This window comes from Lithobates pipiens, unplaced genomic scaffold (assembly GCF_037356315.1).
Source record: "Lithobates pipiens isolate NorthernLeopardFrog02 unplaced genomic scaffold, aLitPip1_a1.2 Scaffold_23, whole genome shotgun sequence".
Taxonomy (NCBI): domain Eukaryota; kingdom Metazoa; phylum Chordata; class Amphibia; order Anura; family Ranidae; genus Lithobates; species Lithobates pipiens.
Genome location: NW_027507785.1, coordinates 110,930,558 through 111,218,915, shown reverse-complemented (window position 1 = coordinate 111,218,915; position 288,358 = coordinate 110,930,558). Strand labels below are relative to the sequence as shown.

At 44.4% G+C, this 288,358-nt stretch overlaps 3 protein-coding genes across 7 annotated transcripts in view; 2 read left to right on the top strand and 1 right to left on the bottom strand.

The window, feature by feature from the left end:
- Window positions 1-2,184, top strand: part of ATF4 (activating transcription factor 4) — a 3,622-nt gene extending 1,438 nt beyond the window's left edge. Inside the window, exons 2-3 of one of the 2 annotated variants that reach the window (XM_077452183.1) lie at window positions 647-946; window positions 1,193-2,184. In XM_077452183.1, the coding sequence (XP_077308309.1) occupies window positions 739-946; window positions 1,193-2,070 (1,086 nt within the window). In that variant the 5' untranslated portion in view covers window positions 647-738 and the 3' untranslated portion in view covers window positions 2,071-2,184. Of the gene's footprint in view, window positions 1-646; window positions 947-1,189 lie in introns of both variants that reach the window. The other variant, XM_077452182.1, reaches the window with a different exon arrangement.
- Window positions 2,185-74,261: 72,077 nt separating this feature from the next.
- LOC143927808 (inter-alpha-trypsin inhibitor heavy chain H3-like) lies at window positions 74,262-196,784 on the top strand. Of its 2 annotated transcripts, XM_077452187.1 has the most exons (21): window positions 74,262-74,404; window positions 92,157-92,298; window positions 103,209-103,226; window positions 106,460-106,626; window positions 110,066-110,170; window positions 113,869-114,034; window positions 116,373-116,483; window positions 117,881-118,006; window positions 120,676-120,789; window positions 120,868-121,036; window positions 134,801-134,926; window positions 135,441-135,622; window positions 139,059-139,244; window positions 145,935-146,074; window positions 149,347-149,507; window positions 179,665-179,700; window positions 184,358-184,471; window positions 187,045-187,249; window positions 189,727-189,899; window positions 192,569-192,680; window positions 195,965-196,784. In XM_077452187.1, exons 2-21 carry the CDS (start codon window positions 92,209-92,211, stop codon window positions 196,101-196,103), a joined length of 2,640 nt encoding a protein of 879 aa, XP_077308313.1. In that variant the 5' UTR covers window positions 74,262-74,404; window positions 92,157-92,208; the 3' UTR covers window positions 196,104-196,784. The 2 variants fall into 2 exon arrangements, with proteins under 2 accessions (XP_077308313.1, XP_077308314.1); XM_077452188.1 differs by lacking the exons at window positions 74,262-74,404; window positions 106,460-106,626 and having other exon boundaries at window positions 92,184-92,298.
- Window positions 196,785-198,643: 1,859 nt separating this feature from the next.
- Window positions 198,644-244,836, bottom strand: HDAC11 (histone deacetylase 11). 3 transcript variants are annotated; one of them, XM_077452190.1, is made up of 11 exons: window positions 244,707-244,836; window positions 244,422-244,531; window positions 236,660-236,808; window positions 235,087-235,187; window positions 230,452-230,568; window positions 228,732-228,774; window positions 226,351-226,427; window positions 218,762-218,824; window positions 206,904-207,000; window positions 202,497-202,675; window positions 198,644-200,203 (listed from the first exon to the last, which is right to left on the bottom strand). In XM_077452190.1, coding segments are annotated over exons 2-11 (1,014 nt in total). In that variant the 5' UTR covers window positions 244,424-244,531; window positions 244,707-244,836; the 3' UTR covers window positions 198,644-200,017. The 3 variants fall into 3 exon arrangements, with proteins under 3 accessions (XP_077308316.1, XP_077308315.1, XP_077308317.1); XM_077452189.1 differs by having other exon boundaries at window positions 244,678-244,807; XM_077452191.1 differs by lacking the exons at window positions 226,351-226,427; window positions 228,732-228,774 and having other exon boundaries at window positions 244,678-244,807.
- Between the last annotated feature and the right edge of the window lie 43,522 nt (window positions 244,837-288,358).

Genomic DNA, 288,358 nt, shown 5'->3' with positions numbered 1-288,358 from the left:
CTCGAAACACAAAGACGCAGATGGGTGGGGGGGGGGGGGGACTCTAGCTAGTTCTGGTTACAAATGTTTGCTCCACCCTACTGAACTTCCTTGTATTATGTGTTCATCTCAACCCCTCCCCACAGCTAAAACAAATCTTTAGCAACAAAAAGCCCGCCACAATTATCTTGTCATTCATTTTCTCCCCCATCCGTGAAGTCGCAAGCCTTTTATTAACCACTTCAATACCTGATTATGACTCCAGTGCATTTCTCAAAGGCAGGAAAGAATAGGGATGATTTATCCTCCTTTTGTAAAACCAGACTATGCAAAACTGAAGCAGTGAAACTGAGATAGATGTAGTACAATCACGTTTTTTTTTTTTTCCATAATTTTTTCCCTCTGCTACTGGAAAATGGCCCTGTATAAGATATAACATGTTCCTAACCACTCTAGCATATGTGTGTTTAAAATAAAATAAAAAAACACAAAAAAAGTAAACACAAAAAAGTAACACAGTTAAAAAATACAATAGTGAATGTCTAAAATATTTAAAAATCTGTCAGTCAGTTGTTCAGGATTTTAGATGTGGATTTGCAAATACAAACCAATAGACCATTAGTTCTGTTGCATTGTAAATATGTATATCATTTTATTTTTCTTTCAGGCTCCTCAAGGCATCCCGCAGCAGCATTGCTGTATACGAGGAAGAAAGCTCAGAAACAAGCTTCTACGTCAAAGCCCTGATAATTATAAAAGATGAACCTGTTAAGCGACGATCTGATGTTGGGGGACTTTTTGTCCCCCTTCAACCAGTCGTTTTTGGCGGCTGATGAAAGTTTGGGTCTCTTGGATGACTGCATTGAGGTGTCCGGGTACCTCCCATCGCATGGGTTCTCCAGCGAAAAGGCTAAGAATGGCGTCTCTGAACTGCTGCCTTTGGCTGAACCCTTTGGCAGTTTCCGGGGTAAGAGTACTTCTACTAACAGTCCTAGGCCATGTATAAATCTTTATATTGCACCTTTTTGATTTCACTTTACCTATTATGTTCAATCACAACACTGGTAAATTATGAAAGATATCAAACATTTATTGCAAAAAGGTGTTCTAATTTGAGGTAAAATATATTTGATAGTGAACTCTTTGATGTAGAGGCTTTGGTTCTTACTTCTAACTATCTGTTTCTCTAACTATCTGTTTTTTTTAACAGAAGATGCCTTCTCCGGCATGGATTGGATGGTGGAAAAAATGGACCTGAAGGAGTTCGATTTCGATTCCCTGCTTGGAATGGAAGATCTAGAATCCACTGTCTCGCCAGATGAGCTTATGGCCACGTTGGATGACTCTTGTGATCTTCTGGAGGACCCACCTCTCCCACCGGTGTTTGGCCAGTATGTGCCATCACCTGCCCAAATCTTACTTCCAGAAAGACCACTGGAGGCAGATCAAGTGGCTCCAGTGAGTCCCAGTTTATCAGAGTCTAATATCTCTAGCCCTGACCATTCTTTTATCTTGGATGTAGGAAGTGAGGTAGATGTTGCTGAGGAAGATAAGAAATCAGTAATCTACTTTCTTGAAGTTCCAAAATGTGATAAAGAAGATTCCTCAGGTAATGACAGTGGTATTTTTATGAATCCACTTCTGAAGTCTGAGAAGGAGGATTCCTCAGATAATGACAGTGGGATTTATATGAGCCCGTCATATCTGGGGTCTCCTCAGCAAAGTCCTGAATCTACTGTAGAGTACCCTAGTAGTGTACAATCTTCTCCCAGTTCCCCTATTTCCGAGAGACCCAAACCTTATGACCTTCCCTCTAAGAATAAAGAAGTCTTGGCAAAGGTAAAAACTGTAGGGCATCCCAGAGTAGACAAGAAGACAAAGAAAATGGAGCAGAACAAAACAGCGGCCACTCGCTACCGGCAAAAGAAAAAAGCAGAACAAGAGTTAATATCTGCAGAGTGTCGAGAACTGGAACAGAAAAATGATTCCCTCAAAGAAAAAGCAGACTCTATAGCAAAAGAGATCCAGTATTTAAAAGACCTAATCGAAGAAGTCCGCAAGGCCAAAAGCAAACGAGCAAAAAGTTCTTGAGACGGGAGATAGTTGGAGCGTTGTGTATGTTGTGCGTGTGTATATATAGGTTACATGATTGTAAAACAAGTATTAATACGTAATGTCTACTCAATAAATTATTTTTAAGGTAAATATTTAATTTGTGTTGGGAGATAAGTCACCTCTTAGTAACGTTTGCTGGTGTAAGTATTTGGTAATGATTTGGGTGGTCAATCCACAAACTAGTCTCAAGATCTGAACTAAGTATGCTTGGGCAAAAATGTCACCTCCTGATTACCATTTCTGGTAAATTCTCTTTGCTCTCCATTTCCCGATTTCACAATTAAAGCAACTGTCATGAGAGAATCATGGGTGATGCTATTGAAGGTCTCTACTGAAAATGCTAGATGCCTGTCTGTTTCTGGCTTCAGGATGGTTGAGTCCCAACCCTGGAACAAGCATGCTGAGTACCAAAATTCTTTAGGGTGGATTTACGAAAGGAAATTAGACTGTGCACTATGCAAGTGCAGTTGAACACTTCTAAGAATACCAATCACATGCAAGAAAAAAGTTTTTCTGCTTGCACATGATTGGACGAGGGAAGGCCGCAGAGCTTCCCCTCATTTACTAAGCTCTGAAGAAATTGCACTTTTTAGAGTGCAACTGCACTTGCAAAGTGCACAGACTATTTACCTTTAGTAAATCAACCGATTTATCTGGATAGGTGTCCCGGGTCAGCAACTTAAACTACATTGAAATTAAAGTATCAGAATGATAGCCAGGAAGCTAGCATTCGTAAAGGAGAATGACAGCCTCCATTAATCTTATAACACTGTTCCTTTAACCACTTCTGCCCCGGAGGATTTGGCTGGCCAAAGACCAGAGAAGTTTTTGAAATTCGGCGCTTTAACTGACAATTGCGTGGAAAAAAATCACAAAAAGCGTTTATTGATTGGTTTGCGCAAAAGTTATAGCGTCTATAAAATAGGGGATAGTTTTATGGCATTTTTATTTTATTTTTTATTTTTTTACTAGTATGGCGGTGATCAGATATATTTTTTTTTTATCGTGACTGCGACATTATGGCGGACACGTCGGACAGTTTTGGTCCATTTTGGGACCATTCACATATATACAGCGATCAGTGCGATTAGAAATGCACTCATTACTGTGTAAATGTGACTGGCAGTGAAGGGCTTAACACTAGGTGGAGCTGTAGGGGTTAAGTGTGCCCTAACTGTGATTATAACTGTGGGGGGGGGGGCTGGGCTGTGTGTGACCCTACACTGATCAGCTCTCCCGATCACAGAAAGAGCTGATCAGTGACACTGTCACTAGGCAGAACGGGGAGATGCTTGCTTACATCAGCATCTCCCTGTTCTTCCTCTCTGTGAGGCAATCGTGGGTATGCCCGCGGACATCGAGTCTGCGGGACCCGCTGTCGGACTCGCGGAGCTCACGGCGGGATGCCCGCTAGCCAAGCCTTGCGAGATCACGTACAATAATGTGATTTTGCGGAGCCAGCCTGCCGCAGTAAAACTTAGGCGGCTGGTCAGCAAGCTGTTAAAGACATTTTCTTGGCGTGACCCAAAACCTTCTCCACCACCTCTAGATCATGTCAGCATATTTTTCTTTTACCTTGTTCCTGTAGCAATGATCAGCTTTTTAATATGAGTGATGTCTTTGCCAAGCTCAGTTCTTGTTGGATAGGCATTTCCCAAATGCTCCTTTCCTACACACAATGTGTAGGCATACTCCTGGAAGTCAAGGTGGGTTACTTTCTTTTGTTGTAAAAGAAAGTAACGTGTTCACGTTGAGAGGTGCGGGGATTGATGAATTCCTAGCTGACATTCTGACTTTTCTGTGTCGCAGGTAAGAAAAAAAGTGTGCATTTGTAATTCTGACCTCATTTTCAGGAGGTCAGCAGTTGCAACCTCATATTTCTCTTATAACAAATAGGTCTGTGAGTTTGTCTAATCAAGGCAAGCTACAAAGTTCTCTCTAAAGCCCATCTCCTACTCTCCTTTTTCCCAGTAATAGGCCGCTCAGGCACACAGTTCATAGGGGGAGAAGGAGAGTAATAAGTCGCATGCTTCTCCATACCTGGAAATATAAAGTATTTTCACTGTAAATTGCTGGCAGAAAAGATGGATTATCAATGGAACTTGGTATATTCCCTAGCTGGTCAAAGTAACACTAGATCAGGGCTGATAAAAAAAAGTTCTATTTATGTATTTTCCATTTCTGCAGATCTCTGCATGATGTGGCCAGTCAATTGACTTTTCCATGTCATTATGCTGATGCCTGCCCCGCAGTAAGTGCACTATACCTGAAGGTCAGCGTAACAGCCAGGAAACTAATGTTTTCAAAATTAAAATCCATCAGTCTCTGTGTGCCAAACAGAACAGAACCCTGCCTTGACCACAGGTAGACCAAGAAACCGCAAGGAAGTAGAGGGTTGGTTGGAGACTTTCAGAGTTTTTATTTGCTTTTTTATGCATGGTGGGAGGGCATATAGAAGAACTAAAAAACATTTTTCACTTAACCACTTGAGACCCGCGCTATAGCCGAATGACGGCTACAGTGCGGATCTCCTTTGCCGGGACGACGCCTATTGACGTCCCGTGCACGAGCGGCCTGCACGCCCCCTGAGGGGCACGCGCGGCGCGCTCTGTGATCGGCGAGTCTATGAGACTCGCCTGATCACCGATCCGTGCAAGGGGTCGATCCCGACCCCTTATCACGTGATCAGCTGTCAGCCAATGACAGCTGATCATGTGATATAACGGAGCCGGTAATCGGCTATTATTCCTCAGCTGTCAGCGCGAGGAGAAAGAGAAAAAAAAAGGCGATCACCGGCGGCCGTGATCGGGACATCAGTCCCGATCACGGCCAGCCCTGCCAGTGCCCACCTGCCCCCTCATAACTATACATAATAAAAAATTAGTGCCACCCAGCAGTGCCCACAGTGCCACCCAGCAATGCCCACAATCTGCCTCAACAAAGGTGCTGCACCCCAGTGCCACATATCCGTGCCCATCAGTGTCATCTACCAGTGCCCAGCATTGCCGCCCATCAGTGCCCAGCAGTGCCACCTATCAGTGCCACCTATCAGTGCCCATCAGTCCCATCTATCAGTGCCCATCCGTGCCATCTTCTGTGCCCATCTTTGCCCATCAGTGCCGCCTTATCTGTGCCTATTAGTGCTGCCTTAACTATGCCTATCAGTGCCCACCAGTGCAGCCTATCAGTGCCCACCAATGCAGCCTATCAGTACCCACCAATGCAGCCCATCAGTGCTGCCTCATCAGCGCACTTCAATGAAGGAGAAAAATGACCTGTTTGCAAAATTGTATAACAAACTATTAAACATGATTTTTTTTTTGATTTTTTTTTTTTTTTTTTTTGCATCTTTTTTTGTTTGTTTAGCAAAAAATAAAACTGCCAGCTGTGATTAAATACCACCAAAAGAAAGCTCTATTTGTGGGAAAAAAATGCTAAAAATTTCATTTGGGTACAGTGTTGTATGCCCGCGCAATTGTCATTCAAAGTGCATCAGCGCTGAAAGCTGAAAATTGGTCTGGGACTGAGGGGGGATTAAGTGCCCAGTAAGCAAGTGGTTAAAGTGTAATTCCTGTTATACACCTAAATAGCCTTAAAACTATCCCCATCCCCTTCCTCTTCCTAACATCTACTGTATGCTGAGAAAGATGTGCATGCATACCTATATTTAGGCAGCTCTGGTCACATGATCTCTTCTGTGGCAGCTGCATAGGAGAGGTGATAGCGCTCTGATAACAGCTAGTAAAGCCTGGAGTGCTGACTTCACCCCTAGGCTTCAATGGCCCATTCATTATTGGCGTTCCTTCCTCTCCCCTGAAGCCACGCTGGCTAACAGAGGGGAGCTGGATTAGGTGTATAGCCTTAATTCCACTTTAAGTCTGCTTTAAGTTTGAGTCAAATTCTAACTGTTCATCATGGCTTGTCTAAGTCATATATTATCCACTTTATTGTATTTTATCTGAGCTTGAGTGGCATGGTTCAGAGGTCATCGGAAGCCTTGTTGCTGCCCTATCTAGTACCCTAACACCCACATTTTTATCCTAACTTCTTAACCCCCATAACGACACAGTAACACATATATGGGGTGTCCAGGAGGTGGACTTTAAACCTGGTTGCCATGTATATGTGTTCCTGTGTTTGTGCTGGGAGTGCACTGCCAGCACCCCCAGCACAGATGAGGCTCTCTCTGAGGGCCCTGGATCTTCTACTAACAATGGGGACCTGGGACTCCCAGAGCATGATCACCTTATCGCTGTGGTAGCCTCTACAGTCACTGTCATTGTGCTGGCCTGGTCATGTGTTTTCTTTCTCTTCTGAATGGTGAGACAGATACATTGTATCTTTCTCTGCTTGCAGGAGGAAAATATGTAAATAAGCAAAAGTCTGTTTACAAAAAAAATAGCTAGATCAAGGCAAGGTTCAAATGTCAAGGCCAGGGTCAGCATATTTTAGCTGCAAAATGAGCACTATTGTTTCTGGGCCCTACTACAGGTACAAATAACATACACATATGTGGTATCGCTAATCGTCAGGAGCAGGAGAATTAATTTGGGTTGTTCTTTGGTGGTAGGTTATGATAATAACAAGAACAGCTAAATTTACTATTTTCAGGGGATGTCACAATTTACCACCAAATGAAAGCCAATTTGTCTAAAAAAAAACACAGTATAATCCACACAGTATTCAAAATGATATACACAGCTTTACTAACACCTATCAAAGTTGCCAATCTCATAAACAGAAAAAGTCTTTATTTTTTTCAAGGCAAACAAAAGTCCACTTATCTTCAGCACAAATGAAACATAGCATGGTATCAATCAGATAAGGGATTTACGACACGTGTTCATCACAATCAAGTGACTTTTGATCCCCTGATGAAGTTACATGATCGTGACGAACACGCGTCGGGACTGAGACACCGGAAGTGACGCAATCGAGTTTGCTGCTCATTTTCACACTGACGTTTTTGATTCATGTTCATGTGAGTACCTGTCTGTTCTACTGTTAACAAATATACTCATTTTATAAACACACTACACTATTGGGCATCCCTCCTGTTCCTAATCTTTTTTTTTTTTTAACAAGAAACTGTTCCTAATCTTTACCTATGGTCCACTGGCGAGACTCATCCGCTCCAGACACCTTCAGGTGTCCTTCAGGCTAACACTGACTGTAAGCAGGACACATTTACCAGCAGAGTCTGAGCTGCCACGTTAAAACGATCACCAGGGACCTTTAAGGCATATACCCACAGGCTGTTGTCTTACAGCAGTAAAGTAAGGGGACATCTATACTCTAAATAGCACGGAAGAATAAGCAAGCCACTCAGCACCACTTTGCAGAATTTTGTTCACCAGCACTTTATTGTTGTGTTTACAAGTCACTGTATATGCCGTATCGTATCTTTAAGAAGGATTTTCTTTCATGGACACTCTGATATATTTTATTTATTTTTTATTAAGGACTCAATATTTTTATGCTACTGAAATTTAATTGTATGAGCTATATCCACCATTATTATTAGTTTTATTTTTGCCTGTTATTAATTTACATATTTGTGACATTTGTACCTTATTCTACGTTTTTAAGTCTGGCAACCATCAGCACCTGCCTCTTATAATATTAATCTAGGATTGCTTTAGTACTGTTGCACTTTATTAATTTTTTATGTACAGCGCACCACTATATTCTTTATTCCCTACATTTTTTTGGGGTTCAGATATTTCCCTCAGTGTGTGTAGCAGTACGTGCTCTATATTAATTTGAGTTGGCGCAGGAATATTTTCATTTATTAAAGATAATTTCTGTTTTTACCATAATGTGCGTCCTTTTACTGTGGTGTTCGCACAAAATTTTTTGCCAGAGGGGCTGAGACTATTCTTTTCTCATTTGTCTGCCTTCGTCTGACCCCATGGCTCCTGTAGAATTTTGATGCTAATGCGTGGCGATTGCGGTGACCATATGAAGGACCCTATTATGCTATTTAGTGATTTAAAAGAGTCTTTGTGATCCATAGTGGGGAGTGATATAGGAAATATAAAATTACTGAGAGAATAACCCATCCCATCAGAGAGAGTGGTAAATTCTTCAATGCTGTTGTCTTTTGTTTAAGTCAATTCACTAGTGGGAGGAGATTTACGACAAATAATCCTGAACAGTCATCTAGTAATTTCTTAGCTTCTGTACCTAGTGGTAGGATTGATGACTTGCTCCAGTTTGCCCTTAGACCCGAGAAGGGGGCAAATTTGTCTAGGATCGAAAGGGCTGCTCTGAGGGAAGGCCCTGGATCCTTTAGGAACAGGAGCAAGTCATCAGCGTATAACGCTATGCATTCTTTTATGTTCCCCACCCGGATTGCTCCCACCTCCTCAGACTGTTTAAGTGCCCTGGCCATAGGTTCCATCATCAAGGCGAAAAGAAAGGAGGAAAGCGGACACCCCTGTCTGGTGACTCTGCCTATTGGGAAGAACTCCGAGACCATGGTACCAAGCCTGATCGCTATCCTCGGGGCTCTGTAGAGCAGTGTGAGCCAACGATGGAACCCAGGACCGAACCCCACAGCCTCTAGTACCTTGTGCATGTATTGCCAATCCACAGAGTCAAAGGCTTTCTCAATGTCTATAGAGACAATGATTTTGGCCGGAAACTCTGTGTTATCCATCTGCAGGTGTGTAAACATCTGTTGACATGCCAGGTATAAACCCCGTCTGGTCAATATCAACTAGGGTCATGATAACCCCGGCCAATCTTGATGCCAGCACTTTGGCAAGTATCTTTAGATCTGTGTTGAGCAATGCTATGGGGCGATATGAGGAGCATGCCTGCGGATCTTTGCCGGGCTTCAGGAGAAGTACCATGTATGCTGTCTCATTGAGGCTGGCAAAGCTCCTTGCTCCCCGCAATGTGCATATAGTAGATTTAGTCTGCGGGCCATCTGTGACAGGTATTGTTTATAAAAATTGGCAGGGAAGCCATCTGGGCCTGGAGCTTTCTAAAGGGGAAAGGCATGTATGGCTGTCTCAATTTCCAATACAGAGATATTTTCATCCAATAGGACAACATCGGTGTCCGCCACTTTTGGCATGGAAAGACTCTGCAGCAGTACCACCAGCTCTGTTGAGTTGTAAGGAGGGATAGGTGAGTATAAAGACTTGTAGAAGCTTATAAATTCATGCAAAATTCCTACTGGGTCTAAGACTAGATTCCCTGTCGCACTTCTTATTACAGGGATGCTAACTGGTATTCTTTGATCAGCTGCTAAGTTAGCCAGTAGTCTGAATCTGGGCATTAACCTGTTCTTCTTGAAACCAACCCAGGGCCAATCTCCAACCCCCCCTCTTTCCCCCAAATGGGAAGGCCAAGGTAACCAGCAGCGGGTTATGGTCAGAAGTTTCACCTGCCGTGTATTCTGACTCATAGAGGTTTTTTAGAATGGAAGCATTCCCAAACGTCAAATCAATTCTGGCTGAAGATTTATGCGTGGGGGACAAGTGGGAATATGACACGACATCCGGGTGCTTCCACCTCCAAATTTCAGTTAAACCCTCTACCGATTCCCAAAAGCACAAATCCATTGAAGCTGGCCTAGCTGCATTAGGCTTATCCAATACTGGGTCTAGAATGGCATTATAGTCACCAGTGAGTAACATGGGTAAGTGCATATATGGCGCCAGAGTCACCAATAGGTCACATAGCAGTTTCACCTGAAAGGGTGAGGGTAAATAAACGTTCACTAACAATATTTTCTGACATGCCACCTCTGGAACTATTGCCACATCACCCTCCTGGATCAGTGAACACCTGATGAATTGTGCAAGCAATTGCTTTGCTAATCAATATAGCAGTCCCCCTGGTATACGTGGAGTATGTGGAGTGGAATGATCTCTGGATCAAGGGTTTGCGCAAAGAATTTAATTTCCCTCCAGGTGGGTTTTCTGAAGGAGGATGATATGTGGCTTTACCTGTTTTAGATACTGAAATACTGAGGCCCTCTTAAATGTATTATTTAGTCCCCTAACATTCCAAGATAATATGTTTATCCTGCTATCCATTATAGCTGGGTAGGAAATCTGACATTCGGATCAATTCTGATAACATTGAAACACCTATTATGCATTTAAACACCTATCTGGTATAACACCTGCTGTTATACCAGAAACTAGGAGCCTAACAAAACAACTCCAATCAAAAATAGTCCAGTATGCAGCTTTAGCCCTGTAACAAAAATTCCAAAAAGAGTTCAACAAAAAGTGTCGACAGTTCGGCATAAGGCATTAGTTCATAAGTATGAACGTAAATAGCCGATTAATTTTTTCACCTGTTATTTTCCAGTGACCACTGTAAACAATCGCTTTTGCAAGGACACCTTATAGTGCAGAGTCCCCACTAAGTTGTACTCTCCCTTTCTCACTGCCTATAGTCATGGCATAGATGTGTTACCTTACACACAGGAGTTGATCCCTCCAAGAGCAAACTTCTGCGACTTGGAGTGTCATCAGGTCTGCGCAGGTCTGTCCTCAACCGCAGGGCGAGGAAACAAACTGGCATGTGAACAAGAAAACAAAAATAGAGAAACACGAAACCGGGTATCCGGGAGCAAAACAAAAAGAAGAATTAAGACTGGGCAGTCCCTTCCCCAGAGGAGTAGCAATAATCTCACAGGTTGTGGTCTAGCCAATCACTAGCATCTTGTGGGGTTTCAAAGAATTTAACAGTACCTTTGTGTTGTACACGGAGACGACTTGGGTAGAGCATGCTGTACTTCAGTTTCCTTTCCCTGAGCCTTTTCTTCACCTCAGTAAAGGAACAACGTCTTTGCTTCGTTTCTGCCGAGAAATCCGGAAACAGCATGATGCGTGCGTTTTCAAATTTTAACTCCTTGTGTTTCCTAGCCTCCGCCAGTAACATGTCTTGTCCCCTATAATTAAGGAACCAGACCAGGAATGGCCATGGTGGGGCGCCTGAGGGTCTAGATCCGTGTCATGGTTATGCAATAGAGTTCGTCTGCTTACCTGTCTCCATGTGTTCATTTCTAGAGACCAGCCGACCCTCACCTGACTGCTTTTATAATCCATCCTCTGGCATGGCTCCACCCTAGCTCCTATCAGAGAACTCTATATTAACCTGTGCACTGCTATCCAACCCTGCTGATCAACCTTTGTGTGTTAGCTTCCTGTTACCTGCCGTGTGCTCTTCTATTGTTTTCCGTTACCGACTTTGGTGTGTCCTTGACTTCCCTGTTTGCCTGTGATCCTGACCTTTTGGCGTGTCCCCGACTTTTCCTGTCTGCTTGTGGCCCCCGACCTTGGCTTTGTCCCTCGCCATCCCTATCCTCCTGTTGCCTACTGTGGGTGTGAGCTGGGGGTCGCGACCTTGAACTAGTTGCAGCCAAGTCCATCCTCACCACTCGAGGCTCTGGTGAACACCTGCTGGCTCTTAGACTCCGCGCCCCAGGGAATCTTACGCTCTAACCCCGGTGGGATCCATCTTGGTGTTCTGGCGGCCCTGCCTTCCTATCACCTTGACCCCCATCCGCAGCAGTCAGCCGTAGGGTCCACAAGCTTGCGGTGCACTCCTAATCCCTGCGGTGTGCATCTGTCACCTGGTCTCAAGGTGACCTGACACTCCGATTGCAACCCTGTGTGCTCTTTCAGCGACATATGTAGGAAGGAGAACACCCAGTGTCAGCAATTATTTAAAAAACTGCTCTGCAAATATAGTTGCTGCATTTCCCTCAGCTCCCTCTGCCAACCCCACCACCCTCACGTTGTTTCATCTCTGGCGGTCTTCAGCATAATCTGCTCTGTGCTGTAAAGCGCTTACCACCTCCTTTAATTCCACCAACTGCAAGTCCTGCATATGAGTGGCGTCCTCCACCTCTGAAATGCGGTCTTCTGCTGTGGTCAATCTGCCTCTTATTTTGTTGAGATTATGGCGGATGAGGTTGCACTCTGACGATAGAAGATCTATGTGCCCCATAAGTTCAGATTTCGACGCTGCTATGGCTTCCAGGATCGGACCTGTTATGGCCGCTGTATCCACATCAATCTCCTGCTGCATGGAAGAGGTGTCCTCCGGTCCATGTAGTGGGGCTGCGCCCTGTTGTGCCATCTTCACTGCTGTCGTTTTGGCGTGCATTGCTGTAGACACAGGATTCAGGATGGAGGAAGTGTGGGTGGGGCTCGGTGCCATGCTTCCCTGTGAGTGGAGATGCCTCTGATCCTGCAGCGGCTGTAAATGTTGATTCTTCTGCTTTTTTGCCACCGAGGATGACATTGTACCGTGCCCTGTTGCTGCTGTTGCATGTTGGTGTTAATTGGTGCCGTTCAATTGGCCATTAGCAGGATAGTTCCTAGAGGATAGCTGGAGCTCTGGAAGATCACATCATGCTGCGATCACATCCGGCCATGCCCCCCAGAGGAAGTTTTCTTAAAGGAACTGCTTCTGGATACCTAGTGGTAATCTAGGACTACTAATATATATTGGTGTCCCGTTGCTGACTTTAACAAGGATCCCACAAGATCCATAGCAATCTATTCAAATGGCACCTTAGTTATTGTCAGGGGTACCAAGGGGTTTCTATAGTTTGACTCTGGGGTGGTTAGCTGGGAAGTAGGACAGGTTGCACAGTACCATTTAACCTCAGCATTCACCCCTGGCCAGTAAAACAAGTCAGTTATTCTTGCCTCCATTTTTTTCCACCCCTAGGTGTTCTCCCAATGCGTTGTTGTGGGCTAAATCAAGGACCATCTGCCTATATGGCTGGGGAACCAGCAATTGCTTTACAGTCTCCCCTTGGATTTCAGCCCGTCAATAAAGCAAGTCCCAAATGAATGCAAAACGAGTAAACCTTCTGTCCACATCAGGTATATGTGGGACTCCCTTCTGTACCTGCGTCCATTTTTTTATTTAATTGTTTTTTATTGAAAAAAAAAATTTGGTTTATACATAAAGCATGATTTTCCAAACATAGAGAAAGTATACATATCAACACAGAATACAAATTTTTACTTCAAAAAATATTACTTAGCGCCGAAGGCGCAACCATACCTAGCACTCTAGTTATCCCTAACACACCTGCAAAGCTATCCCCTCCCCCCCCCCCATAACCCTGTTCTTCGAACACATGCTGCTAAATCCAGTCAAGCCTATTTGGCTAGCCAGTAACGGAGTGGCAAATCCCTTCAGGAACAGAAATAAGGAGCTTCCAGGAGACTCCCAGACCACACCAGGCCTGAGCCGAATGGATGCGCCCTAACTCCTATCCTCCGCTATCTCGTCTAGGGGGTAACCAATGTCTCTCAACCATGGATTCCATAGCAACTTGAATTTTTTTAAGTTATTTTGTCTAATATACATTGCCCGTTCGCACCAAATTATAGAATTTATGGCATTTATCCATGCTTGCAGTGCTGGAGGGTTTTTTGCCTGCCAGTTCATCGCAATTAAGCGTCTGGCCTGATACAGGCATCTTAATATAGATATTTTTATTACAGCGGAGATTCTACCCCTTTCCATAATCCCTAATAGACAAGTCCTAGCTTCAGGTTCCAAAGTGGTATTAAAAATCTTATTAATTCTGTGTACAATTTCTATCCAGTACCGATATAATTTTGGGCACTTCCATACCATATGAAGCAGGTCCCCTGGTGCTCCACATCTAGGGCACTCACCGTTAGACTTTCTACTTATCCTCCACATTTTTTTAGGGGTGTAGTATGCCCTATATAGAAAGAGCTTGTGGGACATGCGCTGCGATGGGGAGATAGACACCAGGTTCCCCTGTGCTAGGATCTCATCCCATTGTTCCTGCCCAATTAGTCCCAGGTCTTCCTCCCATCCCCTCCTGCTCTTGTCCGGTCCCTCTCCATTCAAAACTTTGCCCTTGAGTTTTGTATATAGACTAGAAATCTGACCCTTTGTTTGTCCTTGCTCGAGGAATCCCTGAAACAGGGGATTCTTCGTCCTCTCAATAACAAGTGTGCCAAACTGTGCATGTATCCCATGCCTCACTTGCAAGTATATATAAAATGTTTTATTGGAGATGCCGAATTCCTGACGAAGGTCTTCGAAAGATTTCATAGTGTTCCCCTGATAGAGATGCACAAGTCTAATAACCCCCCTCCTCTCCCACTCCAGGGACCGATCTATTCTATTTAATTCGGCCAATTCTCCATTGTTCCATAGGGGGGTGTACTCAGTTACCCCCTCATAGCCCAAGAGTTGCTTAGCTATCTGCCATACTTTCCTCGCCAAAACATTAGTGGGGCATTTACAAGCAAATGAGTTGGCCTCCACAACTTCAACTAGAGTTTTATGATATGCATTATTAACCACTTGACCACTGGGCACTTAAACACCCTTAATAACCAGACCAATTTTCAGCTTTCGGTGCTCTCACATTTTGAATGACAATTACTCAGTCATGCAACACTGGACCTATATGAAATTTTTGTCCTTTTTTTCACACAAATAGAGCTTTCTTTTGGTGGTATTTAATCACCGCTGGGTTTTTTATTTTTTGTGCTATAAAAGAAAAAATTCTGTAAAAAAAATGAATTTTTCTTCCTTTCTGTTATAAAATTTAGCAGATTAATAATTTTTTCTTCATAAATTTTGGCCAAAATTTATACCACTACATATCTTTGGTAAAAATAAGTACAAATTGGTGGATATTATTTGGTCTTTGTGAAAGTTATAGAGTCCACAAGCTATGGTGCCAATATCTGAAAATTGATCACACCTGAAGTACTGACGGCCTATTTCAATTCTTGAGACCCTAACATGCCAGAAAAGTACAACTACCCCCCAAATGACCCCTTTTTGGAAAGAAGACATTCCAAGGTATTTAGTAAGAGGCATGATGAGTTTTTTGAAGTTGTCATTTTTTCCCACAATTCTTTGCAAAATCAAGATTTTTTTTACTTTTTTTTTTTTTTTTTTCACAAAATTGTCATATTATCAGTTTATTTCTCACACAGCATATGCATACCACAAATTACACCCCAAAACACATTCTGCTATTACTCCCGAGTACGGCGATACCACATGTGTGAGACTTTTACACAGTGTGGCCACATACAGAGGCCTAACATGCAGGGAGCGCCATCAGGCATTCTGGAGCACCCAGGACAATTCTGACATTTCTCTCCTACATGTAAAAATCATCATTTATTTGCTAGAAAATTACATAGAATCCCAAAACATTATATATGTTTTTTTAGCAAACACCCTGGAGAATACAATGGTGGTCGTTGCAACTTTTTATCTCGCACGGTATTTGCGCAACAATTTTTCGAATGCTTTTTTTTTGGAAAAAAAAACAGTTTTGTACTTAAAAAAAAAAAACACAGTAAAGTTAGCCCAATTTTTGCATAATGTGAAAGATGAAGTTACACCGAGTAAATCGATACCTAACATGTCACTCTTCAAAATTGCACACGCTCGTGGAATGGCGCCAAACGTCGCTACTTAAAAATCCCCATAGGCGACAATTTAATTTTTTTTTTACTGGTTATATGTTTTGAGTTACAGAGGAGGTCTAGGGCTAGAATTATTGCTCTCGCTCTAACGTTCGCAGCGATACCTCACATGTGTGGTTTGAACACCGTTTTCATATGTGGGCGGGACTTACGTATGCGTTCGCTTCTGCATGCGAGCACATGGGGACAGGGGCGCTTTAAAAAATATATATATATTTTATTGTTCATTTTACTTTATTTATTTTAGTTTGACATTTTTTTCCCCAAAAATAAATTTTTTGATCACTTTTATTCCTATTACAAGGAATGTAAACATCCCTTGTAATAGGAATATGGCATGACAGGTCCTCTTTACAGTGAGACATGGGGTCAATAAGACCCCGCATCTCATCTCTAAGCTGGGAAGCCTGAAAAAAAAAAAAAGATTCTGGATTTGATCGTATTGGCGAGTCGGTAGAAGCCCCGGAGGGCGGCGGGAGGGGGGGGGTGTCTATGGCTGGGTATTGCAGGGTGTCACCGACTATGGCTGGGTATCTCAGAGTATGGCTGGGTATCTCAGAGTATGGCGTTGCAGAGCATTGCAGGATATTGGAGGGTGTTGCAGAGCATTGCAGAGTGTTGCACGGTATTGGCGGGTGTTGCAGAGCATTGCAGAGTGTTGCACGGTATTGGCGGGTGTTGCAGAGCATTGCAGAGTGTTGCAGGGTATTGGTGGGTGTTGCAGAGCATTGCAGAGTGTTGCAGGGTACTGGCAGGTGTTGCAGAGCGTTGCAGGGTATTGCAGAGTGTTGCAGTGTAATGCAGTGTAATGCAGAGTATTGCAGGGTATTGCAGGGTAATGCAGAGTAATGCAGAGTATTGCAGGGTATTGCAGAGTATTGCAGGGTATTGCAGAGTATTGCAGGGTATTGCAGGGTATTGCAGAGTATTGCAGGGTATTGCAGGGTATTGCAGAGTAATGCAGGGTATTGCAGAGTAATGCAGGGTATTGCAGAGTATTTCAGGGTATTGCAGAGTAATGGCAGGGTATTGCAGAGTATTTGCAGGGAATTCAGGGGTTAATTTTCGGTGAGCAGCGATGTGGGCACTGCAGATGCAGCCCACATCGCTGCTGACACCGATCTCTTCCCCCTCCGCTGTTCCGATCGGTACAGAGAGGGGGAGGGAGGAACCGGCGTCATAACATGACGCCGGTTTGTTTACAAGTGATCACTCCGTCATTTGACGGAGCGATCACGTGGTAAACGGCCGCTATGAGCGGCCGTTTACCGTGATCCGTGATGCGCCGGGTCCTGTGGACCCGGCGGTCATGGATGCTCTCGAGTGAGCAGAATTCTGGGAGGACGTCATATGACGGCCTCCCAGAGTTAAGAAACCGCCCTGTAGCCGTCATTTGGCTATAGGGCGGTTATTAAGTGGTTAATCATCAATTTATGATTCGGGCAACCACCCCCCTCCAGTCCAGCCCCAGTTAAATGCTGGAGCTGGGCTGATAGAAAGTATGTTCTTGGATGTGGTATCGCTACTCCTCTCTTTTCCACAGGGAGCTGCAGTGTCTGCAGCCGAATCCGAGGCTGTCTCTTTTTCCATATTAATTCTCGAATTAATCCCTCCAGTCTGTTAAACCATTTCTGGTTAATCCAGACTGGGGAGTTGTGGAGGATGTATAAGATCTGTGGCTGCCAAATCATTTTTACTAAATTACAGCGCCCCGCCACAGACAGGGGGAGGCGACACCAGCTATTGACCCTCTGCTTCAGCTTTGCCAGTAATGGTACCAGATTCTCCTCAACATACCGGTCTATATCTCTGGGAATCCAGACACCCAAGTATTTCAGCTTAGGTACCACTTCTAGTCCCACAACTGTAGGCGATGTTTGATCTTCAAACTCCGACAGTGGCATAAGGGCTGATTTACTCCAATTAATGACCAAACCTGATTGTTGCCCAAATTCCTCCATCAGCCGTACTACACTGTTCAGAGTGGAGCGCACATCGCCAATAAAGAACAAGACATCATCTGCAAATAAAGCCAGCTTCTCCTCCTCCAGTCCGCGCCGGAATCCCTGGATGTCCGAGCGTGATCTCGCCATCACAGCCAGGGGTTCCATAGCCAGTACAAACAAGAGGGGAGACAACGGGCATCCCTGCCTCATACCCCTTTCTAGATGAAACATATCAGAAAATAGGGTCCCCATTTTAATCTTGGCCCTGGGTCCCCTATATAGTAGTTTTACCCATTGGATAAATTGGGGGCCAAAGCCAAAGCGTTCCAATACGCCCCAGAGATAGTCCCACTCCAGGCTGTCGAAAGCTTTAGTAGCATCTAAAGCTAATATGGCACCTGGGTTGTCATTGTCTCTAGGTATTTGTAAGTTTAGAAAGACCCTCCTAATATTAGTATTAGTTGTTCTGCCCGGGATAAACCCGGACTGGTCTGGATGTATTAATTTGTGAATATAGCTATTTAACCGAATTGCTAGGGCCTTGGCTAGGATTTTTATATCTGAGCATAACAAAGATATCGGCCGGTACGACGAGACCTCTTGTTGGTCCTTCCCCTCTTTAACCACTTGGGATCCGCGCTATTGCAAAATGACGGCAATAGCGCGGACCCACATTTTCGGGACTACGTCTATTGACGTAGTCCCGGTTACGAGCGGCCTGCGCGCCCCCTGAGGGGGCGCGCGCGGCGCGCTCTGTGATCGGCGAGTCCGTGAGACTCGCCTGATCACCGATCCGTGTAAGGGGTCGATCCCGACCCCTTATCACGTGATCAGCTGTCAGCCAATGACAGCTGATCATGTGATAAAACGGAGCCGGTAATCGGCTAGTATTCCTCCTCGCGCTGACAGCGCGAGGAGAAAAAAAAAAAGCCGATCGCCGGCGGCCGTGTTCGGGACATCAGTCCCGATCACGGCCAGCAATTTAAAAGGACACCTGCCCCCTGCCAGTGCCCACCTGCCACCCGCAGTGCCATCCTGAAATAAAGTAAGTGCCCCCCTGTCAGTGCCACCCAGCAGTGCCCATAGTGCCCACAGTGCCACCCAGCAGTGCCCACAGTGCCACCCAGCAGTGCCCACAGTGCCACCCAGCAGTGCCCACAGTGCCACCCACAGTGCCACCCAGCAGTGCCACCCACAGTGCCACCCAAAATCTGCCTCAGGTGCTGCACCCCAGTGCCGCCCATCAGTGCCCAGCAGTGCCGCCCATCAGTGCCCAGCAGTGCCGCCCATCAGTGCCCAGCAGTGCCACCTATCAGAGCCACCTATCAGTGCCACCTATCAGTGCCCATCAGTCCCATCTATCTGTGGTACCTATCAGTGCCCATCCGTGCCACCCATCCGTGCCACTTATCCGTGCCACCCATCCGTGCCATCTTATCTGTGCCCATCTTTGCCCATCAGTGCCGCCTTATCTGTGCCCATCGGTGCCGCCTTATCTGTGCCTATTAGTGCCGCCTTAACTATGCCTATCAGTGCCCACCAGTGCAGCCTATCAGTGCCCACCAATGCAGCCCATCAGTGCCCACCAATGCAGCCCATCAGTGCCCACCAATGCAGCCTATCAGTGCCGCCTAATCAGCGCACTTCAATGAAGGAGAAAAATGACCCGTTTGCAAAATTTTATAACAAACTATTAAAACATGATTTTTTTTTTTTGCATCTTTTTTTGTTTGTTTAGCAAAAAATAAAACTCCGAGCTGTAACTAAATACCACCAAAAGAAAGCTCTATTTGTGGGAAAAAAATGATAAAAAATTCATTTGGGTACAGTGTTGTATGGCCGCGCAATTGTCACTCAAAGTGCATCAGCGCTGAAAGCTGAAAATTGGTCTGGGACTGAGGGGGGTTTAAGTGCCCAGTAAGCAAGTGGTTAAGAATTAAAGTGATATTAGCCTCCAGCATTGAAGCGGGGAGCTCCCCCGCCTCTAATGCATGGTTTAGCGTTTCCAGTAGTGCCGGCATCAGCTGTTCGCTGTATCGTTTATAAATTTCCACTGGAAGCCCATCAGGACCAGGAGATTTATAATTGGGCATACTGTTCATCGCGCATTTTAGTTCTTCCAAAGTAAGTGGTAAGTCTAGCTTCAGTTTATCCTGGTCTGAAAGCACAGGAATAGCTGTTTGATGCAAAAAATTAGTAGTCAAGCCCTCGCAACTCTGTATAGTTGATTTATATAAGGTTCTATAATAATCACCAAGTACCTTCATAACCTCGGGGGGCCTAAAGACAAGGTCGCCCTTCTGTGTTTTAATTGCCTGTATTCCTGTGGGGGGGCCATTGGTTTGAGCCAATAAGGAAAGAACTCGACCCACCTTCTCCCCTTCACCAAAATAATATTGACGTTGGAAAATACGTTGGTTCTCTACCCTTTTTAGAAGTGCCATTTTATATATCTGTTGGTTATACTCCCAAGTCTGTTGTTTCCCCGGCGATGGATCCTACACAAACTCTCTCTCAGCCTGGATAACATCATTTCGAATTTTCCCCTCTTGGTCTCGAGATTCCCGTTTTGTTATTGCAATTTTCTGTATGAGTATTCCTCTAACAAAGGCTTTTAGGGAATCCCAAACCATTGCAGGTGCCGCTGTCCCTCTGTTAGTTTGGAGAAATTCCCCTATTTGATCCCCTAAGAGGTTAGATCTATCAATTAGTTCCAACCAAGCGGGGTTTATTCTCCACTCTCTCAGTGGGACGCGCTCTCCCGTGTTCAAAGTTATAGTCAAAGGGGAATGATCTGAGATCCCACGTGCCCCGTATTCTATGTCTGCCACCACTCCAACTGCCTCATTGTTCCCCAAACCCATGTCTATTCTTGATAGCGTCTGGTGGGTACTAGAAAAACAGGAATACTGCCTATCCTGAGGGTGTCGCATACGCCAGATGTCTCTTAAACCAACTTCCAATAGAAGTTCATGTAATCGACCTGTTCTATTCCCAGTTGGACAAGGGAATCTGTCCAAGCGCTTATCTATAATTTCATTGAAGTCACCGGCAATTATCCACGGGACGCCCATTTTACCCAAGCTGAACCTGAGAAATTTATCCATAACCTCTAATTTAAAAGGAGGGGGTATATAGATATTCGCTAGAACGCATTCTTGCCCAGCCACCAGGCAGTGCAAGAAAACAAATCTCCCCTCCCCATCTATCTGGGACTCTTTACATAAAAAATCTGTACCTTTCCATACTAACACACTCACGCCGCGGGAATACGATGAATAAAAGGAATGATAATATGCCTGGAATTTCCGGTCATGAAGCAGAGGGGCCGTGGTTGGGGTTAGATGGGTTTCCTGCAAAAAAAGCAAACCAGGTCCCCTTCCTTCCATCTCCAACATCACAGACCCCCGTTTCTTAGGGTCTCCCAAGCCCCTCACGTTCCACAAAGTTATATTCCACCTACCCATCAGCTCCAATAATATTCCTCCTACCCATCAGCTCCAATGATTGGTATACCCATGGAGGGGAGAGGATAAGGGGGGAGGGAACCGCTTCCTCTCCCCGTCGCCTCTCCCCATCTCAACCTGTCCCCCATCACCACTCCGTTACTCACAGCATGTGTTCGAAGACTCCCCTCCCTCCCGCCCCCCACCCGACCCTGCCCATCAGAGCCACCCTTAGGGGTCTCAATTGTAGCCGGTATAATCATAACCCATTCAAAAGTGTCCGAACTCGCTATCCCCCCACATGATCTTATCACACCCCATCCGTATACTTCTAAGGTGGGATCATAATCCCTCCATAGCACCAATCATGCCCTACAAGGAAGAAAAAAAAAAAAAAAAAAAAAAAATATATATATATATATATATATATATATATATATATATATATATCCCCCCCAACCCTCCCCCCCAAATCCCACTCTCCCAACTCAACTATAAAACCTCATTACCACTTCTAGTGTAGAATTGTGTGAACTATTTATTCGCCATATGGCATCGCAATGTTCTATAATCCATAATACTATACCCCAACTTTAGTCAATTTGTTATATCATTTTACCCACCTCGCCCAAGCAGCGAGCAGCGACATTATAACTCCCCATTCCTTCACCGAGATGGTTTCACAAATAAAATTATTTCCAGTAATATACATACACAAGTTTACATTCTCCCATACAACCCCCCCCCAACCTCCGCACCCCCACCTTCCCACCACGCCTGTAACCATATCTTTATACACAATGTGGATCACCCTACAGTGTTCGAGTGCTCGTAGTACGTTAACCCCAATCACTAATCTATTCGTTATATCCCTCTACCACTCAAAAGAAAAAAAAAAAGGGGGATATATTCCTTTCCTTTTCCCTCCTCTCCCTCCCTCAAATCCCACCCTCCCGACTCATCCATAAAACCTCGTTTACCACTTCTAATGTAAAATTGTATAAACTATTAATTCGCCTTGTGATATCACAGTGCTCTATAATCCATAGTGTTTTACCCCATTCCTAATCAATTTATTATATCATTTTGCCCGTCTCACCCAAGCAACGAACTGTAACATTAGGGCTCCCCAGTCCTTCACCGAGATGGGTACATAAGCAAAGTTATTTCCAATAATATACATACAGAAGTTTACATTCCCCCTTGCAACCCCCCCCCCCAACCCCCACACCCCCATCTTCCCACCTCTCCTCTAGACATTCCTTTATACACAATGTAAATCACCCTATAGTGTTCAGTTACTCGTGATACATTAACCCCAATCATTAGGCTATGCATTGTATCCATCTACATCTACCCCCCTATTAAACATTAATAGCACAAAAAGAAAACAGGAAAAAACAGGAAAGGGAAAAAAAAAAAAAGAGAACCCATATCCCCACCCCCCGCCAAAAAAAAAAAAAAAAAAAGCTAGTACAGGCCGACTCTAAGTATCATTAGAGGGCCTCCTTGTGGTCCTCCAGCGGGGAGTTAAAAAAAATTGTTGAGCCCAAAGCAGACACTCGGACTGGATACAATAGGGCATACATTATCTTATGCTTTTGCAGGGTGCGTTTGACAGGAATAAACTCCGCTCTCTGTTTCTGTAAGTCCGGTGAAAAATCTGGATAAAATGACACCCTAATCCCCTTATAGAAGATGTCTCCCAATCCCCTGACCCTCCGCATCAAAATCATTCGATCATTATAATTGATAAATTTCAGTATCATTGGCCTGCAGCGTCCCTCTGATAGGTGAGATCTAAGAGGAACTCTGTGGGCTCTTTCGATGCTAGAGGGCGAGGAGAAGGAGACATCTCCCAATAATTCCTTGAACCAGTTCTCCAAAAAAGTTATGGGGTCAGGACCCTCGCTTCCCTCTGGCAGGCCAATTAGTCGCACATTATTCCTGCGGTTCTTGTTGTCCATGTCGTCAATTTTGGATGCCTGTGCGACAATTTGTTTCTGAAGTGTAGCTATTTTTTCCTGCAGGGGGGATAATTAATCTTCCACCATACTTAATCTTCCCTCTAGAGCATCTATTCTATCGATGGTGTTGCTTAGTAGTTGGCTCATAGCGTGCAGTTCATTTTGAATATTACTCAATTGGCTGTCCAGCCCAGAAATAGAGTTCTTACAATCATTAACCGCCAGCAGTATCTCTCGTAAAGTCGGTTCGCCACCCCCCCCCCCCCCCGGGTTTTTGGGCCGTCCTGCTTTCCTCCTGGGATAGCTCACCTACCCCGCCTCCTGGCAATGGGGTACCAGGATCTAGTGAAGGGTAACCTGTACTCCTTCTGTCCCCCAGTGACCCCTGCATTTTAGATTGGCCTGGCGGATGGTGTTGGACTTTCCTGCCTGGGGAAGTTGCATGTGCAAAACGCTCAAGTTTCGAAGTCGCAGAGGCTTGATTTAATTTTTCTTTAGCAGCACGCGTTTTTTGATTCCCCTCTCCATGGGATATATCCTCTACCGCTCTTTTGCTAAGCATGGTAAAGTCCACGTGGAAAAATCACTAAGCCAGCGGAGGGTAGTAATATAGCAGTTTATATCGCTAAACCAAATCTCCCCAGCAAAAGACCCAGTTTTTGATTCAAGAGAACCTGGTGGGGGCCAGCCAATTCACCAGACGCACAGTGCCAGAATCCCACGTTAATTATGTTTGTGGGGTGAGCTCGCTTCAGCCAGCGGTTATCAAAAGCAAAGCAGGTAGGGAGAAGCAAACATTCCAACCAAACAGGGATAACCAAAGCACCTCTCCGCTGTCTATTGCCAAGCGAGCCACAATCTCCACCACTCAGGTTCTAACTTCCGTCCCGCTAGATTGTATAGCATTTCTCACCACTCCACAGCCAGGATTTGTCATCAATGGGGCTGGCAAATGTCACCGGGAGGTTTGCATCCGTCCAAGGCAGTCGCAGGACTCTCTCTGTGTGTCCTCGTGCGGCGTCTAAGAGTTCGTCTATCTTCAGATCTCCGACCGGATTCTCGCGATAGCGAAGCCTTCCGCGGAGCCCTCCTCGGGTACATCCGGCAATCTCCGTCAGTGCTGGGCATCAATCGTGGTAGTGCATGCTCCAGGTCGGGCGCTCATTACGGAGCTCCGATAGAGGGAGTCAGGGAACAGCAGCTGTAACCACCAGCGGATTACGTTCCTCTCATCGCAGGGCGGAGGCAGGGAGCTCGGACACGCTCGCACTCCTTCTCACTCACTCGCGCCCATCTTCATCCGGCCACACCCCCCTCAGCCGCAACTGGACTAAAAAATGAGTGGCGTCCTCCACCTCTGAAATGCGGTCTTCTGCTGTGGTCAATCTGCCTCTTATTTTGTTGAGATTATGGCGGATGAGGTTGCACTCTGACGATAGAAGATCTATGTGCCCCATAAGTTCAGATTTCGACGCTGCTATGGCTTCCAGGATCGGACCTGTTATGGCCGCTGTATCCACATCAATCTCCTGCTGCATGAAAGAGGTGTCCTCCGGTCCATGTATTGGGGCTGCGCCCTGTTGTGCCATCTTCACTGCTGTCGTTTTGGCGTGCATTGCTGTAGACACAGGATTCAGGATGGAGGAAGTGTGGGCGGGGCTCGGTGCCATGCTTCCCTGTAAGTGGAGATGCTCTGATCCTGCGGCGGCTGTAAATGTTGATTCTTCTGCTTTTTTGCCACCGAGGATGGCATTGTACCGTGCCCTGTTGCTGCTGTTGCATGTTGGTGTTAATTGGTGCCGTTCAATTGGCCATTAGCAGGATAGTTCCCGGAGGATAGCTGGAGCTCTGGAAGATCACATCATGCTGCGATCACATCCGGCCATGCCCCCCAGAGGAAGTTTTCTTAAAGGAACTGCTTCTGGATACCTAGTGGTAATCTAGGACTACTAATATATATTGGAGTCCCTTTGCTGACTTTAACAAGGATCCCACAAGATCCATAGCAATCTATTCAAATGGCACCTTAGTTATTGTCAGGGGTACCAAGGGGTTTCTATAGTTTGACTCTGGGGTGGTTAGCTGGGAAGTAGGACAGGTTGCACAGTACCATTTAACCTCAGCATTCACCCCTGGCCAGTAAAACAAGTCAGTTATTCTTGCCTCCATTTTTTTCCACCCCTAGGTGTTCTCCCAATGCGTTGTTGTGGGCTAAATCAAGGACCATCTGCCTATATGGCTGGGGATCCAGCAATTGCTTTACAGTCTCCCCTTGGATTTCAGCCCGTCAATAAAGCAAGTCCCAAATGAATGCAAAACGAGTAAACCTTCTGTCCACATCAGGTATATGTGGGACTCCCTTCTGTACCTGCGTCCATTGCTCACAATAATATAGATACAATGAACAGTCCTGGCCTACTATGATATCATGTATCAAACTATTCACCACCCCAACCTCTTGCGTTACAGCCATAGGCAATAGACACCGGAAACCAGGGTGTACTCCCTTGTGTCCTCCCCGGTGTCCCCATGGATATATGGATACACACTATTTGGAGTGTCTTACCTACTAGTCTTGCCAATCACCCTAGTGTGTACCAGCTTTACCATGCTACCGGAATCCAGCAGGGCCTTGGCAGGGAGGTTGTTTACCCAAACTTCCCACTCAAACTCACCTGAAGCCAAGTTGAGATGGGTGGCACATGCTCTTTTCAAATAAAAAGAGGCTTTCCTGTCAGCCCACAATCCATGGGCTCCTCCTAAAATGGGAACTGTGTCACTGTCCAGTTATGTCCCCCATTTTCCTGACAGGGACTGACCCTTGCAGGCCCGAGGAAGGTGAGGCATGGATGCAGGTTCCTAGGTCTGGCAGGACTTCCTTTCTAGTCACTGTAGCTGCCCATGGTGTGGGTTCTCAAAGCTTGGCAAGCAAAAGTATTTTAACGCTATTTACCTTGCAACCAACTCCATTAGCTAGTCTGCTGTTGTAGGGTCCCCATGCCTCACCTAGCACTGTTGGTCATCTGGCAGGGACCACAGGTATCAGTCCATCATGATCTGTGCACCATTTGAGGGCATGTCAGCTTCTCTGGTTGCAGCCATTTCTTAGCTAGTTACACCAGTTCATGCGTCTGGGATCTTGGTGGCCGGTCAGGTATTTCCAGTAATGCAACCTCTGAGCCTGTACTGCAGTAGTCACTCAAAGACTGGCCTGGGTGTCTGCCTTCAATTGCTCATAGTTCTTGATGTCCTCTGTTGGCAGGTCAAAGTAGGCCTTTTTCAGATCATCAGTATGAAAACCTATTGATCTTGGGGCCACCCTCTCTCTCTCCGATATCCTCTTGAAAATTGTTAGAAAGGCTTCCACATCATCCCTGGTTTATCAATTTTTTTCAAGTAATGGCTGACACTCATGGTTAATCAGGGTAACAGTTGCTTGTTCATGACCCTAAGCAAGACGCAGCACAGCCTCCCACAAAGCAGCCACTTGTCTTTATTTTCTTCAGGGCAAATAAAAACAGAGCTTTCTGCAGCACACGTAAATACCTTAAGTCTAGAAACAAGGACACAAAGTCCATTTATCTTCAGCACAAATGAAACATAACACAGTATCAGTCCTATAAGGGATTTGCCCACAGCTGGGATCTTCCTGTATTTTAAGTGATGCTTTCTGAAGGTAAGCTTAAAGGGGTTATAAACTCTCATGGTTCATTCTATGCATTAAGGTGAAAAACCTTCTGTAGTGCTGCAGCCCCCCCAGCCCCCCATACTTACCTGAACGCTGTGATGCTCTGGACGGGAACGAGCACACCATCTTTAGCTGGTGTCTCGTGTACTGATTGGACAGATTGATAGCAGCGCAGCCATTGGCTCCCAGTGACGTGGCGCTGGGGGAGGTGGTGGGTGGGGCCGAGTCCTGCATTCTCTGTGAATGGACACAGATGCAGGACTCAGGAGCGCGCCCGTGTCCACCTTAGTAGAGCACTTCTCTGACGTGGACACTCGATGCAGGGAGGAGCCACCAGCGCCGCTGAGGGACCCCAGAAGAGGAGGACTGGGGACAAAACAAACTGCACAGTGGAGATAAGTATGACATATGACATGTTTATTATTTAAAAAAAAACAAAAAAACCTTTACAACCCCTTTAACCCCCTTCGAGACTGGAGTCCCCCTAATCAGGGGTGGAGGTTCTTTCCCACCCGAATATCTCTCTGAACCCCTGAGTACACAAAATGCACCAACCATTTCACTTAAAGGGACCACAGCCCAAATATTTATGAAACATAGCACTTACCAAGGATCCATCCTCGCATTATGTACAATATGTTAAGGCACGATGAAAAAAACACCTATGCAGTACATCGATATAATACATTATTATTATACATGATTTATATAGTGACAACAGTTTATGCAACACTTTACAATGTAGAGGGGGGACAGCACAATTGCAGTACAGTTCGATACAGAAGGGACAGGAGGGCCCTGCTCATAGATCTTACATTATAAAGGGAGGGGGTGGTGGTACAAAAGGTAATAGCTGCGGGGGATGATTTGATGAGGATGGCTCAGGGACAGTTCTTAGGTGGGCGTGGGATAGGCTTCCCTGAATAAATGAGTTTTCAGGGATGTCCTAAAGGGTTAGGGGCTGATCGGACATACGGGGGCAGGGACTTCCAGGGGATGGGAGAGGCTCTGGAGAAGTCCTGAAGGCGAACATGGGAGGAGGTAACAAGGGAGCCCCCCCCCCCCCATAAAGCAGTATTCCAGCCTCTGAAAAAAAAATTCAAAGTCAGCAGCTAAAAATAATGTAGCTGCTGACTTTTAAGATAAGGACACTTACCTGTCCAGAAATCCCGCGATGTCCATCGGCTCGGGTCCAGGTGCTGACATTGCAAGTAAGGAAAACCAGCAGTGAAGCCTTCATGCTTCACAGTCGGTTTCCTGCTGCGCATGCACGAGTCTCGCTGTGCTTTCTTAATAGTCCCGTAATTTTCTGGGATGCACACAGGTCCCAGAAGGCAGCGCGGGGGGAGGGGCCAATGCAAATGCAGAAATTACGTACCTTCCGAAATGTCGCAGCAAGGTAGGACGGAAGTCCAGCTGAAGAACAACAAAAAAGGTACAAAACGGCGAAAAAAAAGTATATTCAATAATGAGGGCGGTAGACCTAGTTTAATTCTAGCCTGGAACTCCGCTTTAAGCTGCAAAAGAGTCACACTGGGGGGGTGTTCTCATGCCGTGGCAACATTGCTTTGTGGTGACACAAAAATGATCCTACCCAGTCATGTTTGTTGGGCAGTACTGATGGTAAACATGCCTTGTTCAAGTGAATAGGGCCTAGCCACAATATCGAGCCAAACACTATTCCTATTCAGAAAGTCCATTCAGCTGTGGAAACAAAATGTGCATTGAGGAGGCAGTTGTATTGCCTCCTGAATGCTTGTCAGTTGAACCTGCACCGCTCTCTGAAAAGTGATTCACCATGAAATTCCCAGATGAACGCTGAACCTTAAAGCAAAATTATACTCATCTCTACTCCAGCGATGCGATGTTCCTGAGTTCCACCATCTTCTTCTAAGCTCAGGATCTTCAGCCATGTTGGTGGTCTATACTGGATAACATAACTCTTGCTCACCTGCAGGAGTTTATTCGTCCCCGCCAGATGCTGAAATATAACACTGAGCTGCATTGTGAAGAAGACTGCGAACAACATCAGGTAAAAAGCCTTTATTGTATAAAAGATGTCAAAACCTGCATGTTCACCCATTATTTATTTATTTACTTTTATGTAAAGTTCCACTCTAAGGTTGAGTTGCAAGGTTAGAAGAGTAAATAAAGCTAAGAAACTGGGCAAAAACATGCAGTACACCTGTTGTCAATGTCAAAATCTCATGACACAGTGAAACAAACAATTATAAATAATATGCACCTTTTTTAGTAAGGTCTTCATACTTAAAAAAAAAAAAGGAAAAATTGTTAATACAAACAGACCAACAGGTTCAACAATCAAAAGTGGAATCACAGTATTAGCATTAGAACATCAACAAATGCAATTTATAAGTTAATTTCCCCTATCTAGCTAAGATAACTATAAAAATAGTTGGTGAGCTCAATGGTCTGGGTTGGGTCACTGAACAACTGTATGATAACAGATTCCTTTCCAGTAGTAGCTATCCTCATAGGCATGTGCAGGGGGTGTGCTGGATGTGACTGGGCACACCCTAATCACCCGTGCTGTCTCCCGTGATCTGCCACAAAATGTTGTGTATAACCCCCGCTGCCTGTGAAACAGTCTCACAGGCAGCCGATTGTGAATAGATTGCTGCCATTTTGGGAGAGACCGGGCTATAGAGGCCAATTGAAGACAGTACTTGTCCAAGTAGACAGACCGCTCAGCGGTACTAGAAAAATAGGGAACAGATGCCTGCCAGTTATGCCAGCAACCACCTGGATGATTGTATAGGGAGAAGGAAGGACCAACTAGTCGGCCCCCATATGCCATGGGGAGACTAACAAACTAATAAAATAAAATAATAGACTATTACAAAGGGTGCAAAAAACTGAAGTCAACCTAAAATCATAATGAGATTTATATATTAATATATTGTTGACCATACATACATGGCATATGTGTGCATTTACCACTATTAAGTAGTAACAGCAGATTAGTAAATCTATGGATGAGATCCATAAATAGCATCCAAGAGGATTTCCAACTAACCTGCATAAGTGCCTGCCGAAACAGTAAAGCGCCTCATAGGGGATGATGCTGAAGGAGATGAACGCATGCTGCACTAAGCAATAAAAAATTTATAAAATCAATCCCTCACTGATATAGTATGCTTTAAACCTGTATATATACCTAGTTAGTATGTGCAATGTATGACTGTAAATCTGACAATAATGTCAATAACAAAATGGTAAAACATTTATTATACAATTGAATAGATATCATAATGGCGTCACAGTTAGCGATAATAGTACGGAAAACATGCCATCATAAAAATACATGAACATTACTAAAAATGCATGTGGATATAAACGCATAGAACAAAGCGTACAAATACATATACATGGACATAAAGACATATGCAGGAGAAAAGACAGGCACAGATGGAAGGGAAGAGATGTAATCTACCAGCCTAAGCAATTTTGTAGATCTCAGGGTCTTCACAGAGCCCCCCGGGGGTCAAGCTCCCAAGGGTGAATATCCAGAAGGCTTAGCGTTTACAGAGCCTCTGATGTCTCCTACCCATGTCAAGGTAACCTCCAATGGACTCAATCCTGAACACCCTCATGCTGGATGGATCTCCACGGTGGGCTTCCTGAAAGTGCAGAGGAACCGGGTATTTTAATCGTGTGTTGGTGATAGCGCATTTATGTTCACTGATGCGCACTCTCATGGGACGAGATGTCCGGCCCACATAGAGACGCCCGCATGGGCAAATGATGCACATGATGCCATACACCACAGTTGATAAACCGCTTCAACTGGTGGACCTTGTTGTCCATGCCAACCACTGTCTTTTTTCTGTGCCACATAAACTTGCATGTGCCACAGTTCTTGACACTGTATCTGTAGCTGCCTTTTTGTTAAAAAAATAGTGGACCATGCATTAGGAGATTTACTAGAAGATTTCTTTACCATGCTGGGAGCTACCAAGCTTCTTAGATCACAAGGTTTCCTATACACGATATTGGGTCTATCTGGGATATGTCTGCTCAGCACTGGATCATGTCATCTTTATGGTTAGAAGCACTGTATACTCTGCAATGTTTGCTTATTACCTAACAAATGCCAGTTTATTTTTCTTCGCTTTAATAAATATTGGCATAAAGATGTTTGTGCAATGAGCATCTTTCTCTGCCGTTTACATTTACATGATCATTGAGCTACCGTGTGTATATTGGAATATACTTGGTGCATTTGGCTCGAGAGGAACAGCTCCTATCACCTCTTCAGATGTGAGAGATATATTGTTTTAGTATGTTTAGGTTCTCCATGTTGCTCTGAAGATTTTAGACAGTATGGCTGCATACATCGCCCACGGTGCAGGTTCAGAAAGGATAGGAGCAGGGCTGGTGCTACCACTAGGCAAACTAAGCAGCCATCTAGGGCACCCACCACTGGTGTTCCTACTCTCTTCTCTCTGCCGCAAGCAACTAAGTCTCAGCATCAGCAGGCAGGCACCGCTCCCACATAGTGTCAGAGGCGCAGTGGAAGACTGTGTCTTTGTCCCGACTTCCGAATGAATAGAAGCAAGCAACCATTCATTGATGGGCGCTGGCAGGCTGCATTGATGGGTGCTGGTGGGCTGCATTTGATGGGCGCTTCATTAAAAATGTGGGGTATACATGGGCAGGGCAAAGGGGTGGAGTCAGGGGTGTTGCCGGGGGGGTGGCAAAATTAGGTTTCGCCTAGGGTGTCAAAAATCCTTGCGCCAGCCCTGCACAGAAGATGCCAGTTATGACAGCAGAGGGGGAAACAACACTTTTCTGATGTTAAGTTCATTAAGTAATGAGCTGTATCTGCATTATTGGTTGCTTTGCTAGGGTGCAGGCTATTGGGGGCCTAGCAACCGATGATGTGGATCTGAACACTGACAGTGGGCCAAACCTGATGAGAGACTAGTTCCCCATGGGGTTCGTCTGCCTTGTGTTTGGAAGAGGACAGCCGTAGGCAGATTCCATAAGTGCTATGAGGCTATCAAATAGCTATCAAGTCCTGCCACTGCTGCTGTCAATCACAAGGGGCCTCTTGTAAACTTCCCCTTTAGGCTCAGTACACTGTTGAGCAAAGGCGAAGCAGACCTATTGGGAAACTAGGGTCTTACCATTTGGCTCCACCCACCCAACAGCTCCCACGGAAGATTGGCGGATTTCCAATCACAGAAGAGAGTCACTGCGTCTGTGTGCTGAGCCTAAGTGCCATCCTGCAATAAATTATTGTCATTGTTCCCGACAGGTACATTAAACTTTGCAAGCACTGGTAATTGTGGTGAGGAAACATGAGGGAGAGTGTGTCTAGAACACTTTTTATGAATTCCAATGGGAGTTTTGGGGGGAAGGCTGTGTGAAGCAGTAAAAAACATAGATACAGAGAGTGTCTACAACACTTTTTATGAATTCCAATGGGAGTTTTGGGGGGAAGGCTGTGTGGAAGCAGTAAAAAACATAGATACATTTTTTAGAGGTTAGCTGTGACTAGGGATGAGCCGAACACCCCCTGGTTCGGTTTGCTGCAGAACATGCAAACAGACAAAAAATGTGTGTGAACACATGAACACCATTAAAGTCTATGGGACTCGAACGTGAAAAATCAAAAGTGCTAATTTTAAGGGCTAATATGCAAGTTCTTGTCACAAAAAGTGTTTGGGGACCCGGACCCTGCCCCAGGGGACAAGTATCGATGCAAAAAAAGTTTTAAAACTGACGTTTTTTGGGAGTAGTGATTTTAAGAATGCTTAAAATGAAACAATAAAAGTGTAATATTCCTTTAAATATGGAACCCCACCATGAGTAACTGTACATACGAATTTGGGGTGTACTAGCTTTTAACATGATATTCTTTTGTGTAACAATTTCTTTTTTGTGTAATTTTTTCTATTCTATGTATTAAAATTTATATGAAATCCTACTTTATACTTCCTGTTTTCTGATTTTTATGTATGCAGATTTAGTACCGGTATAGTCCAACATTCTTTTGTCATTTTGGTCTGTGATTTGGTATAAGGAGATTAACCTGTACAGCTCCCTTCCCATTTCCAGAATTCCAAAATACCCCTTCCCCTTTAAATATCATGCTTGGGGGGTGTCTATAGTATGCTTTTAAAGTGGTGCATTTTTCCCGTGTTTAGAACAGTCCCTGCACAAAATGACATTTCTAAAGGAAAAAAAGTAATTTAAAACTGCTTGCAGCTGTAATGTAATGTTGCCCCCCCCCCTTTGGGTCTTGTATGGATATTAAGGGGAACCCCGCACCTAAATAAAAAAAAAGGCGTGGGGCCAGGCCCTATATACTCTGAACAGCAGTGTACAGGCGGTCCCCGGGTTACAAACAAGATAGGGACTGTAGGTTTGTTGTTAAGTCGAATCTTTTTGTAATTTGGAACAGGTACATCTTTTAGGTGTAGCTCCAGCCCAAACATCTATTTTTAACCACTTGCCGACCGCCGCACGACGATGTACGTCGACAGAATGGCACGGGCAGGCATAAGGGCTTACATGTACGTCCTTGCCTGCCCGCCGGTCGGGGGCCCGATCGGGCCCCCGCCCGGTGCCTGCGGCGGTCGGTATTCGTTCGGGAGCGATCCCGGACGAGGGGACGGCCATTCATTCATGGCCACCCCCTCGCGATCGCTCCCGACGAATGAAAATGTCTCGTGACATCACTTCCTCTCCTGTAATGTAAACACAGGAGAGGAAGTGATGTATTCTCTCCTCCGTGTCGGTATTTTTCGTTCCGGCACCGAGGAGAGAGCATCGGTGAGTTGCACAAGCACTACACTACACAGTAGAACATGCCAGGCACACTCACACCCCCCCTTTACCCCCCGATCACCCCCCAATTACCCCTGCCCCCCCAGTCACAGTGACACCAATTGCTTTTTTTTTTTTTTTTGCATTGGTGTCATTTGTGACTGTAATAACTGTTAGGGCAGTTAGGGTTAGCCCCCTTTAGTTCTAATGTGCCCCCCTAACCCCCCCTCGCCAGTGTCACTAAGGCTGGGTTCACATTGCAGCGGTTTATGAGAACGAATGTGATTCGCACCGCACTGCAGTGCAAATCACATCCGATCTCTGTACAGATAGTATGGCTGAATTCGTGTCGCACCCGCCGCACCCGCCGCAAATTCGCACGGGACCCTTTTTTTGGCCCGCAGCAGAATCGGATCGCATGGGTGTTCACACCATGCGATCCGAGTTTGCAGATCGCACTGCGATATGCGAACTGATCTGGGGGTGTCATTAACATTTCACTGACACTCCCAGCAGTTCGCATAGGGCAGTGTGAACTGCCGCCGGGAGGCATGCGATGCGGGAACCCGCCGCGGATTCATGGCGTTCCCGCAACGCTCCAGTGTGAACCCAGCCTAATAAGCGATCATTTTTCTGATCGCTGTATTAGTGTCACAGGTGACGCTAGTTAGGCAGGTAGGTATTTAGGTTCGCCGCAGCTTTTTATAGCGCCAGGGACCCCCATATACTACCGCATAAAGCCCCCTGATTTCCCCCTAGTTAACCCTTTCACCAGTGATCACCATATAACTGTTACAGGTGACGCTGGTTGGTTAGTTATTTTTTTATAGTTTCAGGGCACCCGCCATTTATTACCTAATAAAGGTTTAACCCCCTGATCACCCGGCGGGTGTCATTTGTGACTGTAATAACTGTTAGGGCAGTTAGGGTTAGCCCCCTTTAGTTCTAAGGTACCCCCCTAACCCCCCCAATAAAGGTTTAACCCCGTGATCACCCCCCGTCGCCAGTGTCACTAAGGCTGGGTTCACATTGCAGCGGTTTATGAGAACGGATGTGATTCGCACCGCACTGCAGTGCAAATCACATCCGATCTCTGTGCGATTCGAGTTCAGCCATACAGATAGTATGGCTGAATTCGTGTCGCACCCGCCGCAAACTCGCACGGGACCCTTTTTTTGGTCCGCAGCAGAATCGGATCGCATGGGTGTTCACACCATGCGATCCGAGTTTGCAGATCGCACTGCGATATGCGAACTGATCTGGGGGTGTCATTAACATTTCACTGACACTCCCAGCAGTTCGCATAGGGCAGTGTGAACTGCCGCCGGGAGGCATGTGATGCGGGAACCCGCCGCGCATTCGTGGCGTTCCCACATCGCTCCAGTGTGAACCCAGCCTAATAAGCGATCGTTTTTCTGATCACTGTATTAGTGTCACAGGTGACGCTAGTTAGGCAGGTAGGTATTTAGGTTCGCCGCAGCTTTTTATAGCGCCAGGGACCCCCATATACTACCGCATAAAGCCCCCTGATTGCCCCCTAGTTAACCCTTTCACCAGTGATCACCATATAACTGTTACAGGTGACGCTGGTTGGTTAGTTATTTTTTTTATAGTTTCAGGGCACCCGCCATTTATTACCTAGTCTCACTAGTGTACCCCTAAATTTAGGGGTGTCTACTTTCCAAAATGGGGTCATTTGGGGGGGGGGTTTGTGCCATCTTGGCATTTTATGGCCTTCAAAACTGTAACGCCCTTAGAAAGCCTGAAGGCGGTGCTTGGTTTTCGGGGCCCCGTACGCGGCTAGGCTCCCAAAAAGTCCCACATATGTGGTATCCCCGTACTCAGGAGAAGCAGCAGAATTTATTTTGGGGTGTCATTTCACATATGCCCATAGCATGTGTGAGCAATATATCATTTAGTGACAACTTTGTGTAAAAAAAAAAAAAAAAATTATTTTTTGTCATTATTCAATCGCTTGAGGCAAAAAAATAAAATATTCAATGGGCTCAACATGCCACTTATCAATTTCCTTAGGGTGTCTACTTTCCAAAATTGGGTCATTTGGGGGGGTTTTGTACTGCCCTGCCATTTTAGCACCTCAAGAAATGAGATAGGCAGTCGTAAACTAAAAGCTGCGTAAATTCCAGAAAACGTACCTTAGTTTGTAGATGTGACAACTTTTGCGCAAACCAATAAATATACAATTATTGACTTTTTTTTTACCAAAGACATGTGGCTGAATACATTTTGGCCTAAATGTATGACTAAAATTGAGTTTATTGGATTTTTCTAATAACAAAAAGTAGAAAATATCATTTTTTTTCAAAATTTGCGGTCTTTTTACGTTTATATCGCAAAAAATAAAAATCGCAGAGGCAATCAAATACCATCAAAAGAAAGCTCTATTTGTGGGAAGAAAAGGACGCAAATTTTGTTTGGGTACAACATTGCATGACCGCACAATTACCAGTTAAAGCAGCGCAGTGCCAAATTGTAAAAAGACCTCTGGTCATTTACCAGCAAAATGGTCCGGTCTGAAGGTGGTTAAGCTTTTTGGATAATATAGGGAAGGGTTATCACTCCTGTAACATTTGTTTTGCTGTCTGTGCCCCTGTTCAGAAGATTTCACTTCACTTTCTGTCCCAATGACAGTTGAATTTTGAAAATTTGTGGTTATTAGGGAAACAAGGATTGGTTATCAGTGGAGACACCTTTTTCCCATATTAACTCTTACAGGAAAGAGTTTCCCTTCCTAGGGGTAAATTTCCTCTCACTTCCTGTTGTCTCTCTCCGTTTGTAAGTAGGAGTCATTTGTAAGACGGATGTTTGAAAATAGGGGACCGACCGCATATACTATACAGCCTGCCCTATATACTCTGCGGAAAATTGGGCCTTAGGTGTTGATGGTAACAGAACACTGTAAGCCCTCACATTTACTCTTTGGATCTAAAATTTTCTGACAACAAAATCCAATTGTTTAAATTCCGATCGTGTGTATACAATTCCGATACACAAAGCGCATGCTCAGAATAAATTATGATATGAAAGCTATTGGCTAGTGGCCTCTTTATAGTCCCGAAGCACGTGGTTTACGCCACATCATTCTGAATGATCTGATTTTCCATCAATTTTGTGTATGCAAGACAAGTTTGGGCCAAAACCAGTCAGGGATTTTGTCATCGGAATGTCCGACGGCGTGTACAGGGCAATACTCTTGTTGGGTGCAGGAACGGGCCCTGCTGTGAAATATTATATCAAGAATTGTAATTGCATGCCTCTGTTAAACAGGAGCAGAAAAATTGGGCCTTAGACGGTGGTGGTGGTGGTGGTGGTGCCTCAACACTCTAACCCCTCACATATACTCTTGGTGGGAGCAGGAACGGGCCCTGCTGTGAAATAAAAGATCAAAAATTGTAATTACAATACTTTTGTCATGGTGTACACAGTACACCAAACAAACAGTGTAGCCATAGTGCATTTGCCCCTACTTTTCTGGTGGTGTACACAGTGGTGTACACAATACAGTGCAGCCATAGTGCAGTTGCTACTACTTTTCTGGTGGTGTACACATAGGGTTGCCACCTTTTCTTCAAGCCAAACCCAAACACTTTAGCGGTGCATGACAATTTTTTTGTAGTGTACACTATAGGATTGTAAAGACCTTTGGGTGCACTAAGGAGAGAATAATGCGGCACGCTTTATTGGACAGGATTACCTTAGGGGTCATTGTCAACCCCCCTTCAAAAAATATGGGTCAGTGTTACCCTCTCCATAATTTAGGGGTCTTCCATAGAGGACCCCTATTAGGTCCCCTTATATCAGAACTCCCCTTAGAGACCTCTATTAGATCAGGGAACCCCCCCCCATCAGTGTCCCATGCCCCTAAGGGCCCACATTAGACTGCCTTACCAAGAGCCGTTTCAAGCCAGGAAGCGTGGGAGCTGGAGTTTGGGGGTGGGAGGTGAGAAAGGGTGAGAGGAGGAGCTAAGGGGTTGAGGAGGCAGAAGAGGGGGGGGAAAGAGAGATGGGGAGGGGATTGGGGGTGTGAGGGGGACAGGGCAGGACTTAGGGTGGTGGGGGTCCCTGGGCTTGAGTCACTTTCGGGCCCTACCTTCTATACATTACAGTGTTTATCAGCGTATAACAGTGTAGCCTTGTCATTTGCAGCCTTGCCCCAGTGTCATTGGCAGCCTTGTCATTGCAGTCTTGAACTTTAAAAATGGTGCCACAGAGATACAGTGTCCTGTGTATCTCGGCGGCTCTCGGGTCCTCTTGCAGTCCCGAGCGGAGCCGAGAGTAGCCAAGTGTACTCAGCTCGGCTCACAGTCATGCCCAGTCCCTGTGTTATGTCCATCATAGGGCGGGACTGGGTGTGACTGTGAGCGGAGCGGAGCCGAGTACACTCGGCTATGTATCTCAGCGGGGACCATGGGGCCCCCTATTGGGCGAGGCCCATGGGCTTGAGCCCAGTCAAGCCCAATGGTAAGTCCTGCCCTGGAGGGGGAGTTGGGTGAGAGAAGAGGGGTGGGAGAGAGAAGCGGGCTAAGAGGGAGGAGGGGTGAGAGAGAAAGGTGGTAAGAGACCGGGCGGCCTGACAGAGAGAGGGGGAGTAGCTGACAGAGGGGGGGGTAGCTGACAGAGGGGGGAGAGTAGCTGACAGAGAGGGGAGAGTAGCTGACAGAGAGGGGAGAGTAGCTGACAGAGAGGAAAGAGTAGCTGACAGAGAGGAAAGAGTAGCTGACAGAGAGGGGAGAGTAGCTGACAGAGGAAAGAGTAGCTGACAGAGGAAAGAGTAGCTGACAGAGGGGGGGGTAGTTGACAGAGGGGGAAAGTAGCTGACAGGGGGGGGAGTAGCTGACAGAGGGGGGTAGTAGCTGACCGAGGGGGGGGGTAAGCTGACAGAGGGGGGGGAGAAGCTGACAGACGGGGAGGGAGTAGCTCACAGAGGGGGAGGGAGTAGCTCACAGAGGGGGAGGGAGTAGCTCACAGAGGGGGAGGGAGTAGATGACAGAGGGGGAGGGAGTAGCTGACAGAAGGGAAGGGAGTAGCTGACAGAGGGGGAGGGAGTTGCTGACAGAGGGGGAGGGAGTAGCTGACGGGGGGGGTGGCTGACAGGGGGGGAGTAGCTGACAGAGGGAGGGGGGAGTAGCTGAAAGAGGGGGGGTAGTAGCTGACAGAGGGGGGGGTAGCTGACAGGGGGGAGTAGCTGACAGGGGGGTTAGCTGACAGAGGGGGGAGGAGTAGCTGACAGAGGGGGGAGAAGCTGACAGAGGGGGGAAGAAGCGGACAGAGCGGGGGAGAAGCAGCTGACAGGGGGGGAGGGAGTAGCTGACAGAGGGGAAGGGAGTAGCTGACAGAGGGGAAGGTAGTAGCTGACAGAGGGGGAGGGAATAGCTGACAGAGGGGGAGGGAGTAGCTGACAGAGGGGGGGTAGTAGCTGACAGAGGGGGGGGAGTATCTGACAGAGGGGGGGGGGAGAGAAGGGGGCTATGAGAGAGGAGGGGTGAGGGAGAAAGGTGGTAAGAGAGGGGGTGGCTGACAGAGAGGGGGTAGCTGACAGAGGGGGGGTAGCTGACAGAGGGGAGGGGTAGCTGACAGAGGGGGGGTAACTGACAGGAGGGGGCTAGCTGACAGGGAAGGGGAGCTGACGGGGGGGTACCTGACAGGGGAGTGGAGCTGAAAGAGGGGGGTAACTGACAGAGGGGGGAAGCTGACAGGGGAATGGAGCTGACAGAGGGGGGAGTAGCTAACAGGAGAGTGAAGCTGACAGAGAGGGGAAGCTGACAGAGGGGGGGAGGTAGCTGACAAGGGGGGTAGCTGACAGAGGGGGTAGCTGACAAGGGAGGGGAGCTGACAGAGGGGAGTGGAGCTGACAGAGGAGAGGGGTAGCTGACAGAGGAGAGGGGTAGCTGACAGGGGAGGGGTAGCTGACAGGGGAGGGGAGCTGACAGAGGGGGTAGCTGACAAGGGAGTGGAGCTGACAGAGGGGGGTAACTGACAGAGAGGGGTAGCTGACAGAGGGGGGTAGCTGACAGAGGGGGGTAGCTGACAGAGGGGGGTAGCTGACAGAGGGGCGTAGCTCACAGAGGGGGGTAGCTGACAGGGGAGGGGAAGCTGACAGGGGAGGGGTAGCTGATAGAGGGGGTAGCTGACAGAGAGGGGAGAAGACAGGCGGGAGTAACTGACAGGGGAGGGGATCTGACAGGGGGGTAACTGACAGAGGGGGGTAGCTGACAGGGGAATGGAGCTGACAGCTGACAGAGGGGGGTAGCTGACAGATGGGGTAACTGACAGAGGGGGTTAGCTGACAGAGGGGGTTAGCTGACAGAGGGGGTTAGCTGACAGAGGGGGTTAGCTGACAGAGGGGGTAACTGACAGAGGGGGTAACTGACAAGGGAGGGGAGCTGACAAGGGAGGGGAGCTGACGGGGGGTAGCTGACAGAGTGGGGTAACTGACAGGGGAGTGGAGCTGACAGAAGGGGGTAACTGACAGAGGGGGGGGGGGTAACTGACAGAGGGGGGGTAACTGACAGAGGGGGGGTAGCTGACAGGGGAGGGTAGCTGACAGGGGAGGGGTAGCTGACAGGGGAGGGGTAGCTGACAGGGGAGGGGTAGCTGACAGAGGGGGTAGCTGACAGGGGAGGGGTAGCTGACAGAGGGGGTAGCTGACAGAGTGGGTAGCTGACAGGGGAGGGGAGCTGACAGAGGGGGTAGCTGACAGGGGAGGGGAGCTGACAGAGGGGGTAGCTGACAGGGGAGGGGTAGCTGACAGCGGGGGTAGCTGACAGGGGAGGGGTAGCTGACAGGGGAGGGGTAGCTGACAGAGGGGGGTAGCTGACAGAGGGGGTAGCTGACAGGGAAGGGGTAGCTGACAGAGGGGGTAGCTGACAGGGGAAGGGAGCTTACAGAGGGGGTAGCTGACAGGGGAGGGGAGCTGACAGGGAAGGGGTAGCTGACAGGGGAGGGGAGCTGACAGAGGGGGTAGCTGACAGAGGGGGGTAGCTGACAGGGGAGGGGAGCTTACAGAGGGGGTAGCTGACAGGGGAGGGGAGCTGACAGAGGGGGTAGCTGACAGAGGGGGTAGCTGACAGGGGAGGGGAGCTGACAGGGGGGAGTGGCTGACAGAGGGGGGTGAGAGGGCAGATGAGAAAGATACCTCAGTGAGGACTCGAGGAGACACAGCAGAGAACATGCCAGGCAAGGAGGTGGGACTTCGGGCGGCCGCGATCACCCACAGTCCAGCCCCGCCTCCACATGTGACCATGTCCACCGAGCCGATCACAGACCCTCCTGTCCGCCGCCCGCACGTGACACTGTCAGCCAATCACAGGCTAAATAGGTATGCCCGCTGCCCATCGCTGAGCGCGGCTTGGAGACGGAGCGCACAGGCAGTAATATATGTGTAACACTGATGAATCAGGATTCACCGCTCTAGGTTGAACTGCAGCTATATGTGCCCGGGTTTCAGGCGGCTTGAAAACCGGACACATGTGTCCAAACCCGGACTGTCCGGGTCAAGACCGGACAGGTGGCAACCGTATGTACACAGTACAAAATACAGTGCAGCCTTAATGCAGTTGCTACTACTTTTCTGGTGGTGTACACAGTACACAATACAGTATAGTTCAGTGTTGCAAAACAAAATATACATCATGTCCAGAAGACCACCAAGAAGAGGCAGACACTCACAGGCCACTAAAAGGGCAAGCAGGCTCTGTGTCTACAGTCAACAGTGCTGGTCATGGACATGGTGCATCCTCTGCTGGTGGCCGTGTGGTACACTTGTCCTTTTTCTCTGCTGCTGGCCGTGTTATTGTGCTAGAACATGCAGAAGAGTTGGTGGAGTGGATAACAAAGCTGTCCTCATCCTCCTCATCCTCTGTCACCCAGGCTCAGAGTAGTTTTCCTTCCTATGCAGCTGCTAAAGCTTCCTGTTCCACTGGCTCCTTTTCCACATTCACTCCTTCCGTAGCCCCACCATCATGCACGGAGGAGTACCCCGAACTATTCGACCACATTGTCGGGTACATGCTGCAACAGCAATTTGAAGGTTTCCGATGTTAGTGCCAGGCGGGTTATTTAAACCTGTCTGTGACAGACGGTCCCCGCTGTCTGCTCTACAGTGTTCCGTGTGCCTTACCTGATCTGACCTGAGATTTACCTGTGAAAACCCAGCCGGTTTCTGACTATTCCAGATATCTAGAAAACAAAAAATGCAGTGCTAAAAGTGAAAAAATCACCTACTTGTGAAAAAGGTGAAAAAATGTTTGCACAGTGGCATAGCATAAGCCAAGCATAATAAAAATAAAACAAATGCAATATGTATAAATAAACAATACAGAGATCCACGTGAACAATGTGTAAAAATCCCCACAATATATGTGGATAAATGATAAAGAGATCCACATGAACCGTACCACGTAGATCAAAACAAATAATGTGAAAAACAAAAAATGAAAAATTATCCTATGACACGTAAGAAAATAATCGCCCCCTTAAGCAACAAATAGTTCAAGAGACTACTCCCATACCCGTTACCATCTTCAGCTCTCACCAAGAACCCCTGCGCATGGACATAATTTCTTCTCCTTTGTTCTCTGTAATCCTTGGCATGCCTTGGTTACAAGCGCATAATCCTGACATTAACTGGGCCACAGGAGAGGTCACCCTTTCTTCTTCCTACTGCCAGCAGTTTTGCGGTTTACAAAAATCTCAGCGGCCTTCTACTTTACTATGCCTGGACAAAGAAGCCGAAATACGTCAGTCTATTCCAGAGACTTACCACGACTTCCTAGACGTATTTAGTAAACAAGGGGCAGAGACTTTACCACCCCACCGGGCCTATGACTGTCCCATTGAGCTGCTCCTCGTGGCTGAAATCCCATTCGGTAGGATTTTCCCATGGACGGAAGTAGAACAAGTGCATTAAAATAATATATTGACGAGAACTTAAAGAAAGGTTTCATTTGCCCATCCACGTCTCCAGCAGGTGCGGGCATCTTTTTCATAGAGAAAAAGGATCATACCCTTCGACCCAGCGTGGACTACCGCAAACCAAATAAAATTACGGTGAAAAAACATTTCCCTCTTCCCCTGGTACCCAAACTATTTCAGAGACTTGGAACCGCTACTGTGTTCACTAAACTTGATCTCCGTGGAGCCTACAATCTGGTCTGTATCTGACATGAGATTTACCTGTGAAGACCCAGCCTGTTTGTGACTATTCCAGCTATCTGCCTGCATCTGACCTCCGGCTTTCTAAGACCATTCTTCTGCCTCTTCCCTGGTACCTCCAGTCCAGTCATCTGTCTCTGCAAGTAATTCCTGGACTTCTGAACTGACTGTTGATCCTTCCAGGCCCTCATACCACTCCTCACTCCTGTGCTCTCTGTCTCCACTCCTGGGGGCCGTCAGTAGGAGCCATAGTGGAGGCCTCTCTCTGCAATTCGGGCTCAAAACCACCAGGTACGTGACACACACTCCTTAAAATACATTAAAAAACATTTGAAAAAAAATAATTTTTTTACTTACCAGAAATAGCTGTTGCTAGGCAGATCGTCCTAATCTGCCACTTTCTACTCTGTGGTTCTTGTCCTCCCTCACGTTTTCTCCTGGGAGATGGGGAGCGATGTCTTCTGGGACATATGTGTGTCCCAGTAGACAGGCGCCCATTCACAAAGCGCTGCGCGCCTCGTGCATGCACAGTAAAAAATGAGAAGTGAAGCTGCAAGGCTCTACTGCCTGTTTCCCTTCATTAGGATAGCGGTGCCGGCACCCGATCCGGTGGACGGATCGGCTTGAGGGAGCCAACATCGTGGGCTCACTGGACAGGTAAGTGCCTTTATTAAAAGTCAGCAGCTACAGAGTTTGTAGTTGCTAACTTAAAAAAAAAAAAACGGCCGGACCTCCACTTTAAAATAAGAGAATTACATGAGGGAATACAGAGTATATTCCTAAAAACATTAATCTACAAACATATTTAGTTACAAGTAAAATGCAGACCTTTCCCATAATTACCCTTTGCACCAAGGTTCCATTCTGATGGTTGCTCTCCCATAAAAGCATTTCCCTCCCATCTAGTCTGTGTATATCATTACATGCTGATCCCTCATTGGTTGACATAGCGTCTGATTGGTGAGCTTCCCTATTCCTGGTTAAGGACTGGCTACATCTCCAATTCCGATACTTTGAATAAGTCAGCCCCCTTTAATGCAAATCCTTGTGACTATTCTGAGCAGGAGCTTAACTTGAATTTTCCTGGGAAGTTAAGTATTGATTACTGGTTGGCCTCCCTTCATTGCATATCCCAGCATGGGATCCTTTGAAGTGAGTATGTGTAAAACAATGAGGTTTGGATCCCATTGTTTGTATATACAAGCCTAGGCACTGACTTGTCTGGTCTACCAGAGATTTCTGTGAAGATAATATGTTCGACCCTACATAGATAAAAGCTACATTAAATATATTCATAATTCCAATATTTTACAGCTATTAATGTAGATTTCACATAAACTCATAAGGCAACAAGTCAGTTGGCAGCAGCACTTGAAAGATTCCCATCAAAGAAAAAGGCAGACTTCTCCTTGCTCCTCATCTGGGCTCTCCAACCCTACTATACTTTTAGTCCACTCGAAAACCTGCGCTGAGAGGAATGAAGATATAGCAATAGGTGTCCCAAGCACTTGCAGCCAATCTGCTAGCAGTATCTGATTTTAGCAGACAAAATTCCCTACCCCAGTTGCTAAACCGTAAAAAGAAATATGGTCACAGCCAGTGCTGGGACAAGGCCATTTGGTGCCCAAGGCGAAGATGGCAAACTGCACCCCCCCCCCCCTGTTTTTAAGAAAGTATCAATGTTGTTTAAAAACAAGAATATAATTATTATTATATTAAGAGAGACTCTGGTGGGCACATTTTATATTAAGGGGCACTCTGGGCATAACAAAATGTGCCCCTTAACATAAAATATGCCCACCAGAGTGCTCCTTAATACAAAATGTACCCATCAGAGTTGCTCTTAAAATAAAATATGCCCATCATAGTGCCCCTTAACATAAAGTGTTAAGACCACCTTCCGCAAAAAGAATACACTAAGGTAAAGGGGGGGTGGGTTACTGATATAAGGGGGAAACCTTTATATCAGTGTCCCTTTACATTATTGTATTCACGCCCCCCTTACATCAGTGACCCCCCCCCTTAGACTGGCCTGGCGGCGCTGTCACTGATCTTCTCTCAGGTGCACAGTGTAGGGCTCAGTTAAAAGGCTCCAGCTTGGTGGCTCTGGTTTTATCCTAGAGTCTCTCAACAGTTCACACATGTCTGGTTTCTCCCATGACCCCCATCCTGGTGGCAATCCCACTCTTGACTCCTCTCCAAACTCCCTCAGGGACTGCAGACATGATATAAGACAAGAGATGGTCAGAGGTTGCGAACATGATACAAGAGATTGGTTAGAGGCTGTGGAGATGATACAAGAGATGGTTAGAGGCTGAAGACATGATGCAAGCGATGCTTAGAGACTGAGGACACCATACACCAGACATGATACAAGAAATCAATGCAGTCTCACCAGTGCCCATAAAATGCAGCCTACCACTGTGCCCATCAATGCAGCCTCACTGTGCCCCTCAATGCAGCCTCACTGTGCCCACCAGTGCCGCCTCACAGTGCCCATCAATGTCGCCTCACTGTGCCCACCAATGCTACCTCACTGTGCCCATCAATGTCGCCTCACTGTATTTACAATCGCAGCCTCACTGTGCTCATCAATTCCGCCTTACTGTGCCAATCGCAGGCTCACTGTGTCCATAATTTCAGCCTCACTGTGCCCATAATCACAGCCTCTCTGTGCCCATAATTGCAGCCTCACTTTATTCATCAATGCAGCCTCACTGTGTCCATAATCGCAGCCTCTCTGTGCCCATAATCACAGTCTCACTGAGCCCATCAATGCCGCCTCACTGTGCCCATAATTGCAGCCTCACTGTTTTAATCAATGCAGCCTCTCTGTGCCCATAATCGCAGCCTCATTGTGTTCATCAATGAAGCCTTTCTGCACCCATATTTGCAGCCTCACTGTGTTCATCAATGTAGCCTCTCTGTGCCCATAATTGCAGCCTTGCTGTGTTCATCAATGCAGCCTCTGTGCCCATAATCTCAGCCTCACTTTGCCTATGAATGCAGACTCACCATAGCCTGCCTTGGATCACACAGTGGACATCTCACGCTGTGTGTCACATAGCTGGGTCTGTGTGAGTTTGGCGCCACCATAAAATGGTCTCCCCCCAGACCGGCTCATGTGATAGGTGGAACACTGATTCAATCTGCTATTACATAAGCCGGTCTAGGGGGAGCGGGGCTGGACTTTGTTACGGTGCCGCCGAACACACACAGACCCAGCTATGTGACACACAGCGATCCTAGCTCTGTGTGTGACAAAGAAGAGGAGGAGGCAGGAGGGGAGCGCTGCAGCCAGCCACAGATTAAAGTAGCCCCAGGACAGATGGCCTGTCATACTTCACTGCGCCCCCTCCACTCCCAATAAATTGTACCACCCATGGCTTCTGTCCCTTCCGCCCCCCCCCCCTTGTACTGGCTCTGGTCCCAGCCATCCACATGCTCAGCGTCTTAGTACTAGCTTGTCCAAATTGCTAGCACTGCAACTACTGCCTTTTCAGCTATGCCCTCTTTCGTGAATTTGTGGAATGTGCTCTACCTCAGTTACAGGTTCCAAAATGCAATTTCTTTTCACGGAAGACCATTCCAGCTCTCTACTGGCATGTGAAAGGCAATGTTTTGTGAGTGTTATTTGAATTGGAGGCGCTTTGGCAGCACGGAGGGCTGAGTGAACTTATCGAGTGCAGTGGAGGCACCTACTCTGGTGGTATACAGCATTTACTTACCTGCAAATGCGTATTGGAAGGCGTCCCTCAGCGCTGTGGATTGGCCACCTGGAATGGAAATTTCTGCAATTCTACACAGCGTTCCTGTTTCTCCTTTTTCTGAGCCTGTTCTGACCCCCTGAATAAGGGTGGTCGCAGGCTTTCCGGTAAGCCTCCATTACTTATTGTATGGTGATGGGCAACACAAGTAGTGGAAAATACAGATCTTTGGTTTTTGCATTTTCATCTGGACACTTTTATTTATGAACACTTTATGATCACAATTTTAAGAATATAAGCATGTATTTTTGGCAATATATCATTTTGGACATTTGTGATATTTGCTTTCGTTTCATGCACATGGACTATTTTCAATATAGGGTTTTTTCACGTTTGATTGTGCACATTATTGTTTTATTGTAAATTTATCGTTCATATATTTGATATAAATATTGTTTATTTGATTTTTTTCCAGCGCTGCACTACTTTTTCTATTTATTTTATATTAATGTTTTTGTCTTGTTGGACAGGGGGGTCAGCAGTAAGGTGTATATTACCGCAGACTAATGGTCTAGCAGGCAGGGCCAGGGATGTTACCTTTCCTTCACGGCGCACTAAGTAACTCTGCTGGCAGCTGGGACAGGGTTCAGCATTGTTGGAGCATGTTCTGCCACCACGCCTCCAAAATGCTAGCAGTGATTCTGCCACAGCTCTCTCCTCCCCCCCTCCTCTTTTTCTTCCTTTATGGCCTCTTCTGCAGATTTGTTCTCTGAACCAGCAGTGCTCCGGAAGCGTTCAAGGGGCTACGCAAGCACTCAGGAAAAAAGATGGCATATGGTGCATGAGTTACATTGTTACATAGTAGGTGAGGTTGAAAAAAGACACAAGTCCATCAAGTCCAACCTATGTGTGATGCGGTCATTCAGGTGCTTATCTAATAGTTTATTGAAACTATTGATGCCCCCTGCTGAGACCACCACCCGTGGAAGGGAATTCCACATCCTTCCCGCTCTTACAGTAAAGAACCCTCAACGTTAACGTTAAGGTTAAACCACTGCTTAGGGGAAAGAAGCCACACTGGGGCATAGATTCTGTCAGCTCTGCAGGGGCAGGCTCAGGAATGACTGTAAGCGACAATGGCACCAACCTTCTTTCCGCCCTCCGAAAGGGACACTTGACCCATGTTAAATGTTTGGCACACATCCTGAATTTGGTGGTGCAGCAGTTCTTGAGCAGGTAGCCAGGCCTACAAGATCTCCTGAGGCAGGCCAGAAAAGTCTGTGGTCATTTCCAACGATAATAAAATGCCAGTGCTCGGCTGGCTGACATTGAAAGGGAATGCAACCTGCCCACCAACTGCCTCATTTGTGATATATCCACCAGGTGGAACTTAACGTTGGCAATGCTGCAGTGGCTGCACACGCAGCCGAGGGCCATCAATGAGTACCTGTGTGAGTATGGCACCAGGACAGGGTCAGGGGAGCTTGGCTTCTTTTCGCCACGCCAGTGGCTACTGATCAAGGATGCATGCACTGTCCTGTCACCATTTGATGAGGCCACAAGGATGGTGAACTGCGACAATGCATGCATCAGTGATACTGTCCCTCTTGTCTTCCTGTTCGAGCACACGCTTCATGGAATAATGGACAGGGCACTTGAGGAAAAACAGCGGTCCCCTTTATCCAGATATCCTGCAGGCCCGCCAAACACACAGGAAGAAGAGGAGGAGGAGGATTGTGTCAGCATGGACGTGGAGGATAACACTCAGCAGCAATCTTCAGGGGATGTTTTCAGTCCCCAGAAACCCAAGGAGTTGTACATGGCTTAGTGACCCAGAGGACTCAGAATTGAATGCCTCTGCAAACTTTCGCAGGCTTTGCAGAATCAGGGAGACCATGCAGCGTAAGGACCCTAGCATTCGTGGTATCAAAGAGAGGGATCATTACTGGCTGGCAACCCTTCTTGATGCACGTTACAAGGGTAAGTTTGCAGAACTCATCCTGCCTTCACAGAGGGAGCAGAGGATGAAACATCTTCAGGAGGCCTTGAAAAAAGGTTTGTGCAGTGCATTTTCAGACCCTGTGAGGTTACAATTTACTGGTGCTGGACAACGTATTGCTGAGGCTTCCTTCAGTCAGAGGAAGAGCAGTGGAGAAGGTGGCCAGCACCTGATGCTGATGTAACTGATTTATTTTTCTATGGATGTGGGATCCCTTGAATACTGCCTATGCTGAGTGACTATCCTATTCCTTGTCCATCTTGATGATGCTAGCTTCCAACAATATTTTTGGTTTAGGGCACCACCACCACTGCCAAGGCCCAATTTTTCTGTCCCTGTTTAACAGGGGCATGTAATTACAATTTTTGATCTAATATTTCACAGCAGAGCCCATTCCTGCGCCCAACAAGAGTATTGCCCTGTACACACGGTCGCACATTCCGATGACAAAATCCCTTGGATTTTTTCAGACGGGTTTTAGCCCAAACTTGTTTTGCATACACACGGTCGCACAAAGTTGTCGGAAAATCAGATCGTTCAGAATGATGTGGCGTAAACCACGACTATAAAGAGGCCAGTAGCCAATAGCTTTCGTCTCATAATTTATTCTGAGCATGCGTGGCACTTTGTGCATCGGAATTGTATACACACACAATCAGAATTTAAACAATTGGATTTTATATATATATATATATTAAATACACTGCAGCTACCTAAATAACCTGCCTGAAGTATATTAGAAACAGTACACCAGGAACTGACTGCAGTCAGATATAGCTAAACTGGATACTGTGGATATTTATACATACTGTATATATATATATATATATATATATATATATATATATATATATATATATATATCCACATATATATATACACACACACATACACTGCAGCTAACTGAATAACCTGCCTGCTTGCTCAATCTAAATGACACTCTCTCTCAGTCCATGCCAACAACACACTACACGGGGCCGACGTGCCGGCAGCCTTATATAGTGTGGGGCGTGGACTTAGTTCCCTTGAGCCATGATTGGTGAAAGGCACCCAGCCTTTGGCCAATTATGGCTCTCTTAGCTGAGGGTGCTGGGATTGGCCAAAGCGTGCAGGTCATGGTGCATGCTTTGGCCAATCATCATACAGCAATGCACTGCGCTCCCACAGTGCATTATGGGCCATTGCGCTCCACTCGAATTTGCCGCAAACGGCCCATAATGTTCGGTTTTCGACAAACTCTTGTTCGACCTGAACAGAAAGCTCATCCCTAGCTGTGACACTTCACTTGTTAGCTAAACAGACATAGACGTTACTTTGTGAAAAGTAGTGGCTGACAACACAGCAACTATTAAACCCTGCGCCACTAAAATTAATAATGAAAATATATATGAAAAATTAAACAATCAAATAATCAGTGAATCAAAAATGTGCTAAATGAAACACTAATAGCTGCTCCCTAGAAAAACAAGAAAAAAACTTGTAGTGCTATAAATATACTCATAATAGGGGCGCTAGACCAAATACCAAACAATAAAAAATGTGAAACTAGTGATCATACAACATCTAAAATGATACATACCATATCACAAAAAACTGCAATGTACCAAAAAATTGCAAACAAAATAAGGTGAAAAACAATAATAAGTGAAGTCCCAATTAGGTGATAACACCAAAAAAAGGAAAAACAGATAAATAAATAAGTATAAATCCAAAAGTCCAAAGCAGTGGTTTTTTCAGTGAAAAACTTCTTCTGAATCCATAAAACAGAACAACTGCTGGGATCTTCTATAACGTAATAAAACAATGTCCCTTCACCAAGAATTTACGGACATAGAAAAGACACCCCACTTGTGAAGAAATAGATGTCTTCTTACCAGATGCTGTTGACTACTTTAATTAAAAAGATAGTCAAATAGGCTTATGCAGGTAAAATCCCTGCTGACATGGAATCAGGTGGACCTCCTATGGACAGAAGCTTCTCCTCATAGACTCAGATAGGTCATAAAAAAAGCCAAACAAAAATCCATAGCGTAATACCATTTAATAAAACATAAATTGTAAAACATAAGGCCAAATGGCTGCTTACATATGTTGGTGCCCAACCTGGCACTGGGGCTGCTTGCGTAAAACAAAAGTTTTCGTAATGGATACGTAGTTCCTCGTGGTATAAGGCGTGCGTTCCACCGAAGGGCAGCCGATGACCAAGGACGACCGGAACTAGACGTAAACGTACGTGACTGGATACCGCCTCGACGTACGTTTCGTTTGACACGTCATCAGGAAGCGTACCCAGTCACAAAATCAACGTTCTTTATAGTGTCTCGATCAATCCAAAAGACCAATCGAGAAACACTTAATTTAATGCGCAGCCTCAGTCCCACTTAAGGCTAACAGCAATAATAATTCAATAAAAACGAAAATAACAAATAAACATTTGTAACATATCATCCCGAACAAACGAAGGGATGAATTAGAATAAAAGAAAATTTAAAAAAAGTGTAATTTAAAAAAAGTAAATACTACTACTAATCCAATCGGTTTCATCATTGAAAAAACAGAGGGGATATATTGCTTGTAATTTACAAAACAACCACTAGATGTCAGTCTGTAATATAGAAATAAATACCCCTTCATCAATAAAAATAAAAAGAGGGATAGTTTTTATCTGATTACTAATTGTAGGTTTCTTCCAAAAACCATATGTGAAATTCTTAAATATATCACTGCCATTGTCCAAAAAGAAAATCAGGCACTCTCTCTGGTTGACAGATGTGGGGTAAAAAACCAACCAAAACCCCCATCACAGGCCAGAGAAAACGCCAAATAAATTCAAAAATGGAAAAATGGCAGAAAAATAGCTGAATCAGGAAATACGGGAAACTTTTTAGTCATTAGACAAAAAACAATTCAAATCAAGCTCTATGTTCATTCCTAGAGGTTGCATAGTTTTTAAATTGTATATCCACTTTGTTTCGTTCTTTGATATTTCCCTTTTCATATGGGTTCCTCTCCAATGTTTAGAGATCTTATCGATCCCATAAAATTTACAGAGTGCAGGGTCGCTATCGTGATGTGTTTTGAAATGTCTTGACACGCTATGGTTGGGAAATCCTTTCTTGATATTTGTAAGATGTTCATTAATCCGAATTCTTAGCTGTCTGGTAGTTCGACCTACATACTGCATGGAACAGGGGCATTCCAGCACATAGGTAACATGGTCTGAATTACATGTGATTAATGGTTTAATTTTATTACTCCAGCTTGGTGACTTGGGATTGAAACTGAATAATCTTCCTTGATGAACCAGGTCCTCTAGTAGTCTTACAAGCTTTGCATCTCATGCAATAGGGTACGCTTCCTGATGACGTGTCAAACGAAACGTACGTTGAGGCGGTATCCAGTCACGTTCGTTTACGTCTAGTTCCGGTCGTCCTTGGTCATCGGCTGCCCTTCGGTGGAACGCACGCCTTATACCACGAGGAACTACGTATCCATTACGAAAACTTTTGTTTTAAGCAAGCAGCCCCAGTGCCAGGTTGGGCACCAACATATGTAAGCAGCCATTTGGCCTTATGTTTTACAATTTATGTTTTATTAAACGGTATTACGCTATGGATTTTTGTTTGGCTTTTTTTATGACCTATCTGAGTCTATGAGGAGAAGCTTCTGTCCATAGGAGGTCCACCTGATTCCATGTCAGCAGGGATTTTACCTGCATAAGCCTATTTGACTATCTTTTTAATTAAAGTAGTCAACAGCATCTGGTAAGAAGACATCTATTTCTTCACAAGTGGGATGTCTTTTCTATGTCCGTAAATTCTTGGTGAAGGGACATTGTTTTATTACGTTATAGAAGATCCCAGCAGTTGTTCTGTTTTATGGATTCAGAAGAAGTTTTTCACTGAAAAAACCACTGCTTTGGACTTTTGGATTTATACTTATTTATTTATCTGTTTTTCCTTTTTTTGGTGTTATCACCTAATTGGGACTTCACTTATTATTGTTTTTCACCTTATTTTGTTTGCAATTTTTTGGTACATTGCAGTTTTTTGTGATATGGTATGTATCATTTTAGATGTTGTATGATCACTAGTTTCACATTTCTTATTGTTTGGTATTTGGTCTAGCGCCCCTATTATGAGTATATTTATAGACGTTACTTTATATTCTTGGAATACATTGATTTTTTTTCATTATTTGGCTATATTTCTACTTCAAGAACTGAAGGTGAAGTCTCTGACTTATTCATTTGTTTAAAAATTTCTAAGGTATGGAGAAAATATGTATGGAAAATATGTAAAGAGGATTCTAGAGCTTCACTGGCTTTAGCATTGTAGTATTTCATATTTACATGACTAAAGAAGAAAATGAAATGGTATTTTTTGTATATCGCTAGTAATGGGCTTACATCCAGGGCAATTATTTTCTTTGACAGGTAAGTAAAATCGTCCATTTATGGATTGAAATTCAGCCGTTTCAGCAGGGACCAGCCAAATTTCGATCCATGTATGGGCATTCTGGGTGTACAGAAGTCGATCTACTGATTGACTTCTGTTCAAGCGGCCTGTCAGATACAATGTTGCTTGCTATAGCTGGCAGTGATGATCAGTGTATTCTGATGACAGGGAAGTCTTCCCGCTGTCAGAACATAATAGTTCAGTGGGAGTGATTCCCCCATCCAGCTGGAATGGAAGGTTTTTTTTTTGTTCAATCCTCTGGTTGAACAAAAGAAATTGACCCATCTATGCCCAGCCTAAGTTTCTGATTTCTTTAGGTTGAATACTAGTATATTTATTATTTATTTGTCTTCTCTCCATAACCTGTTAAAACTGAAAAAAATCCATGTTAAGTACACAGACCCTTTAAGGATCAATCTATTATAAAGTTCCCTGGGAAATCAGCCAGCTGGGTTTTGTCAGGAACAACATACATATTTTCGGTTTGTTTTGTGTTATTTTGTTGGCAGTACAAGCATCCCCTTGAGCTTTATTTCTAAAACATTCTGCTGAACTTGTTCAGCAACATATCACAGTGCGGTAATGCTCAAAGAGCCGGAGTCATGACTGGGCCAACGCCGGAAATCTAAATATACAAATTTCTGCCCTAAAATAGTTGTAAAGGTTACACATTTTTACCTTAAAGCGGTTGTATACCCGCTGATGTTTTTTTTTTTTTTTAACTCACCTGCAAAGGAAAAGGCATAATGAGCTAGTATGCACCGCATACTAGCTCATTATGAAATACTTACCTTAGAACGAGGCCCCGACATCTGGCCCGATCCACGCTGAGGGAGCTGACATGTTCCCTCTGTGTTTCTTCCGGGTATCGCGGCTCTTGCGCTGTGAGTGGCTGGAACCACGATATCATCACTTCCGCGCATGCGTGCGGGAGATTTCTTCCCGGCAGGGTCCGGCGTCTGCCGGACTTTCAGCCGAGATTTCCCTGTGCGCATGTTCCGCTGCAAAAGGGTGGTTGCATTGTGCTTGCCTCTTGGCAATGCTTTATTTCATTATTTTGATCCAATTTGCACCATTATTAGCAGGAAAACATAACATAAGCAAGATGTGTACATAGTTGTGCGCAGATATATGTAAAAAAGTGTAGCTCTACTTTTGTTAACTACATGCTAAATGCACCTATCAGACACCATATATACGGTTAATTTTAAATATTATATGCTTTAAAGATAAAGAGCTCAACTGACTAAGCAATAATACGTGTCATTTATCATAAAGATCATAATCTCACTAGTAGTAGTTAAATCTTAGTGAATTATAGCTAATCTCTGTTGTTGTAGCCACCTGTATTGTATCAGGTCTCTGCATGCACGTATGTTTATGTTCACCAAGTGCAGAAGTAAATCTCCAAAGATACTCACTTCAGCCTTTCAGTGATGCGGCAATACATTCCTTGCTGGTCTATGTCATCTTTTCCATGATGGTTCTGTAGGGGGTTCTGCCTGGGGATAGGTTAGCCCCAGCTCCCTTGAGCTGGCATCCCATACCCCATTCATCTAGTAGGTGTGTGGGGGGTTATCCTTTTGTCAGGGTTGGGTTAGAGGAGTTTTATGCTGGGTGAGAAGGTGCATTGTTTGGCTTCTAGGGGGGCCAGTTTGGTGTCACAAGCTGATATTTTTACCCATTGATAAATAAATTTGTTAGGTATGGCTGGCGGGATAACGTCATCCTGCACACAAGAGTCAGTCATTCTGGCACAGCCATAGTGCACTAGGAATGTACGGTGAGCTGTGCATGCGCAGCTCAGTGTGCATTTGAGAAAAAGCTGCAAGCAGGCAGGTAAGTTTATATTATTGCAAAAGAGACATAGCATGCATTTTCTGCAATCAAATGCTGCCTGCTTATAAGTTTTAAAAATGTAGGTTTAATTCCACTTTAATATAGTTTGGCTAAATGTATATAGGATGTATGTGTGGTATCCTTTTCTTAAACAAGGCGTTTTCGTAAATTTAGCTGTGCTAGGTGGTAACTAACCTGGTTAATTTGTAGTCTTTGTGATCATTTGTTTTTTCTCCTGGGTTAACTGTGGTTCCTCCATTTTGTCAGTAAGTGGCACTGTTGCCTTTGGCATTAGTGTGATGAGCAGCAGTAAAGACTGAGTTATAAATATGCATATCTCTTTCAGCCAATCAGTAGGAGTTTCATGCCTGCTGAGCATGCTGGAAGAGAGTATATAGTTGGAGGAAGTCCGGAGATTGTGGTCTTCCCACCTAGACCTCGGTGAGGTGTGGATCTGTGAGGAACAGCTGCGTTGGGTGAGGCCTGGAGTCGGAGGCCCACCCTTGTGCTTGGGGGGGTCTGCCAGAGAGAGCTTGTTTGCTGCCTGAGGGCATGGGAGAGGATCTGCCAGATAGTGAGATCCTCTTGTTACCTAAGGGCATGAGGAGAAGGATGGAGTTCTGAGATGAAGTACCAGAGGTTGCTCTTCAGGAGCAGGGGACTGTGGCGAGTCTGGCAAAGCATCAAGAGGGTCTCATTCAAGGAAATCCCACGCAATGTTGTGTTTTTGTTTCTATAGGAGACAGCTGCTGTTACATAGGTACAGAACATTGGGTTCAGGCCTAAGGCCCTGGTTCTGTATCTCTGTCTATCTGGCTGTTTTGTTTTTGGAGTCTGCTGATCAGTCTGCATATTGTCCTAGGCTGTCCTGTGCCCTAACCTTTCTCTCACATTTTTCTGATTTCTGTGGCCCCCATCTTTTCTGCAAATGTCCATGCCCATTATGCCTAAGAACCAGCACCCCAAGGTGAAAGGGCCGATACATATGCATGACTTATCTGTGACACTAATCACCAGGTTTTGATTGTAGCTACAGTTAAACAATACATTTCTGTTGTTACTCCAAATAATACCTAGGATTTCCTTATAACAAAACAAGATAGACACCTGCACAACTTTATTAGGGGAAATCCTAAAGAGTGTCTACGTAATTCTTTAGATTTCTGATATGCCTTCACACCAGTTGGTGCAGGTAACAGATTTATCTAGCATGTTGTCAAACATTTTGACAGGCTGCTGGAAGCAGGGCTGGACAGTGCACCTTGAAAATGTTGGGATGGCTGCACACGGGTCAAAGCACTAATGTGCATGAGGACTTGAAGTGGACTTCAACTCAGAAAGTTAAGGGTTGCTATGTTATAGGCAACATCTTGAAGTGTTACTTTTGCCTAATCACTGTCCTGAAAAATGTACCTTTTGTCTATAATTCCTCCTTAAAAAATAGTGGTGTACATTCTGATATGTGAGGGAACCAAGGCACCCCTATGTCTACAACCACTACTGGGCTGCTCATTGTCCTCGTTGCTGAAGGTTCTGACATGAGGAAGCAAAGCCCTGTTCCAACCAAGATGTCCACTTCCATCCAAGGACATAGCACAGAACTAGATAGGTAAGTACAACATAAGTAATGCACAAAGGATGGGCTGCAAGGACCACAGTCAATATTAACTAGTCCTTTGCCTTTGCCTGATTTTAGCACAGCTTCCAGAGTTTGGTTCCTCTTTAAAGTCATAAAAAGGATAATAAATACTTCAAGTCCAGCGACTTACCCGTACATCGCTGGACTTTTAGCAGTTATACATCGATGATGCCTGCAGCTCCATCCCACCGGGAGACCCAAGTGACCAGCCGACGCATCGTTATAGTTACCCAGAACACCAATCTGGGTGTTTTGAATGATTTTAAGTACAGACGAAGGATCTGGGGTCTTATAGACCCTAGATCTCTCCATAAAGAGGGCCTGTCATATGCCTATTGCTGTCACAAGGATGTTTACATGACAGCAATAAAAGTGCTAAAAAATAAATAAAAATTAATGCAACGATGTAAAAATAAAATAAATTAATAATAAAAAAAATGAAAGTGCCTCTTGGCTGCGCGTGCTTGTGTGCAAAGGCGAACGTGCACTTGGGTCCCGTATGCAAACAGCGATCGTCCCACATATGTGAGATATCACCACCAACGTCAGGTAGTGGGCAGTAAATTTAGCAACAGACCTCTCTGTAAATCTAAAATGGTATAACCTGTAAAGGCTTTTAAAGCATCACCTGTGGATTGTAAAATGTACGTAGTTTGTCGCCGTTGCACGGGCATGCTCAAATTTAAAGCGTGACATGTTTGGTATCTAGCTACTCAGGATAACTTAATCGTTGATATTTTACAAAAAATTGGGTTATGTATTTTTTTTTGTTTGCATTGAAATTCAAAAAAGTGTATTTTGTCTGAAAAAATTGCATTTGAATTACCGCTGCGTTAATGCAGTGTGGCATAACATTTTTTAAAACCCACCAATTTATTCTCTAGGGCCTCTGCTTTAAAAAATATATAATGCTTGGGGGTTGTAAGTAATTTTCTAGCAAACAATACTGATTGTTACATGTGAACAAAATGTGCCAGAAAAGGCCTGGACTGGAAGTAGTTAAATCACACAAAGTTAAAGGTGATGTTGGTGTTAGATGTATAAATATAAGCAAGTACTCTTAAAATAGTTCTAAAGTCTTGTTTTTTTTTTTACCTTAATGCATTACCTGTATTAAAGGGGCGATCCGGCCATTTAAAAAAAAAAAGTCAGCAGCTACAAACACTGTAGCTGCTGACTTTTAATAAGGACACTTATCTGTCCAGCGAGCCCGTGATGTCGGGTGCCCCGAGGCTGATCCGTCCATCGGATTAGCTGCCGGCGCCACCATCCTAACTAGGGGAATCAGGCAGTGGAGCCTTACGGCGGCTTCCCTGCCCGTTTCCTACTGCACATGCGTGAGCCGCGTGGCACTTTGTGAATGGCCCCATTGTTTCCTGGGGCACGCATATGTCCCAGAAGACAACGGGGCCGCTCGCTGAGGAGGAAGAATTGAAGAAACGGTGCCGCGGAATAGGAAGGGGCAGATTAGGAAGACTGCCTAGCAACTGGGGTTTCTGCTGAGTAAATTTTATTTTATTTTATTTTATTTTTATTTTTTTATATATATATTTTTAAGAATATTAATGTATTTTTTTTTTTTTTTAGGGTGGCCCTCCACTTTAAAGTAAAAAAAAAACCTTTCAATAGTTGTTTGCTTCCCCCTCTTCCTAAATTCTAAGGTCCTGTAGCGATCCATTGAAGAGCCAGCGGGGAATGCTATGGGGGCACACCAAGAAAAGGAGGAGCAGACAACATCTTTGGGGGACCTCAGAAGAGGAGGTAAGGGGCTGTTCTGTACAAAAACCAGTGCACAGAGCAGGCAATTATGAACCTTGTTTTTATTTTAGGTAAAAACGAGGGAGCCTTTGCGATCATCTCAAACTAAATCTGTCACTTTTCCCATTCATAACAACCATGCTCCCATGCTGTTATGTTCGCCTGGTGCCACTCTGGGAATTCTTCAGTACTTCTTGGTATGGGAGGCATGTGTCCAACTCCCCTTCCTTCCATATGCAGTGCAAAGTGGCTGAATGACCAATTGCCAAATGTGAGCAGTGCCACATGGGGCAGTGAGAAGGTCATGAGCACTATAAGCTCCAACTAAAACCAGCACTGAACTTACACTGGTTTTTCTACTCTGGGTTCTAGCTGGCAATAGCATTGACGGGGACTACCAGAGAGGAATCTGGAAGAACTGCATGAAAAGATCCTGTCACTGTGCCTTAACTTGGCATAGTGGTGGATTCACTTTAGCATATACCTACTGTAGAGATCTACTGCCCTCTACTGTTAGCTGGTAATATCACAATTTTCATGTTAAACGTTTTTATTATGTTTTCTTAAGTTTAAACAGATGTACAGTAATATCATATATGGAAATACAATATTTGACGGAATAGAAAATAATAGAAATTAAGTTTCATTAGTAATAAACATTAAAATAATCTATAAGGTAAAAATTAGTAGATGATACAAAGTTATTTGTAACATATGACTGAAATTAGGATATTTCTTATTTCAGGAATGAGTATGGAGAATAGAAATAATTCAAAAGAACATTATACCTATGGTTTTGAGTGAAGAACCAGGTGGTTAAAATATGTATGAGATGGTACATTAGGAGTCTTACAGGGAAATCAAGAGAAATAGGTACGTTTTGCAGGGCCAAGTTCCTGCAAATTGTCTTGGCATTATCTGGAAATATGAGTAATATTTCAGATTATCCTGCAAGACTCATATTAGAGTAAAAATAACTAGTGTAAAGAGAAGGGGAAGCTTAGATAATGTTATGATGAAGAGACATTGGGATGTAAAATGGGGTATGTCACCGGAGGGGGTCAGTAGACTCGGGAGGTAAAAAATTAATGAATTAAATCACATAACAGATTATAGATCTTAAGCCCTTAAGTGAGGAGTAATGAGGTGTCAAAGCCCGGTGGTAGGAAATGTTCAATCCACAGCATCCATAGGGGTTTGAATTTCGATATATTATCAAGATAACTTCTGTTTTAGCATGGATTAGGGATTGTGTATCTCTTTGTTTGACTAATGATATATCAAGTGAATCTGTTTTCCAAGCTTTTGCTATGACCTGTTTTGCTGCTGTTGTTACAAAGAGCATGAGTTTAAATTGGCGGTTTGACAAGGCATGTGGTTTACTATTTAGGAGTGCAATAGGTGCGTCAGCCAGTAATATAACTTTGAACATTGTGGAAAGAATATTAAATACTTCTGACCAAAAGGATCTTACAATATTACATTCCCACCAGATATGTTCTTGAGTACCCGAAGTAGAGCAGCCACAAAAGCAATGGGAAGGATATTGTAGAGAGAATTTAGAAATTCTGTCTGGGACTAAGTAGCATCTTGTGAGCACCTTATGATTGGTTTCGAGAGCCTCAACATTCGGGGAGGCAGACTTTGTTGTTTGCCAGATTTGAGACCAATTTATGTCTGCAGAATGTAATTGGAGATCTTTTTTCCATTTGGTAGCATAGGTTGGGGGCGTAGCGGTAATGAGTGATAGTAAATGGGTGTATAGGTTGGAAATGAGACCACGTTTATGTGGATCTGATTTACAGGCTTGTTTGAATATAGTGAAGCTTGGGGATTTCGGGTAATATCACAATTCTATGTATAATTATGTACAATACATCCTGCCCCTGCTGTCTGGGACTAGAAACCAGGAAAGAGGAAGTAAAGGGTAAGAAAGACCATCTCTGCCACATGGAGTTGCTACAGTTGTATTTTCACCCAGCTTAAACATACCATTATATGCCGGTTGACATTATTTGGACTCTAGTGATTTCCTAACTTCCCGCTGCAAGCTGACAATGCTGCACTGAATTCTCAGAAAAGCTCTTCATGTGTTATCTGTGAGGAATACAAAACACCTCCCACATAGACAGAAAGTGTGCTACCTCGAGGATTGCTAGTGCCAAATACTATAGCTAGGACTGTGTTCCAGGCTGGTTGGCTCATGGCTGGAGGGTCTCCTCATCACTGTAGGTCTTGTCTTCAAGTCTCCAACACAAAGACAGACGTTGTATCAACCTCAGGGGTCCCTGAAACTGGATTGTGCTGCAAAATTCATGGGGAGGTATTTCTGTTAATAACTATATGTTTACCTGGGTATATATGCACAATTCCACCAGGACTCATATCAGGTCCCTTGCTAATAATACCTGTTTGTACATTGGATGTATGTACTGTTATTAATATGTTTTTAAATAAATCTTGTATTATTTTGTACACCGGTGTGCATCAGTATACTTATGGTTAATATTATATGCTGGTTTCAGTAGCTCTTCTTCTGTTTCCAATTAATTTGTTTAGAATACTGTTTAATCTCCCAAGAAGGGAATCCTCTATGTTCACAAAGAACCTGACCTGGGTGGAGACACTTTCAACTTTATTATCAAATCCACTCTTTTGCTTAACAAAGGTTCTGGTACTTTTAATTACCTACGGTTTTAGCACAATATCCTGTAAGGGGAAGGCTATTTCTCATAATCCCCCAAAAAGAGGGTTACATTACAATATGCACATTTTCAGCACATACCCTGATAAAATGGCAGGACTGCCACCATGTGTTAACATTTTATAACTGCAATGCTGAAACAACCGTTCAGATTAACATGAATAGCCACACGTAGGCATAATAGCGTAGCTGTTCAATCTCTCTATTTCTTTTTCTTCATAGAACAAGGTAACCTCATAGGTGAAAAACCACGTGTACATCATCGTCCTTATGAGAACACCCCCTATCCTCATTCACCAGATCGCTCTATTCCTTACACACTCTGCAGTATGAGGACCAAGTTGACGCACATACTGAATGATGAATTGAAAACTTGGAAGCGGCAATGCAAAGCTCCACAGCTGCTTGGGGCATGGAATTCCACGCTGCTCCGCTTCCAGTGCCAACTGATGGAATCTGCACCACTGGAAACGAGACAAAGCATCAGACAGGAGTTATCAATTCCTAGAACGTGCACAATTCCATGGAGAGTAGAATGGGAAAACAGTTCCCGAACAGCCAAATTATGCACTAAACCAACCTCCCTCTATTCCACTGGCCAACCAACTCTCAGCAGTTCAACGACCCTGACAGCAGGTCCCATAACCAGTAGTGCCCACCGCTTCAGTGAATCAAAATTGGAAATCACCTGCTCCAACCAAAGAGAGAGATCACTGTAAGAAACCAGAAATGAATTGCACACTCGTAAGTCCTCACGCGGACCAGTCATTTACAAAAAAATGTGGCCCATGGGCATACTACAACTAGAAAAATTCAACTTGATCAAGAGAGATTGCACAGCATGAAGTTTAATTTTTTATGTTCGTTTTTGCCTTGCCCTGTGGCAGAAACTGTCCCCTTCATTTCTTCAAGTTAGTCCAAAGGCAAATGACATTGTATTGCCACGGTGTCGATGGCAATACCCAGAAACCACAACTCAGTGGCCAGGCCCTCCATCTTTTTAGGGGCCAGTGGCACACCAAAAAAATGGAAAACATGATTGGCCGTGGCCAAAAGTGAGGCATAGATAGTACTTCCAGAGGGCCCTTGCACAAGAAACTGAACCACCCATTCCTAAAAGGAACAAAACATTTCAAACAACAAACAAGAAATGATACAGACCATTGGTAAACATCTATCAACAAAATTCTGCCCTTGCCATTTGCACCCCAGCAGATGGCAACCACTAGGATGTACTGGCAACCAATGAAAGGCTGCCGCAATATCAGATTTGGCCAACAACATACCTTTACCATACCTAGGAACCCACGACATTGCCATATCAAAATAAGTATACCATGCAAGGAACCGGATCAATGCCAACATTCACCCCCTTTAGGATGCGACAAGTGATTAATGACTTATTTGGTTCTTTTTTGGGGATAATACCCAAAGGAGAAATACTGGCAGTGAATCAAAAGGGGGCACGCCATGCGACCCAAAGCAACTAATTTGAAAAGTTTTCCTAAAAACGACCACTGGAAGTAAACGAGATGACTGCAAGCTATCAGCCATAGAAGTAACAATCAGCAACTGGCAGGGTATCAGAAAAACCCTATGAGAAACCCAGCTGCAACACATGAGCTGCTTTCCTGTTAGAATAACACTTTAGGAAATGTGCCATCTTTTCTACCTTCACTTCCCTCTTTCCAGCATCACCTCCTTTTCCTTTTCCATGCTTGAAGCATCTGGACAGAGCATGAAATCCTCCACACAGAGGACAGAAACAGCACACGGTGCCAAACTTGCAAGATCTGGCATTGAATTGCCAACATAACCCCCTGCAATTTGTGACCAGTTGTGAAGAGGCTGCTGCACCCTCAGCCCCACCCTGAAAGGGAGGAACCAAACTCCGTAGAGACAACATCAGTTTCATCCAAAGAATTACCTTGCGCTGGCAAAATTGCTCAAGATAGCGAAGCCAAGCAACCCCTCCATAGATTTGCTGGGCTTCGCCGATAGAGTCCAGATAACAAAATAAAAAGGGGGAAGCAACTCTCAGGGGCTTTTTCCCCAATGACACTAGCTAAAATTGCACACGCCTGCAACCAGTTTGAGAACGTACGGGTAACCAACCGATACCGCAGTTTTCTTCCTCCTTCTTACATCCATCTGGTTTCTTCAATGGCAAAAATAAATACATTTCCACATACTCACCCTTCCATATACGCTCCTTCACTTCCGGTTTTAGATGTGCACCCAAAGGCCCTTCATAACACACATACACATCGCATTTTTGCAGCATTTGCCAGACGTACCCCGGGGACTCCTTTGTCAGCCACTTTGTTGTCGAAAGCATTACCGGCTGTAGTTACTGCAGATGCTGCCAGCTGTTGACCAGAGGAATCTGATGGTCACATACCCGTTCCCTGCTGAGCTGTCAAGTAAGCCCCCCAGAGCCCCCTTGAATAGAGATTGAATAAGAACAAGAAAGAAGAAATGAAACAAAAGGCTCACCCGGCTGCTTCTGTTCCTCAGGACGTCCATCCACAGATCCAGATCCCCATGCAGCGTGCGAGAGTTCAACATCTTCAGAGCCGCTGAGCACCCTTTCATACTGGCTCTGTTCATCAAGCTGCGCTGTCGCTCTCTCCCCTCAGCAGGCACCAGGATGTCAGCAGCCGCCGCTGCAACACCGGAACCCCAGCACTCCCTCTCCTCTGTGAGGGATGGAGAAAGCCTCACCAGCCGACGCCCAGCTCCTTCGATCCGCGGTGCATTCGCTGCGATGCCTGGACACGGAAAAGCTGCCACCCACATCTTATGTCACTGGGGGCCCTGGCCCTGGCCCTGGCTGCTCCCGGGACCTGGTTGGCACCAGCTGCTCTGCCACTCCCACGCCAGGCTGCACTAGACACAGGCAGGGAGCCTGTATAACCAACCGCACCATACATACTACGAAGGTGTGAAGACAGGGGAGTGGGTGCCAGATGAAATCTCTCCTGCCCTGGGTTCGCCATAGACAGGGATTCCTCCCAACTCGCACACCAGGGGAAGCAGGCATGCGCTTAGCTGGTTGGGTCAGAGGTTCCCTAAGGGGTTCCCTGACCCCGATGAAGCGCTCAGCCTCCTAGCACGTGGGTGACTAAAACAGGCCCAGGAAAGACCTGCCTGTTCTCCTGCAATAAATCTGATAGATTGTCTTGAAGCCACTCAGGGCCTTTGGCCACAGCCGCAGCTCTAAGCTAATGCAATTTTTATCATTTTTTTTCCCCCCACAAATAGAGCTTTCTTTTGGTGGTATTTCATCACCTCTGCGGTTTTTATTGTTTGCGCTATAAACAAAAGAAGAGTTTCAAGTTTGAAAAAAACACAATGGGGGTTATTTACTAAAGGAAAATCCACTTTTCACTGCAACTGCACTTGAAAGTGCACTAAAAGTGCACTTGGAAGTAAAGTCGCTGTAGATCCAATGGGGACATGCAAGGAAAATAAAAAAAACAGCATTTTAGCTTGCACATGATTGGATGATAAAATCAGCAGAGCTTCCCCTCAAATTTTTTTCCTCAGTTTAGGCTGATGTGTATTCTTCTACATATTTTTGGTAAAGAAAAAATTCCAATAAGCGTATATTGATTGGTTTGCGCAAAAGTTATAGCGCCTACAAAATAGGAGATAGATTTATGCCATTTTTATTATTATTATTTTTTTTTTACTAGTAATAGCGACGATCTGCGATTTTTATCTTGACTGTGACATTGCGGCAGACATATCGGACACTTTTTGACACAATATTGCGGGACAATTCACATTTATACAGCGATCAGTGCTATAAAAATGCACTGATTACTGTATAAATGTCACTGGCAGGGAAGGAGTTAACACTAGTGGACGATCAAGGGGTTAAATGTGTTACCTAGGGAGTGATTCTAACTGTAGGGGGATGGGACTGACTTGGGGAGGAGACCAATCATGTGTTCCTATATACTAGGAACCCAGGATCTGCCTCCTCTCATCTGACAGCACGTGGATCATTGTGTTTACACACACAGATCCATGGTCCTGCTCTGTAACGAGCGATTCCTAGTGCCCGGTGGACATCGAGGCCACCGGGCACGCGCATCGGCTTCTCGGTGACACGACAGGCACATGCGCCCCCTGTACCGCCGGGAAGCCGAGGACGCCATATTGCGCCCACCCAGAATGGGTGATCCCATCTGCGGATGTCATATGACAATGGGTGGGTAGTGTAAGTGGTTAATACACTGCCTGAAGTGTATTAGAAACAGTACACCACGGAATGCACTGTAGATATAAGCTACACTGGATGCAGAGTATATATATATATATATATATATATATATATATATATATATATATATATATATATATATATATATATATATATATATATATATATTATACAAGGCTGTGTATATATATATTTATACACTACCTGCACTGAACACTGAATATATTGTCTTTGCTAAATGCAGAGTATATAAATATATAGTAGGCTGAATATATATATATATATATATATATATATATATATATATATATATATATATATATATATATATATATATATATGTAGCACCCTCTACCTAAAGCCTAAAGGTAGGTTCTAGAATAGGATTTTACTCAGTTCAGGATATGTGCAGGTAAATTTAGGCAGGCTTATGCTGCGTGCTGGGCCTGTCTGTTTTGATTCTGGGACTGGGAGTGTCTAGTGTAGTGGTGGGTGTGGCCAAGTGTGCTCTGATTCAGAGATGCCTCCCCTGCTTTCAGAAAGATGGTTCTGGAATAGGGGTTTGAGTGGCAGGCAGCTCATGTGAGGGGCCCTGACCAATTATCTTTTGGTATTGGCAAGGTGCAGGCCTCCCATATAAGCTGGGGTCACATACTAACAGGGAGGAGTCTGAAGTGCCGGAAAAGACAGCATGGAGTATTGAGGTGCTGTTCCCGGCATCCCCATGCGGGTATGGGCCGATCACAGAGGAGGGTTGGAGGAACCGCGGAGAGGGAGTGTTAAATAAAGATCTTCGTCTTTAAAAAGGTAGCAAGCTGCTGTGACCGGGGGAACACAGGACTTGAATGCTGGACAAGATCAGAACAGAAGAAGTAGCAGTAAAGTGGAGGAGAGTAGAGCAGCATTCTGTGACCGGGGACACAGAACGGCCAAGTAGACAAAGGTGAGTGCGAGCAGAACAAGAGAAGCTATAAGGAATAGTGTAGAATGCTGTGGCCTGGGGAACGCAGCATTGATAGCAAAGGACTGGCTGGGAACAGTAGTCTGTCTATTACCATGTGTCAGGCCATCAGGGGGGAGATACCGTGCTATCTCTGGTCTGGTTAGCACATTGGTAATATCTTCCAAAGACTGTGTGGCTGTCTAATGCCGTGTACACACGACCAGACTTTTCGACAGTAAAGTTCCGATGGAACGAAACTGTCGGACAATTCGATCATGTGTGGGCTTCATCGAAAAATCTGACGGACTAGAAATAAAACATGTTTCAGATCTTTCCGCCAGAACCAGTTCCTATTGAGAAAACCACTCGTCTGTATGTAGGTCCGACCAACAACGATGCAAGGGCAGCTATTAGTTACTGGCTATTGAACTTCCTTTTTCTAGTACGGTCGCACGTCATCACGTTAAACTATCGGACTTTGGTGTGATCGTGTGTAGGCAAGTCCGTTTCAGCAGGACTCCATTGGAACTTCGTAGAAAAGTCCGTCAGAGTTCACTCCGACGGAAAGTCCGGTCGTGTGTACATGGAATAACTCATTGATCCATCAGGGAGAGGTTGTGTTAGGCCTCTGAATTTTTGATTCTCGGAAACCATAACACCCCTTTCACACCAGGGCGTTTTGCAGGCGCTATAGCGTTAGAAATAGCGCCTGCAATCCGCCCTAAAGAAGCTGCACCATTGTATGTAGTGTGAAAGCCCCGAGGGCTTTCACACTACAGCGGTGCGCTGGCAGGACGTCAGAAAAAAGTCCTGCCAGCAGCTTCTTTGGAGCGGTGAAGGAACGGTGTGTTTACCGCTCCTCCACCGCTGCTCCCCATTGAAATCAATGGGGCAGCGCTGTATTACGGCCGGCAAAACGCCGCTATTGCGGCGTATTGCCGGCGGTTTTAACCCTTTCGCGGCCGCTAGCTGGGGGTAAAAGCACCCCGCTAGCGGCCGAAATGCGCTGCAAATCCACCGCAAATCCGGCGGTAAAACGCAGCTAAAAATAGCGCCGTTTTACCGCCAACACAATGGGCGGTGTGGTGTGAAAGGGGTCTTATGCCGCGTACACACGACCAGACTTTTCGAGGGATTAAGTCTGACAGACTTTCGACGGAGTTCTGACGGAGTTCCGACAGAGTTCTGACGGACTTTTCGAATGAGCGGACTTGGCCACACACAATCACACCAAACTCCGACGGATTCGTACGTGATGACGTACGACTGGACTCGAATAAGGAAGTTCATAGCCAGTAGTCAATAGCTGCCCTAGCGTCGGTTTTAGTCCGTCGGAATAGCATACAAACAAGCAAATTTTTCGGTAGGAACTGGGTCCGGCAGAGTTCTGGCGGAAAAATTTGAAGCATGTTCCATTTCTAAAGTCTGTCAGACTTTTGCGAATCAAAAGTCCGTTGCAGCCCACACACGATTGAATAGTCTGCCGGAATCATTCCCTCAGACTTTGGATGTTGAAAAGTCCGCTCTTGTTTATACGGGGCTTTATAGTCTGCAAGGTGGAATTATTCAGAGTGATTCTTTTTTGTCAAAATTGGAAGTGAAGAAGTAGTGTTTCAATAGTTTGCTGACAATACTAGATGTAAAACAATTTCCAAGCCAAGGCTATTCAGTTTTGTTGTGCAATATACCAAATGCTATGGGCATCTCATATGACCCCTTGTTCCATCCAAGTTGTATCCTGCAATAATTGAAACAAAACCGTGCACCTTGCTTTTGGCCAATTATGGCTCTCTTAGCAGAGATTGGCCAAAACATACAGGTCAGGTGCATGCTTTGGCCAATCATCATACAGCAACGCACTGCAATTTCGCATCGCATTATGGGTGTCCTGCGGCACTCAAATTTTCATCAAAAACACCCCATTATGTTCACTCTTCGGCAAACGCGAACACCCGATGTTCAAGTCGAACTTATGTTCAACCCGAACATCGAGTTCATCCCTGTCAGTAAAAATTAGGAACAATCATCTGGCAATTACTTGACTGAGTTCCCTAAGTACCCTCGGGTGCAAGCCATCCGGTCCCGTGATTTTTTAATTTTAAGTTTCCCAAGTCTAATTCTAATTCTGTCCTCTGTTAGCCATGAGGGTGCTTCCTGTGATGTGTCACAAGGACAAACACTGCGGTTTTGGTTACTTTTGATTACTGTGCCCATCAATTGCAGCCTGATCGAGTCCATCAAAAGCAGCCACATTGTGCCCATAAAATGCAGCCTCACTCTGCCCATCACAGTAGGCCAATCACATCCACATTTCAAGTAAAATAAAATAAAACCAGTTAACATGGTGTCAACAAGGTGTCCTCATCAGAGCCCCTTTTTACATCAGATGTCCCAATCAGAGTCCCCCTTTACAGCAGGTGCCCCCCTTTACATCAGGTGTCCTCATCAGAGTCCCCCTTTACATCAGCTGTCCTCATCAGAGTCCACCTTTACATCAGGTGTCCCCATAAGAGTCTTCTTTTACATTAAATGTCCCAATCAGAGTCCTCCTTTACATCAGGTGCCCCCATCAGAGTCCTCATTTACATTAGGTGTCCCCATCAGAGTCCTCCTTTACATCAGATGTCCCTATCAGAGTCCCCCTTTACATCAGATGTCCTCATCAGCGTTTCCCTTCACATCAGATGTCTACATCAGAGCCGCTTTAAATCAGATGTCACCATCAGAGTCCCCCTTCACATCAGATGCCCCCATCGGAGTCCCACTTTATGTAAAATGTCCCCATCAGAGTTCCTGTTTACTTCTGATGTCCCCGTCAGAGTCCCCATTTTACAGCAGATGTCACCATCAGAGTCCCCCTTTACATAAGATGTCACCATCAAAGTCCACCTTCACATCAGATGTCCCCATCAGGGTCCCCCTTTACATCAGATGTCCCGATCAGAGTCCCCCTTTACATCAGATGTCCCCATCAGAGCCCCCCTTTACATGAGATGTCCTCATCAGAGTCCCCCTTTACACCAGATGTCCCAATCAGAGTTCCCCTTTACATCAGAAGCCACCGTAAGAGTCCCCTTCACATCAGATGTCCCCATCAGAGTCCCTCGTCACATCAGATGTCCCCATCAGAGTCTCCCGATACATCAGATGTCCCCATCAGAGTCCCCCTTTACAGCAGATGTCCCCATCAGAGTCCACCTTTACATCAGATGTCACCACCAGAGTACCTCTTCACATCAGATGTCACCATCAGAGTACCCCTTCACATCAGATGTCCCTATCAGAGTCCCCCTTTACATCAGATGTCACCAGAGTTTCCCTTCACATCAGATGTCACCATCAGAGTTTCCCTTCACATCAGAGTCCCCCTTTACATCAGGTGTCCCCATCAGAGTCCCTCTTTACTTCAGGTATCACCATCAGAGTCCCTCTTTACATCAGATATCCCCATCAGAGTCCCACTTTACGTCAAATGTCCCCATCAGAGTCCCCCTTTACTTCTGATGTCCCCGTCAGAGTCCCCATTTTACAGCTGATGTCACCATCAGAGTCCCCCTTTACATCAGATGTCACCATCAAAGTCCTCCTTCACATCAGATGTCCGCATCAGGGTCCCTTTTTACATTAGATGTCCTGATCAGAGTCCCCCTTTACACCAGATGTTCCCATCAGAGCCCCCCTTTACATCAGATGTCCCAATCAGAGTCCCCCCTTACACCAGATGTCCCGATCAGAGTTCCCCTTTACATCAGAAGCCACCGTCAGAGTGGCCTTCACATCAGATGTCCCCATCAGAGTCCCCCGTCACATTAGATGTCCCCATCAGAGTCCCCCGTCACATTAGATGTCTCCATCAGAGTCTCCCGATACATCAGATGTCCCCATCAGAGTCCCCCTTTACAGCAGATGTCCCCATCAGAGTCCACCTTTACATCAGATGTCACCACCAGAGTACCTCTTCACATCAGATGTCACCATCAGAGTCCCCCTTCACATCAGATGTCCCTATCAGAGTCCCCCTTTACATCAGATGTCACCAGAGTTTCCCTTCACATCAGATGTCACCATCAGAGTTTCCCTTCACATCAGGTGTCCCCATCAGAGTCCCTCTTTACATCAGGTGTCCTCATCAGAGTCCCTCTTTACATCAGGCATCCCCATCCGAGTCCCCCTTTACATCAGATATCACCATCAGAGTCCCTCTTTACATCAGATATCCCCATCAGAGTCCCCTTTACATCAGATGTCCCCATCAGAGCCCCACTTTACATCAGATCAAAAATATTACAGCGCACACATGCAAAACTAACATTTACCTCCAGCAAGGCTTTTTAAAAACACCTAGACATTTTCAAAAAACATTATCAAAAAATATTGGGATTTGGTCACACCATATTGCTATACGGTGCTTAAGCCCACTTACTGCGACAATGTACCCCATGATTAGTGGGTCCTACACTATCCATAGACTAGGAGATGCTGCTTCTCTGAACCATGGGAGCTATACTCCTCTATATGGGAGAACATGATGTCTCCACCATGACACAGGTGGTTACTAATGAGAGGTACTTACTGAGGGAGTGGGGTGCTCCACCCAACAGGATTTGGTCAGAATCCATACAATAGACAAAACAAGATATTTTGGGGGCACACCCTAAAAAAATGCATAAAGATGGTTCTGCCATAAGACCATACAACAGAACAAAAATATTACAGCGCACACATGCAAAACTAAACTCTTGTTTTGTCCACTTTACATCAGATGTCCCGATCAGAGTCCCCGTTTACATCAGATGTCCCGATCAGAGCCCCCTTTACTTTAGATGTCCCCATCAGAGTCCCCCTTTACATCAGATGTCCCAGTCAGAGTCCCCCTTTACATCAGATGTCACCATCAGAGTCCCCTTCACATTAGATGTCACCATCAAAATCCCCCTTCACATCAGATGTCCCCATTAGAGTCCCCCATCACATCAGATGTCCCCATCAGAGTCCCTTATTACATCAGATGTCTCCATCAGAATCCCCCTTTACAGCAGATATCCCCATCAGAGTCTCCCTTTACATCAGATGTCCCCATCAGAGTCCTCCTATACATCAGATGTCCCCATCAGAGTCCTTCTATACATCAGATGTCCCCATCAGTCCCCATCAGATGTCCGTCCCCACCATCATGAGCCACCGACAGCCTTCTCAGCACTCCCTCTTCCACCTGACTGCCCCTGCTGGAATGACTCAGGAGTATTTAAGAGGTACCTGCCCCCTGTCAGCCCACTTGCTGGGGATTGGCTGGAGTTGCCTTCAATACTACAATCAGCTTCTCCCAGACTCCACCCTCTTCTTCTGGATGCTTCTCCAAGGTTCCAGAGAGCAGTGGGAGTCACTAGAGGTGCTGCTTGATGAGTCCTCCAGGGTCACTCATCCCTGACCCAGATTGAATCCAAGCTTGGCTGCCAGGCAAGCCAAATTTACCTACTTTACAGCTTACACAAAAAAACTATGTACACTTAGCACACTAAGCCACAGGGTGCTACATTAGCATAACAGCCAAGGAACTAGCATTTTCAGAAGGTGGTCAGCATTGGCAGTGATAGCGCTCTTTACGAAAGTAATGCAAAACCATAAACCTTATGCACAGTTACTAATGATAGAAAGCGTGTCTGTGTAAGGCTGTAGTGGCTCTCCTGAGTTCAGGATTCCAGGCTGAAACAAAGGAAAGCTGACAGTCCCTGTCTCTGATTTATCTGTGAGCAGCCGCCCACAAGCCACCTGCTCACAGCGAGGATCCTGGAAAGGCAGGAAGACCACACGGATACACATGCACTTGATCCTCAAACAAAGCCAGCTGGTAGGTGATGCTGGTGGAGGAGGCCCCACCCACGGAAACGCGTAGTCATAGCAATCACCAGTGTCACTTACCAGCTAGCTTTGTTTGAGGATCACGTGCATGTGTATGTGTGAGGAGTCTTCCTGCCTTTCCAGGATCTCCACTGTGAGGGGGAGGCTCTCGTGCCAGCTTGCCTTGGATCCAGCCTGGAATCCTGAACTCAGGAGAACCACTACAGCCTTACACAGATGCGCTTATTTTTACCAACACAATGTGAGTGTTCAGTGTTACTTTGTCTATTTAACTATTTAAGGACCGGAAGGATTTGCCACCTTCCTGACCAGGCCATTTTTTGTGATACGGCACTGCATCGTTTTAACTGACAATTGCGCGGTCATGGGACGTTGTACCCAAGCAAAATTTGTGTCCCTTTTTTCCCCACAAATAGAGCTTTCTTTTGGTGGCATTTGATCACCTCTGCGGTTTTTATTTTTCTGCGCTATAAATAAAATAAAACGACAATTTGGAAAAAAAACAATATTTTTTACTTTTTTCTATAATAAATATCCCCAAAAAAAAAAAAAAAAAAAAATTCTCTTCATCAGTTTAGGCCAATATGTATTCTACATATTTTTGGTAAAAAAAATTGCAAGTATATATTGATTTGGTTTCTTCAAAAGTTTTAGTGGATAAATGTATGGCATTTTCATTATTTTTTATTTTTTTTGTAATAATGGCGGTGATCAGCAATTTTTAGTGGGATTGTGACATTGCGGCGGACAGATCAGACACTTTTGACACTTTTTTGGAACCACTGACATTTATACAGCAATCAGTGCTAAAAAATAGCCACTGATTACTGTATAAATGCAACTGGCAAAGAAGAGGTTAACACTAGGGGGCGATCAAGGGTTTAAGTGTTCCCTAGGGAGGTGTATATAACTGTGGGGGCAGTGTAGTGACTGGAGGAGGAGAGAGATCGCTGTTGCTGATCACTAGGAACAGCAGATCTCACTCTACTTTCCTGACAGAACTGGGATCTGTCTGTTTACATTGACAGATCCGTGTTCTGTCTCTCTGTGGAGCGATCGTGGGTGGCCGGCAGATATCACCCATCGGCTCCGGTGTTGTGCCATGGGCACACGCGCACAATCCTGGTAACCCCTGCGCGCCCCCTGTTCCTCTTAAAGCTGCCGACTTACGATGACGCAGGGGGGTCAACTTGCCGCAGTACAACTGTGGCGACTGGTCCAGTAGTAGTTCATTTTATCTAAAAAATGGTTTTGCACTAGGGGCCATTGCGCTCTCTTTTATCTTTATGTTTGCAGCTATCAGTCTTGATGCTAGTTAATGGAGCAGCACAGCAAACATACATACACCATATTGGTTTAACCCCTTTCTTTGGCCTGATTCACACCTATGCATTCTTAGTGCTTTTTGCATTTTGCAGATTTGCACTACAGAACGTGTTCCATAGGAAACCATGTTAAATGGACTGTAATGCAAATCTGCAAAATGCAAAAAGCCTAAAAATGCATAGGAGGGAATCTGGCCTTTGACATATCAAGACGCTGATTGTCTTTTTATCATTGCGGATTTATATTCTCTAACGCTGGATTCACACCTATGTGTTTTTAGTGGTTTTTGCATTTTGCAGATTTGTACTACAGTCCATAAACCATGGTTTCCTACGAAACACATTCTGTAGTGCAAATCTGCAAAATGCAAAAAGCACTAAAACTGCATAGTTGTGAATCCAGCCTAAACTATTTTTTGTGAAACTATTTCATGATTTAATCATTCATCCTATCATTTTTATAATTGCTGTCTTTGACTCTATGGACTGTAGCGCTGTAGTGTTTTATTTTTTGTTTACTAATGATAGCTGAAATACCTTACCACTATCCAGATTGCTGGGTGTTGCTACTGGATGTTGTAACAATCACCTCTCTTACATAATTATTACAGTGTGTAAATACAAGGCAATATTTTAAGACCTTATTTCCCGCAACATAAAACTTTCCCCAGTTACTGCTAATATTATACAACAGGAATAGTCTGTAAGGGTATAAAATATCTTTCAGCCACAAAATGCCTCACTTCATTGGAAACTAGTAGAAGCTGGTTTGCGCTAGGCACCTCTGGTCACGCCTGTGTATAATGAGTGGCTTTAAAACGAGAAAGTTCATACAAAGTTTGGACCATGTATAAATCGGGAACTATCCATTTATATGCTGACAAAATACAGGTATTTCATAATACCTATGTGACTCTTTTCATGAAATAAGACAGCTCTGTAAAAAAAAAAAAAAAGCTCTTATTAGATATACCGCAAAAGCATATATTGTGTAGATATTAATTTAATGTTTGGATTCCTCAAAAAGCGTATTCATTCTCTTTTCGCTCTGCCCCTACCCATATCCTGAAACCCCAACTATAAATATGTTATTCACCCTCCTCCTGCTAAGCTTCCAACCGTCCTTTCCGCGCCAACATTTTATAAAGACTCTATTCACTCTGCTCTTATGTTTATTCCAACTCTCTAACAACCTTATACTGTACAACAAACAATAATTGGCTCTAGGGTCACTGTAAGTATCCAATGAGAGAGATCTGAATCAGAGACAATTGACCCTGGTATCTTATTAATAGCAGTGCCCAATAAGCCATTTCACCTTCGGCTGAAAGACCTCGAAGAGAAACAAAAAGGTAGGCATCTATAGTTTTTTCCCTTTTTCTTTATAAAAATAGATGGCTACAAAAGGTTTTGGGTTTAAAGGCTAAGTTTACCTTTTAAAAAATATTAATCAAAGCACATATTTTTGCAGAAAAAAATAAATGTGCATTTTTTTTTTTTTTTACAGGAGCCTGCAATGTATTGCATCCACGATCAGTGGATCGCAGGTGCAATGCCAAGTTCCTGCAGACTCTTCCTCCTGCTTTCTGCCCATACCAAGGTACCAGCTTTCAGTTGTAGAGTTGGAGGAAGTGTAACTGGACTACAACTGCGGTGATTAGCGCACAGGTGTTTTTATTGAGAACTACCCAGATAGCAAGCAATTGAGTTGCAAGTTTGATAATGACTTGCTAACCTATTGCTAGACTTGCCAGGCTTCACAAGTTTGTTGCACAACTGCAGCCATGTCCACATTGCATGACTCCAGATCAGCTTTCTTTGCAAACATTCTGCAAGTCTGCTGCAAGTTTTGATTCAGTTATGTTGTGCAATAGTCATTCCACCACAGGGGTCACTGTGGCTGAATTTGGAAAAGTGTGAACTAGAACTTGTGCTTTAAGTGCTCTGCAAGTGTACAACTAGCTGCCATAGCCCGGTATCCTCTTCTTCAGCGGGTGGTCAAGATAAAAGTGGTCTCTGAATTTGCCACAAGATCACTCCTGCCTTGCTCCGGTGCCCTCCGCCACTTACTGGAGCCGTCAGTAGTGGCAGAGGCGATCGGATCCTGTCCCTAGCCTGACATGGAGATGAGTGGCCCCCACCCGTCTCCATATCATTGCAGGGCGGAAGAGACATCAAAACGTCACTTCCGTCCATAGCTCTTAAAGGGCGATTTTCTTATTTTTATTTTTTTTAAATGACAACATTTTTTTTTTTATTATTATTGCATTTTAGTGTAAATATGAGATCTGAGGTATTTTTGACCCCAGATCTCATATTTAAAGGGGTTGTAAAGGTGAACATTATTTCACCTTAATGCATTCTATGCATTAAGGTGAAAAAACATCTGACAGTGCTGGCGCCCCCAGCCCCCCCATTTTACTTACCTGACCCCTCGAAAGTCCCGCGTTCGCCTCTGACATCCTCTTCGCCACTCAGCCTGGCCATTGATTGGCTAGAGTGGATGGATTGAAAGCAACGCAGCCATTGGCTCGTGCTGCTGTCAATCACATCCAATGACACGGCGCACCGGGGGCGGGGCCGAGTGATACAGTGAGCGGCTATAGCCGGCGGCTGTATCACGGGAGCGCACCCACAAGTGCTTCTCACCATGCGAGGGAGCTCGCATGAACATGAGAAGTACTTGCGGGGGGAAGCAGAGACAGCCGCGAGGGACCCCAGAAGACCAGGTTCGGGGCCACTCTGTGCAAAACGAGCTGCACAGTGGAGGTAAGTATAACATGTTTGTTATTTTTTTTAACCACTAGGCGTCCGCCCTATAGCCGAAAGACATCTGCCAATTGCCGGGAGGCCATCCCTGGACAGCCTCCTGTTTACTTCCGCAATGCGCGCTCCCGCGAGTGCGCATCTGGGAAGTTCTTTGCTGCCCGTGTCCCCTGGACACAGCCAGTCACAGATCGCTGTAAACGGCCAATAACAGCGGCCGTTTACAGCGCAATCGGCGTGCCCAATGAGAGATGATCTCATATGTAAACATATGAGATCAACTCTCATCGCTGGCTCTCCCTCCTCACACAGACAGCATGTGAGGAGGGAGAGATTAGCGGCTGCAGTGGCCGAAAGTAATCTGTCCCCAGTGTGCCATCTGTCCCCAGTGTGCCAGTTGTCCCCAGTGTGCCATCTGTCCCCAGTGTGCCACCTGTCAGTGCCATCTGTCCCCAGTGTGCCACCTGTCAGTGCCATCTGTCCCCAGTTCCATTTGCCCCAGTGCCACCTGTCAGTGCCATTTGCCCCAATGCCACCTGTCAGTGCCATCTGTCTCCAGTGCCACGTATAAGTGCCATCTGTCATCAGTGACACATATAATGCCATCTGTGATCAGTGCCACATCAGTGCCATGTGTCATCAGTGCCACATAGTGCCATCTGTCATCAGTGCCATATCACTGTCATGTGTCATCAGTGCCACATATTAGTGCCATCTGTCATCAGTGCCACGTATCAGTGCCATCTGTCATCAGTGCCACCTGTCAGTGTCACGTGCCATCTGTTATCAGTGTCACGTGTCATCAATGCCACGCATCAGTGCCACCTGTCATCAGCGTCACGTTTCAGTGCCACGTATTAGTGCCATCTGTCATCAGTGCCACATATTAGTGCATCTGTCATCAGTGCCACGTATTAGGGCCATCTGTCAGTGCCACGTATTAGTGCCACGTGTCATCAGTGCCACATATTAGTGCCATCTGTCATCAGTGTCATGTGTCTTCAGTGCCACGTATTAGTGGCATCTGTCATCAGTGCCACATCAGTGTCACGTGTCATCAGTGCCACGTATCAGTGCCACCTGTCATCAGTGCCACGTCAGTGTCACTGTCCTGGTGCTCCAGGGCCTTCAAAAGTGTAATAGTTAGTCAAAAAGTTAGATGTGTAATTTATGCTCCTAGAACACGTGACGGCACTCCCTGCATGTTGGGCCTCTCTAAGTAGCCAGGCTGTGGAAAAGTCCCACACATGTGGTATCATAATACTCAGGAGGAGTATCAAAATTTATTTTGGGGCATCATCTATGGTATACACATGCCACATGAGAGAAATAAACTATTACAATTACAATTTTGTGAAAAATAAGAAAATTTAAAAAAATCTTAATTTTGCAAAGAATTGTGGGAAAAAATTACAACATCAAAAAGCTCACCATGCCTCTTACTATACTATACTCTTACATACCTTGGAATGTCTACTTTCCAAAAAGGGGTCACTTGGGGGGTATTTGTACTTTCCTGGCTTGTTCGGGTCACAAGAAATGAGATAGGCCACCAGTACATCAGGTGTGATCAATTTTGTATGATTTGCACCACAGCTTGTAGACTCTCTAAAGCTGACCATACACATACAATTTTCTTATTCAATTTCCTTTAGATTTACCTTCAACTGTGTGGTACAAGGGCCTGTCTGATTGCACACAAATTGAAAGTGTTTAGATTTGACCTCATATTATATGGTTTTGGTAAATCTAAAGGAAATCTATAGAATAAAATTGTATAATGTATGGCCAGCATTACTTTCACAAAGACCAAATAATATCCACTAATTTGGGTTATTTTTTACCAAAGATATGTAGCAGTATAAATTGTGGCCAAAATTCATGAAAAAAATAAATAATTTGCAAAATTTTATCACAGAAACAAAGAAAAATGCGTTTTTTTCCCCCCAAATTTTCGGTCTCTTTTCATTTATAGTGCAAAAAATAAAAAACCCAGAGGTTATCAAATGCCACCAAAAGAAAGCTCTATTTGTGGAAAAAAAGGACAAAGAATTAATTTGGGTACAGTGTTACATGACTGAGTAATTGTCATTCAAATTGTGAGAGCACCGAAAGCTGAAAATTGGTGTGGTCACGAGGGGTGTTTAAGTGCCCTGTTGTCAAGTGGTTAAATTCCCTTTACCACCCCTTTAAGAGGCCCTCTCATGCTTTTTTTCTATTACAAGGGATGTTTATATCCCTTGTAATAGGAATAAAAGTGACACTTTTTTTTTTAAAGAACAGTGTAAAAATAAAAAATAAAAGGTAAAATAAATAAGAAAACATTTTTTTTTTAAAGACGCCCATCACGTGGAGCTCGCATGCAGAAGCGAACACATACGTAAGTAGCGCCCGCATATGAAAACGGTGTTCAAACCACACATATTAGGTATCACCGTGATCGGTAGAGCAAGAGCAATAATTGTAGCTCTGGACCTCCTCTATAACTCAAGACATGCATCCTGTAGATTTTTTTAAATGTCGACAATGGAGATTTTTAAGGGTAAAAGTTTGTCGCCATTCCACGAGCGGGCACAATATTAAAGAGTGACATGTTGGGTACCAATTTACTCGTCGTAACATTATCTTTCACAAGATAAATTTTTTTTGCTTTTGTCTGATTTTTTAATTCAAATAAGTGTATTTTTATGATGTGAAAGATAGTTACGAGTAAATTGGTACCCAACATGTCACTCTTTAATATTGCGCCCGCTCGTGGAATGGCGACAAACTTTTAGCCTTAAAAATCTCCATTGTCGACATTTAAAAAATTCTACAGGATGCAGGTTTTGAGTTACAGAGGAGGTCCAGAGCTATAATATTGTTCTCGCTCTACAGATCATGGCGATACCTCACATGTGTAGTTTGAACACCATTTTCATATGCGGGCGCTGCTCACGTGTGCATTCGCTTTTGCACACGAGCTTGGCAATAAAAAAACTCTTTAATAGCTATGGGCTGAAGTGACGTTTTGCAATGGTATGGAGACGGATGGGGGCCATCTTGCTCTCACTCGTCTCCATACCAAGCAAGGGAGCAGACCCGATCACCTCCGCCATTACCAATGGCTCTGGTAAGAGGCGGAGGGCACCAGAGATCGGCGGGGGGGGGGGGGGTGGAGGCGATAAGAGTGATCTTGCGGCGAATCCACCACAGAGACCACTTTTATCGGAAACCGGACCGCTCACTGAAGAAGAGGATACCGGGATTATGGCAGCTGATATCCTTCTTCAAAGTGCCGACATATATCGGCGGGAGCCGGTCCAGAAGTGGTTAAGGGTGGGGACATCATATGCACCATGTTGCACCTTAAATACAGTTCTAACCTGTAACATAGAGCAAATTAAGGTATCCTTTAGAGCAGTGTTTCTCAAACTGTGTGTCGTGGGATTATTCATGTTGTTTGCCGGGCCCGGCGTTGGCTGTGCAAAAACTCTGCGGGTCTGCCAGCATAGTGCTGACTGTCACTGAGCAAGTGTGCAGGTCTCACCCGGACATGGCCATCTGTGTGCAAATTGGATTGGTTGGTGTTCGCCGCCACCAGACCCTGGCAATCTGAATCCCAAATATGATTAGTCGGCAGCCTGGGTGCCAGCACAGGTGCCGTGCCAGGTGCTTCCAGCCAATGAGGTGCTGAGCACGGTGCACCCCAACGTGACATCATTCCCTCCTCCAGTCCCACTCACAACAGAGCAGAGGAGCCCGCAATCTCTGGCTGTCCCACATGGTGTGGAGCTGAGAAGGTAAGACAAGAGAAGAGAGGGGGACAAATCGATCAGTTATCAGCAGTAAATATAAGCAGCAGTCTTGTGTGATCCCCAGAAAATATTGATATCTTTTAGGTACTTATATAGTGTTTATATTATTCAATTTACATATACATCAACATCAGTCCCTGCCCTCAAGAAGCTTACTATCTAAGGACCCTAAATCACATTCATACATACACAGGCCAATTTAGACAGAAGCCGATTAACCTACCAGCATGTCTTTGGGGTGTGGGAGGAAACCAGAGTACCCAGAGGAAACCCACGCAGGCTCAGGGAGAACATGCAAAATCCAGGCAGGTAGTGTCATGGTTGGGATTCAATCCAGCGAACCTTTTGCTGCTAGAAGAAAGTGCTAACTACTACACCACGGTGCTATCAGCAGGTAAATGTAATATATACAAAAGCAGCAGTTTTGTGTGATCCCAAATATTATATATCACTGATACATAATGTGACAGTGGGGTCACTTTGGACACAGGGTGAATAAAAGAAACCCCCGATATGGTCTGTGATAGCCATATTCAAGGCTGTATATACATTGTATATAGATTGGATGTATACTGTATATGGGGGTTAAGTATCATTGCTGTGAGGAATTAAGTTGTTTTGCATTTCTATTGTTCATTTAAGTCTGTCCTTGTGTGTATTGTAAAGTGCCAGACAGACTGGCTGCCAACCCTTTGTGAAAAGATGTGTATTGGGTGGGATCGTTTGAAGCCTAGCAGACGTCAGGATGAGGTGTTGAGTCTTGGGATGTGTGGGTGGAGCTGGGCCCTTGTTCATGTTAAAGCATGTGCCTTGAATTGTGTATAAAGTTACAATGTTTCTCAATAATAAAGTCATTCCTACTACAGAAGAGACAGAGTGCGTCTCGTCTTTTTGCCAAAGGGGTCGGCTCCTATAGGAAAGGGTCGTTTAGCTGTGGATATTGGTAGCGAGTGGATGTGTGTCTAGGAGAGGGAACATCGTAAACGGCGTTAACCCCCTTTATATTAGGGGTGCCGTTACACATAATATTGGGTATCACACAAGATTGCTGCTTTTGTATATATATTATATTTACTGCTGACCACAAAAATTGTTAAATCTTTTCAGGTATGCCATGAAAATTTTTAGATCTTTTTGGTGCGCCACAAAAACAAAAACGTTTGAGAAACACTGCTTTAGGGAAAGGAGAATATACGGTCAGATAGAATATATAATAATCCAACAGGGGAATTCAAACATCTGTGCTGTTTACCGCAGGTTGAGCAATTACAGGCTGAATTTAAAAATTGAAGAGTGCATCACAGGGCCGCTGATAGAAATCATTGGGCCCCCTACAGCCCACCTGACGGGGCCCCCTTTAGCCCCACCCCTGGTCCCTCCTTCAGCCCCAACCCTGGTCCTGCCCCTGGTCCCTCCTTCAGCCCCAGCCCTGGCTGCTTCCCAGTGAGTTAGGACACACAGGGGTCTCAATATAAGGAGTTAAATCTCCCCCATCCACATGACATGACAGGGGGTCGCCCATTATGAGTACACTGTTCGCAGGACACACAGGGGGCCCCCCATTATATGAAGTACAGTACACCTCTTCATACATGTTCTATCACTGTACACCTATTCACACATGTGCTGTCACTGTACACCTCTGCACACATGTTCTGTCACTGTACACCTCTGCACACATGTTCTATCACTGTACACCTCTTCACACATGTTCTGTCACTGTACACCTCTTCACACATGTTCTATCACTGTACACCTCTTCATACATGTTCTATCACTGTACACCTCTTCACACATGTTCTATCACTGTACACCTCTTCATACATGTTCTATCACTGTATACCTTATCATACATGTTCTATCACTGTACACCTCTTCACACATGTTCTATCACTGTACACCTCTTCACACATGTTCTATCACTGTACACCTCTTCACACATGTTCTATCACTGTACACCTCTGCACACATGTTCTATCACTGTACACCTCTTCACACATGTTCTGTCACTGTACACCTCTTCACACATGTTCTATCACTGTACACCTCTTCATACATGTTCTATCACTGTACACCTCTTCACACATGTTCTATCACTGTACACCTCTTCATACATGTTCTATCACTGTATACCTTATCATACATGTTCTATCACTGTACACCTCTTCACACATGTTCTATCACTGTACACCTCTTCACACATGTTCTATCACTGTACACCTCTTCACACATGTTCTATCACTGTACACCTCTTCACACATGTTCTATCACTGTACACCTCTTCACACATCTTCTATCACTGTACACTTCTTCATACATGTTCTATCACTGTACACCTCTTCACACATGTTCTATCACTGTACACCTCTTCATACATGTTCTATCACTGTATACCTTATCATACATGTTCTATCACTGTACACCTCTTCACACATGTTCTATCACTGTACACCTCTTCACACATGTTCTATCACTGTACACCTCTTCACACATGTTCTATCACTGTACACCTCTTCACACATGTTCTATCACTGTACACCTCTTCACACATGTTCTATCATTGTACACCTCTGCACACATGTTCTATCATTGTACACCTCTGCACACATGTTCTGTCACTGTACACATGTTCCATTGCTTTCCCCTCATGTACATATGTGTCATCGCTACACATGTGTTCCCTCAGTGCACCCCTCTGCCCACATGTTCCATCACAGTACACCATTGATGGTAAACAGGGTTGAGTGTACAGCTATAACAAGTGAGGCCACTGGCTCTTACCACTCTTGCTTCAGCAGACATTTAAATCTCCAGGCTGCACATTGTATTTCCTGCACAGACTGGAGGTCAGGAGGAGGCGGTGCAGCTCTGAATGACAGAGCAGCAGACCAATTGGTTTGACATCCTGCTGGGAGGCAAAAATCTGTAGATAGCAGTGTAGGAGAGGCTTCCATGGTGCTGTTCTCCTCACTGACACAAGGGACATGAGCAGAGATGTGAGTGGAATGTGAGCAAGTCACACATGCAGGCTACCTGCCGTCGGTGCTGTTAAACTGAAGTCAACCCCTGCCTTGAGTTTACTCACTGTCTGGAAAGTGTTCTCCTCCTCCTCTCCAGCCTCTGAGTGGCGCCTGCCGCTCCTCACCTCTCCGGTGGTCAGACTCATCTCGTGCTGGCTGGAGAAATATATATATTTTTTTTCTATCATTCTCTGCTCAGATTGCCCGGGCCCCCCCTGCTGGCTGGGCCCGGTACAACAGGGCCAATTGTACTGGCTTATCAGCGGCCCTGGTGCATCATCAGCTTAAATAAACCCCTTGCCTATTTTACACAGGGCAGGAGATTTCCTTGTATGTCTGCTCCTAACCTGGTTTAAAATATGGAGATAAAATGTGCATATAACCTCATTTGAAATTACTATTAGTAAAGTTGCCTATTTGTCTCTGCCACCTATGGGCACATGCCCACTATGCCTGCTAGTTAGGGATGAGCTTCGTGTTCGAGTCGAACGTACGTTCGACTCGAACATTGGCTGTTCGTCCGTTCGGCGAAATCCGAACTCTTGGTCCGTTCGCGTCAAAATTCGTGTGGTGCGCACGGCCCACAATGCACTGCGATGGCGCAGTGCATTGCTGGCTCATGATTGGCCAAGCATGCACTGTGACCCCGCATGCTTGGCCAATCGCAGCGACAGCAGCGAGGAGAGCCATGATTGGCCACAGGCATCCTGCCTGTGGCCAATCATAGCTCAGGCTGTGTAGTGCACGCCCCACACTATATAAGGCCACCTTTGAGGCGGCCTCGTGTAGTATGTTGGCATCTGAAGCAGTGGGTGTTCTGTGTACCTTCAACACAGTACACACCGATCGTTTTTGGCTGATTTCCTATCTTGCTGTTGTGTAGTGGTTATTGTCTGTGCCCTGACCACAGTATACACCACTATATTCACCTCACCTATATAGCTAGTGGTCCATCTTTAATAATAGAGCTTGCAGTCAGTAGTGTTAGGAGATAGTGCGTGCTGTCTGCGTGCTCTGTACCCAGTACATACCGCTATAATCCACCTACATAGCTGTTCTCTATTTGAGCCCAATTGGGGTTATTTCCTGCAAATTCCTGCAATAAAACCGGGCTAATTCCTGCAATAAAACTAGAGTATATGGCAGAGGTTGCAGTGTGGTGGCACCAGCAACAGTGCCTAAGGCCCAATTTTTCTGCCCCTGTTTAACAGGGGCGTTTAAGTACAATTTTTGATGCAATGCTTTGCAGCAGGGCTAATTCCAGCAAAAAAACTAGAGTATATGGAAGAGGTTGCAGTGTGGTGGCACCAGCAGCAGTGCCTAAGGCCAAATTTTTATGCCCCTGTTTAACAGGGACATGTAATTACAATTCTTGATATAATATTTCACAGGAGGGCCTCTTCCTGTGCCCACCCAGAGTAACGGTGAGGACTTATAGTGTTGTGGCACCAGCACCACAACCACCAAAGGTCAATTTTTCTACCACTGTTCAACAATGGCATGTAATTACAATTCTTGATATAATCGTTCACAGTAGGGCGCTCCAGCACCCACCAAGAGTCACTTTCAGGGCTTACAATGTTGTGGCAAAACCAACACCTTGTTCCGCCATTTCTGCAGAGCATATAGGGCAGGCCCCTACTTTCAAACATCCAACTTACAAACATCTCCTACTTGCAAAAGGAAGGAGACAACAGCAAGTGAGATGAAAAAAGATGGACGACAAAACAAATTATACAGGGTGATAACCCTTCCCTATGTTTTCCAAAAAGCTTAAAAATAGTTTTTTTGACTGGAGCTACACTTTAAAAATGTACCAGTTGAAAATTACAAACAGATTCAACTTAACACAACAAACCTACACAGTCCCTGTCTTGTTTGCACCGCCTGTATACTGCTGTTCTGAGTATATAGGGCCTGGGGGCCACACGCATTTCTTTTTTTTAATATGGGTACAGGGTTCCCCTTAATATGCGTACAAGACCCAAATAGGCCGGTAATGGGCAGGGAGGGCTACCCATGCCATTTTTCTGAATGATTTTCAACCATATTGCAGGAACCAGATATAACATTAAAACTGCAAGCAGTTTTAAATGGTGTTATTTCCGTTTAATGTCATTTTGTGCAGGGACTGTTCTAAACACGGGAAACACGTGGCACTTCACAGGCATACTACAGACACCCCCCAGGCACCATATTTAAAGGAATATTTCACTTTTTTTTCACTTTAATCGTCATTAAAATCAGTGCTCCCGCCAAAACGGCCATTTTTAAAAACATTTTAGGCATTGACCCATGTCCCCTGGGGCAGGAGCCAGGTCCCCAAACCCTTTTTAGGACAATATCTTGCATATTAGCCGTTAAAATTAGCACTTTCCATTTCGAACATTCGAGTCCCATAGACTTCAATGGGGTTCTAACATTCGTGACGAACGTGGGGTCCGTTCGAAAGTTCTGGTGCGAACCGAACCGGGGGGTGTTCGGCTCATCCCTACTGCTAGTAAACCCGGTCCTTTTCATATTATCAAACATCATGTTTCATTATTTATTTTGTAATATAAGCGCATGCATGACTATAACCTAGGAATGATGCATCAAGATGTAGCAGATGAAACAGATGTAGTTTTATTTCAATAGTAAATTGTTTCAGTATATATATATATATAGATAGATATAGATATAGAGATATAGATATATATATATATATATATACAGCATCTCACAAAAGTGAGTACACCCCTAAAAATTTTTAATATTTTATTATACCTTTTCATGTGACAACACTGAAGAAATTACACGTTGCTACAATGTAAAGTAGTGAGTGTACAGCTTGTATAGCAAAGTTTGTAAATTTGCTGTCCCCTACAAATAACTCAACATACAGCTGTTAATGTCTAAACCGCTGGCAATAAAAGTGGGTACAACCCTAAGGAAAAATGTCCAAATTGGTCCCAAAGTGTCAATATTTTGTGTGGCCATCGTTATTTTCCAGCACTTTCACAGCGCCTAGAGGCGATTCAGTTCGCATTGTGCGCTATACAGGTATTTCATTCATTCATTCATTCAGCACTGCCTTAACCATCTTGGGCATGAAGTTCACCAGAGCTTCACAGGTTGCCACAGGAGTCCTCTTCCATGACGACATCAGAGAGCAGGTGGATGTTAGAGACCTTGCGCTCCTCCACCTTCCATTTGAGGATGCCCCACAGATGCTCAATAGGGTTTAGGTCTGGAGACATACTTGGCCAGTCCATCACCTTTACCCTCAGTTTCTTTAGGAAGGCGGTGGTCATCTTGGAGGTATGTTTGCGGTCGTTACCATGTTGGAATACTGCCCTGCAGCCCAGTCTCTGTAGGGAGGGTATCATGCTCTGCTTCAGTATGTCACAGTACATGTTGGCATTCATGGTTCCCTCAATGAACTGTAGTTCCCCAGTGCTGGCAGCACTCTTGCAGCCCCAGACCATGACACTCCCACCACCATGCTTGACTGTAGGCAAGACACACTTGTCTTTGTACTCCTCACCTGGTTGCTGCCACACACGCTTGACACCATCTGAACCAAATAAGTTTATCTTCGTCTCATCGGACTCCAGTAAACTGTTTGCGGGCTTTCTTGTGCATCATCTTTAGAAGAGGCTTCCTTCTGAGACGACAGCCATGTAGAACAATTTGATGCAGTGTGGGGCATATGGTCGGAGCACTGACAGGCTGACCGCCGCCCCCCCCCCCCCCCCACTCCTTCAACATCTGCAACCTCTTCAACCTCTGCAGCAATGCTGGCAGCATTCCTACGATTATTTCCCAAAGACGGCCTCTAGATATGACGCTGAGCAGGTGCACTCAACTTTGACCGACCATGGCGAGGCCTGTTCTGAGTGGAACCTGTCCTGTTAAACCGCTGTATGGTCTTGGCCATCATGCTGCAGCTCAGTTTCAGAGTTTTGGCAATCTTCTTATAGCCTAGGCCAGTGATGGCGAACCTTGGCACCCCAGATGGTTTGGAACTACATTTCCCATGATGCTCAACTACACTGAAGAGTGCATGAGCATCATGGGAAATGTAGTTCCAAAACATCTGCAGTGCCAAGGTTCGCCATCACTGGCCTAGGCCATCTTTATGTAGAGCAACAATTCTTTTTTTCAGATCCTCAGAGTTCTATGTTATGAGGTGCCATGTTGAACCTCCAGTAACTAGTATGAGAGCGTAAGAGCGATAACACCAAATTTAACACACTTTCTCCCCATTCACACATGAGACCATAATACTAATGAGTCACATGACACTGGGGAGGGAAAATGGCTAATTGGGCCCAATTTGGACATTTTCACTTAGGGGTGTACTTATTTTTGTTGCCAACGGTATAGACATTAATGGCTGTGTGTTGCGTTGAGGGGACAGCAAATTTACACTGTTATACAAGCTGTACACTCACTACTTTTAAACACTTTTGTATTCTCACAGCAGGAGGTTCCCCCGCCACCAGAATATAATGATCACTGCTGGCAGCTTTAGCCGCTGACAGTAACTGCACTGTAAACCAAGAAAGAAAGAACGAAGGGAGGAAAGGAAAGAAGGAGAGAAGGGAGGAAAGAAAGAAGGGGAGAAGGGAGGAAAGAAAGAGAGAATGAAAGAGAGGGAAGAAAGAAAGGGATCAGGAAATAAAGAAAAGAGAGAGAGAAAGAAAGAAGGAAAGGGAAAAGGAAATAAAGAAAAAAGAGAGAGAGAAAGTGAGAAGGAAAGAAATAGAGAAAGAAAGGAGGAAAGAGACAAAGAGAGAACAAAAGAGAGAGAAAGAAAGAAAAGAAAGAAAGAAAGAAAGAAAGGAAAGAAAGAAAGAAAAAAGAGAGAGAGTGAGAAGGAAGGAAATAGAGAAAGAAGGAAGGAAAGAGACAAAGAGAGAACATGAGAAGGAAAGAAAGAGGAAGACAAAGAAAGAAAGAAAGAGAGAGGAACAGAGAAACAAGGATAGAAAGAGAGAAAGAAGGAAGGAAAGGGAGATGGAAATAAATAAAAAGAGAGGTAGAAGGGAAGAAAGAGAAAGAAAGAGAGAAGGAAATAAAGAAAAAACTGCAGGAGAGAGAAAGAAAAACAGAGAGAGAGAAAGAAAGTAAGTGAGAAGGAAATAAGGAAAAAAGGAAGGAGTGAAGGAAAGAAAGAAGTCAGCAACGTCCCCATTACATCAGAGTACTCTCTGGGAGACAGGAGAGAGAAGGGAGGGGATGGATTGATGGATGGGTCTGCATCTTTCCTCTTCTGACTGCTGACTTCAAACTTACTGCCCAGTGCCCATACATTGCCCTCTCTGAGGCACAACACTGCTGGGGAGTGTGGGCAGATATAGGAGGAGAGGACGGGAGGAGGAGCAGAACTATCCCTCTGTCTCTTTTCCTCTCCTGCCCATGGAGGGGGAGGGGGGACTGTCAGCTCTGTCACTGGGCTGTGAGAGAGAAAGCCTCTCTCAGCTCAGAGCCCTGCAGCCCCTGGAGAGCCTCAAGTCCGACCACTTGGGTCCCCCATGTACTGGAACTAGCTCCAAGCTAGCTCAGAATGCTTGGAATGTGGGCAGGCACAGGGGAAGAGGGGCGGGAGGAGGAGCAGACCCAGGCATTCTCCTCTCCTGTTTGTATGGAGTGGTTGAATGGGGAGGGGCTGTGCCGACTGGGCTCTCACAAGATGACAGAGTCACTCAGCCATGACAGATCCAGCCAGCCTATACTACTGGTGCACACTTATGAGTATCATGATGTGGCCCTAAGGCCCTGTCCACACCACTGAATTGCAGTAACACAAGTTAAAGAGGAACTGCAGTCTGCTCACTGAGATTTTGTACTTGCCAAATATGCTGCAGAAATCTCCCTCCACTAATTCTGGCTGCAGCCATTTTAACTGTGGGCAGTTGAAGCTGCTGCCTGTTCACTTCCTGAATTTACACATACACACAGAGGCACACCTCCAGCTTTGCAGCCCTGCGGCTTTCATTGGCCCCCTTATAACTCATCCCCCCTCCCTTCCTGGCAAACTCTCACAAGAGTGAGAGAGAGAGCTGTGCGTGATGTCATAAGCCTAGGCTAATGACCGGACAAGAAACAGGAAGTGGGCTGTGTAAGGTATTTACTGGCAGAAAAAAAATGACCTAAAGTTAAAACAACAACAAGATTTAATAGATGGAAAGTTGAAAAAAAATTACTGAAGGTCCGCTTTAAGGTTTTGGCGCCGGTTCCCTTTTGAGTGGCACCACAATGCACCTGTGTTGCTGCGTATCACTGTAATCACTTGTAATCCAATACCACTCAAAAAAAATACTAAAAAAGGCAGCCTGCTATTCGATCCATAGTGGTACATTTAGCAGCTCATTCAAATGAATGCATGTTAATGCACTGCAAGTGGTCAGACTGGTGTGATTGGATTGGGCCCTTAAATATTTTAATGTCAGTCAGGGTTACAGTAGAGCAAATGTATGTAGCAGGCTGGCTTAGTTACCCTCACGGAGGCAACGTTTTGTAAATGGATCTGATCAGCGACTAACAAGTAGCTGACCACATCCAAAAAGTGTGTAAAATCAGGAGGCTGCTGCTTCTCTAAGTACCAGCTCTGCTAAAGAAATCCGTCTAGACTCAAACAATAACGAACTCTGGGTATTTTGGTTGCACCTTTGTTTTGTCACATATGGCGACCCATAACATTTGGCTACCCGCTGGACTGCGCATGCGCGACACTGCCATATGTGTTACAACACTGTGGCGATCTGCACTTGCACAGATTTTTGTGGCCACACCTCTGAGTCCAGGTTCAAGCCCCACAAGTGCAGTATTTTGCGCATTGTATTAAAGCAGTTCATTCCATTTGTTGTTCCTTCATTTTACTTCTCCCCCAATCCATCCCATTTTTCAGAAAAAATTGCAACCATTTTATTTTTATTTTTTTGGTGGACTGCAGGACTGCAGCCAGCACATCGGCATTCTTTGCCTAGGAAAGAATGACATATACCCCTGCCCAAAGCCTCCTAGTATAGCCATGTCATGCATCCCAGTACACACTGCACATACCCCGTGCAGCATCATCAGGAGGCCAATTTCTATGACTCATAAGAGAAAGCCAGCCACCTGATAACATGACATGAGATGGCAGCGTGAGTCCTAGTGTGTGGCAGCTTTCAATGGGTTACAGCTGGATAGCGCTGAATTAGTTGGGTGGTTGACTTGCTATCATGACTGATCCCAGCAAACTAGGTAAGAAGGGATTAAAATCATAAAGAATTTGGGGGTGGGGTTCCTCTTTATGTCACTGATTTATAGTTTTGTGTTCCATCAATTTTCACCATTTTGCAATAAAGCACAAGTTATAATGTACAACAATTTGATATTTATTACAGGTTTTTAGATGTATTAAAATGTATTGTTTTCATATACATTTGCTCACTGTGACAGTGCTAGGCCCTGACGCTAGTTAGATGTAGGCAGAAGACACACACAGGATTTGCACTTTCACACATGTGGACACTATGTCCGTATTTCATCCATCCGTTTGTGGATGAAATACGGACATACATGCATTCCTATGGGATAGCGGGTGTCTGCAGATGAATATCCGCAGACACCCGATATCGTCCGCCTCCGCAATTGTCCGATTCTGCAGACGGAGGAAAATCCTATTTTTCTATCCGTCTGCAGAGCGGATCGGATGAACACGGACAGACGGTCCGGGCTCATCCGATCCCCCACAGAGAAGAGCGTGAGCTGACAGGGCGGTCCCTGCACAGACCGCCCTGTCATCCGCCGCCTCAGCGGGGACAACTGAGTGATCCCCGCTGAGCAAGCGGATCATCACGGGGCAGATCATTACTGATCCGTCCCGTGTGAAAGGGGCCTAATGCAGAGTGCAAAGTTCTAGCATATTGTTTCTGAGTGGAGAGGTCTGGCTTGTCAGTGTTCACTGCATTCTGTAATCCTGGATCCAGTTCTGAAGCTTGAAGGCTTCAAAGTGTTTTGGGTGGGATTCCAAATGTCAAGATTCTACTGGAGACACGCAGGTGGTATGAGTATGCAGGTGTGTATAAGCAAGGAGGAAAGAGGGACTTTGTTCAGACTTTGTTCAGAATGAGGGACAGTCCCTCGAAATCAGGGACAGTTGGGAGCTATGGCTGAGTGAGTCTGGGAGACTGGTAAAGATGACGTGACTACACAAGTCCAGGGGATGGAGAGAGTCTGTAAGTCTCAGGGGAGTGAAAGAGCCTGGGTTGCCAAGAGATCCCCATCTGGAGGCCAGGAGCGGGCCTGTGCAGCAAGGTGCTGTAATCAAAGGCTGAATGAGTCAGAGAGCTGAGTCTGAAAGACTCTGCGCCCCGAGCCCCCCCTTTTTTAAGCCAATTAGAGCCTCAGGCTCTAATAAAGTCCTTACAAAAAAAACATTGGAATCCATATGTCTGGTGCCCTGCATGTAGATTAGGGGAGGGGGCATGGATTAGGGGGACGGCCACTGCTGGGAAGATCAGTGTGCCGTTGCTTCTCCTCCCCCAGCTCTTATGTAGCTGAGAACAGAGGAAACACAAAGAATGTGATCACTTATTAAATGGGGGAAAAAATGTATTTAACCACTTCAGCCCCGGAATTATTTACTCTCTTAATGACCAGGCCATTTTTTGCGATACGGCACTGCGTCGCTTTATCTGACAATTGCGCAGTCGTGCGACATTGTACCCAAACACAATGAATGCGTTTTTTATTTTTTTTGCTCTAAACAAAAAAAGACCGTCAAGTTTGAAAAAAAAAAAACAATAGTTTTTACTTTCTGCTATAATACACATCCAAAAAAATATATAAAAAAATTTATTTATTCATCAGTTTGGGCCAATATGTATTCTGCTACATACTTTTGGTAAAAAAAAAGTTATAGCGTTTACAAAATAGGGGATAGATTAATGGACTTTTATTTTTTTTTATGTTTTTACTGGTAATGGCAGCGATCTGTGATTTCTAGCGGGACTGCGACATTGCAGTGGACAAATCTGACCCAAGTGACACTTTTTGAGGACCAGTAACATTATTACAATGATCAGTGCTAAAAAAATGCACTGATCAATGTATAAACAAAACTGGCAGGGGAGGGGTTAATACTAGGGGCGATCAAGGGGTTAACTGTGTTTTTTGGGTGTGTTCTAACTGTGTGGGGATGGGCTCACTGGGGTAACACAGAGACCGCTGTTCCTACCTGTGTAAACATGCCTCTCTGTGGAGCGATCGCAGATGGCTGGCAGACTTCGAGTTCGCCAGACCCACACACGTGCTACCGCAGCACGCATCAGGCGTGCGTGCGCCCACAGTATCTATTACATGAAACGACATACAGGTACGTCATTTTGTGCAATAGAGCCGACCTGCTGCAAAATATGTACTGTGGCTGGTCGGCAAGTGATTAAAGAATGCTTTATATCTATACACAAATGTTATACCTTTAATTTCTGTTTTAAACTGAATGGATTGTTTTACAAGGTGATCATTTACAATCACTTCATTTACAGAAACCCAAGGATATCCTTGAATCAGAGGCAAAGTAAACATTCAATATCTACTATGCGTCATCTGCCTCTAGCCATCTTGTTCTTCTATGTTCTATCACCGATAAAAGGTGACTTCCTGATTGAAGGACTGAGGAATATTCAGGTCAGTTTAACCCTTTCATTTTGGTTGCTTAACCCCCTCATGATGGAGGGTAAAACCATTTAATGCCTGAACACAGTTTTTTAACTTTGACCTATGTTAATACAACTGCACATATTGTAACTACTTAGTGTATCCAGGTGGTTTATACCTTGCTTGTTTTAGGACAAATTGGGCTTTCATTTGGTGGTAAATAGTACTGGATATATCCTGATTTTTTTTAATTATTACTATCAAAGGGAAACTGGCACAAAATAGTAAACGGAACCAACAATGCTCATTTTGCTTTACCTTTGTCCTACCTAAATCACACTGACACTAGCTGAATCTAATACTAAATCAAAAAAGGATTTTTTTTTCTAAATCCTACTTAAAATACCACTGATCCTGACCTTTGACTCTGACATTAACCTTTGACCTTGACACTAACCCTGACACTGACCTAGATCAAACCCTGATATAGCCATTTTTTTCTTTCTTTCTTTTTTTTTTTTCAATACTTTATTTAATGCAAGGCAATAGTACAGAGACTCCAAAACACTTTGACACGAACATTTACAATCTCAGATATCAGAGATAGTAGCTAGGGTGGAGACACAAACTGCCTCAGAACCAGCAGTACAGAACAGATAAAGAGTTTTTTTATAAAAAAAAAAAAAAATCCTGTACTATTAAAACACGAATAACAGCACAGTGCTTGTGCTGTTTTATTCTGCCCTCTCCTCTGTAAGCTGATCACAGTTTATCATGGCTGCTGAACCCTGACACCGTGGTTAGTTTACGTGCCTCCGTCATCAACAGCTCTCCTGTCTCTGCTCTGTCCCCCTCACCCCTCCCCTCCCTGCCTGTCAGCTCCTGTGTCAGTGCCAGCCCCTTCCCCTCCTGCTGCTGAAATAACTTTGAAAATCTGATATAATCTTCTGTGTTTCATTATGCTAGGTTCTCCTGTCTCTGTGTTTTATAAAAACAATGTCGTTTATACCTGTTTTCAGTTCGTCCCTCATCGCTCACATGACCGTACGGCTCTCTCCTCTTCTCCTCTCCTTGTCCCGGCTGACATAGGGTTGCCACCTGTCCACAATTCACCCAGACATTCCGGGTTTCAAACCATTTGTCTGGGATTTAGTCCACCTGAAACTGGACACATTATTCAGACAGGAACGTGGCTTGGAACAGTGTCTGACAGGAGGGTGAGGGAGCACTATGTGCGCCGCACCACAATTCTCTTTGGAGTGCCCAAAGGTGTCCCAGGTCTGTTATCCTACAGTGTATACTAAAAAAAATTGATTTTGCTGTGCACCGCTAAAGTCAGACAGGGAGAGCAGAAAGGCGGCGGTTCACGTGAGCACCAATTGGCGCTCTGAGTATAAGTATAAACTGCATTTTTTTTATATAAAACACAGAGACAGGAGAGCCTAGTATAAAGAGACACAGAGAATTATATAAAGTTTGCAGAGTGGATTAAAAACCACTTTAACATCCATATAAATTACTGATTAGTCCCACTTCCATGAGGCTGAATATATGTGTACGCCTATCAGGAAGGGGTTAATAATGGCATTAAAGTGTATCTGGGTCCAGAGCATTTTTATTTAATTTTTGACCGAGTGAAAAAGTGTTGAAGGCTGTCATGTTTTTATTGCTGCTTGTGTCTCTTGACAGATTTGGCCTGTTTGCCTGTGCGCAAGTGTCTTTGGTTAGACACAAGCAGCCACACTGGTCATTGGTTGCTGGCGCCTGCCTGTGTCTTAGCAGCCAAGGGTGCTGTGCAGGACAACAGCCTGCTTTCTAACAACAAATAACATCATTGATTGATGTCATTTATAATTGTATGCTATAACAGCCAAAGAGGATGCACAAAAAAAGTTTCCCTTCAAAATCTATAACAAAATAAGGGGGCCCCAGATATTTGCCTTCCCATATGTGAATGTGTAAGGCATACATAGCATCTTTGGTTACTTATGCACAGAAAAATGATACTAAGTAGATGAACAAGCAAACTATGTGTCAAAGTCATTTGCTTAAACTGCCTCCTAAGGGTACTTTCACATTGGGGTAAAGCGGTTACCGTCGTTTTAGGCCACTAACGGGATGCCTTTAACCCTCCACTAGCAGCCGTAGAAAAGGTTAAAATCGCCCATGTTGCAGCGCTTCCGATGGGCAGGGGCTGTTTAGGAGTGCTGTGTACAGCGTTCCTACACTGCCCCAAAGATGCTGCTTGCAAGACTGTTTTTTGGGTCTGGTACACATTTGGGAGAAGACCCAATGCTTTTTTTATGATGTACTCCCTTAAAATCCATACCAGATTCTCACAAAATTATTAAGGTCTGGTGTCAATTTAAATGGTATTTATTTTATCTTTGTTATATCTATGTTTGTTATATCTATGTCATATTTGGTTTAGCACATTACACAGGTGTGCCACTTCATGTGCATCTCCAAATCATGTTATTTAAAGGAATTTTTCATTTTTAAAGTTGCCCTGTAGGCCTTTTTATGCCTTGAAAGAGCTGCTCCCCACAAAAACAGAAAATTATTTCATACTTACCTTAATTTTCTTTTCCGGATGCCTATCCATGGCAGCATACCTCTGACAAGCTCCGCCTTGGCTCCTCCCTCAGCACCACTGAATATTTTAAAAGAAAAGGATTTGTGCACTCCCAGCATTCTACGTAATATAGTATACCGAGGGTGGAATTGTATGCTGTCATGGATGGGCACCAGGAAAAGAAAATTATGGTAAGTATGAAACCATTTTCCGCCTCCATGGCAACATACCTGTGACAAATAACTAGCTAAAATGGGTGGGATGATGCATAGTAAAAAAAATATTTTAAAAAGAATTAAAAAAAGCCTGATAGCTTGTCTGACAGTTTCTACAGATGAAAAAGCTGCCAGGTCTACTCTGTAACGTCTCGTAAACGCATGTTGGGAAGACCATGATGCTACCCTTTAGATCGTTTTGATGGATACGTCTGCTCTGGCCATCCAAGAAGCAGAAAACAACCGGGTGGCATACAGCCCAACTGAAGAGGGGATTCCAATCCCCTGTACCTGTAAACCTTCTTAACCAACCTGATTAGCCATTCAACTATTGTACTAGACCAGGGATCTGCAAACTATGGATCCCCAGCTGCCATAGAAACACATGTCCCATGAAGTATTGTAAAGCTCTGATATTCACAGACATGACTAGGCATGATGGATACTGCAGTTCCGGAATGGCCAGAGGGCCCCAGATGATGCTTCTTTGCCCCTGTCTTTTTTTTTTTTGGAGTATTACAAATAGGTTAGATGAATGTCTGAAAGGAGGTGTGGCTTGAAGATAGTGTCAGTACCGAAGTAATATTGTCTTCATGAAGAAGATCGAAATTGGATCTGAAAAGATTGGCAGGGCCCAAAGCTTGGAGATAGTAGAGGAAGAAGAGAATTTAGGGATGAATCCATGTAAGTTCCAATCTAACCGAGTACAAAAAATAATATTATTGTCTTCTGATCCCAGAGCCTGAATTTCTGATACTCCCCAGCATGATGCCATCACCACAAAGAAAAATAGTTTCCAAGTGAGATTCCACAAGGATGATGAATCAGATAGGGCAAAAGGCTGTTTGGATAAGGGCTCCAGAGTGATAGAAATATCCCAAGAGGGAAAGATTTGTTTTAATGAATGGGCTTATCTTCTTGACTGTCTTAGCGTATTCGATTATTAAAGAATCTTCGGCCCATCTCTTGTTGTCACAGCAGAGATTGCCACCAGCTGCACCTTTTTGGGATTGCTTAATCCTAATCCTAAATCAAAGGTCTGCTTGCAGGAAGTCAAGGAGTTGGGAGGAAGAGGGTACATCAGGATTGAAGTTTTGCCATTTGCAAAAGATCTAAACTTATTCCAAACCTTGTCACACCTATTGTTCATTGAAGGCTCCTGTGCTTTGAGCAGAGTTGAAACAACTCTGGAGGAACATCCTAATGATTAAAGGCTCTGTTTTAACATTCTAATGTGAAGGTTCAATCTGTGAGGATTCTGATGGGTGTGATGCCTCGAGCCAGAAGAAAGGGTATCAGAGGAATATTTACTGGAGGCTGAACACTAAGAAATATTGCCCTAGGGAATCATGGGTCTCCCTGAAAATATGGCAGGACTGTTATCCCCGTTTATTGTTGATATTGCAAGTCTCAAGAGAATTTTCGAGGTAGGAGGCCGGAGGAGGCCTAAATTAGATTGCATGCCCAAGAACTTGACAGGCCATTTATTGCTTCTGCCCAAGGGTGAGGTAGATGTGAAATAAACCTCTGCAGCTTGGTAATGCTTGTTGTAGCAAAATGATGCAGTTCAGGAAAGGTCCACTGGCCCACAATCCAACTGAATAACTTCGGTTGTAGAGACCATTTGTTGGGATCCAGGAATCCTTGGGATAGGTGATTGGCATCTGTGTTTAACTGGGCTGGAAGATAGACTACTCTTAGGTCCTTCAGATTCCACTCTGCAAAAATGAAGATGGGTTCCACTTTCCTTTGTAAAACCGCGAAAACACAATCGGATTTTCCGATGTCTATTGTCAGATTTTCCGAGTGTGTGTATACAAGAGTCCAAAGTACAAACACACATGCTCGGAAGCAAGGAGGAGACAGAAGCGGTCGGTCTTGTAACCTAGTGTTTGTAATTCAGAATTAACATTTGTGATGTGGCAAATGATGAAATATTGAAATGCAGCGCACATTCTCTTCTTCTTTAATGGCATAATAATGAAGCTGCTTTGCTGGTGATACTGATGGAGTTATTGCAAACAAATTTTCAAAGGCTTTTTTATTCTAGTGTGCATTCTATGCATCCAAAAATATAGAAAATATACCAAATCAAATCATTATTCAACCAAAAAATAAAATAAAAGCTACATGCATGTGTCCTGCTTCTTAATATAGGGGGTCAACAATGCCAAGGGTTGGTGAAAGCAGGGGTCCGTCACCCAGAGATAATTCCAAAAATCATCTGGATTATTCTCCTGGAGCTCCCGCAGCAAAGGCATATGACATAATTGGTCACAATTACTAAAGCAATAAATTTTTGGTCCAAGATATCCTCCTCTTCCTGTTCCTGGACTGGACTTGGGGCAAAGAAATAACTCCAAGGCCAATAATAAATAACATGTTATCTCCTCTGATTCCACAACATGGCTGATTGACGAACAGCCGTTCAGAAAAGAACTGAAAAGTGCGTAGTGAAAAGTGCAAAATGAAAAGCGCAAAATGAAAAGTGCGAATCAACACTCACCAAACTTCTACTAACAAGAAATTAGCAGAAGGAGCACAAAGGGTGGTGCCTGACAATTGAACTTCCACTTTTTTGGCTCGAAGTACGTCTAGTACGTCACTACGTTTGTGTTTGTTGGCCGACAATTGTGTACCGTTTGTATACAAGACAAAATCCAAGCACACGCCTTCGGACAAAAGTCTGGTTTTGTCAGTGGAAAACCCGATCGTGTATAAGAGGCTTTAGGAACTGTTGTTGTTTCCGCCTTAGTGATGTATGTATGCTATTGCAGCTCTATTGTCTATACAAATAAAAACTGATGTGTCCTTGATCTGAGAGAGCAAATGCTGTTGATGCAAATAAGCTGCCTGGATTTCCAGCATATTTGTGATGATGTCTGCCGCATTGAACGCTCATCTCTCTTGAACCAACATGGTTGCAATGTGCCTCCCAGCCTATTGCATTGGTGTCTGTGGTAACTGTGGTCCAGAAGACATGCCTTAATGGACGTGGCTTTACAGTTATCTCCCTCTTTGTCCACTAGTGCAGACCCCTGTGTATCAAACTTGTTTGATAGATGGACTGGGATGGATGGTTTGCGCCCTTGCTTCAGGAATTCTAGCTAAAAGGTGCCTGAGGTATCCATGTGTCCATGGGACCATCTGGATACAAAAAGACAAAAATCCCTAATAAGTTGAGCTAGCTCGAGGCTGTTATGTAGGACCATGTCCTCACTCTCCTTATTTTCTAAATGGTCGCCCACACTTTTGGAGATGGCAGAGACACCGTCCCTTTTTCGGTGTTGAATAAAGCACCTAAACTGGAGAAAAAATTACTCATATGATGATTAACCATCCAACCGTATCTTGATAGTGTAGGCCACAGCATCCACCTGTGTTCCACTAGCTGGGCTGGATCTTTTGATAAAAGGAGGATATTGTCTGGTTAGTGATAAGAACTGAGACCCAGCTTGGATAGTGATCCGAGCCCTCGTGAGGGCTCTGAGGGAACTGAAGGGTCCAAAGGGTAGACTCTGGAATTGTAGAGGCGCCTGATTGACTGGAAATCTCAGATACTTCTAACAGTTGTAGTATGGGTGGGCGCAAGTAAGTGGTCCTGAATCCCCGGGCACATAGCTTTGGTCTAGGAATTTGGTCTGAGCATGCGTGGCACTTTGTCCGATCGGAGTTTTCTACAAACGATCGGACAAAGTCCGATCGGATCATGTTGTCGGAAAATTTTATATCCAGCTCTCAAACTTTGTTGGTCGGACATTTCCAGATGGAAAAAGTCAGATGAAGCCAAAACACGGTCAGATTATCCGACAACACGGTCCGAGCGGACATTTTCCATCGGAATGTCCGACCATGTGTACAAGGGCTAACAGTTGTAGTATGGGTGGGTGCAAGTAAGTGGTCCTGAATCCCCAGGCACATCTAATTCTGCAGTTCTGGGGAATCAATTCTGACTTTCCTACTGTGATGCAGGAAATTGATTTCTGTTACCTTTCTGCAAAGAGTGATTTACCATTAAAAAAAAGAGTATTTATACTAATTATGTTTTGACACAGTGTCAGCTTCCTGTAGTTCTGACCACAATACCCATATGGCTATCACAAGTAGTGACGTTGGTCTTGCAAAGTAATGAATTGTATCCATCGCTGAAGTCTGCTGAGAGCCATAATTCGTCCAAAGCCTTGACTATATTTTCCCAAGGAAAATTTTGATGAATCACTGTTTCCATGTTTTTGGTCCATGCCCACAGGGCTTTGGATACAGATAAGGAAATTGCTGGCTTCCAGGCATTTACCCCCCAATTGGTGAGCTCCTTTAAGTTGGGGTCTATTCATCTGTCTAAAGGATCGGTTGGTGAGATGAAATTCTTTTACATACGAACCACTGCCGCATCTACTTCCAGCGGACCATCTGGCATTGCAGAATCTTGTTCCGACCGTGGATAAAGTTTTCCTAGGCAATTGAGAGGAAAAAATTTATTTTTATTTTTTTATTTTTTTATTTCCTTTTCAACAATGTCTCTGATAACATCCATCAGAGTAAGCCTATCTTTCTACTATTGCGACCTGAAAGTTGTGCGATTTTGATGCAACTTGAAACAATGCCTGTGTATTCTTGAGGTCTATGGACCTCAAGTCACATCAAAGTGGGACCAAAGTAGTGCAGGGACCACTTTGAATTCGGTAAGACTTGAAATCGCACATATATAAATGGTACTCATTGGAAATCATGGGGTACAACTTGTCATGCGATTTTGCAGTCCCAAGTCGCATTACAAGTCACACTAGTGGAAACCGAGCCGAAAGAAGGAAACCTGCTTCTTTAGAAATGTGAAGTACATCTTTTGGCTACTGAGATGTAGTTTCGGCTTTCTCCCAGCCAATAGCTGGCTTTACAGCCTGGACATAGGGCTGAACTATGAAAAAGTTGAAGTCTGAGCTCTTCTGAGGTATCCTCAGATGGCCCACCACCATCCAGATGTCTAGGAGGGATACTTGCTGCATGGTGAGAGGATTCTCTCGAGGATAGGCCAGGAAGAGTTAACTTCTCTGGAGGAGATTAAGCTCATTTCTGCAATGGAACTGCTGTTGCTCTTTCCGCTATGTAACCCCTGCTCATCCTTTTAGTAGGACAGCTTACCTGTTAACCCTCTGACTCTCTGTCTGCTGCATAGACTCTAAAACAGCGTTTGCAGACCAATTGGCTGGTAAAGGGATGACCCCCCATGATCAGCATTTAGGGATTTGAGAGTTGGTGAATGTGAAGGACTATGTCTTTTTACAAATGAACCCTCACCTCTTGGTATCCTGATCTGGTTAGGGCCTTCATAGGTTTGTTTATGTCACCTTGATGTCCGTTTGGACTTCTTCTGGTGTACAAGGCTGATATACATAAACGTACCATCATAAGTGCTCTCTTTTTTTTTTTCTTTTCTTTTTTTACTCATCTGGAGGATGGTCCCTACCTTAAATGTTGGAGAGGGTCTTGTTTGGGTGGCGTACTGCTTATTTTAGGCAACAGACTGAAAAAGCAGCTAAAGAAAGATAAAGGAGTTAGCAATTGTTATTCAAGGAAAGGTATTCCTGAGTAAAGAAAAAGAAAGAAATGATATTTAACGTTGGCAAAAAACAGGGTTCCCTCCAGGAGCTCCCCGCATAGGCAACCTTCTCAGATAACAGACTGCCATGCTGAAAGCCCCCAGTAATAAACAGTGGAAAGGGGAGGGACATCTGTGGAAGATACAACCCTCTAAAAAATTATTTTGACAAACAAGGGCAGAAAATAAAAAATTTGCCCCATTCAAGATGGCCACCACAACCTCAGGCCAGGACGCTCATGTGCATCCGGCAGCAATAGGACCTATGAGGCCCACCCAACTCAGCCCAGAAAACCAAGCTCCTGGCGTCTGCGCATGCGCAGAGCGGGCAGGAAGACTCTGAGGGACTCAGAAAAGCCAGCCACCACAGTAACCAGTAATGAAGGCACAACATCACAAATAGGGGAAGGTGGTGGGGGAGGAAGAAAGTGAATAAGAGAGAAAGGAACAAAAAGAAAGTAAAGCGAGAGAGAATGGATGACCAGAGGGAGAAATGGAAGGCTAAAGCTAAGTGAAAAATAGATATAGCTGCTTTCACTGCAGGCCTGAGCAAATGGCAGTATATAAATACAGATAGGAGCTCTTAGTTAAGAGACAACTGCTGTCCCAAAAGACCCACAGAAGAGACTCCCTATCGTATCAGCGCATTTAGCTGCCCAAGAATAGGGACTGCACCTGGCAGAGGCTTGAACCCAGCTGGAAGCTGCCGACTGCAGCGGTAAGGGACGTTCAACCAACATTCATTGACGGTGAGGTATGAGGGAAAAAAAGGAGAATGCTGGGAGTGCACTAATCCTGAGGGAGGGGCCAAGGCAGAGCAATATTATATAGAAAATGTTTTTGCTTTGGTACTTATCCCCTACCTGTGCCCATTGTTTCACAATCCCTTCATTATTAGCCTTGACAATATAGAGAATATATTTTCAAAATCTGCCTCCTGTTGACTTTGGTGGGTTGTGGGGTTATCATTAAAGTTTACAATTGGCAAATTTTTGGCGAGTTCATAAAACTTCCTGTGAATCAAACCCAGGCAGATTCATCCATCACTAGTTAAGATATCTAAAGTAGATCGGAGTACAGGCTTGATAATGGGAAATCTATGCCATATTACCTAATCCAATCCATCCCAACTGTTACAGGCAGACCAATAAAGTTGTAGAACAATGTAGACCACATTAACACCAAGTTACAAACCCAGGATAATCAATGTAGAGTTAATACAACTAAAATATAGCAAAAAATAGAGATGGACGTTGGTGGGTTACACATGAAAAATGTATTAAGACTATTGCCATTGTATGTTGTGGGGGATTCAGGAGATATCCTTTGTGCCCTGTATGTGGTCATCCAGCTAGCATCTGTGGAACATGAACCATTTAGTTTCTAATACTGTGGCTGGCTGTTCATATTTCTACTATATACTCTCCCGATGGAGTGAATGTTGTTCATTAAACACATAGAGATTTGCTACACTTCTATGTAAAATACGCAATATGGAAATGTTATTAATATGCTAAAAATGAACATTTTGGTGGATTATGTGTAGGCTATACCTATTGTGACAAACATTACAAGGCTTACAAATGAATGAAAAGGCTGTTACTGATTAAAATTTTCGTGTTCGATTAATCGATTATTACAGATCCAACTAATTTTAGTCATGGCAACAGCAGAAGCCGATCCACACGGCAAAAATATCAGAGCTTAACAGCCTCTAAGGACAACAATGTTAAAAATTGAGGTTATCAAATTTGCCTACACTTAGCTCACTGAATGATCCCAGTTAACCACTTGCATATTTACCATCACTGTCCAGGCTGTCCGGTGACGTCACGGACATCAATGTCACCGGACTCCTCCCCCCTTCCCTTCATTAGCAAACGGAGGCACTTGGAGAAGAGGGGAGGAGTCCAGTGACGTAGTAGCTGTCCGTGATGTCACCGGATCTAAAGTGGAACACCCTGAAGACGAGGAAGCCAGCAGAGAGTTGAGTACTGATCAAAAGAATTTTGATCAATCAAAAACATTAACGATTAATCAAGGAATTAATCGTTAATTTCCACTGCTCTAAAATGAATGTATATTTTTTATGGCTGACTATAAAGCAGGGGTCCGGTGCATCCCTGTTCACCATTTCAGGTTCAATTGTGATACAAGTTTTTGTCTGAATTTGGACCTGAAGCTGAACAGAAGACGCATAGGACTCCTATGTAATTTGCTCCGCAGCGGCTCCGAGTTGTGTGAACCGGCTACACTGAGAGCCGGTCACAGTCTCTTGACATGTGAATTGGATGCAGGGAAATCCGCATTCAATTCGCAATAGCGTGAACCCAGCTTGAGGTTCTAACCCTTTCTCATTTTATCAAAAAAGTGAGCTGGGAATATACTTTAACAACTGGATTCCACAAGAGAAGAAGTCAGCAAGTAACACGGCCCACCAGACTCCAGTAATAGATGAAATATCATATTTGGGTGTTCTAAACCTTTAAATCTCTAATACTTACAAAGGGCACTTGATTTTTTTGTAATGTATTATGTCTGTTTTTCCCCACAGAAAAGAAGCACTACCGCGGTAAGGACCTCAAGTACTTGTTAAAGTAATTGTACAAGATGTCGTTTTATGGAGGTTTTTTTGTTTGTTTGTTTTTTGTTTGATTTTTTTTTTTTGTTTGTTTGTTTGTTTTTCATATGGAAATAACAAAGCAATATCAAAGTTGTTGTGTTGCCCTTAAATCTTTTGTACAGTTTTCTAAAGCCGTTTTGTGCTAACCATTGTCTCTTCCTACTTAGGCTTCATGCACACCGGTGCTCTTGGCAGCTGCAAAAACACTCCTTAGCTCTGTTTTTTTTAGATGCATTTCATTGGGCAGAATATTAATTTATCTCTGACCATTAAAATGAAAAAATGCACAAGTGCTAAATGCACCCAGCGTTTACCCACATTTTAGGCATGTTAGGTGTTTTTTTCCACCAAAACACCCCTCTCTTGAATGCACAAGTGAGGTGTCTTTTCTCTGCCTCTAAACTTAAAGTGTGCATGAGTCCTTATGCTAATAATGTATTTAATAGAGAACTAGGATAAAGCAGTGTTAAATGCTATAAGCTATCCATATGATCCTTTTTACAGATATTCATACTACATGCTTAAAGTAGAACTGTGGCCAAATACAGACATTCCATTTTTGCATATTCTTAAAAAGCTGTATGTGAGCTTTACAACAAGCCCTCACTGACCTCTGAAGTTGCAGGCATTATGGAGTTAGTTCAAAGTTTACAGTTTAAAGAATTGGAAAGGACATTTACCAATTCAAGGAAAGACCATGATAAAGAGGAATTATTATAATTCAGTAGCTTTATACAAAAATGAATCTCCCAGCTTCTTTAAGATAGTTCTGTGACAGAATAAAACCTGCCGCTGGTCATACCTTAAAGCAGACGTTGGACGTTTTTTTAGCATACTAGCACATTATGTTAAACTTACCATCTTCACCCGTCTTGCTTCCAGGTTTGCAGACTCCAGCTCTGTGACTGACCGGAGCCGCGGTGACATCTCTCCCGCGCATGCAAGCTGGAGCCACTGGTTATGGCACGGGACTCTTAAGAAAAGGCACAGGTGGCCGTTCCTTCAGAGCGCATGCGCCTGTGATGTCCCTGGCTGCATGTACAGTAACTATCTCCTAGACGTTGTATGTTTAGGAGATATTTACATTAACTATAGTATAGGTAAGCCTTATTATAGGCCTACCTATAGGTAAAAGTCATGCATGGCAGTTAACTTCCACTTTAATTGCGCCCCTGTTTTGGGTGAAAATTTACATTATTTCCAGCGCTTCATCTGTTTCAAACTTTTGCAAAACCTGTCTCAGTTTGCTTCAAAGATTCTAGGTGAAGGGGTCATATATACCGTATGTGTTTAAAAGTTTCTCATAGACTTTGCTATCCATCAGGCTGCCTGATTTGCATCTGATTTGTTAATTATTTGCTTGATGCATGTGCCTATTTAATTTTATTTTTCAACAGTTAATTTTGCTCCACCTTCCAGCAGGAACTTGACAGCCTACTGGTATTCTAATATCTAGGTTAACACAGAGCAGATGTTCACGAAGAGGGGAGGAAGCAGAGTGCCGAGAGTCAACTTTACATTTTCTTTTGTGAACTCTGAGGATGAATTATTCCACTGTGACTGCAGAGATCACACACACACCAAATTTGCAGTCCCCAGGCAGTTCCTAAAATTAAAAGCAGCTGTTGTACTCATTCCTCTAGAGTGTTGTACCCCAAAGGCTCACCAATCCAGCACTACTCCTCTCTAGCTCAGCATCGTTTAACCCTCTTCCTGAGAGCCTATGGCTCAACCCCTACCCTGGATTCATGGGAGAATGCTGCAAAGAGTGTCACCCCGACATTTCATGCAGCATTTAGAATCTGCCCAGAAGAAGATGGAGGAGAAGAAGGCCTGTAACATCTCTGGACCAGACCCCTAAAAAAAAAAAAATATAAAGATTATTTTTTAAAGCTCATTTACTGCTTGTTTGGAATATGTACATTTTTCAACGTCCACAGCCTGGCCACAGTTCTACATTAAAGTAGATCTGAACCCTAATGGGAATACATTTAAATTTGTACTGTGTATGGTAAACAATGCTGTTTTTTCATGAAAGACTGTTTGACCTTCATTACATCTTTATTTAAATCACTTTCACCATCTAAGCCCTCTTATGGATCACTGATATCACCCATCACATTAAAGAGACCCTGTTGCCAAACCATGATTTTCAACAAAAATCTGACTTTAAAGTGTTTCTAAAGTTCTACAGTCAACATTTTTTACCTTAATGCATTAAGGTAAAACATGTCCCAGTAGCAGTATCTCCAAATACTTACCTCACTTTTAGTGCTGTGCCTGTCTGTAGCAGCTCTCTCTCTCTTTGCATTCACGGGATACAGAAGAAGCAATAGGAGCCATTGGCTCTGGCTGCTGTCAGTCATATCCTGTAAACAGAGAGTGGGGGCGGGACCACACTATGTATCTCTATAGATGTACACAGCTCTGCTCAGGAGCAAGCCTGCACATCTGCTCCCATAGCAAGTGGCTTGCTATGGGGGCAGAGACCGAAAAGGAGGAGCAGAAAGTGATGGCAGGGGACCCCAGAAGAGGAAGGTTTGGGCCATTCTGTGCAATCCCATTAGTATAAAATAATTTTTATTTTAGGTAAAAGAATATGTATCCTTTAGAACCGCTCTAAGATTATGTGTTCATCTAAAGTATTTTATGCATGCAAAAGCCTTCCCTCTGTAGACATCCAATGGCCCTGAGACTGCTGCTGGGCTCCCTATCCTGGATGTGATGTCAGCAGATAGAGCAAATTCAGAGCTGCCACTTAAGTGAAACTCTATAGTATTCCCATTAATCCTCCCAGCGGCTACAAAAAAGGTTATAAAAAACAGTCACTTCCAGCGCTAATAGGTCTTCCAAGGTGAGGAGTAACAGATGTCAGCTAAAATGGTAGTGCGAAAGGTATATATGGTATCCCAAATGTAGGTGGATGCTGTCTTCCTCAGAGCAATCCGAAAGGAACTACAAGAAAAACAGAAATGGAAGGCACGCACACCTAGTGCTGCAACATCCGTAGTTTTATGCAGTGTAATCTAATTGTAGAAGAAAAGGACATTGGCATATATAAAGCTTTGTACAACACTTAATGCATGCTTGCATTTTAAAGCAGGATTTTGTTACAGAAAACTCGAGTCATAACCTTAATATATAGGAGATTGTAATCTATAAAACTGTTTTATGTTATTTAGAATGTGGATGGCATAGAGGTCTACAACATTAGCATTATCAGTAAGGTCACATCTCGCTTTGCCCACAATGTCATCACAAGCAGGGCCGTTAATCATGCTAACAGATCTGAAGAAGCCGTCTTTGATGTGGATCTGCCCAAAACTGCTTTCATAACCAATTTTATCATGTAAGTATTTGCTATCTTTTACAGGAGGGAGTAAATGAAAGATGTATACAGTAATTTTTATATCCCCCCTATTAGGCATTTAGCAAATTTATGATTTATTTTGTACATAATAAATACATATTGTATTGGGCCCTGTCACTGTACAAAAAGAGGTACATGGTTTGTACAGTCGTTTTTTGTGTTTTCTCTGGGTTTTGGAATTCTTGGATTGGGTTCTGGAGCCCAGTGTCTTGGGAGGGACAAAGCCTCTAACCCTGTGTCTAGGTCTCTCTGAAGAACAGAAGGCTGTGTGCGCAGGTGTGAGAATAACAGTGTAAAGGGTGCTTCTGTATGAGTAGAACATCTGGGTATCCTGGTTCACTGGGCCACCATCCAAGGGGACTAGACACAACTGGAGTGTGTCCTGAAGGCACTAGAGCAGCACTTCAGAGGTTGAAAGCAGACTCTGAGAAATATGGGCCAGCAAGCCCTAAAACAGTATTTTCTGGCTGGACTGAACTTACTGGAAGCTATGGCATCAAGGTCAAATATTAACATGCTTTTATAATGAGCAAAGCAAGCAAGCAAAGACTGAATCAATCCCTCTACCATCTCACTACTACACTTCTTTGTGTGAGAGGGCATATTCAGCTATTAATCCCGTTTACTGATAAACAGTCAGATTTCACAGATTGCAGAGATCCAACCAGTAATAAATCACAGTCTGGGTGATGCATGCACTCCATCCTTGACCATGCCCTTATCCAGCTTGGATACTTTCTGTCCCCCCCCACCCCCCCCCCCCCCACACACACACACTTTCCTTTCATTTGAACCTAGAGGTTAAAACATCTGCAGCTCAGATGTTCTTGAGAAGGTAATCACGTTTTTTATTATAACCAGCTCAGTTTTCTATTTTGGAAAATCCTGGGGGGAGGGGGGGGGACCAAAAGGTAACCCTTGAATTGTGCTCCTTGACCTGGGCCACTTACTGGCCAGACACTCTTGCTCCACCATATTATAATTTTGCTCTGCCAGCGTCAGCTTCCAACTCAAATAGACTACAGGTGCTCCTCTCCATCTACAATTGGGCCCAGAATAAATAACCCAAATAGTGCAGCGCCACCAAAAATATTAGATAGCATCCACAGGCAACCATCAATGGTGAAATATATACAAAAACAGAATGAGTGCCAAAACAAATAAAATTAGTGTAAAAAACTTTGTGTAAATAAAGTCTGTATGCATAAGTGCATCCAATAATAAACTTCCGTTAAAGTGCATCCAATACTAAAGTCCAATTCTATCATAAAAGTCTGTGATCAATATCAACATTAGGCACTTAGAGAAAAACACTTCACAATCAATAATCATTCTGGTGTAATGATAGCAAACCTCCTCCTCATGCATACACCCTTGTGCATTCACCCTGGTGATAAAATCAGCACCTCCCCTTCTGTCCAGACATCAAACTATTAGATAGGTCAAATGTGCTTGGGTCCCTTTAAGGGATAGGAAGGAAACCAATGCAGTCTTCTCTAACCCTGAGACTGACAGTTGAGGTATTGGTCATGAAAACTTGGGTCTACGAGCACCACATTTCTACAGAGAGCTTGCTTAAAAGTTTCAAAAGCTTCTTCCGCCTTTTGGACTTAATGCCTACAGAGTTCTTGCCTTTGGTTAGGTCAGTTAAAGCTGCTAAAAATTAGGTTAAACCTATGGAAGTACCCACGAATACCCACGTAAGATCTGAATTTTTTCTTGGTAACAGGAGGCTATACCCTAACTGCTTCTACATTAGTGATTTGGGGTTTTATAAGGTCCTACCAAATGGTGTATCCAAGATCCAGAGCCTCATCTAACCCTATCATACTTTTTTGGGTTTGCTGTTAAGCTCACATTCCTAATAGAACCCTGCACCCAGCACACAGAATACAGCCTGCACCTTAGGTAGGTGACTTTCCCAGTCTGTGCCAAAAATAGCTACATCATGTAGATAGGCCACTGTAATGTGTTCATGAGGTCTAAGAATATTGTTCATTATTTGCTGGAAATTAACATAAGCTTTTAGTCCAAAGGCATTCAAGCATACTGAAACAAACCCTGCTGGATAGGGGAACCTGATAATATTTCCTAGTGAGATTAAGAGTGACCCAGAGGATGGGGTAAGCATCAAACCTCATCTTAACGTTGATATATCCTTAAGTTTTCGGAAGTTGATGCAAAATCTGAAGAAACCATCTGGTTTGGGAACCAAGATTCTAGGGCCACTATGTTCACTTTAGGATCCTTCTATTGCCATAGGGTATAACATTCTTTGTACCTCCTCTGCCGGCTGTTTGCGGATTTGTGGAATTCTATAGGGCTCAAGATGGAAACAACATTAGGGTACGTGACAATATTATGAACAGTTACCCCAGTGCGGTCAGAAAACTCTGATTATACATCCTTATTCTGCTACAGACATTCTTTTACTTTTTCTTTTTTGGACAGAGTTTTACCATTTTAAATGTATATATCCTTCCTCCAGGCACCATAGCCTAACCAATCATGGCGGAGTGTGCCTCTTTTATCCTTCCAAGCCTGAATCAAATTTGTTTATTTTGAATTTGTCTGACTTGTAAACCTTGCAGTTCACCTCCCCCACTCTTTACACTATCTCATAAGGCTCCTGGCACTTAGCTAAAAATGTATTTTCCACCATGGGAATTAAGACCAGCAATCTCTTGGATGGAGAGTTTGTACTTTTGTCAATCTATGGTGACTTTTTGGGTCTCCTTAATCTGTTACTTATGTTCCCTGATGATAGGGATTATAAAGCTGTAACCCTCTTAAAAAGTGTGTGAACTTGTGGACCGCAAATGATAATTTCCCAATTTCTCCCATCTCAGTCTACATACCTACCTGTCTCTGACAGGTACATGAATCAGGAACAAACAGCAGTCTTGATATATTCTAGTCCTTTTGATGTAAGTTTCCTTTGTCCCTCATCAGCTTATTGCCCTGTATTGACAGGCTTTGGACTTGTATCGATGAAATCACTTTGAAACATGACTTCACTCAGAATTCATTCACAGGTACAGCTGACCTTCATCTGACCTGTCTTTGACCTGCTTAAGCAGGTTTTGCATTCTAATAGGCTGTATGGACTGCCTCATTGGTGAATTGGAGGTGGCCAGGGAGGTGAACAAGCTCCGTCACAACAATGAAGTGCAGAAACTTTGCTGGTTCAGATGTGCATGGCATTTAGGCTAAATGAGAACACATAAAGCAGCTATATGTGCATGCACCTCTAGTCTTTTTGAGAGACAATTTAAATAAACTTTTCAGCTTTGACCAAGTTGCCTATGAGATAGCAATAGTTGCTTTTCTAATTGCCTGGAATTGTTCTTGAAACATATTAATGTCTTGATCATAGTATCTTTTACTTATGTAACAGAAAAATTGTTTTCTTATTAAGGAAAATCGATGGAGTAGAGTATCCTGGAATAATTAAGGAAAAAGAAGTTGCAAGAAAACAGTATGAAACAGCTGTTTCTAGAGGACAAACAGCAGGACTTGTCAGGTAAATTCAATTTTTCAAATAAATTAAAATATATGACCTTTACCCAGTGCACGCAAACGCTGTACATAGCCTGCAAAAAAGTGGAAAAGATACTGAATTAGAAAGAAACAAACAATTTCCAGCAGTACTACCTGGTTTGGAGATGTAGACATATAGGCATTGTTTCACTGGTATTTGAAGATATGAATCCAGATTCTAATTATACTGTACTTTTGAATATTCAGAACATTCTCTTGCTATCAGTAGCTGCCATTGTGGTTGTTACAATGCTGATAGTAAATTCACATAAATCAGTTCTCGCTTAACACTTTTACTCAGGGGAGAGCTGGCAGCCTTAGGCCTGGGGGAAAAGTCCAGTCAAGTGGCCCATTGAACCCCAGAATCAGCTGACCATCCATTACACCACATTTCCCATACAGAGAGGGAGGGAGACTGCTCCACATTGCCCGAGAGAGAGAGAGCCTGCTTGACACTGGCGGTCGCTCTCTCTGTGCGGGCAGTGTGAAGCGGTCGCTCTCTCTGTGCGGGCAGTGTGAAGCGGTCGCGCTCTCTGTGCGGGCAGTGTGAAGCGGTCGCGCTCTCTGTGCGGGCAGTGTGAAGCGGTCGCGCTCTCTGTGCGGGCAGTGTGAAGCGGTCGCGCTCTCTGTGCGGGCAGTGTGAAGCGGTCGCGCTCTCTGTGCGGGCAGTGTGAAGCGGTCGCGCTCTCTGTGCGGGCAGTGTGAAGCGGTCGCGATTTCTGTGCGGGCAGTGTGAAGCGGTCGCGCTCTCTGTGCGGGCAGTGTGAAGCGGTCGCGCTCTCTGTGGGGGCAGTGTGGAGCAGTCGCGCTCTCTGTGGGGGCAGTGTGGAGCAGTTGCGCTCTCTGTGGGGGCAGTGTGGAGCAGTCGCTCCCTGTGGGGGCAATCATTTTGGAGCAGTCTCCCAGAGAGAGACTGCATGATTGCCCCAGAGAGACTGAGAAAAAGAGCTTGCCCCTTCCCTACACCCAGTACAAAGACCAATAAGACTGCAGGAAGGTGAAAACTAAAGACTGTTCTGTCACTGCTGCCACACTAAGTGCTACCTGTGGAGTCTGGAGCTTCTCTGGTGAGTGAGCACCACACCACTGGGCAAGCCAAGCCAGCAGAGTAGCCAAGAGTCACAGCGAGTTCAGCAGGCTAAACATGCAAGTCCTGCTTTCTCCCTGGCATGACCACCATATTCACCAGGGTGCAGGCTCCACCTGTGTCAATTGCGGGTAGTGAGAAAAGCACATGCAGGTGCACACCCTGGGGCACCAGCCAGATTAAGGGCATTGTGGGTCTGGTGCTGCAGTGGAGCAGGTTTAGGAGTGGCAGGAATATGAGGCAAGTAATGTAATTTCCCAGCTCTCCTCTTACTGGCCACCCTTCCCATGTTTCCAGGAGCCTGTGCTAGCTTGTGCCCAGACTTGGTCACAGTCACACAGGTGTAATGCTAGTGAAGCCTGGCACTTGATTTACTAACCATCCATAAGGGCCGTGTGTGGGTGTGTGCTCTGAGGTGAAAGTTTTCAAGCCATCAGAATACAGTGATCGCTGCCGGCAGCTTAGCAGCCAGCAGTGATCAAAAAAAAGAAATAAAGACAAGCTGGTTGTATTGTCAGTTGATAGATCGAATTCTGTGCAGCCAGTCTGCACATAGATTGATTGAAATTTCTGCTGAACAGGCAGAATTTCAATCTGTCTATGGTGGCCTAAGTCCACCAGTCTCTGTTTAATAATATCCTCAAATCTTCTGAAAGGAGCGCTCCACTTAGGTGTAGAAATTCACTTTGAACTCCACCTTATTTCCAGAATTCTTTTTAGGGCCCTTTCACACTGAAGGCGCTTTACAGGCGTTTTAGTGCTAAAAATAGCGCCTGTAAACTGCCTCTCATGCCACCCCAGTGTGAAAGCCCCGAGCGCCCTCAGAATGGGGCGGTGCGCTTGTAGTACATTCTGAAAAGTCCTGCAAGCAGCATTATTGGGGCGGTTTGGGAGAGGTGCCCTGCCCACTGAAATGAGCAACACAGGCGGTTTTAAGTCTTTCTTGAGCTGCTAGTGGGTTTTAAAAGTGCCCCGCTAGCGCTGCTAAAACGAGCAATGCTTTACCACTACTGCCCACACCGCCCCAGTGTGAAAGTACCCTTGGATATTAGATGTGCAAACAATAAGGTGAGAGCACATCTAATACCTACAGAGAGTAATGGAAATGAGGTGGAGTTCAAAGTGAACCGTATAATTACCTGCAGGGAATGGCATTTAGAGGGTTAAAACAGGCAGGGATGAAATGTAATATCAACTCCTCACTGCCTGTCAAATGCCTCTGAAAAGTGACCTGAGCATGGATCACTTTTTAGAGGAGTGGCTGCTGCAAGTGAATACAAGCCTTTAGTGTGCTGCAGTGCGAGTGTACTGGCGGCTTTCACAGTCCCCCAGACTTCTTTTAGGTTGCACATTTTTGCTGCATTTTCTGGAATTGCAACAAAGATGCAGCATGCAGGACGTTTTCAGAACATGCAGTAAAAATGTGCAACCTCTATGGGACCAGGGACAACATGCAGGAAGACTGCCAGGACACCAGCACTGCAGCCAAACCGCAGCATTCCAGTGTGAGCCCACATCATACCATCTAGAAGGTACTGCTCAGGCTGCTAGAAAAAAAAAAAAAACTTGTTGGCTGCAAAGTGGGGGAGGGAGGAGGAGTTCACTTACTAGGATGGTCTCAGCCTCCCAGGAGCCTTATTGGATTCCAGCCGACTGCTCAGATTGAACTTTCCCGCCCACACATCCTCCTCACAGACAGCACACGGGCTGCCCCGGAGTGTGGGCGGGGAAAGAAGCAGGTCCTGCCTCTGCCAGCCAATGGTGTGGAGGAGGGAGGGGCTGGGCGGGGCTGTGCTGTGTAACACAGACTGTCAGCCCTGAAATGAAGACTTCGCTGGATCACAGTACTGGACTCGGCCAGCTCAAGATCTGCGCATGTGTGCTCTTGAGCTGATGGCACAGCAGCCTTTGCCACAGCATATCAGAGCAGCCCAGGGGGCAATTGCATCCCTGCCCCCCAGCCCAGCCCTCCCCTGCTTTTACTACTATGGAAGTACTCATTGTCTCTACAACAGAGTTTGAGCTGGGTGTACTAAATGGCCGTCCAAAAGACACACAGTGGTTAGACACACAATGCAAAATATGCTGGTAAATTTGGTCAGTAACAACACATAGCTGATAGAGACAATTTAAGGCCACTCTCATTGGATGCTAACCACCCAACCCTAGGTAGCACTCTCATCGCTAACTCTCTAACCCCCAAGACCTCCAAAGCCCTCAAAATTGTAACTTACCCCAATCTACCTGCCACCATTTATCGACCAACACTTATAGATTTATTGGACCCCTTTTGACCCACAGTTATTTTTATAGATCCCTTGGATAGTCCCATCAATCTATAGGAGTCACTGTTTACCAGTTTGGCGAACCCTGATTTATACCCACATGTTAACTCCACATGCCACCATTCCAAATTCAACATTCAGGTAATAAAGGCATTCATATATATATTGGCACTTTACCTACATTTTTTATCTATTTATTTTTTCTCAAGCTCCTAATTATGTTTTCTGCCTTACCCAACTAGCTTATACATCTTCCTGTCATGACTGGGTTAAATTTTTTGACTGTATTGATGGTGATTTTGTTTACAGAGCCTCTTCTGGTAGGAAGACCGAGAAATTTACTGTGTCAGTCAATGTGGCAGCGAAAAGTAAAGTTACCTTTGAATTGGTCTATGAGGAAATGTTGAAACGTCACCTTGGAAATTATAAGATGTTCATCAAAGTCCAGCCAAAAACACTTGTTAAAAACTTTCAGGTTATTTACAGTTTATTAACTCCATTTTTTGATATATAGTGATAGCTTATATTACATCTGCAAATATGGCAATGAGTTAGAGAATAAATGAATAACTAGATGAATGAAATAAACTATGCATTTGACAAAATCCTAAAAACTAGACTACAAGTTACTATAACTACTCTGGGCATTAAAGTATAAGGCTCCATTTACACAAGATGTCCAGAGGATATTCTGAGAAGAGTGGAGTACTGGCAAGACTTGAACCTGGGACCTCTTCTGTGTTTGGCATTGACTCTTCCCACTGAGCTATCTGGGAGGCTGGACAGTGCCCTGCCTGATCTATTAGACAATCCTACCTGATCCATTAGACAGCCCTGTATTATGTCTTGATTGCTGTTGAACCTTGAACTCCTTGCTCCTCCCATGAACTTCCTATATAAGCCTTGTCTCAGCACTTCCTCTTTGCCAGGTTATTGTGCCTTCTCATCTAGTGCCTTTCTTGTGTCCCCTTGGCTTGTTCCTTGACTACTCTACTGCCTGATCCCAACCTGCAACTACTCATTACCAACTTTTGGTTTGTTTACTGACCACGCTGCTGTTTGATCCTTAGGCCGCGTACACACGGGCGGATTGTCTGCCCAACTAAGTCAGTCCGTCCAAATTTTGAATGAACGGACTTGACCACACACGATGAACAGACAGTCCGCTGAAAGCGTGCGCAATGACGTGTACAGCACGTACGACGGGACTAGAAAAACGACGTCCAATACACTGCAATGCAACCTTCGGCCGTGTAAATCCTTTCTAAGCATGCGCCATACTTAGTCCGTCCAACTTGCCTACACACAAGCGGACTGTCCGCTGAAACCATGTTTGGACGGACAAAACCAAGTTTGAACGGACTGTATTACGGAAATTCCGTAAGACTTTGTTCGTCAGACAGTCTGCTGAAAAAGTCCGCTGAAGCCCACACACGAGCGGATTGTCCGCTGAAACACGGTTCAGCGGACTAAGTTGGACAGACAATCCGCCCGTGTGTACGCAGCCTTATCTGCTCATCTGCTTCTGAAAGCCAGCTTACTCACATCCTTGTAGGGCGAACCCCAGGGCTGTGACCTGGTACTAACATGCAGCAAATTCTGCCTCCTGCTCCCTGCTCTGCTAGCCTGTGCTAGTGAGAGGAGGAGAAAATCCGGCGACCGACTCTGACGGGTGTCAGAAAAGGTATTAAAAAGCAGGCACAAACAGCAGGAAAATAAATGTATTTCATAAGGTGAAAAATAGTTAAAGAAGAACTGCAGTCTGCTCACATAATTTGTAATAAAAATATCTTTGCCATTCTGAAGCTTTCCTCCAATCACTTTGCATATTATAGAAAATAAATAATTTATATATATATATATATATACAGTAAATACCTTTTTTATTTTTTTTAAAGAGTGCTCACATAACCTCTGTTCTCAGCTGCATAAAAGGTAGGGGTGGAATCTGCGAGGGGGTAAGGAGTATTAGCCAGAGGCAGATAAAAGGTTATACACCAATCTTTCCAGTGAAGAGTCATGCATGGAGGCATGTCAGCACAAGTCTTGGCCAATGGAGGACAGGCAGAAAACTGACTATGCATCTATGTGCGTCTATGCCTAGCTTGGTCAGTAGGAAATCAGAGGAAATCGCAGGAGCACCAGGTAGACCTAAATACAAAGAGAACAGGATACTGTTTAACACAACAGACAGACAGATGTATATCAGAAATATGTTTGGGTAACACACTTTATTATAGCTATATTTGCATATGACAAACTTTTATATTTCGACAACCAGTATATTATTTGTCAGAATTAAGTTAAATTTGTTAGATACCAGCTATGATATACTGTAGATCTTATGTACATTTCTCTTAATATTTCTCTTATTAGGCTTTTGGACATTGTAGTATAACTGTGTTTTTGGCAAACTGTTTGGTATCTTCTTATACATTAGTGTAGCCATTTTTTTTTAAAGGCAAAGCCTTTACCATAGGAGTTGTAGAATATGAATAAAGTTGATAATTTGGCATGTATAAAAGTTAACAGATGTGCATTCCTCAAACTGTTCTCCAGCTGCTTATAACTTGACCATTTAGGATAGGGTCTTGATAGGAGTACTTTGAAGACCCTGAACTGCTGAAGCTTTATAATTCCCTTCATACCGTCTAACTTTGTATGCTGTCTGTCAAATGTGTCTTAAGGGATAATGCATTTACATTTGTACTTTTTTGATAATGGCTTTTAAATAATGATGGTTAACATGGGAAATACCATTGTTTAATAAAGTAAAATCTTAATAATGTTTTTCCCTTCTTTCCCCATATCAGATTACTGTAGATATACATGAACCACAAGGCATCAGCTTTTTAGACGCCAATGCATCATTTATAACAAATGATTTGCAGCCAGCCATCAAAAAAACCTTTGCTGGAGAAAAGGTATAAAACCAACAGTTCCTCAGAATTTGTATATAAATTAATCAAGTTTGGTACTTTGTTAATTTAGTGATGACATATGTCATCCAAAATGTAAGGCTGGTCCCATAAGATACTTTAAAGAGATGTGTAAAAGTTGATCGCTACCATGGCATACTTCACCTCTAATGCCTCATACACACGAACAAACAATCCGATGGAAAAGTCCAGCGGACTCAAGTCAAAAGAACGATCCGCCCGTGTGTAGGCTCCGGCGGACTTTTTTTTACCCAAAAGTCCGGCGGACTAAGAAAGTAGTTTTGCACTCCAATCTGTCCGCCGGACTCGCATTTCGGTGGACAGTACGGCCATGTGTGTGCCAGTCCGCCGTACTTTTTAAATGAATAGACTTTTCCCGCCTGGAGAAAAGTCTGCTCATTGTGAGCGCGGCCCCAGGTAGCTTGGGCCAGCGAAGGAGGTGTCGCTGGCCCAGTCACCTGGTATGGACTTAAAGGGGAATCCCTACGCCGAAAAATCGGCGTGGGGGGCCTCCAGGGACATATCAGACCCTTATTCGAGCACGCTACCTGGCCGGCCAGGAAAGGGGATGGGGACGAGCGAGCGGACCCCCCTCCTGAGCCGTACCAGGCCGCGTGCCCTCAACCTGGGGGGGTCCCATGTTGATGAAGACAAGGGCCTCTTCCTGACAACCCTGGCCGTTGGTTGTCAGGGTCTGCGGGCGGGGGGCTTATCGGAATCCGTGAGCCCCCTTTAATAAGTGGGCCCCTGGATCCCGGCCCCTCACCCTATGTGAATGAGTATGGGGTACAATGTACCCCTACCCATTCACCTGTGAAAAAAAGTAAAAAAAAACACACACGGGTTAAAATAGTTTATTGCACAGCTCCGGGGGTCTTCTTCCGTCTTAGGGGGTCTTCTCGCCGGACTCCGCGTATGTGGGCGAGTCCGTTCATTTCAAAAGTACGGCGACTAGTCCGGCGGACTTAGTACGCCGTATTAGTCTGCCGCAAAAGTACCATGTGTGGGCAGGTAGCTCGTTCAGAAAGTCCGGCGGACAGTCCGGCGGAAAGTCCACAGGATAGTCTGCTACGCGTGTACGCGGCATAAGGCATCCCATTTTTATATTAAAAGTTGCCATACCCTATGGTGATCCTTTATCTTATTGCATATTTCTTTAGAGCCAGCATTTGAGGTCAACTTGGCTGGTGTCAAAACTAGTCAGCATATATATCCTTAGAGTGGCATAAATTATCAGCAAACTTTTTTTAATTGGCAATGTGTACCTACAAAATAGACCTAAATTTTTTTCACAATATTTGGAATATGCGGCAAAGAAATGCAGAAAAAGGTGACAATGCCCATATCAATTCTGCTCTTAACAACCCCATTTTATCTTTCAGGGGCAAATCTCCTTTACACCCACACTAAACCAACAGCGCACCTGTGCTGGTTGTACAACTACATTACTGGATGGAGATTTTACTGTGATATATGACGTAAATAGAGAATCTCCAGGAAACATACAGGTAATATGTTCTATATTGAGGGCCAGGCACCCTAATCTAATTAAATTCATTTTTTTTTTAAAAGCCTGTTTTTCAGCAAGCTATAATATACTCGCTTTGATCTGTGGTTATAAATTGGCCAGTGTTTTGCTCAAGCTGACCCTGTTCTTGTTGATGAAAAACTGTCCTACAGATAGCCGATTTCTACTAAAGGCTCATTAAGAATAAAGGAATAAGCGAGATAGATTCAAATGTACTATAGACACAAGGTACAAGCAGGTGTTTTACTGCAAACATATGAATCCCACAGAAAATACAGCATTGTAAAATTGGCATACGGTCAGGGGCATATCATGAAATCAATGGACCCGGGTGCAAGATAAAATGGGCTCTAGGCATCGCTGAAAAAAATAAATGTGGAAATATGTGTAGGAGAGGTGTTTGGAGTGTATGGAGGTGGGTAGAATGTACAGGGGAAGTGTACGGCGGTGGGTAGTACGTGCAGGATGGTGTTGGCAGTTCTTTTTTTTTTTGGTATTTTTTAATATTATTATTTTACAATTTCATTTTTTTTTCCAAAATGCTTTTTGGGGGCCAGTGGATGGCACTAGAGTAATGGACAGTGTCAGAGGTGTTTTTTTTTAATTTATTTTTTACAATTTATTTTTGTATACATTTTTTCAGAATGATTGGGGGGGGGGGGGGTAGTGGACAGTGTCAGTAGGGCAGCAAATGGTGTCAGTAGGGCAGTGGATGGTGCCAGTGGGTTTTGTTTTTATTAATTTATTAGCTATTATTTTTTTCAATTTTTGTTTTTTATTATTTTATTTTATTTTTATATTTATTTTTTTACACTGGGGTAGGAAGGGGGGGGGGGGGCAGTGGACAATGCCAGTAGAGCAGTGGCTGGTGTCAGTAGTTTTTTATATTTATTTTTAAAATGTATTTGTTTTTCAATTTTTTATCCTTTTTTTTTTTTACAATTACATTTTTTTATATTTATTGCAACTTTTTTATCAGCCCTCTTGGTGGGCTTTGGTGAGATATCGGGAGTCTAAACAGACCCCTGACATCTCCCCTTTGAGACAGAGAAAGGGACTGAGGATAGTGCTTTCCCAGTCCCTTTCTTAGTAGCCTAAGGCCTCTTTCACATGGACTGTCCGTTCAGGTCCGCCTGTCAGTTTTTTAGGCGGAACTGAACGGACACTCCATAGACCTATATGGAGCGTCTGATATCAGCGGTGACATGTCCGCTGACATCCAACCCGCTCTGATAAAGTGTGATGGAGGAAAAACCTACTTTTCCATCCATATGAGGATCGGATCGGGTGACGACGGACTCTATGGTCCGTCCTCATCCGATCCCCCATAGGGGAGAGCGGTTCTCTGACAGGTCCGCCCCTGCACAGTGTGCAGAGATGGACCTGTCATCTTCTTGCTCAGCGGGGATCGACAGAGCGATCCCCCGCTGAGCAGAGCGGGCTCCATAAACGCACACCTCCATGTGAAGGAGCCCTAAGTATTGAAAATGAATGAACAGGAGACAGCAGCACCTGTTCATCAATAGCGTTCGCTCACTGAGTCCAATTCAGAAAAGGAAGGGGCCAGTAAATTACATGTTTACCCGCCCTTTCCTCCACTCTGAATCCTGGCAGATCCCCCAACAGCTGGCATGAGACGAGAGGAGGGAAGCCGGCTGCGGGGGGATGAGGGGGAGTCAGAGGAGGACATAAAGGGGGACTGGAAGAGGAGCAAATGGGGGGATCAGAGGAGGAGCACACAGGGGGCAAAGGAGGAGCACATGGGGGGGCGGAGGAGGAATACACGGGGGGGCCAGAGGAGGAGCGCATAGGGGGAACCAGAAGAGGGGGACACAGGGTCGGAGGAGTAAGACACAGTTGGGGATAATCGGTGCAGTGAGAGGAACAGTTGCACGCACTGATGTATGTGAGAGGCAGCAAGGAGCCTGTAGTGGGTGTGTTTGTGAATAGCTTTCTTCCATCACAAGCAGAATGTATATCAGAAAATTACCACAAAACGGACTGAGTAGTGTGATTTAAAGTAGTGCGATTTAAAGCCTGACTTTAACAACTAATCAGCACTACTTCTGTGAGATTTGTAAAGATTTGCTATGACTTCAGTGAGAGGGGCTGTCCATGTCACAGGGAGGAACAGTGATGTTAACTAAATTTTAACTAGCAAAGGTTTAAGATTTAATTTCTTCTTACAGTAGTGCTGATATAGACACAGGTATGATTTGCAGGACATTTTACATTATAGTCTATAGCAGTGAAATCGTGGTGCAGTCCTGAAAAAGTAACACATGAACTACTTCTCAAATCGCACTACATGATATTGTACCTATTAAGAAACTGCCATAGAAACTCATTCAATGCTACTTCAGGTACAATTTGTAAATAACGTGTGGTACCAGAAGTCATACTGGTGTTACCAGGGTGGGGGGGAGCTGTAGGTAGCCTAGTGCATTTCAACACCAACGCCTGAAGTATTGATCAAGTAGTCTGTGTTCCCTGTGTGCAACTTAAGGTTTTATTTTGAGGTTTGACTGTAGCATATAAGGCAAAGAGGGACATTAACTGTAAAAGTATGGACTGGATTCATATGTCTCGATCAGCTCCAATAATTAATTGAAAACAAATTTTGATCATTTGCCTTTTTTTATTTTTTAGGTTGTCAATGGATATTTTGTTCATTTTTTTGCTCCTAAGCTTGGTGGAGTGCCCAAAAATGTTATATATGTAATAGATAAAAGCAGCTCAATGCAGGGTTCAAAAATCACACAGGTAAGAGAAAAAATATAACATTGCTAACATCTATGATACATTTGTTACTTGTCAATAACAATGTCCTTCTATATTCAGACAAAAGAAGCCCTCCTTCAAATTTTGGATGACACAATGGAACACGACTACTTCAATTTTATATTGTTTAGCAGCTTCACTTCAGTGTGGCAGAACAATTTAGTGAAAGCAACTCCTGGAAACTTAACAGCTGCCAGGGAATATATCAGAAACTTTGACATTGGTGGGAGTAAGTAAAAAAATATTTAGAGCAAAACTACTGTACATGTCTAATTTGCGTATACTGTACTTAAAGGGCAACTCCAGGCAGGCTGAGATAGTTGAGGAAAATAACCATCATTATCACAATAATGTAAAAATGTAAGTTTAAATTATATTAAGTTGGGCATTTACATGATTTCAGCAGAGGACTACAGCCTCTTGCAAGTATTTTCATGCTGTGCAATATTTCCCACTAATCAACTAGTGTGTGTGTGTGTATATATATATAATTTTTTTACTTATTTTTTTCAAGGGGGGGGGGGGGCATCATTTTAGGGTCATCCATGCACCGCCCCTTTTCGACAATGTCATTATCACATTATCATGGTCAGAGACTGCAGACGTAGTACAATTCCTATGATAAATAATGGATAATGGACCACAGCAGTGATCCCACCGGCTGGATAACCGCTCACTCTGGGTTCCCCGGGGGGCGACTCTGGTCAGTAGTGTAGCATGTCTGTACCATGGTAGTGGCTCAGTCTTTCTCTCTCTGGTGGTGCTTGGCAGCATGGCTCTCTCTGGTGGTGCTAGACAGCATGGCTCTCTCTCTGGTGGTGCTGGGCAGCGTGGCTCTCTCGCTGATGTGCTGGACAGCGTGGCTCTCTCTCTCTGGTGGTGCTGGGCAGCGCACTCCTTGTTCTTTGACCTGTAGCACTCTCTCCCTCAGCTTTTTTCTAGGCTGCAGTCTCTCAATCTCTCTTTTGATCGAGCTGAATCCAGCGCCGAGTTCTCTGCTGGACTGAGCAGGGGAAAGAGCCGAAGTCACACTACACTGATGTGGGGGTTTGACAGCTCATTGAAGGTGTCACCCCACTGGCGGGTGGTACCCGGTTGCGGGCTGCCCGCACCCTGATAGCGATGCAACTGTGCTGAATTTAAGATCCGATCCTTGATTCCAGGGGGGGGGGGCACTTGACTCCCCTTGCCCCTACCTGCGGACGCCCATGGAAACAGTGCCAGGGCAAGCTCAACCAGTGCCCAGGTTGAAGATGGGAAACTGTGACCCCCCCCAGCACCCTACACCCCCTTTATCCACCCCCGTTGGATGGAGAAGGGGAGACAAGGCCAATAGTGGCGAGCACCAAAATGTTTGTAATTTTTGTGGCATGCAAATGAATAGTACCAGTGAAACATTTAACATCTGTGCACAAATACTGTGCTAACAGGCAAAGAAAGAAGAGTTGCTGGTACCACTGAAAGGAAAAATGCCCCCGAGTCAGTGTTGTCACTAAAATGAAAAAAAAAAAGGTCTCTGCATCAGTGGTGTCACTGAAAGGAAAAAATGTCCCTGCATCCCCCTCTTCTCTCTCAGTACACAGAGCTCCTCCTCCTCCCTCTCCACTCAGTACACAGAGCCGCCGTCCTCCCTCTTCCCCAGTACACACTGCCCTCTCTCCTCCCTCTCCCCCAGTACATACAGCCCACTCTCCCCCAGCAAGTTATGCAGTCCTGTAGAGTGCAGATACTCCTCCTGCACAAAGTGGGCGCTGTCACTTATAAACACAAAATGTGTCATACGAAGCCGATTCTGTGTTTGACAACAGTCAAAACAAAAACCCTGCTGCCAGGAGTGACCCTGCAGCCACTCCTGTGAGTGAAAGACAGGGAGCTGCTGGAGCTCCCAACACCCCTCCCAATCCTCCGCATAGAGCTGGTGTCCTGGGCATTTGACCCTTCTGCACCCTTTTGTTCTGGCACTTTTTTTTATGTCTGGATGAATGGGAACACCAATGCTTGATGCAGGAAAGTTGGAATCATATGAATGAGAGTATCCCTCCAAGGAGCATATATTTTGTAGCACCCTTGTCCAAAAACAGGGATACAGGTACATTTAGTTGTGCTGAGTGGTACCTATCCTGGCTAATTTGTAGTCTTTAGTGGTCAAATAGCTTTTCTCTTAATCCTGTGTCAGTTGTGATTTCTCCCATTTGTCAATAGGCGGCACTGTTGCCTTTGACATTAGTATGATGAGCTACAGTGAATTCAGGTTATGAATAAACATACCTTTCAGACTGGCTGCTATGAATGCTGGGAGAAGGTATTTATTTGGAGACAGTCAGGTGCTCAAGGTCTTCCCTGCCCAGGCTGCAGTCTGGGTGGGATGTGCCTGGGCGGGATATGTGTGAAACAGCTCCTGCTGGGTAGGCCAAAAGCTTGAGGCCTATTCAGGTGTTCAAGATTCTGCAGAGAAGAGCCTGCTCATTACCTGGAAATAATTCTGATAGGCTGAAGACCTGAAATTAAGTACCATGGACCAGGGACCCATGGAGAGCCTGGGAAAGCATCAAGACAGAATCATCCAAAACGTTCTTGTCCCCGCCCATTATGATGTCACAGTCCCAGCATCCTCTGGGACTGTGACATCATAATGGGTGGGGACATCATCCGGTGATGTCCCTATATAAGTCGCTGGATGCCGCATGTCCTGTTATAGTGACCGGAGACAGCAACGAGGCAACATCTCCAGAAGAAAAGAACAGAAGACGGCGACAGCGGCAGCGGCGACAAAAGACCGGGCCACCGCTTGTAAAAGAGCTAGAAGAAGGCGCGGTGGCCCGGCAAAAAGAACCGAAGAGGGTGACAAGACCCCCGAAGAGGGGGACAAGACCCCCGAAGTCGGAAGAAGAGGGCGGCGGCGAAGAAAGCCGGGCTCCTCCACTAGTAAAAGAGCTAGCAGAAGATAGCTGAGGAGTCCGGCGAGAAGACCCCTGAATACGGAAGAAGACCCCCGGAGCTGTGCAATAAACTATTTTAACCCGTGTGTGTTTTTTTTTTTTCACAGGTGAATGGGTAGGGGTACATTGTACCCAGTACCCAATACTCATTCACATAGGGTGGGGGGCGGGATCTAGGGGCCCCCTTATTAAAGTGGGCTCACGGATTCCGATAAGCCCCCCGCTCGCAGACCCCCGACAACCAACGGCCAGGGTTGTCGGGAAGAGGCCCTTGTCCTCATCAACATGGGGACAAGGTGCTTTGGGGTGGGGGACCGCGTCCCCCCTCTTCCCAAAGGCACCCCCAATGTTAAGGGCATGCGACCTGGTATGGCTCAGGAGGGGGGGCGCTTTCTTGTCCCCACCCCCTTTCCTGGCCGGCCGGGTAGCGTGCTCGGATAAGGGTCTGATATGGACCTAGGGGGGACCCCACGCCGATTTTTTGCCGTAGGGATTCCCCTTTAAGTCCATACCAGGTGACGGGGCCAGCGATGCTTACTTCGCTGGTCCTGGCTACCTGGAGCCGCGCTCAAAATGAGCGGACTTTTCTGCGGGCGGGAAAAGTCCGTTCATTTCAAAAGTACGGTGGACTGGGACACACACGGCCGTACTGTCCACCGAAATGCGAGTCCGGCGGACAGATTGATGTGCAAAACAAAGTCCGCCGGAGCCTACACACAGACGGGTTGTCTGGTGAACTTGAGTCCGCCAGACTTGAGTCCGCCGGACTTTTCCACCGGATTGTTTGATCGTGTGTACGCGGCTTTACTATAGGAGATGGCCTATTCTACAAAGTACAGATGTGCTGGTTCAGCTTAAAGGCTCTTTTCCTGTACTGCTGACTGCCTCATCTCACATTTTTGTCTAAGGAGTCATTACTATTTTTGCCTAAGTGTGTCTGTCCTGTGCCTTATCCCCTCTCTCCCACATTTTCCTGTTCGTGAGAAATAAACTTCTCTTTGCTCAAGCATAGAAGTTACTGCCGACCAATTTCTTGTTGATCACCCACTATGCCTAGTAACCCGCACCCTGAGGATGTATGTCTGCCCTCCCCTCCTCTGGAGGTTCACAACAATGTTACCGAAAAGCTGGGGGAGGCACTACATATATTCCTTTGAAATAGGACAATAAGCTTTCTCTGACGATATGTAAAAGTGTGGTCAGATTTCAAGGTGAGAGCACTTCCGGTGGAGGGTACACAATGCACAAATTTTATTGTGAGCACAGTGTTGTGGGATTCAACAAGGAGGCATGCACACATTTATTTACTGATTAATTTCCTGTGAAATTAATTTTTGGCACATTTGTATATTGTAGTTAAAAATGCATGGACTGGTTTTATGAATTTACAGTATATGTTATGTTTTTACTTAAATTTGTCTATATATAATATATAATATTTATTCACAAAGGTTAAGTGTAACTACACAAATTTATTATGAAGGCTTTTTTATTCAGTTTATTATTGTGGTTTCATGATATAATAGGAGGATTTATATAGTAAAGGCGAAGAGCGGCACTATTTGATTTGTTTTAATGAGTATAGCGCAATTATATGAGTGGGTATGCAGCTAGCATTTTATTTATTTTTACATAAATATCCTAGCTGCTCACAAGGACCTAACCCATGTCAGGAAGCACACTGCTATTTTCAGTAGAAGTTGCTCTCCTGTTTTGGACTGCTAACAACTTCCTACTGTAGCTCCTTATCTCCATTATATGCTGGGAGATGTTCTGTAGCGCACATAGGACATATGGGAATTCTGGCACAATCAATTTCTGACAGAATTAACTGAAAATCTACTTAGTCTTAAAAAAGAATACTAATGCAGCAACTACTAAGGTTTGGTAACAGTGGTGGCTGGTGACATTTTTGGGGGGGTGCAAACCTCTCCATGTGCTTACCTGCAAACAAAGCCTCCACTATCATGGCTCCCCTGATACCTGGCGGCTTCTGTGTTCCAAATTTTCAGCCTCTTGATTGGCCGGGAAACCAGAAGTGGCGTGTAACAAATTTTTATTCGCTAAAGTCAAAAGTGGGCGGATTTGGGGAGCATTGCACCCCAAGCACAATGTTAAACAAGCCAATTAGAGCCTCAGGCTCCAATAAAATGCTAGGTTAAACATTGACGGACCTAATAGCCTTTTATTTGTCTTGTGCCCTGCAGTGCACTGCACATACATAGAACAATTCATTTAAAAAAACTTTAAGATGCTAAAATTTTTTAGTCATATTATTATTTATTTAAAAATCATTCTATAAATCACATTCCTATTGGTCAAAACTTTGGGGGGGGGGGGGGCTGGCCCTTATGGACCAGCCGCCATTGTTTAGTAAACTTCTATATTATAAATTATTGTTCTCGAGGTAAGATCTACTTTAAGCACAATTAACATTTCTAGATGATATCTTTGTCAGGAACCATGAATCAGACCGAAACAGAAGTACAGTTAAATCACACTTTTTTAAAAATAAAAGTAAATAGAACAAAAGTATTCAAAACAAGCAAAAGTTTGGTAACCGGAACAAATAGTCAGACAAGCCAGAAAGTCAGGAAGCCAGGAATCAGCAAGCAGGATCTGGAGCCAAAAGGAACGTCACCCAAGCAAGTCTTTAACAGGGACGCAGGAGAAAGTGATGTTGACCAGGCAAAGGCAGAGATTATCTGGGCTGGACAGCTTAAGTAAGCAGGACTGACGAGCAGGAAATCATCAACAGGTGAGTCACTGTAGAGAGATAAGAGCTGGCAATTAATCGACAGCTGAGCGGCCAGCTCAGAGAAGGAAGGGCTGAGCCCAACCCTGACACTTTTTAAAATTAATAAATCCTCACTTTTTATGTTCAGGTCCACTTTAAAGTGATAATAAAAGGCTAATTGTTTGTTATTTATCTTAAGGCCCTGTTTACATTACACAATTTGGAATCACATACAGAATCTGCATGATTCTGCCCATGATTCCAAATCACAGCATGTTTGGGTGCCATTATTCTTAATGGCACCCAAAAACGCAGTGCAGCCATGGTACAATTGTTGCACGACAGAACTGCACAGCAATCACAGCAAAATGTGCATATAAAAATCGTGCTAAGCTTGTTGCCCAAAAGGAGCAGAAGGTTCTTTTGGATGACATTGGGCAGCCCATTGAAATGAATGAGCTGTCCTATGTGCAACATGTGGAATCGTGTGAAAATTCCGCAAAATAAATAATGAGCAGGAGTGCTTGTTCCCACTATCAAAAATATGAATGGAGCCTTATGCGTTCCTTGCATTAAGGTAAAAACAGCTCACTAACTAATTCCCCCCCCCAAAAAAAATGTTTTTACCTGACATCTCCACAGATCCAGTGCTGCCCAGTCTGCAGCAGCCATGTTCCTTCTTCCTAGTCTCACAGAAGAGTCATATGCCCCATAAACACGGTTGGATTTTCAGACGGAAAATGTGTGATCGGATCATGTTGTCGGAAAATCCAACCGTGTGTGGACCCCATCGTAATTTTTCCGTCGGATTTTCCGACGCACAAAGATTGAGAGCAGGATCTAAAATTTTCCGACAACAAAATCCGATCGCATAAATTATGATCATGTGTAGACAATTCTGACGGACAATGTGCCACGCACATATGTGTTTGACGTCACCTCGTTCAGAACGGTTGGATTTTCCGACAACTTTGTGCGACCGTGTGTATGCAACACAAGTTTCGGCCAAAATCCATTGGAAAAAACTCGACAGATTTTGTGGTCAGAATGTCTGACCCTGTATATGGGGCAATAGGCTTCTGCTGTTGTCAGTCAAACTCCTGTGAGAAGGGATCAAGGGCATGGTTGACTTACGCTATGTGTGTCTGTGGGAGCCCCTTTAACACACATCTTGCTGAGATGGACAGAGGAGGAGTAAACATTGCCAGTGGCGGGTTTCCAGAAGAGGAGGTAAGGGACCACTCTATGCAATACCTTTGCACAGAGCTGGTAAGAATAGCATCTTTTATATCCTAATTAAAAATAAAAAATAAAAAAACCTTACAATCACTTTAACTTTTCTGTTCTTCATTTCCTTTATTCCTTCTTTCCGCACTTCAGCTTAAACCCTATGCTACTTTCCTCTGAGAATTTTCTCTCCTCCAGTGACACTCTACATCACCCCCCTTTACTTGTGCACTGATCCCTTCTTCTTTTTATACCCCAGTGCTCCAACTATGGAGCCAGACATAGCTGATCTTAAGGCTTGCTTTGGCCCTTGCTTAGGTCCACAGCCACACACCATAGGAACCAAATACTTTTAAAAGATTGGAGTACCAAAAGAGAGTAAACATGAAATACATAATGGCGCATCATGGTATTTATTTACAACAAGCCAGCTCCTAATAAAAACACGTTGCAAGCATCTGAATGGTAGAATTTTTTTTTATTTTATTTTTTTATGATTATTATTAATAATTATAATTTCCATTTAAAATTCTAATTAAATGAAAGGTGTTGTAAACCCTCAAGGTTTTTCACCTAAATGCATTCTATGCATTTAGGTGAAAAACCTTCTGCTCTGCAGTTGCCCCCCAGAGCTCCCCTTTTTCTTATCTGAACCCGATCATTCCAGTGACGAGCACGAGCCCAGCAGCTCCAGCCACTGTCTTGGGTTCTCATTTGATAGATTGATAGCAGCAGGAGCCATTGGCTCCCGCTTCTGTCAATCAAATCCAGTGACATGGGAGTCGGGTGTGAGGCCAAGTCCTGCTGTCTGAGTCAATGAACACAGCAGCAGGTCTCAGGACCGTGCCCTCATGGGTGCCCCAAGGGACAGCTGCTTTCCATGGGGGGACCCAATGAGGAGCCAGGAACGCTGCCGGGACACCCCAGAAAAGGAGGATCGGGGCCGCTCTCTGCAAAACCCTTGTACAGAGCAGATAAGTATAACATGTTTGTTTGTTTACCCAAAAAAAGTTTACAATTACCTTAAGTGAAAACTGAGATTTCAGTTGTAGCATAGCTGCATTGTTTCCTGGATGGCATTTATAGTTCACTCTGTGATTTTACTTGTCTAATGGAGTTGCTTTGTGAAGGAAATGTTGCATATAACTTGTGTGAGGGGGTTCGCTCGGTAGCGGGTGTGTGTGACCCCCTGGATGGGTTCACAACACAAAGTCAGGCACAGCAGACAGCGTTGTAGGTGCAAAAAACAAAAGATCCGGTTTATTTAGGCTACATGCAGTGATACATATAACAGCCAAACAAAATAAAACAAGAAAATAAATCCTGGTCAGCTTGACCTCTAACTACACACGTAGACTCCCTGTCTAACAACTGGGTGCAGCCTTGTGCTGCCCCAGTCCCTGTCCCTATTGTAGGGGTTTGCCACACAGGCGTTAACTCACCGCACAGAACAGATCTCAGACTCCCCAGTCTATACACACAAAACTGGTTCCAGGATGGAGCATCTCCCTATGCATGCTGGGGTTTTATGTAGAGGTCTTAATGAGCCCACTTACTACAGCTGGGCTCATTAACTCTTCCCCTCTAATTGTAAAAGTCTGCATAAAGCCTGAATCTAGGACACACATATTTCCCATCCTGAATACAACCAGGTGATTTTACCTGCGTGCTGCCACATACCCCCCCCTCTTGTTTCAACCTTGGGGTTGTAACACAAGCAGCCAGACACGCATGTATCCGAGACAAAGCATCCACATTCCCCATTTTAACACCAGGGCGATGCTTAACTGTAAAGTTAAATTCCTGTAGGGCCAGGAACCACCTATTTACCCTTCTATTGGTCTCCTTGTTTTGAGCCATCCACTTTAAAGGAGCGTGATCAGTCACCAGGTCAAAGTGCCTACCTAGCAGATAGTACCGAAGGGAATCAAGAGCCCACTTCACTGCTAAACATTCCTTCTCAATCGTGGAGTAATTTACCTCATGGGAATTTAACTTCCTGCTGAGGTAAATGACTGGGTGCTCTTCCCCGTTCCAGACCTGGGATAACACTGCTCCTAACCCAACGTCTGATGCATCAGTTTGTACAACAAAGTCCTTAGAGAAGTCTGGTGAGTACAACACTGGCTGGCTACATAAGGCTGTTTTTAAGGACTGAAATGCTTCCTCAGCCTCTGGGGACCATTTAACCATAACCGACTCTTTCCCTTTTGTCAGGTTGGTGAGGGGCACAGCCTGAGAAGCAAAATGGGGAATGAATCGTCGATAATAGCCAGCGATTCCCAGAAAGGCTCGTACCTGTTTCTTGCTGTTGGGACGTGGCCAACTCTGTATGGCCTCGACTTTATTGACTTGGGGTTTTATCACCCCCCTCCCAATAGTGTACCCAAGATATTTGGCCTCCTCCTGTCCAATGGTACACTTCTTTGGATTGGCCGTAAACCCAGCTTCCCGGATAGAGTCTAGGACTGCTTGTACTTTTGGCAAATGTGAGACCCAGTCTGTGCTATGGATAATCACATCATCCAGGTAAGCTGCAGCATATTTATGATGGGGCCTCAGAATCTTATCCATTTTCCGCTGGAATGTTGCCGGTGCATTCTGTAACCCAAACGGCATTCTCTTATATTGGAATGCCCCATCTGGGGTTACAAACGCAGTTTTCTCCTTGGCCGACTCGGCCAGGGGAATTTGCCAATACCCTTTGGTGAGATCAAGAGTTGTCATATATCGGGCTGTTCCCAGCCGGTCAACCAACTCATCTATACGTGGCATGGGGTAGGTGTCAAATTTTGTAACTTTATTTGTCTAAAATTGTTACAAAACCGCCAGCTCCCATCAGGTTTGGGCACTAGTACAATAGGACTGGACCAGTCACTCTGGGACTCCTCTATCACACCCAATTCCAGCATCCTTTGAACCTCCCCACGTATTGCCTCCCGTCGGGCCTCTGGTATTCTATAAGGTTTTAGTTTTACCCTTTCTCCTGGCGGGGTGATAATGTCATGCTCTACGCCAGATGTTTGTCCCGGAAGCTCAGAGAAAATCTCTTTGTTACGAAGTACAAACTCTTTAACCTCCTGTTGTTGGGGTTTCGATAAGGTGTCTGCTATTCCAACCTCAGGAACTAAGCAATCAGGCTGTACTTGTGACAAAGTCTCTGCGACTAGGGATTCCCTATCCCTCCAGGCTTTCAGCAGATTGACGTGATAGATCTGCTCCGGCTTTCGCCTTCCTGGCTGTCTAACCCTGTAGTTCACCTCACTAATTTTTTCAATTACTTCATATGGACCTTGCCATTTGGCCAGAAATTTGCTTTCAACCGTAGGGACTAGCACCAGGACCCTATCCCCCGGAGAAAAAGTACGTGTCTTGGCCCCACGGTTGTACACTCTCTGCTGTGCTAACTGTGCTTGGGTTAAATGTTCCTTTACAATTGGCATTACCTGTGCAATTCTATCTTGCATCAGGGCGACATGCTCAATCACACTCCTGTGAGGAGAACTCTCATTTTCCCAAGTTTCCTTGGCGATATCCAGAAGCCCTCTTGGGTGTCTCCCATAGAGCAACTCGAAGGGTGAGAAACCCGTAGAGGATTGGGGTACCTCCCTAATGGCAAACATCAGATAGGGTATTAGACAATCCCAATTCTTTCCATCTCTATCCACCACCTTCTTTAACATTTGTTTTAGGGTTTTGTTGAATCTTTCAACCAACCCATCTGTTTGGGGGTGATACACAGATGTACGCAATTGCTTCACTTTGTACAACTTGCATAATTCTTTCATAACCCGGGACATAAAGGGTGTACCTTGGTCCGTAAGCAGTTCCTTACAAATACCCACGCGGCTAAAAACAAGGGATAGCTCTTTGGCTATGGTTTTGGCCGAGGTATTTCGGAGAGGAATTGCTTCCGGATAACGGGTGGCATAGTCCAATATAACCAAAATGTACTGATGCCCCCTAGCAGACTTCATTATTGGACCTACCAAATCCATTGCGATCCTCTCAAAGGGGACCTCAATGATAGGAAGAGGTACCAGTGGGTTACGGAAATGTGGCATAGGTGCCGACTTCTGACACACAGGGCAGGAGGAACAATACTTTTCTATTTCCTTCATGACCCCAGGCCAATAGAATCTCTGCAATACCCTCTCTCTGGTTTTCTCTGTCCCCAGATGACCTCCCAGAATGTGTCCATGAGCCAATTCTAACACCAACTTCCTGTAAGGTTTGGGCACTACAAGTTGCTCAATGGTTTCTTCTGCCCTTTGAGCCACTCGATATAGCAGGTCCCTTTCCATAGTGAAGTAAGGATAAGGGCAAGCCTTATCTGGGTTCACTAACTCGCCATCTATTTTCACCACATTTTCCCGTACCTTTATTAGGGTGGGGTCTTTTAACTGTTCTGTGGCAAAATTTTCCCTGTGAACCTCAAGATCCGAAAACTCCACAGACGGCATGTTTTCATCTGAGGATGTTGGCTCCTCCCGAGTTTCTCGAGTTTCCCCCGCCAATACCGACAAGGGAAATTCAGGAGAGTCCTCACCACTCCCAGAGGAATTCTGGTCATCTTCCTGGTTTATAGGGGCACCAATGGGGCCTCAGGACAATCCCAGAGTTCCCAGAATTTTGGAAAATCCCTTCCCACAATAGCATCATGTGGTAACTGAGACACTAACCCCACCTGATGAGAGAGGTTACCTTTGGGGGTCTCAAAAAACACTGAAGTTACAGGATACTCTCGGGTGTCCCCATGCACACAAATAACAGCCACCCTGTTCTTCCCAGAGACCTCTGTAGTAACTAATTAAGCTTTTATCAATGTTACCAGGCTACCTGAATCTAGCAACACATTAACATGTCTACCATTAATACACATTTTACATAAATGTTTCTCAGGTCCCCGAATGGCAGTGCATGCAACTGTCGCAAACAGCGACTGACGTCTCTCCCTTATAAAGTCACATTGCATAGGCTCATCCACAACTGGGCAATTGGCTGCAATATGTCCCTCTTGCCGGCAGCGGTAGCAAATAATTTTTTTTCGCTGCCTCTTGCAGCATGGGCTTCCTGGGCTGCTCCCGCCAGACCTTAGGTAGAACTCCCACCCTCTCACTCTCTCCACCCTCACCCCTTGGAGTCATCTTACCCGCCACTGGGGATGATCTGGTCTTAGGGGGGAAAGTCCGTGAGTCCCTGGAAGAGGTGGTCAAGTTCTCTGTAGCCAAGTACCTCTCAACCAGATCCACAAGTTTATCTGCATTTTCTGGGTCTCCATGGCTTACCCATTTTTGGATGGCAGTAGGAAGAGCTCTCAGGAAACGATCCATAACCACACGTTCCACAATGTTTGGTGCGGTCAAAATCTCTGGCTGCAGCCACTTCCTGCTCAGGTGAATGAGATCATACATTTGAAACCTGGGAGGTTTTCCAACCTGAAAAGTCCAGTTATGCACACGCTGAGCCCGGACTGCCAGGGTGACACCCAGCCGTGCCAATATTTCTGCTTTTAGCACCACATAGTCTTTTGCTTGGTCAGGCTCTAGGTCATAATAAGCTTTCTGCGATTCCCCAGTTAACAGAGGGGCCACCAGTCCAGCCCATTGCTCCTTAGGCCACTTTTCCCTTTCAGCAGTCCTTTCAAATGTGGTCAAAAACACCTCCGGATCATCCTCTCCAGTCATTTTTGTCAGTAAACGGCTCACACCAAAGGTTGCGGTATTATTGTACCCACTTGCCTCATTGGTCTGCGGACGTTGCTGTATCAATGTCTCTATTTGCTGTTGAAAATTCTGCTCTTGCTTCTGCAACAGGTCTATGAAGCGGGCTTCAGATCGCTGCTGGGCTTGTTGCTGAGCTTCCAAACTCTGCTGCAAAGTTGCATTTGTCTGCTGCTGATTTGCATTTGCCTGCTGCTGGGCTTCCAAACTCTGCTGCTGATTTGCATTTGCCTGCTGCTGGGCTTGATGTTGAGCTGCAAGGCTCTTTTGTAAAGCTGCATTTGTTTGCTGCTGGTTTGCATTTGCTAGAGCCAGCTGTCTCAGTATCTCCTCCATGCTGGCCTTAACAAAAAAAAAAAAAAAAAACTGCCAAAATTCTCCACCAACTGTGAGGGGGTTCGCTCGGTAGCGGGTGTGTGTGACCCCCTGGATGGGTTCACAACACAAAGTCAGGCACAGCAGACAGCGTTGTAGGTGCAAAAAACAAAAGATCCGGTTTATTTAGGCTACATGCAGTGATACATATAACAGCCAAACAAAATAAAACAAGAAAATAAATCCTGGTCAGCTTGACCTCTAACTACACACGTAGACTCCCTGTCTAACAACTGGGTGCAGCCTTGTGCTGCCCCAGTCCCTGTCCCTATTGTAGGGGTTTGCCACACAGGCGTTAACTCACCGCACAGAACAGATCTCAGACTCCCCAGTCTATACACACAAAACTGGTTCCAGGATGGAGCATCTCCCTATGCATGCTGGGGTTTTTTGTAGAGGTCTTAATGAGCCCACTTACTACAGCTGGGCTCATTAACTCTTCCCCTCTAATTGTAAAAGTCTGCATAAAGCCTGAATCTAGGACACACATATTTCCCATCCTGAATACAACCAGGTGATTTTACCTGCGTGCTGCCACACTTGTTAAAACTGAACTCTGGGATAAGGAAGTCATGTGTATTCCTTTTTAAATCTTGATGTACTTTGTCTATTTCCTGCAGATCTTTGCCGTAATCCAGTGTAAAACTTTGCCTCTGTGCAGGAAATTTCTCTAATAAAGTCTGGTCCCTGCTGCTCTCTCCTTGTGCATGGTGACTGGTCTTGTCTCCGCCCCCTCCTGTAATTTTCTGTAGGCAGATTGTAGTGGGTGGGGCTTGCCAACTCCCCTCTACAGCTCTGTTCTCTGTACAAGATATGCACCACACAGTGGTGTCACTGCTACTTTTACAAGGTAATATTTAGGTTTGCAAATGCACACAAAGTTGGTTTATATACTTTGCGGGTATTCAGGAATACATTTAAATGAAGGTTTTTGTGCCCAGAGCTTTAAAGATTGTTGCATTGCAGCATTGAAATGTTTTCTCCTATTCTAGCAACAAATATTAATGCTGCCTTGATGCAAGCGGTTCATCTCTTGGATAGAGCACATGAGCTAAAACAGGTTCCAGAGAGGAGTGTGTCTTTAATAGTATTGCTCACGGATGGTCAAGCTAATGTTGGTAAGTTGATTCTGATTACATTTGCTTGAATAACTCCTTTTTTTTTTTTTTTTGCTTCTTTAGTTTTATGGATTTTTTTTTGTTTCTGGGCAATAAAAAGTGTATGTTCCATACACTCCAACCTGATTCAATACAAATACAGTAGATACAAAACACTCCACCCCAGTCATGTCTTTGCCTTTTCTGATTACACACACCAAAGTTTAGTGAATTATCTATTTTCAGTGGCTGCTTAAAGCAACCCTTTTGCTAAACTAAAAGATTGCACTGCCCAAAACAGCCCCAGTGAAGCGAAGTCATCATTTAAAGTTTTTGCAGAAACCCACACTACTAGAAGTGGCTCCTCCCAATGATATCCAAGTCACCACTGTGTTTTGCATGTGTGTTAATGCACCACACAGAACCGAAAATATGTGAATGAGGTCCAAGAAGAGTGTGTTGTAATGCATGAACAGATGCTACTATGCTGTCCTCTAATGTCTTGCAACTGAACTAGAAATATTTTACCTTTAAGGTGTATCAAATCCAACAAGAATTCAGGAAAATGCGAAAAGAGCAATCCAAGGAAGATACACCCTATATTGTCTTGGCTTTGGTTATAGTGTTGATTATCCTTTTCTGGAAAAGCTAGCACTGGAAAATTCTGGTGTTGCTGTTCGTATATATGAGGACTCTGATGCAACTTTGCAGATGCAGGTAAATTTTTGTCTTAAGGGGGTTATCCTAATTCCCATGAAATAGTTGCTATTGGATTATAGCAGGTCATTCAAAACAAGTTTCATTATTATCCTCCATTATAGTTTAAAGAGACTAGTATGCTACTTCCCAGTCTGTGCATATGGAGGGTTCTGGTATAACATTGAACTTTTAGGACATATGAGCCACCTTCATGTCACCTGCCCTTCACTATTTGCTTTCTACTACTTTCTTAACAACAGCAATCTCAATAGTAGCATTGTTTTCCCACACCCAACTTTGCCATTGCTCTTTCCCCCATGGCTCTGCTCTGCCTCACCTCCTCCCACACTACTCTCCAAAACATGGCTGTAGTCAGCACCACTCAGGTAAACCTGCTCTTTATTACACATATTTTGCCTGCGCCATTGGTCATACATGTATTGGATGCAGTGTCAACGCCTGGCCACCTTTACCAACTTGTGATAAATGCCTCTTTAAACTCACACCACACTGTCACTCCCACACGACAATGAGACACTCTCACCCCCAGCTGACTGAGAGTGATTGTTGCTGGGTTTGGTTAACTAAGCAATTAACATTCTCATTCCCCAAATCAATCATGCCACCAGATATTTTTAATCATAGAATATCAAATGTTCACAATGTTAGTGATAGCAATTGTGACTTTACATAAATGTCTGTAATCCACACTGTCATCACAGATAGGTATATCCAGAGATTTACCATTATAGTAGGGGTCTTCAAAAAGAGGGATTCTTTAAGTTCTGCATTAGTGCATCAGAGGTAATTTTACTTTAAAAAATGTGTTTTATAAGTAAGGAGGTAAAATGGTGCAAACAAAAATATTTTACAGGAAAGGGGTATTACAAATGAAAAAGAGAAATGCAACTAAAAAACAAAGGGTGTAAAAGTGAAAATATTTAACAAAGTCTGTTCGAAGAGTTTGTCAAAGTCCAATCAATAAGCAAGCTGGATCAAGGGCGCTCATAGATCTTGACCAATGTTTCTTGTTTTTGATGTAAAAAGAGAGCTCCATACTGCTGATTAGAGATGGGCTGAACACCCCCTGGTTCAGTTTGTGCCAGAACTCTCGAACATTGCAAAAGTTAGGACCCGAACCCCATTCAAGTCTATGGGACCTGAACTTGAAAAATCAAAAGTCCCCATTTTGAAGGCTTATATGTAAGTAATTGACCATTAAAAAGGGTATGGGGGCCTGGCTACTGCCCTGTTGGGCATGTACCAATGCAAAAAAAGTAAAAAAAAGATTGTTTTTAAAGTAGCAGTGATTTTAATGATGCTTAAAGTGAAACAATAAAAATTCGAAATTCCTTTAAATATAGTGTCTGATGGGTCCCCTTATGCCGCGTACACACAAGCAGACAACCTGCCTGACTTTGCAGCGGAGGTCCGCCGGACTTTCCGAACGAGTGGACCTGCCCACACATGACCGGACTTTTCCAGCGGACTAGGTCCGGCGGACAATCCACTGGACTTTTGAAATGAACGGACTTGCCCACACACAGAGTAAAGTCCGTTCATTTTGAATGTAGCTCCAGGTAGACGGAACTAGCGCAGGAAGTGAATGTCGCTGCTTTCATCAGCGAGATTGACACCTCGCTAGCCCCGTCACCTGGTATGGATTTAAAGCGGAAGCCCTACGCCGAAAAAAGGCATGGGGGTCCCCCCAAAGTCCATATCAGACCCTTACCTGAGCACGCAGCCCGGCCAATCAGGAAAGGGGGTGGGGGCGGCCCCCCCACCCCAAAGCACCTGGTCCCCATGTTGATGAGGATAAGGGCCTCTTCCCGACAACCCTGGCTGTTGGTTGAAGGGGTCTGCAGGCGGGGGGCTTATCAGAATCCGAGAGCCCCTTTAATAAGTATGTGAATGAGTATGGGGTACATTTTACCCCTACCCATTCACCTGGGGAAAAAAAGTGTACAGAAAAAAAAAACACAACACAGTTGTTTTTAAAATACTTTATTAGACAGCTCCGGTGGTCTTCTCTTCTTCCGTCTTCGGGGATCTTCTCGCCGGACTCCTCCGCTATCTTCTCAGGAGGATGCTGGGACCGTGACATCATAAGGGGCAGGGTCACCATGTGACATCACCCTGTGGAGAAGAAGAGAAGACCACTCTTGGTCTGGCGGACTCTGGTCCGCTGGATCAAGTACCAAGCACGCCAGATAATTTGAACGTGTGTACACGGCATTAGTCTGCCTGCCTTTGCTCTAACTGCTGCCCTACATAGCATAGTACCCTGTACACCTTTGACCTACAACACTAATTTTTCCAAATCACTTCCCAACAAAGCCCTGTGATACACATCAATTCACACCACAGCCCTGTGCTCCACAGCTCTCACCAACACAGCCCTTCATTTCATATGAGCTCCCACCAATCAGTTTAGTACATTCATGCATTATTATGTAACATTTTAGGAAAATGTACTACTGTGTATGGCTAAAAGTAACTAGACACCCATTAATCCATTGGGCACAGGTAGCTAGTAAGCATACAGTCATGCCATTTTAGCCTACAAACATGCACCATCATTGGTTAACATTGACAATGAATCAGTTTGTCAAAGCCATTCTCCGCGCCCTGCCAATATGGTGACACTTGAGATCCAGACTCTGCTAAGTAAGTTAAAGCGGAGTTCAAGCAAAAATACCAGCTGCAATGGCTGATGGGAGCGTCTGCACCCGAGCTGATGGAGGCTTCGGGGGGGGGGGGGGGGCGACATCACGGGATCCCTGGACAGGTAAGTCTCCTTATATTAAAAGTCAGTAGCTACAGTATTTGTAGCTGCTGAATTTTCTTCTTCTTTTTTTTTTGAGGCTGGAACTCTGCTTTAATGACAGCTCCTAAAAGTTTATATTTGAAGGCAAGACTGTGAAAATGTCAATGGAATTTTAAAGGGCAAGTCCACTTTCTTGGGGAAAAATAGCAAATATAAAAAACAAAATAGCATATACAATTGCGTGTAGCCATATTGTTTTGTGGAGCCATATTGAAATTCGATGTTAACATAAGTTACCTTTTCTACAATCTGCAGTGCTGTCATTTTTTGTAAAATTCAATGCTATATGGCAACCTGGAGGCATTCTTGCTTGTATGATTGGCTCATTGATTTTCCCAGAGGTCTATACTAAGATACAAGTAAAAATGTAGGCATTCTCTGCAATTGAAATTTTATTTTTGGTGAGATACTTCCTGAGAGTTGATTACTTCTAAAGGGATGCAGACGCTTCAACGTTCCTCATTAGAACTCTGAAAGTGCATAATCTGATTATTATTGAAAAAGTCACTCACATTAAGATTCATGTAATCATAAGAGGGCTTTTTCTTCAAAGAAAAAATGGGCAGGAATCTGCAACAAATTTTGTTAAAAGTTTCTACAAATTAATTCTGTTTATATTTATTCCAGGGATTCTATAATGAAATAGCAAATCCAACATTGGTGGACATTACAATGCAATATCCTGAGAATATCACAGCTAACGTCACTCAGAACACCTTTAAACACTACTTTGATGGCAGTGAAATAGTTGTTGCTGGGCATATAACTGATGACAGCTTGGACTCATTTATTGCAAATGTGGAGGCAGAAGGAGTAAGTACTTCAGACCTAAAACAAATAAATTCCATATGAAATAAACAATCAATATGTATTCTGTATACAGGCTATATTTTAAACATTGTATGTTTTCAGGTTAAATATTTTCACAGTACGTCTTTGGGTAGATTCACAGCTTTGACTTGTGTAGTACTTTAGCAAACTGTATGCAATGTGGTGTGTGTGTGTGTGTGTGTGTTTGTGTGTTTTTGGTTGTGTTTTTTGATTCAGTGGGGAAGAGATAAAATCTGTCAGTTTTTTTTATTTTTATTTTTCTGTTATGATTTCCCCTTATTTCCTTCCCTGCAAAGCATATATATATAAGAAGTTGGAAGTACAGTTGTCATTGGAACTAGAAAGCACAGAAAGCAATAAAAAACATTGTCAGAAAAGCTTCCTTAAACACCTCATTGCCACACTGTAGCGGAAAAACGGCTACCATGGCTCTCTAGTTTTGGGAGTGCATCCATGGACGTCCTCCCAGAATCATGCTACTTGTGTGCTTCCTGGGACACAGCTGATAACAAATTGCCAATGACGGGCCAATCACAGCGGCCCTTTATTATGTGATCAGTTGTGTCTAGTCACAGCTGATCACATGTAAATGGACTTGCCGGTTATTGGCAATCCTTTCCTCACACACTGTGTGTCTATGTGAGGAAAGGAGTACAGATAGCTAGCAAGGCTGTTAACATACTGATCATCAGTGTCCTTATTATAAGTGCAGCAGCTATTAGTGCAGCTTATCAGTGCCAATCAGCTCTGCCTACCAATGCCCATTAGTGCAGCCTCATCTGTGCCCATTAGTGCAGCCTCATCTGTGCCCATCAGTGCAGCCTCATCTGTGCCCATCAGTGCAGCCTCATCTGTGACCATTAGTGCAGCCTCATCTGTGCCCATCATTGCAGCCTCATCAGTGTCCATCAGTGCAGCCTAATTAGCGCTCAACAGTGAAGAGGAAAAATAAGTTATTTGCAAACTTTTATAACAGAAACTGAGAACAACATTTCTTTCAACATTTTGGTTCTTTTTTCATTTGTTTAGCAAAAAATAAAAAAAAACTGTGGTGATTAAATACCACCAAAAGAAAGTTTTATATCTGGCTCAAAAAAATGATAAAAATTTCTTATGGGTACAGTGTTGTATGACCCCACAATTGTCATTCAAAGTGCAAAAGTACCGAAAGCTGAAAATTGGCCCGGGCAGGAAGGGAGTGAAAGTGCCCAGTATTGAAGTAGTTAAGCTGCTTAAAATATAAAATAGGGTAAATGTAAAATTAAAATAAATTTAATTAATTTTAGCAGGCAGCAAGCTGACTCTTCTTTATGAACGAGAAGCAAGCTTTAAAGGCATAGTTCTTCTTATACCTTACCTGCATAGTTTTTTGGTGGTCTGTAGATAAAAACTGTGCAGTGTTGAGCAAAGTTAAATCATGCCCTTGCTATAGGTGAAGCCCACTTACATATCTCCTGAAATTTGACTAAAAGAATGCCAGTGTCATCTCAAATACTGTCCCCCATCGGATAGTGTCCGCTGTGTACTGCACATGCGCAGTACACAAAACAAGCAGATTCCGAAAATATCCGAAGATGAATGGCGCCTGTGCCATGAGTCCAGGTTCAAGCCCCACCATCCAAGTGGACATAGAGTTAGAATAAAAAAAGAGCCGAGGGAAGCGAGGCCGTGCCTGAAGAGTGGCGAGCGAAACGAGCCTGCAAGGGGCCCTCTAACTATGTGCAGCCCTATCTCCACTTCGATGGGGGGGCTTGCACCTGGACTCACGGTGCAGGCGCCGTTCATCTTGGGAGATTTTCCGAATCTCCTTGTGGTCCGTACTGCGCAAGCATTGCGCCTGCGCAGTACGGGGGGGACACTATTCGATAGGCGGACATTTTTCGACAGAGCACCCCCCAAAATCCATACCAGACCGTTATATGAGCATGCAGCTCCACAGGTCAGCGCTCCCCCCTCCAGAACCTTACCAGGCCACATGACCTCAACATGGTGGCCATGCTCTGCCCCCCTCACCTCAAAGCACCTTGCCCCCATGTTGATGGGGACAAGGGCCTCTTCCCCACAACTCTGGGTGGTGGTTGTGGGGGTCTTACTGGAATCTGGAAGCCCCCTTTAACAAGGGGTCCCAGATCCCAGCCCCCCACCCATGTGAATGAGTATGGGGTGCATTCACCAAAAAAAGTGTAAAAAATTAGTAAAAACAGCTGATGAGTCATCGGTTGTTAAGGACACGTCGGTCGGCCTCCCGACCCCTCCTTAACAACCAGCTATTTTTCGCACAGAATTTGAATCGGTCGATCAATTTTCAACCGATTCAAATTACAGTCATTCTGAAAATTTTTACTTAGTTAGAAAATAAAGTAACCTAACAAATGTTTCCATTTTGAACAAGTTGCACTCATCCAAAGTCATATCAAAATCGCATCGATATGGTGCAGGTGCGACCTTCATGAGACATTTGAGGGTTTACATTGAGGTCTGTGGACCTCAAGTCACATGAAAGTCAGGCCAAAGTAGTGCAGGACTACTTTGAAGTCACACAGATATGGACAGTACTCACAGGAAAACATGGGATGGACCCCAAAGTCACATGACAAGTCACACAAGTGTGAATGGAGCCTTAGAGACACTACAGGAGAAGCCGCGGTCGACAGTCTGTATATCTGCGGTAGTGTAGGGTGGAACTTAAGAGGGAGAACTTGGGTGAAGCAACGTGGAGACTATACTTCCAGTAGGGAGGCATTTGTTTGTCCAGAACCCGAGCCAGGGTCAGGTCAGCAGCCAGAATGAGAGACATGGTCTTAAGACAAGACAGGGTCATGCACAAGTAAGCACTCAGGATGAGAGACGTAGTCAGGAGACAAGCTTTGGTCACACATGGGTAAGCAACTGGAACGTAATCAGTAGCCAGACCAATGTTCATACACAGAAGATCACATAGATCTTCGTCAAACTACAAACCTAAGGTCGCAAGAGTTCAGAGTGTTCAGGAGCAATCCAAGTCCATAGCACATAACTGTGAAGTGGAAGGAAAATGATAAATGGTTTTCAATTTTTTTTACAAATAAATATCTGAAAAGTCTGACGTGCATTTGTATTCATCCTCCTTTACTCTGATACCCCTAATTAAAATCTAGTGGAACGGATTGACCAGTCATCTAATTAGTAAATAGAGTCCACCTCTGTGTAATTTAATCTCAGTATAATTACAGCTGTTCTGTGAAACCCCCCAGAGGTTGTTAGAGAACTTTCATGAACAAACAGCATCATGAAGGCCAAGGAACACACCAGACATGTCAGGGATAAAGTGTGGGGAAGTTTAAAGCAGGGTTAGGGTATAAAAGAAATATCCCAAGCTTTAAACATCTCATGGATCCGAGAATGGAAAGAGTATGGCACAACTGCAAACCTACCAAGACATAGCCATCCACCTAAACTGACAGGCCACGAAAAGAGAGAATTAATCAGAGAAGCAGCCAAGAGGCCCATGGTAACTCTGGAGGACCTGCAGAGATCCACAGCTCAGGAGGGAGAATCTGTCCACAGGACAACTATTAGTCAAGCACTGCACAAATCTCGCCTTTATGGAAGAGTGGCAAGAAGAAAGCCATTGTTGAAAGAAAGCCATAAGAAGTTCCATTTGCTGTTTGTGAGAAGCCATGTGGAGAACACAGCAAACATGTGGAAGAAGGTGCTCTGGTCAGATGAGATAAAAATATTTTTTTGGCCTAAAAACAAACGCTATGTGTGGCAGAATACTAACACTGCACATCACTCTGAACACACCGTGAGACATGGTGGTGGAAGTATCATGTTGTGGGGATGCTTTTTTTCAACAGGGACCTGGAAGCTGGTCAGAGTTGATGGAAAAATGGATGGAGGAAAATGGATGGAGCCAAATACAGGGCAATCATAAAAGAAAACCTGTTATGCCCCATACACACGGTCGGACATTCCAACCACAAAATCCGTCTGATTTTTTCCGACAGATATTGGCCGAAACGTTTTCTTGCATACACACGGTCACACAAAATTGTCGGAAAATCCGTTCGTTCGGAACGAGGAAACGTACACAATGTACGACAGGACTACCTAGAGGCCAGTAGCCAATAGCTTTCGTCTCCAGATTTTTTCTGAGTATGCGTGCCACTTTGTACGTCGGAATTCTCTACACACGATCGGAAAAAAAGTCTGATCAGATTTTGTTGTCGGAAAATTTTAGATCCAGCTCTCAAACTTTTTCTGTTGGAAATTTCTGACAGAAAAAGTTTGATAGAGTCCATACACGATCGGATTTTCCATCAACATTTCCGACCGTGTGTTTGGGGCATTAGAGTATGTAAAAGACTTGAGACTGGGGCGGAGGTTCATCTTCCAGCAGGACAACAACCCTAAACATACTGCCAAAGCTATAATGGAATAGTTTAGATCAAAGCACATTCATGTGTTAGAATGGCCCAGCCAAAGTCCAGACCTAAATCCAATTGAGAATCTGTGGCAAGACTTGAACATTGCTGTTCACAGATGCTCTCCATCCAATCTGACAAAGCTTGAGCTATTTTGCAAAGAAGAATTGGCAAAAATGTCACTCTCTAGATGTGCAAAGCTGGTAGAGACACCCCCAAAAAGACTTGCAGCTGTAATGGAAGCGAAAGGTGGTTCTACAAAGTATTGATGGGCTGAATACAAACGCACGCCACACTCTTCAGATATTTATTTGTAAACAATTTTGAAAAACATTTATCCTTTTCCTTACATTTCACAATTATGTGTCATTTTGTGTTGGTCTATCACATAAAATTCCAATAAAATAAATTTATGTTTTTGGTTGTAACATGACAAAATGTGGAAAATATCAAGGGATATGATTACTTTTTCAAGGCACTGTAAGTTGTACCTGTTTATCTGCAGTTATCTGTCCTCTACAGCTGTTCAAAGTGCTCAGTTTACACTTGGGTTCTCTTGGCAATAAAAAGGAGGGGGCAGAGATCTGAAGTTTCACACTGCAGATCTCAGTGAGAAGAGCTCTGAGTCATGATTGGAGGGAAGGAACACCCCCCCCCCCCCTCTTCAGTGACACAGCCGATCCACCCCCCTCCACCACAATGTTGTCTATTTCTGATCTTTTACTCCACAAGTAGAACTATTGATTATTGTAATAAACGTTTTCAGTGGTTATATTGCACTATAGGCATTTGCGCTCTGCAAATGTTTTCAAATAACATTTGTCACATCATCAAATTTACTGAGAATTGTCGTACAAATGATCATTCAAACATTTGTTTGAAAATCAACTAGAGTGTAGTCAGCTTTAGAGTCTGTATCTATCTCCTATAATCATTTCAATCATTCTTGTACCTTTTCATATTTCTATTTGCAATTGCTCAGCAGGGGTGTTGCTAGGTCTACAAAAGATCTGGGGCCAGAGCCCATAGCAGCGTAGTAAAGAAAGTCATACGCTTGGGCGGGCATACACATGTATATAATATACGTATGTATGTGTGTGTGTATATATCCCCAGAGAGCCCCCCTTACATCAGGGTCCCCAGAGAGCTCCCCTTCCCCTTGGGGAACCCTGCAGAGACTCAGGGCTACGGGCCCCAGATTCTGGGCTATAGCCCCAAAAGCCACCCCCTAGCAACGCCAGTGTTGCTCAGTAAACCTAGCCATTGGTCTGATTCTTGGCTGATACTGTGACACAACAGAGCTAACAGTACAAACCTAAGAGCAGGAGTCTACCCTCTGTGATCAGGAGTGGGAATTTAAAAAAAGCTGTCATACGGTATTCCTCTTCAATTATTGTAATCTTTTGAAAAGAGCAGCTTTGGTAATTTACAGTATATTGAAAGAAAATATGTTGCCTCTTGAAAAAAAATGTGTTGTGATGATAATTCCTATAGTAACAAATGATTATATACTTGACCCGCGTACACACTTAGCCCTTGTACACACGATCAGAGATTCCAACAACCAAATCCATCGGATTTTGTCTGAAACTGTTGTATACACACAGTCGGACGAAGTTGTCGGAAAATCCGATTGTTCAGAACGTGATGACGTAATTTAGTTACGATGGGACTATGTTCAGGCTAGTAGCCAATAGCTTTGATGTAGGAATTTGATCTGAGCATGCGTGGCACTTTGTCCGATCGGAATTCTCTACACATGATCGGAGTATGTCCGATCAGAGCATTTTGTCAGAAAATATTTCCGGCAAGTTGGAAAATTTGGTCCGACGGATATTCCGACGGAAACAGTCCGAAGCATACCACACACAGTCGGAATATCCGACAAAACGCTCCGTTCGGACACATTCCGTCGGAATCTCCGATCGTGTGTACAGGGGCTAACAGTTTTTTCATGCAACCCCACGGGTTTGACAAACAGCTCTGGTTGGAGTCCCTGTTCTAACCATGTGAGGTAAGTCCAGTGATCTCCCCCACTGAGATGCCATTGGCTGAGAGCACTAACCGTGAGTCGACCGACTGCTGGTTTTGCAGCAAGCACATCTATCAGAAGCCGGCTGTCAGACAGACTGACATATACATGTTGGAGGTTTTTTTTTTTTTTTTTTTTAACCAGCAAGTGGTCTCCCGACATTTGGCCTGTGTGCACCCGGCTTTAGCTTCTAAGGTCTGATTTGTATAGCTAATATCTTTTTTGCTTTATCAGACAAACACAACAGTGAGCTACAGTGAAAATGTTCAACTCAAAGATAAGGATGGTGTGAGAAAACAGCAGGAGTACATTTTTGGTGACTTCACTGAAAGGCTCTGGGCCTACCTCACCATACAGCAATTGCTGGAGAAACGGTATGTAATTCTGCAATTTTTCTGATGCTGAATTGTTAAAATGCACTATATGTTCAAAATGTTGTGGACACTGGACTATCACACCTAAAATTAATGAACTTGTTGGACATTCTATTTCCAAACCATAAGAATTATGAAGCCAACCCAATTTACATCCTCTACTCTTCAATTTGGAGTGGGTCTATGGAAAAGTGTGCCCATTCAATCAAAATAGCATTTGTAAGTTCAGGTGTTAATGTTTCACTAGAGGACCTGTCTCCCAATTTGTCCTACAGCTAATATCAATGGTGTTCAGTAAGATTGAGGACAAGGCTCAATGCAGGCAGCCTGAGCTCCTCTACACCAAATTCATCAAACTGTATCTTTATGGAACTGACTTTATGCACAGGGCTCAGTTATACTGGAGCAGAAAAGGGCGTTCCCTAAAAACTGTTGCTACTAGGCAGGGCAGCACTTAGGGTGGTGGGGGCCCCTGGGCTTGAGTCACTTTCAGGCCCTACCTTCTATACATTGCAGTGTTTATCAGCGTATAACAGTGTAGCCTAGTCATTTGCAGCCTTGCCCCAGTGTCATTGGCAGCCTTGTCATTGCAGTCTTGAAGTTTAAAAATGGTGCCACCGAGATACAGTGTCCTGTGTATCTTGGCGGCTCTCAGGTCCTCTTGCAGTCCCGAGCGGAGCCGAGAGTAGCCAAGTGTACTCGGCTCGACTCACAGTCATGCCCAGTCCCTGTGTTATGTCCATCATAGGACGGGACTGGGTGTGACTGTGAGCGGAGCCGAGGACACTCGGCTATGTATCTCCGCGGCGACCATGGGGCCCCCTATTGGGCGGGGCCCATGGGCTTGAGCCCAGTCAAGCCCAATGGTAAGTCCAGCCCTGCTACTAGGTTGGGAGCATATAATTGCCTAATTATATTTGTATGCTGAAGTATTAACATTACGGTAGAGGTTAAATTCTACTGTCTGCCTTCCCCTCACCTTACCTTGGCTTCAAGGCCCTGAAAGTCCTGCTTATTCAGACCACACACAATGGATCATACAAAACAGAGACTTGCTTATTGGGCACGGTTCATCATGTTAGGTATTCAAAAGAAATGTGGGAGGGGACATCTCTGCCCACTAATCAGATACAGATACAATGCATATTATGATAAGTGCATTAGATGACATACCGTATATACTCGAGTATAAGCCGAGATTTTCAGCCTCTTTTTTGAGGCTGAAAGTGCCCCCCTCGGCTTATACTCGAGTCATCGCTGTCTGCCCGCTCGATCAGCGTGTCGAGCAGACAGACAGCGGCCATTCTATAATTCAAAAGCCGCGCCTCCGGCTCCGCCTTCGCCTGTGATAGGCGGAACACTGAATTTCCCAGCAGCCTGTGTTCCGCCTATCACGGACATCGTATCATCCTCGTACTACGGACGAGGATGATACGATGTCCGTGATAGGCGGAACACAGGCTGCTGGGAAATTCAGTGTTCCGCCTATCACAGGCGAAGGCGGAGGCGCGGCTTTTGAATTTTACAATGGCCGCCGAGGCGCCGACGAAGAGGGCACGGGACGGAGGCAAGGCAAGGCACGGCACGGGACGGGACGGGACGGAGGCAAGGCAAGGCACGACACGGGACGGAGGCAAGGCACGGCACGGGACGGAGGCAAGGAGGCAAGGCACGGGACGGAGGCTCGGGACAAAGGCTCGGGACACAGGTAGGCTGGACACACACACACACACACACACACACACACACACACACACACACACACACACACACGGATGGATGGAGACACACACACACACAGGGATGGATGGAGACACACACACACAGGGATGGATGGATGGATGGAGACACACACACACAGGGATGGATGGATGGAGACACACACACACAGGGATGGATGGATGGATGGATGGAGACACACACACACAGGGATGGATGGATGGATGGACACACACACACACAGGGATGGATGGACGGACACACAGGGATGGACGGACACACAGGGATGGACGGACACACAGGGATGGACGGACACACACACAGGGATGGACAGGCATGTCTCACCCTCGGCTTATACACGAGTCAATAAGTTTGCCAGTTTTTTTGGGGGTAAATTGGGGGCCTCGGCTTATATTCGGGTCGGCCTATACTCGAGTATATACGGTATTTCCTTTATTATAACGAGAAAACCTCCTGTATTCATTTAACAAATCCTAGACATACACATATTAGAACACATTATCGTAATTATTTATGACTTCTAGAATAGCATTAAAGTGGTTGTAAACCTTTACAAACCACTTTTTACTACAGGTAAGCCCATAATAAGGCTTACCTGTAGCTACCGTGGGTATCTCCTTATCCTGTGCACTGAAACAATGGGCCGTTGCTTCAGCTGACATGCCATTACCAGCGGCTTCCACACGCACGCATGGGAGTGACGTTATCGCGGCTCCGGCCAATAACAGTGCCGAAGCTTGCTTTACCCAGAAATAACTCAGGAGACATGTCGCTGGGCAGAGCAGTGTGTCGGGACTGCTGCGGGGGCTTCAAACTAAGGTGAGTATTTCATTAAGAGCTCATTATGCCTTTGTCTGGCAGGGGTTTTTTTATTTTATTTTTTAGTGGGTTTACAACCACTTTAAACTAAAATTGTCCATTAGGAAGTTTCCTCTGGTTGTCTCGCTGCTAGGCTATTCTTGAATTTATAAGTTCCTCATTTAAGTTTCACTTTTACGAAACAAGCTTACTGCAGAATGTTCTATAACACTCTTTTAAACTGAATTATTAAAGAAGCACTTTGCCTACAAGCATAAAATATTATTCATAATTATCGTAAACATATATTCTTCAAATTAACCCTTCAATTACCTTTCACTGGAAACACCTGCACTCAATTTTGGAGGGGTGCCCACACCTTTTTTTTCAAACAGGTAGTTATGATGGTCAGATGCCTCAAACTTTTGGTAACTTGTGATCTGGAAGGGGCTTTTCTGAGCAGCTGCTTATCTGTTTTCTGTATGTCAGGGCCTGTGCACACATTGAGGTTACACCTGCATGTTGAATTTGCATCACTACATGTTTTACATGTATGCATTAAGAAGCTGATCATTTAGGAACAGGCTGCAGCGCATCAAAGATGCTGCATGGCACACTTCTCCTAATACAGCACACATATTATTCACATTTGTGTGCAGTGGTGCACATGCACTGCAAATTTCACATCTTTCTGTCCAGATTATCTCTTATCAATGTATATTTTCTAATCACAGGGTATATGCTGATACGTCAGAAAAAGAAAGACTGAAAGCTCGAGCTCTGGAGCTTTCTCTTAAGTTCAAGTTTGTGACTCCTCTGACATCAATGGTGGTAACCAAACCTGAACAGAAAGATGAAAAGGCACAAACTTTAGTTGCTGATAAATTTGTGGAAGGTAAGATGCCCTTTTTTCAAGCCTTAAGGAAGCAGTTACATTTCTTTAAGTAGAAAGGGTTACCCAAGTCATAGACTCCCTTTTGGTAACTACAGGAACTGGTGAAAATATGTACCAATTGTTCCCATGAAGGGAGGGCCATTTGGCTTGAGCTTTACTTTACAAGAAAGTCTATGGGTCATAACTGTGGAAAGATGCACCTTTTTCACTGCCGAATGAATTAACAGTTCTTGTTGGTGGCAAAAAAATACACCCTTGCATTTTCCAAGAACAATAACACTTGTTCACACTTTGTGGTGACTTGCATTTTTCCACACAGGATAAATGCAGGTCACTGCTAGGCCATACAGAAAAGAATGGATTTCTCTGTGCCCCATTCACACCACAATGCAGGTATGATGCTCGGTGCAGGGCAATGTGTATGTCAGCATTTGTCTGCAGTGCACTGGATGGCACCATATGTCCCCGGACTGCAGCACAACATGACACGCTGCTGTGCAGTGATGTTAATAAAGTGTGACACTTTAAAATTAAAATAAAGAAATTGGTAAGCAGTATGATGTGCTGGGGTACCGCACTCTGCCAGAGCTCACACTAAAGAACTGCAATTTTACTGTGCAGGCTAGTGTGAACCTAGAAGCTTATACAACCAGCACCCAAATACAACCTGGCCTGGCATATGCATTGCAGTGTAGTTAGGAATGTGCGGACATGTACACCGGGAACAAAAAAACGCTGCTCAGCAAATGTAAGGCTCAACATGGGAGGGCAAACTTTGTAGGTCAGATATAATGCTGTTTTTAGAATCTTTCCCTGGCAATTTGACCTTCAGCAGAACTAAACTGAGGAAACCACTCACAGGAGTAGTGAAATATCTTCAACTCTGCTAAAGAAGTTCAGTTAAATTAAAACTAGCTATACTGTGATCTAATTAAAACATTTTTTTTTTTTTAGGTACTAATATAGCGCCGTCTATTTACACAGCACTTTACATATACATTGTACATTCACATCAGTCAATTAAATACAAATTTTCAGAGACGTTCTTTAGCATATTGATGATTGATATAGTTTTATTGTTTTACTTGAAAATGCAATATCCAGAATACCAGGAATTTCGGCTTCAGCGCTGATGAAAGACTAGAAAAGTTTTAGAGGACATTTGTAGCAAGGAAGGAACTTTTTCAATAAACCTCAAATTTAGGCTGATGCACCTTGTCTTAAATAGTATTGTTAAGTCAATACATTGTCTATTTTTTGTGACACTTTTTTACATTAAAGCGGTAGTAAAGTTATGATAGGAAAATAAGAAAAATTGACCCCCTGCAGGTTTAGGTCACAATGTACTAGTACATACTGATACATAATTACAGACTTGCCTGCAAACGGAGCCCTCCAGCAATGCACTGCTGTAAGGGCTCTCCCAGGTCCCCAGTGCTTCCATCTTTGCCCAGTCCTTCTTACGGGTTTCGCATCTTTGGGCACTTTATTTGCTGGGCAAATGTGACATCACATTGCTGCAGCATGGTGAGAAGGCCATAAATGTGGTCTGAGCTGTGCATGTGCGGCTTATATCACATTACCCACTGACGGGGGGGGGGGCATTTATGACAGAAGAGACCTCTAGGATCTCTTCTGTTACAAAAAGCTAGCCGGTCAACGGATATTTACATAACTAACTTTAATATCACTTAAAATTTTGCTTTATTCCTCATTGCAAACAGTATGGTGGCTTCATAATCTTATATAGTCAACACTTCACCTGAGCTTTTAGTTACCCAGCACATAAGGAAAACATGCATACATTATTATTTAACCATATGGCAAAGATTAAGGATAGGGTACATACATACAGATGGGCCAGACCCCTTATTATTGTCTAGTTATAGTAATTAGCCCAAGCATGTCAAACTCAAATTCTTCCAAAAGGGCCACCAAGTGCCAGAAGGTAGCAGTAAAACATTTATGCATGTCTATGGACATTTCTTTTCGTACATCACAGGTTTTTTTTTCAGGTTGAATTGAATGGTACCTGGGCCTTGTGTCCAAAGAAACAAGGTTTTACTTGTAACACTTCTCTTTTTCGAGAGCTGGACCCCAGGATCCAGTATTTGTTTTTTTCAGCCATATTCCTGGCGGGGTGCTTTACAGACCCAGTGCTGTGGATCCCCCATTTTAAAAAAGGGGGGTCCCAGTCCCTGGAAGGGTTTTCTAAATGGAGCCCATCGTGAGAGGTGAAGATTGGGTCTGTTACCACAGAACCCTGCAACTGGATAAGGTAAGGGAGATTCCTAAGGAATTTTTCTAATTCTTGTGGGTTTTCTCCTTTAAGTAAATGTTTGCTATGCCTAAACTTACCACTGGGGGCTGTCAAGAGCATGCTTGTCAGTCTCGTCTCGTCTCAGTGTTAGAGGCTGCATGCTCCTCCGAGCCCATGCTCCAGGTAGGATGTGGAAAGGGGGGGGGGGTTTCTTCTCATCTTCTCAGTAATGTCCCCCCACAGCTTCCATCAGGCTAGAGGCCATAGGGCAGTCAGCAGTATGCCGCACCGACTCCCGCCGCCGCCATTACGGCGACTCTTCATCCACCGGCCCTCCTCTCTGCTCCTCATGCCAATCAGGATCGGAGCCCTCGACTCGCATGGGAAAAGCGGTCTTTTTTTAAAAAAAGACGAGAGGGGCAGAAAGGGGTGGTTGGAGGAGGGGGATGGAGCATTAGCGCAACGTCTCCGTGGTTGAACGCCTACAACACAGGCTATACAGGCTATAAAGTGCACCCTTTTGCAGGTGCACACAGCTCAAGGAGGGACACAGAGCAGATGGATGGCATGTGAGTGTGGGTGACACAACATTTACTTAGCATCAGACTGAGCCTTGATAGCAGCGGCAGTTGCTGAACTATATTGCTCAGCAGTGGGTGCGTTGCCGGTAGTACCTCTGCATTTGTGCTTACTACTATGGGCGTAAGGGGCTGTACAAATCCAAGAAATAAGGGCTCAAAGGGATCTCCCTCAGGCTCTCAGGACCCCCCTCTGCAGCACCATATCCCCCTGAAGGACCTAGGGAGGCTGGTCAGAGTGAGCCATCAGGGTCAGGTGCTGCAATTGCTTCTGGCATTTTAGCCCCTGTATATATTACTCAGGAGGTATTTTCCTCAACCATAAGTGGATTAGAGAAAAAATTAATGACCTTAATTGCATCTTCACAAAGTGGAAGAAAACGCATTAGGTCCCCTTCTATCACCCAGGACCCTCAAACAGAGGAACTCTTGGAAAGGGGAGACAAATCCCCCTCAGAGGACTGGGATGAGGATGACTTCTCTTCGGAGGAATCAAGTGGGGAAGGACCCTCTTCAGCTTCACAGGCTGAGAAATTGCTGGTGCAATCTCTTACTGAAATGGTCCGCTCCACATTTAAGTTACCCGTAACTGAGTTGAAAAACCCACGTCTTGTTTGGGTTCACTGAAGCCTCCTCAAGCTGCGCATGATTTTCCTGTTCATTCATTGGTGGAAAAGCTTATATATTATGAGTGGGATCACCCAGATAAACTTTTTTTCCCTCCTAAAAGTTTTCAACACTTTATCCTCTGGAGGAAAAATTCACAAAGATTTGTGGTATACCGGCAATTGACCCCACTATATCCTCTGTGAATAAAAGTTTGACTTGTCCTGTTGACAACGCTCAAATGCTTAGGGAACCGATAAAAAATTGGAATTTCTGTTAAAAACATTTTTTCCTTGGCAGGTTCAGTAGCTCAACCTGCAGTGGCAGCAGATGGGTTATGTCAATCCTTGAGAGACCACTTGAAGCAGGTACTGTAGGTTTTCCCTGAACAGCAGGCCCAGGAGTTAGCCAACCTGCCAGTGGCTTTGTGTTTTGCAGTTCTCAATCAGAGATTCTATCCTTCAGACCTCTCGCCTTACGCTTGGGTTGGGGCATATGCGTAGAATCTTATGGTTGAAAAATTGGTCAGCTGAAACGGCATGCAAAAAGCTCCCGGCTGGTTTTCCCTTCCATGGTGTAAGGCTGTTTGGGGATGATTTGGACAGTTATATCCAAAGAATCTCAAGTGGGAAAAGTACCCTTTTGCCAGTTAATAAAAGGAGTAAACGTCCCTCATTTGAACGGGCTCTTTCTCCAGTGCCAGGGGCATCAGCCTCCAGGCAGTCATGATGACCTCCACCATCAGGTTCAAGAGGTAAAACTCAGAGTCAACCCCAGGGACAAAAGTCCTGGGGGAGGAAATTTACAAAACAGAATGCTAAAGCCTCTTTATGAAGGGGCTCCCCTGCTCGTTTGAGTGGGGGGAAGACTGCTACAGTCTTCAAGGGTCTGACAGGAGCATTTTCAGGACAGATGGGTGGTCTCTACAATAACTCTAGGTTACAAACTAGAGTTCAGAGAATTCCCATCTCCTCGTTTCCTCCGATCAAATGTTCCCAAAGACCTAGAGAAAAAGAAGTCTTTCTTTCAAGCATTGGAGCAACTTTTGTCGCAAAAAGTAATCATGGTAGTTCCCATACAAGAACAGGGATTGGAGTTTTATTCAAACCTTTTCACGGTGTCAAAGCCAAATGGAGATGTCAGACTTATTCTAGATTTCAAGGATCTAAACCGCTTCCTAAAAATGTGATCTTTTCGCATGGAATTGATACGATTAGTAGTCTCCATCCTACAAGGAGGAGAACTTCTGGCATCAATAGACATCAAGGATGCATACTTGCATGTACCTATTTTCCCCGCTCATCAGAAATATCTGCGTTTTGGAGTGGAAAAACGCAATTTTCAGTTTGTAGCTCTGCCATTTCGATCTAGCTACTGCACCTGGGGTTTTAATAAAGGTCCTGGCTCCTCCTCCTCTGGCCAGATTAAGGGCCCAGGGTATAATGGTTATAGCATACCTAGACGACCTGCTCTTAATAGACCGGTCGATAGCCCGCTTAGATCAAAGCTTGGTCACCACAGTAAACTACCTGGAATACCTAGGTTGGGTCCTCAACCTAGAGAAGTCATCATTAAAACCAGTAAGAAGACTAGAGTACTTGGGTGTGGTCATAGATACAACCCAGAAGAGGGTGTTTTTACCCCAGGCAAAAATCAGTGCCATGAAGGAGCTGGTTCAGGTAGTCAGGGCAAAGAAGGGTCCTTATATTCGCCTTTGTATGAGGTTGTTGGGAAAGATGGTGACTTAATTTGAAGCGGTTCCCTATGCTCAGTTTTATTTGAGACTGCTGAAAAACAGTATCCTGTCTGCCTGGAACAAGAAAGTCCAGGTGCTAGATTTTCCGATGCGCTGGTCACCAATAGTGCATCAGAGCCTCAGTTGGTGGTTGGTACCCGAGAATCTGCGGAAAGGGAAATCCCTTTTATCAGTTACCTGGAAGGTGGTAACAACAGATGCCAGCCTTTCGGGGTGGGGAGCAGTTCTGGAAGAGACGACTGTCCAAGGGAAATGGTCCAAAACTGAGAGAACCTTACCCATCAACATTCTAGAGATTTGTGCGGCGTACCTAGCCCTAAAGGCCTGAACATTCAGGTTGCAGGGTTGCAGATCCAATCCGACAGTGCCACAGCAATGGCTTATATCAATCACCAAGGGGGCACCAGGAGTCGTGCAGCCCAGGGAGAGGTAAATCAGATACTAAACTGGGCAGAAAAGCACGTGCCATGCATATCGGCAATCTTCATTCCAGGGGTAGAGAACTGGCAGGCGGACTACTTAGGTCGCCAGCAGTTGTTCCCAGGGGAATGGTCTCTTCACCCCGACATCTTCCTGGCTATATGCCAAAGATGGGGGATCCCGGATGTAGATCTGTTTGCGTCCAGGTTCAACAACAAGATTGACAACTTTGTGTCAAGAGCAATGAGGGACAGATGTGTTGGTGACTCTGTGGCATCAGTTCTCACTGATTTATGCATTCCCTCCTATTCTGCTGCTACCACGACTTCTTTGCAGGATCAAGCAGGAAAAGAAGTTGGTGCTTCTGGTGGCCCCAGCGTGGCCCAGAAGATCTTGGTATGCAGAAATAGTGAAGATGGCAGTAGAGTCCCCAGGGACCCTATCACCACGTCCAGACCTGCTTTTGCAGAGACCAGTGTTCTATCCTACCTTACAAACGCTAAATTTAACGGTTTGGCTATTGAAACCCACATTCTGAAGAGTCGTAGGCTTTCAGGCTCAGTAATTTCTACCTTGATTAATGCAAGGAAGCCAGTTTCCAGAGTCATTTATTATAGAGTCTGGAAGGCATATGTCTCGTGGTGTGAATCCAGGGGGTGACATCCCAGAAAGTATGTAATAGGGAGAATCGACTGAAGAAAAGTCACTACATTCTCTGGATGTAGTGAGAGCGGTCAAAACCTATTTGGAAGCGACTGCTCAGATTTGCAAAACGGATGTTTTGTTTGTGTTGCCTGAAGGTCCTGAAAAGGCCAGGCAGCGTTGAAATCTACTATTGCTAAGTGGATTGGTAATTGTTCAAGCATATGGTTTGGCGAAGAATGTTTCACCTTTTCAAATCAAAGCGCACTCCGCCAAGGCTGTTAGTGCTTCATGGGCAGTGCATCACCAGGCCTCCATGGCTCAAATCTGCAAGGCCGCAACTTGGTCTTCAGTCCATACATTCACCAGATTCTATCAGGTGGATGTGAGAAGGCATGAGGATATTGCCTTTGGGCGCAGTGTGCTCCAGGCAGCAGTACAAGGTCCTCAGGTCTGATTGCACCCTACTTTTGTTGGTGTCTCCCTCCCCTCAGATAGCATTGCTCTGGGACATCCCCTCAGTAAATACTGTGGCTCTATGTCCTGTGATGTACAAAAAAGAAAATAGAATTACCTGTAAAATCCTTTTCTTCGAGTACATCACGGGATACAGAAGTCCCTCCGCTCTTCTAATAGACATATATTGCTTTGCTACAAAACTGAGGTACTCCCAGTAAGGGGAGGGGTTATATAGGGGGCTAAATCTCCTGTCTAGGGTGTGCCAGTGTCTATTACCTAGTATTGCCTATATAACCCATCAGTAAATACTGTGGCTCTGTGTCCCGTAATGTACTCGAATAGAGGATTTTACAGGTAAGCTGTTATAAAAAATACTATTATTACACTTAGAAGCCTATACACATATTTATTGTCCAAATACAAGTATCTGGAATTTTTTATGCCCCTGAACACTGCTCTAAAATACAGATTTAAGCTCCTCATGTGCATGGGCACATTGCTTGAAATAGAAGTGTGTTCAGAAGCATAAGTTTAAAGCCCCATACACACTATCAGATTTTCTGCTGATTTTTGTCTTCAGATTTACCAAAACTATATAATATGAGGTCAAACCATAGGAGTTTCAATGTGTATGCAATCAGGCAGGCCCTTGCACTACAAGCTTTTGGTAAATCTGAAGACAAAATACAGCAGAAAATCTGATAGTGTGTATGGGGCTTAAAAAAAAAAAAAGTCTCCAAAACCTGTGTTTATTTTCTGCTCATGTGCATTAGATCTTGAAGATATATAAGGTTTTTGTTTTATTAACCACTTGGCGCCCATACTACGTCTATTGTCGTCACGGGCTTTCGGTGGTTATATCTGAATGATGCCTGAGGCCACAGACATCATTCAGATATCGGCGTTTTCAGCCGGCGATTCCCTGCACCATAAGAACGATCATATCGGCTGTTCCGCCGCTTGATCGTTCTTACGGGCAGCGGGAGGGGACACCCCCCTCCCGTCGCCCTCCGGTGCTTACGGTGAGTCGGTCACAGGATCCGCCGGCCCCCGCAAGTTACCATAGAGATTTCCGGCGGACCAGATCGTCCCCGGAGTCTCTATGATCGTTCGGAGGCCGGGCCCGATATTATGACATCACGCCCAGCCTCTGTATTCAAATTAACGGCGCCGATTTGGCTAGGAAGCCAGGATCGTTTTTTTTATTTATTTTATTCTTCCCAGCCTAGAGGTGAGATATGGGGTCTTATTGACCCCATATCTCACTGTAAATATGTCTGATCGTGCCATATTCCTATTACAAGGGATGTTTACATTCCTTGTAATAGGAATAAAAGTCATCAAGCTAAAAAAATAAAAATAAAATTAACAATAAAAAAAAAAAGTAAAGCGCCCCTGTCCCCGTGAGCTCGTACACAGAAGCGAACGCATACGTAAGTCCCGCCCACATATGAAAACGGTGTTCAAACCACACATGTGAGGTATCGCCGCAAACATTAGAGCGAGAGCAATAATTCTAGCTCTAGACCTCCTCTGTAACCCTAAACATGTAACCAGTAAAAAAAATTAAAGCGTCGCCTATGGGGATTTTTAAATACCAAAGTTCGGCGCCATTCCACGAGCGTGTGCAATTTTGAAGCGTGACATGTTGGGTATCTATTTACTCAGCGTAGCCTCCTCTTCACATTATGCAAAAAAATTGGGCTAACTTTACTGGGTTTTTTTTTAAGCATGAAACTGTTTTTTTTTCTGAAAAAAAGCGTGTTAGAAAAATTGCTGCGCAAATACCATGCAAGATAAAATGTTGCAACGACCGGCATTGTATTTTCTAGGGTCTTTGCTAAAAAAACATATATAATGTTTGGGGTTCTATGTAATTTTCTAGCAAAAAAATTAGGAATTTTACATGTAGGAGAGAAATGTCAGAATTGGCCTGGGCGCGAAGTGGTTAAATATCCTTCTCAGATTTATTATTCTAGGTTGAAAATGGACACCATTTTTTATTATTTTATTTTTAAAGCACTTAAATAAGTCTCCTTAAAAATTGTATATTTTCTCTGTGAATAGCGATTGAAAAGAAAAATACTAACAGGCATCACAATCAATTATGGGTGTTTACTAACAAACCCGTGTAATTACCATGTCATAGCTGTCATTATGATCACATGATCAGAAACCACACTGATTAGTAGGCATTGGGAGTTGTCAAATGAAAGAGCTGTCTCATGGCAAGGATCATGCAGCAGGAGATACTTTCGAAATAAAATTAACATCATGCAGGGGAATGTCAGACTACAGATTTTGGTTTAAAAGGGGTAGAAGTGAAACCAATATTTTTTTACTTTTTAGTTATCATAAAGGAGGGCTAGGACCTGCTGTTTATTGCCACAATATAAAAATAACTTGCACAAGAAATTAAGATACAAGGTTGCCAGTGTGAGAGTTATAGGCCCCATGCCTACAGGATATATTTTTATATATTTTTAACTCCTAAAAGCCAGAATTTTTGCAGAAAAAAACACCAGATGCTTGTAAAAGTGTCTAATGCTTTTACAAGCATTTAGGCACGTTTACAGGCATCAATCACTTGGGCGTTAATTCATTTAATTGGCCAGAATCATTTATTCTGGCCATTGAAATTAATAACCGCTCAAGCGCTAAAGACGCCTAAAGTTAATACTCATTATAGCGTGTTTATACGTGTTTACAAGCGGCAAGAGATTTTTTTTGTTCCAATTCTGCTGCTGCTGGATGCAATTGCACAGGTTTTTTTTCCTGCCTCTAATATTAGTATGGATTTTCTGTCTTGGCAACAATGGTCACCCATGCAGCACATCTCCGTATACACTATCTCCAACCCTTTTTTAGGAACCCTTGAAATTATTTTCAGGTTCCAGGAAACCCCAGCAAAAATTAGGTAATCAGCGTCAGTGGGATAAATGTCCATTGAATTGCTGGTTAGTGAGAGGAATGACCCCCCCCCCCCCCCCTTACAGTGATAGTCAAAATGCCACCCTAAAGACCACTGAAATTATCATTGGTGTCATGCTGTTGGCTTTGCAGGTGGTGAAGGAATTATGAAGGCATTGTCAAATGGGAGATCATTCAGCCACAGCCCAAGGAATACCTAGCAATCTATTGAGGGTCTCACATGCTCCCCCTCTCAGACACGACAATTCACAAAAGAAGGGTTTCAGCAGCAGCAGAGGTGGTTGGTGCTGTCAATCCAAAAAGCAGTGGACAGAACTAGGTGTTGTCAGTTGTTACAGGGCAGTGAATCAGCAGTGACAATGTTGACAGCCAAGCCCACGCAACATTTTCTTCATCCCACTGTAGTGCAATCAGTTTTTGAATTCAGAAGTGATGCAGCATCATTGCCACACCTTCAAAGGAATCCACATTAGGTGGACTTCACTGGCAGAATCACCAAGTATTTGTTGGTCCTTCCTGGGAGACAGTAAATAATAAAGTGCTGCAGCACATATTTATATTGGGATGCCATAGTTCCACTATAATAAAGTAGGATAGGGTTAGAATTTCTGGAGAAGTGTGGGATTTCAACAAGATAAACCTACATGCTCACCATCGATCTGATGCTGCAGGTGTCCCCCACCGACTCTACACTGAGAACTGAGTGATCAAAGCCTGCTGATCAGTTCTCAGGTCTGCTTTTAGCACAGAGCGATGACTGTCAGTCACCGCTCTGTGCTCTGCCCCTGCAGCACTCACTGGAGCACCAGACTGGGGAGGAGGTGAAAGCAGCTGGCTCACACTCTCAATGGTGCACAAAGAGGCTGAGCCAGCTGCCAGTTAGGCATCTGGGTGAATCCTAACATTGTTGGGATCCCTGCAGAACCTAGGCCGGCTCTGTGACGTCAACCGACAGCAGATTTTAGCCCGCTCCCAGCTGAATCTGGGTCACAGCAGTGCAGAACTAACTGCACTGCTGTGACCCATAGGAGAAGTATAGGAAAAAAAAAGCTTTGGTCATACTTCACCTTTTAAGCATCAGATATTCTACTGAAATATAAAAAATGAAAAATTTTATAATCGTGTACAGTTCATAATTGGTTTTATATAGTTACATTTGTAGCCATGGTATTATTACAGTTGCCATACATGTAATTTGTTTATTTTTCTTACTTTCTACATCTTCCATCATCATCCTCAACCCACCAGGACAACGTAAGTATCATACATTGAACACTTTGAATTAAATGGCCAAACATACACTATGTTGTTGCACAAAGGAGAACACATGAAGAATGAATGCATGAAGAAGCAGGTACATTTTGAGAAAATTGGGGTATCACAAAAAATGAAGACTATGTTGTAGGAAACTCGGTCTAGCATTCAATCCTACTTTACTCTTCCTCATCTATGTAGAAACTATAGAGCAAGGTGAAAGGGAAAGAAGTTCATAGAAAAGGACAGGACTAAATTACACCATTACTCTGGCACATTGTGCCTTGTTCACAATGCTTTGAAATAAAAAAAAAGAAAAAAAAAAGCATCCAACATAGTGAGTTGTGGGCTGAATTATGGACATCTACTATATGAAAAACCATAGTAAACCATAGGCAGCTTACTTCCAATTGCTGTACTGGTCTTCTGTGACACAACACTTCCTACTTAGCTGTGAAGTGCTAGTACTAGCTTTTATCATGGAGCTCTGGATGTCAGGGAGTAACCTTACTCCGTTCAACCCTGAATAAGCATACTCCATGCAGAAATAAGTTCATAGAACTAACCTTCATTATTACCATTGAGATCAAAGGCTATCCTCTTCCACTAGCTTATGAATCAGTTTATAAGACTATCCTCCCCCAGATGGTTGTGTGCACCATGATAAACCTATGGTTTAACCATTGAAAAAAATCTTCTCTTTATAGCTGGAAATGTTTACGCTGCTCAACCAGCTCCAGGTAAGTATTTTTTAGTATCTCTACTGAATATTTGTAGACTTTTGCAGAGAACACTGTTATTTCTTATGTTTTATCTAATACTGTTATAACATTATAAGATAAGACTTGCATAAATGTTAACAAGCTATATAGAAATCCATATATATTTTATCTGGAATACCTGACACATAGATTTTTTCAAATAACTGGACTTTTTATAATTTGGTTAATTGTCACTCTCAGATTATATTTTACAAGAGCGCTACTTTTTTCCATTCAACCTTGAGCAATAATACCATCTTTAAAATGAACTTGCTTAAAAAATATGCGTAATAAATTGCTGTGAAGCAATAACGATGCAGAGCAATATGATGAAAAACATTCAGCTGGCTCCTGGATTTTCCCTAAATTACCAGCCCCATGTCTTGAAAGCTGATATGTGATTTTATAGGACCAGGCCAACATCTGTAGTAGTGATAGCACTGCTGCCATGGTCAATGATTAATCTATAGCATGATACCGTGGGCTGATTAAAAGAACTGGGGGGGGGGGTTGTTATAATGAAAACATTCCCCTTTTAATATTGGGGAAGATTTAACCACTTGCCGCCCGCCCGCCCTATAGGCAATTGACGGCTGCAAAGTGGTTGCATAATCCTGACCGGACGTCATATAACGTGATCAGGATTATGAGCCGCTGCGCGCCCCCGGGGGCGCGCATCGCGGCGATCGTTGTTGCAGGGTGTCAGTCTGACACCCGGCAACTACGATCTCAGTAAAGAGTCTCCGACGGAGACTCTTTACTACATGATCAGCCGTGTCCAATCACGGCTGATCACAGTGTAAAGGGGAAGAGCCGGTGATCGGCTTTCCCTCACTCGCGTCTGTCAGACGCGAGTAGAGGAGAGCCGATCGGCTGCTCCTCTGACAGGGGGGGTCTGTGCTGATCGATTATCAGCACAGCCCCCCCGAGGATGCCCACACTGGACCACCAGGGATGCCACCAGACCACCAGGAAAAAGGTAATCCTCCCTAGACCACCAGGGATGCCAGTCAGCACAATGGATGCCAATCAGTGCCCATAATGGATGCCAATCAGTGCCCACAATGGGCATCACTGATTGGCATGCATTATTGTTTGGCACTGATTGGCATCCATTACTATAGTATAACACCAATGCCTCCTATGAGTGCCCACCTGTGCCGCCTATGAGTGCCCACCTGTGCCACCTATCAGTGCCCAACTGTGCCGCCTATCCATGCCCACCCATGCCCATCTGTGCCACCTATCCATGCCCATCTGTGCCGCCTATCCATGCCCATCTGTGCCACCCATCCATGCCAATCCATGCCAGCTATCAGTGCCAATTTGTGCCCCCTATCAGTGTCCGTCCGCGTCGCCCATCCGTGTCGCCTATCAGTGCCGCCTATCAGTGACGCCTATCAGTGCCACATATCAGTGTCCATTAATGCCACCTCATCAGTGCCACTTCATTGGTGCAACATTGGTGCCCATCAGTGCCGCCTTATCAGTGCCCATCAGTGTAGCCCCATCAGTGCCCATCAGTGAAGGAGAAAACGTACTTATTTACAAAGTTTTGAAACTGAAACAAAAAAAACTTTTTTTTTTTCAAAATTTTCGGTATTTTTTTATTTGTAGCGCAAAAAATAAAAACCGTAGAGGTGATCAAATACCACCAAAAGAAAGCTCTATTTGTGGTAAAAAAAATTATAAAAATTTCATTTGGGTACAGTGTAGCATGACCGCGCAATTGTCATTCAAAGTGCGACAGCGCTGAAAGCTCAAAATTGGTCTGGGCAGGAAGGTGTTTACCGTAAGTGCCCTGTATTGAAGTGGTTAAAAATGATGTCAAGTTTTTATTACTGTCAAGCGTCAATGGATAGGCACATGCTTGTTGCATATAAATATGAATGAATCAGCAAATAATTAAGGAGTCATAAGGATGACAGTCCTGGACCTTGCTCCAGCAAAAGCAAGTTAGCAAGAGCAGCTCCAACAATTTATCAGCCAACAAGTTCCTTTTAATCTTAAAGCAAGATCCACTTAGTGTAACTAAAAATCTGCCAGGTTTTTTAATACTGCCTCTGCCCCGTTAAGAAGATTCATCCTCTCTATTTTTCATGTTTAGTGTTGTTACAGAAAGTGAAAGTAAAAGATAAATCCCGCAATTTGGATTGTCCCCACAACAGAAATAGAGGGTAAATCTTCCAAAGGGGACGCTAGCTATAGGGAACTTGGTGACAACCAGGAAATCTTTAAAGCGGGAGTCCGCCGTTTTTTTTTTAAAAGCCAGCAGCTACAATTACTGCAGCTGCTGACTTTTAAAATAATGACACTTAACCGCCCAGTGCCCCCGCGATGTCGGCACCCGAAGCCAATCTATCGATCGTCTCTCGGGTGCTGCTGCCGCCATCTTGGCTATGGGAATCAGGAAGTGGATCCTTGTGGCTTAATTTCCCGGTTCCCTACTGCGCATGCGCGAGTCGCGCTGCACAATAAGGATGGTCCCCGCTGTCTCTGGGATCCGTGTGTTTCCCAGCAGACAGCAGGGGACCTTCGGAAAGGGGCGTAGATATCTGCGGAAAGGGGCGTATATTCTGCAGATATCTATGCCGGAAGTGGGTGCAGATACCTGTACTGTACAGGTACCTGCACCCCCCTCCCCTCCGAAAGGTGCCAATTGTGGCGCCGGAGGGGGGGAGGGTTCCAATGAGGGTTCCAATGAGCAGAAGCTCCACTTTAGGGTAGACCTCCGTTTTAATTTGTAGGGATTTCCTCTCACTTCCTGTTTTGCCTATGGGGCAGGAAGTAAAGGGAAGTACCCCAATGGGAAACAGATGGGCAAAAAAACTGTCAGGGGTTATAACCCTTCCTTAATGTACATTAAAGTTGTACTTTAATGGTTGTTAGCTTCCCATACAGAGTTTTATAATAAATTATAGAGTTTCATGACAGTTCCCAGAAAATCAGGTCCTTCAAGTCAGATTAGCCTACTGCATGTACCTTAGGATGACTAGGATTAGCATTCTCCATACAGCTCTGAGTGTTAGGAAATAGTCTTGCCTGGGTAGTAAGGGCAAGCTTCCTTTTGTGCAGCACTGAACCAGCAGCCTCCATGAAAATCAATTTTGAAAGGACTAACACCTGTAGTAATTCCCAAAGGTGGTGAGGGGTCAATGCACTGGCTTGTAGTGTCCTCCTTGCAAACATGTAGATGAAAGAAAGGTGGCAGCTCGATCTTCCACAAAGAATAAATGTATTAATCCAAGTGTGGTACAAAAAAATACAGGGCTTACACGTTTCAGCATGTAGCCTTAATCATAGCCATGATGGCTATGATTAACAACTTAAGGACCGCCGTATTGCCATTGTACGTCATCACAATGGCACAGGCAGGCACAAGCACGTACATGTACGTGCCTGCCTTCCAGCGGGTGGGGGGTCCGATCGGACCCCCTCCCGCTGGATACGGCGGTCCGGTTCACTCCAGGAGCGATCCGTGATGAGGGGATGGCCATTGGTTTCTGACCACCCCCTCTGGATCGCTCCTGGCCAATGACAAGCTTCCTCCCACTGTGTATTGTTCACACAGGAAGGAGGAAGTGATGTCATTCTCCTCGGGGCGGTCTTTTTGACCGGACTACGAGTAGAAGACACAAAGTAAGTGTGCACCAACACTACACTGACATGTAGGTACACACAGGCACACAAACCCCCCGATCCCCCCCCCCCCGATCGCCCCTCCCCCCCCCCAGTCACAGTGTCACTGATTGCATTGATCATTTCTTTACTGATCACTGCATTCAGTGTCAGTTGTAAAAGTAAAAACTGTCAGGGCAGTTAGTGTTAGGTCCAGGGTAGCCCCCTATCACCCTCAATAAAGATTTAACCCCCTGATTGCCCCTAGAGTTAACCCTTTCACCCCCTTTTGCCAGTGTCACTAAGCGATCATTTTTCTGATCGCTGCAGTAGTGTCGCTACTGTCAATAGGTAGCTAGTTATTTTTTTAGGTTCACCGCCAGGTTTTTATATCGCTAGGTACCCCGATATACTACCCAATAATGGTTTTAACCCCCTGATTGCCCCTAGTTAACCCTTTCACCCCCTTTTGCCAGTGTCACTAAGCGATCATTTTTCTGATCGCTGCATTAGTGTCGCTACTGTCGCTAGGTAGCTAGTTATTTTTTTAGGTTCACCGCCAGGTTTTTATATCGCTAGGTACTCCGATATACTACCCAATAATGGTTTTAACCCCCTGATTGCCCCTAGTTAACCCTTTCACCCCCTTTTGCCAGTGTCACTAAGCAATCATTTTTCTGATCGCTGCATTAGTGTCGCTATTGTCGCTAGGTAGCTCGTTTTTTTTTTAGGTTCACCGCCAGGTTTTTATAGTGCTAGGTACCCCGATATACTACCCAATAATGGTTTTAACCCCCTGATTGCCCCTAGTTAACCCTTTCACCCCCTTTTGCCAGTGTCACTAAGCGATTGTTTTTCTGATCGCTGCATTAGTGTCACTAGTGTCGTTAGGTAGCTAGTTATTTTTTTAGGTTCACCGCCAGGTTTTTATAGCGTTAGGTACCCCCATATACTACCCAATAATGGTTTTAACCGCCTGATTGCCCCTAGTTAACCCTTTCACCAGCGATCACAGTATAAGTGTCACTGGTGACGCTGGTTAGCCAGTTAGTTATTTAGGTTCCCCGTCAGGTTTTTATATAGCGCCAGGGACCCCCATATACTACCTAATAAAAATTTAAACCCCCTGATTGCCCCTGGTTAACCATTTCACCACTGATCACCGTATAAGTGTTACGGGTGACTCTAGTTAGTTTGCTTTTTATAGCATCAGGGCACCCACCATTTATTACCCAATAAAGGTTTAACCCCCTGATCACCCGGCGGGTGATATCAATTAGGTTTTGGGGTCAGGGTCTGCGTCGCCCCAGGCAGCACTAGGTTAGTGCCAGTACCGCTAACACCCACACGCAAAGCATAAACCTCCCGTAGTGGTATAGAATCTGAACAGATCAATATCTGATCTGATCAGATCTATACTAGCGTCCCCAGCAGTTTAGGGTTCCAAAAAAACGCATTGTTAGCGGGATCAGCCCAGATACCTGCTAGCACCTGCCTTTTGCCCCTCTGCCCAGCCCACCCAAGTGCAGTATCGATCGATCACTGTCACTTACAAAACACTAAACACATAACTGCAGCGATCGCAGAGTCAGGCCTGATCCCTGCGATCGCTAACAGTTTTTTTGGTAGCATTTTATATTTAAATCCGGAAGGCAGTGCTTGGTTTTCGGGGTCCCGTACGTGGCTAGGCTCCCAAAAAGTCCCCCACATGTGGTATCCCCGTACTCGGGAGAAGCAACAGAATTTATTTTGGGGTGTAATTTGACTTATGCCCATAGCATGTGTGAGCAATATATCATTTAGTGACAACTTTGTGCAAAAAAAAAAAAGTTTGTAATATTCCCGCAATTTGTGGCAAAATATAAAATATTCTATGGACTCAACATGCCTCTCAGTAAATAGCTTGGGGTGTCTACTTTCCAAAATGGGGTCATTTTGGGGGGTTTTGTGCTATTTTGGCATTTTATGGCCTTCGAAACTGTGATAGGTAGTGAGGAGTGAAATCAAAAATTTGCACCCTTAGAAATCCTGAAGGTGGTGATTGGTTTTCGGGGTGCCGCGCGCGACTAGACTCCCAAAAAGTCCCACACATGTGGTATCCCCATACTCGGGAGAAGTAGCGGAATATATTTTGGGGTGCAATTCCACATATAACCATGGCATGTGTGAGCAATATATCATTTAGTGACAACTTTTTGTAAAAAAAAAAATATATATATTTTTTGTCATTATTCAATCCCTTGGGACAAAAAAAAATATTCAATGGTCTCAACATGGCCCTCAGCAAATAGCTTGGGGTGTCTACTTTCCAAAATGGGGTCATTTTGGGGGGTTTTGTGCCATCTTGGCATTTTATGGCCTTCAAAACTGTGATAGGTAGTGAGGAGTAAAATAAAAAATGTATGCCCTTAGAAATTCTGAAGGCGGTGCTTGGATTTCGGGGTCCTGTACGTGGCTAGGCTCCCAAAAAGTCCCACACATGTGGTATTCCTGTACTCAGAAGCAGCAGAATGTATTTTGGGGTATCATTTTACATATGCCCATAGCATATTTGAGCAATATATCATTTAGTGATAACTTTGTGCAAAAAAAAAAAGTTTGTAATATTCCCGCAACTTGTGTCAAAATATAAAATATTCCATGGACTCAACATGCCTCTCAGTAAATAGCTTGGGGTGTCTACTTTCCAAAATGGGGTCATTTTGGGGGGTTTTGTGCTATTTTGGCATTTTATGGCCTTCAAAACTGTGATAGGTAGTGAGGAGTGAAATCAAAAATTTGCACCCTTAGAAATCCTGAAGGTGGTGATTGGTTTTCTGGGTGCCGTGCGCGAATAGACTCCCAAAAAGTCCCACACATGTGGTATGCCCATACTCGGGAGAAGTAGCGGAATATATTTTGGGGTGCAATTCCACATATAACCATGGCATGTGTGAGCAATATATCATTTAGTGACAACTTTTTGTAAAAAAAAAAATATATATTTTATTTTTTGTCATTATTCAATCCCTTGGGACAAAAAAAAATATTCAATGGTCTCAACATGGCCCTCAGCAAATAGCTTGGGGTGTCTACTTTCCAAAATGGGGTCATTTGGGGGGGTTTGTACTGCCCTGCCATTTTAGCACCTCAAGAAATGAGATCATAAATTAAAAGCTGTGTAAATTCCAGAAAATGTACTCTAGTTTGTAGACGCTATAACTTTTGCGCAAACCAAAAAATATACGCTTATTGACATTTTTTTTACTAAAGACATGTGGCTGAATAAATTTTGCCCTCAATGTATGACTAAAATTTAGTTTATTTGATTTTTCTTATAACAAAAAGAAGAAAATATCTTTTTTTTTCAAAATTTTCGCTCTTTTTCCATTTATATCGCAAAAAATAAAAATCGCAGAGGCAATCAAATACCATCAAAAGAAAGCTCTATTTGTGGGAAGAAAAGGATGCAAATTTCGTTTGGGTGCAATATTGCATGACCGCGCAATTACCAGTTAAAGCAGCGCACTGCGAAATTGGAAAAAGACCTCTGGTCCTTAAGGTGTTTATTGGTCCGGGGGCTGAAGTGGTTAAGGCTACATGCCAAAGCGCATAAGCCCTGTGTTATTTTGTACCATACCTGAATAAATAAATGTATTCATTGCGAAAGATCGAGCTGCCGGCTTTCTTTCATCTACATGTCCTCCCCATTTAGCTTGGGGAACAGGGACTAGCCTCCACCCAATTCTTGGTACACGGATTGCTACCTGCAGTTTTAGGATGAAGATTTTGACTTTTTCCTGCATGTTTGGTGCAGAATCTGAACCTTTATTCTTGATTTGACCATAAAATATCTTTTCACAGTTCGAAAAGCTTATGTTGCTAAAATAGTTCAAGGTATGTAATTTTTATTACTACTTGTTGAATGTTTTGTACACTTTATTAGATTAAACTTTTCTTTAGATTAGATTATTAGATTAAACTCTACTTAAAGAAGGATAAGTAACCTTGAAGCATACACCTTCAACAAGAAGTCATCAAGGACAGCTCCCATTTCTTTTCATACATCAGGGGACACAGAGCCATAGTAGTTACTATGTGGTTAATAGGCTAGCAATAGGTGATGGACACTGGAACACCCTAAGATCAGAAGTGCACTCCCTATATAACCCTTCCCATTACCGGGAGTACCTCAGTTTTTTCGCCAGTGTCTAAGGTGTTGGTCACGAGTAAAGATGTGCTGTGCTGAGCTCCATTGGCAGCAATCCTTGCTGGGGCTAGCCATGCTGACCAGATCCGTTCAGTGTCCTTTAATGGGTTTAAGGAATGGTACCTGGGCCTCGTGTCCAAAGAAACGAGGTTTTGCTTAGGAATGCTTCTCTTTTTAGAGAGCTGGAATCTATGATCCAGTACTTTTTGTTAGTAAGGCCATAACGTTTTTACTGGCAGGGTGCTGTTGCAGGTCCAGGATTGTGGGTAACCTCTAGGTTCCCCTGTTCCTGAAGGTTTCGGAGCCTACCGTGAAGGGTGAAGATTTCTAAGAAATATCTTTGGATTTTCTTATGAATTTCTCCTTTAAGTTTATAATATTGTCATGCCTATGTGTCACCACTATGGGCTGTATTAAGCACTCACCGCCTTATGCTGAAAACAGCGCTGTGTCAGGAGCCATCATTTCCTCCTCCTCCTCTGGCCAAAGCAGGCAGATCCTCCAGTAAGAAAGGGGAGACTGGTCTCTCCTCCTGTGCCCCCCATGTTGAAATAAACTCCTCCGGGGGAATTGTATGCCGAAAGCATTCTTTTCTTTACCGCGCAGTGATATTTACCCCCCGCCGCCATGTCAGCTGTTTGCTGGGCGCCTGAAGTCCGCTGCTCGTGCAGGAAAGCGCTTTCTTTTGAAAACAGGGGGCCGTAATCAGCACGGGGGCGGAACTAACGGCATCAGGCGCCGGCTGCATGTGGAGGAAGTTTTTAAAAGCACTGTGTGTGTGGCTGCTGCTGGCTGTGGAGGGACATATGAGCAGAGATGGCTTACTTCGGTTTGGTGACACAGGCATTTCCCTTTGACACATTATTGCTTTACCAGCCTAGGTATTAATAGCAGCTTATAGCGCTGGCCTATAACCTAGAAGTGTACATTCTTTTTGGTAAGTGCCTCTGCTTTTTATGCTTCAGGCTATGTGTGGAAAAGGGACCAGGAACTCCTCTAAGGGTTCAATGGTTTTACAAAAACGAAATCCATTTCCAAAAGAATGTCATCCTCCTCAGGGTGATGCAGCCAGTCAGATTGAGCCATCAGGGGAGACTGTTGTTGCAGCTGCGCTGGACACTTCAGTCCCTATATATCACACAGGAGGATTTCTCTTCTGACATTTTTTAATTTGGAAAAGAGGATTGATGCTATGATCACTCTCCATAGTGGGGTCTAAATGTAGCAGATCCCCATCTAGTGCTCAGGATCCTCTTATTGAGGTGCAAGAGGCAGTGGATCAGGAAGATCTTCCAAGACATTTGGAAGATACTAATATATCCTCTTCTGAGGATCCTAATATAGAGGGAGTAGTATCACAAGACGGGTTGCTTGTACACGGTCTTACTAAATTGGTTTGTTTAACCTTTTTTGCTGCCTGCAGCGCAGGCTCTTGATGAACCCACCTCTGGTTTGGGATCACTAAAACCTCCCCCATCTGGGGGTGCCTTTCCTATTCATTCATGGCTATAAAAGCTTATATATTCTGAATGGGAACATCCAGATAAACAATATTATCCACACTTTATCCTATGGAAGAGGATTTCTATAAGAAATGGGGGGGTTCCAGCAATTGATGCTGCGATCACCTCAGTGAACTAGAGTCTCACATGTCCGGTGGATAATGCGCTAATGTTAAAGGATCCAACAGATAAAAAGTTGGAGCTTCTTTCTAAAAGCAATATGTCTTTAGCAAGTTCTGTAGCGCAGCTGGTTATTGCGGCAATTGGTGTATCTCAGTCCATTAACCACTTGCTTACTGGGCACTTAAACCCCCCTCAGTCCCAGACCAATTTTCAGCTTTCAGCGCTGATGCACTTTGAATGACAATTGCGCGGGCATACAACACTGTACCCAAATGAAATTTTTATCATTTTTTTCCCACAAATAGAGCTTTCTTTTGGTGGTATTTAATCACAGCTGGGAGTTTTATTTTTTGCTAAACAAACAAAAAAGATGCAAAAAAAAAAATCATGTTTAATAGTTTGTTATAAAATTTTGCAAACAGGTCATTTTTCTCCTTCATTGAAGTGCGCTGATGAGGCGGCACTGATAGGCTGCACTGGTGGGCACTGATGGGCTGCATTGGTGGGCACTGATAGGCTGCATTGGTGGGCACTGATAGGCATAGTTAAGGCGGCACTAATAGGCACAGATAAGGCGGCACCAATGGGCACCGATAAGGCGGCACTGATGGGCAAAGATGGGCACAGATAAGATGGCACGGATGGGTGGCACGGATGGGTGGCATGGATGGGCACTGATAGGTACCACTGATAGATGGGACTGATGGGCACTGATAGGTGGCACTGATAGGTGGCTCTGATAGGTGGCACTGCTGGGCACTGATGGGCGGCACTGCTGGGCACTGATGGGCACTGGTAGATGACACTGATGGGCACGGATATGTGGCACTGGGGTGCAGCACCTTTGTTGAGGCAGATTGTGGGCACTGCTGGGTGGCTCTGTGGGCACTGCTGGGTGGCACTGTGGGCACTGCTGGGTGGCACTATGGGCACTGCTGGGTGGCACTGACGGGGGGCACTAATTTTTTATTATGTATAGTTATGAGGGGGTAGGTGGGCACTGGCAGGGGGCAGGTGGGCACTGGCAGGGCTGACCGTGATCGGGACTGATGTCCCGATCACGGCCACTGGTGATCGGCTTTTTTTTTTCTTCTTACGCTGTCAGCGATTACCGGCTCCGTTATATCACATGATCAGCTGTCACTGGCTGACAGCTGATCACGTGATAAGGGGTCGGGATCGACCCCTTGCACGGATCGGTGATCAGGCGAGTCTCATAGACTGGCCGATCACAGAGCGTGCCGCGCGCCCCTCAGGGGGCGCGCAGGCCGCTCGTGCACAGGACGACGTCAATAGACGTTGTCCCGGCAAAGGAGATCCGCGCTGTAGCCGTCATTCGGCTATAGCGCGGGTCTCAAGTGGTTAAGGAACAGTTTGTGGAGATACTTAAGATTCTGCCTGATCAGCAGGCTCAGCAATGTCAGACGCACTATGTTTCACAGTAGATGCTATGGAAAATTATATCATTCAAGCCTCACGGCTTATGATAGGACTAGTGCATTCTCGCAGAGTTTTGTGGCTGAAATATTGGTCAGCCGAAGCACCGTGTAAGAAATTCTTGGCCAGTTTCCCCTTTCATGGTGAACGGCTATTTGGGGACGATCTGGATAAATACATCCAAAAGGATCTCTAATGAGAAAAGCTCTCTTTTACCAGTAAAGAAGAAGTTTTAGCATTTCTCCTTTAAGCGTGCTTCCTAACCTGTGCCAGGGGTATCAGCGTCTAGGCAGTCTTTACTGCCTCCACCGTCAGGTTCTAGGCAGGGGAAGGCTCCTGCAATTTTCAAAGATCTGGCAGGAATAATGTCAAGATAGATGGGTGGCTTCCTCAGTTTCTCTAGGTTACAAACTAGAGTTCCAAGAGTTTCCGTCTCCTCATTTTGTAAATGTTCCCAGGGATCCAGAGAAAAATAAGTCTCTCTTTCTAGCTCTGGATCATCTCTTATCCCAGCTGGTGATATCAGAGGTTCCCTTAGAGGAACAGGGCACAGGTTTTTATTCAAACCTTTTTCACGGTTCCAAAACCAAACAAAGTGGTAAGACCCATTTTAGATCTCAAAGATCTGAATCAGCACTTAAATATCCGGTCCTTTCGCATGGAATCAATCTGATCGATTGTTTCCATCCTGCAAGGAGGGGAGTTTTTGGCATCAATCGATATTCAGGATGCATATCTCCACGTGCCAATATTTCACGCACACCAGAAATTTCTACGACTTGAGATAGAAAATAATCATTTTATGTTTGTGGCCCTGTCATTCGGTCTAGCCACAGCACCGTGGGAGTTCTCAACGATTCTGGTACCTTCTTTAGCTAGATTAAGGGCTCGGGGCATAATGATCCTAGCCTATTTAGAAGCTGTAAATTACCTAGAATCTCTGGGTTGGATACTCAACCTAGAAAAATCCTCCTTAAAACTATCAAGGAGATTACAGTACTTGGGGCTGGTCATAGATACCATACAGAAGAAGTTATTCTTAACCCAGACAAGAATCAGTTCCATTACAGGACTAAATCAACTGGTCAAAACAAAGAAAAATCCTTCCATTCGGCTGTGCATGAGATTGTTAGGGAAAATGGTGGCCTCCTTTGAGGCCGTCCCTTACGCGCAGGTTCACTCGAGACTGCTACAACCATCCTGTCAGTCTGGAACAAGAAGGTTCTGGCTTTGGATTTTCCAATACGCTTGTCTCCTGGCATATGTCAGAGCCTAAATTGATATTTGACATTCAGCCACCTCCCAAAGGGAAAATCTTTTCTGCCAGAATCCTGGAAAGTGGTGATGCCAGCCTTCTAGGCTGTGGAGCAGTCCTGGAAGAAGATTCTGTCCAGGAGAGATGGTCCAAGTCAGAAGGACCTTGCCTATCAATATTTTGGAGATTTGGGCAGTACATCTGGCCCTAGAATCTTAGACGCTTAGGCTAACGGTTTCTTATGCCAGGATTCAATCCAACAATTCCACGGCTGTGGCTTACATCAATAACTGGGGGGGGGGGCGCGGGCACGAGAAGTCATGCAACACAAAAAGAGGTGAATCATGTTCTAGCTTGGGCAGAAAACAACATTCCTTGCCTATCAGCGATTTTCTTTCCAGGAATAGAAAATTGGCAGGCAGAATACTTGAGTCGCCAACAATTATTTCCAGGGGAACGGTCTCTTGACCCCAACATTTTCCTAGCGATATGTCAGAGATGGGGTATTCCGGACGTGGACCTGTTCGTGTCCAGATTTAAAAACAAAGTTGACAACTTTGTGTCAACAACGAGTGATCCGCTAGCATGCGGAACAGATGCATTAGTCTTCCCATGGAATCAGTTTGCACTGATCTATGCGTTTCCTCCAGTTCTGCTACTTCCGCTCCTTCTCCGCAGGATCAAGCAGGAATGGAAGGAGGTGATTCTGGTGGCCCCAGCATGGCCCAGAAGATCTTGGTTTGCCGAGATTATAAAGATGGTGGGAGGAGTCCCTTGGACTCTGCCATTATGGCCAGACCTTCTCGCACAGGTTCCAGTATTCCATCCTACCTTACAGACGCTAAATTTAACGGTTTGGCTATTGAAACCCACATTCTAAAGGACCGTGGGTTATCTCCCTCAGTAGTGTCTGCTTTGGTTATTGCCAGGAATCCAGCTTCCAGAATCATTTATTATAGAGTCTGGAAGGCATATGTTTCATGGTGTGGATCCAGGGGTTGGCACCCCAGGAAGTATTTCATAGGTAGGACCCTTGATTTCCTGCAAATGGGATTAGAACGGAAGCTAGCCTTTGAGTACTATCAAGGGCCAAATCTCAGCCACGTCAGTCTTTTTTCAACGGCCTCTTGCTTCTCACTCTCTGGTGCGTAGTTTTATTCAGGGGGTAACACAGATTAATCCCCCTATAGAGGCACCTCTAAATCCTTGGGATTTAAATTTGATCTTATCGGCTTTACAGAATCAGCCTTTTGAGCCTTTACGGGAAAATCCCTTGGTTCTTTTGACAAGAAAAATAATCTTATTGGTTGCCATTTCTTCTGTTAGAAGAGTATCGGAACTAGCGGCTCTGTCTTGTAAATAGCCATATTTGATCATGCATAAGGATAAGGTGGTTTTGCGTCCTCATCCTGAGTTCCTACCAAAAGTGGTGACAGGTTTTTATTTAAACCAGGATATTATTCTACCTTCTTTTTCCCAAAGCCTCAATCTAAAGAAGAGAAGGCACTACATTACCCTGATGTAGTAAAAGCAATCAGAGTCTATATAAAAGCAACCGCTCAGGTTCGCAAAACAGATGATTTGTTTGTACTGCCAGAAGGTCCAAAAAGGGGACAGGAAGCATCAACGTCCAAAGCTTTCCAAATGGATTCGTCAAATGATTGTTCAAGCTCACGGATTAAAGAAGAAAATTCCTCCTTTTCATGTTAAAGCACACTCAACCAGGGAGTTAGTGCCTCTTGGGCGATGCATCATCATGCCTCTATGGCTCAGATCTGTAAGGTTACAACTTGGTCTTCAGTTCATGCATATACCAGATTTTATCAAATCAATGTTAAAGGTCATGAGGATATTGCCTTTGGACGTAGTGTACTGCAGGCTGCAGTATGAGTCCTCTAGCCTCTTTTTTGTTGTGTCTCCCTCCCATTCAGTTTCCATTGCTATGGGACATCCCACATAGTAACTATTATGGCTCTGTGTCCCCTGATGTATGAAAAGAAAACAGGATTTTTAAAAACACTTACCTGTAAAATCCTTTTCTTTGATGTACATCAGGGGACACAGAGATCCCTCCCTTTTTGGTATACACTTGTATTGCTTGGCTACAAAACTGAGGTACTCCCGGGAATGGGAGGGGTTATATAGGAAGTACACTTCTGATCTTAGGGTGTGCCAGTGTCCATCACCTATTGGTGGCCTATTATCCACAAAGTAACTACTATGGCTCTGTGTCCCCTGATGTACATCAAAGAAAATGATTTTATAGGTAAGCCTGTTATTTCTATAACGACCATGTCTTGCTTAAATTATATGTATAGTCAAAGTTTTTTCTTCTAGTTCTGATAAAGCAGGGAAGGGTTAGAAGCCCGGTTAGGTTTTTATTGCTGTCGGTGTGAATACTGTAAGAGATTGACCCTATTTTTTTCCTGGTAGCCATTGTCACCAGAACAGAAAGTGAGGGGAAATCCGAAAGTTTAGAATTAGCAGCAGAACAGGAGGTAAGGGGTAAACTTTCCATAGGGACACTATTTCCAGTGACAACTATCCAAGGGAGGAATTACACTCACTGTGCAGAGATTTTCTGGTACAATATTTTTTTTTATAATAAACATGACAACATGACAACTCACGCAGGGATATACAGTAGCATGTCAAACAAAATAAAAAGGTATGGGCTGAGAGAACATGAACAAATACATTTTATAGTTAATAAATGTCCTCGGGTAACAAACCGAAGATCTACATATGTCTCCCAGGCAAAGGGTCTATAAGGAGAGTCCATGTTGCAGGTGCACTATTTTGCATCAAGAAGAAAAACAAAAAAATGTGTTCAGTTCCACAAAATGCCTCCGGTCTGGGTGGGTAGTCAGTAAAAAGGAGGAAAATTGGTTTTGTATCTACTGGTGTTAGCCGCATGTTAGCAAAGGAAGGGGGGCCCTAGAACCAGGGCCCCTATAAAAAGCAGGAGACAGAGGGCTGCCACAAGACCAATGGCAGCAACAGAGGGAGAGAAAGTGATAGACTAAAGAGGAGAGCAATGAGAAAAAAAGAGAAGAAAGAAGTGATGGGGGAGGGGGAGAAGGGTAAGTCTTGCTGCAGAGTGGGAGAGTTGCAAGGCAGATGTTAGGGGAGACCCAGGCTGTTTGGATGCAGGATGGGGAGAGTGGGAATCATGTAAGATACTAGTAATTTTTTCATTAATCATAACCGATCAATGGTATTCATAACCGATAACCATAACCGGTCAGGATGGTCCTCACCATGGCAAACGAAACAGAGGTTTCTTCTCTGCTCTGGCTATTGCCCTTTTAGCAGGCATGAAAGCCAGCTTTTGTTGGTATGAGAATACCCCCTGGATCGGACAGTGCAGCAAGCATTTTGGCATCCTTGTGGATGGGTATATGGAACAAGGAATAGAGGAGCCCAAACACCCTGGACCAGACCCCCCATGAGACGGGGACAGAACCACCAAACATGCGCGACATCCCCTCATTTGAACTCGCTATCTGGGCAGGAACCAGTACCATCGTAGAAGAACCTTATATGCAGCTTCTTGGGTAGCCGTGTTAAAGGAGCACTTAGCAATGGAGGACCAGGCTTTGTTCCAGTCCTCTGGGTCAATAGAGGTCTCCAGATCATGTTCCCACCGGGACTTATAAGATACTGCCGCAGGGGAATCTAAAGCATTAAGAGAAGAGTAAATCTTCGATATGGTGTCGGGGGAACCAGAGGAATGAAGACAGATGTTCAAACATAGTTTTTTGGAAAGGGTAGGAGGAGTTGCACCTCAGTGAAGAAATCCAGTGGTGTAGTTGGGCGTAGCAGAAGATTTCTGCAGGTGGAGCCATGATTGAAGTCTACGAGAGGAGAGGATGGGGTGGACCTCAGTGAATCCATGGGCAGACCACCAGGAAAAAGAGCCCAGTTGGTCGAAAACCCAGTGGAAAGAGGGAGTTGTTGAAGAGAGGGAGAAGTGGAAGACTTTTTCAGAGATTTTAGTTCACTTTCTGTTGTATCTCTAGCACAGGTAATAAAAGAAAATCTCCCCAGTAGGACAAACGCAGCATAAAATGAACTGATACCAGAGCTAAAAAAAAGGTGGTCATTATACATACTGTACACTTTAAAGCACTTGTAAGCTTGTTTTGCACACCTTGTTTTGATGTACCTAAAGTATATTTAGCTGATGCACAGTTTAGAGTGGTATTAAACCCAAAAGCAAACATTTATTATATTGCAGCTTTTTTTTTCTTCTATTTTCATCTAGTGGTCTGGCAAGTAAGTCTGTTGTTTTTCAAAAGAACAAGTTCTCTTGCAAATGTATCAGTTACAGCAGGGGTCTCCAACCCCCGGGCCGCGGCCCGCTACCGGGCCGCGGCCCGCTACCGGGCCTTAGCCCGTTTGCAGCCGGGCCGCGAAGTGTCCACTGAGATGCGGCGGCAGCGGTGAGCAGAGCGATCACCGCACTTCCGCCCACACAGCCCTGCCGCTACACTGCTGGGGTGAAGCAGACGAGCAGAGAGATGACATCATCTCCCACCGCCCGCCCACTTCACCGCTGTTCCGCCCACTTCACCGCTGTTCCGCCCACACAGCCCTGCCAGTATACTGTTGGAGGTGAAGCAGGGTAGCAGAGAGATTACATCATCTCTCACAGCCCGCCCCGCATCACCTCTGTTCTCTCTCACGCGGAACCCTCCACTCCACTCCACTGCACTGCACTGCACTTAGTGACAATTTGCATTTAAGATGCTTCATCTAGTGGCATGTGTCTGTGGCAATCTGAATCTGGTGGCATGTGGCAAGTGACTGTGGCAATCTGCATCTGGTGGCATGTGTCTGTGGCAATCTGCATCTGGTGGCATGTGTCTGTGGCAATCTGCATCTGGTGGCATGTGTCTGTGGCAATCCACATCTGGTGGCATGTGACAAGTGACTGTGGCAATCTGCATCTGGTGGCATGTGTCTGTGGCAATCTGCATCTGGTGGCATGTGTCTGTGGCAATCCGCATCTGGTGGCATGTGTCTGTGGCAATCCGCATCTGGTGGCATGTGGCAAGTGACTGTGGCAATCTGCATCTGGTGGCTGTGGCAAGTGACTGTGGCAATCTGCATCTGGTGACATGTGGCAATCTGCATCTGGTGGCATGTGTCTGTGGTAATGCGCGTCTGGTGGCATGTGGCAATCTGCATCTGGTGTCATGTGTCTGTGGCAATGCGCATCTGGTGGCAAGTGACTGTGGCAATCTGTATCTGGTGACATGTGGCAATCTGCATCTGGTGGCAAGTGACTGTGGCAATCTGCATCTGGTGGCATGTGGCAAGTGACTATGGCAATCTGCATCTGGTGGCATGTGTCTGTGGCAATCTGCATCTGGTGACGTGGCAATCTGGTGGCATTGAACTGGGGCAATCTGCATCTGGTGACATGTGACTGTGGCATGTGTCAATCTGCATCTGATGGCATGTGGCAGTCTGCATCTGGTGGCAGGCGATGTGGCATGTGGAAATCTGGTGATAGGCAACGTGGCAAGCTGGTAGCAAGTGACAAGCTGCATCTAGTGACAGATTATGCATTATGGTGAGTTGAACTATTTCATTTTATATTACAATATAATAATAAAAATGATGCACTTATATCATCCTGACACCACATTAACCATGGTGTTGTGATGAAGTGCTAACACCAGCCATTTTCTGACAAATTGGCCGCAAAAAGCCGCATCGTCCCCCATGCACCCACCCCCGGGCCTTGCCACAATTTTCATCCACAATGCCGGTCCCCGGTGCCAAAAAAGTTGGGGACCACTGAGTTACAGGGATGAAACAAACACGAAAAATGTTCTCGTACAATACCAGATCGTACGATTTTCATTTAATCAGTACAGTTTTTGTCCGAAAATACAATACAAATACATTACAGCACTTCCAAATTTTTTTCTTTCGTACGAGAATTTTTTTACTTTAGTAACCTATTCTCATTTGATATGGAGACTAGCACGCAAAAATAAACAAATGATAATTCGTCCGATAATCTTATCGTGTATGCTAGGCTTTAGTTTCTCCCTTTCTTCTACTAGAACAGGTGAGAAAATGCAGTGTTGCAAAATTTTATTCAGGAGGTCCATTTGTAAATCAGATTTTTGCTTGTCCTTCTCAGTTTGCAAAAGTGTGCAAAATACAAGTGTAATATATTTATTTGCTTGAATGCAACAATATGCACAATTAAAATCATTCTGGTCACTGGGTTATGGCATCACCGAGTGTGACATTGTTAGCATTTGTTTCTTAGTAGCTTTAACAATTAATTTAATGGAAAAATAAATTTAAAGTTGTATAATTCATCTGTTATATTTTGATTTACAGCGCAGCCTATTCGAAACTATGGTGTAAGAAACTGGGGTATGTTTTTTTTCCATCTCTTTAAACTACTACTTCACTGGAAAGCAGTGATGTCACTAGTTTTTTAAGAAGCTGTATTTCCACAAATGTTATTAATACTGTTTTAATCCCACATGCCCAGTGCCCTTATTTGTTTCTTACTTATACTATAGTGATACCCCTCTCAACTCCATTCTAAAAATCCAAAGAAAACCAATGTTCAACAGATTTGTGAATGTACCTGACGCACCTCCGCTGGGTGCTGAAGAGTTTTGGCAAATGCTCTTTATATTATGTTATATTATGTATCGATGCATGTATGCAGGATCGTTTTTCTATTTGACAGTACTCATTCTGGATATTAAACGATAATCAAACAAAAAAAATACATACTGTAAAGGGGGTGTAAAGGTTTGTTTTTTATTTTCTAAATAGGTTCCTTTAAGCTAGTGCATTGTTGGTTCACTTACCTTTTCCTTCGATTTCCCTTCTAAATGTTTTTTTTCTTTGTTTTCTTTGTCTGAATTTCTCACTTCCTGTTCCTCCTCAGTAAGCTGTTCTGGCTGACTAAACACCGCTCGGATGATGGTGTGAAGTGTACTGAGGAGAAACAGGAAGTGAGAAATTCAGACAAAGAAAAAAAAACATTTAGAAGGGAAATCGAAGGAAAAGGTACCGGTAAGTGAACCAACAATGTACTAGCTTAAAGCTTATTTAGAAAATAAAAAGCAAAGCTTTACAACCCCTTTAATTAACACACATTGACAAACAATGCTTTAAGGATATAAATGGCTTGTATGAAAAATACAAATACCTAAAATGCAGCATGCAGCATATTTTTACAATACACTACAGAAAAAAGATATATTGATTTGAAAAGGTTTTATTTAACCACTTGCCGACCGCCTCACGCCGATGTACGTCGGCAGAATGGCACGGGCAGGCATAAGCACGTACATGTACGTGATTTGCCTCCCGCGGGTCGGGGGCCCGATCGGGCCCCCGCCCGGTGCCTGCGGCGGTCGGTTTTCGTTCGGGAGCGATCCCGGACGAGGGGACGGCCATTCATTCATGGCCACCCCCTCACGATCGCTCCCGACGAATGGAAATCCCCGGTGACATCACTTCCTCTCCTGTAATGTAAACACAGGAGAGGAAGTGATGTATTCTCTCCTCCGTGTCGGTATTTTTCGTTCCGACACGGAGGAGAGCGGATCAGTGAGTTGCACCAACACATCCCACACACAGTAGAACATGCCAGGCACACTCACACCCCCCCTTTACCCCCCGATCACCCCCCCAATTACCCCTGCCCCCCCAGTCACAGTGACACCAATGTCATTTTTTTTTTTTTTTTTTTTTTTTTTGCATTGGTGTCATTTGTGACTGTAATAACTGTTAGGGCAGTTAGGGTTAGCCCCCTTTAGTTCTAATGTACCCCCCTAACCCCCCCAATAAAGGTTTAACCCCGTGATCACCCCCCGTCGCCAGTGTCACTAAGGCTGGGTTCACATTGCAGCGGTTTATGAGAACGAATGTGATTCGCACCGCACTGCAGTGCAAATCACATCCGATCTCTGTGCGATTCGAGTTCAGCCATTCGCCGCACCCGCCGCACCCGCCACACCCGCCGCACCCGCCGCAAATTCGCACGGGACCCTTTTTTTGGCCCGCAGCAGAATCGGATCGCATGGGTGTTCACACCATGCGATCCGAGTTTGCAGATCGCACTGCGATATGCGAACTGATCTGGGGGTGTCAGTAACATTTCACTGACACTCCCAGCAGTTCGCATAGGGCAGTGTGAACTGCCGCCGGGAGGCATGCGATGCGGGAACCCGCCGCGGATTCGCGGCGTTTCCGCATCGCTCCAGTGTGAACCCAGCCTAATAAGCGATCATTTTTCTGATCGCCGTATTAGTGTCACAGGTGACGCTAGTTAGGCAGGTAGGTATTTAGGTTCGCCGCAGCTTTTTATAGCGCTAGGGACCCCCATATACTACCGCATAAAGCCCCCTGATTGCCCCCTAGTTAACCCTTTCACCAGTGATCACCATATAACTGTTACAGGTGACGCTGGTTGGTTAGTTATTTTTTTATAGTTTCAGGGCACCCGCCATTTATTACCTAATAAAGGTTTAACCCCCTGATCACCCGGCAGGTGTCATTTGTGACTAATAACTGTTAGGGCAGTTAGGGTTAGCCCCCTTTAGTTCTAAGGTACCCCCCTAACCCCCCCAATAAAGGTTTAACCCCGTGATCACCCCCCGTCGCCAGTGTCACTAAGGCTGGGTTCACATTGCAGCGGTTTATGAGAACGGATGTGATTCGCACCGCACTGCAGTGCAAATCACATCCGATCTCTGTGCGATTCGAGTTCAGCTATACAGATAGTATGGCTGAATTCGTGTCGCACCCGCCGCACCCGCCGCAAACTCGCACGGGACCCTTTTTTTGGTCCGCAGCAGAATCGGATCGCATGGGTGTTCACACCATGCGATCCAAGTTTGCAGATCGCACTGCGATATGCGAACTGATCTGGGGGTGTCATTAACATTTCACTGACACTCCCAGCAGTTCGCATAGGGCAGTGTGAACTGCCGCCGGGAGGCATGCGATGCGGGAACCCGCCGCGCATTCGTGGCGTTCCCGCATCGCTCCAGTGTGAACCCAGCCTAATAAGCGATCGTTTTTCTGATCGCTGTATTAGTGTCACAGGTGACGCTAGTTAGGCAGGTAGGTATTTAGGTTCGCCGCAGCTTTTTATAGCGCCAGGGACCCCCATATACTACCGCATAAAGCCCCCTGATTGCCCCCTAGTTAACCCTTTCACCAGTGATCACCATATAACTGTTACAGGTGACGCTGGTTGGTTAGTTATTTTTTTATAGTTTCAGGGCACCCGCCATTTATTACCTAGTCTCACTAGTGTACCCCTAAATTTAGGGGTGTCTACTTTCTAAAATGGGGTCATTTGGGGGGGGGGGTTTGTGCCATCTTGGCATTTTATGGCCTTCAAAACTGTAACGCCCTTAGAAAGCCTGAAGGCGGTGCTTGGTTTTTGGGGCCCCGTACGCGGCTAGGCTCCCAAAAAGTCCCACATATGTGGTATCCCCGTACTCAGGAGAAGCAGCAGAATTTATTTTGGGGTGTCATTTCACATATGCCCATGGCATGCGTGAGCAATATATCATTTAGTGACAACTTTGTGAAAAAAAAAAAAAGTTTGTAATTTTCCCGCAACTTGTGGCAAAATATAAAATATTCCATGGACTCAACATGCCTCTCAGCAAATAGCTTGGGGTGTCTACTTTCTAAAATGGGGTCATTTGTGGGGGTTTTGTGCCATCTTGGCATTTTATGGCCTTCAAAACTGTAATAGGTAGTGAGAAGTGAACTCAAAAAATTACGCCCTTAGAAAGCCTGAAGGCGGTGCTTGGTTTTCGGGGCCCCGTACGCGGCTAGGCTCCCAAAAAGTCCCACATATGTGGTATCCCCGTACTCAGGAGAAGCAGCAGAATTTATTTTGGGGTGTCATTTCACATATGCCCATGGCATGCATGAGCAATATATCATTTAGTGACAACTTTGTGAAAAAAAAAAAAAAAAAAAAAAAGTTTGTAATTTTCCCGCAACTTGTGGCAAAATATAAAATATTCCATGGACTCAACATGCCTCTCAGCAAATAGCTTGGGGTGTCTACTTTCTAAAATGGGGTCATTTGTGGGGGTTTTGTGCCATCTTGGCATTTTATGGCCTTCAAAACTGTAATAGGTAGTGAGGCGTGAAATCAAAAATTTACGCCCTTAGAAAGCCTGAAGGCGGTGCTTGGTTTTCGGGGCCCTGTACGCGGCTAGGCTCCCAAAAAGTCCCACATATGTGGTATCCCCGTACTCAGGAGAAGCAGCAGAATTTATTTTGGGGTGTCATTTCACATACGCCCATAGCATGTGTGAGCAATATATCATTTAGTGACAACTTTGTGTAAAAAAAAAAAAAAAATTTTTTTTTTGTCATTATTCAATCGCTTGAGGCAAAAAAATAAAATATTCAATGGGCTCAACATGCCTCTTATCAATTTCCTTAGGGGGTCTACTTTCCAAAATGGGGTCATTTGGGGGGGTTTTGTACTGCCCTGTCATTTTAGCACCTCAAGAAATGAGATAGGCAGTCGTAAACTAAAAGCTGCGTAAATTCCAGAAAACGTACCTTAGTTTGTAGATGTGACAACTTTTGCGCAAACCAATAAATATACAATTATTGACTTTTTTTTTACCAAAGACATGTGGCTGAATACATTTTGGCCTAAATGTATGACTAAAATTGAGTTTATTGGATTTTTCTAATAACAAAAAGTAGAAAATATCATTTTTTTTCAAAATTTGCGGTCTTTTTACGTTTATATCGCAAAAAATAAAAATCGCAGAGGCAATCAAATACCATCAAAAGAAAGCTCTATTTGTGGGAAGAAAAGGACGCAAATTTTGTTTGGGTACAACATTGCATGACCGCGCAATTACCAGTTAAAGCAGCGCAGTGCCAAAGTGTAAAAAGACCTCTGGTCATTTACCAGCAAAATGGTCCGGTCTGAAAGTGGTTAAAAAGAAAAACATTTTTTTTCAGGACTGTGCATTTTGGCAAAAATTTGTCTAAAAGTAACTTTTATCTCTGGTAACAGTGGACTCAGACCCTCATTTTGTCATTGCTGATCCACGCAAGAATGATGCCTTGTGCTTTAATATACAAGAGGAGCCAGGTGTACTTCTGAATCTTATAACAGACCGAAAGCAAGGTATTGTACCGGCCAATAACAAATAAATGTTTGTATAATTTAAATATCGGTTTCTTTGTTAATATGACTAGAGTGAAGTTGTTGCTAGGCCAGGACATTCAAGTACAGTATGTACATATTCTTTACAAGCAGTAAGTCTAGGTTCACATTTGTGTGCACACATCACCGATACAGCAACCTACTCATTTAAATGTACCCTCAAGAAATGTAAGGAAAGAAGGTCCAGACCCTTTTTTTTTTTAAAAGCGCTGCAAGGAACCACATGGTGTTGTGATGCTATACAGTTTCGCATGCGTAAAAAGTGGAGGTTTCGCCCATACGTGAAGGTGCAATTAAGAATTACACACCTGTGTGTCTGCTAAAGAGCAGCACATTTTGCTTGCAAGTCGGGAACGCGTGCATAATCACACATTTGTGAACCTTGTGAATTCATCTTCAAACTGACAAACTCAGCTTACCCATCTCCCCCCTCCCAGAAATAACCGGGAGCCTTCCAGCCAGTGGCGGCCCGTCCATTAGGGTGGCGTACGAGCCGTGGATTAAAGCATCCGGCCCCTGATCTACATTCAGGGACGCCCGACCATGGATTCCAATAGGGGTGTGTTTGTTTTGTTTTTTGTGAAGCATGCGATTAGAGCATGAGGCTCTAATAGGCTTCAAAAAAAGGTGGGCTCGGGGCGCATAGCACTGCACTCCATGTCCACCCAGTTGTGTGACAATAGCGAATTAATATTCGGTATTCTCACACTAAACCTCCTCCTGGCCAATCAGGAAGCGGGTCATGACTCCCATCACTCGATTGGCTGAAAGGACAGGCGACAGGTGGCGGAAAAGTTGCTGTGATGGAGAAAAGGACACACAAGAGCTGCTGCCTGTCAACAGCTGGAGCGCTGCCTGCAACCTATGGGGTAAGTGCCGATCACCGACCTAGAGCGGGGGGGTGGGGGGGTGCCGACGACTGACAGGAGAAGTGGTTGTTTGCCACCACTGCATCCAGCCTTGTAATGAAAAACACAGGGCCCCTGCTCTGCATTTATATTAGTAGACTAGAAGGCTGTCAGGTTACTGCTGAGAAATTGACCACAATCTGACTGCATGGATCTGTTATGGACTTTGTTAATGAATTTCTCCACAGCGCTCATTAGCACACGTGCAGTGTACGCTGCATTCAAGACATGTTTCTGGTGATAACTGTCACAGTTGTCAATGTGCTTATGTAAACTCTCAGCCAGACTTTCTAGCTCTCAAATGGCTGATTACAAGTGCAGAAATATGGCAACTGCAGATTAAAATATAGACCAAGATGAAACTGTCTAAATGTCCATAGTTTTGCCTTAAATCTTAATTTCAGTCAGCTAAAAAAAAAACTTTGTCAGTGGTGGCATGTCCATACGAGGTGCAGGGGTACCACCCCCCTAATCCATGCGCCTGACCCCTAATCTACATGCAGGTCGGCAGGCGCATGGATTCCAATGTTTTTTTGTTTTTGTTTTTTTAGAAGCATGTGATTAGAGCCTGAGGCTCTACTTGGCTTCAAAAGAGGATGGGCTCGGGGTGCAGAGCACTGCTACCTGAGCCCACTCAGTTGTGTGACAATAGTGAATTAATATTGTCTTCCTGATTCTCCTCCTGGCAAATCTGGAAGCAGGTCCTTAGACTCGAGTGGACGAGAGGAGAGGCGACCCTATTGGCTACCGAGGCTGAGGAGGAGACGCAGGGGAAGCCGCCGACCAGGGGGGGGGGTTTGTGGCTAATCTGACCAACCAGGTGGGGGGGTGGCAGATAGTACCTCTCCAAACTACCTCCCTAGTAGTAAGGCTCTTATGCCTATTTCGTTTAGGGGCATGGTATAAGCAGATGTACTTACTTTACTCCTTACTCCTGCCAGCTTCTTGCACAACACACGCATGGTCCCAGAAAGATGTTCCTCTTTGATGGTTGTTGGACCAGCAGTCCTGTATTTTATCTGAGGACGATGAGGGTCTGCTCCTATACCAAGGCTGGAGCTGGAGCATTTTATCTGGAATTACTGTAAGGCTGCTTTCACACTGGGGCGGGAGCAGCGTCGGCGGTAAAGCGCGCTATTTTTAGCAGCGATTTACCGTCGTTTTAGCGGCGGTGTGCGGGCGCTAGCGGGGTGGTTTTAACCCCCGCTAGCGGCCGAAAAGGGGTTAAACCCGCCCGCAAAGCGCCGCTGCAGCGGCGCTTTGCCGGCGGTATCGCCGCGGTGTCCCATTGATTTTAATGGGTAGGAGCGGTATAGGAGCGGTGAATACACCGCTCCTTCACCGCTGCAAAGATGCGGCTAGCAGGACTTTTTTCACCGTCCTGCCAGCGCATCGCTCCAGTGTGAAAGCCCTCCGGCTTTCACACTGGAGTTAAAGGGGCCGGTTTTTTTCAGGCGTTACACAGGCGCTATTTTTAGCGCTGTAACGCCTGAATACCGCCCCAGTGTGAAAGCAGCCTAATATATTATTGCGAATGGTTCCAAAGGCATATTGCTATTAGTTAGCCTTCTGTGTTAACAGATTTCCCCCTTTGCATGTGTACTTATAATAGGTCTACTTTTTAAGGTATTGCTGTGAATGGAGAACTCATAGGTGATAAGACAACAAATAAAAGTGTGCAATCGACTGAAACCTATTTTGGAAAACTGGGTATTGTAAACAAGATGGTAAACCTGAGAATTGAAGTGACCACAGATGCAATCACTGTCATAGATGGTAACGACCAGACAACATTCTCATGGCTGGACACAGTAACGGTAGACCAAAAGGGGTATGTATCTGGCTCTAACTGTATGTCAAGCCAAACACTTTCCTGTCTGGTAAAATGTTTTTAAGAGGGCAAGAAGTCAGGTTAAATCTCTCTGAGACTGAATAACAGTAAAAACTTAATAGTAGTTCTAATCCTTCCCTGCTTTATCCAAAACTGGGGAAAAAAATGCTCTTTAATGTAAAAGTGATCTGGGCGACGCCACAGACGCCAGATCCCTTTTACATGTGGGGGAAGGTGGTCGTGTTACAAAAGACTGCAGTGTTACAAGAGACTGTTGTCATGATACCACAGACTGGCATGTTTCTACATATAACAATCACAAGAGACTGCCATATTGCTCAATCCTGCCATATTCCCAAATTCTGCTGCCACAAGAAATCACCATCTTTTAAAAGATCACTGCATTAAAAGAAACTGATCTCAAAAAGTCTACTAAATTCTCAGTTTGCCTCCAGTGTAAGAAGGCAATGCCCTTTTTGGCTCCCAGACCACCTACAACTGCAAGGTTCCCAGGCATCTCCCGGGGCTCCATTGTCTGTGCTATAATGTTATGTCCAGACTTCAGAGGATGCCTACAACTTCTACAATTACAGTGGTGTTAGAAGCTTCATTTTAGAGAGCTGGTAGTGCTGGCATTGCAGAAGCAGATTTAACCACTTGCCAACCGCCCGTCGTTGTTATATGTCAGCTGTTTGAAGAGAGATATCGTTGTTATGGTAGCAGCTAGCTTCCATAACCCCGAGTGGGCGATCGGCTTTCAGATAAAAGTGGTCTCTGTGGCGGATTCGCCCCAAGATCACTTTTATCGGTGGCAGGAGAGGCCCCCCTCCCGCTGCTCTCTGGTGCCCTCTGCCGCTTACCAGAGCCACCGACAGTGGTGGAGGTGATCGGGTCCACTCTTCTCTGTGGTATGGAGCTGAGTGAGGGGAAGATGGCCCCCATCCAGCTCCATACCATTGCAGGGGAGAAGTAATGTCAAAACTTCACTTGCGTCCATATCTCTTAAAGGGACATTTTTTTATTTTTTTTATTGAATTTTAGTGTAAATATGAGATCTGAGGTCTTTTTGACCCCAGATCTCATATTTAAGAGGTCCTGTTATGCTTTTTTTTTTCTATTACAAGGGATGTTTACATTTCTTGTAATAGGAATAAAAGTGATAAAAACAATAATAAACTGCGCTCAGGTCTAAACACAAAAACCAAATAAAAAACAGAAAAAAGGGGGGCTGCAGCTCAAAGTGGGATACACACACAAAACAATCATAAAAATAAGGGCTTAGGAGCTGTGCACAGGCACCATTAAATAACCAAATTAATATAAATTAAATTGCATCACACAGAGATTGATTAAATATTGAAATATATGACTCTAAATCCTCAAATTGTTCTCATTGATCGACACTAAATTTGCTTAAAAAATTACTTTAAGGTAACAGTCCATCAAAAACTGCAGATATGGGTCCTATGTATAAGTTTTTAACATGACACCACGGTGATTCCACACGAAACACAGCAAGCAAGTGCTCGTCACCGAGAAGTGAATGCGCTTACCAGACGGTAAAACAAATGAAACTTCAATTATGAACCATCCACATCGTTACTGGTACACCGGAACATATCGATCGACCTTCCACCAGTAACTACAGCGTCACTTTAATCACACAGGATCCCCAATCCCAAACGGATAATGCACATTACCCCCCAGGTGACACATTTTGTGTATTACTTCCAAGTGGTGACGGTGTATAGAATAATACTCCAGTAGAACTCTTTTCAATTGAACCATTGGAATAAAAGTGACACAATAAAAAAATATATTTAACGCGCCCCGTCCCACAAGCTTGCGCACAGAAGGGAACGCATCTGTGAGTAGCACCCACATATGTAAACGGTGTTCAAACCACACATGTGAGGTAGTGTCACGATTGTTAGAGCGAGAGCAATAATTCTAGCCCTAGAACTTCTCTGTAGCTCAAAACATGCAACCTGTAGAATTTTTTAAACATCACATTTTTTAAACATTTAAAAATATGGAGATTTTTAAGGGTAAAAGTTTGTCACCATTCAACGGGCGGGCACAATTTTGAAGTGTGGCATGTTTGGTATCAATTAACTCGGTGTAACATCATCTTTCACAATATAAACAATAATTGGGCCAACTTTACTGTTTTCTTATTTTTTAATTCAAAAAAATGTATTTCCCCAAAAAAGTGCGCTTGTAAGAATGCTGCGCAAATACGGTGTGACACAAAAGTATTACAACGACCGCCATTTTATTCTCTAGGGTGTTAGAAAAAAAATATTTAATGTTTAGGGGTTCAACGTAATGTTCTAGCAAAAAAAAAAACAGTTTTAAGCCAGTAAACATCAAATCTCAAAACGAGTGGTTAAAGAAGGTCATGGTTTTGGGGGGCTGGTAGCGAAAAGTTTTTGTACATGTGCATACTTATTGTTATGTCTTTTTTATATTTGCAGATTTAGCTTTGCAATAAGCAATAAAAAGAGTGTAAAGTTTTCTTTTGGAGAAGGGGCAACATTTGAAATTGTTCTCCATAAAGTTTGGGCAGGCAATCCTGTACACAGAGATTACTTAGGATTCTACACTCTGAATGACCATGCATTTTCTGAAGGAGTCCATGGATTGTTAGGTAAGGGATTGTTTGTTTTGTTCCACAGCTTCTTATATACAGTGGTGTGAAAAAGTGTTTGCCCCCTTCCTCATTTCCTGTTCCTTTGCATGTTTGTCACACTTAAGTGTTTCGGAACATCAAACCAATTTAAACAATAGTCAAGGACAACACAAGTAAACACAAAATGCAATTTGTAAATGAAGGTGTTTATTATTAAAGGTGAAAAAAAATCCAAACCATCATGGCCCTGTGTGAAAAAGTGATTGCCCCCCTTGTTAAAACATACTATAACTGTGGTTGTCCACACCTGAGTTCAATTTCTCTAGCCACACCCAGGCCTGATTATTGCCACACCTGTTCACAATCAAGGCATCACTTAAATAGGAGCTGCTTGACACAGTAAGGTCCACCAGAAGATCCTTAAAAGCTACACATCATGCCGAGACCCAAAGAAATTCAGGAACAATTGAGAAAGAAAGTAATTGAGATCTATCAGTCTGGAAAGGGTTATAAAGCCATTTCCAAAGCTTTGGGAATCCAGCGAACCACAGTGAGAGCCATTATCCACAAATGGCGAAGACATGGAACAGTGGTGAACCTTCCCAGGAGTGGCCGGCCGCCCAAAAATACCCCAAGAGCGCAGCGACGACTCATCCAAGAGGTCACAAAAGACCCCACAACAACGTCCAAGGAACTGCAGGCCTCACTTGCCTCAGTTAAGGTCAGCGTTCATGCCTCCACCATCAGGAAAAGACTGGGCAAAAATGGCCTGCATGGCAGAGTTCCAAGGAGAAAACCACTGCTGAGCAAAAAGAACATCAAAGCTCGTCTCAATTTCTCCACAACACATCTTGATGATCCCCAAGACTTTTGGGACAACATTCTGTGGACCGATGAGACAAAAGTGGAACTCTTTGGAAGGTGTGTGTCCAAGTATATCTGGCGTAGAAGGAACACTGCATTTCATAAAAAGAACATTATACCAACAGTAAAATATGGTGGTGGTAGTGTGATGGTCTGGGGCTGTTTTGCTGCTTCAGGACCTGGAAGACTTGCCGTGATAAAAGGAACTATGAATTCTGCTGTCTACCAAGAGATCCTGAAGGAGAATGTCCGACCATCTGTTCGTGTACTCAAGCTGAAACGAACTTGGGTTCTGCAGCAGGACAATGATCCTAAACACACCAGCAAGTCCACCATCGAATGGCTGAAGAAAAACAAAATGAAGACTTTGGAGTGGCCTAGCCAAAGTCCTGACCTGAATCCTATTGAGATGTTGTGGTATGACCTTAAAAAGGCCGTTCATGCTCGAAAACCCTCTAATGTAACTGAATTAGGACAATTCTGCAAAGATGAGTGGGCCAAAATTCCTCCAGGACACTGTAAAAGCCTCATTGCACATTATCGCAAACACTTGGTTGCAGTTGTTGCTGCTAAGGGTGGCCCAACCAGTTATTAGGTTTAGGGGGCAATCACTTTTTCACACAGGGCCATGATGGTTTGGATTTTTTTTCACCTTTAATAATAAACACCTTCATTTACAAATTGCATTTTGTGTTTATTTGTGTTGTCCTTGACTATTGTTTAAATTGGTTTGATGTTCCGAAACACTTAAGTGTGACAAACATGCAAAGGAACAGGAAATGAGGAAGGGGGCAAACACTTTTTCACACCACTCTATGTTGGTTGTCTTGATTGTTATAGCAGTAGCCATAATAAGCTGTGAAAAATTTTGTAAACTAAAGGAACAAAATCATCAAATGTATGTGAAAACAGTTGAAAAGACCATCAATTATATAATGCTAATGAGATGCAGCAACTACGCACCAGCATCAAGACATGAATCATTCCACATGTGTCTAGTTTAGCAAAGCACCATGAGAGCCGGTTCACACAGGGGCGGCTCAGATCTGACCTCAGGTCGCCCCTAGTCGCCTTAAGTTGTGCTACATGTAAAAATCAATGTAAGTGAACGAGAGCCGTCTTAATGCACACTACTGAAGTCGCTCCAACTTCAGAAAAGGTTCCTGTACTACTTCTATCCGACTTGTACCCATTAATTTCAATGGAGGTCGCCTCCAAGTCGGATCTCCGTCTATACGGAGGCGACTCTCACAGAATTATCAGCTCTCAAAAGGGAACTCCACGCCAAATTTATTTTAAAAAATTGGCGTGGGTTCCCCCTCCGAGAGCATAACAGGCCCTTAGGTCTGGTATGGATTTTAAGGGGAACCCCCTATGAAAAAATGGCAGGGGGGTCCCCCCCAGATGCATATTCGAGCACACTACCCGGCCGGCCAGGAAAGGGGGTGGGGACGAGCGAGCGCTCCTGAGCCGTACCAGGCCGCGTGCCCTCAACATGGGGGGGTGCCTTGGGGAAGGGGGGGCTTCAAGGCCCCCCCACCCCAAAGCACCTTGTCCCCATGTTGATGAGGACAAGGGCCTCTTCCCGACAACCCTGGCCGTTGGTTGTCGGGGTCTGCAGGCGGGGGGCTTATCGGAATCCGTGAGCCCCCTTTAATTATCTAAAAAGCCCTTGGAGGTTTAATGCTGGGCTCAATGAATAAAAGTCTCTTGCTAATCCATTCAACGGATTATATGAATTCTGTCATATGAATTATGGTATATATTTTCTAAAAGAGTTTCAGAGTGATTTCTAAATTCAATTATTCTGTTTAATCCTAAAGGACAATTTTTTCATGGAGTCGACTATGAAATTTCTGATATTCATAGCACCGATGACCCCAGAAAACCAGATGCCACCATGAAAGTAAAGAATAAGCTGCTAACTGTGACAAGGTAAAAAAAAATGGTTCCTTCCTGGCCATCTTAATGTTTATTCCTGACCAAGACCCTTTTTTTTAAGAGTTAAGTAAACATTTTAGATAAATTATGGAATAGTTAACTTCAATGTCAATTTTTTATTGATGTCTGTGTCCTTGCAGCAGAGAACAACCCTCACTGTTTGTCCTGGCAGCCATTTTTACTGGGACCCAAATTGATGGAAATTCCAATATTTTAAGGTTTTTACTGGAGAGAGTATATTTCAATGGGGATGCCTATTTTGGCAACCACTGTAGAGAGTTCCTCTTAGTTCCTGCTTTGTCTGCAGGAAAGAACGTGAAGAGAATTCTTCCCAAGGGGACACATGCAGAAAAAAATCAAATCTCACAGGTTTTTAACCATTCCCTACTTTAACCCAAAAAACAAAAAATGTTGAGTTTAATTATACTTTAAGGGTACATGAATTGGATGCTTGATGATAATAAGGATGGGTGTTTAAGGATGATAACAATAATTAGAAAGGACAGATGATCAGAATATTGGGTCTCCTATAACTTTGAATTCTATGTAGACTAAAAAATTCTAAGGAATCAGTACATAAAATATATAACGCTGTTTCTGAGGAACTCTACCAGATTTCAACACAGTAGCAAACTTTTACCAAATAAAAATGACAGACCATACAGTAAGTGAATTTCAGCTGGTTCCTAACAAAGTGTCTGCAATTCGATCAGTGGGTGGTCCTCCACTCAGCCCACTGTCCGCTGAAAAATTGAAGGAGCTGGATGGAAATTTGTCTGCTGAACAGTGCCTATATCTATTTGGATGCATGTCCTGTTTAGATATTTTGATGGTGTTATGTTGGCTGTCAGAACACAATGGTTATAGCAGGAGGTTTGTCCAGCCACACAGTTTAATATGAATGAAGGATGCTGTTAGATCTATTTTGTTCAGCTCACTGGTTGAATAAAAGAGGTTTGTGGACATTTGCCCAACTTTACTGCTAATATTAAAAAGATGATTTGCCCTACTTACTACACCTCCTTCTTTTACTGACTGCCTTTCATTATTACCACAATTATTTAGTACATGATAAACAGAGCGGTAAGGGTTATAGTCTTTTTGGCAAAGCTATGCAGAAAAGGAGCTTAGAATTGACAATTATGGTCTGTATTAATTTGGTTATTCACACTAAAATATATTAATCCATTTCTTTATAACTTAACATAACATAACATTAAAAAAAAAACTGTATTTAAAAATATGTAATCACATTTGTATTTCTGTATATGTCCCTTTTGTGGAGATTATACTTAATTTCCTATAGTCTCTGGAACAGGACATAAGAGATGATCCCTCCATCAAATGCACAAACCTCAAAGAAAGAACTCTTTTATTTGCATGAGGAAGATTTGAACTTCTCTTGGTTTTTGTTTACTGTCTGTGATGCAGTTAACAAGATTCCCCTCCCTGTACAGGCACTTGAGCATGAAGTGATGACACAGCCATGCTCTTTTTTTTAAAAAGTGACAGCTTGTACATCAAACTTTTCCCTGTACTGCTGTCACAGGAAGAGGGGGGGAACAGCGAGTGGCTGCAGCAGTAGGAACATGTTACATGTTCCACCCTAAAAACGGGTGTAACATGTAACATGTTCACAAAGGTGAACTTATCTTTTACATATTCATAATTTATATTTTTGGTATATATGGCTAACAGCCAGTAAATAAGCTTTGAAACAAGCTGTCACTGACCTCTCTAGCTGCAGCCACTTTGAAGCAAATTTGTAAAATATACAGTAGCACTGAAGTCTTTATGTCTTAGCAGTTCTGCTCACTTTTCCAGCAATGATGTGGCAAACTTTCAGCCTTGTAACCTCATGTTCAGACTTTTCGTAACCTTGTCCTTAGTATGAATATAGCCTCCTGCAGAGATGAAAGTTCATACCTACATCTACTGCTTCCACTGATCTCCATTGTATTGCAAAGATATAGCTGAAGTAATAAGAATTTGCAGCATCCAGCAATACCAGGAGTGTCAGATTCCTGGTTATCTGATACACTCTTTCTTCCCGCTGGCTTCTACACCTTTACAGGACACAATATAGTAGGGGTTAGCAGATTGAAATACAGAGCACAATGAAGGACCAGACACTGACACAAAAACATACAGAAATGTGTTGCATGCTAAATATTATTCAGCAGCAGCATATCTAAAATATAGCAAATTGGTAGCACAAAAAGTAGGAAAGGTAAGCATGCACTCTCTTCTTTGCATGAAAGACTAATTAATTAATTAATTAATTAATTAATTAATCTAGCTGCAGGGGAAATCTATAGTGCCTGCAGCTACAGAGGTCAGCGAATTCTCAGTTGAAAATTAATTTACTACTTGTTAAATGTATTGAACCAATATTTATTTATGTTAATAATCTTATAGGGCTTGGGTATTAATGTACCTATCATTTTGATATAACATAGGCCATAATCAGATGGAGGTTAAAGTGGTGTTCTACACACCAAAAAAAAAAAAAATAATGCTTAAAATTCCTAAAAAAAAAAAAAAATTGGGAAAAAAAAATGTTTGAACTCACCTCTGAATGCCTGTTGCTAGGGGGTCCCTCGTAGTCTGCCTCCTTCAGTGCCTAGGCTCCTGACGTCACTTCCCCTCAGTGCAGGAAGGGCTCAGCTCTGCCCCCTCCCTCCTGTCAGTCATCTGGGACATGTGGCAGGTCCCAGATGACTGCGTCATCATGGCACGCGGCACCGCTCACGCATGCGCAGTGGGTGCGCGGCAGTAAAGCCACAGTCGGGTGCCCAGAGTTGCAATGCTGGAGCGGCCGAGAGGAGCGGGGGGGCGAGCGGGGCTTCGTTGCCCCGCATCGCTGGACCCTGGGACAGGTAAGTGACCGATTAGTAAAAGTCAGCAGCTGCAGTATTTGTAGCTGCTGACTTTTCTTCTTTTTTTTTTTTCAGGGAAAGTGGGCTTAGCCTTTGAAAAAAAAAAAGTTCCTTTTAGCAGTTAAAGCTAGTCTTGTTTTGCAATAGAACTGTGCCACAAACACTGCTATGAACTTTCTAAAGAGAAGAATTTACTAAAGCTGGAGAGGGCAAAATCTGGTCCAGCTCTGCTTAGAAACCGCTTCCAGCTTCCAGGTTTTATTGTCAAAACTTAATTGAACAAGCTGAAGTTAGAAGCTGATTGGCTACCATGCACAGCCGCACCAGATTTTGCACTCTCCAGTTTTAGTAAATCAACCTCACAGTTTTCATTCATTGTTGTGATTATTTTAATTTCAGGGGTATAAAAAGAGACTACAGAGATGGCAACACCGATAACAGTGAGGTTCCTTGTTGGTTTGTACATAATAATGCAGAAGGACTGATTGATGGAAACGCTACAGATTACATTGTACAAGATATCTTCAGCATTGTTTAAAACAATATACATTTCAGGCCCTGCTGTATGATTCAGTATTATCTTCTGTTAGACAAAATGACTTATCAATATTCTATGTACTGAGTTAACTAGACCAATGTAAGAAAGCTTTTTAATAACTGTGAGCAGTGCTGTGACCTTGTTACCTATGTTATCTATACCCTGCTGTGCCATGTAAATGCTGTTATTAGTGCAGAAATTGCCTCACAGTGGTACAGCAGAGCGCATGCTGTTTTTACTGCTCTTCTGATGCCACCAGGAATTGCTCCTACACTGTCTGCGACAGCTACAGTATTTAAAGCTGGCCATAGATGAGTATTTTTTTTTTGTTCAGTTTTTTGGTGGGCTAAGCGAAAAAAAATTAACTGATTTCTGCATCCACCTAGATTGTGTAGATGGAGGAATCTCTCCACCGGGTCATTGTACTCTTTCAGCAAGACTTGCTGCTGTCAGAATACACTGATCAGCAGGTGCAGCCAGGTGGATGCAGCTTCTGATCAGCAAGAGTTTTTTAGAATGTCCCTTCAACAAAAATCAATCAAGGGACAGCCACTTACTGATCAAAATGCGTCCCATACCGGCTGAACTGGATTCATTCTGCGACCAGCTTAAGACATGATGCTCAGCTGGCTGAGTGACAATTTAATTATAATACTTACTAAATAAATATATTTGTGCTAAGTTTGTGTTTGTGTGTTTCTTGTAAATATAGTAACATTTTTAAAGCGGAGCTCCACCCGATTTAAACATATAATCTAAAATGCATATACTAACTTTTAGCTATCCAAAACGGTAGTTTTTTTTTTTTTACAGTACCTTTTTTTTTTCTGCTGACATGCTGGACTTCCCGGTGTATGTGATTGCGGATATGGGCAGGGATATTGTGGCTATTTCGCAATATCCCCTATCTGCACTGTCTCCTGGGAGCTTTTGTCATAGTTCCCAGGAGTCAGTGCGGCGGCCTGAGCTGTTGTCTGCGCTCCGAATTGAAGTCACTGCGCATGCGCGAGATCGAAAGAACAGCGCGCAGTGCATGCTGGCTCTAAAGTGACACATTATCCCGGAAGAGGATGCCTGTGGGCTTCACATGCCCACAGGCAAGATGAAAACCGCAGAGCAGATACTATATAACTTCATTTATATAGCTAAAATCGATATGGTAAGGACTTATAAAATGGGACAAGTGAGTACTAATTATGATTAATTTAATCAATGTCATTGCATTTAAAAAAAAAAACTATTTAGGCAGTGGAGCTCCACTTTAAGATCAAGTTGAAGCAGAATTTCAGTTTGTATTTCTTAAAAAAATACCAAACAACTAGCATAAGCACCTGAATGTGTAAATACATCACCCTCCTATACAGCATTATTCATACTGGGATAGAAAGGAGCAGCCATTAAAAGCTAATCAGAATCTGCTGCATGCACAGGAGTTCACTGGGAACATGCAGATGGGAGGAGAGAAAATAGTTGTGCACCTACCTTTTGTTTTTCTGCTCTTTCAGTTTAAAATCAGAAAGCTATGGTGGGTAGGTGACACAACCTTAAAACTATCATAGAGAGTGCTGTCACATTCCTGACTGTGTAGAATTGTACATCACAGAGGTGGCTGGACAGAATTAGACATCATGGGAGATATGTTCACTTTTGTATATTTCATCTGCTTTTTTTAAACTGATTCATTTTTTCCCACGTAGGACTTAGAACAGGTTCACTAATATGCCAACCTCTAGCTACACAAAGTAACCTTCTGTTGCTCCCTCGCTACTCCTTTTTTTTTGGGGGGGGGGGGGACATGTCACTCATTTCTCTCCATCCCTTGTGACATTTCTAGTGGTGACAGACTGCCCAGGTACCTAGCTCTGTCATATGAGGCAGGGAGGGAGTCCCTATTCCTGTGTAAACTGCAAGACAAGACTTTTCAAATATTAAAATGGAAATATGTTGTGTGATTGGATTAGATGCAAAGGGTTTTTAAGTGGTAAGAAACTGCACTAGAAGAATGAGGCTGTGTGTCCCAGTCCAGACAGGAGGATTGGCTATCCCTTGGAGTAGTCAATGCAGGGCTCTTGTCTGCCAGGCGCCATCAGTGGTAAAACACAGGGGACTGAGAGAATGTATTCTCTGTTGTGAGTTGCCATTGCCAAATGTGAGTTGCCATTGCCAAATGTGAGTTGCCATTTAAGGTGCTGACTTTTAGCCCATGTTGTGTGGCAGTGCCATCTTCGCTTTCCCATCACTGTCAGTTTTCTGGTTTTGCCTGTAAAAAAAAGATAGCATTGTCCAGGCAAGGGGATCCCTTTTAGTTGTTGGGTTTTTGCTGCATTGTGGCATGAGACAAGAAGCCAAAAAAAGCAAATATCTCTGGTTTCATTTGTGTGCTAGTACAGGGCTCAGTTTGGATGCTTCTTTATTTTGCCATTGACAGCTGAGTTCTTAAACAGAGGAATTTTAGGTGGCAGGCATCAGCAGAAAGAAATAGTAAAGGTATTCAAAAATTTGAAGATTATTCTTTTTAAAAAAAAATTAAGCCACACTAATCACATTTTTACACTGTTTATTAACAAATCAATCACAGAAACAATTTATTAAGAGTTATTTTATTACAATTAGTGCCTTGTCAGTTAGTGTATTTCCTAAAGTAAGAACACTCTGTTTATTGTGCTGGTGATAGCATGTGGACACACATCTAAACTATAGATTTTAATTTAACAGAAAGACTTGCACACTGTCTAATATTTTTACTGTAGTGACCATTCTCTAGAAAATACTTTCACCTTTGCTACTGAAGTTGAGTGTTGAGGTTATAGAGCAAAATGCAACTGACCCTGTACAGTTATGATACCACAGCTGCCTTGTAGTCCAGCTCTAAAGTGCATCAGTGGGTTTAGGAAAAAGTGCATAGATCCATATGCTGCAAACAATGAAATTAAGGAAGGTCGGCACTGCCCTTTGTCAATCATAAAGCTATAGGGTATTTTTTAAGGGTAATGTTATAGGGTCACACTGTACACACTTATAAACTATTGGCCCTGGGGGTTAGTGGGCTATAGTAGCCATCACTTCCAGGAATGAACAAGTGGGTGGCTGTCCTGCGGTGGCATAAGTGATTGTCCATTTTGGAGGGCACTAACCCTCGAAGAGAGGGTACGTAGGTGGCTTTCAGGTGCTAGCTAGCTGTGTTTAGGTTTCGGAAGGAGGGTGAATAGGTGAATAGATGCATTTTACTTTAAGGCCACATTGCCACTGTGCTCCAGAGGCAGAATGCCCCCCTCTCCCAAAACCATGATGCAGAACAGGAGACATATTATGACAAATGACCAAAATGTATTACTTTATAGCAGAGTATATCATTTAAAGTCTTAAATGTGAAACTCTTGAGGTAATATCTCTCTACAGCTTTGAACCTCCCCTCCTTCCTCAATCTTTGCACACCCACATCTTATGCATGAAACTTTCTGCCAATATGTATTAGATATTTTATCTGCTAGCAATGCCATACTTCTAGGTAAACTGCATGGAGGAACATATGATACCTCCAAACCTTTAATACTGGAAGAACCTTGTGCTTATCCTCTTTTTAGCTTTATTTTACGTATTAATGCTGTTTTAACCCATTCCCTTTGATAAACAGCAGTTGCCTCCTCAACGCAAAACTTAAAATGTTTTTTAAAGTGTTTACAATACACAACTATGAATACGTGTTTTAGCTTTTCCACAAGTAACACATTTTAATATATAAAATCAGGGCACATTAGCTATAATTAATAAAAAACAGTGCTCCAGTGTTTATCAGGCTCAGTTTCTCCACACAAATACATAGTATTTTAAATGTAGTTACATTTTTTAAAACAAAAATGTAGTGTGTAAATTGCCACAAGTAGTAAGTTACATGGCAAACCAAGGTTTTTTGTTTATATCCTAGGTTCATGTGTCTCTGCCGAGGCTTTACCAATAAGGCCAAGGTTGTGCAGGTTGAGAATGGAATCCGCAATTATCCGTGCGGTTCTCTTTTGGTATCCTCCAGAGGTGACCATCAGGATAGGAATAGAGCGACTCCTGGCAATGCTGAACACAATCTCATCCCTTTTTATAATGCCCTAAATATTAAAAAATAAACAGACTTAGTTGATAAAGCAGATCTACACTTCATCTAAGTACCACAAACTGAAACATTATTTAATTTATTTTTAATATTAAAAAAAACTCACTCATCTATCTATCTCTTAATGCTTTATTTTGTTCAGAAATCACTTAAAAAAAAACACCCCTAGCATCTCTGGCCGTGACCATCTTGAGTTAGGGCAAATGATTCATGTAGCATTTACTTCCTGCAATCCATCTGTCCTTAGTTTAGACATGCAGGCTGAAGGCTGTGCTTAGCTGAGAAAACCCTGTGTCCCCTCTTGAAGACTCCTGGGATGTATGACATGATTTGCCTAGCTCTGGAAACCAGAAAGTAACTGAATAAAACATGTTTTTAAAATGCTTGTAAACCCTTATATATACCCAGTGGAGTGACTGGCCTCAGGTTATACACAGAAATCAAGCCTCCTACATAAGTTGTACCTGTTTATCTGCAATTTTCTTTTCTCTACAGCTATTCAAAGTCCAGGATGTATAAAGCTTGTCAGTGTTCAGGTAGAGAGCTGGATTACACACTGCAGAGCTCAGAGAGAGCTCTCAGAGTTGATTGGAGGGAAGGGGCACCCCCCTTCACACAGCACACAGGAACAGAGTGAGGCTGTCAATCATAAGCTGTGTGCTGGAGTTCCCTCTTCTTTCACCTTTTTTCTCCTCTCAGGAAAACTTGTCAGAAGTGATATGATATAGTTTCCTATCTATTTACTAATACCAGCAGCATAATGATTAAAAATAGTCAATGCCCATTGAGAGAGTGAAGTTCAGCTTAAGGCAAACGTCAGTTATCAGGGTTAAAGAGATAGGAAGGTTTTACATAATTCTTTAAGTGAAATATACTGTGCTAAAAGTATAAGCCATGATAATTTGGATAAACGATTCTGTAATTTGTGTTTTAATATGAAAAGAGTAGAGAAGGAATTTACCCCCTTTTAGGTCTTAAAGAGAGATCTCCTTAAATGAACCATGTCATAGTCCAAAACATTTTGCAACAGTAGTTCCATGTAAGAGAAGACAATAAACTCACTGCTTAGGGGGCCCATGCCTTTTACCTTAGGTGTTGTAATTACTCCCTCCAACCCTTATGTCACTGTTATGTCCTGTAGTGATGTAGGAGTCAGAATAGGGAACACTGCGCCGGGGGTATGTCTGATTACAGGAGATTGGGATCTTGGCACTCTGTGAGAGCATCAGTCCTGATCTCCAGCTTCCTCCTGGTTCAGGCCAGCTTAATAGAAGGCTGCAGCAATAATTAGTGGGAATGCTTCTGCAGTCCCACTATTGTTATTGTTTTTTTTATTTATTAATCATCATCATCATCTTTTTATTATTCCGTATGTTTTTTGGCTCTGCGTAACTTCTGCATACTTTCGGCTATTAAAGCCATTCAACTTTTAGAATGTTCAGCTCTTTCAGCTGATGTGTGCTCTCCTTCAACTTTTTTTCTACTATTTACACTTTTTAAAATATTAAGCTTTTTAACACTTTTTTTAACATTAAAGTCAATGAGAGCAGGCTTAAAATCCGTAAAATCTTCTTCCGTTGCCAAAAGTTTCAGCTCCTTCATACTTTCACCTACAGATGCCAAACAAACTTTAAAATGTTCACAAAATATTCAGCTATCTGGCTATATCTTTTGATATCTTTTATAGTTTTTGTGAAAAAGCTGTTTAAGTTTAGTGATAATTTCAGAAAATGTCATTAAATTTAGGGCAGCCAGGCTTGTGTTGTCTGTTTTTTTTTTCCATGGTTACCAACACTTCTTATACACAGTGATGGGCAGTGGAGGAGAGCACAGACACACCATGTTCTGATTTATAATAGAGGAATATGATGGGCAGTTTTGATGGGGGCAATATGATGGGGCAGTTTTGATGCTATTCAGCATTCCCATGCATTTTCTCCAGGAAATGCATTTTCTAGTAAATTATAATACATTTATGACAAAAGAAAAGACTTACACATATGTAGATTTGTACCCAGCATGACTGCATTAGAACAATAAAATAGTTCAAGTGGGCTCTAAATGCCTATGAAGAAATTTCTAGAGGGTAAATAATCTACTGGTCATTTTTGTTTGCTGAGCATTCTAGTGGATTTGCTATGGGAATATACAACACCAGTAGGCTGCAGTCGGCTATCAGGAAATGATTTGTAATACTTAGCATACTGTATTTCCTTATGTACACTATCTAATATCATGCAAGTTTATATGTGATGTGTGTGTATTATAGTTGAAATTATAACACTTACTTGAGGGGAAATGGAGAGACCTCCAAGTGGATCTCCATCCAGTATATCAGTCCCTGCATTGTAGACTATTACATCTGGGGTCACCTCATTTAGAGCTCCTTTCACATGTGTTTCCACTTTTTCTAGGTATTCCTTGTCCTCTGTGCCCCAGTCCAATTCAATCTTCCTTTTTATTGCTCCTGCATAGTTTGAAGTGTGAAATTCATGTTTTAAAAGAGAGATTTCTCCTGAAAGTCTTACAGCAACCAATATTCTACCTGCATTTTCTAACCTACAATAAAAGCATAGTCAGAATCTAACTGCTAACTATGAAAACTTCCACTATTTTAACCCTGTCTACTAAAATTCAGCATACAAAATTTTTATTGTTACTAATATTACCAAATCAGGTTTGAGCTCTTTAGATCAGCATTGATTGTAAATGTTTAAAGTAAATCTAGACATTAATGATCAGATCATCTACAAAGTAGTATTAAACCCTCAGTGTTTTTTTTTTGTGTAGCATGTAGAGCACAATAGAATAAACATTTCCTAGTAAACTATTTGTCAAAATTTTGACCCCAACACTTGCAGTTTACAACTTTGCAACAGTGAAGTCTCAGGAAAGTCTATTAGCTTGGAGAAGGGGGAGAAGAGAAGGCAGGAGCAGGGGGAGTGCCCTGGCATCCAAGGCCAGTGATGGTGAACCTTGGCACCGCCAATGTTTTGGAGCTACATTTCCCATGATGCTCAACTACATTGCAGAGCGCATGAGTATCATGGGAAATGTAGTTCCAAAACATCTGGGATGCCAAGGTTCACCATCACTGTCCCAGGCTATAGTGTTGTGTGTTTCTGTTAATGCACACTGCATAGGGAAACATCGCTCTAGTCTTGGAATGCAAGAGTGACTCTGTAGGATGCTGCAACAGAGTGGCCACTCTGAAACAGGAAACCTGGGCTAGCAGTCATGGCATCCGCTTAAAATGGAACAAAGGTAGGAATTTAAAAGCTGCAGCTGCATGCTTAGTAAATATATCAGCTACTAAAAGTGTTTAAAAAAAACTGGGGGTTTAATATTACTTTAAAAAACAACCTGCAGGCTAAACATATTCGCTTGAATTGCATGAGCAAGGTCTGCTCTGTCAATGTTTTATAAAACTTGTTATCTTTCAGCTACTAAATACTTGTAGCAGTATCAATGTACAGAGCCCTGTATTTTTTTTACATTACTTCTTATATTAAGCCCCATACACACTAACAGTTTTTCTGCTGAGTTTTTCCTTCAGATTTACCAAAACCATATAATATGAGGTCAAACCTTAGGAGTGTATGCAATCAGACAAGCCCTTGCACTACATGGCTTTGGTAAATCTGAAGGAAAAACTCAGCAGAAAAACTGATAGTGTGTATGGGGCTTTACTGTTACTCACTGGTTGTAAAGGCTACATGTTTTTTTTACCTTAAAGCGGAGGTCCACCCTAAAGTGGACCTTCCGCTCATCGGAACCCCCCCCCCCCCTCCGGTGCCACAATCGGCACCTTTCAGGGGGGTGCAGTTACCTGGATAATCCAGGTAACTGCACCCACTTCCGGGATAGCTCTCTGCGGAAAGGGGCGTAACTTACGCCCCTTTCCGCAAGTGCCCGCCCCTTCCCGCAAGTGCCCCGCTGCCTGCTGGGAAACACACAGATCCCAGAGGCAGCGGGGAGCGTCCTTATTGCGCAGCGCGATTCGCGCATGCGCAGTAGGGAACCGGGAAATGAAGCCGAAAGGCTCCATTTCCTGATTCCCATACCCAAGATGGCGGCGGCAGGACCCGACAGACGACCTAGAGATCGGCTTCGGGTGCCGACATCGCGGGCGCGCTGGACAGGTAAGTGTCACTATTTTAAAAGTCAGCAGCTGCAGTATTTGTAGCTGCTGGCTTTTAAAAAAAAAAAAAAAACGCGGAGTCCCGGTGGACTCCCGCTTTAATGTATTCATTGCATTATGGTAAAAAAATGTCCCAGCATTTGTATTGTCCCCTTCCCCAAATACTTTCCCTCACTCAATCCACCGCTGTGCCCATCTGTGGCATCTTTCTCCTCTCTCTCATTCATTTACAGGACAGATACAGCAGTGAGAGCCATTGGCCTCTGCTGCTGTCAATCAAATCCTGTGAGGGGCTGGGACTGAGCCATGTTGTGTGTGTATAGATGCACACAGCCCAACTTGAGAGCGAGCCTACAGGTGTGCATCCGTAGAAAGCTGCTTGCTATGGTGACACACCAAGAAGAAGAGCCAGGAATGCCAGCAGGGCCCCCCAGAAGAGGAGGTTCGAGGCCACTGTCATTATCATGTGCAATAATAGCAGGCAAGTATGAACCTGTTATTTTAATGAAATAAAAATACTTTACAATCACTTTAGCTGCACAGTTCTGTTGTGCACATTAGACCCCTTTCAAACTGAAGTGTTTTTGCACTAAAAATAGTACCTGAAAAGTACCTGAAAACTGCTTCCCATTCATTTCAATGCATGCTTTCACATTGGGACGGTGCGCTGGTGGGCTGGTGCAAAATGTCATGCAAGCAGAAGCTTTAGGGCATATTTGAAGTGCTTTAAAAAGCACCGCAAAAACGCTCCTTCCACTGAAATGAATGGGAAGTGCTTCCAAAGCGGTGCAAAAGCACCGTAAAATGGCTTTCCTTTTAACATGGAGGAACAGTTAAAAATAACTTTCATGTCTTAATAAACCCCAGAAAATAATGACTAGATTTATATGTCATGGTACATTAGCATGAAGAGTAAGTTCTGATATCTGAATAAAAAAAAAGAATTAGTCAGATAACGATATGAATCATTCATTGGTATGCATCCACATTTGTGATAATTAAAATGATCACAAATGTGATAATTTGTGATAATTAATTTGTTATATTTTTGCATAACCTCAGTTGTGAGTGGTTCCCTTAACCTAATGCCAACGGACTCTATACCGATCCCTAACTGTAGCCTACGTCAAACCCTTTTCCCCATAGCCTACGTCAAACCTTTTCCCCACACCAAATTGGTTGTGGGGAAAACTTTGACTATGACCTTGACTATTGTCATACTCCTAACTCTAGTAACACAAAAAATAAATTTAAGACAATACATTTTAAATAACTGGCTTCAAAATGTCAAACTGCGCTAAGGTGTTTCTTGTGTTCCTGTAGAGTTTCATGTAATTTGATGGGCAACAGACTTGAGTGCCATTTTAAGACAGCGCTTGTGGTCCCCAGAGAGATTTTTTTTATATCTATGGTAAAAACTTAATGTATAGTTGATGCATTAAAGCAAACGCCCCTAAACTGCTAACATTAGGTATATTGATTTAGTAGAACACATGAATATTGTTATTTGCTCCTTTTAAGAGTAAGTAAATTCCTATACATAATTTGTACCTATAGGTTTACCTATATATACACTGTAAATATCTCTTAAACATACACGTTTAGGAGATATTTAAATGACATGCAGCCGATTTTGTAATCGGCATATACGCTCTGAAGGAACAGCCACCTGTGCCGTTCCTTCAGATACGTGTGCCATAAATAATGGTTCCCCTGCGGGAGTGATGTCATTGTGGCTACAGCCAGTCACAGAGCCGAGTCCATGCACCCGGAAGGAGGAGATGGATGCTGTCTCCGGAGATTACATTGCATCGCTGGAGGGCTTAGTTTTCAAGTAAGTTTTATTCTAGCATATTATGCCTTCACCTTACCGGTGAAAAAAAACAAAACACACACACACACACCAACCACTGTCCACTACATTCTTGAAATCCCTTGCTGCCATTTTAAAAATATGCATAGTCCATGGGAGACTTATTGTTCCTTGGGCTGGTCCACTGTCGCCATCCACACCATACACTTTATGAGATGCGGCGTGGTTTGTTTTTTGGGAAGCCTTGGCTTTAGCCAAGAGGGCATCATTATGCCACCTGACACTCTCATTGCTAAAGCCATGGTAATGAATAAATAATAACAAACCATGTTAGATTGTCTGAGATGCATGCACAAACCCCAGAGTTGCCTCCTTTTAGTTCACACATTGCCATGGCTTCAGGAACTTTTTCCCTGTTACGTCATGAGATTTTGCCAAATCTTGCGATATGATGCAGTTTATACGAGAGTGCTCCTTGGAAGACTGATAATGTAGCCTTCCCAGGGGGAAGCAGGCTACACCACCAGTGCCTCAGGAAAGGCAAAAGTAAAAGAAGTGTAAGTTTTCTGAAATTAGGTTAGTTTTACATAAGACTATTCTCTCTACTGTTCAGCATGCAGAGCTGCATGCTGATGTGCTTTTTCAGTTTGAGGGAAATGTTTCCTTTAATAATAGCTCAAAAGCTCTGTACTGCAATATCAGATGTGGCTTAAGTTACGTTAGGGACATTACGGTACTTACGTTTTGCCATAGTATCTCCAGGGTAAATATGACGATTGTACACATCCATAATGTAGACCCTTTTATCATCAATGAAATCTCTTTCATGTCCATTCCCCTGTTCTCAACCAAGGTAAAATTAGTATCAGAAATATAGTGGATCAAAAAAAAAAAAAAAGTGACACATGCATTTAAAGCAAGTACCGTATATCTCACTGTGCAAAAGAGTATAGTTCAAACACATCAGATAGCTCCAAGATACCATAGATAAATATCAAATCTCTTTCATCGGCTATAAACCTTTACAAAAAAAATTATTCTTGCACCAACTTCTATCTTTATCATAGTTGAAGCACTTTATGGAGAAATGCCTTTTAATAAAAGAGACTTCCTAATGTCAAAGAAATACAGAACAAGAGCTTTCACTAGTTGCACAAAGTAAAGGGGTAGTACTTTACAATATATTATACAAATAACCATATTTATTGTCAGGTATTTTGCACAGTTTCCAAGCTAAACTTGTTCAAAAATTGGAAAAATAGGGAAGAGGATAAAAATTACAACTAAAAGTTTGGCCAAAATCTGGGCTCCCGGTTGGTTTAGGAATTTAAATTAGATCTAAACCCAATGACTAAAACCTCATGCTGTTACCTCAAAAGTTGTTTTCAGTTTTTTCAAATCTCCAGCTTCCAATACAATTATACCTGGTGGCCCTGCTATAAAGGTCCTTTTTCTGGCACTTCCTTTTATAGGGTGACAACTGTCTTCCAGTCCTGATCCTACATTGTCACAGTGTCACATTTACTCCTGGTGAAAGGCTGGGCCGACACACATTGCAGAGCCAGGGCCCACCATTGTACTTGTAATTGTGTAAGAAAACTAGTCCAGAGCAGTGGCTTTCAGCAGATGCTGAAGTGAGTGCAAGACAGAAAGTGGCTGAAAATTATAAATATTTAGTTTATGATAAATTGCTGAATTTGACATATCCATGTTAGAATTTCTGATTTTATTATTGCCTGTAAAAATATGCTCAATGAGAACACAAAAGGCATCTGTAAGCCCTTGTACACACGGTCGGACATTCCGACGGAAAATGTCCGATCGGACCGTGTTGTCGGATAATCCGACTGTGTGTGGGCTCCATCGGACTGTTTCCGTCGGAATATCTGACGGACAAAGTTTTAGAGCTGGGCTATAAAACTTTCCGACAACATGATCCGATCGGACTTTGTCCGATTGTGTGTAGAGAATTCCGATCGGACAAAGTGCCACGCATGCTCAGATCAAATTTCTAGACCAAAGCTATTGGCTACTAGCCTGAATGTAGTCCTGTCGTAACGAAATTACGTCATCACGTTACGTACGATCAGATTTTCCGACAACTCTGTCTGATCGTGTGTATGCAACACAAGTTTTGGACAAAATCCGTTGGACAAAATCTGACAGATTTTGTTGTCGGAATGTCCGACCGTGTGTACAAGGGCTTAGAGGTTCTATCCCTTAAGTCTACTAATAAAAGTGCTTTTCTTGCTGCCTTTGCTCCAACTGTAGATATTATTATTATGTCTAGTCTTGGCGACACAATAGATTATTGCAGAAAATATCCTCAATGTGGACAAGACACTAAAAAATAAATAAAATAAAAAACTTGACAGCGGTGCTAATCAGCATTAGTAATAGTGTATAAAATTCATAGTAGCAGTCACAATATATGTCTTGTTGCCTGAGATGCGGTGTACCATCATCCCATATTGCAACTGCTATTCCATCATCTTACTATTCTGATTAATCTGCATGTTCTGTTCTCAGATTACTGTTGCTGTTTACATTTTGATGGACAGGCACAATCCAATCTCCCCTCTGGCAGCCCAACTGGGACCTGACTCCTAGTGGGAACTGGGTGTGGTTATCTGCGTCACCTGTGATGTGGTGGAGCAATCAGAGGCGCATATGGTTATTATTTATTTTAAGGACCAGATGAAATCTGTGGAATATGCAAAACCTTGACGAAGCAATCATGCAAAACATGTTGGTTCTGCTTATCAACGCATCAGATTACGATTGTCAAGTATTGTCTCATGGTCCATCAAATACGCTATGAATATGTATTTTTATATGTTTTTGATACGATTAATAAATTTATATCTTTTTTAAAAAATTGGTGTCTTATGTGCCTACCCTATCAATAGACCTTGTCTCAATTAAAATCCAATTATTCTTTAAAGAGACTTGTCTCTTTCCTCGCCCCTCTCTTTTAATATATATATATATATATATATATATATATATATATATATATATATATATATATATATACACACATATATATATGTATATATATATATATATATATATATATATATATACACACACACACACACACATACATATAGATACATATACAGTATCTCATAAAAGCGAGTACACCCCTCACATTTTTGTAAATATTTTATTATATTGTTTCATGTGACAACACTGAAGAAATTACATGTTGCTGCAATGTAAAGTAGTGAATGTATAGCTTGTGTAAATTTGCTGTCCCCTCAAAATAACTCAACACACACAGCCATTAATGACAAAAAAAAGTGAGTACACCCCTAAGTGAAAATGTCCAAATTGGGTCCAGTTAGCCATTTTCCCTCCCCATTGTCTTGTTAGTGTTACAAGGTCTCAGGTGTATATGGGGAGCAGGTCTGTTAAATTTGGTGTTATCACTCTCACTCTCTCATACTTGTCACTGGAAGTTTAATATGGCACCTCATGGCAAAGAACTCTCTGAGGATCTGAAAAAAAGAATTGTTGCTCTATAGAAAGATGGCCTAGGCTATAAGAAGACTGCCAAGACCCTGAAACTGAGCTGCAGCACGGTGACCAAGACCATACAGTGGTTTAACAGGACAGGTTCCACTCAGAACAGGCCTCGCCATGGTCGACCAAAGAAATTGAGTGCACATGCTCAGTGTCATATTCAGAGGTTGTCTTTGGGAAATAGAAGTATGAGTGCTGCCAGCATTGCTGCAGAGGCCGAAAGGGGTGGGGGGTCATCCTGTCAGTGCTCAGACCATACGCTGCATACTGCATCAAATTGGTTTGCATTGCTGTCATTCCAGAAGGAAGCCTCTTCTAAAGATGATGCACAAGAAAGCCCGAAAACAGTTTACTGAAGACAAGCAGACTAAGGACACCATGTCCTGTGGTCTGATGAGACCAAGATAAACTTATTTGGTTCAGATGGTGTCAAGCGTGTGTGGCGGCAATCAGGTGAGGAGTACAAAGACAAGTGTGTCTTGCCTACAGTCAAGCATGACAGTGGGAGTGTCATGGTCTGGGGCTGCATGAATGCTGCCAGCACTGGTGAGCTACAGTTCATTGAGGGAACCATGAATGCCAACATACTGAAGCAGTGCATGATCTCATCCCTTTGGAGACTGCCTTGCTAAGGAAGCTGAGGGTAAAGGTGATGGACTGGCCAAGCATTTCTCCAGACCTAAGCCCTATTGAGCATCTGTGGGGCATCCTTAAACAGAAGGTGGAGGAGCACAAGCTCTAATATTCACCGGCTCCGTGATGTCGTCATGGTGGAGTGGAAGAGGACTCCAGTGGCAAGCTGTGAAGCTCCATGCGCAAGAGGGTTAAAGTGGTTGTAAACCCTTACAATCCACTTTTTACGACAGGTAAGCCTATAATAAGGCTTACCTGTAGCTACCCTGGATATCTCTTAAACCTGCACGGTTTAGGAGATATCCGATGTATCAGCATGTGCTGACGTTATCGCACACATGCACACTGAAGCAATGGCTAGAGTGCTGTTAGCAGGGACGTCATCACGGCTCCGGCCACATCGGAAGTAACTCCGGGATCGAAGTAACTCCGGGATTGAAGTCTCCGGCCGAAGCTGTGTACGGGGACCGCGGTGTGGGCTTCGATCTAAGGTGAGTATTTCATAATGACCATAATGGTGGCCACACAAAATACTGACACTTTATGCCCAGTTTGGACATTTTCACTTAGTTGTGTACACACTTTTTTTTTTTTTTTAACCAAAGATTTTTATTAGGTTTTGTATGATACAAGTATGAAACACTTGACATGGAAAGATGTATCATTATCATACACAATTAAGACAGTGTTCCGCATACTCACAAAAAAAAAGAAACAGTAGTATCCTATTAGAACTATTATAGGTTGAAAACCTCAAATGGCCTACTAGTAGACCTAGCCTGTCACCCCATACGGGTACACACTGTGAGCAGGCTTAGCGCTGGAGTAGGATTAACTGAGAATTAGTATCCTTTGACCTTACCGAGGGTCAAGGGCGATGGCACAGGTAAGTACGCATCTCATTTGTTTTAATACTTAGTACAGCAAAACTTGTTCATAAGGCATAGGGAAAACAGTAAACAAGAAACTTCAATACAACAGAGATATAGTTTCCTCTTTGGGTACTACTCCTGGGCCAAAATGGGTGATGTTACCTCTACTTACACTGCAGTTGGAAGAAACGTATTCTGAATTCTGGCAATTTCGTTTCAAGATATAATTCAACATGAATATCTATGACCTAGATCACAAATGTGGAGAGGCGTATTTGGAGGAATCCCAGGTCCCCCAGTATTTATGGAAACCCGGGGTTGCTCCTTCTTTGTATGCTAACAGCTTTTCCATAAGATATATATTGTTTACTCTGGTAATTACCTCCTCTAGAGAAGGGGGTGTGGGGGACTTCCAATGTCTTGTCAGCGAAATTCTGGCAGCATAAAGGATATTAATCACTATTTTTCGCATCACTGGAGGGAATTGCTCTATCGAGAGGCTAAGGAGAGCCAAACCTGGGTCAAGATTACACTTAGACTGTGTGATGTCTCTGATCAGGGATTCTACTTTCTTCCAATATGGGGGTGATAATTTCACAACTCCATAATATATGAAGAAGATTCCCCATGTGCTGGCAGTTCCTCCAGCACAGAGGAGCTGTGTCTGTATGCATTTTCTGGATGCGTAGTGGAGTTAGGTACCATCGGTGTAGTATTTTCTGGGCATTATCCCAGTGATCTATACAGGCAGAGGATTTCCCACTATATTTTAGTGCCGTATGCCATTGCGAGAATGAGTATTCCTTCCTCATTTCTCTTTCCCAGTGTAACATGCAGGGCAGTTTGGAGTTCAGATACAGAGTGTTTGTTAGTCTATAGAAAAGTGAAATCCCCTTTCTGCAGTTAGAGCTTTTGTTTAGAAGGAAGTCCCACAGTGCTTGCGGAATTTCTACCGGATTAGAGGTATTGGACACATTATGGTGCCTAATTTGGTATAGCCTATAACGGTCAGCTAAGTCTCTTTGTTCGTCAAGGGGCGCAAGAAAGTGATTGCCTGATTGTTTCCAACGATGTGTTGAGAAATTGGGTATGAGGTATTGGTAGGTTGCTAATGGAATTTGTAGTCTGCTCATCGGTACGTCAGTGATTTTACTTTGCGTCAGGCCCGACCATGCCTTAATCGTGGCTTGTATAGTGGGGTAGTTGGGGATAGTTGGTTTGTGGTGAATGCTAGCCGCCATAGCTAGAGCTGGGAGGTCGTGCCCAGGGGTGACAGTACGTTCTATGTTCGACCATTTATTGTCGGATTGACAGGAGAACCAGTATTTCATTTGGTCCAATATAGCTGTATGATAGTAAGCCTGTGCGTTAGGGAGACCCATTCCACCAAGGTACTTTGGCTTATAGAGTTTCGCTAAGGCTAGTCTAGGTTTTTTACCTGCCCATATGAATTTGTTTAGATGTTTGGCTAGTTGAGCAAAGAACTTGCAGGGTATAGGGATTGGTAACGTCCTGAAATGGTATAGTACCGTATATACTCGAGTATAGGCCGACCCGAATATAAGCCGAGGCCCCCAATTTACCCCCAAAAAAACTGGCAAACTTATTGACTCGTGTATAAGCCGAGGGTGAGACATGCCTGTCCATCCCTGTGTGTGTGTCCGTCCATCCCTGTGTGTCCGTCCATCCCTGTGTGTCCGTCCATCCCTGTGTGTCCGTCCATCCATCCCTGTGTGTGTGTGTGTCCATCCATCCATCCATCCCTGTGTGTGTGTGTCTCCATCCATCCATCCATCCATCCCTGTGTGTGTGTGTCTCCATCCATCCATCCATCCATCCCTGTGTGTGTGTGTCTCCATCCATCCATCCATCCATCCCTGTGTGTGTGTGTGTCTCCATCCGTGTGTGTGTGTCTCCATCCGTGTGTGTGTGTGTGTGTGTGTGTGTGTGTGTGTGTGTGTGTGTGTGTGTGTGTGTGTGTGTGTGTCCAGCCTACCTGTGTCCCGAGCCTTTGTCCCGAGCCTCCGTCCCGTGTCGTGCCTTGCCTTCGTCCCGTCCCGTCCCGTCCCGTCCCGTCCCGTCCCGTGCCGTGCCTTGCCTTGCCTCCGTCCCGTGCCCTCTTCGTCGGCGGCCATTGTAAAATTCAAAAGCCGCGCCTCCTCCTTCGCCTGTGATAGGCGGAACACTGAATTTCCCAGCAGCCTGTGTTCCGCCTATCACGGACGTCGTATCATCCTCGTCCGTAGTACGAGGATGAGCGGATGCCCGTGATAGGCGGAACACAGGCTGCTGGGAAATTCAGTGTTCCGCCTATCACAGGCGAAGGCGGAGCCGGAGGCGCGGCTTTTGAATCATAGAATGGCCGCTGTCTGTCTGCTCGACACGCTGATCGAGCGGGCAGACAGCGATGACTCGAGTATAAGCCGAGGGGGGCACTTTCAGCCTCAAAAAAGAGGCTGAAAATCTCGGCTTATACTCGAGTATATACGGTAGTTTAGGCAATACTTGCATTTGATAAGCCGCTATTCTTCCCACCCAGGAGAGATGTAATTTGGCTATGTGGTTTATTTCTTCAGCTAGTTTATCCAACAGGGGAGGGTAGTTGTGAAGGTATGTGTCAGAAGCGGAGGGGGAAAGCTGTACCCCTAAGTATGTGATCGAGGGAGGATTCCAGTTACACTGGAAGATATTTTTTAGTGTGTTTAGGGTACCCGATGATAAGTGCAACCCCAGCGCATAGCATTTATTAGTATTAACCTTATAGAAGGATACCCTCCCAAAGCTACTAATCAGCTTTTGAATTTCAGCAAGGGATGTGACAGGGTCAGTAACAGTGAGAATGACGTCATCAGAAAATAGCCCTATTTTATGGGTTTCTGCACCTATCTGAATACCTTTCACAGCTGTCGCGCTCCTGATACTTTCTGCTAGTGGTTCTATGACAAGCGAGAAGATTATGGGAGACAGTGGGCACCCTTGTCTTGTGCCATTAGTTAGATTAAAGGGGTCAGAGAGAAGGCCCGAGTTATAGACTCTTGCTGATGGATGAGGGTACAAGGACATGATAGCTGTGTGAATTTGGCCCGATAGCCCGAATTATTGAAGGGTCTTAGATATGTATGGCCAGTGTACCCTATCAAAGGCCTTTTCTGCGTCTAAGGCTAAAAATACGCTAGGGAGTTTGCTAACTTCAGAGTATCGTAGGAGATTGATCATGCGTCTTGTTCCATCGGGTGCTTGCCTACCTTTAACAAAGCCCACTTGATCTAAACCTAGTAGGGTAGGGGTAACATTCATCAGTCTATTTGCTAGTACTTTAGCATATATTTTTAAATCGGAGTTCAAGAGTGAGATTGGCCTAAAGTTCTGGGGGAGGGAGTTGTCTTTGCCTGGTTTCGGGATCGTGACTATGATAGCTTGTTGCATTTCTTTGGGAAAGGAGCCTGTGGATATAGCAGAATTGAAGACAGTCGCAAGTTTGGGGGTCAGGATAGTCGTAAGTGCTTTATAGTATTCGGCCGAGAAGCCATCCGCCCCTGGGGATTTATGCATGGGCAACGTCTTGATTACTGCGGTCACTTCCTCACAGGTGATGGGGGAGTTTAAAGCATTCAGTGTATGGGTATCTTTTTTAGGCAACTTCAGAGTGCCAAGGAAACGATCAATTTCTGTGTCAGAGGGTTGGTGAGTGTCAGGATCCTGGTCAAGGTTATACAGGGAGTGGTAGTAATCTTTAAAGGTGTTCGCTATGTCTTTAGGATTATGAAAAGTCTGATGTGAATGATGGTGCTTGATGAAAGGTAGGTTAGCTTTAGCCTGTCTTTTTTTAAGTGGAGAAGCGAGCAGCTTACTAGCCTTATTGCTTTGTGAATAGTAGGATAGTTTCAGTCTTTTAAAGTACAAGTCGTGGTCAGTTTTAATCTCTTGCCGTAGATCTTCACGACATTGAGTGAGCTGTTGGAGTAGGGTGGGAGAAGTGAGAGTCAGGTTTTTATGTAGACTCTCCAATTCAGCAATTTTATTTTGGAGCTGTGTTATGCGGCGGGTTTTGTTTTTGCGTTCCCTCGAAGCTATCTGTATGAGGACACCTTGGACAAAGGCCTTGTGAGCGCACCATACCATTGCAGGGGAGGACTCCCCATTATCATTTAATTGGAAAAACTCCTTGACCTTCGCTTCTATTTCGTCCCTAATGGTGGGGCGAGACAGGAGGAAAGTATTGTTGCGCCAAAGTGGCCTGCTAGCAGTCTTATTAAAGTCCACAACTTCTAGTGTTACAGGTGCATGATCTGACCAAATGATGCTGTGGATATCCGATCTAATCACATTTTGTAGTACATGCATGTCTGTGAGAAAATAATCAATCCTCGAGTAACTGTTATGCATTGCAGAGTAATACGTGTAGTCCCTCTCCGTAGCCCTGGTGCAGTGCCAAGGATCAAAAAGCCTTTCTTCATGGCAAAAGCTGTCTAGACAGGGACGCTGCCTGAGGGCCACAGAGGAGGAATCAAGATCAGCATTCAGTACCATATTAAAATCACCACATAAGATTAGGCTACCCTTTTGCATAGATTTCGCCTTATGCACAACTTTGCGGACAAAGCGTGCAGGTCTGACATTTGGGGCATACAGATTTACTAACGTATATATAGATTGATTAATTTCAGCAATCAGTATAATATACCGACCCCGAGGGTCAATGTAATCTTGCAACAAAGAAAAGGTGACAGTGTCCTTCACAGCTATTAATACACCATTCTTTTTCTTCAGATCATTAGCAGTAAATACATGGGGGAATTTGCCATGTGTGCATCTAGGTGGATTAGCACTGGGGAAGTGAGTTTCTTGTATGCAAAGAATATCGCAGTGCATGTCGATAGCAGACTTCCAGAGTGTTCTACGCTTGTAGGGGCTGTTAAGGCCTCTCACATTGTGAGACATAATTTTAATGTTCATTCCAAAGCAGTAGGGCTGTTCGTTGCCATCCAAGTGTAAATGGTAGGAGTAGAACCAAAGATTTGGTCGTAACGCTCAGGAGGGTAGTGCGTGTCAATGACACCGATAGACGTGGTTGGGAAGTCAGAAACAGGGAGACAGACCTCAAATGGTCAACAATTAACTTGGGGAGAATAGTCATAGGAAGGTCCAGTGAACTGTGTGCAGGATTCATCCTGCGATAACAGAATGGGGGAAAGAAACGTACAACAGTAGCCGTTCAGCGGGTGCTTAAGTGAACCAATGCCCGATTAGACAACTACATCAGCTAAGGCACTTGGGCAATAGCCAGTATGAGGGGGTAAGAGAATGGTGCAAGCCGGAGACTCAATAGCAAATCACAATGGTGCCAAACTTGTACTTATCTGTTTCTTCTGTTGAGTCGATGATAGCTCCTTCTGTCATGAAGGGGGTCCGGATCCGCCGCTTCTCCATTGGTAGGGAGGAGGCGCCATTTTCTGAGAAGATCCATACCTTTCTCTATGGAAGCAATCACATGTGTTTCATTATGCATTTCCAAAACAAGTTTAGCTGGGAAACCCCATTTGTACAAAATTTTATGGTTACGCAAAATCTTGGTGATGGGGACTAGGCTGTGCCTAGCCGCGAGTGTAGCTTGCGATAGATCTGCGTAGAGAGCAATCCCTGTGAAGGGGTCCGGGAGAGACGGGTGTTGTCTAGCAAATCGCATTAGTTGATCCTTTACATGGAAGAAGTGGATTCGTGCGATTACATCTCTGGGGACTTGCTCAGATAGAAAGGAGGGCTTGGGTAGCCTGTGCGCTCGATCAATAATAAGATCAGCCGGCCCTAACTCTGGTAGGGTGGTAATCATAAGATTTTGGAGGTAGGCAGTAAGATCAGATGGTTTCACAGTCTCAGGGACTCCTCTGAATTTCACGTTGTTTCTGCGTGCCCTATCCTCAATGTCCGCCATTTTGAGGCGCATAGTTTTAATTTCATTCTCAACATCAAAGTGAGCATCAACCAGTTCATTGTGAGCTAATGTGAATTCCTCCATTTTGTTTTCCACATAAGTTACTCTTTCTTTAACTGCTGATAGTTCTGTCTTAGTGGAGCGTACAAACGTAGCCATGTCATGTTGTAGGGCCCCCCTCAGTATCTGCAACATTTCTTTCATAGTGGTGTCCAGGATGGGCTGCCCTGATGTGGGGAAGGCATCTAACTGCTGTGTAGCCAGAGATGATTCCTCCATATCTTCCCCTTCAGCTTCTGTGTCTGCCTGGGTGTCCCCCTTCTCCCCTAGCCTTCTTTTTTGCTTGACTGGACTTGTGGATGGGGAGGGGGGTAGCGGGGAGTGCGAGGGATGAGACTCACCCAGGTCCGGTCGGTCTGCGTGGGCAGCATGTCCCGGGGAGGCCGCTGCACTGTGTGCCTCGCGGGCGCCATCTTGGGCCTCTCTGCTCGTCGCCGGCGGGAAGAAGTCGGTCAGCCTACGTGGCCCCTCTCTCTCCTTTCGTTTGCTCATGGTTACCAGTGTGTGCCTGAGGTATTCCCCTGCCAGAGGATACCAAATGTGGGCATACAGGTTCGCTGTGAGCCGCTGTGTAAAGTCCGCTGTTACGGAGCTCTCTCCTCACACCACCATGCGCTCCGGCTGCCGGCTCCGCCCCTTTGTGTACACACTTTTGTTGCCAGCGGTTTAGACATTAATGGCTGTGTGTTGGGTTATTTTGAGGGGACAGCACATTTACAACGTCATACAAGCTGTAGACTCACTACTTTACATTGCAGCAAAGTTTTATTTCTTCAGTGTTGTCACATGAAAATATATAATAAAATATTTGCAAAAATGTGAGGAGTGTACTCCCTTTTGTATACACACACACACACGTGTTGCCAACCTACCAGATTGAAATTTACTGATATGACACCCAAAACTTACTGGCACTGTCAAGTTTTTACTGGCATATCTAAAAGTTACAAAATATAATTTTTAAGTGCAAATTTAAGTATTTAGGCTACAGTATTTAGGCTACAAACAAGTACAATATGCAATTAGCAAAGTGATTTAAGGTAGATATTAAGGCAAAAACATATTTCTTATTTTCTTTTCGATATTGCAAATAAGTAGCTCAGGGACAGGAATCGAGAGGGCAAGAAATTGGCACACACACATGAAATGGACTCTGACAGAGACACTGACAGCAGTGTGCAGTAGCACAGATGATGATGGCACCTCACCAACATGACACATCCCCTCCTGGCATGGAAAGTCACAGTGACCCTCTCTCCATGCCAGGTGGTCCCTTCAGTCCACTCCAGGCTTGCCTTCCTCCTGCTCATGAGGCTCCGGCTGCTTTGTTCCCTGGCATCATGACTTCACGTGACACACTGCCGGCGAAGGCCGAACACACTGTAGCAAGCGCTCTGATGGTTTTGGCTAAGTGTCACAGCCATATTTTTTACTGGCAACCTTTTTCTTTCACTGGCATTTACTGGCAGGAGAAAAATTCCCATTTTTTTACTGGCTGCCAGTAAAAATACTGGCGGTTGGCAACACTGACACACACACACTAAAATTCTATAAGGTTAGGAATAGTTCAGTACCTGATGAGCATCCAAATCTATAATTGTTGCCTTGGATATTCCTTCAACACGTTCAAATAAGAACTAAAAAAAGAAGAAAAAAATGTAATATGCTTAAGATTTTATAACACATATTAACAATAGCATGATATTAATCTCTCCACAAAAATAAATACATATATAAACAGGCAGTATTCACGCTAGTGCAGTAACTGGCTTATTTTTGCACTGGAATAGCCAGTCACTGCAAGGGCATATAGAGTACGATTGTTTCTATGTGCCCCATTTCCAGTGCAATGCAGCCTGGAGGCACAGGTCAGTGAGCTGCTATAAAATGCAGACATGCTCCATTTTATTGCAGCACACAGGAAGGAACCACATGTCACCACACAGCAGCGCAGCACACTGTGCTGCTGTGCTTTGACATGAATAAAGTGTTACTTTTTGCACTTGAGAAAGCAAAAAGGGAACTTTGTGATGAAACCCACATCACACTGCCGCCTCACCACTAGCTCACTGCAGCTGAAATGGACATCTGCCAGAACACTAAACTGCTCTGGTTTAGGGTGTGGGCAGTGTGAACAGGACCTTACTACCTCCACTTCTTTCACCTTTTCTTATCCCTGATTCCACTTTTCATTTCTATTTATAATTTAAATTTTATCACCCATAGCCTTCATAAAGCCTTTGCAAATTCTGTCATGTCAACATCGGCTGCATTTAAAGCGGAAGTAAATCCATCCGTAAAACAAGTTTCATAAGACTTCCATTGGTTGGGCTCTCTCAACCAATGGCTGGTTTCATACCTTACCACATGTGCAGCATCATGGCAGTTGTAGATTAAACAGAGGCAAAGATGGCAGCTTCCTTGGCTAAAAAAGATAAGGGGGGGGTTTACTTACAATTTTAATGGGCACATTCATTGGGCTCTACTGACCATTTTTTCTTGGATGCAAAGCATAGTGGCTGCAGCATATGTGTATACCCCCATACAGCCTCCTTTGCAGCTGGGGGGGGGGGGGGGGGGGGGGTGGTAAACTCTGGATCCAATTGTCTTTATCACTCCTACCCATCCACGTGTAAATTCGATCTCAGGGCTCATTCACACCATCAGATGGGGGGCAGCTGCTCAGGGCTGTACATTGCAAAGATTAAGCAGCATGTCACCATGAACGGGGCTGTGCCACAACTGCCCTACAACCATATGCAATGCATGCGTTTGCAGTGCGGTGGGTGAGCATTTTCAGGGTTAAAACAGGCAGTGAGGAGGTAAGATATTACCTGCTTACCACCTGTCAAATACCAGAAATGATAGCCACACATGGTATTGAGCCCTTTCATCCCCCTTCTTCCCTCAGAGCACCCTTACAGGCTTTTAGATCCATGCACTTCCTTCAGAGCCCAGCTCCCCAAACACACTGACATGCAAATCAACCCTACTTCAACTGATAGTGGCACTGCAGCATTTTTTCCTTTCATTGCACCACGAATGCAAGGCCATTTTTTACTTTTAGTGACACCACCGACAGGGACATTTTTGTCTCTACTGTTAGCCCCATATTTGTGCATCAATTTTAAACTCCACATTACATACACTGGCCCCAATCTCTCCTCCACGGAGGATATTGGGGTGGGGGGTGCAGTTTGCAAACTTTGCCCCCCGGATGCTGGGTGACCTTGTCCCGCCACTGCCTGACAGGTGTTCTAATCCCTCTCTAGTCTATCCAAAACTAAAATAAAAGTTTTACCCTACGTTATACTTTACTGTAGAGAATGAATCAAGGTAAAAAAAAAAAAACCTTGTGCCTTAGCATGGGAAAGACATATATAAAGAGAGGTGATGGTGCTGCACACCCCAAATAGTACAATATGGGAAGATTCCCCCAGGGTGGGGTTTCAGGCAGAAAGGTAAATAATTAAATATATATATATTATTATTTTTTTATTAAAGTATAAATAACATAATACCATGGCAGTTAAAGAGATTATACATAGCATTACATATCAGAATGTCAGTTGTATAAAATCCTGATGCGTTTTGACCCGTATAATTAGGGTTTTATTCAGAGTATTAGTTTGCTGCAAAAGACATTACATGTACACACGTCACATTTTAATAGGTGATTCATAAATCAAATATAATAAATACAAATGTAACATATTTACCTGGTGGAAGGTCAGAGCATTCTCAGCAAAAACTATATGGATATTATATTTTATTTATATTTTATACTAAGCTGGGGTAAGACTTTAAGATTGAAGATGGTCATAGCATCTAAGTAGTGTTGCATATTAAGGTGTAAAAGGTGTAAGATAGATGAGGAAGAACAAGAGAACTGATGAGTGAAAAGATGAATAGAGGGAAACAGGAAGTAAGGGGATGAGTGATAAAAAGGAAAAAAAACGCAAGGGGGAGTGAGGAAAATGGGAAGAAAAGAAAAGTGGAAGAGAGGGAAAAAGAAAGAAAAACCAAATAGATGAATAAGAAATGAGAAGTGAGCATGACATAGGCAGGTGAGTGTGCACTAGGAAAATATATACATGTGTAAAATGTGATAGAGAATGATGAAACAAGTAGAAGGGTGAGGGAAAACAAGAAGGTAAAACTCATCAAGAACAGGAGGGAAGGGGGGAGCGGAGAAAAGGAGTAAGGTGTGATAAATGGAAAGGTGAAGGAGTGAAGGGGGTGGACTAGTGGACAGTGGACAGTTGGAAAAGACAGAGAGAAGTGAGTGAAAAGTGGGGGGTGAAGGATAGCAGAAAGGGTAAAAGGACAGGTGAGGCTAGCAATGAGGTGCAGTGTGAAAAGAGGGAAGAAAGGATGAAAGAAAACAGTGGGAAGGGAAAAGGAATGAGAAATGGGAGGAATTAGAGAAGGAAGGTAATAGAAAGGTGTGAGAGTGATAAATTGTGAAAGAATGAAAGAGTATTTAAATGAATCAAAAAATGGTATTGAAACCAAAAAATTAGTGAGTATAAAAAGTGCAAACTAAGTGCAAAACATATATAAATGATTATATTTTTACCTAACTGATAAGATGGTAAAAACATTATGCAAGCATTATCCAAGCCATGGATAATGCCAGAAAGGAGTTTCACATAGAAAATCTATGACTCTGTATATACAGTAAACAGAAAGGAGCCAATAGATTTGTTATAGAGGATAAACACAATGGGTAGATTTTATTAAATGCCACATAACTTGGCACAGGATGGTAGGAGTCATGCACGAGCAAGTAGTTAAATTTTAACTTACTTAAGAAATGCTGAGAGAGGGTCTGACCATCCTGGTGGAATGAAAGGGATCAAAATAAAGTCACTTCTGCCGTAAACACGCAACGTCACGCTCACTTGCGGGGCCCCGCACATGCACGAGCAGCAAAAAGACGTCTGAAAGTGATCTCGGATGCCGCCGGCAGAGTGATAGCACCCAAAAATGGGTGAACAGGTTTGGCCGCCTAGTGGTGCAAAATGGGAGCACAAGAATCTATGCTCCCTCGCCTGCTGGTAAGATGTACACGAAGGGCCTCTCCATACGGGAACCATGGTGACCAGCAGGGGAGCAGGAAATTCTAGGAGACAGAAAGGGAAATTGTTCATAAAGAGCATAACAATCGGATACACTTGCTCATAGAATAATGTAAACAATGGAAAAATATCAAAAGTAGTATTGTTGTTTGTATTATTACGCCATAACGCTGTGTGTTTACGGCAGAAGTGACATCATTTGGGGGCTTCCGCCTCTGGCCCACCAACAGATGAGGTGCAGTGTGAAAAGGGGGAAGGGTGGTTGAAAGTATGGCGGCTCCAGCCCTCCTCGGCCGGCCAGGTAAGTGGGAGGAGGTACAGGACCTGCGGCACATCTCAGACCCATTTTTCTAATTAAGTGAACCATATAAAGCCATGGGATGATTGTGGATCCTGAGGTGATCCCTTTCATTCCACCAGGATGGTCAGACCCTCTCTCAACACTTCTTAAGCAAGTTGAAATGGAACTACTTGCTCGTGCATGACTGTGCCATGTTGTCATTTAATACAATCTACCCATTGTGTTTATCGTCTATAACAGATCTATTGGCTCTTTTCTCTGTTTATATACAGTCATAGATTTTCTATGTGAAACTCCTTTCTGCCATTATCCATGGCTTGGATAATGTTTACCATCTTATCAGTAAGGTAAAAATATAATCATTTATATATGTTTGGCACTTAGTTTGCACTTTTTATACTCACTGATTTTTTGGTTTCAATCCCATTCTCTGATTCATTTAAATACTGTTTCATTCCTTCACAATTCATCACTTTCGCACCTTTCTATTACCTTCCTTCTCTGATTCCTCCCATTTCCCATCCCTTTTCCCTTCCCACTGTTTTCTTTCAACCTTCCTTCCCCCTTTTCACACTGCAGCTCATTGCTAGTGTAACGATCATAACCCTCGGTGGGGCGGCCTTGACTTTTGGGCTTACCGGTTACCTCCACTTGGCTTGTTCTTCCATGTCTAGGGGTTCCCAGGGTTAGTACCCAACGACTTTGGACGCTGACACCATAAAAGTCCTTTAGAAAGGTTTTTATTTGCAGGGGTAACATCCAACAAACAGTCTTGTATGGGAACAGAGGGCAAGGGTGATGAAACTCAGGCACCTTGAACTGCTAATCTTTAGAAAGTCTCCAATGCAACCCAGAGAGTAGCCACTCGCAGCTGTGTAATAAATTGAATAAATTTGCAACCAAAAGTGAACAGGAACCTTTCCTCCGTACCTGGAATGTTCTCTGCCTCCTTAGCAGTACTGGAAAAGCGTGGATTCGTTAGTGTCCTTGACAACCCAGCAACCATGCACTTCTTGGGATGCCAGCTTGTTGGCCCTCCTCCAAAGAGTCCTCCCCCGGTCATTTACACGAGCTGCGGTGCTCCTCCAAGCTGAGAGCACATTGGGACGCCTTGAATCCTCCCTCAGTTACTGCGCCTCGGACCAGCCGGATCCAAGACTCGGGAACAGATGGATCCTTGCCCCAGACCATGCGGGTCTAATGGGGCTAGTCAAACTGACCATGTTGCGGAGCAGCACACGCTCCCGTGACCGGGACCCCTCGCGGGGCTACCCCGATTCAGAAACAGGCAGCTCTGGCCTAACGAACGACCCCAAACATGTGACTTCAGCCTCTTAAGTACCCTTCCCTGGACTCCTCAGCGGGGCCAGACGCACCCACTGATTGGCTCCGCGGAGCGCTGATACTCAAAGCGTCCAACCAGGCCTGTTCTGATCCTGTCATGTGAACCTAACTGTACACCTGACCAGGCAGAACCCTAACACAGCCGAGCCAAACTGAGGCCAAAGTTAAACCTGCACAATCAACCCTCAGAACCCCTTTACTGTTCTTAGGAAAAAACTAAATTTGTACATAGCGGACACCTTGTCAAAAATGTCACCGCTACACTAGCCTCACCTGTCCTTTTACCCTTTCTGCTATTCCAGACCCCTTCACTGCCACTTTTCACTCACTTCTCCCTGTATTTTCCAACTGTCCACTAGTCTCACCCCCTTCACTCTTTCACCTTCCCATTCATCACACCCTTCTCCTTTTCTCTGCTCCCCCCCCCCCTCCTGTTTTTGACGAGTTTCACCTCCTTGTTTTCACTCACCCTTCTACTCGTTTCATCATCCCCTATCTCCCCTTAAAAAGTCAGATGGAAGCTTTTCATCATATAGTCCGATCGCGTGTATGCCTCATCTGACTTATATCTTTTCCTAGTCACACGCTCTGCACACTCACCTGTATATGTCACGCTCATGCTGCGTACACACGACTGGACTTTCCGGCAGACTAGGTCCGACGGTCTTCCCGACTGACTTTTCAGCGGAGTTTCCGATGGACTTCCGAACGAATGGACTTGGCCACACACAAACGGACTAATGGACTAAGTTCAAAAGTCCATTCATTTTGAACGTAATGGCGTAAGACGGGACTAAAAAAGGAAGTTCAGTAGCCAATAGCTTCCCTTGCGTTGTATTTCATCCGTCGGACCAGCATACAGACGAACGGTTTTGACAATGACAATCTGGGTATCTGCTACAGGTGCTGCCCACGCAATCTGACATGCCCTGGGGGGCACTTGAACGTGTGACCTCTTGTAAGCCATGCTCTTTGGAGTGCCATCTTCCTTCGGGCTACCGTCTGGCCGGGGAGCATGCAGGATCATTTTTGACAGCTTTTAAGGGATTTTTGGTTAGGAGGGTCTTTCTGAATACACCTCCCACTGGGTAAATATGTTACATTTGTATTTCTTATATCTGATTTATGAATCACCTATTAAAATGTGACATGTGTACATGTAATTTCTTTTGCAGCAAACTAATACTCTGAAGAAGACCCTAATTATATGGGTCAAAACGCGTCCGGCTTTTATACAACTGACATTCTGATATGTAATGCTATGCATAATTCTCTGTTTGCATTTTATATATTTGGAATGTTTTTTAACTGCCATGGTATTGTGTTATGTATACTTTAATAAAAATATACATATATATATATATATATATATATATATATATATATATATATACATACATACATACATACATACACACACACACACACACACACATATATACCTACTTGAATTATTTACCTTTCTGCCTGAAAACCCCACAGAGGGAGTCTTCCCATATTAAACCTTGTACCTTTACAACCACTTTAAAAATTGCAGGATACCCAATTTCCAAACCAAACTACTGCCAAAGATTTTTGTTTTGGATTTCAAAAGAGGGGGAAATACAGAACTTCTGTAGAATTTTATTGCTCCCATTGAGATTTCCCCTCATTTCCTATATTGGTGACACTAAGGCAAGAAATGGGAAGGTTTGACCAGGCAGGGAGACAGATGTTCCAATCCATTCCCGTTCCATTCAATAACTATAACTGTACTTTTTGTAGCTTTATGTGTCCCTATTTAAGATATGTCCCATCACTTTCTGTCCTTCTGACACACTGTCAACTGCCCAATGAGTATTCAGATAGCAGCCTGTCTACTCTGTCCAAAACTACAAAAAAAACTGAAAAAAAAAAAAAGTTTGGAGTTTGAATTCAAGGTGACAAAAATGTTACCATTAAGGCTAGGTTCACATTGCTGCGATGCGGGAACGCCGCGAATCCGCGGCGTTTTCCCGCATCGCATACCTCCCGCCGGCAGTTCACACTGCCCTATGCGGACGGCTGGGGGTGTCAATGTTATGTTAATGACACCCCCAGATCCGTCGGCATATCGCAGTGCGATCTGCCGACTCGCACAGGAATCGGATCGCATGGTGTGAACCCCCATGCGATCCGATTCCGTTGCGGACCCAAAAAAAGGTCCCGTGCGAGTTTGCTGCGGGACCGCTGCGAGTTCAGCCATACTATCTGTATGGCTGAACTCGCAGCGCTACGGAGATCGGATGTGATTTGCTGTGCGAATCACATCCGGTTCTCCCCCCGCAGCGGTGTGAACCCAGCCTAACACAGAAATAGTTTGCTTTAATAATACACCAACTTTTGGACCAAACTTCTTTCAGCCTTCTTACTCCTGTAGCCATTTCAGAAAAGGGAATTTTATTATTTCTAATTGTACCTTGATAGCTAATGTTATATCAGCATATGCACAAAATCCTCCACCTTTGTCGCCAGAACAATGATGGAAGCCACCACCTTATAATAAAATAAAAAAAACAGGATTAGGATGACATGAAGCATTATTCATAGAGAGGGTAGAATTTCCTACTCGGAGCAATTTTCAGCTCTATGAACTTTAACAATTAATTGATTATAAAGCATCTGCACATAAAATAACTAGTATAAATATATATATTTATGTAAACCCTCACATCTAACCAGTGAAGTGAACAGCCTAAGATGATACACAGGAATGAAACAAATCTCCCTACATAAGTTTTAAATGTATATCTGCTGTCTTCAGCTGTATATATCTCCTTTAGAAAGTGCAGATCATGTTACAGATTTTGTCTTCCTTTTCTCTTCTTGGTTAGCACTGCAATGAAGCCTGGGCATACAGCCAGGACAACTGATTGGAGGAAAGGCACACACACATTCTCCTCACAGGCAAAAGGAAGGAAGGTCTGCTCTTAAATGGCAAGGGGACTGCTAATCTATTTATAGCAACCTCCCCAACACACACTTCTATCTCCAGTCTTGAAGAATGTGTGAGAACTTATCAGGCTAACAGGGCTAAAGAGCAAGAGACAGCTACAGGACTTAGGACTTTGAAGAGTGATAAGAAAACACTGCAGCTATAGGTGCCCAGCTCAAATGTCATGAATTGGGTTTACATCCACTTTAATGAAGCTTCCGATCAAACTAAAACCAACACTAAACAGACCATTCACCCCATTATTGCACAGTAACGTACAGCAAGATGTGTGTGTTACTGCAGTGCTTGGTGCATTGTGTTGCATGCTATTCGTTTGACATGCCATCCCAACACCAACACCAAGTACCTGCAGTACAACGTATCACAAAGTAAAAAAAAAAAAAAAAAAGACCCGCAGCAATTTCTTCTTTAGTGGGGCCAATTTAAAATAAATGAACTGCAGTATTGCAGCATAGCAATAAGCATAATAAAGCAATGCAGTACATAAGTTAGCACAAGGCAGACTGGTGTGACCAGTCCCTAAAAGTTAAATTGGACTTCTAGACCTTGGAAATTAAAGGGACATTTTAGCTGCTACAAATATTGTAGCGGCTAACTTTTAAAAATCAGGTATTTACCAGTGCCTGCAATCCAGAGCTATCTTTCTGTAGCTGGCTCTTCTTACCTCCACTGGTGTCTGGCACCTCCATCTTGAATTTGGGAATTGGCCGTGGCTGGAACCATAGCTGTCTCGCCACTGCACATGCTCAAGATTATGTGGCACTATGAATGGTCCTGCAGTGGCATGTCCCAGGAGGCTGTTGGGGAGGAGGGGGTGGAGCAAGTGGCATCATCCTTGACTCCCCCTCCCCACCAAAAAAAAACAAAAACTATAAATTGTTACGGCTGGGGGGTGGGGGGTCTCTGTGGTAGGGGTTCAGGGCTTGGGTACAGGCAGCCAAACCAACGGTACTTAACTTTTGGAGTGAAGTTCTGCTTTAACTACAGTTTAACTACAGTTTTCACTACTGATACCATGATACATCAAGCCCATACTTTCTGAAACTAAAAGTTCTTAATAAAATTAGGATCATGTCACATTAGAAATTCTTTTGCTGGTGACAACTCACCAATGAAAAATCTCTAAAGATGGCCATAGATGGATAGAATTTCAAACAAATATATCTAGGAAAGTTCTTGTATAAAAATCCTCAGAACATTCTTTTGTCATTCGAAAGATTTTGTTTGCGTTTAACATTTCATTTTGGAATGAATGGAGTTTACCAAATTAAAACCACATACACTGTTCAAAGTTTGTTCGAGAAATATTTTCCACCCTGCAGTCAAAAATAAGCTTCAATTTGATTAGAAAGATTAACTCTTAGAAACGTATTTTCCTAGGAATTTTTGTTTGAAATTAGCCGGTGTATGCCCAGCTTAAAGGATAAGTTCACCTTTTGTAACATGCTTCACCCATATTCAGGGTGTAACATGTTACATGCTACAAATGTGCTGGCCCCCGCACAAGTGATAATAATTATTATTTATCATTCTTTTTTTTAAAAAGGCCTCTCATGTTCTCAAATGGCATCACTTCTCACTGACTGAGCCATCACTCCATTGCTGCTCCCTCATTAGTTATCAAGATTTTGCCCTTTCATTGGGTAGAATAGCAGCTGCATCTCTGATTCAATCTACTGGCAGGGTGTTACCACCAGCAGAATTTTCGTTGTGACATGGTCCTTATGCAAACATATTGCAATCAATCGTTAATGAGTCCTATTTAGAACTGATTTTCTTTAAGTTATGAAAAATTGTTGTGTTAAGGAACAACTTATTTTTTAAAATGAAAATATTATACTTGCCAACATTAATTGCCCATCCTCTTTCAATGGCTAGTTTTCCAGCCTAAAAGAAAAATGTGCAGTTAGATGTAGGTGGGTATACTGGACTGATGTTCCTTTTACTCACTGGTGGTGATCTTAAAAAAAAAAAAAGACAATAAAAACTCCAGTTATGAACAAATAAAATAAATCACTGAGCATTGACTCATGAGCTTTTTTTTATGCTAAACATACATGGCTCAAATTTTGGCTATATTTAGCCTATCAGTCGAACAGTGACTGTATCCAATCACGTGCAGTCACAGTTCGGTTAATTAGTCAGCAGTGAGTGCTGTAGCTGCTTTAATACAATAGCTGGCAGGGGAGATTCCTCCATCCAAGCTATTCTTTATCGATGGAGGAATCTATTAATTTCTCTCATTCAGGCAAGGTTGTTGAACAAAAAAAAAAAACAAAGTGTGTATGGCTAGCTTACACCGCCTACCCCACTGCAGAGTCAGGAAGGTAACACCTATTTTGCCTGATCAGTTTTGCAGCCTCCTATGAAATCTTCACCACCAGCCTGTTCACAGGATAGTGAACAAACATGATCGCCTCTGTCCAGAAAGTAGTAAAGCTAAAATGAATAATCTTCCTGTCTGTACAAAATAACCGAGATGTGTAAATGACAAGGCTGAATAAAAAGAGTTGCAAATGCGTTAGCAAGTAAAATGCATACGTAAGCATATACTGTATTTCAAGTTTTTACATTTTTTTGTTCTTAGATTTTCTGCAGTGGCACTTTAAATGAAATTACAAAAATAAAGACTAACCTGCATACACACAACCTACAGTATGTTGTTCAAAAGTGTCACTTATACTGACTGCAGTAATTGAGGAGTTAAAATTAACTTGTCCTTGAAGTGGTTTGAGGCTTCCTCTGTGCTCGAATGACACATTCAGATGTAAAAGTGACACTAGTAGCTTACTCTGTTTAGATGGGCTATAACGTTTCCTGCTGTGAACTCTTCTCCTTTGGCATTTCCTCTCTTCTCTCTTTATATTCCTTTTCCCTGTACCCCTTCCACTCCCCCCTACCCCCCCCCCCCCCCTTAATTTTTTTTACCTTTTTTTGGTGAAAATAGTTGAAGGCTTTGGATGACAACATACATTTGATCATGACGAACCACAGAGGTTTTCTGATTGCTCTAGTTTTACAAGCATTTTTACTTGATGTCACCTGACATCACTGTATGCCATTTCCTGCCTCCAAAAGAATGTTAGTTCTAAATGATCTCTGTTACTTTGAGTTGTCATGACACATGTTTGTGCTTGTTATACTTTGCCTTTCTTCCTCCAATCATATGCAAGCAAAAATGCTGTTTAAAATTTTCCTTGAACCTGACCTAGTATTCTTTACAAAATGAAACTTCACCTCATTCACTAATGAGAATGAGTGCAACTGCACTTGCAAAGTGCACAGTTTATTTGCTGTTTTGTAAATAAACCACATATCAAATTGCATGTTATATTTGATTTTCAGTACCACTCCAGGTACCACACTGTACCAGTGCACACAAAGCCATGTACAGTTTCACATTAAAACCTGCAACTGCGGCTCTTCATCTAAAAAAAAAAAAAATTAGCCTAGCAAGTATTTGCCACAATATTGGCAGAGAGCTTAAACGTTATTTGTTGCTGCAGGAAACATCTTGACAGTTTTTTTCCCCATTTTTAAATATTTAATACTCAGTGTACATACCATTATTGTTCCACCCGTCTGAGTTCTCAGTGGTTTCAAAACTCTTCTTTGAACAAGGAAGTTGGGGAGGACGACGAGAGGTGGGATTTCTGTTATTGTAGCAACCACAAATGACCACTGGAGGTAAAAGAGGTGTAAGCATATTTAGCAAGATGAAAGAAAATACGAAAAGCTGCGCCAACAGGGAAAATGGTCTATGCCTAACTACCCAGAACATAAATTTTTTTAAAGGTTATAAATAATTAACACATTCATTATATATTGAAATAAAAAAATGACAATTAATGTGATTTCTTAATTGAAGAGTTCATAAAAAGTCCATAGACAATCCACAGTTGCGATCCTTTATGAGAACACCACGGTGGTTACACACACAAGAATGCGCACAATTGCCCGTCACCATGAAGTGAGTGCGCTTACCAGATGGAAGCTTAGTTAAAGCGTTGTATGTAAATCCTCAGTCTCCTCAATATATTCCTCCTTATAATGGATCAGCTAACCGTAGTGAAAAGCAGCATTCACATATAAGTATCTCATTCAGCGATCCCAAAAAGTGTTACCAATGGCTCCAGGGAAGAAAAGGAAACCAGCATAGTATAACACCGTTTGGAAATTTTATTTGAAAAATAATGCACTTACATGGGCATCGGTTCAGATACAGCATGCAGAGTAAAACATAAAAAGCCGGCCGGCATTCGGGAGCCCGTCCTCCCCTTCTACAACGTGATGGCGTCACTGCGTGCCTTCCCAGACGCGTTTCGTCATAAATGACGTCATTTATTTAGCAAGATACATTAATTTCTCTTATACACAGTTATCGATGGTAGATATTAAAAATAATATATTAAATACATACTATAGTATACTACATTCAATCTGGTAAATTAAATTGAAGCTTTCACCAAACCTTTTTTGTTTGTTTAGTTGGACAGCGTAGAAAAAACAGGTTTGCCAGTTTTTTTTGCACTGGGGAAAGATACTTGTGAGGATCTGCAGCTTCTGCTGACACCACACTCTAAAGGAGCTCAATTGCTGTTATGTTGCAGGTAGAACTGAGAATGTTTGTCAATGCTTCCACTGGTTTGCGGTGACAGGAATTAAAAGGAAGAACAACAGCATAAAATGTATTTGGCAAGATCACCAGATATGTGGACCTTTGAAATGCACGTAATATAAAAAAGTATGAATAATAAAAGTTAACTCAGACTTTAGAATTGATATTTGTAAAGTTCATACAAGTGCATAGTTGTATTGTGCCAAATGTAGGTGGTTTGAGTTTGGGACATTACACCTGTGCGCATGTGCTTTTTTACCCAAGTAGTGGCACATAGCTGTGCACAGCAGCCTTCACCCATTCAGGTCTATTGGCAGCTGTACACAGCAGCAGGGCATCCCATGCACTAAAATAGGCAGCATCTATACGGGCAAATGCGATTGTGTGCACGAGCCCTAAAACTGATCAAACTGAATATAAAACTAAGGAAACATAAGAAAAAACACAAGATGGAATTTAATAAAAATGTAGTAATATGAAATCGCGCCTAAAATTAAAGTGTTACTAAACCCACTAAAGTAAAACCTGTCTGCAGGCCCGGACTGGGACAAAAAATAGGCCTGGGCAGTTTAGATTGAACAGCCAACCTTTCCAGAGACTGGGGGGGTGGGGTGGGGTTTGGTAGACATTAGCGGGGGTGGCTGGTGTTGGTCCTCCACACTGTAATGTGCAGGGACACTGATATAAAGGGAACTGCACTAAAAAGGGACAGTCCCCTTTATATTATAGTGTTCCAGTCCTATTGTGGCCATGCCAGTACTGTCTGTCTCCTATTGTGTCCATGGCCCAGTGACACTGACCTGCTCTCTGGTGGTGCAGTGCAGCGTCGCTCTCTCTGGTGGTGCGGTGCAGCGTCGCTCTCTCTGGTGGTACGGTGCAGCATCGCTCTCTCTGGTGGTGCGGTGCAGCGTCGCTCTCTCTGGTGGTGCGGTGCAGCGTCGCTCTCTCTGGTGGTGCGGTGCAGCGTCGCTCTCTCTGGTGGTGCGGTGCAGCGTCGCTCTCTCTGGTGGGGCGGTGCAGCGTCGCTCTCTCTGGTGGGGCGGTGCAGCCTCGCTCTCTCTGTTGGTGCGGTGCAGCGTCGCTCTCTCTGGTGGTGCGGTGCAGCGTCGCTCTCTGGGGGTGCGGTGCAGCGTCGCTCTCTGGGGGTGCGGTGCAGCGTCGCTCTCTCTGATGGTGTGGTGCAGCGTCACGCTCTCTCTCTCTCTCTGGTTGTGCTGGGGCTATTAGTTCCCCCAGCACAGTCCTCTGTTTCATTTGCCATGTCTCCTGTAGTAGCTGCTACAAGCACTCCTCAGCTTGTTTCTGGGTTTTCTCTTTCACCCCAGCAGAGTGCATGCTGGGGACTGTAGTCTGCTCCCTGCTGAGACCAATGATGCCATGTATCTCTGGGACTACATTTCCCATGATGCCCCTCTAGTTTCTTCTGATTGGCCCTCTGTTTTGGCCAATGGGGAGGGAAAACGACCATACAGGAACGCCTTCTCTTCCCCTGCTGCCGACGTGAGAAGGGGAGGGAGAGCGAGGAGGGAATAGTGACAGCAGCAGCTTTCCCCACCGTGCAGACACCCATGGCTGGAGGAGGAGAGCGGAACTGTCAGCGTGGCGCTGAGGCTGAGCTGTGTGTGAGAGAGACACACAGCTCAGCCCATGCAGCCGCCAGTTCCGCATGACACAGGCACGGCCGTATGGCGGTAGGCGAGCGGCGGCCGTGGCCTGTGTTACCCAAGATCAGGCCGCGGCCGCCGCTTACCTCCCGTTGTGCGGCCTAATCATCAACAGGCCACGGGCGGCCCCGGCCCACCGGGCAAATGCCCGGTCTGCCCTATGGCCAGTCCGGGCCTGCCTGTCTGTATATGCAGAATAACATGCTTGTTCTACTCACTGTGGAACTTAAGGGGTTAATCATCTGTATTGTGTAAAAAGGCTTTGATCCTTTATGGACAGATCCTCCCCCTCCTGCAGGGTCACTCTTGGTAAGGCCATATAAGACAGTGAGGGTAGTACTGCTTAGAGGTCGACGATATATCGGCCGATATTTGCCGTTTTTTAATTAATCGGCATCGGCCGATTGTGCTGATAAAAAGGCCGATTTAGAACTACAGCTCGACTTGGAAAGACTTCTGTAATAGAAGTCAGTGTAAGTTGCCTGAGTCTTCATAGAAACAACTTTCCTCCTCTCTGGGCAGTCTGCCAAGAAAAGAACAAAAAGATACAATGTTTACACTTGAATGAATGAAATCATCTCAGTGTGTAGAAGTTCTCAGTTTAACCATTTAAAGACTAAATCTTTTCTGACACTTGTTGCTTACAAGTAAAAATCCTGTATTTTCTGCCAGAAAATCACTTAGACCCCCCAAAAATTATATATATTTTTTTTTTAGCAGAGATCCTAGGGAAAAAAATAGCGGTTGTTGCAATATTTTGTGTCACACGGCATTTGCACAGAGGTCTTTCAAATGCATTTTTTTGGGAAAAAAATACACTATTTAAAAAAAAAAAAATTTAAAAACAGTAAAGTTAGCCCATTTTTTTTTTCGTCCAAAAGTTTTGACTACCTGTTTTTATTTAATATATAATAAATCATACATACAAATAAACTGATTGGAGGTTTGTTTTGTTTAATAAATGTTTAAATGTAAGAAATTTTCTGTATCAGGCGTTGATGGTAAAACGCTGCAAGTTTTAGCGGCTCTTTACCATCATTTTAGCGGCGCTATTTGGCTGCTAGTGGGGCACATAAAACCCAGCTAGCGGCCAAGGAAGAGGTTAAATGCACCGTGAAGCACCGCTGCCAAATCGCATTGCATGCGCTTCGGCAGTGGTGCCCATTCATATCAATGGGCAGGAGTGGTGGAGGAGCGGTATACACCACTCCAAACGTGCTGCTTGCAGGACTTTTTTTAAGATCCTGCCAGCGCATTGCCTTAGTGTCGCCTGACAAGTCGCGCTCCGTTCTGTACTATGGAACCGTTCTAATAGGAGCGACTTAAGTCGCTCCGACTTAGAAAAAGGTTCCTGTACTATTTTTGGGGCGACTTCAGGCGACTTGCATTGACTTCTATACAGTCGTCGTTTTGCAAGTCGCTGCTGAAGTCGTGTGCAGGTCGCGTCTGTGAGTCGCGCTGCAAGTCGTGTCGCCCCTGTGTGAACGGGCACTCAGAGTGAAAGCACTCTGTCTTTCACACAGACTGCAGGGGAGCCATTTTGCAGGCACTTTACAGGTGGTATTTTTAGCCCAAAAGCGCCTGAAAAATGTCCCAGTGGGAAAGGTGTGTTAGATTTTATGAGATCAAAAGGGATTAAAAAATAAATAAAAAAATCGGCATCATATATCGGCTATCGGCCGCCATGATTTCTAAATATCGGCATCGGCCAGAGAAAAACCCATATCGGTCGACCTCTAGTACTGCTGCACATGCTCAGTTTGGTCTCGGGTGAACTTTTTTCATATTACTGGGTTTAGTAACTTTAATGGTGCAAAAGAGTAATGATAAAAACAGGAATAAAATATTAAAAGAAGTCTGCATACTCATTATAGGTATCTTAAAAGCCATACAGGACATATGTAAAATTAACCATACCTTTAGTTTGTTTAAGTAGCGTCTAGTATGCACAACTAGTAAATCTTCTTCTGTTGCTTCCATAGCCATCACAATAGTGTCATTTGTAATTAGCTTTTCTTCTGAAAAGTAAAGTGTAATATATCAGAGACTGGCTAAAAAGTACCACTCACTGGATAAACAAACAGTACAAATATTTAAAAGCAAATAGTAATATGTGTTATGTAAGTCAATTACATACTGTACATCTTAGGCTCCCTTCATACGGAGTAGCGTCTGCTATGATCAGCAGAGGACCTGTGAGCAGACTATTGGTTGAATGGAGCCAAATAGAACAGATGTCACATCCGTGCCCCTTCACTTTTTGCTTTGTGCACTCCTGTCAGTTCTATGGGTGGCCGGGTGTAAAAGGACTCGGCTGTTTGTTTAAATCAGCCAACATCTGATCTGGTCCACAAAATGGAAAAGGACCCAGAGGTAGGTGGATGTAAATGGACAAAAGTCCATTTTTATCAGCATGTCCATAATGCTGAATGGATCTTCTGATCAGGTCTGCTTGAACAACTGACAGGCAGACCTGATTGGATTTCCCGTGTGAAAAGCTCTCATAAAGATATACAGCAAACCGGTAGCAATACGAACATATTTACCTGTATTATTTGTAATTTTGTGTGTACATGGGACAGCCAGATTATCTGCATTATATACATAGGGGTTGATTTACTAAAGGCAAATAGGCTGTGCACTCTGCAGGAGTGGTTGCTCCAGAGCTTAGTAAATGAGCAGAACGTCTGCTGACTTAAATCACGCAATCATGTGCAAGCAAAAACGCAGTTTTTTTTTTTCCCTGAATGTGATTGGGTATTCTTTGCAAAGTCGACCTTTACCTCATTTACTAAGCTCTGCAGCAACTGCAGAGGGCAATGGCACTTTGCAAAGTGAACAGTCTATTTGCCTTTAGTAAAAAATAACCAGGAGGTAGAGTTTTTCAGCAAAAGAGACGAGCAAAGGCTGTTTTGCCAAAAATCGCTGTAATTTTTTTGTCAGCAGTGTAAACTGCAGAGTTTATTTGCAGGATATCTTTGCTCTATTCTTGGCATGCTAATGTAACTTCTATGTACAAGTACAAATAAGTAAGATCATCTGAGGTTGTCCAATGGCTAAAGAGAATCACCACAGAACCTGAAAAAAGTGGTGGTGTACAGTATATGGTAGCAGTGGGGTATAAAGCCATGGCAGGATCCTTGACCAGTTATCACTGGAGAACAACACAGTGGGAGGTAGGTGTAATGTGCAAGTATATTGTGCATACTTGCACATTATGGCAAGAGCTCATCTCCACCAATGAGAGTTTTGGTCTGCTTTAGGCCCCACGGGTGGACCAATCGGGACTGCCTGTCAGTTTCTCAGGCAAACCTGATCAGACTCTCCATTGTCCTCTATGGAGTAGTAAGTCTAAACAGACATCTAAGGGAAAGGGACCTTAGACAGAGGCAAAGTCATTATGATTATCCCCTATGAGCTCTGTTTAGTGGCCATTTAACAATTATATATAGTTATGTTTTTCAATGATTATTTTAGAAATTGAAATTACCTCTGAGAAAATTTATCACTTTGCCCCATTTCCCGGAGTCAAATGGATGAAGTTTTTCAAGACCAATAAATGTAATGTTGTAGTTGCTGGAATAAACAATTGGCCAACAAGTTGCAGGAAAGTCTTTATATAGCTGTGTAGCATGAGGCCTATAAGAAAGAATGGCAAAGTTTTTCAAATGTAGATAAAACAGACAATTTTAAGTGGAGTCACCTATGCTGTCTATGAGCTGGCAGATACTAAGTCACCAAACCTTGCTTTGCGTTATGATTAACCTCATCACTGTGTCGTGGAGCCCACTGAAGACTGTCTTTGCTAAAGCCCTGTGGGATGGGCAAAACGCGTCGTTGTAGATTCTGGTTCCTTAGGAACGTCCCGTCTGGCGAGCGGTGGTACGCATGCGAGGTTGCCACAGAACTAAGCGAGTTCCTGGAGCGAGCGGACTGCCCCATATTAGGATGCTTAAAACATGCGATTTAAATTCTGGAACATTGCAAGTGTGTTTTATCCCTTATCTTAACAAAACTTACTACACTACATGGACTCTCCTTTATGCATGAGCCATAAGCACATAGGAAGATACAAAAGAAGTGTCATCTCCCTGTTCACCTACCTAAGCCTGATAGACCCCCATGCAGTACTGCTAAGGGGTCCATACCATCTGGTGAGTTAAAGCACAAAGGGGGTGTGTGGAGCACTGATTACCGGGTGATATCTTTGGAGCACTACAGCACTTTACATTATTTTCTTTGCACAGGAGCACGTTTGGAAGAATTTCTACATGGACTTTCACTGGCTACATGCCTGTCAGTTAACATTTGATTTGTGATTGTATTTTAAATGCGTTTGAGATTCAAATTTTATGGTGCATGCACATTAATTGCACTTCAATTTTGTTACCGTTTGCGTTGTGGTTTATATATTGTTAGTGTTATTTACAGGAGCAACAGGAGAAGTATATAGGCACAACTAGATCTAGCACAGGTGGATTTTTTTAGAGAGTTTAGATGTTTTTGAATATAATATATATTTTATATATCCATCTGTGTGGTCAGCCACATGTAGCCGATAAAGTCCGATCTATATAGGCGGAGTTTAAATAATTGCAGCCCGCAATCTTTTCTGAAATTCCAATTTTTTTTAGACACAGACCTAACAGTAGGTCAATCCTGTCACTTCCTATACCCCATAAATTGAGGTATTTCAGGAAGAGTCTTTCACTTTATTGTGCTTACTTTCTCCCAGATAGCTTAGCTCCCTGGTGCCCAACCTGCAGCCAACGTGCAGCCTGCAGACACTAATCTGTGTTTCCCTTTAGCTCTGTTAAAGCGGTGACCTTTAACAATCCTATGTAACGTTTCTCTATTCTTTGACTGCCAGTCTGACCATCTCCTGTATCATATCAACAGTCTTTGGTTAGTTCTTGTATCATGTCTGCAGACTCTGAACATCTCCTGTATCGTGTCCGCCATCTGTCCATCTCTTGTATTATATCTACAGTCCCTGACCATCTTGTGTATCATGTTCACAGTCTGACCATCTCCTGTATTATGTCCACCATCTCAGACCATCTCTTGTACTATGTCCATAGTCTTATACTGACTATATCCTGTGTGCATGCTGTCTCTGATAAAGAATATTCACAGAATTTTATTTGCGACCCTTTGGTGAGGACAATGGCTTAGCTTAAAAGGAGAAGAATGGCTAAAGACATTTTAGGCATATTTTTATGGATCACATTAGTGCAGTTCATGCTCCTGTGATCCATTTTCAGCCAACAGTGGGCTTCAGAAGCTTCATGTCTTTCACTAAGCTCTGGGGGAAATTCCCTTTCAAATTGCAACTTTCATTGCAAAGTGAACAGTATTTGCCTTTAGTAAATTAATCCCAGCATGTCACTCAACCTTTTAGTATCCACCTAAAACTGAAATATTTACAGGCATACCCCACTTTTAAGTAGACAATGGGGTTTAATTACTAAAGCTAGAAAGTGTAAAATCAGGCTCACTGCTGCATAGAAACCAATGAGCTTCTAACCCCAGCTTGTTCAATTAAGCTTTGGTAATAAAACCTGGAAGCTCATTGGTTTCTATGCAGAAGTGAGCCTGATTTTGCACTTTCCAGCTTTAGTAAATAAACCCCATTGTGTACATAAAAGTGGGGTATGCCTGTATTTAAGATGATACAGTAGATAAGGGTTGAAGTAGACTAAAAGTCAACATTCATTGTACCTTGAAGTGATTTTCCTATAAAAATAACAAACATGTTATACTTACCTGCTCTGTTGTAGGGGATTTGCACAGAGCAGCCCGGATCCTCCTCTTTTTGGGTCCCTCTTCTGTGATCCAGGCCACTCCTTCCTGTTCAGTGCCCCCACAGCAAGTAGCTTCTCCATTCAGACACTGAGCCCCGACTCAGCTCCGCCCCATCTCTCCTCTGATTGGCTAACTGACTTTGATTGACAGTAGCGGGAGCCAATGGTGCCGCTGATGTGTCTCAGCCAATCAGGAAGGAAATTCTCAGACACTCGTGGACATCATGGACATCGTGGACTCGTGGACATCGCTGGACAGAGAGGGACCTCAGGTAAGTGTTAGGGGGAGCCGAGGGGGCTGCTGCACACAGAAGGCTTTTTATCTTAATGCATAGAATGCATTAAGATAAAAAAAACTTCTGCCTTTACAACCCCTTTAAGCCTCCGCACAACATAGCCAAAACGGCAACTTAATTAAAAAGTTCCTCACATTGAGATGATAAATATAAAGAAATCTGATGCCTAGCACTTCTGGGTAGGATTTTTCCTAGGCATTCCTCATGCATCTACTGGTGTCAGGCTTCCAAGATGCATCTGGAAGGCCAAGGTGAGCTTTTGATGAGGTCTTGCTGAGGAACTCTTGCCAGAGTAAGAATTTCTTGCACAGTTTTGACTATGGTGTGATGATGAATCCCAGGTTTAAAAACCTATGGGGGAGGACTGGAGGATCTTAGAGGCTACTTCAAAAGAAACGTACTGTGACTGCTATGACCATGCATATTCTGAAGATATCAAATTATGTTTGTGGCTTGGAATTGGAAGATTATACAATGTACAGAGGGACCCATGGAATTGTAGAGGCATGGATACTTTTTTACCTTTGAATTTTGCATATTATTGTGACCAGCATCTTGATTCCTCTTTCCTTCTATGAAAACAGAAGTAACCTAAATTTGCCTCCCTCTGAGCAGCATCTCTCCTCCTTCACTATATGCTAATCAGCAATCTGAATCCCCTTACTATCAATACCTTTACCAGAAGCTTTTATCACCACTCTTCTCTCTGTATACTGACCAACAATCTAAATCCTTTTTTCCGCTCTATGCGCTGAACAATCAGTCTGCGCCCCATCTAGTTTTAAGCTGGCCATACATTATACAATGAACTTGTGCAATTTTCCTTTAGATTTACCAAAACCATATAATATGAGGTCAAACCTAAACACTTTCAATTTGTATTTAATCAGGCAGGCCTCTGCACTACATAGTTGAAGGTAAATCTAAAGGAAATGGAATATGAAAAAATTATATGATACATGGCCTGCCTTACTCTACACTGGCTAGTATACTAAATTCCATCTCTATAACACTCTAAAAACTGACCAGAAGCTATTATCCCCACCTCCTCTTTGTATACTGACCAATAGTCATCACCCTCTACACATTAACCATCAATCGGAATGTCCTCTCTTTTCTCTACACAGACCAGTAGCCTATATCCTCTCTCTTCTCTATTCACTAATCAGCAGTCTGAGAATCTCCTCTCCTCTCTTTACACTGATCAGAAGCTTGTATACCCTCTCACTGATCGGCAGGCTGAATCTACTTCCCTTCTCTATACATTGACCTGATGGCTGTATCCCCTCTCTTCTATGTTTACTGCTCCGTAGTATGAATCTCCTCTCCTTCACGCCATACATTGGGCAAAAGCCTGTATCCCCTCCTATCTTCACTAGTTGGCAGTCTGAATCTCCATTACTTTCCTCCATACACCTGCACCCCTCTCTTCTCTACTTACCAATCAGCAGTCTGGATCTCTTCTCCTTATACACTGGCCAGAACCATGTACCCCCTCTATTCTCTATTCGTTGATGAGTATCTGAGTTTCCTCTCCTTTTCTCCATACACTGACCAGAAGTCTGCACCTGCTCTCTTCTCTACACACACAGATCAGCAGTCTCAATCTCCCCTCCTCTCCAAACACTAACCAAAAGCCTGTATCCCCTCTTTTCTATATACACTGATCAGCAGTCTGATCAAAGCCAAAAAAAAGCAGCTGTAAAAATGTCCAGTGTGCATTAGGCCTAAGTTGGTTTTAAGAGGAGTTTTTCAGCTGTAGAAACATTTTAACTCTGATAAAAGCTTTAAAATGCTGAAAAATGCAGATATTCAGGATTTATCAGCGTTTTTGAGCCATAAGATTTTGTGGGAGTATAGTTTTGCACAAAAAAAAAAAAAGCTAGAAAAACACTACAGCAAAAATCACTGAAAAACTCATTCTACAGCTACAGGCTTTTTTTCCCATAATGTCCAGTTTGCAGGAGGCCTTATACACTGACCAGCAGCACGATGCCCCTTCTCTTCTATATTCACTGATTGGTACTCTGAATCTCCTCTCCTTCACTCCATACACTGGCCTCATGCAAACTAGACGTTATAAAAAAGCCAGCGTTTAGCTTTTTTTTTTTTTTAGCAAAACTATACTCCCATAGAAGCTGATGGCTCAAAAATGCTGTTAAACAGAATAGCTGCTTCTTTCAGCGTTTAGCTGTTTTCAGCTTTTCTCAGAGTTAGAGCTGTTTTACAAAAATTCCTCTCAAAACCCACTTCTGGGTTTTTTTTCCAGCCAGAAAACTCCCCCGTCAAAAACTGCTGATAACAGCCTATGTGTGCATGGACACACTGGATAACATGCCAGGGAGTTTATTGGCTGCAGAAAAAAACATAAGGCCTAATACTGTATACCAGGGGTCTCTAAACTTTCTAAACAAATGGCCAGTTTAATATCCTTCAGACTTTAGAAGGAACGAACTGTGGTCATCAGGAGTAAAATATATCCTGGCATCAGTGAGAGTAAACAATTAATCTTTGGTATTAGCGGTGAAATAGCATGCTATTGCTGGTGTCAGTGGGCTGAATAGTGCCCCATCATTGGTATCAGTGGGATTAGTAGTGCCCAGAGCCAGTACACATGGTGGGCGAGAGTGGCAGGTGCCCTGGGCGGAGTGTGAGAGAGGGCGGATTTCCCCCCCCACCTCCCTCTGCTCGCTGATTCTGGGCGCAGTTTGCCATCTTCAACTTGGGCACCAAATGGCCTTGTCCCAGCACTGGTAGTGACCCATAATTGGTTTCAGAGGAAGGAATATTGTACCATCATTGGTGTCAGTGGGTTTAATAGTGCCCCATTGTTAGTGTCAATGGAAGAAATAATGCCCCATTATTGGTATCAGAGGGAGGAATAGTGTCATGTATCAGTGGAAGGAAAAGTTCCCCAAGGGCCGGTGTCTTGTCAAATAGCGTCCTCCATCAGATAGTGTCCCCTGCGTATTGCGCATGCGCAGTACACAGGAACACAGATTCCGAAAATTGCCGAGGATGAACGGCGCCTGCGCCGTGAGTCCAGGTTCTATCCCCACTATCCAAGTGGACATAGAGTTAGAATAAAAAAGAGCCGCTTGGATGGTGGGGCTACCACCTCCACTCACGGCGCAGGCGCCGTTCAGCTTCGGAGATTTTCCGAAGCTTCGCCTGCTCCGTACTGCGCATGCGCAGTACGGAGCGGACACCATTTGATGGGCGGACTCTATTAGGCAGAACACCGGATAAAGGTAAGCAAAGGGCTGCAGTTTGGAGACCCCTGCTGTATACCCTCTCACTCTTCTATTCACTGATTCTATTCACTGATCGGCAGTCTGCATCTCCTCCTCTTCTCGCTATACATTGACATGAAGGTTGCATCCCCTCTTTTCTATGTTCACTAATCCATAGTCTGAATCTCCTCTCCTTCATGCCATACACTAGTCAGCAGTCTGAATCTCCTTTGCTTTCCTCCATACACTTTCCAAAAGCCTGTATCCCCTCTTTTCTATCTTTACCAATCAGCAGTCTGAATCTCTTATCCTTCCTATACACTGACCAGAGAAGCATGTGTCTCCTCTCTTCTCTATTCACTGATGAGCAGATTGCATCTCCTCTCCTTCTCCCTATACACTAACCAGAAGCCTGTTTCATCTCTCTTCAATACTCTGCAGTTCTCTCCCCAATTACACTGACCAGAAGCCTGTATCCCCTCACTTCTCTGTTCACTGATGAGTAGTCTGAATCTCTTCTCCTATCCATAGACTGGCCAGAAGCCTGCACCCCCTCTTTTAACTTTACATACTGATCAGCAGTCTAATCTCCTCTCCTGTTCCTCAAACACTGACCAAAAGCCTATATCCCCTCATCCTATATTAACTAGTCAGCAGTCTGAATCTCCTTTCCTCCATGCACTGGCCAGTTGCCTGCACCCCTCAATTCTGTATTCACCAGTCTGAACCTCTTCTCCCTATACACTGACCAGAAACCTCTATCCCCTCTCTTTATTGATGAGCAGTCTGAATCTCCTCTCCAGAAGTCTGCATCCTCTTCTCCACACACACACCGATCAGCAGTCTGAATCAGTGGTGGTGCGTCCATTAAGGGCGCACGGATGCCGCCCCCCTGTCACACCACCCTCCTCTGTGTAGATTGGATAGATTCATGCATAGCATGATTCTATCCATGGCCGCTGTAGCCACCCCCTAGTCAGGCGTCCAGACCAATTTCAGACACTAGCACCTGAATTCCACCGGCGGGGGTGTTTTTTTGAAGCACCCGATTAGAGTCATAGGCTTTAAAAAACTGCGGACTTGGGGCAAAATCATTGCGCTCGCAGTCTACCCAGGTGTGTTAGAAAAGCAAATGAATATTTGCTTTTTTAACACTGAACTGCCTCTCAGCCAATCAGGAGGCGCGGATCTAATATCCTTCACCTGATTGGCTGAAGGCACAGGCGCTTTGATTGGATGTCTAGTGGAATGGAAGAACGGGAGGACAGAGCACCCTGGAGTATGCAGGCGCCTTTGCCTGGCCGGCTGCATGTCCCACAGCTTGCCGCCATCACCCGTTGCCTGACCCGCCACTAGGATGGGGTAAGTGCCGGGCAGATGGCGAGTGGGGGGGGGGGGGTCACAGTGGCTGCATATGATGGGGCAGAGTGGCTGCAATCTATTTTTTTTTTTTTCAGTATTTTTCTGAATTTTTCAGTTTGCTTGCACCCCTCCCCCCAAAATTTTGAGCACCAGCCACCACTGGTTTGAATCTGACCTCCTTCTCTCTGAACATTGACCAAAAGCCTGTATCTCCTCTTTATATACACGGATCAGCAGTCTAAATCCCTTGTCTACTGACCAGAAGCCTGCATCTCTACTCTTCCTTATACACTGATGAGCAGCACAAGTCTCCTCTCCTTCCACTAATCAGCATTCTGAATCTCTTCCTATTCTCTATGCCTAATACAGTAGTCCGAGTACGCTTTTGTTCTCTGTTTACTGATCTGCAGCTTAATCCTTCTCATACTCTCTATAGTGAGGCGGCTGCACCCATGCTGCTTGTAAGTCTAAACAATGCATATCCCCCTCTATATGTACTGACAAACTGCAGCCTTTTTGCTCCTGTACACAATTTGTTGGCCCCCATGGTTACTCACATGTTTTCTTCCGCAGGGCCGGGTCACTTTTCAGGAAGCCAGAATGACAGATGACGTCAAGCAAAGGAGGTTCTCGTGCACTTGTCACCGTGACATCATAGGAAACAGCTCTAGTGTGAAACAAACAGAGCATGCAGAATGACAAGATTATTTCTCTGGAGTGCAAAGACCATCCCCAACAAACCCCCTCCTTCATAATCTATATATGAGAAGAACAGGAATCTCAAACAGAAACATGTTATACAGTGTTACATACCCCAGCAGGCTAAACGAATCCTCGGTTACCTTGTCTGGAAGGGAGGAAAGAGGAAGTAGGCTGTGTTTGAGGAGTGGCTTCAGGTAGAAAGAACAGGAATGGCAGAAATAAAAAGAAAGATGGAAATCACATGTCTGCTCTTGTACCAGTGATCTGTGTCATTTACTCTTTTCACACTGATGCTTTAGGGCCAGTTCCACACACGTTCACACCATAGACACGCAGTCCGGATGTGTTCCAGATGCTTTTCTGAATGCGCGTTATTGACACGCTCCAGTGCGTTTTTGATGCAGTCCAGTGCTTCCCCAGCCTGTCCAACTCCCCCCCCCCCCTTCCTTTTTTCTTAAAGTGGAGTTCCACCCTAAAGAAAAAAATATTAATTTATGTGCATAAATTTTATTTTTATTTTTTACTCACCTCTAAATGCCTGTTGCTAGGGGGTCCCTCGTAGTCTGCCTGCTTCAACGCCTGGGCTCTTGACGTCACTTCCCTCAGCACAGGAAGGGAGATCATCTCTGCCCCTCCCTCTTGTCAATCATCCGGGACACGTTTCAGTTCCCAGATGATTGCGTGGCCAATCACGGCACGTGGCGCCGCTCGTGCATGCGCAGTGGGTGCCCGGCTGTGAAGCCACAGCTGGGCGCCCGCAGTTGCAATGCCGGCGCTGCTGAGCAGAGGGGGAGACTAGTGGGGCTTCAATCCCCCGCATTGCTGGACCCTGGGACAGGTAAGTGTCCGATTTTCAAAAGTCAGCAGCTGCAGTATTTGTAGCTGCTGACTTTTATTTTTTATTTTTTTTAGCGGAACACCGCTTTAAAGTATAAGTAAAGGTTTGTTTAAAAAAAAGTCATACTTACCTCCTCTGTGCAGTTGGTTTTGCACAAGTGGCCCCGATCCTCCTCTTCTGGGGTCCCTCATCGGCGCTCCTAGCTCCTCCTCATCTTTAGTGCCCCACTAAAGAGCCGCTCTCCCTCGGGCACTCGTGCGGGCGCGCTCCCGTGTCCTGCTGCTGCAGCCATTGACACAGACAGCCAATGGGCAATGGCTGCACTGCTATCAATCTATCCCATCAGAACCCGAGACACAGGCTGGAGCTGGTGTGATCTTCCCTATCACTGGAAAGACCTGTTTTGGTAAGTAAAAGGGGGGCTCTGGGTGGCTGTTGCATTACAGGAGATTTTTCACCTTAATGCATAGAATGCATAAGGTGAAAAACCTTGAGGGTTTACAACCCCTTTAACCTCAAGGGCCAGCTCATACCATAGAAACGCAGTCCGAATGCATTCCAGATGCTTTTCTGAAAGCGCGTTTGATGCAGTCCAGTGCCCCCCCCCCCCCCCCTTCTTTTTTCTTAACCTTAAAAAGGACATGTGTGTCCAATGCATTTTTGGTGTGTTCAGGTGCATTTTTAATGCTTTTTACAGCGTTCCAGTAGGAACCAGTGCAGGAAAAATGCAGCATGTTCTACTTTTTTTTCCTGGAACTGGAACGCACTAGAACTGCATGAACTATGCCATTAAAAACCATATAACCTACTTTCCATGCGTTTTTGATGCAGAAAAAAAAATGCACTGGACTGCATGTGGTGTGAACTGGCTTAGTGTTTGGAGCAGGACTTTTGACAAAGCATAATTACCTACATTTCCCTTGGGATGCACAATTATAAGTTTTCCCATATGAGACCTCTGTTTTGGTGGCAACTGTTTAAGATGGGAATTTGCCTGAAAGTGGAGTACCAGCCATTTCTGTGTTTATTAAAAATCAGCAGCTACAAAAAGTGTATCTGGTGACTTTTAATAAGCACACACTCACCTGTCCCATGGTCCAGAGATTCTGCTGCTCTAAGCCTCTGTTCTCTCCCCCACCTCTCCCTGGCATCAGTGGCATAGCTAGCATATCAGGCATTTTTTTGCACCCCCCAAGAAAAATGGTATGTGGCAATATTGCATCGCCACGCCAAAATTGTGCGTGTGGTCAGATTGCATCAACAGTGGGAGGGGCTCAGAAGGCCATATGCTTGAATGACTGTGCCACAAGCGAGTATGTAGCAGACAGTACAAACTTCAGTGCATTCAGTTTAATAAAATAAAACTGTTCTATATCCTTTACTACACACAGCTAACCTTAAAGTAATGTTGAAGTCTTGTTTTTTTAAAATAACAAACATTTTATACTTACCTGCTCTGTTTAATGGTTTTGCTCAGAGCAGCCCTACAACTCTTCTTCTCAGCTCCCTCTCGCTGGCGCCCCTGGCCCCTCCCTTCTGGGTACCCCTACAGCAAGCAACTTGCTATGGGGGCATCTAAGCAGGCACACTCCCACCCACTCTGTCTCCCAATTGGCTTACTGACTGTTATTGACACCAGTGGGTGCAAATGGCTCCCACTGCTACCAAAAGCCAATCAGGAGAGCCAAGGATCTCGTGGACACCGCTGGATCGGGAGGGGGCTCAGTTATGAATTAGGTGGGGCTGGGGGGACTGCTGCACACAGGTTTTTTACCTGCATGCATTGAGAGAATGCATGCAGGTAAAAAACCTTGTGCCTTTACAACCACTTTAACAAAGCATGTGCTGTACTTAGAATGCAGTAGTCAGGAGTACAAGATGTAAAAAACACAGTGAGGGAAATTTATGAAAACTGGCGCAGTCAGAATCTGGAACAGTTGTGCATGACAACCAATCAGCTTCTATCTTCAGCTTTAAAAATGAAAGCTATAAGCTGATTGGTTGCTATGCACAGCTGCTCCAAATTCTGTCTGCTCTAGTTTTGACAGGTCCTGTATGCTGAGCCACTTTTTGCTGCATTCACCAGAGAGCTTCACCTATAGAAGTGGGTGTACAGATCCGAATGCAGACACTGAGTTTGGATGCATGCATCCCTTCCTGTATGCGTGTAAAATTTTGACATTCGACTATGTCCATGCAGCAGATGTGGCCAATTGACTTTGACTGGACTGCCTGCATAGGGATGCACAAAACACCAAGTATCCCCACGTGGTACACAACCATCACACTGGGAATGGGCGCATATGCCCCATGTGAATGAGGCCTACTTGTCATGTGAGATAGCAGGAAAGAGGAGATGTTGGGTATGTGAATTCATACTTACTTAGGTAGATGCTACACCTGCCCCCCACCGGCTCTAAGACTGAGAAACGAGCAATCATACTGATCATTTAGTTCTCAGTGCGCCCTGAGCAAAGAGTTGGTGGCTGTCAGTCTCTGGCTCTCATGTCAGCTGACCTCACAGAGCCGGTCCAGGCTGGAGAAAGATCGCAACCATATGGTCAGGAATCGCTCACATGCCTAAACTGGGGTTACCACCTTTTTTAAGTCAACCCCGAACACTTTAGTGGTGCAATGCAAATTTATTTATTTTTTACAGTATAAACTATACATACATTTTATAGTATAAACTATACATGTATTTTACGATTAAATAACATTTCTAATCATATAAAGTTAACCACAAGAGTCCCATTTATATCTGAATCCTCAGAGTTCCCCTTCTACATCTGAATCCGCAGAGTTCCCCTTCTACATCTGAATCCACAGGTTCCCCATTTATATCTGAATCCGCAGAGTTCCCCTTTCACGTCTGAATCCACAGAGTTCCCCTTTCACATCTGAATCCACAGAGTTCCCCTTTCACGTCTGAATCCACAGAGTTTCCCTTTTACATCTGAATCCACAGAGTTCCCCTTTCACGTCTGAATCCACAGAGTTCCCCTTTCACGTCTGAATCCACAGAGTTCCCCTTTCACGTCTGAATCCACAGAGTTCCCCTTTCACTTCTGAATCCACAGAGTTCCCCTTTCACGTCTGAATCCACAGAGTTTCCCTTTTACATCTGAATCCACAGAGTTCTCCTTTTACATCTGAATATCTGAATCCACAGAGTTCCCCTTTTACGTCTGCATCCACAGAGTTCCCCTTTTACGTCTGAATCCACAGAGTTCCCCTTTTACGTCTGAATCCACAGAGTTCCCCCTTTATATTTGAACTTGTATAGTTCCTTACACTGAAAGGGGGGAATATGAAGACTCTGATGTCAAGGAGAGCTCTGGGGACTCTGGCATAAGGGATGCTCTGGGAACCCTCATTTAAGGGGGAACACTGAGAACTCTGATGTACGGAGAGGACTCTGATGTAAGGTGGAACACTACGGCCTCTTGTGTAAAGGGGAACTCTTATGTAAGGGGCGCTCTGAGAACCCTGATTTACCTTAGTGTACTCACTCAGAGGCAGGAGAGAAAAGGGGGAGACTTGTCACAGACAGGGATGGATGGTGAGCTCACTCACCCCTTGGCAGTCAGTACCTCTTATCCAGATGTGAGGCTGCTGGACTTCAAATTTCCCGCCCCCACTTTCTTTTTCTGAGACACAGCATCTGGGATTGGAGTGTTGGCAGACACAGAGGGGTAGGTATGAGAGAAAGAGGAGCAGATCGAGCCCTTTCGCCTCTCCTGTCTGTGAATGGGAGGGGATTGTTACTGCTGGCTTTGGTCAGTGTGAAAGAGAGTGTAACAGACACTCTCAGCTTAGACAACTGCAGCCAGCAACCCTGCTAGGAAGCCATAGTCTGGTCTGAATAATGTGTCCGGGTTTTAGGCAGTCTGAAACCCGGGCACATGATTCAAAACCTGAACTGTCTAGGTGAATCCCAGACAGGTGGCAACCATAGCCTGAACTGGCTCTGTGATGTCAGCCTACAGGCCGCTGTCAGCTGAAAACAGGTCACAGGGGTCACAGGAGTGCAAAACAATCTGCACTGTTGTAAACCACAAGAGAAGTACAGCCAAACAAGCAATACATCTATTACAGGACCTGTCTCTGCTCCTGTTTGACATTACTTGCAACAATTGATAAATGTCCCTATTTATATTGTGACCCCCAGGACCTCCTCTCCTAGTCCAGGGTCTTTGATACATCAACCCTTTTCTAGTCCAGGACCTCCTCTGCATCCCCCCCCCCACTCTAGCGCCACCTTTGCACCTCCCCAGTCCAGGGCCAGCGCTGTAACCCCCCCTCAGTAAATGGCCTCCCCTTCACCCTCAGCACAGTGTCTTCTCCACACCCCTCATCAGCCCAAGGCCCCCACTGCAACCCCCAGTCAAGGGCCTCCTCTGAGCCCCCCAGTCAAGGGCCTCCCCTGAGCCACCCCTCAACCCAGGGCCTCCACTGCACCCCCCCTCCCCAATCCAGGGCCTTTTCTACACCTCCCCAGGCCCCCCAATCCTTAGCCATAACAACCTCAACTTCCTAGTCCAGGGCTTTCTGCACACAAACCCCTCTCCTTGTCCTTATAAATGCCTTTCAGTTCCACAAAGGCTTTCCCATGCTGAAGAATCACTCTGGAATGCCTTTCTATAGTGCTGGTTGGTGGGAGTAGCAAAGTGATTCAGCTCTAGTGCACCTGTGCAGTCTCCCTCCTATTTGGTTCTCTGGTATTTGGCAAACTATGAAGAGGGCGCTGCCTGCCCATTACACTTGATCAGGTGGCAGTGACACCCTTAGTGCGGGTGGGGGTGACAGAACCCCTGGTGTCACCCTCCCAGATACATCACCTGGGTTGTGTGCATCCCCTGCCCCCCCCGTCACTAGTTTGGGCACCTGGCTGTAACAGCTTGCGGCTAAACAGCTTGGTGCGAGTAGCTCTGCGCATCCTGAATGGCCGAGCAATCTTCTGGGACCTGTGACATGTTCCAGAAGATTGCAGAGCAGGGAGGGAGAGGGGAAAGGAGAATTTCCGCTCAAGACGCCTAGGCGGCTCCAGCGGAAGTCGGAGCAGGTACCTGTAAAAGAGAGGGACCCACTCTCTGCCCCCCCCCCCCCCAAAAGAAAAAGAGACACATGCCAAATGTGGCATGTCAGGGGGTTACAGGGGCAAATCCAGAGTCTAATCTCGGAAGGGGGGGGCACTGCCAAAATGTTTGCAGGCAATTTGTAGGGGAAATGGCTGGTGTTGGCACTTCAATCATGACGGCACCATGGTTAATATGGTGTCAGCATGATTGAAGCGCATTATTTCTCCTATTACATTGTAATATAAAATTAAATAGTTCAACTCACCATAATGAAAATAAAATAAAAAATCAGTGGGAACCCTGAGCGTGTCACTTGCCAGTATCACCTGCCTTCAGATGGGGCTTGACACTTGCTATGTCACCTGTTATCAGATACAGATTGTCACTGCCAGTGGCCAGTGGCAGTGTCCCTGTTGTCCCAGAGTGAGGCCTGCACAGTAAAGGCAGTCTTTTAGATGCAGAAACGCGGCTATGCAGGGGGGGCGGTGAGAGACAGTGGTGTCTCCAACTTTAATATTTTAGGGGGGGCACTATATAATGCAAAAAAAAAAAAAAAATATATATATATATATATATATATATATATATATATATATATATACATATATATACACACACACACACATACACATATATACATACACACATAGGGGGTTATTACAAAAGAAAAATCCATTTTGCACTGAAAGTGCACTTGGAAGTGCAGTTGCTCTAAATCTAAAGCCCCGTACACACTATCAGATTGTCTGCTGAGTTTTTCCTTCAGATTTACCAAAACCATGTAGTAGAAGGGCCTGCTTGATTGCATACACACTGAAACTCCTAAGGTCTGACCGCATATTATATGGTTTTGGTAAATCTGAAGGAAAAACTCAGCAGACAATCTGATAGTGTGTACGGGGCTTAAGGGGTAGATCTGAAATGAGTGGAATCTCTGCTGATTTTATCATCCAATCATGTACAAACTAAAAGGCTATTTTTTATTTTCCTTGCATGTCCCCCTCGGATCTACAGTGACTTTACTTCCAAGTGCACTTGTAGTCCAAAGTGGATTTTCCTTCCTTAAAGCGGAGGTCCACCCTAAAGTGGACCTTCCGCTCATTGGAATCCTCCCCCCCTCCGGCGCCACAATTGCCACCTTTCAGGGGGGAGGGGGTGCAGGTACCTGTACAGTACAGGTATCTGCACCCACTTCCGGCGTAGATTCTGCAGAAGGTACGCCCCTTTCCGCAGAATCTACGCCCCTTTGCGAAAGTCCCCCGCTGCCTGCTGGGAAACACACGGATCCCAAAGACAGCGGGGACCATCCTTATTGCGCAGCGCGACTCGCGCATGCGCAGTAGGGAACCGGTAAATGAAGCCGAAAGGCTCCATTTCCTGATTCCCATACCCAAGATGGCGGCGGCAGCACCCGAGAGACGATCGAGAGATCGGCTTCGGGTGCCGACATTGCGGGCGCGCTGGGCAGGTAAGTGTCACTATTTTAAAAGTCAGCAGCTGCAGTATTTGTAGCTGCTGGCTTTTTAAAAAAAATAAAAACGGCGGACTTCCGGCGGACTCCCGCTTTAACCACCTCAATACAGTGCACTTACACCCCCTTCCTGACCAGACCAATTTTCAGCTTTCAGCGCTCTCACAGTTTGAATGACAATTACTCAGTCATGCAACACTGTACCCATATGAAACTTGCGTCCTTTTTTCCACACAAATAGAGCTTTCTTTTAGTGGTATTTAATCACTAGTGGGTTTTTTATTTTTTGTGCTATAAATAAAATAAAACGTAAATTTTGTGAAAAAATTCCTTTTTCTTTGTTTCTGTAATACATGTTTGCTAATTAGTAATTTTTCTTCATACATTTTGGCCAAAATGTATACTGCTACATATCTTTGGTAAAAATAACCCACATTAGTGTATATTATTTGGTCTTTGTGAAAGTTATAGAGTCTACAAACTATGGTGCCAATCGCTGAAAATTGATCACATCTGATCAGGCCTTCAGTACATCAGGTGTATCTCATTGAGACACTAAGAGCCAGGGGCGACACGACTTCAGGACGACTTTGTGAGGCAACTTGGAGACGACTTGAACACGACCTGGGGCGACTTACAACACGACTTTAAGTCGCCCCAGGCCAGGCGACTTTTGCCGTGGCCAATCAGAGAATGAGCTCTGAAGGGGGAACTCCACGGCAAATTTCTGAAAAAAATTTGCCGTGAGTTCCCCCTCCAAGAGCATACCAGGTCCTTAGGTCTGGTATGGATTCCAAGGGGAACCCCCTACGCCGAAAAAACGGCATGGGGGTCCCCCCCAGATCCACACCAGACCCTTATCCGAGCACGCTACCCGGCAGGCCACCAGGAAAGGGGGTGGGGACGAGCGAGCGCCCCCCCCCTCCGGAGCCGTACCAGGCCGCCACCCCAAAGCACCTTGTCCCCATGTTGATGAGGACAAGGGCCTCTTCCCGACAACCCTGGCCGTTGGTTGTCGGGGTCTGCGGGCGGGGGGCTTATCGGAATCCGGGAGCCCCCTTTAATAAGGGGGCCCCCGGATACCGGCCCCCCACCCTATGTGAATGAGTATGGGGTACAATGTACCCCTACCCATTCACCTGTGAAAAAAAGTTAAAAAAAAACACAACACAGGGTTAAAATAGTTTATTGCACAGCTCCGGGGGTCTTTCGTCTTCGGGGGTCTTCTCGCCGGACTCCTCCGCTATCTTCTGCTAGCTCTTTTACTAGCGGAGGAGCCCGGCTTTCTTCTTCGCCGCCGCCCTCTTCTTCCGACTTCGGGGGTCTTGTCCCCCTCTTCGGTTCTTCTTGCCGGGCCACCGCTTCTTCTTCCAGCTCTTTTACTAGTGGTGGCCCGGTCTTGTCGCCGCCGCCGCCTTCCGTTCTTCTTCTTCTTCTTCTGGAGATGTTAACTCGACGCTCTCTCCGGCCGCAATGCCAGGGACGCGGTGCGCGGCGACTTATATAGGGACAAGGGGCTGGGTCACCAGTTGATGTTACATGGTGACCCCTTTCGATGTACGTTCAGGCGTGCTGGGACTGTGACATCGTAAGGGGGCGGGGTCACCATGTGACATCAACCGGTGACCCCGCCCCTTGTCCCTATATAAGTCGCCGCGCACCGCGTCCCTGGCATTGCGGCCGGAGAGAGCTTTGAGTCAACATCTCCAGAAGAAGAAGATTGGAAGGCGGCGGCGGCGACGACAGAAGACAGGGCCACCGCTAGTAAAAGAGCTGGAAGAAGAAGCGGTGGCCCGGCAAGAAGAACCGAAGAGGGGGACAAGACCCCCGAAGTCGGAAGAAGAGGGCGGCGGCGAAGAAGAAAGCCGCGCTCCTCCGCTAGTAAAAGAGCTAGCAGAAGATAGCGGAGGAGTCCGGCGAGAAGACCCCCGAAGACGGAAGACCCCCGGAGCTGTGCAATAAACTATTTTAACCCTGTGTTGTGTTTTTTTTTACTTTTTTTCACAGGTGAATGGGTAGGGGTACATTGTACCCCATACTCATTCACATAGGGTGGGGGGCCAGTATCCGGGGGCCCCCTTATTAAAGGGGCCCCGGATTCCGATAAGCCCCCCGCCCGCAGACCCCGACAACCAACGGCCAGGGTTGTCGTGAAGAGGCCCTTGTCCTCATCAACATGGGGACAAGGTGCTTTGGGGTGGGGGGGTCGCACGCCCCCCCTTCCCCAAGGCACCCCCCCATGTTGAGGGCACGCGGCCTGGTACGGCTCAGGAGGGGGCGCTCGCTCGTCCCCACCCCCTTTCCTGGCCGGCTGGGTAGCGGGCTCGGATAAGGGTCTGGTGTGGATCTGGGGGGGATCCCCACGCCGTTTTTTCAGCGTAGGGGGTTCCCCTTGGAATCCATACCAGACCTAAGGGCCTGGTATGCTCTCGGAGGGGGAACCCACGCCAAATTTTTTTCAGAAATTTGGTGTGGAGTTCCCCCTTCAGAGCTAATAATTCTGTCAAAGTCGCCTCCGTATAGACGGAGATCCGACTTGGAGGCGACCTCCATTGAAATCAATGGGTACCAGTCGCCTACAAGTCGGATTGAAGTAGTACAGGAGCTTCTTCTGAAGTCAGAGTGACTTCAGTAGCGTGCATTAAGACGGCTCTCATTCACTTACATTGATTTTTAAATGTTGTCCTACCTGAGGCGAATAGGGGCGACCTGAAGTCGGATCTGAGTCGCCCCTGTGTGAACTGGCTCTGACAAGTCAGGAAAGTACAAATACCCCCCAAATGACCCCTTTTTAGAAAGTAGACATTCCAAGGTATTAAGTAAGTAGCATGGTGAGTTTTTTTAAGTTGTCATTTTTTCCCACAATTCTTTGCAAAATGAAGATTTATTTTATTATTTTTTTTTTTTTTTTACAAAATTGTCATATTATCAGGTTATTTCTCACACACAGCATATGCATACAACAAATTACACCCCAAAATACATTCTGCTACTCTCTCCGAATACGGCGATACCACATATGTGAGACTTTTACACAGCCTGGCCACATACAGAGCATAAACAATGATGCAGTATCTTCAGACGTTCTACGAGCAAAAATTATGCATCTCATTTCTCAACCACCTTTTACATTTTTGAAGGCCCTGTAGTACCAGGACAATGGAATTTCCCATAAAATGACCCCATTTTGGAAAGCAAACACACCAACATATAATCTGTGAGGCATAATGAGTCTTTTGAACGGTTCATTTTTGTGGAAAAAAATGAAAACGCATTTTTTTTTACACAAAGTTGTAAATTTATAAGATATTTCTAACACATAGCATGTATATAGCAAAAATTACACCCCAAAACACATTCTGCTACTCCTCCCGAGTATGGCGATACCACATGTGTAGGACTTTTACACAGCCTGGCCTCATAGAGAGGCCGAACATTGAAGTAGTACGTTCAGGCGTTCTAGGAGCATAAATGACACATCTCATTTCATTCCTACCCATCACACTTTTGAAGGTCCTGGACCACCAGGACAGTGAAATTACCCACAAAATGACCCCATTTTGGAAAGCAAACACCCCAACGTATATTCTATGAGACATGGGCTGCAAATAGGTACTCGGGTACTCTGATGGCCTGGTGACAGGTACTCGGGTACTCTGATGGCCTGGTGACAGGTACTCGGGTACTCTGATGGCCTGGTGACAGGTACTCGGGTACTCTGATGGCCTGGTGACAGGTACTCGGGTACTCTGATGGCCTGGTGACAGGTACTCTGATGGCTTGGTGATTGGTATTTGGGTACTCTGAGGGGCGGTGACAGGTACTCATATGGACTGTGAAAGGTACTCGGGTACTAAGATGAACTGTGACAGGTACTCAGATGAACTGTGACAGGTACTCAGGTGAACTGTGACGGGTACTCAGGTGAACTGTGATGGGTACTCAGGTATTCAAATGAACTGTGACAGGCACTCGGGTACTCAGATGGACTGGGACAAGTACTCGGGTACTCAAATGGGCTGGGACAGGTACTCGGGTACTCTGATGGGCTGTGACAGGTACATGGGTACTTGGATGAACCATGACAGGTACCTGGGTACTTTGATGGGCTGTGACAGCTACTCGGGTACTCGGATGAACCGTGACAGGTACTTGGGTACTTTGATGGGCTGTGACAGGTACTCTGGTACTCTGATGGGCTGTGACAGGTACTCGGGTACTCTGATGGACCGTGACAGATACTCAGGTACCATTATGGACCGTGACAGGTACTCGGGTACCCTAATGAACCGTGACAGGTACTCAGGTACTCTGATGGACCGTGACAGGTACTCGAGTACTCTGATGGACCGTGACAGGTACTCGGATACTCTGATGGACCGTGACAGGTACTCGGGTACTCTGATGGGCCGTGACAGGTACTCGGGTACTCTGATGGGCCGTGACAGGTACTCGGGTACTCTGATGGGCCGTGACAGGTACTCGGTACTCTGATGGGCTGTGACAGGTACTTGGGTACTCTGATGGGCTGTGACAGATACTCGGGTACTCTGATGGACTGTGACAGATACTCGGGTACTCTGATGGACTGTGACAGGTACTCGGGTACTCTGATGGGCCGTGACAGGTACTCGGGTACTCTGATGGGCCGTGACAGGTACTCGGTACTCTGATGGGCTGTGACAGGTACTCGGGTACTCTGATGGACTGTGACAGATACTCGGGTACTCTGATGGACTGTGACAGATACTCGGGTACTCTGATGGACTGTGACAGGTACTCGGGTACGCTGATGGGCTGTGACAGGTACTCGGGTACGCTGATGGACTGTGACAGATACTCGGGTACTCTGATGGACTGTGACAGATACTCGGGTACTCTGATGGACTGTGACAGGTACTCGGGTACGCTGATGGGCTGTGACAGGTACTCGGGTACGCTGATGGACTGTGACAGATACTCGGGTACTCTGATGGACTGTGACAGGTACTCGGGTCTTCTGATGGACTGTGACAGGTACTCGGGTACTCTGATGGGCTGTGACAGGTACACTGGTACTCTGATGGACTGTGACAGGTACTCAAATACTCTGATGGACTGTGCAAGGTACTCTGATGGACTGTGACTGACAGGTACTATGAGGGGTGGTGACAGGTCCTCTTTATTGGGGGGGGGCAATCAGTGTGATTGGTGTACACTGTAGGCAGTAACGAGATGTTACCGCAATCTCGTTCTCACATACGATCAGTGTGTGAGGAGGAGAACCCGGTAACATCTCGTTACCGTGGTTTGTTTACATTTTAGTGATCGGCTGTGAAAGGATCACAGCCAATCACGTGGGTAAACAGCCGGCCAATGGCTGTTTACCAGCGTCCGTGACGATCGCGCGCATGCGCCGTGCACAGTGGGGGTGTGACCATCTGTGATCGGCCGTGACTTCATCACGGCCGATCACGTCGTAAACAGCCCAATGGCTGTTCACCCCCTTCGGTGGCAAGCGGTGTCTCCGTGACATGCCACCACCGAAGAAACAGGGATGTGCGCACATGATAGCGCACATTCCCTCTTTAAACGGGAGGCCACATATGACGGCCTCCCGCCACAATAGGTGCGATGCCTGGCCGTCATTTGACTGCCAGCGGTCAGAAAGTGGATAAATAACCCCCAAAGTGTCTTGAAAAAGAATTGGTGGTTGCAGCCAGGTGGTGGGGAGGACAGGGGGGGAACAGCCAGGTGGAGGGGAGGACAGGGTCGATGTAGCCAGGGGATAAGGTCCTGTACCTCTATGGAAGCCTGCATCCCGCCCCCCCTTGGAGGATAACAATAGAATCACTGGCTCCCTCCACCCAACAGCCTCATGATCCCTCTTCTCCTCTCTTCCTCTTCCCCCTCCCGCTCGACATGCTGGGGGCTGCAGTCCTCTCAGGGAATATAAACTGACAGGGGATTGACACGTCACTACTAGTATCCAAAACAGCAAAAAAGTTTTGGCTATACATACATTTTAGGGCTCATGCACACAGGACATTTTCACAGCTGCTGTTAGGGGCATTTGACTTTTTTTTTAACTGTCTCTAAAAGTCCTTCCATGTTAGCCTATGTATCCATGCACACATAACCTGTCAGAGGTGTTTGGAGGCATAAGCGTTTAGTGGCAGTAAAAAAAAAAAAAAAAAGCCAGGAGTAGTAGAAACAAAAAAAAGTTAAAAAAACTCGTCTAAATGTGTCAAGCCACATCAGAGGTCTTTACATTATAAGGAGTGTTTTTTATGAAAAAAACGCTAACGCCGTAAAATGCGGCAAAACGTGGCAAACCGCTATTGTAAAAACGCAGCAAAGCGCACTTTAACGCTGCTGTAGCGATGTCGTTTTTAAAATGTCCTGTGTGCATGAGCCCTAAATAAAAAGTAGAACAAAAAAAGAAATTTTTCTTAATTTTGGGTTCTAATCCCTGACAGTTTTTTGGGAATTTGTGTCTAATTTAGGGAAGCTTCTAGCGATGCACCAAAATTTTGGCTGACGAAAATTATGGGCGAAAAAATTGAAACTTGTACCAAATACTTACCGTTTTTTTCTCTCCTGACGCAAATACATGACAGTATACATATGATATAGCTCCGCCCCCATTGTCCACCCACAGGACCTGTTTAGCGCTATAAAAGTCTGACTGAGAGCTATCTCCCCCATTCTCCGTATAAGGTACAGAGGGGGGGGGGGGGGGGGTTTGTATGCTGCCATGTATTGGCGTGAGGAAAGGAAAATTACGGTAAGTATTTGATAAAATTTTCCATTTTCCTTATGCCAGATATGGCAGCATACATATGATACATAAAGAGCTTTTGAGAGGGAGGGTTTAATTCTACAAGCTTAGTCTGACAATAGACATAAAAGCTTGTATGGTTTTCCTCCCAAACTCTATTGTAGTAAGAGCTGCTTGATCCGCCCTGTAGTGTTTTAAGAACGTATCATGTGATGACCAGCTAGCCTCTTTGCAGACTGTCTCCAGAGACAATCCTGCCCTTGCTGCCCAAGAAGACGACATCGCCATGGTTGAGTGAGCTTTAACCATCTCTGGAAGGATCCTTCCTGGCCGCTCTATATGCCCGGTGAATATTTTTTACTATCCAGGCTGAGATGGTTCTGGCCAAGGCCTCTTTCCCTTTAAATTTTCATGATTAAAAAGTCTGTCAGAGCGTCTGAATGTAGAAGTAGCCTGGAGATAGGCTTTGAGGACTTTTGAATGTCCAACTCGTGCAGATCAGCATCTGATTCTGCTGGGAAGGCTGAAAGCACCCATTCACTGGAGAGATGAAATATTCATGCCACTTTTGGGACAAAATGATCCAATGGTCTCAGCACAACCCTGTCTGGGAAGAACATGGAATAAGGTTCTGCTGCCCCCAGTTCTGACACCCTTCTCCCTAAAGTTACGGTCAATAGGAAAACCATTTTTAAAGGTGATCTCCCATAATGAACAGTCTTCTGTTGGAGTATGAGGAGGGTTTGCTAGAATATCGAGGACTACAGTCAGGTCCCACTGAGGGAACCTATTTCTTTTGGGAGGGCGTAGTCTAAGTACCGCTCTCATGAAGTGCTCCACCAGCAGGTTTGCTGCCCATTTATAAGATGGCTAAAACTTGTACCTTAACCACTTGAGGACCGCCGTATTGCCATTGTACGTCAGCACAATGGCACAGGCAGGCATAATCACGTACATCTACGTGATTGCCTTCCAGCGGGTGGGGGGTCCCATCGGACCCCCTCCCGCTGGTTACGGCAGTCCGATTCGGTCCAGGAGCGCTCCGTGATGAGGGGATGGCCGTTCGTTTTCGGCCACCCCCTCTGGATCGCTCCTGGCCAATGAGAAGCTTCCTCCCCTGTGTATTGTTTACACAGGAAGGAGGAAGTGATGTCATTCTCCTCGGGGCGGTCTTTTTGACCGGACTACGAGGAGAAGAGTAAAAGTAAGTCTGCACGAACACTACACTGACATGTAGGTACACACAGGCACACAAACCCCCCCCGATCCCCCCCCCGATCGCCCCCCGATCCCCCCCCCGCCCCCCCTCCCCCCCAGTCACAGTGTCACTGATTGCATTGATCATTTCTTTACTGATCAATGCATTCAGTGTCAGTTGTGACAGTAAAAACTGTCAGGACAGTTAGTGTTAGGTCCAGGGTAGCCCCCTATCACCCCCCAATAAAGATTTAACCCCCTGATTGCCCCTAGAGTTAACCCTTTCACCCCCTTTTGCCAGTGTCACTAAGCGATCATTTTTCTGATCGCTGCATGTGTCGCTAGTGTCGCTAGGTAGCTAGTTATTTTTTTAGGTTCACCGCCAGGTTTTTATATCGCTAGGTACCCCGATATACTACCCAATAATGTTTTTAACCCCCTGATTGCCGCTAGTTAACCCTTTCACCCCCTTTTGCCAGTGTCACTAAGCGATCGTTTTTCTGATCGCTGCATTAGTGTCGCTACAGTCGCTAGGTAGCTAGTTATTTTTTTAGGTTCACCGCCAGGTTTTTATAGCGCTAGGTACCCCGATATACTACCCAATAATGTTTTTAACCCCCTGATTGCCGCTAGTTAACCCTTTCACCCCCTTTTGCCAGTGTCACTAAGCGATCATTTTTCTGATCGCTGCATGTGTCGCTAGGTAGCTAGTTATTTTTTTAGGTTCACCGCCAGGTTTTTATATCGCTAGGTACCCCGATATACTACCCAATAATGTTTTTAACCCCCTGATTGCCGCTAGTTAACCCTTTCACCCCCTTTTGCCAGTGTCACTAAGCGATCGTTTTTCTGATCGCTGCATTAGTGTCGCTACAGTCGCTAGGTAGCTAGTTATTTTTTTAGGTTCACCGCCAGGTTTTTATAGCGATAGGTACCCCGATATACTACCCAATAACGGTTTTAACCCCCTGATTTCCGCTAGTTAACCCTTTCACCCCCTTTTGCCAGTGTCACTAAGCGATAATTTTTCTGAACGCTGCATCAGTGTCGCTAGTGTCGCTAGGTAGCTAGTTAACTAGGCTCCCAAAAAGTCCCCCACATGTGGTATCCCCGTACTCGGGAGAAGCAGCAGAATTTATTTTGGGGTGTAATTTGACTTCTGCCCATAGCATGTGTGAGCAATATATCATTTAGTGACAACTTTGTGCAAAAAAAAAAAAAGTTTGTAATATTCCCGCAACTTTTGGCAAAATATAAAATATTCCATGGACTCAACATGCCTCTCAGTAAATAGCTTGGGGTGTCTACTTTCCAAAATGGGGTCATTTGGGGGGGTTTTGTGCTATTTTGGCATTTTATGGCCTTCGAAACTGTGATAGGTAGTGAGGAGTTAAATCAAAAATTTGCACCCTTAGAAATCCTGAAGGTGGTGATTGGTTTTCGGGGTGCCGTGCGCGACTAGACTCCCAAAAAGTCCCACACATGTGGTATCCCCGTACTCGGGAGAAGCAGCAGAATGTATTTTGGGGTGTCATTTCACATATAACCATGGCATGTGTGAGCAATATATCATTTAGTGACAACTTTTTGTAAAAAAAATTTTTTTTTTTTTTTTTTGTCATTATTCAATCCCTTAGGACAAAAAAAAAAAATATTCAATGGGCTCAACATACCCATCAGCAATTTCCTTGGGGTGTCTACTTTCCAAAATGGGGTCATTTGGGGGGGATTTGTACTGCCCTGCCATTTTAGCACCTCAAGAAATGAGATCGGCAGTCATAAATTAAAAGCTGTGTAAATTCCAGAAAATGTACTCTAGTTTGTAGACGCTATAACTTTTGCGCAAACCAAAAAATATACGCTTATTGACATTTTTTTTACTAAAGACATGTGGCTGAATAAATTTTGCCCTCAATGTATGACTAAAATTTAGTTTATTCGATTTTTCTTATAACAAAAAGAAGAAAATATCTTTTTTTTTCAAAATTTTCGCTCTTTTTCCATTTATATCGCAAAAAAAAAAAATCGCAGAGGCAATCAAATACCATCAAAAGAAAGCTCTATTTGTGGGAAGAAAAGGACGCAAATTTCGTTTGGGTGCAATATTGCATGACCGCGCAATTACCAGTTAAAGCAGCGCAGTGCGAAATTGCAAAAAGACCTCTGGTCCTTAAGGTGTTTATTGGTCCGGAGCTGAAGTGGTTAAGCAAACTGAGCCCCAAATCCAATCCAGATTGCAGGAAAGACAGGATTTTGAGTTTATCCAGCAGCAAAGCTTGTGAACCTTTTCCATATTCTGGAGTAGATGGCATTGGTTGACCCCTTTCTGGAACTCTGTAAAGTTGTAATACCCTCTGGAGAACATTCTAACTCTTGTAACCCCTGCCTTACAATCTCCAGGCCGCTAAGACCAGTCGTGATGGGTGCGGATGTAGGGCATCTCCTTCAGACAGGAGATGAGGAGTCACCGGCAGAGTGATCGGTGTGCACACGCTGATATCCATCACCAGAGAGACCCATGGTCTGTGAGGCCAGTAAGGAAATACTGTGATGATTAAAGATGAGGATTAAAGAAATTGTAGGGAAGGCACAGGCCAGTTGCCAAACCCAAGAATGGGTGAAGGCATTCGTCCCCTCCGCTAAAGGATGAGGGTAGCGTGAGAAACTGGCTCAGCTTGCAGATGGTTGATGAGGCAAAAATATCCATCTTGCGGACACCCCCACTTGTGGATTATACGTTTGAACACTTTAGGGTGAAGGGACCATTTGTTGGGGTCCATAAATTGTCTGGATAGGTGATCTGCTTCCAAGTTTTGACAGTCTGGAAGATATATTGCCCCCAAAAATTGGGAGATATTGTTGTACCAATGTCATGATTGGTTCCACCTCTCTCAAGAAGGACACTGCTGCCTTGTTGTCCAGATGGAGCAGGACTGGGTGACCCTGTATGTGGAGCAACAAGGTGGCCAACGCCATGAATGCTGCTTGAAGTTCCAGAATATTGGAAATAGGCCCTGAGTGGGAAATTCCCCTCTGCCTTGGATCTTGAGTTGTTCGCAGGTGGCGCCCCACCCTGCTGCGCTGGCATCTGTGGTAACAATGATCTATGGATGCGGCTCTAATGGACTATGCCATATAGCGTTTGTTTCATCTACCAGCAGAGACTCTGGCACCTCTGGCTGGTGATCCTGATTGACTGGGCAAGACAAACTCTTCCACTGCATCAGGAAGCCTTGTTGGAAAACTCTGAGTTTCCAGTGAGCCCAGGGGATCATCGGAATACAGGAAGCCATCGTCCTGAGAGGACTCATGCACTGGGATGCTGACATCACTGGTGCAGTTAATGCCTGTTGGAACTTTTCCCTGATTGTGGCCAGTTTTTGAGGTGGCAAAGAAACTGTGGCCACCTGAGTATTGAATTGGGCCCATAGGTAGACCATATTCTGTGTAGGCTCCAGATGGCTCTGGTAGTGCCTGTTCCTCAACACAAATCTGAGGAACTGCTGGTATGACTGAAGTAACGGGACAGGCTGGTAGGCATATTGAAAGTTCACTGAAATCCTCCAGTCTCCTGGTTAATTAACCTGGATTATGGTATGGAAAGACTCCTTGAGTTTATCCAGATAAATAGATTCAGGCTCTTGAGGTAGTTCTGTAGGCTGCCGATTGAACAGCCAATAATGGCCTTGTGCCACTGTGGACTGAATCCGCCATATTTTGGAACTGGGTCACTTTGAGCCACATGGCTCCAACGACCTCCTGGGCGTGTCTGGCATTAAAAGGGCTTCTGGGTATCTTGGGGAGCCGCAGGGGTTTTTGATCGCATACTTCAAGTTCTGCACCCACACTTGCTACCGATGTTAAAACAACGGCGGGTTTGAAAGCACCACCTGCCAGGAGGTAAAACTTTCCTAAGTCCATGTCAATGCGTCTATCAAGGATATCGTGAAAGGAAGAAGAGTCTTCCATAGGGAGTGTCACATTCTTGGCCAGTCTGGTGACTGCTGCATCTACCGTTGGTGGGTTAGATAAAGGAGTCGCATCCTCCTCCATTGGTGGATGCAACATATTGGTCTTCCCATTCCTCCAGAAACAGGCCTTCTTTCTGTCATAAGAGGAAAGGTAGCTACCTGTCTCTTTAGGTTCCTCCTATGAAACTCAAAGGCTTGTTCACACTTGCAGAAGGCTCTGCTATTGCACTGAAAAGCGATCTGTTCTTAGGTCACTTTTCAGAGGCATTTGATATTATCACGTAGAGGGAACAAGTGTTTCTGCTATGTGATTTTCAAAGAGCGATTTTTGCACAATGTTGCAACTCGCATGGGGAAGCCCATTCACTTGGCTGCCCTACGTGTGCAAAAAGAAGCCCCTGCTCCTATTTAGGGCGACCGGTTTTGCACAATGTTTTTAAAGGAGCGTTCTCCCACGTGACAATCACAGCAGAATTGCATCGCATTTGGGGTGCCCTGAAAGGATAAAAGGCACCTAATGTGTTTTGTGCAGCGATTGCCACACAATTTAAAATCTGATTATATGGTGTGTGATAATAAGTTTTCTCCCTCTTTAGAGGAGTTACCTGATCTTCCCATTCCAGTGCAGTTTACTGAAATGGGAGGATAACTGCCTCAATGAATGGTCGTATTAGCGCAAAATCAAAGCCTGAACCTTCAGGATCCTCTGCTGAGCAGGAGACAATATCTTCTCCCTCTGCCTGGAAGGTTGGCTGTAATACTGGGTCTGGGGAATCAGCCTGCCTAATCTGCTGGGCTGGAGTTACCCCTGAAGTGCCTGGTACCCCCGTAGTTAGAGAGGGTTGAATGGCTTGGTTTAGACCTGGTGCAGGGCCCAGATTGTTCGTCAGCTTCTGTCCCTGGTTGCCCAAGATGACCAGAAAATTCTGCCAAGGAGTTGGGGACTACTTTCTTGAGCAAGGTTGATACCTGCTGACTCTCATACTTCTGGTCTCTGGCAAGCTGCCTGAAGGTTGCTGCAAAGTAGCTTCCCAGGCATAGGGTGATCTCCACATGACCAACATTTGCCTTTTGGGCACTGAGCCCTCAGAGGAGAAGCTACGTGCGTTCTCTTAAGCATACATTTGAGTCCTTTGTTCTGGGGTCTGCCAGGACTGGAGGAGTCACTTTCTGCCCTGGAAAAATCCTGACGATCCAGAGGGCCTCTGGACCTCCTAGAGTGGGACTGTGAGCAGCCGGACCTGCAACAGACAGGAAGACACACTCATAAGGGCAGAATGCACTCTTTTTCCCTCATCTTCTGACTTACCCAAAGTTGGCTCTTACCTGGTATTGTGGTGGTCTTGGTTATGTGGTGTCAGAAGAACTGAAAGGTGCAAGGGGGGGGGGGGGGGGACTGCATGGCAACAGAGAGAAAATGTTATATATATATATATATATATATATATATATATATATATATATACACACATACATACATATATATATATATATATATATATATATATATATATACACATATACACACACACACACACATATATATATATATATATCTCCTTTTGTTCTTTTGGGGGGGGGGGGGCAAAGAGTAACAAATTTAAATTAAAAAAAATCTAGGCAACCCCCCCCATCCTCTAGTAATTCATTGACCCCCCCCACCTTTCTATCCCCATTACTAGGATAGCAAATCTTACCTGTTATTGACTGTTCCTCGGAATGAGATGCTGCCTCTCTGGATGCCTGAATAGCAAAGGCATCCAATCCTCTGCAGATTGTTTTCCCCTCAGATTTACCAAAAGCACACAATATGAGGTCAAACCTTAAGAGCCTCAATTTGTATGGAATCAAGCAGGTCCCTGCACTACATGGTCCTGGCAAATCTAAAGATAATCAGACAAGAAAAGCTGCACAGTGTGTATGAGGTCTTTAGAGACATGAGAGCAAGAAAAAGAAAAAAGTTTTAAAGAAATTGACAGACCTGGAAAGAGTTCCATAGAAGAGAAGACATCATACAGTCCGGACTCCAAAGCAGGCATGCCACAAGAGGATTGTCGTCTCTGATTAGAGAACATTTCGACCCCAAAAGACCATGAGAAGGGGTTCCCCACCTTGTTGGTGCATTTAGCAGCCTAAGATGTGGCACTGCGTACTGGGAGAAGCTGAACCCAGACGGACTCCGACATAGTTGGCAGGTAAGAGCAGGTAAGAGGTTCCCGTGGTAGATGGCCCAAAGAATGTGGAAACTGACATTGAAACTTCTTTTGGGTTATTTACTTAGAACAGAAACAGAGACTTTCAATAAAGGGTAGAGGGTTAGGAATGAGTTCAGGTACTTAGATTGCAAAAATAATGGAAGTCCTTAGAGAAAATCCAGGGAATAAAGACCGTTTCACAGCTGGATTTAACAACCCCCCGGATAGACCTCCTTTCACTAGGCCTAGCAGCCGGTAGGGTGCTCGACAAAGTCTCTGACACAGACTTGTGATGTACATTTGAGCGTTACTGAGGGACATAGATAAATTTAAAGAGCTAACATACAGTACCAGGTTCTCTCAGTTGATCCAGCGATACCGTATGTGTGTTGATCCAGGTTTCTTCCTTCAACTAAGCCGTCAGGCTACTTCAGAGAAGCCAGCCTTGCGCACGGCCTTCTTCTGAAGAGTCCTACCCTGGGGTTCTTCAGCTGCTGGGCCTCTCCCTTCAGATGAGATGGCACCGGACCGGCACCGGACCCCCCCATCCATGTAGCATCGGTACCTTAAATACCACCTCCCAGAATGCACAGCAGGAAAACACCCCCACTGGGCTGGTTCCAAGAGAATAATGGCATTCAATGCACCCAGCTAGACTGCGTTTCTACTCTTGCCGGCGGTGATAGCGACACCTGCGGTCAAGGAGAACCCAGTGCAACCCAGCTGGACTGGTACTGAAACCAGAAATTTTGAGAAATAATCCTGAAACCCAACTGTGGTTTCAGGCAAATTAACTTGCCAAAAAACCATAGTGCCTGCTCCTCAGGAGCCAGCGCAACAGCTATATCATATGTAAGCTGCCACGTTTGATGTCAGTAAATAGGGTTTTCAGCATTGTGCCGATAATGGCTGGCAAAAATGCCAGTGATTTTTCCATGATTTTACCTTGCTTATGTTGTGTTTTTCATAGGTCATATGACTCATTAAATGCATCAAAAATGCAACACAGGTGCATTTTTAAAGTGTTCTTGTGCGTTTTAAAATGCATTTCAATGGGAAGGTGCGTTTTTGTTTTGGTTTGCCAAATATCCACCAAAAATGCAGCAAGCAGGATTTTTAACACCGCTTCAAAAGGGGCCGATAATGGCAGACAATAAATTCATATACATTTAAATTTATGATATTAATTAAAATGTTGAATATAATACAATTATTTATAAAATTATATATTTAAAAAAAAAAAAAAAACTTAAATTTCAGTTTTGGCAAAGAGCATACTAAACTTTCGGTTTAGGCACCGATATTTTCATTTCGGTGCACCACTAGAAATTTCTATTCACTTCTTGTCCCATAGCCACAACAGGAAGTGAGTGAAAATCCTTCCAAAGGGACAGTAATCCCTGGTTGTCACCAGAACTAGTTTCCCCGCTGAAAGATTTCCCCTCTATTACTGTTTTAGTGACAACCCAAACTTTGGATTTTCTTTTACTTTCACTTTCAGAGATAATGGTAAACGGGATAAAGAGAGGAATGAAACTCCCTAACGGGGCACAGACAGAAATTTAAACCTGACAAGTGTTCTAATCCATCTCCACGCTATCCAAAAAAATTGCCTTTAGTTGTAGCACAACTTTTTTGGTTTCTTTAGTATTAAGCTGGCATTACACTGATCAAAGTTTGGCTGGTTCGGCAGGGACCATGGAAATTTTGATCATTGTGTGGCAGTCACCGCTCAACAGAAGTTGATTGTTTGATTGACTTCTGTCAAAGTGACGTGCTGTAAAATGTTTTATTGATCAGCCGCTGCAACCAATCAACTGTAGTTGCTGATCAGTGTATTATGGCAACTGGTGTTGCTATCAGCTTACAATGTCCATTGCTGTCTGTGTTGCCGATAGGGAAGAGTTTCTTTACTTCTTGTCACAGAGACACGATGAAGTGAGAGAAATTCTCAGCAACATGGGTGGAAAGATATTCTACTAATCTCCTTGCACTGAATAATGCAAGGCTGGCAAGAAGTTACCAGAAATTTCTGTATTTAGGCTACAAACAAGTACAATATGCAATTAGTAATGTGATTTAAGGTAAATATTAGGGAAAAATACATATTTCTTATTTTATTTCCATATAGTAAGTAGCTCAGGGACAGGTCTCAGGATGGTAAAAAATTAGAATGTGAAACCATGCACACATGAAATTAACACTGATGGCACTGTGCAGCAGCACAGATGATAATGACACCTCACCGACACAGTACGTTTCGTCGGTGTCACAGTGACAGTCTCTCTCCACGGCAGGAGGTCCCTTCAGTCCAAACAGCACTGACAGTCCTGCTCCCAGCATGCTTTGCTCCCAACCCCCACACCATGACATCACACAACACGCTCAGGCACCTCCTCCGCCATTCCCTCCCACTGTCAGCACTGCCCAACACACTGTAGCAGGCACTCTGTGAGCATCACAGTCATATTTTTACTGGCAACCTTTTCTGGTCACTGGCATTTACTGGCAGGAAAAAATGCCTGTTTTTTACTGGCTGCCTGTAAAAATACTGATGGTTGGCAACACTGCTCCATATTACAACATAGACGCCATGCTACTCCCTGCCCGCTCAAACTGTTGTGGAAGCTCTGGTCCCTCACATTTTGCTAAGTACATATCAGACCACACCACCTGCAATCTCAGCCCGGTCTCCAGCAGCCTCTCAACCACAGCAGAGCTGATTGTCATGAAAATTCCAAAGTCCATTCAAACAGGGGCAACTTTGGATCCGACTTGAAATCGTCCCAAGTTGCCTCAAGTTGCGCAACATGATAAAATCAATGTAAGTGAATGAGAGCCGTCTTAATGTACACTGCTGAAGTCGCTCCGACTTCAGAAAAGGTTCCTGTACTACTTCAATCCAACTTCTAGGCAACTTGTACCCATTGATTTCAATGGAAGTTGCCTCCAAGTCTGATCCCCTGTCTTAACTGAAGCAACTTTACAGGAAGTAAAAATAGTTTTCTAGGCAAACCCCTCCCTCCCACAGAGCTGATTATTATGTGATTGGCCACTGGCAAAGTCCCCTGTCCTGGAGGCAACTTCAAGTTGCCTTGTAAGTTGCCTCAAGTCGTGCTGTGATTCATACTCAAGTTGTGTCCAAGTTGGCTCCCAAAGTCTCGCTGGGAGTCGTGTTGCCCCTGTGTGAATGGACTCTAATTGTTTACCTAACTCCTCCCTTCCCAGCTGGAGCAACATGCGGCTGACTCTCTGTCATCTGCTCATCAACCTCCTAGCAGTATAGGAGGGCATAACTTGCCGCTAGACGCCCTTCTTGCTATATATGTACCTGAGTTTTCCGCTTTTGCCCCCTTCTTACTTGTACCTGCCCTGGTCCTTGTGCAGGCACTTTCTGCTTTAGAGTGACAACATTCGGTTCTTGTCTCCTAATTGTTCTCTGACTTTAAGCAGCTGTGGCAATGCATATTGCACAGGTATTTTCTACTGTTCTCAAAATCAGGAAACTCACTCAGAGAAATGATGTGCAGCATTTATTGAAATGCACACATGGAGACAGGAAGTGGTTGCAGAAGATCACCAGATACACAGAAAAAGATGAAATTTTTTTTTTTTTATAATACACAGTTAATGTTTACATCTGGGCAACTGCATTCACAGACCCATAAATAAAATTGCCTCTCGCTATTAAATGTAGCTTCATGTCATGTCATATTTCACTAAAACAAATAGTAGTATACCTTACATGGAATGGATGTACTGCACCACTGATTTACTTTTCAACAAAGCTCTATTGTTTCATGGACATAAACATCCCACCGTTTCACTAACGCAGGGTTTAAAGTGGTTGTAAACCCTTACAAACCACTTTGACCTACAGGTAAGCCTAGATTAAGGCTTACCTGTAGGTCCAAGAAATATCTCCCAAACCTATACGGTTTAGGAGATATGTGCTCGAAGATAGGAACCGCTGTCTACGGCGCATACGCCGTAGACAGCGGCGTGCAGGCGCACTGAGCGTGGCATCGTCGATGACGAAGATGCCGCGCAATGCCGCGCGTCTCGGCTCCCGTGGCATGCGAGGGAGTGACGTCATCGCTGCTCTGGCGAATCACAGCGCCGGATCAGCGAGACCCACGGAGACCCACCAAGAAGATGGACGCTCGGAACTACAGGGGACAGCGGTGACTTCGCTGGCTCCTGTGTCAGGTAAGTGACACATAATGGACTACTATGCGATGCCTCATCATTGGATGTGATTGACAGCAGCGGGAGCCAATGGCTGTGCTGCTTTCAATCCATGCACTCCAGCCAATCAGCGGCCAGGCTGAGTGGCAAAGAGGACGTCGGGGGCGAGCGCGGGACTTTCGAGAGGTCAGGTAAGTAAAATGGGGGGGCCGGCACTGTCAGATGTTTTTTCACCTTAATGCATAGAATGCATTAAAGTGGAGGGCCACCCTGAAAAACAAAAATACATGAAAATTTAGAAAAAAAATCAGAAAAAAAAAATGAAAAAAATATTTTTTTTTAACTTACCAGAAATGCCTGTTGCTAGGCACATCGTCCTAATATGCCTCTTTCTCCTCCGCGGTGATCTTCGGTCTTCTCTCCTCCGTGCGGCGTCTTCTGGGTAATGGAGCGCTGTGTGTTCTGGGAACTGTGTGTCCCAGAACACAGGGCGCCCCATTCACAAAGCGCTGCGCGACTCTGCCTGTTTCCCTTAGTTAAAATGGGGGCACCGGGACCCGAGAGCCGAGGGACGGGTCAGCCTTGGGCGGCCGACATCGCGGGCGCCCTAGACAGGTAAGTCTGCTTATTAAAAGTCAGCAGCTACAGTGTTTGCAGCTGCTGACTTTTAATATTTTTTTTTTTAAACTGGCCCTCCTCTTTAAGGTGAAAAAACATTTACCTTTACAACCCCTTTAATCATAGAAGTTCTATGATTAAAGGGGTTGTAAAGGTAAATGTTTTTTCACCTTAATGCATTCTATGCATTAAGGTGAAAAAACATCTCACACTGCCCGCGCCCCCAGTCCCCCCGTTTTACTTACCTGACCCCTCGAAAATCCCGCGCTCGCCCCCGCCGTCCTCTTCGCCGCTCAGCCTGGCCGCTGATTGGCTGGAGTGGATGGATTGAAAGCAGCGCAGCCATTGGCTCGCGCTGCTGTCAATCACATCCAATGACGCAGCGCGCCGGGGGGCGGGGCCTTGTGATACAGCGAGCGGCTATAGCCGCCGGCTGTATCACGGGAGCGCGCCCGCAGTGCTTCTCACCAATGCGAGGGAGCTCGCATTAACGTGAGAAGCACCTGCGGGAGGAAGCAGAGACAGCCGCCGAGGGACCCCAGAAGAGCAGGTTCGGGGCCACTCTGTGCAAAACGAGCTGCACAGTGGAGGTAAGTATGACATGTTTGTTATTTTAAAAAAATAAAAATTTTTACTTTACAACCCCTTTAAGTCCTATGTTATGGAGAATCTCACCAGCACATCATAAACTCAAAACAGATTTGTTTATTTTTCACAATGTAAGCAATTGTAGGCTGGTGCCATACAGATCGAATGGTTTGCAGAATACTTAATTTCTTCTACGGAATTACTGATCCCTCTGTAGAGAGCAAAATTCTGTAGTGATTGTTGTTAGATTAATTCCTGTAAGGAAATGACTTACCTTTCCTTAACCTTCCTTACCCTTAAGCCCCGTACACACTATCAGATTGTCTGCTGAGTTTTTCCTTCAGATTTACCAAAACCATATAATATGAGGTCAAACCTTAGGAGTTTCAATGTGTATGCAATCAGGCAGGCCCTTCTACTACATGGTTTTGGTAAATCTGAAGGAAAAACTCAGCAGACAATCTGATAGTGTGTACGGGGCTTAATGCTACCAATCCATCCTACACTTTAGGGGGTCAGATGACCCCCTTGTGCTCTGTGGTTCTATCCAGTCTCTGTGTCACAGGACACTATGTCAGGAACAGTACAGTACAGGAACTACTGTACTCAGGAGGGTACCAGGCACCCAAGACACCCAGAAGTGTGTTGAATGAAGAACATTCCGCTGCTGTAGCTTTTAACAGGTCAAAAGATTGACGGCGACTGGTGAGAAGGTAATGTTTTCTTAAAGACATTGTACACTTTTTAAATGTTTTTGTTGGTTTAACAAGTTATTAGTGTTGTTATATTCTGTGATATGGGGCTGAGGCTTACCACCAGCTGCTTGTAAATGTGACAGTCTTTTGCAGACAATCCAGAAAACTAAAACATGGTCCATAACTCTGGTACAATGTCCAGCACTGTGATCAGGGTTTGTAGATTCTTTCCTCCCCAAACTATTGAAACCTTTAAAATTATGGGTCCTCTCTTGAAATTCTGAAAATCAGTCCTCTCCTCTCCAACCAGACTGCCCTGGAACCCCTCACCCTACATGGGTAAGCACCCCTGAGTACTAAAAATGTTTTTAAACTGTCCTGGCACTTTCCTGGAGGAAATATACATGCCATTTAGGAACCATCCCAGGCATCCTGTACAACTTGCTGTGTCAGTTTTTGTCTTACCTTGTAATAATGGGCTCACATGTGGCTACAGTTTGATTGGCTCCCTTTTGTCCATGTATTGATTCACCTACCTTATCATATTCACTAAAAGGACAGTCGACTTTTCGTTCTTGGTCACAGAACGTCCAATCCATGTCTCTCCATTTCTCTGTGTTGTATCACAAATGCAGAAGTGCTAATGTGATTAAACAAATATCTTCCCTTCATTGGTCTGCCTGCTTTTGTCTGTGTCAGGTCTAATTACTGCGATAGTGGTATATATATATAGTTTTTTCACAGTAAGCCGGGGTTCACAAATGTGCGTTGCAAATTGAAGCTCCGGTTTCACTGCAAAGATAAAAATCAGTTGTTCAGAGGTTCCTCTGCGTTTTATCTGCGGATCAGTGAGTAGGGAGGGGGAGGGGGGGTGTAGTGAGGAGAAGGAGATAATTTGTGTTCAGAACGGAATGTATCTGCAAATCAGATGCGTTCCCATAGAAGAAAATGGGCTTGTAATTTGCACCGCAATGCCCAGAAAACGCACACTTTTTTGTGCATTGCTCAGTGCGAATGCAACGCACATATGTGAACCAGATGCATTCAAATGAATGTATTTTAAAATGTTGGATGCGGTGTAAGCCGCATCTAATTCGCATAGGTGTGAACGGGGGCTAAATGTCATTTCTTTGACTATAGACATAGGTTGTGCAATAAAGCCAAAAGGCTTCACCCAAAGGGAGAAGTTCTGCAATATTTGGAATTTTTATTTTTGGGGACCGGGTACCTGGTTTTGAGAGGTACTGGCAAGTTGGAGTGGAAGTTTACCCACCCCCACCCTTGGGACAAGTCACAGCTGGCTGCCCACAGTTAACATGTTGGCCTTGGGGACCCGAAAACTGAGGATGGTGCTGGATCTGTGCAGTAAGTAAGTAAGTGTATGTTTTTTAAAAGTCATCAGCTACGATATTTGTACTTGTTGACTTTTACATCTGTGTTTCCAGGGTGAAGAACCACTTTAACTTGCGTAGTGCTGCATATAAGGCAAAAAAAATGACATGACATGAAACTACACAATCAATGCATCTTATGTAGGTGAAAAACACAAGGGGCATGTAGCAAGGTTTTTAATGCCTTTAAATCTAATCTAGTGTTGCTCTAAGAAATACAGTGGTGACATGCAGCATGCTGACTTGACAATGAAAAAGCAGAAACTTGCAGACAAGTCATCAGCTCTATTCTCCCCTCTCAGAGCATGAGTATGCAGCGAAGCCTGGTTGGCTGCTAGTGCTGCCCCCATATTCTCTCAGATTGATTTCATGTTGATCTGTAGTTTGTAACCTTTCTTTCTCTAATGCCGCGTACACGGGATCGGATTTTCCGACAATAAATATTCGATGGGAGCTTGTTGTCGGAAATTCCGACGGCGTGTAGGCTTCATCAGACATTTTTTGTTGGAACTTCCGACAATAAAAATTTGAGAGCTGGTGCTCAAATTTTCCGACAACAAAATCTGTCGTTGGAAATTCTGAGCGTGTGTACACAATTCTGACGCACAAAATTCCACGCATGCTCTGAATCAAGTACGAGACGGAAGCGATCGGTCTAGTAAAACTAGCATTCGTAATGGAGAAAGCACATTTGTCACGCTGCACATTTTGAAATCAGTGCAGCACATTCTCTTCTTCTTTATAATGCTAGAATCATGAAGTTGTTTTGCTGCTGACATTCACTGATTTCTGAGTTCTGACAAACTGATTTCTTTATTATTTCTTGTGATCACATGAATAATATTTTTTATTTTTTCTCCAGATCTCCAGAATAATGTTTATAATTTTTGTTTATAGTGATCTCCTTTTTTTTAATTTTTTTAATTTTTTGGAAATCAAGATCTCCTGTTTTTAATTTGTTTATAGTGATCTCCATAATATTTTTTCTCGTTTTGTGTGTCAAGTTACCACAACACCATTATTATCTTGGTTGGTATTGGTGTACCTTGTTAATTTCACATTGTCTTTTTGAAATGTACCTGCCTACTCACAAACTGTCCTTTTTAATTATAACACATAGCCAATGATTTAAGAAAAAATATATACATTTATTAGGGGTCATAACAAAATAAAGAGGAAGGCAACACTGGATAAACTGGTGAAATTAGCGAAGCCTTTGTACCCCAGGGCACACATCAACTATTTGACAGGCAAATTTGGGAGCCTGAGGAGTCCATTTAATAGGGAGCACAATCCGGTCCAGGAATCTGAGAGATCAGGAACAGCAGCAGCAGGTGACATATATGTCCCAAGGCTGTGGTCATACAACAGCCTGCATCTTTTGTCAGACCAGACTGAACCCAGGCCATCACTCTCTTGTCTTCCTTCCACGTTTCCTTCCACGCTTGCTTCCAGGCTGTGGCTCTGGTGTTGGAGTTGTGGCAGGAGGTGGAGGAGGAGGAGGATGGTCCAACTCACACAGGTGGGTTTTGCTTGTGAGTTCGCCCCTCAACCCCTTATTTAGGGCAATATATATCACTGCCTCACAAAAGAGGAGTTGGCCCACCTCCATTTCCTGCATTTTGTTGGCAGCCATGCAGGTATAGGCCTCAAGAAGACGGGGGGTAGTTCTTAGGGCCGCAGAAGCCTCCCGAATTAACCCAAGTGCTGACTCCTCCATACTCTTCCCCTTCCTGGGCCTTTTTAGTTGAAGGTGGAGGGGAGGGACCTAGAATTTGGTCAGGCTACTGGGCCCGGCCACCTCCTGGCTGCCACTTACCCCCACCACCTCCTGGCTGCCACTTACCCCCACCACCTCCTGGCTGCCACTTTCCCCTGCCACCTCCTGGCTGATACTTTCTACAACCTCCTCCTGGCTGAGGATTTCCTGTGTATGAAAAAGGACATAGTTTTAGTTTATTGTTCATCAATCACACATAATTTTGAGAAATATGTTGAACAATGCTATACCTGACTCAAGCTGGGCTCCTCCACATCTTCTTCCTGGGTGGAAGGCCCAGGTTGGATGTCGGAAGCCTCAGCTGCGGTGGAAGAAAGGGTGGAAGGAAGGGTTGAGAGTGATGGCCTGATTTCAGTCTGGTCTGACAGAAAATGCAGTCCGTTGTAGTACCACAGCCTGGGGACATAAATGTCATCTGCTGCTCCTACTGATCTCTGAGAATCCTGGACCTTCTTGTGTTCCCTATTATATGTGCTCCTCAGGCCACAAATTTTGCACTTCAAATATTTGATGTCTGCCGTGGGGACTTGCGGCTTCACAAATTCCAGAAATGTATCCAGTGTTGCCTTCCTCTTTAGTCGGTTTGTATAAAAAGGGTGTTTTGTCTGGCACAGACAGGGTAGCTCTCTGTACAAATCAATAAATTGGGGGAGGAAATCATGATCATTGAATCAATCCATTTTATCTGCAAGACACAACACAAGACAAACACTAATGTCAGGCTAAACTCACATAATCTTGTCTCAATATAGGCCTCAATCTATAAGCAGTATAGGCCACTGATGCCCCAAGTTAAATTGTACCTTCGTTAGAACAGATTGTACCTATGACGCCCGCGTGTTACGCTTTATATACACTGCGCATGCGTGAAACTCCGCCTGCCCGGACCTTCTTTCTAGTCTTTTCCTGGCACCCTTGTCATGAAGTGCATGAAGACAGCAGCAATAATGAAAGCTTGGAGCCATGAACGTCCTGATACTGGAGGAGATTTAAGGCCTCTAATATGTCCTTTGGTGAGATGGTGGACATCTTGAATAGGGCCGACTATGACTGGAAGCATTGACCTTACCCAAACCTAAATGTGAGAAAGGCCAAGATCATGACTAAAGTTGTGAAAAGTCTGCAGAAGAATTTAGGGGTACGGCGATCCAAGGATCAACTGACGAAACCATGGTCAGACCTCAAATTGAGGGAGCAGGATCAGTACAGAAGAATCAAGAGAGTGTTGCAAAAAAGTAAGTATTTGTCATGCGTTCCTATTATTCTTATTATGTTCAAGCTGCTCCATGTGCTTTTCTTTACTGTTGTACAGTTTAAAATGGCAAGTTTCAGGTTCGTGGGCACAGTAATCATTCGTAGTAAACATCGTTCGTTCGCCCACTAATACAATGTGTTTGGCAGATGCAGGTTAACTACATTTGTTCATGCCTATATGGATTATAAGAAGTTTAGGACATTGTCTAGATGGGTTTGTAACAAGAATGAAATGCAAACTATATTCAGTGTAAGGAGAGGACACTCAGCAGCTGTACATCTGGACGGAGGAGCATTAGTGTGGGACACCAGAACAAACTTTTTAGGGTGTTCCACACAGGTGCGCCAGTGGAACACTAGGGGTGTTTCCATGTGTGAAACTTTACCCAAAAAGGTAAGTATTCCACTTAATAATTAAGGGAAAAAATCATGTCTTCAGCTTGGAACTCTGCCAAAACAGACAATTGTAGGACACTTTCAAGCAATGTTTCATATTTCTATTTCTGCCCTCAAATATCTGTGTGCTAAGCATACCTTTTTTTTTATACAGATAGGGGAGAAAAGAATCGGGACGTCAAAGGACACCAAGGACCCACAACCTCCTAAAGAAGGGGAAATCCCAAAACCACAACCTCAGGATGTGGAGAAAGGAGAGGTTTATGAAGTAGGCGAAATAGTGACAACAGGTGAGTGAGACCACAGCTTCAGGTAATAGATGTATGACTGCATATTTATAATACATGGTGTGTGTTTTTATTTTATTTTAGGTGATGTGGATGTTGTGGAAGAAAAATCTTATTTCACAAGTGCAAGTGCACACGTCCTCATTGGGGAGATCATGGTGTGCAATCAGGATTTACAGAAGATCAAGGAAGACATCAGTGATGTGAAAAAAAAGACTCAAAAACACCATTGATGTTTTAGGCAGAATATAAAACACACCAACATTTAAAATTTTTCTTATAGCTTTTCTAAAAAATGTTGAAAGCCAAATTTTGAAAATGCACACAGTCTGTCAACATGTGCTATCTGCCATATCAAGCTACGCGTATTGTGGGTGCAACCCATTCCTCGCAACTCAAGTAGGTGAGAGGAAGGGGTTGCACTCCACTTTCTACTCAAAAAGGGGTGGCTTCTTCTTTCAATGCTCAATAGGAGTTTTTTTGCTTAACCACTTGCTTACTGGGCACTTAAACCCCCCTCAGTCCCAGACCAATTTTCAGCTTTCAGCGCTGATGCACTTTGAATGACAATTGCGCGGGCATACAACACTGTACCCAAATTAAATTTTTATCATTTTTTTCCCACAAATAGAGCTTTCTTTTGGTGGTATTTAGTTACAGCTTGGAGTTTTATTTTTTGCTAAACAAACAAAAAAAGATGCAAAAAAAATAAATAAATCATGTTTTAATAGTTTGTTATAAAATTTTGCAAACGGGTAATTTTTCTCCTTCATTGAAGTGCGCTGATTAGGCGGCACTGATAGGCTGCATTGGTGGGCACTGATGGGCTGCATTGGTGGGCACTGATAGGCTGCATTGGTGGGCACTGATAGGCTGCACTGGTGGGCACTGATAGGCATAGTTAAGGCGGCACTAATAGGCACAGATAAGGCGGCACCGATGGGCACAGATAAGGCGGCACTGATGGGCAAAGATGGGCACAGATAAGATGGCACGGATGGGTGGCACGGATGGGTGGCACGGATGGGCACTGATAGGTACCACTGATAGATGGGACTGATGGGCACTGATAGGTGGCACTGATAGGTGGCTCTGATAGGTGGCACTGCTGGGCACTGATGGGCGGCACTGCTGGGCACTGATGGGCGGCACTGCTGGGCACTGATGGGCGGCACTGGGGTGCAGCACCTTTGAGGCAGATTGTGGGCACTGTGGGTGGCACTGTGGGTGGCACTGTGGGTGGCACTGTGGGCATTGCTGGGTGGCACTGTGGGCACTGCTGGGTGGCACTGACGGGGGGCACTTACTTTTTATTAGGGTGGCACTGCAGGGGGCAGGTGGGCACTGGCAGGGGGCAGGTGGGCACTTGCATTGCTGGCCGTGATCGGGACTGATGTCCCGATCACGGCCGCCGGTGATCGGCTTTTTTTTTCTCCTCGCGCTGTCAGCGCGAGGAGGAATACTAGCCGATTACCGGCTCCGTTATATCACCTGATCAGCTGTCATTGGCTGACAGCTGATCACGTGATAAGGGGTCGGGATCGACCCCTTGCACGGATCGGTGATCAGGCGAGTCTCATGGACTCGCCGATCACAGAGCGTGCCGCGCGCGCCCCTCAGGGGGCGCGCAGGCCGCTCGTACACGGGACTACGTCAATAGACGTAGTCCCGGAAAAGGAGATCCGCGCTGTAGCCGTCATTTGGCTATAGCGCAGATCTCAAGTGATTAAGTTGGTTTTTACAGTGACAATGGGGGTTATTTCCTAAAGGCAAATCCAATTTTCACTACAAGTGCAGTTTCAGTGCAGTTTTAGTGCACTTTCAAGTGCATTTTTGCAGTGCACTTGTAGTGCAAAGTGAATTTTAGTAAATAACACCTACAGTGCTTTATAATTTGCATCAATCAGGCCATTTTTGTCACTCCAAAAAAATGAATTCAGGGTGCTGAAAATGATGAATATCTTTATCATCAATGCATTACATACATTAACAACAAAAACAAGGTGCATGTGTAGCAGAACTACAACATAATAGCTGAAGAAGAGATAGTCACCTTATGTATCCAAAAAATTACATGTGCACTATTGAAGAAAATGGCCAAAAAAAAAACCTAGGAGACAGCTAAAAGAAACACAAGCAGTAAATCAAAGGAAATATTTTTCAGTTTCAAATACAAATTTAGTTAAAAAATACAGTTATTTAAATACATATAATGTGATGTTAAAGGATAAAACTTACCCTAATATAGTCCTTCTGCAGGACCTGAATGATGGCAGAACAGGTTTCTGGAATAATGATTCCCAGAGCCTGGAGGGAGATGCCTGTTGAGAACTTGATGTCCTCTCCCTGTCGACAAGTACCGCAAGGTAGCGACGAGCCTTTGCTCGGGAGTGATGGCTTCGTAATATAAGGGGACAGCAAAGCCAACAGACGGTGAAAAACAGGGTCTGTCATCAGGATATAATTCCTGAAATCATCAGGATTATTCTCCCGGATCTACCACAACAAAGGGATGTGCGAGAATTGGTCATGCTGGAGCAACCAATTCTTCGTCTATGAACTCCTCCCCGCCATGTTCATGGACTGGGCTGGGGCCAAAGTAAGAACTCCAACACCAAGCCACTGCACAGCGCAAACTCTATGATGAGAGCAACATGGCTTTGAAACGGTCAGCTGGTCAGAATGAACAAACAAAACGCAATGAAAATCAGAAAGGCCTGAGAAGAGCGAGCTGAAATTCAGAAAACTGAAGAGCAGTAATGAGCTGAAAATCATGAGGCTGAAAAGCGTGAATCGTCTCTCACCAAACTTCTACTAACATGAGATTAGCAGAAGGAGCCCAAAGGGGGGCGCACTGGCTATTTAACTTCCTCTTTATAGTGTCGTTGTACACATTGTATGTCAGCGCGTTCTTGGCGATTGGAATTTCTGACATTTGTGCGACCGTGCGTATGCAAGACAAGCTTGAGCCAACATCTGTCAGAAAAAAATCCCAGGATTTAGTTGTTGGAATGTCTTGGTGCTTTAATGAGGCTTCGACAGGGCTTAAGTGAGGCTTCAGTGGGGTTTCAAGTAAGCTTTTCCAAAGACATTTGTGGAAGCTTTGAAGGCGCTTTGAAGCACCACTGAAGCTATATGGGGTATCATTTTTGAAGCGAAGCCGAATCAAAGCAAAGCAAAAGCAGGTGTAAACAGGACTGTAAGCTAACCATTTTATTTAGTGACAAGAGCTTTGACTGACATTTAGAGAGCTTTAACAAAGCTGTCTGAAGCCTTGTTGAAGCCAAAACAAATGTAAATGAGCCCAAAGACATCCATCTTAGGTTTGTATAACCATTCTACATATGTGTAGGTTTGGCCTCTTTTCATCCCTATGCTAGGACTTTCTATATTACTAGGTAAAGGGAGGAGTCCTCAGCCTAGTCCACCATAAAGATATCAGGAGGGAGTTACCATTAAAAATGTATCTGTTTCGACATAAAAAGAATTATGTATTTTTCTATACGTCATGTTTCTGCATAAATGTATACTGTATGCAAAAGTCACAAAAAAACAATCAATACAATCTACATGCAGCCTCTTTCCTATCATTCCATATGCTAGAGAATAAATCATGTCTCCTAAAGTCCTGCTCTGAGCGCTTGTTCACACTATGTGCAGTGACCCGTTTTTTTCCCACACTGGATAAAAGCAGATAATTCGTAAGATGGATAAAAATAAAGCAGCATAGAGGGGGCATAGCCGACCATGGGTAGCTAAAGACGAACATTGTTCAGCTCCGTGCCATCCCGACAGTAACAGGCCATTTTAAAGACAGCGCACACCAGCGATTCTCATGTCAGCGGCAAGCACTCACCCCACGGAGCCCACTGACTTACAAAGCACCATACAGCGCTACCTGCTTAGAACAGTGTCACTCGATCCACTGACCATTAAGGCCGCAGCATGGGGAAGACCAAGACTCCCACTCCAGCAACACCTCACTCGTGCGAGGACAGCACTGATGGACTCAAGGATCCCAGGGGAGAGACTTCAGCCTCCTCTGTGCAGTAACACCACACAACACAGGCACAGGGGAATCCCAGACAGGCATACATCCCCTGAGAGGGGACCCCATTAGATCTGAAGCCACAGCTCTCTCTGTCTTTAGAGCATATTTTGAATCATGGGCAAATAAAATGGAGGATTCCCTGCGTGTGGAACTAAATGCTCTGAAACAAAAGGTTACAGCTAATGAGGTGGCAGTGTCAGCTCTAACTACTACTCAAGATGACCATGAGACACGTATAATAGCACTTGAATCCTCATCAGGGACACACCTCCGTCGCTTGCGTCACCAGCAACTCTGCATAGAGGACAATGAAAATCGCAGCTGCAGAAATAACATTAGACTGCAAGGCATACCTGAAGCAACATCTGGAGCGGATCTGAAACCCACTATCATATCAATCCTAAATAAAGCTCTCGGAAGAGAGACCTCATCACCAATTGAGCTGGATCGTGTACACAGAGTGGGGGAGCCGGGTGGTGCCCAAGATGGTCGCCCCCCAGATGTTCTTTACCGGGTCCACTATTACACCCTAAAAGAGGAAATAATGCGAAAGGCTTGGAGCCTGGGCCCAGTGGACTTCTTCGGAGCCTCTATCCCCCTGTACCCAGATCTGTCTTGCAATACACTGTATATGCACCACATGGTGCGCCCTCTACTTGACCTCATATGGCAAGCCGGGGATTTCTATACTTGGGGCCACCAGTCCAGCCTCAAGGTGACTTGAGGCGACAGCAGGTTTGTATTGGCAGATCCAGACCAGCTGCCTGAATTCTTTCTCTTCCTTGAACAAGAACCGGTCAATGTTCTGAACTAGCTGGATCCTCCAGACGACTGATCAAGACAGATGGGATTTGGCCCATTCCTGCAACACCGTAGACATCCTAGGTCTAGATTGGTATCCTCTGGCCCTGGAATAAGACTACCTACCTCTCCAGAAGATTGACCCAGAAGTACATTGGAGACCACTGCCTTATTCCCTTCCTCCATATCATTTACCTCATCGGGGATCCCTAACAGCTCTAATGCACTGCTGGCGGTTTGCTCTGCCCTCTGATCCCCTGTCTGTGTTATTTCCCTTGCAATCCTAGCCCTACAATATACTTGGCAGGTATTGTTCGACTATAGGGGATGGAACTGTCAGTTCTTTTCCTGCCCTTTGCCAATACAATTGTTTGACTGGGGTTTGGGAGAGAACACAGGTAATAGTTACTTTTTGTTCCACACTGTGATGAGCGTCAGGTCACACCAGAACACACTGAATGCTTTACACATGATGTTCCACTCAGTTTTAGGTTGTTGCCCCCCCTCCCCCCCCATCTGACACATGATTGTGGATATTCACAGAAGTAGGGGCATCGACTCTGGGAGGAGACATGGCCCCCGGACCTGATAATTTTCTGCTGCAGCTGAGGCTTGTATAGTGCACACTACACATATGGTGAACTTGAATGCCTCTGCAGGTTGATCCTCTGATGCCCCTTTCTTCCTTTTGTTTTTTCTCTGTCAGCTGGAGCCAATATAATTACCTATTGTATATCCTCCTAGGTTAAATAATCAGACTTAATATTCATTTGTTGTTCTTATAACTGAGATTGTATGTACTATATTAATAGTTGAGTAGGGGCATATATGCTATCCCTAAAACACTAGGTCAATCTATTTAGTGAGACTTAGAGCATGATGCTTCCTCAAAGATAACAGGGATTCCCCACCCCCCTTGTTTTTTTGCAATAGTGGGAGCCTACAATGTCTAATTAGGACGACTCCTCTCAGAAGCGACTGTCCTATGCCTCATATATGGGTCAAATATTTGGTGTGCTAAATACCCGATATCTATGTCTGCTATGCTGTCGGGATCACGACTCGGGTAAACCCATCTCAACCTTTCTCCCACAGTAGGACTGGCACAGTTTGTGTCTAAAGCGTGATATTTCATGCAGTGCTTCGCCTTCGAGAACACATTAGTACTCTTAGCCCTTGTACACACAGCCGGACATTCCAACAACCAAATTCCGATTTTGTCCGAAACTGGTGTTGGGCTGTTGCATACACACAGTCGGACAAAGTTGTCGTAAAATCTGATCGTTCGTAACGTGATGACGTAATTTAGTTACGACGGGACTACGTTCAGGCTAGTAGCCCAGGGCTCGACAAACCCCAGGCGCCAGGTCGCCAATGCGACCAGAAATCGCAACCTGGCGCCTAAGCTGCCACCAGCCCACTCACTATTGATGCCCCAGACATGCAGCAGCATTAACACTGACTGCCGTCCTCCTCCCTCCTCCCCACTCAGCGGCACCGCGCTAAGTGTGTGAAACTGACAAGCAAGGGAGAGAGGAGGATCTGTCAGATTTCAGCTTGATGTCGGGGTGGGAGGGACCCGGCCGGGCTGGGCGGGACCCAGCAGCTATCAAACACCAGCCAATGGGATCTGGGCAGGCCGTTATGTGTATGTGGCCCCGCCCCTTTTCTTAAGCAGCCCAATCGTTGGCTGGTGCTTGATAGCTGCTGAGTCCCGCCCACCCGGCTGGGCCCCGCCCACCCCGACATCAAGCTCAAATCTGACACATCCGCCTCTCTGTTACTTGTCAGTTTCACATCACGGCTGGGTCCCGCCTATTCCAACATTAAGCTCAATTCTGACAGCTCCTCTGTTACATTTCAGTAACAGAGTGCTCCGTGTGAAACCTGCCAGTGCCACCTGCCAGCGCCAACCAGTGCCATCTGCCAGTGCCAACCAATGCCACCGCCAATCAGTGCCACCTGCCAGTGTCAGTGCCACCTGCTAGTGCCAACCAGTGCCACCGCCAATCAATACCACCTGCAACCACCAACCAGTGCCACCTGCCACCGCCAATCAGTGCCACCTACCAGTGACAATCAGTGCCACCTGCCACTACCAATGCCAACCAGTGCCACCTGACAGTGCCAATCAGTGCCACCTGCCAGTGCCACCATCAGTCAGTGCCACCTGCCAGTGCTGAGTGTCACCGCCAATCAGTGCCACCTGCCACCGCCAATCAGTGCCACCTGCCAGTGCCATCTGCCACCGCCAATCAGTGCCACGTGCCACCTGCCACCACCTACCAGTGCCACCTGCCACCACCTACCAGTGTCACCTGCCAGCGGCAACCAGTGCCACCTGCCAGCGCCAACCAGTGCCACCTGCCAGCGCCAACCAGTGCCACCGCCAATCAGTGCCACCTGCCAGTGCCAATCAGTGCCACCTGCCAGTGCCACCATCAGTCAGTGCCACCTGCCAGTGCCGAGTGTCACCGCCAATCAGTGCCACCTGCCACCGCCAATCAGTGCCACCTGCCAGTGCCATCTGCCACCGCCAATCAGTGCACCTGCCACCGCCAATCAGTGCCATCGCAACCAGTGCCACCTGCCACTACCAATCAGTGCCAACTAGTGCCACCGCCAACCAGTGCCACCTGTCAACACCAACCAGTGCCACCGCCAATCAGTGCCATCTGCCAGTAACAACTAGTGCCACCGCCAACCAGGGCCACCTGCCACTTCCAAACCAGTGCCACCTGCCAATCAGTGCCACGTGCCAGTGCCACCTGCCAGTGCCAATAGTGCCACCTGCCAGTTACAAACCAGTGTCACCTGCCAATGCCAACCAGTGTCACCTGTCAATGCCATCTGGCAGTTCCACGTGCCTGCCAGTGACAACCAGTGCCACCTGCCAGTGCCACCTGCCAGTGCCACTGCCAATCAGTGCCACCTGCCACTGCCAATCAGTGCCACCTGCCAGTGCCACCGCCAATCAGTGCCAACTAGTGCCACCACCAACCAGTGCCACCTGCCAACACCAACCAGTGCCACCGCCAATCAGTGCCATCTGCCAGTGACAACTAGTGCCACTGCCAACCAGGGCCACCTGCCACTTCCAAACCAGTGCCACCTGCCAATCAGTGCCACGTGCCACCGCCAGTGCCACCTGCCAGTGCCAATAATGTCACCTGCCAGTTCCAACCAGTGTCACCTGCCAGTTCCAACCAGTGTCACCTGCCGGTGCCATCTGGCAGTTCCACTTGCCAGTGCCAGCCAGTGCCACCTGCCAGTTCCATCTGTTGCCAGCCTTACTCTTTCTGGTCAGCCCATAACCCTGATGTAACAGCGTTTCAATGGAGTTATTGACTGGGTGCTCCATTGTGAATTAGGGATAGGGGGTGAAAATGAGTGGCCTTACCCCGGGAGCTGACAATCCATACCACTCTAAATAAAAATAAAAAAAAACTGGCTCCTAACTTTTTTAACTGGCTCCTAAATTCAAAGCAAATTTGTCAACCCCTGTAGTAGCCAATAGCTTTAGTCTAGGAATTTGATCTGAGCATGAGTGGCACTGTGTCCGATCGAAATTCTCTACAAACGATTGGACAAAGTCCGATCGGATCATGTTGTCGGAAATTTTTATATCCAGCTCTCAAACTTTGTTGGTCGGACATTCCGACGGAAAAAGTCAGATGAAGCCCACACACGGTCTGATTATCCGACAACACAGTCCTATCGGCCATTTTCCGTTGGAATGTCCGACCGTGTGTACAAGGGCTAAGACGCTTATTCTTAAGTGTCTTTCCATCTAAACTCTACTTCCTCCTTTATCCTTGCGCTTTCCTCTCTCCCCATCCCCCTTCTCTGTTCTATACTCCCCCCTACTGCCTCCTTCCCTAACCCTCTATATTTTACCCCCCCCCCCCTTTCCTAGCTCTTTGCACTCCAGCATAGCTCACATGGTGATCTCTCACCGCTGACTAAAATTCTGCCATATAATGCAAACGGCCTCAACATTGCCTCAAAACGCGGGCAAATCCTTTACCAAATGCACAAATGTCAGGTTATATGGGGGACTATATGGGGGACTACATTTACGATAGCCAACATATACCTGCCTAATACTTACCAAATCCCATCAGCCTTGCAATACTTGAAGACCTTAGCGGGTTTCATGGAGGGCAAGCTCATACTCGGAGGAGATTTTAATGCTCCCCTGGATCCACTTCTGGTATCCCTCGATTTCCCGTTCTTCTATATCTTTTCCTAAGCTGTGGGCTCTGAAATGTGTCATCTATAATATGAATCTTATTGATGTCTGGAGGATACTGTACCCTAAATCCCAAAACTACACCCACTTCTCTCACGTTCACCAATCATATAGTGGCCTTGATTATTTTTGATTGACCATTGCTGTCTAGATTGGTCCCCGGAATGTGAAATTGACCCTATGTTCTGGTCCGACCATTCTCCCATATACCTGACAATCCCCTCCACCCCAGTGAAAGAGTGGGCATGGCGGCTAAACGACTTGCAACTAACGGATCCAGGGTGTGACGCGTGGTTTGACAGAGACCATATCAAATTTTCTTTTGGATCACCCTTCTGATGACACTTAACCACCCATTAAATGGGAGGTATTAAAGGCAGTTTTGCAGGGCAGCTTTATCCAAATTGGAGCTTGTCTGAAGAAAGAACACTCGGCTGCAATAGATGCCACAGTACATAAGCTTAGGACACTGGAGACTACCCATAAGTGGTGGGAACGCTTACAGAGGTTTCTTCCACCCGCACCCAGCATAGGGAATTGTACGAAGCATCAGCCCGTATGTTTGCAAACAAACTCGCCTTTCATCAATACCAATTTCAGGACAAATGTGGTAGATCATTGGCACGTACCCTACATACTAAACAACGTATCACCTTTATATCCCACATACAGGACACATTTGGGGAAACCGTTTCCTCGCCTTCTAAGCTGGGCCAGATATTCAGGGATTTTTATCAATCCCTTTAAAACATACCAGCTGCAAGCCCTATCGACTCTCTCTCTACTATGGCAGAAGCCCAGGCCTAGTACATCTCTCAAACTGCATTACCTACTTTAGATGACAAAACAATAGAGGACCTTGAAACATCGATTTCGGAAGACGAAGTTGCTTGCGTTGTCGCTGCTTTTACCCATCTGGTAAAAGCCCGGGCCCTGACAGCTTTACTCCAAAATTCTACAAACAATTTGCCCCCCTTCTTAACAAAAGTGTTTAACTCCCTTTCCGAAGGATCAAGGTTCCCTCCGCAAACACTAGAAGCACATATCTCCCTCATCCCAAAGACGGACAAAGACCCAACTCTGTGTGCGAACTATCGGCCTATATCGTTGTAAGAGTAGATCTGAAGGTGCTGGCTAATAGAATGCAGCCATTGTTGCTCCGCTTAATACACTTAGATCAGGTTGGCTTTGTGAGTGGACGAGAGGCGCGAGATAACACCCTGAAAACGCTTCTCATCACTGATTATGCGGAGAAGGTCTTTGACGGCATTGTCTGGCAATTCCTCCGCTTATCCCTACAGCAGATAGGACTGGGCCACAATATTATCTCCAGAATAATGTCCCTCTATTCTTCTCCCTCTGCTAGAATCAGACTAAATGGATCCCTATCTCCAAAGTTTACTATCCACAACGGAATATGACAGGGATGCCCCTTGTCCCCCCTTCTCTACGTCCATGTCAGGGAACATCTGGCCATCACCCTTAGGAGCTATCCATGGTATAAACGTAGGTCCTGTTCATACTAAAATTGCTCTCTTTGTGGATAACTTGCTAATGTTCGTGACCCAACCGCAAGTATCCCTGCCCTCAATTATACAGGATTTCCAGAGATATGGAGATGTAAGTAACTTCAAAGTTAACCATAGTAAGTCAGAAATCCTCAATATTTCACTTCCAAAGGAGACCCTTCAACAACTCTTTTGGATTCTGGTTAATGTGTTGCAAATGTGTGGAGGTACACAAAAAATATTTGAACAAAAAATATATATATATTTTTTTTCACACATTTGCAATCTTTGACTTGGATTATTATGTTACAAGTTGTGTCATATTTCTTGTATAAACTGCTATGTTACCTATATTACAAAGTTTTAGTCTTATTGTTATTTATTTACTAATTGATTTTTTCTTTTTTTCTATGCGTATTTAGAGAGTAACATATTGTTTTTCTTTGATGTGGATACTCCTAGTCCCTTGT

Excerpts from the sequence above, each read along its gene's own strand:
- LOC143927808 (XM_077452187.1), top strand. The coding sequence starts at position 92,209 with ATGCGTCATCTGCCTCTAGCCATCTTGTTCTTCTATGTTCTATCACCG. Across the intron at positions 184,472-187,044 it reads TATAACAGACCGAAAGCAAG|GTATTGCTGTGAATGGAGAA; the intron begins GTATTGTACCGG and ends CTACTTTTTAAG. Across the intron at positions 189,900-192,568 it reads AGGAGTCCATGGATTGTTAG|GACAATTTTTTCATGGAGTC; the intron begins GTAAGGGATTGT and ends TTAATCCTAAAG.
- HDAC11 (XM_077452190.1), bottom strand. Across the intron at positions 207,001-218,761 it reads TAGATTTGGATGCTCATCAG|GGGAATGGACATGAAAGAGA; the intron begins GTACTGAACTAT and ends GGTTGAGAACAG. Across the intron at positions 200,204-202,496 it reads GTCTCTCCATTTCCCCTCAA|GGCATTATAAAAAGGGATGA; the intron begins GTAAGTGTTATA and ends TTTAATATTTAG.